This window comes from Triplophysa rosa, linkage group LG17, assembly GCF_024868665.1.
Source record: "Triplophysa rosa linkage group LG17, Trosa_1v2, whole genome shotgun sequence".
Lineage (NCBI taxonomy): Eukaryota > Metazoa > Chordata > Actinopteri > Cypriniformes > Nemacheilidae > Triplophysa > Triplophysa rosa.
The window spans coordinates 12,311,584-12,573,782 of NC_079906.1; the positions used below are offsets into that span (position 1 = coordinate 12,311,584).

At 38.5% G+C, this 262,199-nt stretch overlaps 11 protein-coding genes across 25 annotated transcripts; 8 read left to right on the forward strand and 3 right to left on the reverse strand.

Moving 5' to 3' along the window:
* Positions 1 to 8,694: 8,694 nt before the first annotated feature.
* Positions 8,695 to 19,548, reverse strand: ptpn1 (protein tyrosine phosphatase non-receptor type 1). Of its 4 annotated transcripts, none has more exons than XM_057357068.1 (10): positions 19,444 to 19,548; positions 19,269 to 19,365; positions 18,433 to 18,523; positions 17,926 to 18,026; positions 13,492 to 13,590; positions 13,237 to 13,374; positions 12,673 to 12,882; positions 11,995 to 12,156; positions 11,095 to 11,264; positions 8,695 to 11,014 (listed from the first exon to the last, which is right to left on the reverse strand). In XM_057357068.1, exons 2-10 carry the CDS (start codon positions 19,323 to 19,325, stop codon positions 10,771 to 10,773), a joined length of 1,272 nt encoding a protein of 423 aa, XP_057213051.1. In that variant the 5' UTR covers positions 19,326 to 19,365; positions 19,444 to 19,548; the 3' UTR covers positions 8,695 to 10,770. The 4 variants fall into 4 exon arrangements, with proteins under 4 accessions (XP_057213051.1, XP_057213049.1, XP_057213052.1 ...); XM_057357066.1 differs by having other exon boundaries at positions 19,479 to 19,533; XM_057357069.1 differs by having other exon boundaries at positions 19,269 to 19,362; positions 19,444 to 19,526.
* Positions 19,549 to 21,699: 2,151 nt separating this feature from the next.
* On the forward strand, positions 21,700 to 25,427 carry adipor1b (adiponectin receptor 1b). Its single transcript, XM_057356802.1, has 8 exons — positions 21,700 to 21,823; positions 22,644 to 22,851; positions 22,935 to 23,042; positions 23,187 to 23,358; positions 23,515 to 23,701; positions 23,814 to 24,001; positions 24,615 to 24,808; positions 24,931 to 25,427. Exons 2-8 carry the CDS (start codon positions 22,708 to 22,710, stop codon positions 25,057 to 25,059), a joined length of 1,122 nt encoding a protein of 373 aa, XP_057212785.1. The 5' UTR covers positions 21,700 to 21,823; positions 22,644 to 22,707; the 3' UTR covers positions 25,060 to 25,427.
* Positions 25,428 to 26,414: 987 nt separating this feature from the next.
* On the forward strand, positions 26,415 to 37,370 carry LOC130567786 (kelch-like protein 12). Of its 2 annotated transcripts, none has more exons than XM_057356173.1 (12): positions 26,415 to 26,594; positions 28,829 to 29,067; positions 31,840 to 31,993; positions 32,339 to 32,556; positions 33,118 to 33,213; positions 33,381 to 33,495; positions 33,630 to 33,736; positions 33,856 to 34,051; positions 34,367 to 34,525; positions 34,662 to 34,760; positions 34,931 to 35,117; positions 35,742 to 37,370. In XM_057356173.1, the coding sequence occupies exons 2-12, from the start codon at positions 28,885 to 28,887 to the stop codon at positions 35,866 to 35,868; spliced, it is 1,641 nt and encodes a 546-aa protein (XP_057212156.1). In that variant the 5' UTR covers positions 26,415 to 26,594; positions 28,829 to 28,884; the 3' UTR covers positions 35,869 to 37,370. The 2 variants fall into 2 exon arrangements, with proteins under 2 accessions (XP_057212156.1, XP_057212155.1); XM_057356172.1 differs by having other exon boundaries at positions 33,118 to 33,267; positions 35,742 to 37,368.
* Positions 37,371 to 37,728: 358 nt separating this feature from the next.
* tuba5 (tubulin alpha 5) lies at positions 37,729 to 42,285 on the forward strand. Its single transcript, XM_057356174.1, has 5 exons — positions 37,729 to 37,878; positions 39,101 to 39,323; positions 39,562 to 39,710; positions 40,877 to 41,557; positions 41,655 to 42,285. The coding sequence occupies exons 1-5, from the start codon at positions 37,876 to 37,878 to the stop codon at positions 41,940 to 41,942; spliced, it is 1,344 nt and encodes a 447-aa protein (XP_057212157.1). The 5' UTR covers positions 37,729 to 37,875; the 3' UTR covers positions 41,943 to 42,285.
* Positions 42,286 to 45,254: 2,969 nt separating this feature from the next.
* On the forward strand, positions 45,255 to 64,886 carry kdm5bb (lysine (K)-specific demethylase 5Bb). Of its 3 annotated transcripts, none has more exons than XM_057356257.1 (28): positions 45,255 to 45,601; positions 48,663 to 48,740; positions 48,964 to 49,086; positions 49,361 to 49,531; positions 50,503 to 50,559; positions 52,103 to 52,252; positions 52,351 to 52,444; positions 52,582 to 52,703; positions 53,156 to 53,314; positions 53,441 to 53,560; positions 53,652 to 53,810; positions 57,596 to 57,777; positions 57,919 to 58,081; positions 58,238 to 58,357; positions 58,534 to 58,728; positions 58,876 to 59,057; positions 59,185 to 59,309; positions 59,434 to 59,584; positions 59,763 to 59,877; positions 60,023 to 60,393; positions 60,679 to 60,817; positions 60,945 to 61,124; positions 61,913 to 62,071; positions 62,155 to 62,622; positions 62,789 to 62,885; positions 62,981 to 63,156; positions 63,671 to 63,907; positions 63,984 to 64,886. In XM_057356257.1, the coding sequence occupies exons 1-28, from the start codon at positions 45,449 to 45,451 to the stop codon at positions 64,116 to 64,118; spliced, it is 4,581 nt and encodes a 1,526-aa protein (XP_057212240.1). In that variant the 5' UTR covers positions 45,255 to 45,448; the 3' UTR covers positions 64,119 to 64,886. The 3 variants fall into 3 exon arrangements, with proteins under 3 accessions (XP_057212240.1, XP_057212241.1, XP_057212242.1); XM_057356258.1 differs by having other exon boundaries at positions 62,792 to 62,885; XM_057356259.1 differs by lacking the exon at positions 50,503 to 50,559.
* Positions 64,887 to 65,441: 555 nt separating this feature from the next.
* LOC130567823 (leiomodin-1) lies at positions 65,442 to 72,837 on the forward strand. 2 transcript variants are annotated; one of them, XM_057356261.1, is made up of 3 exons: positions 65,442 to 65,877; positions 69,213 to 70,946; positions 71,333 to 72,837. In XM_057356261.1, exons 1-3 carry the CDS (start codon positions 65,626 to 65,628, stop codon positions 71,357 to 71,359), a joined length of 2,013 nt encoding a protein of 670 aa, XP_057212244.1. In that variant the 5' UTR covers positions 65,442 to 65,625; the 3' UTR covers positions 71,360 to 72,837. The 2 variants fall into 2 exon arrangements, with proteins under 2 accessions (XP_057212244.1, XP_057212245.1); XM_057356262.1 differs by lacking the exon at positions 65,442 to 65,877 and adding an exon at positions 68,636 to 68,819.
* Positions 72,838 to 72,913: 76 nt separating this feature from the next.
* Positions 72,914 to 78,381, forward strand: LOC130568345 (protein CD300H-like). Of its 6 annotated transcripts, XM_057357137.1 has the most exons (8): positions 75,987 to 76,012; positions 76,124 to 76,178; positions 76,259 to 76,582; positions 76,753 to 76,842; positions 77,325 to 77,393; positions 77,707 to 77,808; positions 78,031 to 78,074; positions 78,160 to 78,381. In XM_057357137.1, exons 2-8 carry the CDS (start codon positions 76,142 to 76,144, stop codon positions 78,259 to 78,261), a joined length of 768 nt encoding a protein of 255 aa, XP_057213120.1. In that variant the 5' UTR covers positions 75,987 to 76,012; positions 76,124 to 76,141; the 3' UTR covers positions 78,262 to 78,381. The 6 variants fall into 6 exon arrangements, with proteins under 6 accessions (XP_057213118.1, XP_057213119.1, XP_057213122.1 ...); XM_057357135.1 differs by lacking the exons at positions 75,987 to 76,012; positions 76,124 to 76,178; positions 76,259 to 76,582; ... (3 more) ...; positions 78,031 to 78,074; positions 78,160 to 78,381 and adding exons at positions 72,914 to 73,012; positions 73,103 to 73,426; positions 73,595 to 73,684; ... (2 more) ...; positions 74,432 to 74,457; positions 74,621 to 75,754; XM_057357136.1 differs by lacking the exons at positions 75,987 to 76,012; positions 76,124 to 76,178; positions 76,259 to 76,582; ... (3 more) ...; positions 78,031 to 78,074; positions 78,160 to 78,381 and adding exons at positions 72,914 to 73,012; positions 73,103 to 73,426; positions 73,595 to 73,684; ... (2 more) ...; positions 74,432 to 74,457; positions 74,621 to 75,754.
* Positions 78,382 to 78,857: 476 nt separating this feature from the next.
* On the forward strand, positions 78,858 to 84,750 carry rap1aa (RAP1A, member of RAS oncogene family a). Its single transcript, XM_057357178.1, has 8 exons — positions 78,858 to 78,957; positions 81,152 to 81,229; positions 81,621 to 81,689; positions 81,819 to 81,875; positions 81,963 to 82,103; positions 82,567 to 82,710; positions 82,820 to 82,947; positions 83,804 to 84,750. Exons 2-7 carry the CDS (start codon positions 81,173 to 81,175, stop codon positions 82,907 to 82,909), a joined length of 558 nt encoding a protein of 185 aa, XP_057213161.1. The 5' UTR covers positions 78,858 to 78,957; positions 81,152 to 81,172; the 3' UTR covers positions 82,910 to 82,947; positions 83,804 to 84,750.
* Positions 84,751 to 84,875: 125 nt separating this feature from the next.
* inka2 (inka box actin regulator 2) lies at positions 84,876 to 89,719 on the reverse strand. The gene is made up of 2 exons (XM_057357177.1): positions 89,370 to 89,719; positions 84,876 to 86,930 (listed from the first exon to the last, which is right to left on the reverse strand). Exons 1-2 carry the CDS (start codon positions 89,433 to 89,435, stop codon positions 85,980 to 85,982), a joined length of 1,017 nt encoding a protein of 338 aa, XP_057213160.1. The 5' UTR covers positions 89,436 to 89,719; the 3' UTR covers positions 84,876 to 85,979.
* A 1,546-nt stretch (positions 89,720 to 91,265) lies between these two features.
* Positions 91,266 to 95,835, forward strand: ddx20 (DEAD (Asp-Glu-Ala-Asp) box polypeptide 20). The gene is made up of 11 exons (XM_057356835.1): positions 91,266 to 91,481; positions 91,662 to 91,756; positions 91,949 to 92,117; positions 92,642 to 92,765; positions 92,903 to 93,045; positions 93,137 to 93,275; positions 93,462 to 93,520; positions 93,636 to 93,718; positions 93,802 to 93,907; positions 94,368 to 94,469; positions 94,560 to 95,835. The coding sequence occupies exons 1-11, from the start codon at positions 91,289 to 91,291 to the stop codon at positions 95,687 to 95,689; spliced, it is 2,343 nt and encodes a 780-aa protein (XP_057212818.1). The 5' UTR covers positions 91,266 to 91,288; the 3' UTR covers positions 95,690 to 95,835.
* A 4,783-nt stretch (positions 95,836 to 100,618) lies between these two features.
* kcnd3 (potassium voltage-gated channel, Shal-related subfamily, member 3) lies at positions 100,619 to 183,704 on the reverse strand. Of its 3 annotated transcripts, none has more exons than XM_057356551.1 (8): positions 183,059 to 183,704; positions 180,898 to 182,074; positions 114,036 to 114,204; positions 105,457 to 105,555; positions 102,809 to 102,841; positions 102,616 to 102,708; positions 102,290 to 102,528; positions 100,619 to 102,161 (listed from the first exon to the last, which is right to left on the reverse strand). In XM_057356551.1, exons 2-8 carry the CDS (start codon positions 181,998 to 182,000, stop codon positions 101,957 to 101,959), a joined length of 1,941 nt encoding a protein of 646 aa, XP_057212534.1. In that variant the 5' UTR covers positions 182,001 to 182,074; positions 183,059 to 183,704; the 3' UTR covers positions 100,619 to 101,956. The 3 variants fall into 3 exon arrangements, with proteins under 3 accessions (XP_057212534.1, XP_057212533.1, XP_057212535.1); XM_057356550.1 differs by having other exon boundaries at positions 102,809 to 102,844; XM_057356552.1 differs by lacking the exon at positions 102,809 to 102,841.
* Positions 183,705 to 262,199: the final 78,495 nt, after the last annotated feature.

Consider the following 262,199-nt stretch of genomic DNA (forward strand, 5'->3'; position numbering starts at 1 on the left):
TTCTCTAACGCTTACGCAGTGGTTCACGGCGACCGCCACGTCGTTGGGTCGTACCGCTCGCATCATGCAGAACTTGGTTGAGTAATTGACAGCCTTCCTGTTCTTGCAACACAACAGAATGGAACAGTAGTCATAATGATCATGCCATCATTGACCCTCCATTCTGGGTCCCCCTTTAACTTCGCTGCTGTGAATCGCATCTCCATATTTTGTGATTTGTTTTTTTGCCATGAATCATTATTATTAGTCAACCTTTATGTTTCTCACTGGGTTTTGCAAATATATAACCAATAAAAAAGTATTAAAGAGTGTTTGTCAACTTTGACAACGCAGTATTTAATAATTTAAAAGTACAGTGTTTTACCATTCTCTGAAAAACAGCTAATTGGACATCCGAGGTTTCGGAATTGGACAACCACGAAATACGAGCACACTAAAGCAATAAATACATAAATCCACAGCTACAGGTCACAATGTTGTCTGCAAACACACTCAACCCCCAAAAAATGGATTAATGTAAAATATATCAATGTTTTCCTGTAATGTGTATTCTAAGGCCTACACATTTAAAAATATCTATATTTTTGTTATGTTTGTTTTGGTTATATTTGAAAAAATAGCTAAAGTGTTTCTTTTTTTTCAGATTTTAATTGATTGTTAGCGAGTTATGAATGGTCCACAAAATCCCACCCCACAATCCCCCTATCTATGTAATATATTTAATAATCTGTCCTAGCTCTATCCAATTTACCCAAGTTCAGTGCTTTTGCAAACACTACAGAAACCTTAACATGTCATAAATCTAAAACTTTTAGTTTTATTCTTTTTATACACACTTCAAATCAATTTTATTTCCCTTTTATTGCTATTTTAAATCATTCACTTAAAGATCTCTTATGCACTATACAGTATCTCACAGAAGTGAGTACACCCCTCACATCTTTGAAAATATTTTATTATATCTTTTTATGTGACAACACTGAAGAAATGACACTTTGCTACAATGTAAAGTAGTGAGTGTACAGTTTGTATAACAGTGTAAAGTTGCTGTCCCCTCAAAATAACTCAACACACAGCCATTAATGTCTAAAAGTGAGTACACCCCTAAGTGAAAATGTCCAAATTGGGCCCAAAATGTCAACATGGCACCTCATGGCAAAGAACTCTCTGAGGATCTGAAAAAAAGAATTGTTGCTCTACATAAAGATGGCCTAGGCTATAAGAAGATTGCCAAGACCCTGAAACTGAGCTGCAGCATGGTGGCCAAGACCATACAGCGGTTTAACAGGACAGGTTCCACTCAGAACAGGCCTCGCCATGGTTGACCAAAGAAGTTGAGTGCACAGAGGTTGTCTTTGGGAAATAGATGTATGAGTGCTGCCAGCATTGCTGCAGAGGTTGAGGGGGTGGGGGGTCAGCCTGTCAGGGCTCAGACCATACGCCGCACACTGCATCAAATTGGTCTGCATGGCTGTCGTCCCAGAAGGAAGCCTCAGATTAAAGACACAACTTATTTGGTTCAGATGGTGTCAAGCGTGTGTGGCGGCAACCAGGTGAGGAGTGCAAAGACAAGTGTGTCTTGCCTACAGTCAAGCATGGTGGTGTGAGTGTCATTGTCTGGGGCTGCATGAGTGCTGCCGGCACTGGGGAGCTACAGTTCATTGAGGGAACCATGAATGCCAACATGTAGACTGTAAATCGTATTATATTGTATTGTCATTGTGTTGAATGTCTGTACTAGAAGCTTCCAACACCAAAGAAAATTCCTTGTGTGTGCAAGCACACTTGGCAATAAAGCTCTTCTGATTCTGATTCTGATGTACTGTGACATACTGAAGCAGAGCATGATCCCCTCCCTTCGGAGACTAGGCCGCAGGGCAGTATTCCAACATGATAACGACCCTTAAAAGAAGCTGAGGGTAAAGGTGATGGAGTGGCCAAGCATGTCTCCAGACCTAAACCCTATTGAGCATCTGTGGGGCATCGTCAAACGGAAGGTGGAGGAGCGCAAGGTCTCTAACGTCCACCAGCTCCGTGATGTCGTCATGGAGGAGTGGAAGAGGACTTCAGTGGCAACCTATGAAGCTCTGGTGAACTCCATGCCCAAGAGGGTTAAGGCAGTGCTGGAAAATAATGGTGGCCACACAAAATACTGACCCTTTGGGCCCATTTTGGACATTTTCACTTAGGGGTGTACTCACTTTTGTTGCCAGCGGTTTAGACATTAATGGCTGTGTGTGGAGTTATTTTGAGGGGACAGCAAATTTACACTGTTATACAAGCTGTGCACTCACTACTTTACAATGTAGCAAAGTGTCATTTCTTCAGTGTTGTCACATGAAAAGATATAATAAAATATTTACTAAAATGTGAGTGGTGTACTCACTTCTGTGAGATACTGTATATTCTTTTCTTCTTTGTGAATCATTTCTATGTAAAGCACTTTGAGTTAGCGTTGTGTATGAAATGTGCTACTGTACATAAATAAACTCTTGCATATTTACTGTAAGAGTGTTTGTTGTTAAATGTGTTGTTGTAAGTGTTCTTTAACGTAAATGGGGTACTCAAAACTGGAAATGGTCACATTATTTTTTAACAAACCCCAGTAGGAAGATATATAAATATATAATAGAGGGATTGGCCAGCCACGTGTTAAAACATAAATTACTGCTGAGTTCTGTATTTGTTTTTTGCTTGTTTACTTATTTACTCATAAGTTTATTTTAATTTTGATTTGTAAAAAAAACCCTCTCCACTACAAACTAACTGTTTCTAGTCCATCAGTAGTGAAAACTTCAATAAAACCACAACTCATACACTGTTAAAAAATGGATGTGATCAATGTTATGGCAACATATTTTTACATTACTTTAAATCACCAAAATAACCAAAGTTGTTTTTAAAAGTTATTATAACATCAAAATATTGACTTATTATATTGTCTTGTTTTTGCTGAAGGCTTCACATTTTCTGTTCTCCAAGTAGCCCGAGATTACTTTCAGAGATTGATCTTCTCCTCACGCTGATGATGTCACTATTTTCTTCTCAAACGTTTATTTCCACCTGCCATCTCTCCATCAGCGAGCAGCGAGGGGCACTTAGCCACCCTATAGCGTAAAGGTTGCATCTGCAAACCTTTAACCATGAGATAGACATTCAGTGCGGGCGGCTCAATATGGGCACTGTCAGGATCAGAGGATACTGATATATTGGTTGTGTTCTTGTGTGTGTAGGCATGAAAACTCTTTCTTATACTCATGTGACGGAATCTTAACTGTCTTACAAACACACCGTGGCACTCAGCTCAGCCCACATCACTATATTGGATCTCTTCCTTCCTGGAGAGATAACATACACGAGAGAGATCATGAAAAAGCACAAGGCATAGAAAGAAAAGTACATGTATGTCACAATTTAACTGACGAGAGCTGCTGTGTGCATTTAATGACCGATGCAATTCTTTATGTTGTTTTTATGAGGTCTTTGTTTAAGAATAAAATATATTTATGGTCACATGAGAGGCCAAGTTCAGTTCAGAAAGGCTGACATGATTATGGATATCATGGACAGGAATGGGGGACTTGGATGAGCCTTGGTTAAAGACCACTAGGGACACAATGGGTGACATATTGGCTTGTTAAACTCTGAAGAGTCCTTCCTCCTTGCAATATGCGTTTGAACTTTAAAAACCCAAAGAATGATTACACACATAAAGTCAGTCCTTGACTTTGGGTTATCTCTGTTTCTGACCCTGGGTAGACTCTGAAATTCCCTCAACATGTAGGATATCATGAGTTGGCTTTTGTGCTGTGTATTGTGATGCAGTGTGTCGTGAGGCTAACAGGTAGAAATAAGTATTGTAGAAAATTTACAATTGTGAGCATGAAACACGAAACCCCTGTGATTACTCACTTTTAGTTTCCCTTTGTGTGTGATTGAAAGGAGGCAAAACTCGCACAACAAAACCCAGTCTGAGAGCTTCAATGAGGGTTAGAAGAAACACATGCTGTAGGTTTCTGTCCTACCACACACTCCTGAAACTCCAGACACTCCCATTACAGCCAGACATGAGTCAGATATTCACTGGAATAATACTTACAAAAGTTGATATTGTTTAACATACTCAGCATTATTAAATCAGTATGATATTAGAGCATTTTGGAGGTTGCCATTGATCCGAAGATGTACGTTTCTTTGACGCTGAGATAGATTCAAAAACACAATAAACATCCTGCCGTGAGTTTCATGTTAGTTTGTGCTATTTAAACCTTCTGGATCGTTGAGTTACAGAACTGCCAATACATGTTTCAACCTAATCTGCAAACTCAAACAATCACTAGTGTAAATTAAACAAATACTGTAAATTTGTCTAGCAATCAGTTAATATCCTTTTGAACTTTTAACACCACTCCCTGATGCAATCCGGGAAAAGATTCTCTGAAGAATGACATGAAAGGAGGAAACCACAGGAGACGTGTGTTTTCAGTCATGATTTGTGCAGCACCTGTAAGAATATCTGATGAGTCACGTCTACTGTAAAAACTTTAGTCATGTTAAACCGAATAGGAAATGTGACAGTTGAACCGATTAATGACTTCAAACACAAACAGAGGGTGGGGTGGCAAGAGTTCATGTTGTATAAAAATACCAAGGCTACGTGTGATTCTGAAACTCTACGAAACACCAAAACACTACAATACTAAAGACAAGTTTTGTGGAGGGGATATACTGTATCTGATGTGACAAGATTGCTTGGTATATTTTTGGAGCCCACCACCCCACACAGGGCCCTTTTGGATCAGCGTGCACTGTTTGTGTGCTATAGCTTTCTTTTGGGTATGTTTGAAGTCCCTTTGGTGGCTCATGGCAGCCTCATTCCCCAAAACACTGACCCCACTTGCCTATTTCATAATTCAGTCCTGTTTACATTTCCTGTAGCTCAGTGGTAAGAGCATGGCGTTAACAATGCCAAGTTTGTGGGTTTGATCCCAGAGGATTGCACATACTTAGAAACAAATGTATAGGATAATGCAACGTAGGTTGCTTAAAGCGTCTGCCAAATGCGTAAATGTAAATGTTTGTAAACCATTCAATTGTGTTGACTTGGATTGAGATTAGCATAGCTTGAACCAAACAGGGCAATTCATAGGTTATGGATGTGACATTCAAAACGTGAAATATAAATCCTCAGAGAATGTATTTATTACCAATATATTGAATCATTTGTTTATATTTTACTAAACCCCTGATGAGTCCAAACATCAGAAAAATCCCTTTACTTAATACACGAGTTTTCTATTTTAAAAGAGGGACAAAATACATGCGTTATGGGTGTGACAAAAAGTGATGCACTTTTTTTTTTAGAAGACAGCACTGTGTAGGATTTCTGTTGAGTTAAAATGCACAAACCAGAAGCACTAATTCCCAACAAATGGAGAAGGGATGACGTTTCATAGACCACAAAATAGTTGATTGATTTTTTATCTTAAGGTTGACTTTGCATGGAATTGCGCAACACGCAACTACACACCATAAAATACAACACAATGCGTGCACGAAGAATTCCCACCACTGCTCTTTTTCTGCATGAGAGTAAAAACAGACACATGGTAAGAGTTAGAGAAGATGTTGTTTTGCGCTTCATGTCCGCCGCGTGAAAACATCCCCTCAGAGGTTACAAGTTGCAGAGCGTTGCTATGACGACCGTGATGTAAAGGTGGTGAACGATAGGACATTTGTTGTGGAAGATCTCAAGCAGGTCATCGTACAGATTTCACATAGCAAGGCTTTAGCGCACGTCAGCGAGCGCGTGCATGTGTGTTAGCAGCAGGAGGAAGGAAGTGCACGTCGTACAGAAGGGGAAGCACCGAGCCTGGCTGTTTACGTAAACCACGCAGCGAAACAACAACTGCAAGTCGAGGTGTCATGGAGTACATGCGCATTGGACGCACACAGCAACAGGAAATGACAGCGCGCACACTTGTTGCCATGGTGATTAACCTCAAAAGAAAACAATGCGGTTGAGGGGTGCCCTCAAACAGACCAGCAGTGTCCCCAAATACGTTGGCCAGAAACAATATTTTTTTCCACTTACTTCAGCATAAACAAGCAAAACAGAGCTTTATGATCATTTTGTTTGTTGACCTCAGGGTCACAGAGGTCAAGATGGAATTCAAATCTCATTCAAACTCATTCAAAATCTCAGAAATGTCAATAAAATAAGGAAGCACCATACAACTTTCAAACAAAATCTCTGAATTGAGCTATTTTGATCATGTTTTTTTTTTTTTTGTTACTAGATACTTGAAGTTTGTTTCAACATCTGCTGTTTGACATTGATAAAGAGTGAGTCAGAACGTGAGCCTCTGTTTTTCTTTTACTCTGGAGTTTCCTAAATCTCTTGCTCCCAGGAAATATTCCTGATGAAGCAGAAATGGGAGGAGAGAGAACAAAAGGAGGGACATACAGGAAAGAGAGTTAAGTGCAGGAGCAAACCAATATCATTTCTCATTTATGGTGTATATGGGACATTAGGCTAACGGATCACTTCATCCGGATCTAATCAAAATAATACTTTCAGTTTACAACCTCTGCTTGCAGTCTCACCACGAGAAGTCACAAGGACCGATACAATGTTCCTAGACCACAAACAAGCACGAACCAAGAAGATGCTTGATACCTGAACCCAAAACTCACCTGTGGCACAAGCCGGAGTTTCAGGTTTACTGTCTTTTTAAGGACGTTTCCGGTATTCAGCCCCGCCCACCACTGTTTTTTCCCAAGAAGTTGGATCAGCCTGTTCTGTCTTGCCTGTCTTACGTCAAAGTACCACGAGTGTTAAGGAGTGCCCTGACTCACACGCGCGTGTACACATGCACAAATACGCATTCCTACATGCTGCGTGCACACAAATGCATACTTATGAACACATTCATCCTGACTGTATCTAACCCACAATACTATGTGACACACACACACACACACACACACACACTCAAATACTTCACTCTTTACCTTTTGGCTTTCCAGAACAATACCATGATGACAGTGATGCAATTTCTCATCGTACAAACCATGTACTAGTTACTGTAACCAGTTACTATTTCCTGTTGAGTTACATCCAAGTTCATAATAAAAAGACACTTCAATTAATTCTGTCCAGATGTGTTTTTTATGCACCTGTTATTATTTTGATGGAGTGTGTGTTTGCTATTGTCAGATTCTGAACTTTTACAAGGAGAAATGGAAAGATATGGAATTTTAACATTTAAATTTGTTTAAAGAAATATCCATTAACTGAAACTTTCGAAACCTGATGCAATTTTTTAACAAGAAAAGAAAAAAGAAAATGAAGTCTGATGGCATTTTTAAATAAGAGAACTTCTCAGAGCTCCAAAAGTAATGAATCACCACATCACACGGAAACTGAGTGACAACAAAATAAAATAATGATACGCCATACTGTTACATATAGGTTAGGTCACAGATAATGAGCTTGGCAACATAAATCACACTATTACCACTAGATAAATTCCAACAATTTTATTCAGGCAGATGAAGAGACAACCATAAACTGACACAACATCCTTCATCAGTAAAAAAACTAACACAAACCAGTATAGAACACTAAAAGAACACGTAAAGGAAACCACAAGCCAGGCCCCTCACACCAGTACACACAAGAACAGCCAAGAGCCAGATATTAGCTCAGACCAACTGAAACTTGTGCAAACCAACCCAGAATAAAGTCCCCTTCCCACGTATGTAAGCATAGATGACCCCAATTTTTCGAGTCCAAGCAACATGTTTGTCACAAAAACAGAGGACATAATGTTTTTTTTAGATCAATTATATTGGGGGTGTTAGATTTTGTCAGCAGAGCTAGATATTGGGACAGGAAACGCATGGGTATGATGCCCAATTGCAGTGTGCCGACACACACACTAGCACGTACACACAAGAATAGCAGATTCAGGAGGATATGAAGGTGTAAGATCTCCACATTACACTTCTACTATGTGGAGGTGCTAACTTGAGGATGATAACTTTCAAAGAGGTGTTGAAAAGTCATCAAGAATATTAAACGGTATCATATTACAATGGCACAAGTTCAGATAAGTAAAAAAATAAGTTTGTTTAGCGCTCATTTGGGAAAAACCCAATTGAATTCACAGCCAAGTAATGAAGTTTATCCTAAAGCGCCCTCCACTGGTCACACTATGTTCTAATTTGTCATCCAAAGATTGCAGTCTTTTCACCTCTTTTATATATTTTTGTGCACCTTAAAGTGATAATATGAACATTCTCATTCATTATTTACTCGCCTCTTGCCATTTCAAATCTGTATTACTTTCTATAACACAATATAAGATTTTGAAGAAAGTTGGTAACCGAAACAAAAGCGGTACCCATTCACTATTGACACAAAACCAATGCAAGTCAATGGGTACCACCATTGTTCGGTTACCAACATACTTCAAAATACATTTTGTGTTCTGCAGAAGAACGTCATACAGGTTTGAAATGACAAGAGGGTGAGTAAATGATGACAATTTTCATCGAACTATCACTTTAATATTAAAATACCCTCGATTGGTATTTATATTTAGGCTACTTGTGATTTACAGTTTTTTGACACATTCTGTGTTTAAAATAAAATCACAGAATCAAAATTAAGAACCCAAGAAAGACGAATCAGAGAAGTATGAGTTTATTACCACAGAATCTGAATTGTGTTCCGTCCAAAAATAAAATTTCAAATGTCAACTCATCAACCTGGAACATATGCTTTTCTTACAAAAACAAACAGATGATCAACATTAAGACGACAACAGGATGGTGGGAAAACAGGAATTCTCGAGCCTCGCACGACCCCAGAATTCTTTTAGCTCACAACTGAGCATGACAAACAAGGACACAGACAAATACATTTCTATGCGTATGTGTGTAAATAAAGCTGGCAAGAAGAGACTTTACATTCTGTGGTCCAGTTATGGGACCAGATTCTGTTAATCAGAAAGTCACAACAACAGTACAACGGATGGTCGAATACACCCTTCAAATCAAAGATTTGTGTAAATCACTCATCCAGTCTCTCGGTCCAGTACAAACTGAAACCCTACCTAACAACCAACATTCTTGATTGGTCAAATGGTAGTTAAAGTGTGACCACACAAATCTAAGTCAGAAAAATAGTCTGATTTGAGGACAACATAATGTAAAATAGATTTGTCTCAGGGTTACTGCATTGGACTTTCACACGTTCACTGTTCTTCAAGAAGTGTGGTTTGAATCGAAGAAAATGTTTATGCCCAGTTGATCTCTTTATAATAATTACTAGGACAAAAACAATAGTAGAATAAAAGTGTAAAACACAAAGACAGCTCACGGCCACTGGTCTTTTCTCTCTCCTCGTTCATTCTGTGCTGGTGTTTTATTTTTGGTTAATTTAATCCTCACACTATTCATCAAGGCATGTGATAAGGACCACAAGAACCTGAATGGATGTATATTGCAAAAAAAAGTGAGACGAAAATCAAAATCCCACAAGACACTTTGATTGCATCTGTGGGGGGATGTCTATGTAAAGCTCCAGTAAGTCAAATACTGCCTCCCGCTGGTCTGGCTTTGCCAAACCTTCTTTTCAGTTTGGTCTGGTTAGCGATAAATCAGCCAGCTCTAGATGCTAACACTAAAGACTTTCCTCAAGACATGAATAAATTGGAACTTCACAAAAAAGTAAACATTCTCCCAATGCTGAATATTAGAGTAGCAGACATAAGAATTTTTTATCTAACATTTTAGATGGGTATACCAGGAAGGACCTGTGAAAACAGACACCTGCGGCGAGCTCTGGTCTGGATAAACGGCTGTAGTTACTTTTATTGCATTTAAATTCTGAAGGACAAGCTGATGGGCCAGATGGGTTTGTCTGAATTGTGAAATTCTGAGCATTCTGGTAAAAAATTGAAACCGGTTTGACTAAGGAAAGAAAAAAACTCCCCAGTAACGAATGAACGTCAATCAGCTTGCTTGAGTGTTACATGACTTCTTTTTTTTCATGAAGTGCCAGTATTACCTTTGGGTTCGTATAAAAGCTAAAGAAACAAAGGATGGAAACAGAAAAGTTGGAAATGTTCAGTCAGCTAGTTTGTGACGTTTCCACTGATACGAACATCCTAGACTATTTATGAACACTTTTTCTGACACACACACACACACACACACACACACACACACACACACACACACACACACACACACACACACACACACACAAGTATATAATGTACAGCAGATTTGTGTGTTCAGCATATATAAAACCCTACCCAGCTCTGTGAAGAGCTGATCTTTTGTAGAGCTTCATTTGGAACATCTTTGTGATAGCCATCATATTAAAAATGCAAAAATTACCAAGTTACATATACAAACGAAAATTCCCTATTCACTGCAGCAATAACAGAGGTTTTTGGATCTTTACCTGTGTTGAATGTTTGGGTTATTACACCTGAATTGTGAGGCCCTGAGGTTTTAAACGGACACACGTTTATTGAAGGGTGTGTATAGACGGGGACCACAGCAGTTTGGATGAGAAAAGTCTCTTAAACTCTCCCCAGATGTTGGAGGGCGTGAAACAGGCCCAGCTGAAAGAGAGACAGGTCCAGCTGAGAAAGTGTGAGCGTCTGTGTCGGTCTCTCTCTCTCTTCCCCCAACAGCCAGCAGATGGGGGAAAAGAGAAAGAATAAGATCAACTGAGATGGAAAGAGAACATCAGTGCGCAAAGGTGCGGTAACAGATGTAAGCACCGAGAGCCAGCACTGTACACACGCACGTGTTGACCAGCAGGGGGCTCCAAACACTGTGGGGAGCATCTGCTGGTGGAGTTTCAGGTGGAGACCGTGCAGGTTTGGGAGGGGCTTCTGTTGCCACAATTGGGTTTTCGGGTTGTCCGACCTCACCAGCTGCGGCTGCCCTTCTGCGAAGGTCTTGCCCATCAGTGAATACCTGGGGTGCCCTAACAAGGAAAAAATAAACGTTTCAAATACTAGCTTTGGATGGGCATCAGCAATGCAGTCTTAATAATGAGATGTTTACCTGCTCACAAAAATCTCTGTGTTGTGCGGCACCTGTGCGAAGAAGTTTACAGGCTCACAGTTCACCAGGTCACCTGTGCCATTAGGGGGGTCTATTGGGGGTCGCGGTCTGGGAGGAGGAGTAAATTCAGGGGGGAGATCCTCCTCATTGGATAACTCTTTCCATGACATCTACACATACATAAACACGTGCGTACAAACTTTTACTTAAAGGTCTATATCATCCTCAAAGGAGTCCTGAAATTAATAATTCCACAAAAAAGAGAGACAATTACCCAAGAAATTAAAATTCTATCATCATTTACTCAACCTAATGTTGATTCAAACCTGGATGACTTTAAAATATCAAGAGAGATTTAGTATTGTCTTCAATATAATACAAAGTGGATGGGGACCAGGGGCTGCCCAACTCCAAAATGGACAAAAAAGAAGTTATGGTAACACTTTACAATATGTTTGTATTTGTTAACATTGGTAAATGCATTAAATAGTAAATATTTTGTGATTTTTAAGGTCCTACTTTGGTTTATGGAGTGTCCAACAACATACATACAAGGTGTAAAAACACTTCATTTTCTAATAATAGGCAGTTATTATTCCCTTTTTTCTTGACAGACACTCAAATGATTCGTTCGGTGATTCGTCTAATCCCCTCCTTTCTGTCAGCCTACTCTGATCTGATTGGTCAGATGGTCTAGTCTGCTGTGATTGGTCTATGGACTGTCTTCTACAGCCATTAAACAGTTTTGGCCCAAGAACAAAACTATTATTCACTTAATATTTACTTTGAAAGCCATGGTCACCATTTACTTGTATGAAATGAGCTTTGAAAATCTGCTATAAATAACTCCTGTTGTGTTTCAAGGGTCGATTGCCTTTACATATATACACATTATGTTACCTGTATAGAGGTGTCTCCCATAATGTACTTGGCTCCCTCTATGACAGCGAGGTAAGAAAAACGCAGCTGATCGGCTGTTTGTATCAAACCCATGCGGTATTTTCGCATTTCCAGCAAAACCTCTCGGATGCGCACCGATGATGGATCTTTCCTCTGAGACATCTGAGAACACATAATAGCAGCTGAACTGAAAACTTTCTGCTGAGCTTCAAATAAAAGCAAAAGCCAAATCTGGCAACAACAAACTCCTTCGCAATGAATGTCAAGTGTTATCACAGGCACAGCCATCAAATCAAAATACAGTGTAAAGGCTGTGGGTTCGACTCAAAGGAAACACACATACTGACAAAAATGTATGCATGAAATGCACTGTAAATCACTTTAGAGTCTGCCAAATGCATAAATGTACTACGTAAATGTTTACTTTAAACTGATACACCTGGTGGCACTTCTGCTTGCCTAATTTGTATCTTTGTTCTATTGTTTTCTATTTCTGTTTCCTCTTTATTCCCATTTAGTTGAATAGAAAAAAAGTTTAAAAAGATAAAGCACTGTTTCATTGAAGATATCATAAAAAAATTAACATGTTCAAACATTAACGACTACAATGTTCATTTTGAGATAACCCTACTCGGGACAATGCAAACTGATCTGTCAAGGAGCAGTCCGTCCTCTCACCAGTAAAAGGCAGGTGTCCACGAGACAGAAGGTTCCAGAACGGCCGATACCAGCGCTGCAGTGGACCACAACAGCGCCATGGTCCGGGCTCAGACAACCTGACTCCCGCACTTTAAACAGAAAGTTGAGAAAAGACGCGGGCGATTCAGGCACACCGAAATCTGGCCACGTGGTATAGTGGAACTGAAGAATCTCCCGTGTTTCCTGTGTCTTTAAACACAAAACAACATTGTTTGTTAGCAGCTTCGCAACCCTGATTGAGATAATAAAGCTGTGATGGGTCGCTCTGTTCGAAACATTACATTCCAGGACACATTTTGCACTTTTATATACATCAATTGAAGTCAAATGTCATCAAACGGATATTTCCCTGCAAAATTATATCTATCAGCTAATGTTATAAATAATTATAAGCTTACCGCTCGCTGAACATCGGGGGAAAGTAAGAAGACAGTTTCGAACAAGAATTTTTTGCTCTATTAAACGATATTTAAGTATTTTAATAACGGAAGGACACAAAGAAAAAAAATCAAAGGAGAGTTGAGAGAAGATCAAGCATCTCACCGACAGATTTTCCAGCTCCAGTTGTCGCACCGTGTAGTATGACTTCTCATCCTCTGAGATCAGAGTGAGTTTGAAGTTTGTGTCCTCAAAAAACGCCTCCCTCTCTTCTCGCTGCGGCCAGTACTGAGCACACTTTATCTGCACACACCCACCAACTCCTTCATAAGTGCACAAGCCTTACACACACTCAACAACAAGACCCAACCTATAAACACATTCCACATGCATCCATGTGGCAAATGCTGTTTTTCTCACCGAGCCTTTTTCTACAACCCTGTTCAGCATCACGACCCCTCGACAGCGCTGCTCCCACACAATCTCCCAGAAATGACCACAGGTGTTCGGTAACGGACCCTGCGCACATTAACACAATTACTCAAACAAGCAAAATTAGCTGCATTTACATGAATGAACATGTCCAAAAAGAGACTCCCGCGGTCTGTTCTATTCAGTTGTGCTATGTCTTGCTATTTTAAAAGAATATCCGCATCCTGTGAGAACGCCCTCTAATCCTCTCCAGAGCATTGAGGGCTGTCCTATACGGCAAATCAACGTGAATCACTGAGACATTGTACAGTACAGTTGGAAATAATGCTTTACCATGGTCTGTTTGAATACTCGATTCTGATGGCTGGAAGGTGTACATTAAAACCATTTCTACCATTGTATGTTTGAATACTCGATTCTGATTGGCTGGAACGCGTGCATTAAAACCGTTTAATGCACAGGTAGTTCTAGTCAATTTGATCAATGTTTGAAATTAACTGAGGAAAATAACTGTCTGATCAAAAATTACACTGTAAACATAAAGAACAGCTTTAACTTGGCAAATGACCACGGGGTAAGCGGGATAATCCACAGCTAGCCGTGCATTAAAGGATTTTAATGCACTTCGTGGAGGCAACCACGGCTTTACTGCATGGCTAGCCGTGGATAATCCCTTACATAATTAAAAAGGTGACACGTTCAGAAACATTGTACAGTTGTCTTGCTGATGTACACGCAGCGTAGCTGTGAAAGTGAGAATTTGTGTGTTTATGTCTAGCAAAGTTCTGACTGAACCAGGCTGGCAGGTTTAGACTAGTCTGCTGCCATCTCTGAGCATCGGAGATGTAATTTACCACTACAATAAAGAAACATGACTCAATGCCAGATTCCAAAACATTTCTTACTGTATTCGCCAGATACGGGAAAAATCTCTCTGGGAGATGTCAAGGCAAAATATCACAGTAGTACGCCGGTGGCATACTTCACCCAAAAAAGAAAATTCTGTCATTATTTACTCACCCTCTGGTCATTTCAAACTAGGGGTGTGCGCTACGACTAATTTGACAGTCGTTTAAATGAACGTTTTGTAACCGACTAGTCTAAAACTAAGAATGGCCCAGAAGGCGGTCCAAAAACTTTGCGTAGGACCTATGTAATACATTTAAAATACTAAATACTGTAGACTATTAATCAAACTGTTCATATTCAATATTGAATGTAGCTAAAACAGGCATATGTGTTCCAATTTCCTTACGTTATGATCATTAATATTTCTGCATTTGCTGCATTTGCATTTCTCCTTTAAGTCTGTTATTTCAGACTCTTAAAGTTCAATTAAATTTCAGTAATCAAATTCAATTAAATTTAAGTAAAAGTGTGTCTATAAGACTGAAATCATAAACCTTAAAATATTCAACAACAATTAATTAAAAGCTTAAAAACTAATGTTTCATTATTTGTTTATTTAAATGATGTTGAATGAAAAAAAAACATAACTTTTTTAATTATGTCGCAATTTAAGTAGCCTACAAGTTAAAATTAGGGTAGGCCTATAGCCTATCAACAAACAAGATAGCCTACATTTAAAAAAAAAAGAAAAAAAGATTTAAAAATGTTTTTATCGTGTCTTTATTATTATAAAGCAAAGCAATGTGTTTAAACAAAAAAGCAAATAGAAAGCAATGGACAAAAAGTACAGAACAAGCTACAGAACGCATTTGATCTCACAAAGAGACAATGAAAAAAGCTGCTAATAAAGCATACTGCCCATTTTAGCTAATTTATAGACATATAGGCTAAACACTCAAGTCCGCATGTGATTATGATGTTAATATTATTTTACATGTTCTTGTTGAGGAAATGCAAGCATTATGCTCGGATGAAAGTCGGCTCAATGTTTGTGAACAATAACTGTGGAATCTGCACAAACTCTCCAACGGCACACAGATAACAGTGCCAAGCGATCATGTTTATTCAAGTGCTTTGTTTGTGATAAACTTTATAATAAAAAATGTTCTGTAAATGTAGAAGCTGACATTCTCATCTCAGTTTTATTGAGTGTGCTCAAGATGCAATCACTGCATTTACAGCTCATTCTGCCATCAAATAACATCAATTTGTCTTTCGTGCATTTTAAATATTAAAATATTGATATTTATTATTAAGTAATTGTTAACATAACTGTATGTAGCTTTAGATCAGTATCTACTTTTTCGTTTTATGCCTGCATTGCGCGCTTCCGTCCGCGGCAATAAGAACCCAATACAGTATGGTTACGCATGGCTCCAGTGAAATTATTATTATGCCATTATGAAATGACAGTTTGCGTAAAACCTACCCGTTTTCCTCCTTCAAAACACCCCCACAACTAGGGTTGGGAATCGTTTCAATTTTATCGATTCCGATTCCAATTCTGTTTCTGCTTATCGATTTCGATTCTTATCGATTCCCAGTTTCGATTCCACAGTTGAAGTAAAACATTTAGATATCAACCTGTATGGTCATGTAGCCTGCTTATAGACTTGTTTGCAAAATATATATATATATTTATGAGCACCGTTTTGTGTATATTTACACATAGAAACACACCTTTTCTGATTTATTACAATTTGTATTATCATAGTTGAACTACATCATGGTTAAACTGCAGTTACTATAATGCAACTATGGTTAATTTGTGATTCCTGTGCTTTAATGCAAATTCTATAACTAAACTATGCTTACTATAGTAAAAAATATCGATAATTTTCATAAGGGCTTTTATTGAGATATCAGCAGATCATGCAACGCATGTACTTTTCTGAAAATATGCACACAGGAATTGATAAGAGGAATTCAAATTTTAATCTCAAGTATCCGATTCCTATTCCTTTCGATTCCGATCCGATTCCTAGCCTTTCGATTCCGATTCCAAATTGGAATTGATTTTCGATTCCCAACCCTACCCACAACTCGTCTTTCAAGTGGTCATTTCTGAGCTTGCTGCAATTGGCACAAAGGAAACGCATTCTAGATCTGATCTAAAATTAAAACATTTCGTTCCTGATACACTTTTAAAGACTATTAATAATAATTTTTTCAAACATATTGTTTTAGTATGTTATTTAAAAGTTTTTAAACTAAACATTAAAATGAAAGTCATTTAAATTATATGTGTAATTAATTTAAATTTTATGTGTAATTTTTAAGTGTAATCGACTGTTGTTTTCAATGTCGACTAGCAGGAGCTTACCGTTTAAACGACTAGTCAATTAGTATCGCACATCCTTATTTCAAACGTGTATGACTGACTTTTTTTACACAGGACACAAGAGAACATATTTTTAAGAAAGTTGGTAACCAAACAGCGCCGGCACCCATTCACTTCTATTTTATGGACACAAAACCAATGCAAGGGAATGGGTGCCAGTTAACAACATTCTTCAAAATATCTTCTTTTGTGTTCTGCAGAAGAAAGAAGGTCATAAGGTTTGAAATGACAAGAGGGTGAGTAAATGATGACAGAATTTTCATTTTTGAATGAACCATCACTTTAAGACTGGGCAGGTAACACAAATGATCACCACATATAAAAGAGTAGTTCACGTTCAAATTTGCCCCCACTCACTTGCCATAGTCATTTTTATTCCTACTATGGAATGTCAATGGGGGCATATTTTCGAAGTGAACTACTCCTTTAATTTGTACAAGATCATTATTTAACCTGTCTCACCTATGACATAGGTAATGTGTAGTATTTCACGAGCTTTGTGTCTTATATGCCCATGAGTAGGGCTCGAGTATGAAAGTCTGCCCCATCAGGCCACGACTGAGTATCCTTTCAGTGACACTAAACAAGGAATGTATTTCTCCAATGAACTTTCTACTGGATATTTTATGATTAATATTATTAAACGGGCCATTATTATTACAAAGATTGCATTTCAAACCAAAATCAATTGATACCGTAGGTAAAAACGCATGAGATTGAGAAATAAAGAACATTCTGATAGTAATGTCATGCTTTCTCATGCTTCGTCTTATTATCTAAAACCCCAAGGTCAATTGCTTTTAATTCTTTTAAAATGATGACAAAAACTATCTGTCATAAGATTAAAGTTGTGTTAGTCGGTTTAACACATCAAATTAAAAATATGACCACATACGCCCAAGTAACCTGTCCTAACTATCCTCTAGGGTTCATGTTCGCGTGTTGGGACTTATTGTACTAAACCACATAAGATGAAAAGGAACATATTTAAAAAGGATCATGACAATAAGAACCTTTTATATTTTAGGAGCATCAAAGGAAAAAACACAATGGAATCCAAAGAATCACATGGAGATCAAATGCCTGTGTGGTCTTGACAATAAATGAGAGATTTGATTGAATGAACTCACCATCACATTCCTCGGTGGATAATTAAAGAATGGTTACTTCACCTGAGTTAGTATGTAGTTTCTCTGAGCTTCCTCCACAGAGATCAGACTGGCATTGATGTAGTCATTATTACCGATGTGTAGACAAATACGACTGTGGTCGACTGTGAAAGGAAAGAGAGATCATGCAGTGAGGTACATCACTCATGGCGCTTTGAAACTTCAGCTGTGGAACAGATCTTTTTCAGGTCCTGTTCTCAGTTCCTCACAAGGGAGAACAAAATCTCCCTGTTTAAATGCTTATAACCGAAACAAATAAAACACAAGAGCTGTCATTCAAATTGTTTTGAGTAAAGGACCTCATTAGGTTGTTGAGGAATAAAAAAGACTAAGGCAGAGAGGAAACCACAACAGCGTCGCTCTTTAAAGTCTTTGTGACGGACGAGTTAAAAAAAGGAGAGAAAAAGCCATGACATATTCAGTGTGAAATTACTTTAACAGCTCGCTGATAACAGGCCCCTTCCGTTAGGTGTCACTGAATGTGCCGAACAGGGGAAGCAGCACACTTACATGGGCTGACGTCTCTGTAGCGATTACGACTTCTATTTTCTGGAAGTTTGGCAATCTTACATGGTAGGTCACTGGACTGCTGCCTAATTTCCTATAGAAAAACAAGCGCAAGAGATGAGATCACTTCATTCTATTGGTGCTAAGTGAAACAAATCTTAGGCAAATGATTTGCTTGGTTAAACTGTGTGGGTCTTAGTCACTTTATGCAAATCAAATACACACAAAGTTATGAAGGACCACCTTCATAACTTGATGCAGTTATTTGATGCCCTACTTCCACCAACTGCACTGAAGGGTGAAAGTGAGTCAAAGACAAAAGTACCAGAATAAGTGTGGACTATTACACTTACAGACTCTGGAAATATTATACCTAGTTTATATCTTTTCTCCGAGTACTAAGACGACGTTACCTTTCAAATCGTAAATAGGTGGCTTTAGAGACTAATGTACTCAAAACCCGTGACAGGTTGACACGACAGGTTAGAATGGGAGCAACTCACTGAATCTGATCTCCGGTCCATTTTACACAGTACGGTCACGCTTTCCTAACCATTTACAATACAAGGCTCACTGAATTCGTGTGATTCTGATGACAGAGTCTTAACCACATCACAGCAACAGGTCCTTGTGACCGTCTAACATTTCTCTGTGTTTTGCTAAGTTCGGCTGGTACCTGTCCTGGCCTGCGGGCTAACCTGAGGATGGCAAACAGCTTATCGCGAGTCCCGCCTTCCGTTATAACGCTTTCTGACACAATCACGTGTCAACGTAGCGATCCGATCTTCGATTAACTATCGACCGTCCGGTCGGTCCCAGACTGAAATTCATGGCTTTACCTGGTAAACGGCGTTCCAGTTCCCGAGCTCATCAATTTCCCGAAACTCGGCTTCCATTGCCGCGTGTGTTCCCCGCCGCTCGAAGGTTCGTTCCCTGCTAATATAATCAGTTTTAAAGTCGATGTCGAATCACATAAAAATAAATGACTTTTAATGTCTGCTTTAATTTTCTTACTGAAGGTTTTAAGGGTACTGTTGTGTCGCTCTTACCGGAAACACGCTGCTTGCTCCTCCCGCAGCACGGCTCTCTGGCTGCTGTCCGACATGGCCACACCCCTCTTTCCTCATATTGACCAATGAAAGGCCGCGTGTGGCCTTGAACTCCAGGGTAAAACTAATCGGGGTGAAAAGCATTGGGGGCGTGGACGACCAATGAAAGCACGGAGCGTTACCTCTCAATCCTTCTAGGTATTGTAGTTTTTACACTTCGGGGATTTTACACGTGCGTAATGAAATTTTGAGAAGTACACAACTGTCAAAAGCTCATTTTACAAAAAATATTTCTGTGCCGTATTAAAACGGATTATCTGATAAAGTTAATATGTTAACTGATATTTTATCCTTGTATCATGTTACATTTCTAAATAATATTTGGGGTTTTTGTGCATGTCAGGTTATTGTGCAGTTCTGGGAATGTGCACAGTCTCAGACTACTGTTTTCCAGTTCAGAAAATTTGGGATTGTATGGTGGTGTTTAATTTCCAGCAAACTCACAGTTTCCAAGGAACCCTTTTCCTAAAACTCCTCTTTTCCTGTATCCAAAATACAGTGGTCAGTGTTGTACATTTCCTACCCACAGAGACACACAAGTGATGCCAAAATAAAGCATCATGTGCACAATGGATATAAACAGCACTGACAAATCTTCCCAAATCCAGGCTACATTTTTTAGATAAATGTCCTAGATCTGTCTCATCATAATTGCTCAGGTCCACACTGCACAACTATACACAGATATGTCTGTTTTATTAAAACATTTGAATAGCTTCCCGTCCACATAATATTTTCAAATCACACTTTCCTCAACGCATATCTGTGCCAATGAAAGCGCATGTCCAGCATTTAGTTGTGGGTCAGTATATACATGGTTGGTTTCTTACAAATCTTAAATACAAGGTCTGTATTGGTAATGATAATCAATATTGTTGTGTACACAATACGACAAGAGAATATTAAAACTTGTAACTAGAGAAATCTGTTATCCTTCACCATCTTTCTCGGTCTTCTGGTCATGAGCACTGTTGACCGTTTTGAAGGGACATTGCTTCTGCTGAACATGACCGTCCACGACCACCCATCACAACTGTTCCGCATAAAAACCACTCTGCTTACCTGATGTAAATGCTTTCATGGGTCATACACTATGTCTCATTGTGCTATAAAACAACAAACAAAACACTGGAGCTTACTGGATTGTTATTTATTTAAAAACATCTTTATAATTGTATTTGCATACACAAACGTCTTGACTTCAGTTTGTCCAAGACTGAGGTAAATCCTTTTTGGGACATTGTCTAAGCATATCAAAAATTGTTTTTCTTCCAGCCGGGTCACCCTGAACCCCTTCAATGTGAAGTCGGCCTTCAGATCCTTGCGGTGTCTCCCTATGTCCATCTTTTTAAGATCACAAAACTTATTTGGTAAAAGGAGGCAGAGCATTTTCTCATTTGACTCTTTAATAGCCTTCCTGAGACTGTTCAGGGCTCAGATACTCTCCCAGGTTAAATAAACTGAATAGACACATCTGTTTAGTCTGGCTTTCACATAATGTGTCATCATTGTATTCCAGTTATATCAGATTAAACATGAATTATTATCTACGCTAATTATTTTCCATATGCTTTTCTGTTTTTACCTCTTTGTGCCCATCTCGAGATAACTAGAGATAACAGCAGGCAATGTTTTGGATCAAGACTTCAGATGACCCAATCTGTGCGAAATCAGATGTATCTGAACCTGTGAGGAGATGACTCCTACCCCTGTGAGAACTCTAGATAGCTCTGGATCATACACTGTCAAATTTTACATATAGTCATATGGGCACATTGATTTAAATTGCACATAAATTTTGCTAATTGTAAATGCTGTAATTATACTATATACTATAGCACCACTTAAAGAAATATTCTACAGTAGCCTACTTATTTCTCTGATGAATTGCAACAAAATGTTTACAGTAACACTAAAAATGCCTTGTGCTCTTTTTGTAATTTTCTTTTTAACATGCAAGAGTTGAAATTAGGAAATTTCACGTCATCTCACTTTGTTTTTTATATTAAATAAATATATTTGTGATTTTATGAATTGTATCCCTACACTGCCTTACTCAGTGTGTTTTATATGAATCTGACTTTAATTCTTTAAAAAAATGTCATGCATGTTTGTTAAAAGACGTCAGGCTGTTCACTAACTTGGATGACACGCTGTAATTAAGTTATAGTTTAAACTGAATCGGCTGGTTCTACAGGTTTCATAGACACATTATCGAGTCCGACTGGAGGTTGAGTAACTTAGCTGCGTTTATGTACTGACTGACCGACAGCCTGTCCAGCTAGGTAACGTATAAAAAATGATCTATGACATTATAAACCCTAAACTATAGTATTAAACTGCGAACTGTCTTGAAAGCAGGAAGGTAATTAATGTAAATAATGTAAAGTAATGATGTAAAGGAACGAGGAAGTACAGTACAGTACAGAGTATTAGCGTACCAGCTAACTTAGCCGTGTTCGGTTCGACTTTCAATGCTGCACGTTACCCAGTCATATATCAGCTAACATATCTCACACTAAAATGTAAAACAAATGGACACTTTAGGTGTTTTACATTGCCAAACGTGATAATGTGTAAGTTTTTAATGTTTGTTTGGTTAGCTTGCATGCTAAGCTATCAGAACGTAAACCCTTGACAGAAGCAGCTTGATCAGATATCCGAGTCGAAAACAACTCTTATTTTACACTAAGTTTCTGAAGACTGATCATATTAAAACATTTGAAAACCACAAACTAAAACCTAAGACTGTACAAAAAAGGATTTTATGAAATTTACACAGATGATATTAACTGACTCGTTTCCTACGGTTGGAAAATGTGTATATACTATAAAACGTGTTTTAGATTATATCTGGATATATATATATATATATATATATATATATATATAAGTACTCAAGATAAATTAATTTGATTGTCATATTTATCAGACCCTGGTGGGTGTTGAGAGTTATAGCCCCTATTATAACTTAGCTCTACAAAACAAAAGCAGTAGGTATATAAAGTACAAAAACATGCAGCATTTTCTGTCATTTATAAACCAATATTATAATAAAAATGAAAATATAGTTTTTAAATTCCTTTGTTTAATCTGTATCACCAGGCCCAGAGTGTACAGTGGGATAAGGTACAGTAGGAACTCCGGGGAGTTTTAGGTTTGTCTCCCCATGACAACGTGTCACCACGGTGACTGCGGCTCCAAGAGTGATGCAGAGTGGCCGACCTCCGATGATGAAAGAAATATGGAGGACGTGGAGGTCACTGAACTTGGGCCGCTGCTGACAACTCCCAAAGATTCAACTGAATCAAAAGTAAGTCACGGTTTGTTATTGTTCATCACATGCTATAGGAACTTCAGAGAACCGCTGACATGAAGTATGATTTGATTTCACAGGGTGCATCTGCATGTCCTGATGAGGATGAAGAAGAAGGTTTGATGTTGGTTACACTGCCCATGCAGGCGCACCATGCCATGGAGAAGATGGAGGAGTTTGTACACAAGGTGTACTTCAGCTGTCCTCAAAGTCTTTTACTAACAACTATTTACTAAGAGGGCATTAGGTCTTTCACAGTTGCTTTATGTTAAATGCTAAATATAAATAGAGTCTTTTATGAAAGAAACATTTTCTCTTTTTTTCATTACCAGGTATGGGAAGGACGCTGGAGAGTTATCCCATACCATCTCCTTCCCGATTGGCTTAAGGACAACGATTACCTGCTGCATGGACATCGCCCGCCCATGCCATCGTTTAGGGCTTGTTTTGGAAGCATCTTCAGAATTCACACAGAGACTGGAAATATCTGGACACACATGCTGGGTTTGTACTTAAGCACATATATGGAGCTCAGCACAAGAGAACAGCCTTTACACTCAGATTTTGACATGCACCACAGCATTTGTAGTTTTAATGTCAGTCGAACCCTGTTAATATATTTCAGATAAATAAAGCTGTTGCAAAATTGTTGCTTTGCAGGTCTGATATTTTTCTTGTGTTTGGGAACAATGACGATGCTTCGACCGAATGTGTCGTTCATGGCTCCCATGCAGGAGAAGGTTGTGTTTGGGGTGTACTTTCTGGGTGCAGTGCTCTGCCTGTGCTTCTCGTGGCTTTTTCACACTGTCTACTGCCATTCTGAAAAAGTCTCCAGAACATTTTCTAAGTAAGTAACAAATTTCCTAAAGCCAGAGAGTGAAGCCTGACATTTATTGTGCGTGTGCTTGTGTTCCTATGTACTTCATGACTCATTTAGGTGTCATGTTTTTCTTCTCTAGGTTGGATTACTCGGGTATTGCTTTGTTGATAATGGGCTCGTTCGTTCCGTGGTTGTACTACTCGTTTTACTGCTCTCCTCTGCCGCGGCTCATCTATCTCACTGCCGTGTGTGTCCTGGGTGTTGCTGCGATCGTTGTGGCCCAGTGGGACCGATTCGCCACCCCTCGTCACCGGTCCACACGTGCAGGTATAATACTGAATATCTGCCCTTTGAAATGAAAAGTTAATTGCAGACAAGTGATTCTATAATACCCTATATAATAATATGAATGTCAAAACGTGTCCCAGTCAACCCTAATTCACCTTGTGAAAGTCGGTCTTAAAGGGATAGTTTACCCAAAAAGGAAAAATCTTGTTATTTATTCACCCTCTTATCATTTTAAACCTGTATGACTTTCTTTCTTCTGCAGAACACAGAAGATATTTTGAAGAATGTTGGTAACTGAACAACGGCGGTATCATTGACTTGTACGTTGGTTTTGTGTCCATGCAATAGAAGTGAATGGGTTCCGCTGTTGGGTACCAACATTCTTCAAAATATCCTCTTTTGTCCTGCGGAAGAAAGCAAGCCATACAGGTTTGAAATGACAAGAGGGTGAGTAAATTATGATAGAATTTTCTATTTTGAGTGAACGATCCCTTTAACACTACAGTTTCAGAAGCCCTTCAAAAACAAATTAGGCACTAGTAAAAGTAAAATATGCAAAAAAAAATAGATAATATGGATTCTTGATAGGGCTAATCTAGGGAAACATAACCAACATAACATTAACCCTTTAATTTCACATGTCTGTGTTTAGGTGTATTCCTGGCCCTTGGACTGAGTGGACTTATCCCCACAATGCACTTTGCCATAGTGGAGGGTTTCGTGAAGGCAGCAACAGTTGGTCAGATGGGCTGGCTCTATCTGATGGCTACAATGTACATCAGTGGAGCAGCACTTTATGCAGCACGGATACCTGAACGTTATTTTCCTGGAAGATGTGACATCTGGGTAAGACTTTTTATTACATGATTTACTTATTAGGGAATTTTGTTGCCTATAAATGTGAAAAGCAGCATGACGGCATACAATTATTAATGCAACTGAAGTTAGTGTTTCTCTGTGTTTCTCAGTTTCAGTCTCATCAGATATTTCACGTGCTGGTTGTCGGTGCAGCATTTGTCCATTTCTATGGAGTCTCAAACCTGCAGGAGTTTCGTTATGGTTTGGAAGGAGGCTGCACAGATGACTCTATGCTATAAAAAATAAATCCTTACCCTGTTTATTACAAACCATTTGAACTGTGGCCAGTGTCTAGTCACATCACAACAAACCAGGATCCAACACAATAGTCATTTTTTATCCGCATTTTAACATGTATTTGAATAAGAAATGTTTATTTGTTAAAATATTTGAAATGTGTTTTGTTTAGATTTTTCTGTACTATTTTAAAATGGGACTTATTTTTTGTTTATTATTTATTGCAAATCACTGGAATAATCAAACGCCATCCAACATTGTAAGTGTTGAGAGGCATTGAATCAGGGTCTTAGCCCAGACTACTTGCATTGTTTTGAGAAGTTGCCTGACTTTTATGTACAAAGTGCAAAATAAAGATGAAAGCATCATATTTGGGTTTTATTTTAGTAAATGATTAGTATAGTTGTTTTTCCACAAGGTGGTGCTGTGGTAATGTCCTCGACATCTCATATGTGGGCCAATTCCACTGAATAGGTAACATTTGTTGGATGTAACTAGTCAAAATTAAACGTCTTTTACCTTTTTTTGGAAAACAATGAATCTAATAGCACACATTCAAAATGTGTATTGGCCAATCTCAGAAAACTATTTCTGATTTTTAAGTGAAAGATGGATGCATTTTTGTAACAGGACTGAGTTTTTAACATAAAATTAACATACAAGGAATATAGGCACATGGCGAACAATGCAAAGTTCATGGGTTCAATCCCAGGGAATTGCACATAGTCAGAAACAAATGTATAATACAATGCAATGCAAGTCATTTTGGATAAAAGTGTCTGCCAAATGCATAAATGTAAATGTTGAGATTGACCCTCTGCGGTCATAGCTAAAAAAGTCATAAAATATACAAAAAAGAAAATAGGAAAATAACTTTTTGTTATTCACATGGCCTTCAGAAGACCAAGACGATGAAACTTTCTGTTCTTAATGTCTTGTGGAACATATTGAGGTTTTCAGAGGTGAGGATGTGTTAGGGTAACAGGACTGAGTGAAAACCTGGGGACACGGCTAAATATGTAATATATCTAAAATGTTATGAAAAATATATATTTAAAAAAATTAAACATAGATGGAATGTGATATTACACAAAAATGCAAAAACATAAGTATACGTGTAAGTATAGAGTAGAACGTATGATGAGTATAACAAAGTAGTGAGGTCACAACAGATGAATTTCATTGGCAAGTAAAATATAAAGCAATATACATTTTATAAGACGTTTTATAAAATTCTCTTATTCAGGTCAACATCGAAGTAAAAAACATTTTCTGAGTCGCATTCAAAGTCGCTACACGAGCGGTCACGCTCTCTGTACAATGCGCGCGCGCATTGGTGACGTCCCTGTATTTTGCTCGGGATGCGCGCACACGTGAGTGCTCAGAGCTGTTCCTCTCACTGCTGGAGTGAAATTAAATCAGTCACACCTGCGAGGGTCTCCCTGTGATGGGGTGTCAGCAGATGGACAAATAGACCACCGTGAGCTGTCATCTATATCTGATCCGCTTCTATACTGCTGAGGATCAGCTACACGCTGTGAGTTACGATATACACGTTTGTTGGTGTGTTAGCACCATCCGATTTAGTTAGCTTTAGCATGTAAGTTAGCCGTTGAATCACACTGGTGTGGGGTCTAAACTTTCAGCTGATTTACACGATCACCTTCTGATGAAGTTATATAAATAAATATAACAACAATAAGGGTCTAGAAATGATTCATAGAAGAAGAACAGATGGTGTGAGTGACCCCCACACGTACTGAAACTCATTGGCATAATAACACTAATTTACAGAACAGTTGTACAGCATAGCGGCAACTCTTTAAACCATTTTATTTTTTACTGTTATATTATTATAAAATGACGTCAAAGAGTGGGATTGCCTTTGTATCGAGATGATGAAGAGCTTTGCATTTACATTATGCTATTTCGTAAGTGACCCTTTAAGCGTGGGTTCACTTTCACCCCTAAACCAAAGTTTTGTCATGATTTAATGTCGTTCCAAACTCATGTGATCTGATCTTATTTTTTTCCGTTGAGTACAAAAGAGACATTTTTGCTGAATGTGGAATCTTTTATCCATACAATGAAAGTGAATGGTGACTGAGACTGCCAGTCTCTATCATTCTTTCGAACTTGTTTTGTTAAAAGTTAAATCACCACCAGGGCGAGTAAATGACAGGGTTATTTTGGGGTGAACCAGTCTTATCTTTTTTATTTCTTTGGTCTTTAGTTAACGTTGGTGGTTATATTCACTTCAAAAATAAAAATTCTGTCATCATTTATTTACCCTGGTGTCGTTTAAATCCTTTATATAACTCTTTCTTCTGTGGAACACAAAAGAAGATATTTTGAGAAATGTCTCAGTGATTTTGTGTAAGTACAATGGAAGTCAAAGGGGGCCAGTGTTGTTTGGTTACCAACTTTTTCAAAATATCTATTAAAAAAAAGAAAGAAAGGCATACAGGTTTAGAATGACAAGAGGGTGAGTAAATGAGCTGGGTGAGCTGTCTCTTTAAATTATGGGACAGGCCATGGTCTACTTTCACATCTCACTGTTGTCAAGACATTCATTTTATACTTCACTGTCACTGATGCTTAAATTGTTTAGTTGTCCTCATAAAATGTAGAGTTTGGAAAGAAAGACTAGCTTAATCATGATTATGCAGGCTGACAATAATCAGGTTTTTTCCTGGCTCAAAATGAGGCTAAGGTGGTGCCATCCTGATCTTGTACACACACACACGTAGGCCTACCGTACCTTTAAGTGGCTTAACCAAAGTGACTGAGTTTGACATATTAAAATGTCAAAAAGTTCTAATAAAATTAGATAAAAATGACAATTATTAAGTTATATAAAACATTACTTTTATTCAACCAAACAGAAATGTTTTTTAATCAAATAAAGCTTTTTTTTTATTTCAACTAACTTTTCAGCCCACAATAGCTAACTGAATAAGTCTTTCTAAATGAGCAAAGCTCATTCACATCTTTCATTCTCTGTGGTTAACTTTAAATGATTCAAGGATCTCTTATATTCGCTAGTGACTGAAGTTCAATGGTTTAAATGAATCGGTTCAAATGAGTCATTCGTGTGCGAGTCGTTCTGAACACAATGTGCGTTCATACTGGCGAACTCGCTGTGTACAGTATACGCTGATTCAACGATCCAACTGCACAGCTAAAGACATTACAATGATGTACGTCATGTTAATTTAATAAATATCAAGAAATGAAATGTACTTGGATGCAAAACAAACAGCCGTGAAAACACGGCTCTCACTAAATCCTTGGTGTTTCGAGTCTGACGTCATCACGCAACAGTGCGCAACAGTGTTTTTAAAGCGATTTTAACAATCAAAGGTAGTTTAGATGGTTAGAGTAAGGTTAGGGTAAAGGTTTCTTAAGACTTGAAACACCAAGGATTTAGTCAAAATCCTTGGCCGCCTCCAATTTCTCTATGCAGGAAATATAATATGTGTGAATAATGTGTGTGTACACACAGATAAAGTTTTGCGAGCCGTCTGTTTATATCGTTACATGTTTATGGCAGTTCTTGGAAATTATTTCTATTTTGGAGTTTAACTGATACAAATGTTACATGTAAATTGTAAGAATATGGGTACACATTACAAGTTAGTAGATAGATATATGTGTGTACAAAATGTATACAACATGAGACTGCTTGGTTTTAGTTTTGAGTTTGTTGTATAGATGTTTGGGATTACCTGTGTTATCTTAGAGTGGCAACTGCTTGATTTTGTCCTATAGAAACCATCATCCTGCAGTGCCTGAGGTTTTGTTACCCTACCCCATCCCCTGTCGTCATGGCGCCCAAGGACATCATGACCAATTCGCATGCTAAATCCATCTTGAATGCCATGAATGCCCTAAGAAAGAGCAACACACTGTGTGACATCACTCTGAGGGTGGAGGGCACAGATTTTCCAGCCCACCGCATTGTGCTGGCCGCCTGCAGTGATTATTTCTGTGCCATGTTCACGAGTGAGGTAACTAACAACATTTATATGCACATTGACATGGTTTTGCTAGGCAATGTTAACACAGCAATCTGTTCATAATTCTTGCGTGTGATCATACCGCCCTCAGTCAGGGCACATGTGAGCCTATAATCTAATTAATGTCAGGGTAAACATTTTTGCATAATGGGAAAGCTACAGAGTAGCTTTGGAGCCTTGTCTTGGTGGTTTCAACACCACCATCTCTTTCCACTATCAACTTCGTAGCATTTCTGCTCCTTCGCAGTAGGAGGCTCTTTTTCTCCAATATGTTGAAGCTTAGTGAATGATGTTGAAGAACTAGTTCAGTAGGTCTGTCTCAATACCCAGGTGTGGTGTGCAGTCTTGAACGATTGCATATGCTTTACCAAATACCAGAGGTGTAAAGAGTACCTGAAAACCATACTTAAGTAAAAGTACAGATACCTTGCAGTGAAAATTACTCCATTACAAGTTACAAGTCACCAATTTCAAAACGACTTGAGTAAAAGTCTTTGAGTATCTGATTTGAACAGTACTTGAGTATTTTACTCATACTGAATGTAGGCTCAAAGCAGCACTAGTCCTCAACACTTAAGAGACATGTCAGTGAAAAACTAGAAACAGTCGATTCGTGAGGAGAGCAATCGCATTTATTTTCTTAAATCATAATAAGACTGAACACCTCAAAATTGCAACAAATCATGGCCGACATCATAACCTACTGTACGTCTATTACAAACACCCAAGTCTCATTTAAGCTCAACTGCTCATAAGTAAACCAAACTCCTTCAAAAAGGTCTCTTCAATATAACGGATAAATAAAGTAATGTTAAGTAGAATTAAAAAGTCAAAGCCTTTTTGCACTGGACATGCTGGTTTGGGCCTCATGGCCAGCTGCAGTCATGTCCTCATTTCACATACACTGTTATTAGCCCTTACCTGCCATTTCTACAGTAATATACTGTATTGGCAACACTGTTGCCTGCTAGTTACTGTAGGTGTTTTACAGTAAACTACTGCAATGGCTGTTTGAAGATACATTATAAAGAATCTATTAACGCACTTAAGTCACACAGTCTTAGATGAACACGTGTAAATAACAGATGAACACAATAAATCTGTCAAGATTTCACCAGAGGAGAATTAAACACAAACATCAATAACATCTTCACATATTACAGACACCACTTTCACTTTATTTCTGTCATCTGTGTAAGATCTTATTGAGATTGAACTCTAGTTCATAGTGGTTCAATTATGTTTTAAGTCACCATTATGGCGATCAGTGTTTGCTTTGGTTGGACTCTTTGACTTTCTTGTAGCTTTAAAATGTACACTTATACAATAACACTGAAAGGGACTTTACAGGAACCGCAACTTTATGTTTGCTTAGTAACTGAAGATACATCTGAAAGAATTCAATCATTAAATAATAATAATATAGCATTTAAGATTTATTAAGATATGTTTGGTAAAGTGATCACATGTTGTAATGGAAAGATCTCTGTCAGAAAATCTTTCTTTGCAATTGAGACACAATTAGACACTTGACATACAAACCTCATCAATGGTGACAAACAATCATGAATGAGTTTTGTACTATGTACCCAGGATGCATTGCAGCATGAAGCTGTTCAGTTGATTGTCACCATTGTTGAGATTCATACGTGGATTGTTCATTTCTCTGTGTCCGACTCATTCTATAGGTTAATATTTTGTCTATATAGTGTGAGAGCACTTTTGAAAATTGAAATACTAAACATTCTTTTTACTGGTTTACATCACTTCATGGCAATAGTCCCACCACATGGTCAAATTTTGAGCAAACATGTTTAGAGCACATTTAGGAAGATTTAGTTTTAAAAATAAGAGCTTTTGTAGATGTGTGACCTACAGTAACTAGCTGGCAACAGTGTTGCCAATATATTACTGTAGAAATAGCGGGTAAGGGCTAACCGTGTGTAAACCGCCAGCGATTGACTTCTACCTGATACTGCACTCATATTCATATAAAGAAGCCATGTTGACAAGTTTTTGTAAGTTAGAGCAAAATCCACAAGATTGTAGTGCCTTCATTGCCCTGTGAATGGCAATATTAATTATAAGATAGGTGTCATGCAAAATGTAATGTGTAACTGCATTAGTCATTACAAATGTAGTGGAGTAAAGAGTACATATACTTGTTCAAAAATGTAGTTAAGTAGAGAGTAAAAGTTGCTAATATCTTTAATACTCAGTACAACTACAAAGTAGCCAAAAAGATACTTAAGTAAAGTAACTAAGTACATTTACTCCAATACTTTACACCACTGCCAAATACCCCTTCAAGTGTACTAAGCATAAGTATTTTTTCAGACCTTTTTCATGGTCTTTGCAAGTCCAGTTGCATGCACGTACACTAAGTGTGGATTTTGGGACATGCTACTGTAAACAAACAGAGATGCTCCATGTACTTTTTTTTACAGAAAGTGTGTCAATCATTAAATGTTTCACTTTTGTGTTTTCGACAACACAGTATTTACATTTATGCATTTGGCAGACGCTTTTATCCAAATCAACTCACAGCATTATACTATACATTTGTATCTGTTTATGTGCAATCCCTGGGATCGAACCCATGACCGGAAAGCATTTAACGATTTAAAAATTACAGTATTTTTTTCCATTTCCTGAAAAACAGCAAATTTGGACATCCAAGGTTTTGGAAGGACAGCGGCGATATTAGGATAAAATTAATACATTTTATTAAACAAATAAAAAAAGCTATCTCCTTTTGTGTAGCTTGCTGAAAAAGGGAAGTCCTTTGTGGACATTCAAGGCCTGACTGCATCCACCATGGAGATCCTGCTGGATTTTGTTTACACAGAGACAGTGCTGGTTACTGTGGAAAATGTGCAGGAGCTGCTGCCCGCTGCCTGTCTGCTGCAACTAAAAGGTAGATAAACACAAAGGAAACCCAATACACCATTTATTGCATTATATGAATACAAGCAGTACAGCGTAACAGTGGTCTGCTGGTCATAATAATGTTACAGCTGTGTTAATAATCTCTGCTTGTTTGTTGCCGTTAGTGCTTTCATATTATTAAGAACAACCGCATCATGTCTAAATATAAACCACAAGTAAATGTGAAAATCTTAAATGTAAATAAGAACACAAGGACAAACCTCCATGAAATGAGGGGCAAGTGTTGTCCCAACCCACAGCCCAGTTGAAGAAGATAAAACCTAAAAATCCAACCTGATGATGCGTAATTTTTGTTGGTGTATGTTTTCCGCAGGTGTCAAGAGAGCCTGCTGTGATTTTCTTAACAGTCAGTTGGATCCATCGAATTGTCTGGGAATCAGAGACTTTGCGGAAACGCACAACTGTCTGGACCTGATGCAGGCGGCGGAGCTCTTCTCACAGAAACACTTTGCTGAGGTGGTGCAGCAGGAGGAGTTCATGCTGCTAAGTCAGAGTGAGGTGGAAAAACTTATCAAATGTGACGAGATCCAGGTGAGATCACCTGGACCGGTCCCCTAAACTTTCCCATGTACATATTACCTTATCGGCATCAAGCTGCCATGTTCTTTATCATATCTAAGTCTAAATAGAGTGAAACAAAGATTATTATAGGGCATGCATTACATATCTCCTGGATTCTCCTGGTTGGACATTATTGTGTGACCGTAACATACTGTTTTGCTTTTACTGTAGTCTGTAATAAAACGCATATATTGGAACATGCATGGCAAGTTTCATTTTTTTCTTATATTGATATTTATATAGCCACAAATTGTAATAAAGACAACTAAAAATGCAAGTGCAGCCATGTTTCCCCATCTGTGCTTTCTTTGTGCCCACACATACTCCTTCAGACTGAAACACCTGTTTTTTATGTTGTCAAATTCCTATTACTCTGCAAGGTCCACTTATTTTCAAGGTTGTAATTACAACTATTGGAACATATAGTTACATGCAGAAGTTGCAGATTTAAACATCGCATTAAACGTATGCTGCAAAGTTCTATCCACTATGCACTTTGTGTGTGAGTGAATCAGAATTTTGTGTATGTAGGTTGACTCGGAGGAGCCTGTATTTGAAGCCGTTCTGAATTGGGTGAAGCACAACAGAAAGGAGAGAGAGCCGTACCTGCCCGATCTGCTGGAGCATGTGCGCATGCCGCTCCTCACCCCCCGATACATCACAGATGTCATTGACACAGAAGTCAGATTCTGTCTAACAAATAGAACACACAAATGTTTCTATACGGGATCTGTGTGGTTTTAAATAAATGTTATCTATACGTTGTATTGAACGCATGTTTGTGTGCATTTCAGCCCCTGATACGCTGCAGTTTACCATGTCGAGATTTGGTGGATGAAGCAAAGAAGTTTCACCTTCGGCCAGAGCTGCGCAGCGAGATGCAAAGCCCTCGAACCCAAGCAAGACTCGGTCTGATGCCTCTGTGTGTTTTCAGCATTTAGACATAAAATTATTTAGGGATCCGACTCAGACTTGCTTAACTTGTTCAACTTTTGTTGTGTAACCTCACTAAACCTCTTTCTGAAATTTGGAATGGGTTTTAGGTGCTAAAGAGGTCCTTTTGGTTATCGGAGGATTTGGCAGCCAGCAGTCGCCCATTGATGTGGTTGAGAAGTACGATCCTAAAACCAGAGAGTGGAGCTTTCTGCCTGTGAGTTTTTACATGGACCATTTCCATTCACATTACCCGCATGTCAATGGCTAAATTTGGGTTTTGGGGGAAATTAGGTGTATTTTTCCTCAAATCAACAATGCACATTTGTGTTCTAGAACATTGCAAGGAAGCGACGGTATGTTGCCACTGTCGCCCTCAATGATCGTGTGTACGTTATTGGTGGGTACGATGGGCGATCGCGGCTCAGTTCAGTTGAGTGTTTGGACTACACAGCAGATGAAGATGGAGTCTGGTACTCTGTCGCTACAATGAATGTGCGACGAGGCCTCGCAGGAGCGACTACCCTTGGAGGTACAATTTTTACTATGACACTTACCTATTTTATGTGTTTTTTACAAATCAAATGGTTTTGTGTCTGTAAAGACTTGGAGAGACCTTGTACTGTAAGTGAGCATTAACACACAAAGCTGAAACTAAATCAGCCGAATAGACAGGTTCAGCGAGTCAAAAAATATGTAGGTCCGTTAAATATAAAACACAGTGATTTCCTTCAGAGAATGTTCTCTGGTTAACAAACCGCCTCTTGTGTCAATTGTCATGTTGGTATTCTGAGATCTTGGCTAGCTCTTTTTGTTTCTTTGAGTGTGATGATTTTTGTATTTACAGATATGATCTATGTTGCGGGTGGATTCGATGGCAGCAGACGTCACACCAGCATGGAGCGTTACGACCCAAATATTGACCAGTGGAGCATGCTGGGAGACATGCAGACTGCCAGGGAGGGAGCTGGGCTTGTGGTTGCCAGTGGACTTATTTACTGTTTAGGTAAAATTCGAAAGTTATATTATTTTCCATGACTCAATGACGATGGTTTCAGCCTGTTTGTGCTGAAAAACAATTTATCCATCTTATGCAGACGTGCACTTAGTTGTGCGTTAACATGTTGTTGTTGATGATGCAGGAGGTTACGATGGTCTGAACATTTTGAACTCTGTAGAACGGTATGACCCTCATACGGGGCACTGGACCAGTGTCACTCCTATGGCCAACAAACGCTCAGGTATGCTACCATGCATATTTGTTTTAACTTATCAGCACTGTTCTTGAAGATGTTACAACACATTTTACAAATTTTGTAATGAAAACATTTAAGTGAATATTTGGGGAAAATTCTGTGAACGGATATGAGTTTATAGCATAAGTCCAACTGATTTCATTTGTTGGTTGCAGGTGCTGGCGTGGCTTTGCTGAATGATCACATTTATGTTGTCGGAGGATTTGATGGAACGGCCCACTTGTCTTCAGTAGAGGTCTATAATATCCGCACAGATTATTGGGCCACTGTAGCCAATATGACCACTCCACGCTGCTACGTGGGAGCCACTGTGCTGAGGGGCCGACTTTATGCCATTGCAGGGTGAGATGTAGCATTATGAACATAATACGCCCTTTTCACATGAAGTCACGCATCTTCCGTTCTGCTGCGAAGCAGTGTATCGTTACTTCCGCTAACACTCCAGTTCATAAAGTGGCGGTAATGCACCTATAAGCTGGTTTGCCAACCGCCAGTAAAACTCAAGAAGAAGTTGCTTCCGCTAGCGCCTCAGAATGGAGTTTACCAAGTCCCTTGCACATCTGCCACAAAAACGGCTAAATGATGTACGTCTTGCAGACAAATTTTTGCTAACGGCAAGATCAAAGCTAGAGAAAGGACACAAATTCTTTGTTGAACAGGACCTGTTTGATTATGAAGGTAAGTGTTTTGTTTTCTTTTTGTGTTAGCAAAGGTGCTAGGATAAGTACTTGAATACATGTTCTGTCAGTTTTTTTCACTGTTGTAAAATTCCTGCACGATGGCAAAACGGAAGTTCTTCTTGTTTGTTGCGAGACGGATGTTATGATACACTGCTTTGCAAAAAGGCGGAAGTGACGTCATTGTGAAAAGGGCCTATTCTCCACTCTTGTGGAGAGTTGATAAGATCTTTATTAATTTCAAAAAATCAATGAATCCTCTGATTTAACCATATATTTTTCTCTAAAGATATGATGGTAACTCATTGCTCAGCAGTATTGAATGTTACGACCCTGTGATCGACAACTGGGAAGTGGTGACTTCAATGGCCACACAACGCTGTGATGCAGGCGTGTGCGTGCTTAGAGAAAAATGAGCGGTGATGGGGGGCTAAAACAGAGTTGCTTGATACCTGGATGCTGGAATCTGCACTTCACTGCTCAGCGGAGCATCAGAGCTGATTACTGGCCTTTTTATGGCTCCCTCCTCTTTTTGGACTCAAGTTCTGTTGCCAACCTGAGATGTTAGCTGATGTTTTATCTTAACAGTGAAAAGCTATGATGTGGTCAAGATGTGTGTTTTGTCACCATTTTCCCCTTCATACAGACTGGGATCTTTCTCACAGAACTGGGTCCTCTAAAGTGCAATATAATACTCGCAGAAAAGAGACAAGCGTGTATATGCCTTACTGCTCATGTGACTGAATAGTGACTGACTGACTAAAAGAGAGAATATTACCAGAATCATCGGAATGTGAAGACGCAGGTGATTTCTGTGATTTCTCTCATTATCTGTAATGTCCGTTATGACATTATTATCTCTGACAGCTCTCAGGTTGCTGGGGCTGTGCTTATTGACTCGAACCCTTTATCAATGTGCCTGACGTACCAGGGATATTTCATTATCATGTACAGAGCCATCATAAAGATGCCACAATGCCAGTGTGCTGGTGTTTTATATGTTTAACAGTGTGAATCTGAATGAATGAGTAAATCTAGCTCTCTCAGTGAAAACTGATCTTACTTTGTCTTATAAATACTGGAATATTGCAATATTGACCTATGATTATGAATGAAGGATGACTTGCATGGTGAATGATGTTCTGCAGTACATTATTGATGTGGTATGTTGTTTTAATAGTGTGATTCTATGATAAAGACAATAAAGGAAATGTCTGTTTATCATGTAAAGAAACCGAAGGGCGACAAACCAGACTTGTTTGTGCGTAGATACTAATCATACAAATCAATATTAAGTTCCATGTTTGAAATGAAGAATTGTTAGTACACATTGTGCCGTAATACTCACCTGAATTTTCTAGTAATGTAATAACTTTCTGTGGTAAAATACAGCACTTTTCTCAGTTGTTTATAATGATGGTATACTTTATGATGGATAACTCTTTAGGGATCAAGCATGAGTGGGTACTCCCGAATGCTCAAGTCACCATGAAATTAAACCGGAAAGTTCTAAGTGTTTTACATAGTGTTGCGGTGATTATTATAAATGATTTATCCGTGCACACCATTATTTTTTCAAAATTCATTTGCACTTGTAATCTTTAATCAAAAACATTAAACTCCTCTTCCCCTCTCAACAACAACTCTTCACCACATGACGTCAGAAACAAAAAAGAAGTAGGACTATAATCACTGTCCAATGGCCAGGCATTTTTAGCCCTCCCCTCCAGGCCCAACTTACAACAAACCAGTCAAAAAGGGAAGGGCAAAATAAAGGCCGCCCTACATTTTTTCAAATTTCAGAAGCAGTTGCACTCGGATATACGTCACGATACGGAAAATAAAAAACTTTATTACCATCGTATTTGTGTGTTTTTTTGTTAGTGCCAACTGTACAGCTCACCTACGTTTCACTTTATATCTTAGGAGTTTAAAAGGCTGAGGTGCGAGAAGTCGACGAACAAAAGAAATATAACGTTCTCGTTACCTGAAGCACCTCATAGGAAATTTGAACTCGTCGAGGAAACCTCCCCCTCTCGCAGAAACTAAAACGTATGAATAATTTAGTTATCCTTTAACCTGTTTTCCTTACTAGGAAAGGGAAAGGCGGTGCTGAAGTATTTCGCTTTCAGAGCGGTTGGATGTTTTGCAACACTTTTAAATCTAAGGGCGAGTGTTTGGTTACACCAATAGAAAGACGAGGAGGGTCTTAATGCTGGTGTTGGCCAATAGCGAGGCTCAACGGGTCGCGTGAGCGTGCAGGCGTGTATAAAGTGTGAAGCGCGCACCTTTGGCCCCTTAATGCTGTGTTGGCGAAGACACGTTACGCGTCTATACTCAACGGAGCTCAAACCTGCTTTTGGTGATTTTCCACCGGAAAAACTTAAGCCTTTTACAAACAACACCCCGAAGACCAAGTCAAAATGGTGAGTGAGGCTGTCGCTGGTAAATATGTAGTCGTTCAAAATGTCTACAGTCACAAAAAAGTCAAAGTGACTTTTCCCACCAATTTTAAACGTTGCGTGTTTTTAATATGCTAATGTTAACTGAAATGTTTGATAGGACTCTTGTGGCTGAATCCGATCTTAATATAAACTTTGTCACTTTACTTTAATCAGTTAAATGTATATTTCCTGCAAATGTATTTTACCCGTTTCTTCCGCATATTTATGTTAATGTGACACATTTATTGTTTTGGAGAAAGTGTGATTTGTAATGACGGCCTTCGAGAATTATTTTCATTAAAAAAATCAATCATCGGACGGTTGCTGCGCGTAAAGAAATTGGTGAAATACCACAACGCAGGCCCCCTTCACGCGCTTGGTCCGGTAGGAGCGTAAAGCTGGGGGATGGGGAGTGGGCTGATATCTTTTTACTTCAAAAGCTTTGTGAAGTTTTTTTCCTTCACGGTCGTCTCGTTTACGCTCAGTTACATATTAATACAGTTTCTTTGGTGTCGGCCGCTGAATCGTTTTTATTCTCCGGTTACTGGCTCCTTCCTGTCGCCCATTTTGCGACAAAGCATGATGTATCAGTGAGCGCGTACTCCTAATATTAATGTATTCATGTTACATAGGAAATGGATTGAGTTTAACTCAGACGCGTGACATTTAAATGTAATTTAACTGTCATTGGATGCTAGAATATATTTTGTACTTTTTTCCCTGTAAGAGGTAACGTTAGTTTTATAACTTGCGTGTTCCACGAGACGAAAATGGGCGATCATGCGAATAATTTCAAATAGATACTGAGTTTAACGTTACATTCTTTTTGATAAGTCTTTGAGGAAATAAATAATATTTGCTAAGACTGTTCTGTTTCTACTAGGTTCAGGAATCATTTACTTTATTGGTTTATTTTTGTTTTGTCATTAAACTGTAAAATGATACATACACCCACTCACTGATTGCAGGTATCCAGGGCATTTGTTTTACTGGTTTGGGTGGTTCCTAGTAGACTGTAGTCTGACCTTTTATCTTCAGTTAGTGATTGTACCATAATTATAGTTGCAAGTTCAACCTTATGAGGAAGCAGTCAAAATCCAATTTGGGCAACCACCGTCCTCATGTAATAATGTAACTTGTTGTATGTAATGTAAATAATAAATATGTATGTGATAATGTATCTGTGTTTTTTGTGTTGATGTAGCGTGAGTGCATCTCTGTCCACGTGGGCCAGGCAGGAGTACAGATTGGCAATGCATGCTGGGAGTTGTATTGCCTGGAACATGGCATCCAGCCTGATGGTAATATGCCAAGTGATAAGACCATTGGTCGTGGTGATGACTCCTTCAACACATTCTTCAGTGAGACCGGATCTGGAAAGCATGTGCCACGAGCTGTTTTTGTAGATCTGGAACCTGCTGTCATTGGTAAGTGGTTTGGGTTTTATGAGGGACTAAAATATACCTGCCGATCATTAAAACAATGCTGTGTTCTGTAGCAAGTCACTATGTTTATAGACACCTTGAAATTCATGCTTATTTGGCTACCAAATTAAGTGTTTTGCACACACAGTGTTGAATGGTACATTGCAATTTTCCTGTTTAAAAAATGCTGAATATTGTAGGCCATCAAGAGCTATAAATAAATACCTGTCTTATCTTTCAGATGAGGTGAGGTCAGGAATTTACAAACGGCTGTTTCATCCCGAACAACTAATTTCTGGGAAAGAGGATGCAGCAAATAACTATGCCCGTGGCCACTACACTGTTGGCAAGGAGATCATTGATGCAGTGCTTGAGCGTGTCCGCAAACTGGTAAGAACTTTTATTTCGGATGGCAATTATGGATTGGTTAGGTACTTTTATCCAAAGGCATGTAGGCAGGGCAGCATAGTTTTTAAGTTGTTTGCATTGGAAGCTGTGCTAACAAATGCAAACATCTGATTCTCGCATTTATACCAGACTAAGCATTTGGCTTCTATTCGGTCTCCGAGTTGGTAAATGTTCAGTTTTTAGGAGAACCATTGCACTCATCCAAGTCACTTTTTACCCAGCTAACCAATCACAATTCAAGAGGGGATAAGACAAACCAACCAGCACATCCTATCTGTAAAACTGTATGTCTATGTACAATAATTTGTGTCTCCAAGTATACATGTAATACCAGATTATATTCCCGGTCAAAAATCACATACTTTGGCTAATTTGTAAACACGACACAATTTTCAAAATCTGAGCAGATTAAAAAAAACTAGACATCACACACTACGTGATAAAATTTGCAGACTAGCGCAGACTTTCTGCAACAAGTCCAGACTGAAAATCTGAGCAAAAATCATGTAGTGTATTCCAGCCTTAATATTCAGTTGCATAGTGCCTAGGGGTATAACAATATTCAAATGGAACTGGGGAAATACCTGCAAAATGGTATTTCATGCCATACCAAACACCCATGATGCCCCGGCCCAGCCCTGCCCCATTGTTGTCACTACCTTATGTCAAACTAACTTTTCTTTCATGACATTTAATGAAATGGTAATAAGTACACATTTAATAACTAATAATGTGTATTTTTAAATTATACACCAAGATGACACAAACCATTTGAAGTGTGTATAAACTAATAACAAAAATTTAATTTAACTATCTTTATTAAGTTAAAAGTGAATCTAGGGTTCTTCAGCATTTGTGGTGCCATGCCATAAACCGTGCCCTCACAGCAAACCGGACCATGGCTCCAAACTGTGATATGAATTAAAACGTGGAATTGGTATATTTTGACACCCCTAATAGCATCTCAACCGAAAAAAACACTATCAAGAACTTGCAGCCAACATTTTTTAGCAATGTAAAACCACTTTGGTGGATATGCGGTTACAGTGCATTCAAGGTATACAATTTATCAGTATGGTTGAAGGTCAACTTATGCTTTAACACCTAATATAATGCGTTTAACTGTTATTTTTACCCTCTTGATCTAGACGGACCAGTGTACTGGTCTTCAGGGTTTCCTCATTTTCCACAGTTTCGGTGGAGGCACGGGCTCTGGTTTCACATCTCTTCTGATGGAGCGTCTCTCTGTTGACTATGGAAAGAAGTCCAAGCTTGAGTTTGCCATCTATCCAGCTCCTCAGATCTCCACTGCTGTGGTCGAGCCATACAATTCCATCCTTACCACCCACACCACCCTAGAACACTCTGACTGTGCCTTCATGGTAGATAATGAGGCCATCTACGATATCTGCCGTCGAAACCTCGACATTGAGCGACCCACCTACACCAATCTGAACCGGCTCATCGGTCAGATCGTGTCTTCCATCACCGCTTCTCTGCGATTTGATGGAGCCCTGAATGTTGACTTAACAGAGTTCCAGACCAATCTGGTGCCATATCCCAGAATTCACTTCCCACTTGTCACATACTCGCCCATCATCTCCGCTGAGAAGGCCTACCATGAGCAGCTGTCTGTGTCTGAGATAACCAGCGCCTGCTTTGAGCCATCCAATCAGATGGTGAAATGTGACCCCCGACATGGAAAGTACATGGCCTGCTGTATGCTGTATCGTGGTGATGTCGTACCCAAAGATGTGAATGCTGCCATTGCCAACATCAAGACCAAACGATCTATCCAGTTTGTGGACTGGTGCCCAACTGGATTTAAGGTAAGGCATAACAAAAGATTCATTATTTATGTTAAAAATAGTACATTTGATATTTTTTATAAACTGGGCTTCATTTAACAATGTGTCCTCTTAACAGGTTGGCATCAATTATCAGCCACCTACAGTGGTGCCTGGTGGAGACTTGGCCAAAGTACAGAGAGCTGTGTGCATGCTGAGCAACACTACAGCCATTGCTGAGGCCTGGGCCCGTCTGGACCACAAGTTTGATCTGATGTATGCCAAGCGTGCCTTCGTACACTGGTATGTCGGAGAGGGTATGGAGGAGGGTGAGTTCTCCGAGGCCAGAGAGGATCTTGCTGCCCTGGAGAAGGATTACGAGGAGGTTGGTGCAGACTCTGTGGAGGAGGAGGGGGAGGAGTATTAAACCCACCAGGGACAAATGAAATATGCTTTAGGTTGCTGATCTGAGACCAATTTGAAGCACTTTTCTTGTAAAATAGAGATTGTTTTTTAGGTTGTAGAAAACTGGTTTTAGATCCGCACTTATAAGCAGTATTTACCTCTTCATTGCCAAGCTTCCAACAGTGAACAGTGTCCTTATGTTTGTGATATTAGTGTCGTTTCATTCTTTTATTACCTTTTCTGTATTTCAAAGAAATTGCCAAAGGCTTTTCTGTCTGTGAACATCATTTGGTTTGTAAGATGTGTTTGTCCCACACAACTCCTGTAACTGACAAATGCAGTTTTGGAATAAATTATCAAATGTGCCCGTCTTTGTATGTGTATTATTTACCTGAAGAGAGCATCTCCAGAGGTAGTCATGTGCCTCCCAGCAATACCACAATTATAATAAAACAAGAATTAAATATGTAATTTACAATGCTTGGCTTGAAGTTCTAGCCCATAACAGTGGATAAGGTATTGCATTTACCAACAGGGGCTAGCTATGGAAATCCAATCCTGCGAAAATAAGTAAATACAGAAATTAATTTTCTAAAAATATAAAATTGAATGAAGAATTTTTTTTTAAACGTATATATTTTTTAATTTGGCTATTTAAATGTATTTATTTTTGTATTTCTTTCATACATTTATTTAATATATCCATTTTTAAAATTTCACATTTATTTCTACTGCGTCCATATGGTAATGAGGAGGCGTGTCTTGCGTCAGACATAGCAGTTGAGCACAGAGTGCTGCTGTAGGCCACAGGCAAACTCTAAGGCCACAGTGAGATCTTGTGCTTTGACAAAATGACATGCAAGAGATGAGTGTGACCACATTTTACAGCATTTACTATAGGAAACTGCAGCATACTGTATGTATTACAGTAATATATACTGTAGTGCACTGTAGTATTTTACTATAGTAGGATTTAAATGCCATTTATCATAATGTAAGTGTAGAAACCATGTTTTTAGCACATTTGTATGACCACAGAGATCCACTACAATACCATGGTTAACTCTGGTTATACTGTAGCAACACCTTGGTTAAGTTGTGGTTACAATGGCATAACTATAGTGGCCATTTTATTTGTTTTAATTGAAAGTTTATTTTCATAAGGGAACACTGTAGTATCTGGGAATTTTACTACACTTTACTTTAGTAAATACTATATAAGCTATAGCGGGACTAGTCAAGCGCCTGTTCATCATTTTAAATGAATCCTGAATGATTAAATAACATGGTGTTGCTTCAGTATAACCAGAGTTAACCATTGTATTTGTTGTGGAACTGTGGTCATACAAATCTGCTAAAAAAAAAAACATGGTTTCTACACTTACACTATGATAAAATTCTTAAGGGCTTTTAAATCCTACTATAGTAAATACTATAGTGCACTACAGTATGTACAGTATTACTGTAATTTATAGTATGCTGCAGTTTACTATAGTAAATGCTGTAATATACTATATTATTGTTTTATGTAGTCACACTCATCTCTTGCATGTCATTTTGTCAAAGCACAAGTTACTATGGCCTTAGAGTTTGTCTGTGGCCTACAGCAGCACTCTGTGCTTGACTGCTATGTCTGAAGCCTATGGACTTCTGTGTCTATGGACACAGAAATTTAGAAATAAATGTGAAAATAAAAAAATGTGGAAATACATATATTAACATAAATGCATAAAATAAATACAAAAATGTACAAATAAATAAATGTTTAAATAAATTAATTAATAATATGTTTAAATATCTATTTTTTCATTCATTTTTATATTTTAAAGAAAATTTATATCTGTATTCGTTTATTTATTTTCGCTTTTTTAAATATCTTCATGGATTTATTTTTGTATTTATTTGTTTTTAATTTAGGCAGGATTGGAATTCCATGCTAACTGGCCATGCTAACCTGTCAAATGTTATTTCTAAATGGGAACTAAACAACACGTAAATAGAAGTTAACCAAAATATTTTGCTATCAAACATTTAAGAGGAGGGAAATATGTAACCGTTCCAATTTTATGGAACCTATATGTAACTGAAAATAAAATAAAACGCATTAACAATGCAATAGACCTAAAAGATTATAGTGTTTCCTTGCCCCCCCCCCACAACATTTTAAATTTAACATATTAATGCAATTCAATAGTAATATTTAAAGTACTTAATTTTTTACTTATGTAAAGTTTTGTTTGTACTACTACTTCGCACAAGTCAATATTGTACATTCGCACATATAAACATAGTACATTGTCTATATTTCTTAATTTACATAATCTATATTTCTGCTTCTGTAGCATTGTGTGTGTGTATATTTTTGTATTTCACTGTTTACAGCAAAGAAAGCGTTTTTTGTTGTGTAGGGAAACTTGTTTTGCTCACACTTGCATTTTTATTCTTTACACAATTATAGACCAAGATAAAATTACAACAATTTCCCTGCTACATTTTACCCACCAATAGATTGTTGTCCCTAAAATGTTTAATTGAAAATGACAGAATTTTTATACCAATAAAAATGGTGTTGTGCACCAAAGTATTTTATTAATGTCTTATTGATTCTTTCAAAATGAGCTGTGTGTAAAATTGTATTAGTCGTGCCATTTATGACGACATGATAAAAATATTTTTTACATACAGTTTTTAAAGGGCTTTACTACAAATCCCCTCCCCGTGTAATCCGTCACGCTGGCTGTCCAATGAGCAGCCGCCATAAGTCTATTTAAAGAAGAAGTCCCGGCCACTATCAGCTGTCACCTGCACGTATTCTTACGCGGAGGTAAACACTGAACGCGTGCTGTTCATTAGAAGTGAATGTAAAGAAATACACACATAATGTTTCTGAAATAAATTGTGGGTGAGTTAAACGTTTATTCATAGTCTTGTGCCCTTTACGCATCGATAATTCACTAGTGCATTTGATTGACGTTGAATATAGACAGTTCTACGATTGACTCCATGTGAATGACTGCTTTAACTCTGACCCTTGGATATTGGCTGGTATATATAACGAACTAATTTCTTCCTTTTTTATATATAGTAGCATCATAGCAAATAGGGTGCTGTATAGAAGTTGAATAGTTGGAGCTCGTGTACAAATGTCTACGAAAAAAGAGTGGAAAGGAATAAGAGTCACTAGGAGGTGTTGTCGTTATGCAACGATTAAAAAAAAACTGTATTTACAGAGTGACACATCTGTAAACGCCGTGGTCAAATTTTCACATTAAAATGTTTACACACAGCTTGAAGTGGGTGGACATGTGTGCTTCGTGTCTAGATTTTTGAGCGGATGTGCTCTCAACCTAAGAGCAGTCACGTCACGGTGAGTGTGGATGTGCGTGTTGATTGTTCGTGTTGTTCAAGTTAGCCGGACTGGGGGAATAACAGGCGGACAGACCGTGTTGCAGATCTCAGGAAGTTTTGTCTCCGTTTCGCTGAGCGACTCGTTTCTGCTCCGCTTCGCTCCGGAACCGGACCTGTGAGATGACCCAGCGGGGCCCGGCCGAGTTTACCCCACCGCCGGAGTGCCCGGTTTTCGAGCCCACTTGGGAGGAATTTGCAGACCCTTTCGCGTTTATCAATAAAATCCGACCCATCGCCGAGAAAACCGGGATCTGCAAGGTTCGACCGCCGCCGGTGAGTGCTGTCCGCACGGTCTGATCGGACCGGCTGGACCGGGCCAGGTCTGCGGAGTGATTCTGAGTTCGGTTTAAAGGGAAATGTCCCAACATGGCGGCGCAGTGACAGCACTGCCGAACCGCTTTGTGTGCTGCTTTAGCCTTGCTATATCAGTCCAACTTTCTTACCCCTGCCGGGTCTGTGCACGACCTTTTCTGACCCATGGGAAATATAATTGTGCTCTGGATCCGCAAACGTCGTGGATGTATGAGATTAAACGGGAAAACGTCTCTGTATGGCGCTGTGTGTGTAGTATGGCCTGGTTCGGTTCGGTTCTAATATTAAAGTAAACGTCAGAGTTACAGTTTAGTTAAATGTTAAGTTTGTGTTTATTGGTTATATATTGTTCTAATCGTATAAATTCCAATAATTATATTAAATTAGTGCTCATGTCGTTTCGGCATCTTGGGTATTGACGTTTAATTGACGTACTCTAGCTGAAAACCCACTCATATCATATAATGATAATAAGGCGTTCACCTACAAGAATGGCTTAATATGTTCATATAAATAAAAAAGCATCAACGCACAAGGATATACCTGCCAATGCGGAAATAACCTTTCCTTTCATTTTCACCTCAACACAACTTTACATTTTGAAAATGGCTCTGTCTTTATTACATTTTATATATTAACATATGATGTTAATAAAACTTAAATGATGTAATGATATAAATATAATATATTGTATTCATGTCAAATGCATTCTCTTGACCAAAAGAGAGGTGCTGTGCGGTTAATGTAATTCGTAGGTTTAATGTCGTTATTGTAAAATGGCACGCGGTTCACACCAACGGGGTCAACCTGAATCGGAACAGATTAAGTTACTCCTGAACAAATCTGACCCAGTTTAATAAATTACAGTGATTCTGATTACGTCTTTACATTACAGGTTTATCAGATAATATGTTAATGTAATAGGCTGTTCTATTATTTTGTATTGTTTATGGACATTAGACGGAAAATAATTTGTAAATGTTATAACAGACGGGTTTTCTTATTTATTGAAAATTTTATCTTAAGTAGGCTATACATCTGTCAAGAACGTGACCGTTTTGGTTTCTGCCAGCGCTCTCGAGCAGAAATGAAGGGCCTTTAAACTCGTTGGTTCTGGTTTTGGTTCTGTGTTAGATGAGTGAATTAGGTTTCTTCTATGAATCTAGCTATTAAACTCGCAGCTACGTGACGCGATTCACACACGAGGTCGCAGAAGAAGGGAAACTGTAATTACATTAAACAAGCGATGATTAACGGCTACAATATCTCAAACAAGATTACAAGACGAAAATGTCGCAGTATTGACGTTGTTAGTATCCATACGGCAATATTCGTGAGTTTTTTTAAATCCCTCACAAGATCTCGAAGGCTTAAAGTGATGAAAATTATTTCATATGGGCTCTTGCTATTTACCACAAAGACTACGCAAATCTATTTGCGCCCTGGGTCCTGACGCGTTTTAAAACATTACACAATGTAAAAGTGTTCATATACGCTCGGTTCGATCCATGTTCTATGGACGAACCCAAAGGATGGATGCAATCTCCTGGCCGGGCGCGTCCTCCATGTTGCGAGCTTTGGAGTGAATGAACCATCTGGCCATTTTGTGTCTTTCTCTAACTGCTGCCTAAACAGCATTCAGAATATAAACATAATACACACAGCATGCACCTTTAGTTCATAGCTTATGTGTATTTGAAATAAAATCTAGATTGTGAACTGTCGTGTTACATTTTGACAAATAGAAATGTGTACGTACAGTATGTGCGTAAACAATTATCTCCACCATCTATGCTGCTGGATATTTGCACATACTCAAAGCCAGGGTGTGATGTCTTTGGCTTTGAATATCTCATAAAAAAATACTCTTGATTCATTTTTTTGTGCTGCCTAGTCAGGTTAAAGCTGATTAGATCAAAGAACTGTAAAGTTGTGTTAGTTTTCTCAAAAGCAGTGATGCTGATTTATTATATAATTGCGTGATTATTACACATTATGAATAAATGCAGACATGTCTGATCCAGTGGGACCACAAGAAATGGTTTTGAGAGGGTCCATTTTGTGAGGAGCTAAAATAAGTTAAGGAAAATCTTGAGGAAAATTCTGACTCATGTTTGTGGGTGTCTGATCTCTGTAATCAAAATGTTAATTTCATGTCTGAAGACACAGTTGCATTTTTTACCTCTTTAAACATGGTAGTAAACACCATGTCTTCAGTACATGGATGCACAGCTTCCCATGACCACATGCAACAAAGACAATGAGCTGAACCCAGACAAAAAAGGCTTTATTAGATAGGCCAGCTGAACTGAACAAAACCCCCAGTTCCACTGTTTAGCCATCTACACCAGGCTGACCTGAATGTGTGGGTGAAGATGTGACTTTTAACTCGCTTAAAAAAAACATTTGGTTAAGCAGACACACGTTCATGAATCTGTAAACCACACAGCACCAATAAAGTTTGCACACTTTTGTCTTCAACATTGGATTTAAATGAATGTTTTAAAGACAAGATAAATCTAAGTGAAAGTCACACTAAGATGGTTCATATAGTTCAGTAACAGTGCTTATAGACCATCTTTAACAAGGCCCAAATAGTCTCAGTATTAAAGTCTTGTCTCAAAACAAAAGAAATGGCCCCCATCTATTCAAAAGGACCATGTTTGACTGCGCCTGTAAGCTTATGAGTAAGAAAACTAAAGATAAAAATGGGCATAAACCTCTTTGGTCATAGGTTTTGGTGTTGGTGACTTCGGTGGTAATGAGCTATAGGACCGAGTCTGTTGTGTGGATTTGCTGTTGACAAAAATGAAGTTTGTTTTATGTGAAACATTTAACTGGGTGTAAGGCACAAGAATGTAGTCTGTACAACGTAATTCACACAGGCCCACAGTACTGGTTTTATTTTGCTGGACGATGTTGCATAATGAAATGAATTAAAAACTCTAAAATCAAATCATTGCTTACTAAAAATAAAAGAAATGTTCATGTTGGTTATGTAGATTTTGCTTTGTGTGTTTAGGACTGGCAACCTCCATTTGCATGCGACGTTGACAGACTTCATTTTACTCCTCGAATCCAGAGACTCAATGAACTAGAGGTAAATAAACATTGAGCTGAAAATGTGTGTGTGCGTGTGTGTGCCGTAAGGTCAATGGTCAGTGTTTTGCACTTTTGTCAGCAGAATTTGGTCTTTTGAGATGTCTAATATTAATCGGCACCACCTCTGAGATACTTAATAATTAACACCTTTATTCATAATATTGCTGATTCTTTTTTTCCATTCTGCTTTCCCCCATCTTTCTCCCTTTCCCAACCCCCAGGCTCAAACCAGAGTTAAACTCAACTTTTTGGACCAGATTGCCAAGTTTTGGGAACTGCAAGGATGCATGCTCAAAATTCCCCACGTAGAGAGGAAAATTCTCGACCTGTATCAGCTCAACAAAGTGAGTGAGTTTGTGTAATGACAGTATGTTTCACTGTATTACACTGATCCACAAAGCAATTCAACCGTATTTTATTTTGTTACGTATTGTGTAAGAACCCTGTTAATATGAAGATCTGAAACCTGTTACTCATTTCTGTGCATCTCACAGAGTAATTCATGTCACCGTTGGGTTATTTACCCATAAACCCAGAGAAATTACGATGCTGAATGTTTATTATTTGCATGGCACAGGTATCATTAATACTCTCCTGATTTCGTTTTTCTGTTTTCAGCTGGTCGCAGATGAGGGGGGATTTGATATTGTTTGTAGAGAGAGGAGGTGGACAAAGATCGCCATGACAATGGGTTTTGCACCTGGAAAAGCTGTGGGGTCACACCTGCGAGCCCATTACGAACGGGTCTTGTACCCGTACAACCTTTTCCAGTCTGGAGCAAACCTGCTGGTAAATTCTACATAAACATATCACACACTCTGCACAAAGCTTTCAGGAGCAAGGCAGGAGTTCACGGCATGTGTATGAATAAAGATGGATTGGGTTGGGGTCAGATTACATAAAGGCTGGGCCTTCAGGCTTGGCAGTAGTAGGTTGTGCATTATTAGGACTGGGCAGATGGTTTTATAACGTATGCTGGCGTTGATGAATGTAGCGGCTGTTGTTATCAAGTGTGTTTTATTACATTCTCACTGCTAATCGCTTAGCAGTATTAATGCTGTTTGTGTCACAGCAACTACTAAGGACTTTGTCTTTAGAGACAGTATATTATTATCTTCAAAGGGATACTTCACCCAAACATGAAAATTATGTCATCCTTTACTCACCTTCAGATTGCTCCAAACCTGTATGAATTTCTTTGTTTTGCTCAACACAACACACGAGAAGAAATCTGTAAGAATGTCAGAACTCATCCCCCATTTACTGCCATAGTAGGTTAAACTAATACTACGAGAGTCAATGGTGGATGAGATCTGATTCTTGATTCTTCCAAATATCTTCCTGTGTCTTCAGCAGAACAAAGAAATTTGTACAGGTTTGGAACAATCTGAAGGTGAGTAAATGATGATAGAATTGTTATTTTTGGGTGAAGTATCCCTTTAATTCATCTTGTGAGTTTAATTCATCTTGTGAGCTTAACCCTTTAATACACACTTTAGGCTGCTTCCTTCCACAGATGAAGACGTCAATAGGGTCATTTTGAAGCCTCCTCCTGTCATTTCGACATTATTTGAAATAACAATGAAAAATAAAAAGTATCATATGCAAGAAATTAAATATGAGCATAAATTTAGAGCCTAACCAATAACTTTCTTTCCAATGACTGACTGCTTGACATCTCTGTTAGAGATGTCAGTGACCTTTGACCCAAAGGTCACTGCAAATTTCTCTATAATATGTAGTGCTCTTTTCTACATCAGGCTCCTGAACTCGCAGCCAAACTGGCACGTTTTGGGGCACCTCCTGTGATGGAGGAGGTATGTTTCAACCTTCCCCATTACCTAATCAGAACTGTAATACTGGACAGGATGTGATGTCATTGTGTCATTCAAATCGTTGCTGTGGGCCTCAATACTTGCCATAGTCCTGCAGACTAAAATATAAAGATTGGGAATTGTAACATGTAAAATATGTGGTATCTGTCATACTCGTGGCGCTTTTTGTGTTTTATTTTTTCAGATTCTTTATTTCTTTATGATGTTTGTTTTTTAAACAAACATTTTTCCTTTTGCTGCTTTTGCAAATTTGTTGGTTTAACCCCACAGAGATTTGTTTTCATGCACTTTTTTATTTGCGACAAATGGAAACTCATTGGTTTCTGGTGTTTTTGTGACTGACAGCATTTAACCTTTCCTGACCCAAACAAACCCCCACAACTGTTTTGCAGAGAAACTGTTGCTTTCATTCTCCACATACTACTCTCGTCTTTGTTTCACTCTCTGTTTTCACTCTTCACTCTGTTTTTTTCTTCTTTGAGTTCTGCCACATCCTTTCTTCCTCCCTTCCCCCTCCCACTCCTCCCCTCAACCCACGGAGCTGTGACCTGCTTTCTGTTCACGCTAATCTCTTTACACCTCCAGCTGTTCTGTCTCCTCCCTCTATAGCCTCTCTCTCAGTGTCTCTGTGCTAATCTGTAATCTGGTAGTGGAGGCAGGCATCATCCAGGTTTAACTGGAGTGCTAAAGATTTTCCTGCCTGGACTCACACGCGCAGTTGCGGCGGTTTTTAATTTACCCATTAGCGCTTGTGTTTGTGGAAACCAGTAATAGTGGGGTAGATGTTAGAGGGTGTTTTTTACAATGTGAAGTTTTAGCTTTCCTGGTCAAGTGTGGAGAACCCAGAAGTGACCCTAAAGTGAGCCTTTTCAGGGGCTTGAAATCTTGAAAAAAATTAGTGTTTAAAGACCGCTCTGAATATACGAGGCTGTTTACACGACGTTTTCAATTAAAAGACTGGAAACGTTTTGTGCATTTTGGCCATTTGTTTAAATAATGGGGGACTGAAACAGAAAGCTTTGAAAACAGGTCTCAAAGATTTTTACTTATTTTTGTGAATCCAAGTAAATGTAGATCATTTTGACAACGGTGTTGTGTGTATATGAAACCTTTTAAAAACGTAACAATAAAATGTTTCAGTTTTTTACTACATTTTTATTGTGTAAACAAACACAAATTACTGTTAAATCGCACTTCTCACAAAAAAATGTAAAAGGTACGGACTAAAATATACATCATTTTAAGATGAAAATAGTCTTTTCTGCTAAATCTCATTCCCACTGTAGAAGAGAGTTCTCTTGTGTATAACAATAGAAAGTCATTCTGCTTTGATGTCATGATGCAAATGATGCTTTGATGCAAAAATTAGGCAAAATTTATGTTTCTGTGTAAACTATTTAACTAAAATGTTCAAATTAATCTGAAAAATAATTTGATAATTGATTAAACCGATTAATTAAATCAAACGCTCATTTTGCATAAAAGCAATAAAGGATAAAAAATGTTTTTGCTTGTTTCTCTTCAGTGTGTGCAGAAACCATCACTTGATGATGTCAGTGGCAGCGGAGACAAAGAGTACAAACCCCACGACCTACTGCAGAGGCAAAACATTCATATGCCACCCAGTGACACGAGCGGCGCACCTGCTAGAAGAGCCAAGAGGATGAAAACAGAGGTAAGTGTTACAAAAAACACAAACTCTATTCTCCAGTGAAAGTCAACATATAACACTTTTCTTTAGGCTCATTGACTGGTGTGTTTTTTCTGTTTTAGTCTGCTTGTGTTAAATCAGAGGAAGGTGAAGGGTGTGACAACAGGCCCAATCTCAGGAGGAGGATGGGTTCTTTCGTTGCCAAGCCTGAACCAGGTAAGCAGCTTCCTCTGTCTCTAACCTCACATGACTCACCTGCTCTGAATATCTGCAGTCAACCAAACACGCGATTCAAATAGCTTTGTTAGTCAGTGTATTTATAGTACAAAAATGTGTACAAATGTGTGTTTTAGAGAAGGAGATCCCTATACAGGTGAAGCAGGAACCTGTTGAGATAAAAGAGCCGATTCCTGAGCCAGAGAAAACCAAATCACGCTACAAGAAAATCATCCCACTTCCTCCTGTCAGAAACATAGTAAGTTTTCTCTCTCTCTCTCTCATATTCAAAAGGTGTTCTGTCACATGTAAATCAGATGCCGTCAGAACTCTGGGAACACACAGATTCTGTTGATCTTATTCAAATGTACTGTAATGACTATATATTCTTAAGTAATGATGTCTAAAGTGCTGGTTTTGGTTGTGGTGTTAATGCTAAAAATAAAATAAACACATATGGTTTTAACTTTGCTTCTGGTTGGGACCTGGTCACAGTCAAATGCGTAAAATAAATGTCCTGATGGGATATTAATGTAAAGATAGTTGGTTTACATTTAAATGAGAGTGTAAACTAGTGACTAGTGTCAAAATATTTGAAAATGCATTAGCCTAATTGTTCTGCTGCTGTCAATAATTCAGATGTCATTTTAAAAGCATGGCATACACAAATGTGGCACAATATTGCAGTACTCTTTCTCTCTCTCTTTGTAGGTGGACATGTATGTGTGTTTAGTGTGTGGAAAAGGAAACGATGAAGATAGGTTGTTGCTATGCGACGGTTGTGATGACAGTTACCACACCTTCTGCTTGATCCCGCCCCTCTGCGATGTTCCTAAAGGGGATTGGAGGTGCCCTAAATGTCTGACTCAGGTGAGTTGAACAGATGTGGAGAAAACTAACAATGCGTGTTCATCGTTTAAAGGGAAGAAAAACAGAAGCTGAACCAGTCCAGGCTTTGTTTCAGACGTTTGAATCATTATTTGTGTGTTTCTGCAGGAGTGCGGTAAACCTCAGGAGGCATTTGGCTTCGAGCAAGCGTACAGGGACTATTCTCTGAAAGCATTTGGGGAAATGGCTGACTCCTTCAAGTCAGACTATTTCAACATGCCTGTTCATGTATGTACCCCTGAGACTCATGCATAGTAGATTTACAATTACAGAATTGGCCTCAATATAAATTAAAAGCTTTAATTTTGGTGTGTTTCAGATGGTGCCCACCGAGCTTGTTGAAAAAGAGTTTTGGCGATTGGTCGGCACCATTGAAGAGGATGTGACAGTGGAATATGGCGCTGACATCGCCTCGAAAGAATTCGGAAGCGGTTTTCCAATCAACGGCGGAAAGTTTAAGGTTGCGCCGCATGATGAGGTACAAACAGAATATCAGGAATTTTAAAGGGATCATATGACACGGCTAAAAAGAAATATAATCGTTTGTTTTAGATGTAATGCAATATGTATACACGATTTAATGTTAAAAAAAGCTGTATTTTCCACATACCGTGTATGTTTGTAGTATCTCCTCTTTGCCCCGCCTCTCTGAAATGCGCAGACTTTTTACAAAGCTCATCGCTCTGAAAAGCGAGGTGTGCTATGATTGGCCAGTTAACCAGTGTGTAGTGATTGGTCGAATACTTCAAGCATGTGATGGAAATGTAACGCCTATTACCATATTTGGAACATCAGGTTCCAAATCAATTGTACTGACAGTTACGCCCACCTTACTTGCGTATACACCCCCACAAATCAACGTCAGTTCATGGTATGAGTTGACTAATACAAGGTCTTAGTCAACTCATACCACGAACTGACGTAGATTTGTGGGGATGTGGTTACACGAGACGTTTCAAACAGGTCTGGGTGAGCATTTGCTTTTAGATAGAATGCATCTTTTGTTCCGACACTATGGAGCGAAAATTGTGCCTAAACTTAACAAACAAAATCCAGCGTTTTGCAAACAAACGCAACCTTTTTTGCAAATGAAACTAAACTCTGAAACAAACAGAAAGCGTTTTACAAATACATAATGCAATTCGAGAGAAAATGCAAAGGTGTAACATATAAATGTACTGTGTTTAAGTCTCACCTTTTTATGAGATTCTCTCAGCTTGATTTTCTCACAAATGTGACCGTGCAGATTTTCTCACAAATGTGATCGTCCAGATTTTCTCACAAATGTGACCGTGCAGATTTTCTCACAAATGTGATCGTGCAGATTTTCTCACAAATGTGACCGTGCAGATTTTCTCACAAATGTGATTGTCCAGATTTTCTCACAAATGTGATCGTGCAGATTTTCTCACAAATGCATGTGCAACAGCAGGTGGTGCTATTGGGAATTAGTTTCTATAGGAAGAAGCTATGAACATTTCCTTGCGTGCCACCCTTGCCAGTGCCAGAAACTGAATTAATTTCATTCATCAAGTTTTATTCAGTTAGTCTCATGAAATTTATTGAAACTATTAATAATAATCAGTTGCTGTTCTTAATTATAAATAATGAATTATGCATTGGTTTTAATATACAAATAACATACAACAAACTGGATGCATTTGCAATGTTGTCACCCCTTCCACCCCATCTCATTCTCTCGTTCTTGTTTCCCAACTGTTTATGTTCACAAAACAAACTACTTTTTCAAGGATACTTTCTTATAAGGGAATTTTGACATAATTTTGTGTTTATATCAGGGCTTGCTCTAGGCATGGGCAGGGGTGGGCTGAATCCCCCTAAACATCTGTCTTGCCCACCCAATGAGAATCAAAAAATAACACCAAAAATTGTTGTATTTTCTATTGGTTGAAAGCAACGTCACTCTTCACTTCACTGCTCTGGCTTTAGTTTGTAACACAGAAGCATGCTACAAGCTACAGGTGGAAGCAAAATACTGTGCAAAGGAATTTTAGACGCACTGCACATATGTAAAATTAAGCATGTCAAATTAATTGTGCAGTAAAATCAGATTCATTTCTTCGTTTTTGCGGTCTTATTTTGTGCTGTTAACAAACAGCTATTATTTGCTTGCTAGATTTTAACCTATTGACTTTCAGTAATGACTGAAAGCTCCATCTTCCGAAGCTCCCGCTTCAGAAATAAATCTGTTTCTCTCCATCTCAAACACCCCAATTCACGCTGCAGGTGGTAGTGAAAAAATGTGCAAAATAGTTCAGTTTAGGAGCGATGCGCGCTCACGATACCACATAAAAAACAGCAGACACGATGTAAAGTTCATTGTGCAGTGTAATCAGATTAATTCATTCAATTCATTAAAAAAAAAAAAAACAGAAATCAGTGATCGTTCAGTGATGGGGAATGTTCTTAGCCTGCTTTATTTTGTAGGCTTCTATTTATGTCCAGTTTACATAACCGCTTTATTTAAGGTGTAAAACATCAATGACATGTTGTCTGTTTTTTATATTTATATAGAAATAAATCATTTAAATCCTGCATTTATTGCAGTCATATACTGCAGTGTTTGTTGAATTCCAACAAAAGCAAACCTCAAGAGTGACTGAGCACGATAACAAACTAATTTAAAAAAAAAAGGGTTATTTCATAAAACATTTTTTTACGTTTTCTAACGTTTTCTTAGTTTTGTGTTGCTTAAAACTAAATATGAACTTGTTTTTGCTGTGTTTCTGTTTTAAAAATGCAGATCATCTTTTCTGTTTTCACCTGCTTTCACCAGTTCATTTTCTCCAAATAAATAAAAATATATTATATGAAATTTGGGAGAAATGTTGTCAAAAGTTCAAAGAAATAAACAAAAATGATCATTTTACCAAATCACATTCTTATCAGAAAAAGAGGAAAATACTTTTTAAATGGACTCTTAATTTTGTCTGCAGCTATACTGTCTGTGTGGTTTGGGTATATCCCCACCCAGGATATCTGCTAGTCCACACTTCTGCACCTGGCAGGAACCGGGCCTGATTTATATTTATTTATATTTTTATATGTCAATTTTTTGTAAGATTTCAGTATAGTATTTTGCGCTCTTTCTGAGATGCGACTCTGTTTTTAGTGATTTTTCTGCATGAAAGTTGCACTGATGCATATGTTTGACTTTTATACATAACAACTCATAGATAAAAAGTATTTAACATTATGTCTAAACACTATGGCATTAAAGTAGAGAGCTTTCTAGGCTATAAAAGATGGAAAAGCAAATAAATCGTCGTGGCAGTTGTTTCAGTCAGTCGTCGGCTTTGTTTGGTTGCCATTAGCCTATTTAGGTTTAAAATGAATGCTGCTATTTTTTTGGCTATTTCAAGCTATTTGGGCAATTTTTGCAATAAAATAAACCAGCACAAAAAAACAGTAATATAAGTCAAACAATTGAACTATCTGCTGTTTTGGGAGAAGTTGCATAACTGAGAAAATCTGTAAGGTCACATTTGTGAGAAAATCTGGACGGTCACATTTGTGATAAAATCTGGACGATCACATTTGTGAGAAAATCTGGACGATCACATTTGTGAGAAAATCTGCATGGTCACATTTGTGAGAAAATCTGGACGTCACATTTGTGAGAAAATCTGGACGTCACATTTGTGAGAAAATCTGGACGTCACATTTGTGAGAAAATCTGCACGGTCACATTTGTGAGAAAATCTGTACGATCACATTTGTGAGAAAATCTGGACGTCACATTTGTGAGAAAATCTGGACGTCACATTTGTGAGAAAATCAAGCTGAGAGAATCTCTTAAAAAGGTGAGACTTAAAACAAAGTACATTTATATGTTACACCTTTGCATTTTCTCTCGAATTGCATTATGTATTTGTAAAACGCTTTGTGTTTGTTTCAGAGTTTAGATTCTTTTGCAAAAAAGGTTGCGTTTGTTTGCAAAACGCTGGATTTGTTTAAGTTTAGGCACAATTTTCGCTCCATACGACACTTTCATTTTTGCATTTTACGTGTCTAATACATGCATTGGCAACTTATAACACACCAAAGACACAGAAAAACACGTATTTGCGCCATATGAGCCCTTTAAGATGTTAAATCGATAAGTTGTACTTCCTGTGTCTGTACAAATACTGTTCTGTGCATCTGACAAGTTTAGAGGAAATAGATTCTATAGACTGCATTGTGGAGTTTATTGGTTCTCTCATCATTGATGATATTAATTTGTGCTGTCATTGGTTGTAGAAATACATTCACTGCGGGTGGAACCTGAATAACATGGCCATGATGACACCATCAGTGCTGACCCACGTCACCTCAGATATCTGTGGCATGACCCTGCCATGGCTCTATGTGGGCATGTGCTTCTCTTCTTTCTGCTGGCACATTGAGGACCACTGGAGCTACTCCATCAACTACCTGCATTGGTAATAAGCATTTTATGTTTGTAGTAAGGCTTGTAATACAGTTAGTATTTGTTATTTCAGTGAAGGTGAAAGGTTTGGGGGTAATATGCAATGACAGAGACCCTGATTGTGTGTTTCTGCTTGTGCTTGTGTGTGTGTTAGGGGTGAACCTAAGACCTGGTATGGTGCTCCTGGTTTTGCTGCTAACCAGCTGGAAGCAGTGATGAAGAAACTTGCTCCAGAACTCTTTGAATCTCAGCCAGACCTCCTCCACCAGCTCGTCACAATCATGAACCCTAATACTCTCATGGCCCACGGAGTACCAGTGAGTAACATTATGAGCTCACACGCGCTAAATGTTTTATTTTCCTGTTTTTTATTTCAATGTATTTATTTTACTCACATTTTATTTAACGCTTAAATGCATACATGTGGAAGAAGTTTTGTATATGTCTTCTGAAACACTTTCCTTCACGTTCAGATTTACAGAACCAATCAGTGTGCGGGAGAGTTCGTCATCACTTTCCCAAGAGCCTATCACAGCGGCTTCAATCAGGGCTTTAACTTTGCAGAAGCTGTGAACTTTTGCACAGTGGATTGGGTGAGCTGTTCCACAATTAGCCTGAATTCCTTTGTCAAACTGATTGATAATACTGTAATTTTCTTGGCTTGGTCTCTAATTAAGAGCGTTGTTCAGATGGATATTTACATGTTATCCTGTGATAGCGTTGTTCTCTAATCTGTTTCTGCTGTTTTATGTTATTCTGGTGTGATCAGATGGGACTGGGCCGTCAGTGTGTGGATCACTACCGTCTGCTGCATCGGTACTGTGTGTTCTCTCATGATGAGATGGTGTGTAATATGGCCATGAAGGCCGACAGCCTGGACGTGGTCCTGGCGTCAGCCGCACAGAAGGACATGCAGCTCATGATCAAAGAGGAGAGAGAGCAGCGTGACAAAGTCCGGAAGCTGGTGAGTGTGGAAGACACATCAGTGGCAACTTAAAAAACCTGAATCTGAAACATTTTGATAGAGATGCTGGCAATGTCTGATTCTACAGAATGAAATATATGTATGTTGTTTTCTCTACTTGATTTTTGTTAACCCATCTGTCTCCAGGGGGTGGCCAACTGTGAATTGTTCAAATATGACTTGTTGGCAGATGATGAGAGACAGTGCGTGAAGTGTCGCACCACCTGTTACCTGTCTGCTCTCACCTGTCCCTGCAGACCAGGAGTCCAGGTGTGTCTGCACCACACCCACGACCTCTGCTCCTGCCCCACCTCCAACTACACACTCAAGTGAGTCTGCACATTTGATTCCTTTCTGATCAGGGTGTTCGGGGTGGAAAGTGAAATGTAGAAAATATAGTGTTCTTAAGAGAACTTATGGTGAAAGTCTCAATCTGTGTAATATTCAACCACACAGTTACCGTTTTACACTGGACGACCTTTACCCCATGATGAACGCTGTGAGACAGAGGGCGGAGTCTTACGACGAATGGGCATTGAGAGTTACAGAAGTCATGGAAGCCAAACTAGACAAGAAACGCAGTGAGTTTCCATCTGAACATATTCAGACACATTAGCTGAGGTTTTGTTCATCTGGACTTCTTCAGTCCAGTTTAGGAATATGAGCTGTGTTTGGTCTCACTGATCCCACTCTCTTTCACTGTAGATGTCACAGTGTTTCGCACCCTTCTGGAGGAGTCAGATGAGAAATCTTTTCCAGAGAACGATCTGTTACGTCAGCTAAGACTGGTCACTCAAGATGCTGAGAAATGCTCGTCTGTTGCCCAGCAACTGCTAAACGGCAAGAGACAGACTAGGTACAGATACACTCACATACAAGGTTACAAATCGCATACAAAGCACACATAAATATTTATTTCTACTTGGTGTGCTGGGCTTCATCTTTTTGCTAACAGTGTTTTGGTTTGGTTGAGACACATGTGGATTTTACAAATTTCTATGTGTTTATGTCTGTACTTTGTCATCTGCCTGTAGGTACCGCACAGGTGGAGGAAAATCTCCTAATCAGCTCTCCGTGGAGGAAATGAGGTCATTTGTTCGCCAGCTTTATAACCTTCCCTGCAGCCTTACGCAGGCACCGCTTCTGAAGGTGACTTAAACACACGAACAAGAACATAAAAGATGAAACGCAGAACTGACACTTTGCCAGAACATTAGCCCGAGATCATTTATATACATCTTATGCAGATTTACCTCATATAATACAAGCCATTAACTATTTGTCTCTCGTTCAGGAGCTGCTGAACAACATCGAGGATTTCCAGCAGCACACTGAGAAGCTTCTGTCTGATGAAGTTAGCGCAGATGCCGTCAGCGAGATCGAGTCATTGCTGGAGGAGGGCTCTCAGTTTGATGTGGTTCTTCCGGAACTGCCGCTGTTACGGGAGCGTTTGGAGCAGACGCGCTGGGTGGCTGAGGTTCGGCAGGCAGAAGATCCGGTGACCAACCCATGTGGTCTCTCTTTGGATAACATGCGTCGGCTGATCGATCGAGGGGTCGGATTGACGCCGCACCCTTCAATCGAACGCACGATGGCTTGCCTGCAGGAACTGCTCACGATCTCGGAGGAACTGGAGGAAAAAGCGCAAGCACTGCTCAAAGCCAGGTGAGGGCAGCATTTAGAAGGCAAATACAAATCTATGCCAGTGTCACAGTCTTTTCAATTCAAACTTGAGGGGCTAATGCAAAGTATGAACGTGTTAACAATAGAGATGTTCACACGTGCATCAGCTCAGGATTTGCACCAGTTTAGCACAATATGGACATTCGGTCATTCAGTGAGTCTAGTTCACTACAGGCAGTGCATGTTGAGTACCTGCAGAGGGCAGCACAAGAATGATTCTATAATTATCCAAATTGTGTTCGTTAATATGAATGTTTTCTTTTTAAGGCCTCCAGAAAGTTTGGAAACGCTCTGTTCCCAGCTGACTGAGGTGGGTGGAGTTCCTGCATACCTGCCAAACTGCCTCCTGCTGCAGGACACAGTCAACAGGGCTAAAGAATGGCTCCAAGAAGCTGATGATTTACAGGTACACATTTACAGCTGCACTCCGCATTATAGAAAGTATGAACACTGTACACTATACTGTACACAACTGGTCAGTGATATTCCTGTCAGGTAATGTGAACGTTTATGTTTTGTGTTTGTGTTGGCAGGTGGGAGGTCAGATTCCAGTTCTCGGCTCGCTCTCTGATATGGTTCTGAGGGCTCATGCTATCCCAGTGCGACTGGAGCCTCTGGAACAACTGGAGCTTCTGGTCTCAGAGGTGCAGAGCTGGAAGGAGTCGGCGGCCAAAACCTTCCTCCTCAAAAACTCCCCCTTCACTTTATTGGAGGTAAGACTGGACAAATGATCATTTATCCAGCAATAAAGATTTGTTAAGCCTTTGTTGTTGTTTACGTCAATTCAAACCGGTATGACTTACTTTCATTCATGGAACATCAAACTGAAAGCATACTATAAAAGTGCAATGAAAAGTTTTTTACGAACATAAATCATATCTTATTCATGCTTGCATGCCAGGTTTGATATCACTTAATATTTTTGGGTGGATTGTTTTAACTGTAAGAGTTTATAAGGTCCAATGTGTAATATTTTGGAGGATATATTTACAGAAATCCAATATAATATACATAACTATGTCTTCAGAGGTGTATAAGACCTTACATAATGAAGCGTTATGTTTTTATTACCTTAGAATGAGCTATTTCTATCTACATACACTGTGGGTCCCCTTGCATGGAATTCGCCGTGTTGTTTCTACAGTTGCACTAAACAGACAAACTTCTCTACAGAGCACGTTTCGTAAATACGCCATCTACGTCATCTTAGTTCTGTGTCAGCCACCGTAGTGCTTCGAAAGGGAGGGGTGGAGTGATCCGTTGGTTGCAATTTGCAACCTCACTGCTAGATGCAGATAAATTTCATACATTGGACCTTTAATATGAGTTATTTCAGTGTTCCAGTGTTGGCTAATAGTTTTAATAGTAGTTTAGTGGTCGGCAAGCAGTATTGACTTGTTAGGTCTTTATGAGCTATATAGAGATTACGTACTGTTTTTAACTTTATTATAAATAAGTTGTTGTTTTTGAGTTAAATTAATGTTTTTTATCTCCTATGCAGGTGTTATGTCCCAGATGGGAAGCGGGCAGCTCTTTAAAAAAGAAAATGAAGAAGGCTAAAGGCGAGTGTGGATCATCAGGGAAAAAGAAGCTTGTGAAGCTAGACAGCATGAGTGATGTGGAGAGAGCACTTACAGACAGCAAAGACTCTGCTTCTGCTGTGAGTGCACTACATAGTACGCAACACAAATACTTCTGACAATGCAAAATACATCTTCTTACTCCATATTTTTCTTTTTTTAGATGTTTACTCTGGCTGAAGTGCGTTTAAAAGAATTGGAGTCGCTTTGCTCTCTTCGTGCAGCTAACGAATCGAAGCTCCTCCCTACAGCGGACTGCGTCGCTCTCAAAGTGTGCATGTGTCAGCAGCCGGCTATGGGTGCCATGTTACAGTGTGAGCTGTGTCGAGATGCTTTCCACAGCGTGTGCGTGCGCAGGCCAGCTGATCCCCGCGCCACAGAACCGTGGCTGTGTCCGTTATGCCTGCGGTCGACGAAGCCCCCCCTGGACAAGATCACGTCCCTCTTATCATCCCTACAGCGAATTCGTGTGCGGCTCCCAGAGGGTGATGCAATACGTTACATGATCGAACGTGCTGTCAGTTGGCAACGGCGAGCGCGAGGGCTCATCGAATCTCACAACGTTTCTCAGGAGTGCAGAGGAGCTTCACCTCCACACGGCGTTCATCGGACCACAGGGCACAACAGGAAGGTCAGATATTATATCACTCAAACAAAGTACTGTAAGCAGTGTAATGTCCTTTTTTTTGGAAGGGGTGAGAATCGTAAAGATTTGTTTTTGCTGTTATTTAAAATAATTTCAGATGTGTTGACTGTGTGTTCCAATCAATTAAGAGTCATTTTTGCTGTTGTTGTAGCAGTTATGTGGGTCTCCATTCCGGTGTCAGGACTGGAGCGTTTCTGGGCAGGATCAGACTGTGTTTTACACAGAGCAGCGATGTATCCCTCTCCAGGGTCTGTATTATTCTCACATAAATACACACTGTCATATTTCCAGAGATCCAGAGTTGAAGATTGTTTTTTAAGTGCTACTTCTGTGTGTGTTCCAGGTCTCAGTAAGGAGTTCGAGGAGCTTATGGTGGAGGGCTTGCTTCTGCAGGTTTCTCTACCCGAAACTCAACAGCTCTACAGACTTCTGCTGTCCGGCCCCCCGACCATAATCACTCCCCACACAGAACACACAGCCTACCTCACTCAAAAACACTCCTCCTCACCACAGACAAAGGTAACCTCCTTACTTACCTACCTTAACGGGATAGTTCACCCAAAAATAAAATTCTGTCATCATTTACTCACCCCTCAAGTTGTTCCAAATCTGTATACATTTCTTCATTCTGATGAACACAGAGAAAGATATTTGGAAGAATGCTTGTAACCAAACAGTTCTTGGTCACCATTGACTACCATAGTGGGAAAATGACAAAGGTAGTCAAAAGTGCCCCAGAACTGTTTGCTTTTCTTCAAAATATCTTCTTTTTGTTCAATAGAACAAAGAAATGTATAAAGCAATTTTTCCTACTATGGTAGTCAATGGTGACCAAAAACTGGTTACAAGCATTCTTCCAGATATTTTTCTCTCTGTTCATTAGAATAAAAACATTTATACATATTTGGAAGAACTTGATGGTGAGTAAACGAAACCAGGATTTTCCTTTTTTGGGTGAACTGTTCCTTGAAGGCTTATTGAACTGATCAAGAGCAAAATATAAATCTGTTCTTTTTCCCTCTCTCGTCTGCAGAGAGATGCAATCACCGCAGCAGAAAAGAAAGCCAAGCGACGAATGAACAGAGACGAGACCGAGATCAGGGATAGAGGGATGAAGCCTAAAAGCAAGAAGCAGCGAATAGGCACAGAGAAGAGGAGAGAGAGGAAAGCAGCGTCGCTCTCAGCGTCAGATGTTTCTCAATCAGAAGACTCGGAGGAAGATATGACTCTGTGTCCGGCCGAGAGCTGCCTCCAGCCAGAAGGAGAAGAAGTGAGTGAATGTAACAAGTACGTGTGTGTGTTTGTGTGATCAAATGGGTTTTGACTATGTTCCCTCTCTGTTGCAGGTGAACTGGGTGCAGTGCGACTGCTGTAACCAGTGGTTCCATATGATATGTGTGGGGGTGTCAGCAGAACTCGCCGCTGAGGAAGATTACATGTGTGTGACCTGCAGCACAATCAACACGGGCCGCCGGAAGTGAAACGCTCTCCTAACACCCTTCCTCCATCCCTTCTCCTTGCTGTATAACTGACCTTCCCTCGTTTCATAACCCATGACCTCTGACCTTTGTAACAACGGTGCTATTTTACTTATTTCGTTGGACTCTGTTGTCCTGAATGATACTATTTGGTCACTTTTTTTGTATTTTTACAGCTTTTTCCTTCCGTCGAACTGTTTGTGATTGTCTAAAACATGATATGCTAAATGCTGAATGAATATAGTGGTGCATGGGTTTGTGTTTGTGTCGCTTTCTGGCGTGGAGGAGAGACGCTCTGATTAAACCAAAAAGGGTAGTCTCTTCTGCATGCGCAGTCAGAAACGACACAGGGCAAACAAAGAGTTTTCACCAAATACAATAAATAAATAATAAATACAGAGAAATTATTTTTTGGAAACCTGCCGTTTCAGTACACCGGCATCTGGGAATCTCTCCGTTGTGTTGTCTTTTTTCTTTGTAGATTAGTTTTATTTATCGGAGCAATAACGTTGTTTGTAAGTAAAGGAGGTTTCGGCGGTTTCAGTTGTGTTGGTGATTTTGGAGTTGGTGGGCAAATATTCAGGATACGTGACAGACACACAAATGTCATATTTGTAGCAGAGTGATGAGTGTAATGAACTGCCACAAAACCTGCTCATGCCGTTTTAAAGGGGTGAGGGTGGGGGGCGGTTGTCAGAGTGTGGGGGTTTAACCAGCTTGTTAAAAAAATGTCCCAGTTTATAGTGTGGAATAAAACTCTTTGTTCTAATATCAAAATGAGTCTATTCTGTTTTTGTTATAGTGATCATTGGGAAAGTGGCTTGACTGTCTTCTATTGCTTCTTTACTCATCCGTTTTTGTAATCACAAATTCAATTCAATTCAATTTTATTTATATAGCGCTTTTCACAATGTGCATTGTTCCAAAGCAGCTTTACAGGAGCAAATAAGAAAAACACAGAAAGGTAAAACACAGCACAGTGCATGGTGTTTATAGACCAAGCAAGATCATTATAATAAATAATATCTAATAAATAAATGAATAAATAAATAAATGCAGTTTAGGACAAACTCTTTTAGGATTTGTCCAGCATTTTTCATCACCGTAAAATAAAACAGAAAAAACTTTGTTTAAAAAAATCCCCCAAATCTGTTCTTTTTGGTATAAAATATATGTCCTCACGTCATTATATAGAATTATTCAAGAATAGTTAACTATTCCCATAACGAAACAGTTTAAGTTCCCCTCTTTTCACTATTTTCTTTTTATGAGTGTGTACATTCGTGCACGCGCTCAGACTGTATTTAGTCATGCAAATGTTAAGAAGCGTGCGGAATGCGTCCTGGCGCACGAGCTTAAATTGAGCTCGGAGAGCGAGACCCTCTGGGCTCCGTTCTTCATGAATTTATAATCGTGAAGGAAACGGGCACTCTTCGAACTCAGTCAGCTGGATTTTTCTAAACGAAAGCAAACTACTCCAAATTACTCTACGCAGTAAATATTTCTAGTGATGTCCCTCTCAGGAGAACAGGGGAGCGATGATTCGGACACGGAGCTGCTTCTCGCGACTCTCTCTCCGGAGGAGGTAGAGGAACTAGAGCAGGAGCTCGTGTACATCGACCCGGACCCGAATGTACCGGTGGGGCTCCGTCAGCGGAACCAGACGGACAAAGTGCCGTCCAGAGGGTATGATAGAGACGCCATGCTGGACTACTGCGAGCGGCAGACCAAGAGATTGATCCGCAGAGAGCTGAGCGTAGAGGTGATATGCGCCAATTCAAAACACACTCAATCACTGATGCATTTTATTGACCTTTTAAATATTTAAGTTGAAAACTTTTAAAAGCTTTCGAACAATTGCATTTATGTATTAATGTTATATTTAATATACGTTGTATTTTATTGTTATATAACTCCAATACTGCGAGTTGATGTTTATTTAGGGTTATCATAGATGTTTCCAATTAAAGGCGTAGTTTACGCCTAAAATTATTTATGTCTTGATTCACCTTTCTGTTTTGAGAAATGAAAGTCGTTTTGTTACCAAAGTCTTTTAAACTTTGTATTCTGTAGTATTTTAAACTTTTGTATTCTGCTGAAGAAAGTCATACAGGTTTGAAATGACATGAGGATGAGTAAATGGTGACATAATTTTCTTTTTTGGGTGAACTATATAGCCCTATTCGCACGGGATTAGTATTACGTGGGGACCTCTAGTCATTTGTAATAATTGCAGAGGTTGTCTGTGATCTTAATCCCGTGCGAATCGACCCATGTCTGTAATTTGTAAAGTAAAAATTCCCCCGCAAATTACCTACCATACTTTGATGAACACAGAGGTCCTGTGATAATATTAGTCCCGTGCGAATCGGCATCTCTGTGATTTGTCGGGCTCATACATCATTTTTCAAGGTTTTATCCACCGGTTGCGAATAATGGAGGCTGTGTTGAAGTGTTTTGATATTATTTCGGGTGCTGGATCATATCCATACCTGCCAACACTGTCGTTTTGGCCAGGAGTCTCCCGTTTTTTTTATTTCTCATGGAAACTCTCGTAACATTTGAGACCCGCGATCGCGGTGATCTGTCCGGTTCGTGATCGCGGGTCTCAAATGCTGACAGGTACGGTCATATATTGTTATACACCATACAACTATTGGCTATACAAACTATACGCAAAGCCTTGCCATCATATCCGGGAAATAAGTACGTAAATTTGAGTAAAATCACAGGATTCACTTATCCCGTGCGAATGCGCCACATGAAATACAGATGTGGGGAGGTAATTTTTAAATCACACGAGGTCCCCAGATAATACTAATCCCGTGCGAATAGGCTTTATGCCTGTAATTTGTCAGATTTGCAAATAGCCTACCCTAATAGATTTTTATCCCTTATTTAGCAGTAAAGCTTCAAAAGGTTGAACATGGAGGGGAATTCATCATTGTTTGTATTTTTTGCTGTTTAGATACTGATCATATTGTGAAATGTTTATAAAGACCTATGGACTCACTGAATGGATGGTTTAACTCCATCATGCACACTGAGATTCCTGTAAATCTGTGTGGTCTGCATTACTGACATGCTGTCATGGTTCGACATATCAACACCTGGTTTGCTGCAGGCACGTGGGCCATGAGGGACCCTATAATGTCAACATCAGAACTGGTGGACCCTGTTGCTTGGAGATTTTTTCTGTGCTGGACATTACAGAGTATCTTAAGTGTGCCAAGTGTGCATGAAAGCTGCTTTATCCCTAAAATGACCATAACACCTAAAAACTTAAAAGCACAATTTGATATCTATAACTACAAGTGCTGTCCTGTGCGTAAACCCTTAATTGGGATGTTTTTTCTTGAGTAAAAAAATAAATCTGTGTTTATTATTTTCCTTATCCAAAAGCCTTAAAGGGATAGTTCACCCCTAAATGAATTTTGTCGTTGATTTACCCTCGTGTCATTCAAAACCTGTATATGACTCTTTATTCTGGGGAAAATAACAGAAGATATCTTGAGAAATGTCTCAGTGGTTTTGTGTCAACACAATGGAAGTCATTGGGGTCTCAATGTTGTTGAAATATCTACTTTTGTGTTCTGTAGGAGAAAATGTCATGCAGGTTTGCGATCACATTATGGTTAGTAATTGATGACAGAATTTTCATTTTTGGGTGAACTTTACCCTTTATTCAACTTTTAGCATCATGCTTTGTTTACTGCTTGCTGGTATAAACACAATATTATTTCCCCTTGGTGGCTGGAAGGTTATTTCTATTATTATTATTTGTTGGAGCCCAATGTAAACTTTAAAATTATAATTCAACTCTGATAATTAAAACTCCTCCTTCCTTTTGGCTACACTTTCCTAAACAAATCTAAAATGAATATAAAACAGGGCACTTTGAGAGTTTGCAGGAAAGCTGGAGTGTTCAGATAACAGAGCAGAACAGATGGTCTGTTTCTATTGCAAGTTAAAAAGTAGTAGGCCTAGTTGTGTTTAACAGGATTAAACAGGTGCTAATGAAGCACAAGTAATGTGATACTCTCAAGGGGCCTTAAACTACATTTAAACCCTACTGAGACACTAAGTGTTTGTTTGAAATATGTTCAACAGGCAACAGAACACACACCAAGTTGCCAAGTAACATTGTCGCCCTTATAAACATCGGTTCACGGTTTGTAGTTTATCTTTGATGTTTATCTGTGGTTTGTAGTACATGAGAGTATCAGTGCATCCGTACAAATGGCATTTCTGATATTCCATTGCAAAGTTTTTGCAGGTGCAACATCATGTTTGGCAGTCACATATCTGATGACTTTCTGGCAGCGTTCAAAATATTGACTGAACAGTCACGTCCACATTTATTCATTTATACGCAGCAGCCGTGAATAAAATTTATGTCCAGCGTGTTTTGCAGCAGTCAGTAAGTAACAGTAATTTATTTTAGCAATTTGTGAATCTGTTTTCTTTAAGCTGAGCCTCAGTGAATCAGAAGGAGCGAGTCAGAAGCTTTGGAACTGTTAAGGATGGCATTCCAGACCTGAATGTGTTCCTCCCTTTGCTGCCTTATAAGGGCACATCTGAGAGTTTCAAGACTTCTTCAAACAATAGCACACAAATCTACAGAGCATGCTCATTCCCTCTTAATGGACACTAAAAATAACTCACTAGATTCAGCTGGCTGCGGCGATTGCCTGTTATCATACAGTAGGTTTCCTTTCATGTCCCTATTACTTAAATGACGAAGTTGTTCTTTATTAATAATGACATCAAAATGAAAGTAAATGGAAATGTCAACATTATTATTAAAATGCCAAACATTAGATCACATCTGTAATGAAAAGAGAAATGTAATATTCAGGCACATTAATCGATCACAGACAGCAATGCGATTAAATGGAGACTTTCCAAGTTTCCTGCTTGTCTCTTTTGAAAAATACCACAGTAATCTCACACGTCTCTTCTAGAGCTTTACAAAATATCACAGAAATGTCACAAACAGTGCAGTAAGTTTCTTGAAATGATGAAACTCTAAACGGTGCAGTTTTCTTATGGACAGTTCAAACAACTTACGTGTCTCTTCTGTGTTGTATGTCAAAGGGAGACACAAGAGGGGAGGGCCGAAGGAGAGATCGACTCCATCGGATGAGGAGCAGAGAGTTTTCCAGGTCACAGAGCAGCGACCCTCCCGACTCAGAGAGCCGAAAAGCTGCAAGTGAACCACCCTCTGAAAACAACGACAATGAGAAAGCAAGAAAAAGAGATGATGTCTCCGAAGATTCTTCTGATAAAAAAGAGAAGAACACGGAAATAGAGGTGAAAGAAAAAGATGAAAAGACAGTGGGTGGATCAGAACTGAAAGAAAGGGAAGGTTCTAGAAAAGAGAGGGGAACCAGCAAGACTCTGGAGCTTATTTCCAAACTGCAAGATAAAAAAGAGGAGAAGAAAGAACAGGAGAAGAAGGAAGAAAGAAAAGGGAGCGGGAACTCAAAAATTCGAGGGTTCATCTCCAAACTGCAGGATAAAGACAATGAGAACCTTAAAGAAAAAGACAACAAGGCGGATATCAAGAAAAGAGAAGAAAGCAGAACCAAAGCACTAGAGGAACAGAAAAACAGCAGAGCAAGAGACTGGATGGACCAAAAAGAAACAGAGGAGAAGAGCAAAATAAAGGATGATGAGAAACATCTTACACAGAGAGAGTTATCCAGAGCTAAGAAAGAGAGCGAAACAAAGAAAGAAGAAATCATGTTAGACAAAACAAAACAACAATTCAAACAGTCAGATAACACAAACGAGAAGATATCTACAAATTCCAACCATAATGTCTCCAAGAGTGAAGACTGTTCACTAACAGATGATGAAGAGTCTTTAAGTGAAGATGCTGATATGGACAGTGACACTGGCTCTAGTATGTTTGATGATCTTCTGGAACAAGTTCGCAGTGACGACCCTGAACTAACCGAGGTCAACGTCAATAATTCAGATGCCATAAAGACAGACACTCTGAGACAGTTTGCAGAAGGTCTACGTAGCAACACTCACATCAAAACCTTCTCCCTCGCCAACACCAGAGCGGATGATCACGTTGCGTTCGCCATTGCTAAAACCCTACGTGATAACTCCACCCTGACCGGCATCAATCTCGACTCCAACCATTTAACAGGCAAAGGCATCTTGGCCATTATCAACTCTCTCCAGCACAACAGAACGCTCACGGAGCTGAGATTTCATAACCAGAGACACATCTGCGGAGGGAAGACGGAGATGGAGATGACCAAAGTGTTGCGTGACAACTCTTCTCTGGTGAAGCTGGGATATCACTTTGAGCTGGCCGGTCCCAGGATGACCATGACGAACATCTTGAGCCGAAACATGGACAGGAAGCGGCAACAACGGCTAGAGGCGCAGAAAGTCTCCAGACAGGACACCGACTCCTCTCACAAAGCCCCAAGTGAAGATAAGAAGAGCTCGCATGATAAGCCAAAAATGTTAACGTCAGTCTCCCACAGTGAGAAGAAAAGCTCCAAATTTGCTGAGATGTCTAAATTAACCTCTGTTCAGGAAACTACAAAAGCGCCGTCCGCGAAGTCGCCACCTAAACCGCTCTCCTCTGAAGTGATGAGGAAGAAAGAAGGGGAAACAGGAAGTAGACATGTCCCCCCTCCACCCCCTCCTGGACCAGCTTTAGATGTCCAGGCCTTGAAGAGGTCATTGAATCCTATCTCTCAGAGGAGACAGGACAGCGGTACAACTGTCAGACACACGGAGAGGAACTCTAGAGATCAGCTGCTGGACTCTATCAGAAACTGCAGCATGAACACTCTCAAAAAGGTAAAAGTGGACCACAGGTCAATATCAGATTGTTTATAAGACATTACTGTCTTAAAGGCGGGGTGTCCGATTTCTCTTTAGCCATTGTTGATGTTCAAATCACCAAAACAGACACACCCCTACCCCCATCTTTCGCTTTCGTCAGCGCTCGGCTCGACTAATGTCCGTCCTGTGCACTGTACACCTTACTGCTGATTGGCTACGAGGTTGTTTTGGTACTCTGCCCGACTTTGTCAAAACAAGCGTAATTCGGAAATTGGACACCCCGCCTTTAAACACTAACTGGAAAATTTAACAGTAAGGTTACTAATGAGGGGTCTGGAATCAGATGTAAAGTCTAATTTTAAGCAATTTTTTTTTGATACACTCTTTTTTGTCTCTCTCAGGTTGAGATCCCCAAGCGTCTGAAATAGAATATGCCGTTACATTACCCAGGAACCTTAAGAGACCCATTATCTTGAAAATCATTGTTGCTCATCTAAATATCTGAGGTGGGATACAGCAAGTTGATGTCACATCCATGACAAGCATTTGTTACATTTTTCCTATTTTCTAAAAACAAGATTAAGACGGTTTTGTTGCAATTTGACAGATTTTTGTCAATTTGAAAGTTTGTAATTTGCATCTGAGTTTTTAATTATGATAAACATTTTAATAAACAAGATGTCACTTGAAAAGTATTGTTTTGGCGTTTCTGAAATTTACAGATACTAGATGTATTCCTCCCTGGCTTTGTTATCTTCTTCGGGGAAGAAGCGAAAATGTGATGACATCTTAGTCCTGTGTCATCCACAGTAGTGCTTCGCAACCTCACTGCTAGATGCCACTAAATTTCATACACTGGACCTTTAACTGCTTTTTTTGTGATGGATAGAGACAGAGCCACACGTGTCATAATCTGAAAACCTCGCCCACCGGAGGGGAAAACAATCCAACCCTCTCCATTGACTTTGTATTGTCTTTGTATTGTAATTTCCTTGTCATTTCTGGCTTTTACGGTTCAGAAGCTTATAAAAACGTAGTTCTGTGTTTTTTAGCTTGTTTACTGTACACCTTGCCACACAGCAGCTTTTAGGCATCGTTCTGCTTTTTGTTATAAGTCAGAAATGACAACCAAGCAGCTTCCCGCAAGGGAAGTCAATAGAGAGGTTTGGATTGTTTTCCCCCGGTGTAGTCTTGGCCTAAATGCGCTCTGTCTCTATGAGGTCTCTTGATAAGATGTCTTTAACCACAAGGGGGCAGAAAAAATCAGTATGCACAACAAACAGAAAATAAAACACACGCTTTTATTTATTATCTTTATGCCATATGAACATATTGTGGACGATGTTGTAGTGCAAAGATAATAAAAGAACATGTAGCATAAACTCTCAATAAGCAATGTCAACATCAATTTTTGCTTTATTTAACAACTTGTAGAAGTCACAGTCTAGCTGAAGCATTTGTACAACAGTTCATCCACATAAATGCACTTATTGTTGTCAACTCGCTTGTGTAATCTCTTGTGTATTTAAAGTCGCCATGGCATAACTAAAGCACATGTGCACCCATTGCCAACAAAGATGACTCAGTTTCACTTTCATGTCAGGCATCTTTTAGCGCTGGGAGCGCTCCATCTATCAGCCAGCACGTTTAACATTGTAAAGAAGTCAGAATGCATGAAACACTGTGGCACCCCACCTTTAATCTTTTTGATTAAAGATTAGGAGTGCCAATGAAAAGAAATAATAATGTGCACAGATCAATCATTTATAATAAATACTGCAAGACTGTGTAAAAAATTTGACTTGTCATTTTTGATTTCATCGTGACTTTAAATATGTATTTTTATTTGTATCAGCTTCACTGCTGCAAACCAGCTTTATTTCCTTCCTGAACCAAAGTCTGCTGTCAAATCCCCTCCCCTCCTCTCTCTATCGCTCTCTCTCTCTCCAGTTGTGCTCATCTGTCAAAGTAGATTTACGTATTGTATTGTATTGTGTTGTGTTATGCTGTTGTTTGTTTTAAGAGGATGTGAAGTATTAGGAAGATGAAAACCCATCTAAGGATTTTGAGTCTTTTTATTGGTAAATATTTTTCTGTGTATGTTTTCCATTTGATTTTGAAGGTAAAATGTTTTAGTGCAAATATTGAAGATTAACTGTGTTTTGCTTTAGTTTTTAGGGATGTGTTGATGAAGTCTGGAAATGTTTATGAGGGAACAGTAGGACAAACTGTGGAAATCAGATGTCCTGTTCCAGATGAATACAAATATACACCAAAGTACTTTTGCCGTGATCCGTGTAAGCATGTTTTGATTCAAACTGAAAGGACTGATCAGGTCGTCTCAGATAGAAAATATTCTGTGATATTCAATATGAATGCTAAAACCTTCTCCGTAACCATCAAACATCTAACACTCAAAGACTCTGGTGTTTATTACTGTGGACTTGATAAATGGTTTCACGACAAACTTATTAAAGTAAAGCTGTCTGTTAAAGGTGGGTATTTATGTAAAATGGAAATAAACATATTACACATACATAATGCATATACATGTTTGTGTTCCTGTTTTGATAATTGAAATATAAATTCTGAACATTCAGTAAAGTTGAATATGCTCTTTATTAATAAATGCAGTCATGTATGTTCTGTAAATCTTTTTCCAGTCTTTATTCCAGCTCCAGTTTCTTCATTCAGCTCCACAGGCACACCTAAATACACAGATTCAACATGGACGAAAACAAACTCCTCTGCATGTAAAACCACCTCCAATTTTAATAATTTAAAAAAACAATAAAAAAAATTGTGTTTGCAATGTTCCACTTTTGCAGTTCTATGGTTTAGACTTTAGAAAATCCCACATTACTTATACAATGACATGTTGTTTAAGTAAGAACAGTCAAAATGTTTTACCTAAAAACAGTGTTTTTGTAGTCTTATATTTGGTACAGCTGCTTTCTGCCTCTCTTTACAATTGATGTACTGTATCTGTATCTCTGTCAGACAGTTCAAGCTCACCCCCAACAGTCCACTTTACAAATTCCACAGCACAGGTTAAAAATGTAGAAACAAATTCTGGTAGGATTTTTTTTGTTTATACACAGAAATGTTTTTGCTTGCTTAACAATATCATCTTCTTACCAGTTTGTCTAATAAAACAGTATCTTCTTTTTTATAATAGCAGTCGCCGTGAGTGTTGTGTGCCTAGGTGTTCTGTTACTGCTGGTATTCTGCTTTCTTGTGGCTTTGGTGTTACTCTACATGAGAAGATCACATACAAAGTCCAAACGTGAGTTTGGAAACAGAGAGACATTAACATGAACTACATCAACATGTCTGTTTTAAATAATAAATACACAAATTGCTATGACTAACAGGTATTAAACCTATTAATTCTAGTTAATAATTTAGATTTAGGTTCTTGCCTTTTATTCTTCAGATCTTTATTGCTCTTTAAGCCACTTTAAATGAGTTCTACTTATTTGTTGATTGACATTTTCCAGCTGTGAATCCTCCAGATGTCAACCAGGTATTGAAACCCAATATTTTCGAATAAACTAGAAGTTGCTTTGTTGTAATATCATTTAGACAAAAAAGATTCTAGCGGTGACCTTAATATTATGTATATAAAATTTGCTTAATTCTTTAATATGTGCATTCCATAACTTTGTCACTTTCATTGTCTCTATTAGACTGTAGGAGACCTCCATCACCTCTATGACGAATTGCTGACAGACCGTTGTGTGGTTGGTCGCCCAGTAGAATATAATGCATCTTTAATCTACTCAACAGTGCAAAACTGTGGTCCTGCACCTCATGATGATGTGAACACTTTTTATTCACTCGTCACTGCAACAAATATAAAGTGAGGACATTACAGAACAGTCTGCTGCAGAACATTCATGATGCTTGTGGTCAAAGTGTTGAAAGAAGCAAAACTGCACGCTGCATGCTCTCGACACATGGGGCTGATTGTGACTCAATTGTTCCAGATCATGTGCATTTGCTCTTTTTTCTTGCCATGCTTTGAGCTATGAATGTAGCTCTGAGACTTGTATAGTATCCCCCAGTGTCTCTTAGTAACAGTGAAGAACGATAAAGATTTTTTTTTTCTGGCTGGCATTTCAATATTTGTGGGGTAAATAGAAGCCACAGAACTTAAAATGACTAAAAATAGTTTGATGCTGAACTCATCTTTGTGAAAGACACAAAGATGAGGACGTTACAGGGTTACGTTAAAGGTTTGCAAATAATTAATACAGATGTGGCTAAACCAGGTTGTGGGCAGAAGATGTAATATAGGATTATTTGCATGGGCCAAAATAACTTTTTGTCACTCCCACCAATGATGTGGGAGTTTCAAAATCTACAGGTTAGAAATATTTTGTAACACAACCATGAAATTATATATAACATCATATTTTCATTTTAATATATCATATATATATTTATATATTCGTATAAAATTGTCTTTCTCTCAGTCAAACTGCATCATGGGTTCTTCTCCTTATTTTTGACAAGGTGACTTGTACTTGTATTTGTGGTTTTGTTTTTACTAATAAGATCACAAAGGTCAGTTAAAACTTAGAAGCAAATACTAATTTATGAAATGTACATTGCAGTTATTTGTTAGGTATCACTGTAAGTGTGATTTAAACATAAGAATTTTGCAACAAACTATGTTGACACTAGCAGATCAATGGCAGTGATGTGTTTTAGGAACAGACTGAGTTGAGAGTGTAACCGCACAAATGCTTGTGTACTTCACAGTCCCTGGTTGTGTTTTGTTTCTGATTCTTTGTTCTGCTATAAATAAAGTACATATCTGCTTGCTTTCCTTTCTCAACGCCGCTGTTTGTTTGCCATTATTAAGGCAGATTCTTTCTCTTTTAGGTTCTACTTCATCAGCATAACTGCGCATACGTTATTATTACCAAAGATGTAATACCAAAAATACTGTTATTTTGCCCAGACAGATCTGGAGTATAGTGACAGCTAATACATTTTGCTGCACGTGCACGAGTCCCCCCTTTTCTGGGTGGGGCATCCTACACTGTTCTTCTGTCAGCAGATGAAGCAGAAATGTAAGAGTGTGAGCAGATTTTGAAATGACATGTAGTTTATTATTTGTATTAAATGTGCTTAGACGTTATATTCTTTAGAAATGTTTAATATGGATTTTCTTGCTTGAGGAGGATGTTGTATAAGGAAGAATGGCAACTCTAATGAAGATTGTGTGCCTTTTTATAGGTAACATCTATCACTATTAATTTTCCTATATCATTTCTATTCCGTTTGTTATGCTTAATCTTTTTTAAAACTGTCTTTAGTTTTTAGGGATGTGTTGATGAAGTCTGGAAATGTTTATGAGGGAACAGTAGGACAAACTGTGGAAATCAGATGTCCTGTTCCAGATGAATACAAATATACACAAAAGTACTTTTGCCGTGATCCGTGTAAGCATGTTTTGATTCAAACTGAAAGGACTGATCAGGTCGTCTCAGATAGAAAATATTCTGTGATATTCAATATGAATGCTAAAACCTTCTCCGTAACCATCAAACATCTAACACTCAAAGACTCTGGTGTTTATTACTGTGGACTTGATGAATGGTTTCACGACAAACTTATTAAAGTAAAGCTGTCTGTTAAAGGTGGGTATTTATGTAAAATGGAAATAAACATATTACACGTATACATAATGCATATACATGTTTGTGTTCCTGTTTTGATAGTTGAAATATAAATTCTCAACATGCAGTAAAGTTGAATATGCTCTTTATTAATAAATGCAGTCATGTATGTTCTGTAAATCTTTTTCCAGTCTTTATTCCAGCTCCAGTTTCTTCATTCAGCTCCACAGGCACACCTAAATACACAGATTCAACATGGACGAAAACAAACTCCTCTGCAGGTGAAACCACATCCAATTTTTATAATTTAGGAAAACATTAAAAAAAATTCAGTTTGCAATGTTCCACTTTTGCAGTTCTATGGTTTAGACTTTAGAAAATCTAAATCATGTTTGAGTAAGAACAGTCAAAATGTTTTATCTAGAATAGAAAAACAGTGTTTATGGTATAGCTGCTTTCTCCCTCTCTTTACAATTGATGTACTGTAAATCTGTTTATTACTGTGGACATGACAAATGGTTTCGCTGTCTGTTCATCCAGGTAGGTATTCATGTAAACATGTATAATAACATACAGGTTTGTAATCCTGTTTAATTAATGTAATGTAGATTCAGAAAATGTAATTGAGTATGTGACAATGCATTTTGATAATAGAATAAGTAATGTCAAATTATATTTAACTGATTACAATGTAGTAGTAATTTTTTATTTTAGATGTTCGTTAATCTTAATTATTTTCTGATTCCTTCTCTAAACACACCAGCTCCAGTGTTCAGCTCACACACCCCTGAAAGCACATTCGTAACATGGACAATAACACACACCGCTGCTGGTAAATCTTCATCCGGTCAGAGTTGCATTTTCATGACATGCTTGAGGTATCATGCTTGAGATTTTGTAGAAAAAAATATGTTTACAAATATAGTCTGAATTCCCTCTCTCTCTTTTAAACACACATCGTTCTATTACATCTGACCAGTTATCAACAACAGCCCAATCGTCAAATTTTACGTCAGATTTTTTAATGTTTTTATACAGCGTTTTTTCCACTAAATCAAGTTTGTGCTAGTTTACTCATTGATAACACTCATGTATGTAGCTTGTCAGGTTAGTAACACCATGGTGATGGTCTTTTTTTACACCAGTCAACATGAGTGTGGTTTGGGGAGGTGTTTTCATGCTGCTGGTGTTCTGGGCTCTTGTGGCTTTGGTGTGCTTCAACAAGAGATCAAATTCAAAGTCTAAAGGTATGATCACAGACAAGTGTTTATTGTAAAAGTGCAACAGACTATTGTTGTAACTGAGAAAACCCTTCAAACAAAAGTAATACATTACCAGAAGGTGCATTGCTCTGTATGAGTTATTTGTAGTCGCAGGACAGTGAACACACGGTTCTTTGTCATTTTAGCTTAACAGGCAATGATTTTACATGAGATCTAACACAATTTTCTTCTCTTTTAAACCCCCAGAAGAAAATGGAAATGCAGTTCAAGATGCATCAAACCACAAACAGGTATAGAAACCTCTTGTTAACCAATAAGTACATTCATGTTCTGAATACATATGTACAATCTCTCTCTTGCTTTTTCCTCCCATAGGCTGTAGAAGATGATGAAACTATTATATTGTATAATCCACCTAAAAGAGTTTATTCTTCTTTAATTTATTCTACTGTGCAGTACTTTGATAACTCAGGGTGAACTGTAATTTAATAACATAAATATATATGTTATGTTTATTAACTTAAACTGCTATGGAGGCAATGTGACAAGGTATCTATCCATGATTCTTTTCTATATTTGGTTGTAATAAAAATACTACCTTTTCCTCTTATTTTGGAGTTGTATTTGCAAGATTTAAATAGTTGTAATTTGGTTGTCAAAGCTTTAGTCTTCTGTGAAATCCTTTAAATATCAACTCATCGTTTTTGACACCTGTTGCAGAGTTTTTGTGGGTCTGCCCTGTGGTCGGTGTGGAAAACGTTGCAAATGTTCATGCACAAATCTATTTATATTACAATCGCCTTTTGATCCTATTTTACTGATCTGCCCACTGTCTCACTGACAGTGAGTTTCCTAGACAGTTTTTCCATAGACACAACGGGCAGCCCACTTCTTGTACAATATAACGTTATGTAGGCTATATATTATAATCTTTATATTATCATGAATAAGTGCGCACATTTGTGAGTTGTTGTGCTGTATAAACGAGTAAGTGACTCGAGAATACACTTTATCTCACTTCGACGCCAATAAAGCTGTCCCTGACTGATACATACAATTCCATTTCGTTTCCATCGGCCCTTTAACGTGTTTGTAACTGCACGTGCGCCCACCAGAGTGACGTTTGCATCCGCGACACCGGAGTCGGATCGCGCGGCGGAGTGGCGGGACAAGGTGAGTAAACAGCCAGTGAACTCAAAAATAACACGATTATAATGACATTCATGTTTGATATATCAAACCCTGGATTTTCAGGAATGGGTGGTAAAGAGAAACGGGCGTATTGAACCTGCTTACATGCTAGCGCTAGCTAAAGAGCCACAGGCCGGTATGTAGCCGGTTAGTACTCACACCGTGCAGCTATGCAGAATGAAAGCGCACAGCAGCGCCGCTATCTTGCGAACTGCGCAGGAAACACCGCTGCTTTTACAGGCCTCGTGCTTGTTTACGAGGAGACGACTAAACACACTTGCCGTGCTGTTTACGGCTAAACATTTTATTTGCGTTTTTAATAAAGTTGCCTTGTGCATACGATCACGTTAACTTGTAAATGTATGTTTATAGTGCGTTTTAATGAACATATGAACTTCTAGTATACACACCTTAATATTCTCAATCGTCAAGTGACCAAAATCACGACTTTCTGTGGGTCAAGTACTGACAGCTGGTGGTGTCAGTAATGTTTCACAAAGGGTACACCGATCTTTATTTGGCCTTTTTGGCTTTCTAGATGTCCAACACTTGGTAACGTTAACTGACCTGGTATTGTGTTTATTCAACATATTTCTGGGAAAGGCTAATTCAGAAGGGGATCACTGTACAGTTTTGCTGTGTGCAATATGTAAATATATGTGTGTCTGTTTGCTATTTGTTATTAACAATGCAGCTTTCAATGTAATGCTTCGTCTTTCATATATCATTCATATGTCTTATAAGAGCTTTCATGAACCCCGTGACGAAAGCCCTGAATGTAACTGAATGTGTCCTGGCCCTAGTTACATCTATCATTTAGAAATTTGACAAGACAAGAATCTCACTTACACTAGTAATATTTTATTATTGTCTCTGGCGGCAACGTTTTATATTTGTAGTTATGCATTATGGAGGTTTTCTTCTATGGTCATGTTTAAAAATGTCTTGGTAATATTATTCTTATTCAGATAAAATATACACCTGTTGCAATTAAACTGATGTTGCTGTATTGAACCGTTTTCATTATATTTAAAGTACAGTCTTTTATTATAAATGCAGGGGGAACCCACATTCTGATAATAAAAATGTACCTTGAAGGCACTGTGCCTTTGGATAAAAGTGCCTGCCAAATGCATAACTGTAAATGTTTTCATTATATCTTTTGTGATTTGATTAATTTAACTGTAGCAATTATACTGAATGATAATTTAGGTTTAGGCCTGCATGCTGCATGTGAGTCAATATATTGAGTTTCAAGTCTATTGTGTTAAATGGATCTAATGTTTTGGTAAGTGTTATCTAGTCTATTTTGGTAGAGTGGAGTTAGACAAACAGTTTGATATTCAGACATATGGATAATATGTGTGTGTTCTGTTGCTTGTAGTCATTAGCATTTAAGGATCTGAAAGAGATATTTAATTTAAATATTTACTGTCTCTTAACACACCAAAAACATACTGTTTTGTTTAACGTGCTACCTGGCCTGCTAGTAACTGACAAGTAACAATGATGAACAAACGATGATGACAATAGTTGGTTTCAAACTATACATAAGGCATAAGGTTGCTTAACTTTGTTCAAGATTTCAGATGTCTTGCATTTGCCTCTTTTTACAGATTTCAATTGTTCCAGGCTGAATGCAATAATGCATTAGCTTAGCATCACTTTGGTCTGCATCCATTAGATAAGCTGTTTGTTTCATAGTTTGGATGCTTTCACATCTTTGATCACACTGGAATTTAAAGTGAATGATCTGAAACGGTCTCTGAAGCCCAGCAAATCTGGTTGGAGATACTCAAATACTAGATGTGGTTTCAGGGGCGGGCTGGCCATCTGGCGTACCGGGCGTTTTCCCGGTGGGCCGCTAACGTATGGGGCCGGAACAGAGGCGATGGCCGCTAACGTATGGGGCCGTAACGGAGGTGTTGGCCGCTTAGATGGACGTATTATAAATGCGAATGCACGCAACACGAATGCAAAGGACACGTATGCCACCCCCCCCACAGGTTCGGTAGAGGGCCCAGTCCAGCCCTGTGTGGTTTGTAAATGAGATCCAAGAAAAGAGTACTATTACATTTATTCTTCTGGAACATTTTGTGTGGTAGGAACCTGTTGAATGCCTCAGACTTGTTAGTGCATTGATAAATGTTGTATGTGTTATGATTTAATCACACAGGCCTCAGAAGAGAGACCCACCATGCGTGAATATAAGCTTGTGGTCCTGGGCTCTGGGGGTGTGGGGAAGTCTGCACTGGTAAGTTCAGCTGCAGGCAAAAAGATGACCTTTTCATAATACCCTTTCACACATACAGGTTGAATCTGACCCCAACCTTTTCACAAATACCTGTAAATCATTTTTCTGGTATACGGGAAGTTGTAACATTACCAGTAAATTACGGGTTAGATACTATGTGTGAACTCTAACGGAGATTAAGATTATTGGTAAGAACATTTACAAGGTCTGTTTTGGGCCAGTTATAACATTGTTACATAGATTAAACGTCTCTTGTTGTAACACTGCTGTCTAGAAATATATATCAGCCATCAAAAGTATAACTTAAAATATAACGCAAGTATTCTGTTACATTACAAATCTGTGTTTGGTTCGAGTTAGTTGTGATAATGCTTTTGGCTCTTTCTTACAGACAGTCCAGTTTGTACAGGGAATATTTGTTGAAAAATATGACCCCACAATAGAAGACTCATATAGAAAGGCAAGTAACTGTGTATTACACGTAGATCATAAACAAGTGATTAAACTGATCTTAAAGTAAAGATACAGTAATAAATTCACTATAGCGTGATTAATAATACATGATTAACCTGCTCTCTTTTACTTTTAGCAAGTCGAGGTGGATGGGCAGCAGTGTATGCTAGAAATCTTGGACACTGCAGGCACAGTGAGTTAAAAATGCTGCATGAACGTTTTCAATTAGTTGATTGAACGTTCATGTGAACTCAATAGTTTATTGATTGTTTGCCAACAGGAGCAGTTCACAGCCATGAGGGACCTGTACATGAAGAATGGTCAGGGTTTCGCTCTGGTTTACTCCATCACAGCACAGTCTACCTTCAATGATCTGCAGGATCTACGCGAGCAGATTCTCAGGGTCAAGGATACAGAGGATGTGAGTTACTTTGAATTTCAGAGGATGTTGTGCTATAAAAACATACTCGTATTACTTTCTTTTGAATGACGTTGCACATGCTAGCATACGGGAATACTAGATTTGGTTTAAAACATGCATTAAACTACACCTGTAACCCTATGTACATTAACGTCCACATTGTATACTGTATTACAAAACTGGATTCAGCCTTTCCTTGCATTCGTGGAGTTGGGTGAGAGGATTTTGAATAGCTTAAAATATAAAATTTGCAGAAGTGGATATCACACTTTAGCATTCAACACAACTTAAAAGAGCACCACATGTTATTTAAGGTACTGTTCTTCCACGTTTCTGTAAATGCTCTCAGTGTTTAAAAAAAAAGCAATGTTTGTGTTATCGCTGTTACTTTAAGCTGACAGTGTAAACCCAGTCTTTTTAACCCATTATAAAAAATAATGTCTCTCTCTCTCTCTCTCTCTAGGTGCCAATGATCCTGGTTGGAAATAAGTGTGATTTAGAGGACGAGAGAGTGGTCGGGAAAGAGCAGGGTCAGAATCTTGCCCGCCAGTGGTGTAGTTGTGCCTTTCTAGAATCTTCTGCCAAATCAAAGATCAACGTCAATGAGGTGGGTTCCACTTTACACCCACTTCTTCTAAAGCAAGTTAAGAACGTAAACACACTGAGTATATATAATGGCAGTTATCTAATAGAAGTGTTGTGTTTGTGTGTATTAGATCTTTTATGATCTGGTAAGACAGATAAACAGAAAGACACCGGTGGAAAAGAAGAGAGCGAAAAAGAAGTCAAACTGCACCCTTCTGTAACACACATGCAGAACATCACTGCAGCAGCTCTGAGCCAGGTGATCGATAAGGATTTCTTGACATGCATTTAAATGCCCATTTTTATCAATGATCATTGTGTACATTTTTGTGGTATTAAAAAAGTGTTATGCATGTAAATACTAAAGAAATTTGTGGAATAGAAAGGAAAAAATGGGATGCAGAAGTTTCAATCTGTGCAGCACTGCAGGTTGTGGTAGTGGTAATAGTTCACTGCAGAATATTATCTTTTCATCATCTCCCCTCTGCACCACCGTGGGTTTTTGGTGTGAATTAATGTTGTTAATTTGTGAAAATGTCTGGGTACACTGAAATCTTTCATGTACATCTGCTGGTATAACCGTTCGATAGCATTATCATAATCTGCTTTCAAAATGGTTTGCAAACACAAAAGTGTTTTTCACACTGTTTGTAAAAAGGTTGATGTGGTTGTAGAATTGAACATCCTGCTTCAGCATTAGTATAATAGAACCACCTGCTGGAACTGTTGCATTCCTGCACTTGAGGCAAAACTGTACGTGTTGAAATGAAGCTAGTTTTTGGTATGTCATGAGTCTTTTAAAAGCTATGACACACAACAGCCAGCCAATGTCAGGCTACTGTTGTGTGTCGGCCAACTACAGCCATCTGTTGTTATAGAAGAGTTATTTCTTCCCATTCAGATGCAAAATGTTTGTACTAGTTAGCCGTTGGCTGTGGTTTATGTTTTGATCAAGTGCAACTTTGGAGCCATTTCCCATTTTTTGACTCATGCCACAATTATCTAATTCTAGTTTTATTGGACTGGAAGCAAAAATGATGTTAAATCACAGACTTTTAATAAGCAGCTTTTATTTGGGGTGAGTTTGGCGTAAATATCTTTTCTCTCTCTTTCAGAATGCCGAAATGAAGAACTGTTACCCGGTTGGCCGACATTCCAGTTTCTCTCTACAATTATTGGCCAAGCAAACAATAAGGCAGAACACAACAGACTCCTGAACTAACTTGACAGATGAAGAGAGATGCAGCCTCTGCCTTTACTTCTTTAAAATATTTAAATGTTTCAGCCCTCCACCCTCCCTTTGAGTACTGTTGCTTTCTAAAGGAGATTCTACATTGTGGATATGTGCCTGGAAGAGGATCTGTCTATTACATGTCAAGGGGTTGTATACAGTCAGGGAGAGGGTTTAGGACTTAATTCCTATAGTGATGATGGGGACATTTCAAAACATGTTAATATTTGTAAATTGACCATGTTTTATTGTTCATCATGTTTGGACTTTTACTAATCATTTGTGCAGAGAAGTGTGTCTGTTTATCAGAAAGTTAAACCGTTCATTTTTTCCTGAGTAATTTGTTTTCTGAAGATCACAGCTTTCATGTTTTCCATAGTATGCTTAATTCTTTTGATCTAGAGAAACTGTGGCAAATAAATCAGGATGCTTGGTTTGGTGTATCTTGAAGATAAAGATATAGTACTAAAGCCAGTTCTACCTTATGTTCTTTACAATCAAAATGACATTAATTTTACAGCTTTTTCAGAAAATAAAATTTTAGTATATTTTCTTTATTATATATATTTTTCTGTATTAAGCGGTATGCTGTGGCTCAACCCGGAAAAAAATATAACAGTTTTGTGCCTGAGCAGGGGAAGAATGAAATCCAGTCTATAACGCACAGATGACTTCTCCACTGATAACCGCAAACCAATAATCAATAGGCAGTCTTGACACTTCAATTGCCAAGTTAAATCAGTCTTGATGTCTCGAGATATTTTACTTCAGTTCATCATTGTGTCTGGCTGGCTTTTGATTTCATTTGAAAGTAGTGTGTGTTTCTTTGACAGATTTAAATAAATGTTTTTCATATTGATTTGGTGTTTTGTGTGCATTTTCAGATTTTCATTTCACACAAACAAGTCATTACAGAGATATTTATGGTTGTTCAACTATGAAGACTATGGTCTTTAACTTGTCTCAATTTATATACATACAATACAGCTGTTTTATCCAGATTTATTCATTTTGCAAGCACTTTTATTCCATGTGACTTACAAATGAAGAACGGGCCAATTTATACTTATGATGCTGCATACCAGCTAACATGTTGCATTTACTGTTGAACAAAAAAAGTGTAAGAGCACAACTCATAATGTGGAGAAATGAGTCATGTACTTTTAGATTCTGTGTCTTCAGTGTTATTACTCTCTTATATATAAACCGATGTTTGAAACTAGACATAATTTATTACATCACAGGGGGACAAAGAGATATAAATGAGAACATGAACATGCTGATAAGGGTATTTGCACTTGGCCACTTTTTATAAATATTTTGCATAGTTGTCATTGCATGTTTTTTTTATGGGCAGTAGAAAAAAATTTGCCTGCAATGTTTTTTTTTGCATCAGGTTTGTGAAAAATGCACCAATCAAGACTTAGCTGAGTGATTGACAGTATGGCATACTACTAAAGCACTACCAGACTGAAAACAAACATCTGCAGAAACAGCATGTCAATGAGCCTAAGCAAATTTAAAATGCTAATACAGTCTGATTTTATTAATATTTTTCCTGTCCTCATAGCTCTGTCATGGTCAATAGTCAATGAAAGAATATAAATCCATCCCAGAAAACTTAAATCAACATATCTTTGGAGTAAATCAACACAATCTCATGGCAACTCATAAATATTTTTCTTTATTGGCTAATTCGTATGATCTTGTTACGTTTTATTTGCTTTCATGCCAGTGACGTTAGGTTTAGGGGTGGGGTTAGGGGAGGGGCTTCAGTATTCAATTTTTCTAATAATCATACGTTTTTGTACGATTCACATCATACGAATTGATACGAAGTTGCCACCTCATAAAATAGTTACGAATTCCAGTGAGATCAGGCTGAATAAGTAACTTCTAGAGTGCAACTGTAACTTAAGCCAAATGACAAAACATGTTTTGTTTTTCTTTTCCTTATTTCTTTAAACTCCTCCATGGTAGTGTAAGGACTTTGTTCGTCGTTTTACTCATAAAGCCCATCAGTTGTCTAACAATGTATTCATGTATTCTATGTCGGTATCTTAGACCCACACAGCTGAGCTGTAATCAAACACATGGTGATGTTTGTCTACAGTTTCTGGCCATATCAGACCACCTGAGCTCTGGCAGGCCACGCCCTCCTGCTGGATGGGTGTGGTTTTCTTCCTCAGTCCTCTTGTTCTCGCCCAGAATGGTTTGCTTGCATTGCCCTTTGGTTTCCTGCATGTAATCTTTGGTTGTTTAAAGACCTCCATCCCCTCACTCCCTTGGTGAAGCTGTCCAGGGCAGTCCTGCGGTTTACCTCTTCCTGGTCGAGCGCGGCGTAAAACACGTTTGAAGATGTTAGCAGTTAAAGAGAGTCGTCTGGAAAGCTCCTGAGAATGACTGGTAGGTGATGACTCAATGGATGTGTCTTTGAGGCTTGAGTCATCTACCTCCTCACCTGTTGTCTGATATCCAACATCTGGCAGGTCCAGCCAGTTCCCCACCAAATCAGCAAAAGCATTATCGCCCAACACCAATGGCTGTCTATTCCTACTGTGGTTCATCAATGAGGCAGTCCAGTCGGTGGAGTCGTCGTTGTCATATGAAGAGAAATGACTGTCGAGTGTGTCTTCATGAGAGCTGGAGAATGAAGAGGAAGTGCTTAGACTTCCTCTGTGCTTGATCCTCATGGGTGCCTGTGCCCTGGGGATATTGCGGTTCTCTAACGGAGAACTTGTGAGGAATATAGATGAGTCCATGCCAAACTCATTCTTGTAACATAGATTTTCTTGATTTTGGGTTTGGTTCAGATTGGATCCACTTGAGCTTTTGTTTTGATCAAGGATCTGTGTGTTTGGAGCACTGGTGAGTGGTGAGATCTGACTGGGTTTGCTGGAGAAAACCAGCTTTTCCAGTGCAGTCTGGACTTGTAAGAGTTTGAGTTCCTGGAGAGCACCAATCACAGAATTCAGAGTGTGAAGACCCTCATCTGACTGCCACAAAGAATCCTAACGAAGAAAAACGAGAAAAAGAGGAAGAGCAAATTAATTTATGTTGTAATTAACTAACTAATGAATATATGTTGGCTCACACTCACTTCCTAGTAATTACAAAAAAATCTATATTACCCCGAGCAGTCGGCAATTTCTGCTAAAGAGAATTAATTGCAGATCTCTGGTCTTTTTTGAATGTTTCGCAAAACGAGGAGGTAATTGAAATCTCATTATTTTTAGGATGCCATGGTTTTAAAACAAGAGTATATCAATGATTAGATAAGACATTTATTTTAAGAAAAGCTCTGACAAATGTTACTTCTAAATACATAAAATCTATAAGCCTACTTATGTTACTACATATTCTTTATTCTATATGTATTCTGAATAATAATCCATTAATTTTACAAGAGGCTAAAATATAAAAAATACTTACCCTTGACATATACTGTATATGATTCTTATGTTGGTCAGCTGATCCTAAAAATGCATACTTTTTATATTCAATTATGAATGCATGCAGTCCTTCAATATGGTTTCATTTAATTGACTACATTTAAATTCCATCTTTATAGAATGAAATACTAAACCCCCTTTTTCATCTCAGTGTCTGAAAGCCTTTAACCACAAAAGAAACCTCTAGCGTCTTACCTTCTTTCAGCCTGCAGACCCTCAGCTTTCCTTCTCTTCTCTCACTTTGTCTGTTTTCAGCTATTTCTCTCCCCACCAGTGTGTGATCGATTACCATTCAGTCTGAGCACAGCACAATACTGCTGCTTTCCCACAGTATAGTACCTTAAAGCATTATGGGAAATGTAGGACCTAAAAGGCGTGTGGGTGAAATGGCCATTGAAAATGGATCTCAGTCATGGATCAGCAGCTGATGCATGTGTTCGACCGTGTTGATCTATAACATGTGCTTGATCTATAACATGCATGTGCTTGACTGTGTTGAGGTATAAGCTATTCCTGTATCCTGGCAGATCATAGAGACCATGGAGATAATGGGTTCAGTTCCAAGGAAACACTGCGTATGTTGCTTTGGATTAAAGCGTGTGTAAAATTCATAAATGTGACCCTGGTTCACAAAACCAGTCTTAAGTAGCACGGGAACATTTTAGTAAAAGACAAAAAGCATTGTGTGGGTCAAAATTATCGATTTTTCTTTTATGCCAAAAATCATTAGGATATTAAGTAAAGATCTTGTTCCATGAAGATTTTTTTTTAATTTCCTGCCTTAAATATATAAAAACTTTATTTTTGTGAGTGGATGGTCTGCCACAGTGCCCCTGATTAACAACTTCAAATGCAATTTTCTCAATATTTAGATTTTTTTTAACTCTCAGATTCCAGAGTTTTAAATGGTTGTATCTCAGCCAGATATTGTCCTACTCTAACAACTCATATATCTATAGAAAGTTTATTTATTCAGCTTTCATATTATGTAAAAATCTCAATATCGAAAAATTGACCCATAAGACTGGTTTTGTTGTCCAGGGTCACAAATGTTTAGTGTTTCATCACATGTAGGATCCATTGCTCGCTGTGTAATGTTACTGCGTGAGGTCTCTTGTGTCTCAGTTTCCTTTGGGGAATTCCCAGCAGACAGGAATATTAATCAGACATCAGGAGGAGGCCAACAAATGATGGATGCGTCTGTGAGCAACATTCCTACGATCGCTTCCTCATCTAATCATCACCTATTTTCCCTTACTTTGTCTCACACGCACGCACGCACGCGCACACACACACACACACACACACACACACACACACACACACACACACACACACACACACACACACTAGTCATGTTTTATAATAAACATAAACAGCCCTTTAGTAATATGCCCCTTGCCCTAGGTCATAAGGTTCACATAGTGTCATAAGCATAATATTTAGAACCTCAAAACACAGCTCTATTTAGTAAAGTCCTGTTTATTTGGTCCTATTTTGCATTTGCAGTCAACTATGAATTCTGATACCGCAGTGCTAGGCATACAGAAATGCAGTTTAAATATCAGTTTTTCAGCTTTGCACTTGAATATTTTTAATCTCCAGTCTTGCACATGTTTACTGTATAGCTAATATATATATTTAAAGCAGCACGCCGGACTAAAAAACCCTAAAGCAACAACAGCAGATATCTTACATTCACCACTCAAATTTGAAAACATTACGGAAGGTTGAGAACACGCCAATCAGCGCCTTCCATTTCAAATAACCGCTGCCAATCAGATTGCACCTTTCTTACTCGCTGGCCAACAGCTGGATAAACATCAACACGAAGGTGAAGAAATGCGCTTCCAGAGAAATGCATACAAGTTTATTTCCATAGAGATTCGTAATGCGCCATTATACGTTTATGTTCAGGTCTCGGCAGTTTGATTATTTAAAAGCATATATGTATTATACAAGTGAAGAAAGAAAAAAAACAGAAAATAAAAATCTTACCAGTTCTTGTTTTAAACGCTGGAGGTTGTTGTCCATGTTCCCGGGTCCCAGATATTCTTCGTCCATTGAAACTGAATTACGCTATTAAAAAGATTAAACTAAGGCACATGAATTCGTAGTCATCGGCCCTGTTTTAATATTCCTCCTGGGACGTCAGTCGCCTCTGACAGACTTCTCATTACATATTCAGATTACATTACAGCCAAGATTCAGGCGAGGCAAGTCAAGCCACTGTGTAGTGTATGTGGTGTAAAATAGCATCGCGTTGAATAGAGGAGAGAGTTTTGAATAGGATTAACTAACGGTTGTCTGACAACAAAATGAGTCGTGCTTTAACGCCAGTGGTCAGTTCATGAAGAATGGAGCGCTTACAGGGAGTTCATGCATAAGAATAGAACTAACAAGTTACTGTGTATGGCTTTAATAGAGATCCACTGTGATTGGATAACACTGCAGAGAGAAGGAAGCGCCTAGTACAAGTAGTGCAATTTGTTAGCATTACTATGTATGATCCAATTTTATCATCCAATTGTAAACCTTATTCTTTATTAAAGAATACAAGAAAGAAAGCTTATTGTCACTCACATGTAAATACTGCAGTATAAAATGTACTATAGTAGACTGCAGTAAAATCCAACAAACTATACTGTTTTTGAGCTATACTATATAGAATACTAGTATACAGTTGATCAATTTAGCTAATATCACAGAATACAATTGTATACTAGTAATTATATTGTACTACGTCTACTATAGTAAATAGTAGATTGGTATTTTTGTTTTTTAGTATTTTACAGAGCAAATTATTGAGATTATTACCTAATAAAAATATAGCAACAATCTTCTGTGTTTTGGCGCCCTCTGCCACTGGTCTCTTTTAAGCGATGGTACTATCTCTGTGCAGTAGGGGGCGCAGTGACTCTCTACTCAATTCATATATATATAAACTTCTAGCAATTATTTTAAGATTACAATAGGTAGAAGAAATAAAACCTGAAAGAGTAGTCATTTGTTCTGACTCATTAGCAGCTATAAGTAGCATGAATTCGAATGACTCAAGTAGAGATGTCCTGCAGACTGACAGTTGAAGGGGAGGAGTTAACGGAGGCTCCGGCCAAGCCGTCTATTTTACGTCATTTGAGATGGATAGTCATTTCAGGGCGGAAGTGCATTTTCAGATTTTAACTGAAGATTATGAGGGTACATGAATTTTAAAAAGAAAATGACCCACATTGATAAGCTATTTACTATAAATGCTGCAGTATTTCATGAAAAAATAAGAAAGGTCATTTTTATTTAATTTTAAATAAGAAACGGCAGTGGGGAAAACCTGACAGAAGTGGGATACAGACAGTAAAGGGAGACATTACTACAACATTCAAAAATCATTTACAGTGAAACTGTTCAAAGGAAAATTTCGGACAAAAGAAATAATGTTCTCGGACACACTAGACTAAAATCAACCTTATATTTAATTGGAAAGTGTATGACAGATGTGTGTGATGCTTGCAACGTTACTGAGGATGTGGAACATGTTATAATGAGGTGTAGTAAATATAATTTAGAGAGGGCTGTTTTGCATGACAAATTGTGAGTTAGGGATTGAATGGAGTTTAAAGGGAGAGGGTGAAAAAATGAGGGATTGTTGGAATGCTTTGTTTGAATTCCTTAAAAATACAGGCTTATAAAAACAGATTAATTATTTTTTTATCCACCGAAGTACTTGAAACCCTGATGTTACACCCCCGGTACAGTAGGTGGCGGTATGCACCTAAACAAGTTGGTTGCGACCCGCCATTAAAAGAAAAGTAGAAGAAGATAGCAGACGGAATCATCGCCCAAGATATACAGTAGGTGGCGATAATAATCCAAAGGAGATCGGCCATAAAACTGGACGAAGAAGAAGAGCAGACGGAATCATGGCGACATCCACGAAAGCAGCGCATGAGCTGCAAGTCAGAACCCGGACTGATGATGTTCTGAATAACGACGGGGTCGAGTTCAGCTCTTTACTGCTATCAAAACCTGTGCTTGAGGGCTTATCTGCCTCCGGCTTTCAGAGACCGTCACCCATTCAGCTCAAAGCCATCCCACTGGGCAGATGTGGACTGGGTACGATACCCCTAAACGCTAAAAACATATTCCAAACTCCTAAGTCAGGCTTAACTAATTGTTTTGAAGTGCTATAACTATTTGTACTTATGAATTACAATCACGTCTATTGTTCTGATGTGCACTTTAATAATCATTCGCGGGTAATAATGTTGTTTACTGCATGTTTTGTCCGTTCAGATCTTATTGTTCAAGCCAAATCTGGCACAGGAAAGACTTGCGTGTTTACTACAATTGCTTTGGACTCCCTTATACTGGAGAACACAGTCACACAGGTATTATTTCTAGCTTTTTAAATTAATCTCTGTTATTTAGTGGAATTCAGATTATAACTTTTAAAGAAAAATATATTATTAAATACTCTTGTGAGATGTTGGCAACACCAGTCAGGGTGATTGTTTGTTTCCCTTTCACAATCATGTTCCATTTTTAGCTTTTAAGTCTCTACCCTTTACTTCTCTTAACAGGTGCTAGTTTTAGCCCCCACTAGGGAGATTGCTGTGCAGATCCATGCTGTTGTCATGGCAATAGGCAGCTCTATGGAGGGACTGGAGTGTCATGTGTTTATTGGTGGACGGCCTGTCAGTCAAGATAAGCTCCACCTGAAGAAATGCCACATTGCTATTGGCTCACCAGGTGTTACCTTATTAGTCATCATTTCAGACAGATATGTTAGTTGTAACACTTGATAGTTCACCCAAAAATGAAAACTCATCATTTACTCACCCTCTTGTCATTTCCAACCTGTATGACTTTATTCTGCAGAACACAAAAGAAGATATTTTGAAGAATGTTGATAACCGAACACTGGTGGCACACATTCACTTCTATTGTATAGACACAAAACCAATACAAGGGAATGGGTACAGCCGTTGTTCGGTTTTTGACATTTTTTAAAATATCTTCTTTTTTGTTCATACAGGTTTGCAATGACAAGAAGGTGAGTAAATGATGACAGAATTTCCAGTTTGGGTGAACTATCCCTTTAAATGTAACATTTATTAATGTCTGCAGAGTTAAGATGAAAATCATGCTAATAAAATAGGATGCAATAACCAAAAGCCTTTATCAGATAATCTTTGCCAATTTCATGAATGGAGAGCGTGTGCGATTTTAAAACGCTATAACAGTATTTCGATGAAATGGTGTTGTATTTATAGGCCGTATTAAGCAGCTCATTGAGATGGGAGCCCTGATCACATCTTCCATTCGTCTGTTTGTTTTGGATGAGGCTGATAAACTGCTTGAGGATGACAGCAGCAGCAGCTTTCAAGAGCAAATCAAGTAAGTCATTTATTTGTTGCCAAAAGGCAGGGGTTAATTTGATTTTGTGACTTCTCTGTATTCAAATTAAAAAGTTATGAGAGATCTGATATCTTTCTCTTCTTTTCTTCCCATTTCCCTCTGTCACTGTGTATTAGCTGGATCTTCTCTTCTCTACCGACAAATAAACAAATGCTGGCTCTTTCTGCCACCTACCCAGAATCCTTAGCACAGTACCTGTCAAGATACATGAGAGAGCCGACGTTTGTTAGATTGAACCCGACAGACCCTGGACTCATTGGTGAGCAATCCATTCTAAATTATTGTTGCTGATGTTTCAAACCTCAGTTTATGCATTGACCACATCAATATTTTATACTTTAATTCTCCAGGACTGAAGCAGTACTATAAGATCGTGCCCTCTCATTCATTGCCTCACAAAATCTTTGAGGAGAAGGTTCAGAGTCTTCTGGAACTCTTCAGTAAAATCCCATTTAATCAAGCGTTGGTTTTCTCGAATCTCCATAGCAGGCAAGTGGTACCCCGTACACCTTTCTCATTACATCCATTACTCTGAACACATGTTGATGCATGTGATAAATGTAGCACATATAACAGTCCTGCACTGAGGGTTGTGTTTCAATTGTTTTATTGAAAAAGAGAGCTGTGATTTTTATTAAAAGTAATGAAAGACTGACTTGAGCTGTTGTTCGGCAGAGCCCAGCACCTGGCTGACATCCTCTCATCTAAAGGCCTGCCTGCAGTCTGCATCTCAGGTGAGCTTCAAATCATGTGGTACAGTATGTGCGCATGTAAATGAACGCCCATATGTGTGAAAGCCTTTTATTATTGTTCATTATTAATTTTTAATCTCTTGGTGTGTTTATGTAGGTGGTTTAAGTCAGGATCAGAGGTTAGAAGCGATGTGGAAGCTGAAGCAATATCAATGTCGAGTTTTAATATCAACAGATCTGGTGAGACATCCGTTACAACACCCACACTGCAGACATCCAGCTTGTAATGATATTGTTTAGGTTAATCTCTGTGTCTTTTACAGACGTCCCGTGGTATTGATGCTGAGAAGGTGAATTTGGTGATTAATCTGGATGTTCCTCAGGACTGGGAGACGTACATGCATCGTATTGGTCGTGCTGGACGATTCGGTGCGTATGAGTGTAAAAGAAAAGAACGACAAAACAATTACACACCAACACTTACCAAGCCCAGTGTCTGTGGTTTTAATTAATGCATATCTTAGACATTTACATGAGGGCGCTTAATCAGAGATGTGAAGCGGATCTAGACATCTGCTCTGAGATGGTCAGACCAGGGTCAGAGTCTGAAATGTCAACCATAGCAATCAGTAACATAATGAGCTGCTAAATACAAACTCATCAAGAGTATTCTAATGACCGCAGCACTTCAAAATCTGAATTTATAATTGGAAGGTTGAGACATCTCTGTAACCAGAACATGATGTTGTTGTTGATGAACTATCATGTTCAGTGGCCACCAGAGTCTCATCAGAATTTCAGACATATGATCTGCCCACAGCTGCTCTGATGAACACGGCACTGTTTTCCTTTTATTGACCCGACATTGACCTCCTTGCTTATGTTTCAGGCACTCTGGGGGTTGCTGTGACCTACTGTTGCCATGGTGAGGAGGAGAATCGGATGATGGCCATAGCTCAGAAATGTTCCTTGAATCTAACCCATTTGCCAGGTAATTTTGTTTTAAATTCATTGCCCTGATTTTGTTTCAAATATGCTTCCTAAAGGTGATAATACGTTTTCTTGTCTCATTCCTTCCCAGATCCAATCCCTCCTGGAATTATGGAAGAGGCTTGTGACTGGGGCGTGATCATTGAACCCCCTTCAAAACCCACTCGCAAGGTTCCTGTCTCCCCCAAACAGGAGAAAAAGAAACAAGTTAAATCTGAGGCCACATCATTTAAACCTTCCAGAGTGTCTCACATCCCAAATCCCACTGAAGAGAGAAGAACATCTGATAAACCCTACAATGTTGCTGAAACCAAGGCTAAAAATCACTCCAAACCTAGGATGGAGAAACCATTACCATCTGCTACAAACCTGGAGACTCGCTCGACTCTTACTCAGACAGAGCAGAGGGATACCCTTCCCAAAATTCCTCCACTGCCATCTTTTAAATCACGGGCACGAAAGATTATGACCTTCGCAGAGGCGGAGGCAGCTTACGAGAGCTTCATAACAGAAGGTCCAGGAAGATCTGTAGAAATCATTCGCCAGTATGAAGGTTGCAACAGAAGTCAAAGTATGTTCAATGGCCTGCATAACAACCATGATGACCATAATGATGAAGATGGAGCTAATGATTCACATGTTCCAGATGCGTCACACTCCCATCAAGATCCTCCGCTACCACCAGACGTTTCAGAGTTGTCCTCTGGTTCGAAGTTTTCAGAAGATTCCCTGTCATCTGATTATGATTCTTCCTCAGAGTCCAAAATGGAGGTTGAAAGTGAATCAAACTCTTCAGTCCCTAACCGCTCTTCACAACACAGACATCACACGCATGTTCTTCCAGATAATGACGTTTCCCAAATACGTCGTTCTGTTGACTGTAACAAAAACCAGCGGGATCAATCCTCTTTACCGGCGGCTAGAATACAAACACATTCTAGCAGAAGCAAGCAGACGTATAGTAAACTTCAATCCCACAATCCTCCTCACCACAAAGGCCCTACAGCCTCCAAATCCAGAAGGAAGGCCACGACGACACAGCAGAGGTTTACAAAGGAGAAAACCGATGATGTTGAAGAGGAAGTTGCAGGGCAGGATTATTGGGATGAGTACAGGGCATGGGTCGAATATTACAACTCGTATTACCACAGATCTCCATATTACTGGATGAGAGCATTTTCCTCATATTCCATTTACATGATGGAAATGATGAAACGTTAAAAAAGGATAATAGACTTATCTATCATGTATAGCACCTATAGCATCCATTGAATCTTACTGCTGTTGCTGCCCCTGTTATTGGGACATAAATGTTAAGGTTTTAGTGATGCTCAATGTATGAAGTTCTTCAATAAAAATGAACTTTTGGGATGTAATGGAAAGTGAATTATTTACTTTGTGAACTGAAAGGGATACTCCCCCCAAAACGAAAAATCCGTCATTATTCACTCGCCATCAAGTTCTTCCAAACCTGTATAAGTTTCTTTGTTCTGTTGAACACAAAGAAATTTGGAAGAATGTTAGCAACTACAATTCTGGCGCACCATTGACTATCATAGTAGGAAACATTATTGTGTCATTTTTTTTTTTGGTTCTGTTGAACACTAAATTTGATAATTTGAAGAGTTTAGGAAAGCAAAAAGTTCTGGGGCACTTTTGACTACCATTTAAAATGTTTATACTATGGTAGTCAATGTCCCAGAACCGTCAGTTGCTAACATTCTTCCAAATATCTTACTTTGTGTTCAACAGAACAAAATAATTTATACAGGTTTGGAACAATTTTAGGGGATATGGTTAGAGAGTAATTCATGACAGAAAGTGGAGTATCCCTTTAATGCAACAGTATGAGAAATATATAAAATAATCATTATATTGCAACATTCTTCTTTCACAAATATTAAACAGGATACTTGACATATCATATCAGGCCAATAGGAAGTGCATATTATTGCAATCACAAGCCAGGACCACTAATCTGAGCATCCCATTAAAACTACAACATGATGGTACTCATTAGCAGCAATCAGTTTGTACTCTCCAAATCAGTCAAGGGCATAAAATAAACAGAAGACTGCAACAACAAATTGACCTTTCTAGACTAAGTCAAGGGTCGTTTGAGCTCTACTTACCTGTGATCTCTAAATAGGCCTGTGGAAATCATTGGTTCCCTGTATTTGCTTGTTCACTTGAAAACATGAACAACAACAGGGATAAGAATGAGTAGGGGGTAGGATGATTAGAAGGTCCTTCAACTCGGTCAACCTTTAGACTGCACATGTAACCTACATGCTAAGCGGGCAAAATACTCCGTAAGTAAGCGGACATGTTAGTTGTTGAAAGACAGGCTTTTGCAATGGGTTTAATTTGGCCGTCTAACGGGACTTTAACAAACGGAAACGAGTCAGCCAGCGCGCGCTTTCTCATATCAAATTTGTTCTTAGTTTGAATGTATTAATCGGCACGTGTGGATACGTGCTCGTTTGTTGCGCAGTCCTCAGAAACAGAAGTTTGCGCACAGCCAAAAACGCACTTCTGTTAAATCTATCTGTCGTGGCTTATCTCAAATGTTCCTCGGATTCGCCTGTATTTTTACTGTCATGAATCGTAGGGGAGAAGCGTGTTGAGATAGGACTCTCTCTGTGTTGCGTTCAGCAGTTTACTTATTATTTATTTACTTGCGTACAGTTTCTCACGCTGGTGCTCATAAGCATGGACAGATACCATGCCGTCGCATTTCCCTTCAAGAACAGGAACGAAAGGATACGAATCTGGATTTTGTTTCTCTGGGTTTGTGGCCTCCTTTTCGCCATTCTGTCTTTGACACTGTGCGACGATTCTTTCTGTTACGTGACGTGTCAGCACGGCCCTTTGGCGTGTACGTGCTGGTTCCAGTCTGTTTTTTTCTCTGATGCTGGTGATCGTTTACTATGTCCGCATATTTCTTGTTGTGAGACAGCATACCCATAAAATCACTGACATGGGTGTGCAATTTAAAACATCTCTGGGAAGACAACAAGCTAGATGGGATCGTGTGGTTCATTCAGCGCCATAGACAGCAGCCCCGCGCCCACAGACTCCGGGCAGACCGCGGGGAAGCAGCGCATCATTTTTATTTCATCATTGAGTTTAGAGGTACAGGTGATAACCACGCTGACACACGTATAGCTGGTGCAGTGTGTATTCTGACCCCGGCTGCCCGGGAGCTGGGCAAAAAGAGGCTAGAGGTCCGCGTGGCGAAGAGATTTGGCTACATCATCATCACGGTCATTCTCTTTTGGGCTCCGCTGTTTGTCATCCTCTTTGTGAACATGTCCGAGGACTTCAGTCAGAATCAGGTGATCATAAAGTGAATTATTTGGCCTATTATGGTATTTTGTCAGGTATTTCATGTTGTTTTTTCGTCGGGGTGGTAAATTATTCGGTTTATATATTTATCAGTATGTGTTCTTTTTCATTGATAATAATAATACAGTTATTGTTACTATTGTAAAATAGTACCATGCGGGATCTTCTTTTTGTTTATTTTTGGTTAAATAGTTTTGTTTTATTGAGGTAAAACGCTTTTTGAACAATCTTTGTAAATGAAGGGATTTGTTGATTGAGCATGTTGTTAATTGTGTGTTTTTGTTTTGGCTGCTGCGTGAGTTTGAGACGTGCGCACTGGTTCTGTCGTGCGGGTCCGCAACAGTGGAGCCGCTTATTTACGCGCTTCTCCACAGACAGATCCGAACCCAACTCCTCAAACTCCTTAGGAACAAGAACTGCCTGATGGATCAAAGCAATCCGATCTATATTTGAGTCCTCTGGGCCAGACATTGTTCTCTCAATGCTTCTCTTGTTATGCCGCGTTTAAAACGTGCAAACAAATTCAATCTCTAAAAAAAATAAAAATAAAAACCAATAAAAGGTTTAAAGGAACAGTTCACCCAAAAATAAAATTTCTGTCATCAATACTCACCTTCGAGTTGTTTCAAATCTGTATAAATTTATTTGTTCTGATGAACACGGAGAAATATAGGCCTATTAGGAAGAATGCTTGTAACCAAACAGTTCTTGGACCCCATTGACTAGGAAAAATTACTTTATATATAATATATATAATATATAATTTTTTGTTTCCGTTGAAAAATATATTTTGAAGAATGTAGGACATTCTGGGCACTTTTGACTACCATTGTAATTTTCCTACTATGGTAGTCAGTGGGGGCCAAGAACTGTTTGGTTACAAGCATTCATCCTCAACTCAACTTTATTTATAGCGCTTTTTACAATTTTCATTGTTACAAAGCAGCTGTACGTGAGACATATTGACTATAAGCAAAACAATTAAAGTTATACCTGTAAAAACAAGAAAAATGTTCATCAGAACAAAGAAATTTATACAGGTTTGGAACAACTAGAGAGTGAGTAATTCATGACAGAATTACAATTTTTGGGTGAACTATCCGGTCGCAGACCAGATTAAATGTTCATTACAAATGCTTGTTTTCCAGAATAGCCTACAATTAAATGGAGTACTTGGAAACAGACAAAACATATTACATAATCAGAGCTGCAAATGGCAATATTAAAATATAAAACGGAAATCCAAGTGAACATTTTACTTGGCTCTTTTCAGTTACTTTAAGCAGAACAATCCAGTGTTGTATGTCCTGCATGTGCAATTGATTAAGTTACTTTTTTATAATGATGCACCTTAGAGAATGTGTCTTCATATTCAATTGTTTTTTGAACCGATGTTCTATAAGAGGCATATTTATTAGTGTCAAATCTCTAAATACAAAGAATTTGTTCTGAATTCACTTAAATGTGCTCATATACATTTTTTAAAATCTTAGAAGCTGAAGTTTGTCCCAGATGTGTGTGACCTAATGTGAAATCTATTCTTCATTTCATATCCAAAAGTTTGTTGGGTATTTTAGAGTTGATGTGATGATGATAATGATTAATCCCAAACTGCTGTCAGATCGTGGTTTTGCATTGAATTCATTGTCCGAAGAACTGAACAAACAGCATATAGATTTGTGGCAGATACAATAAATTTATCAGGCGTTTCACAACTGTGACACGAGACAAGATCATAAATAATATTTAACATCTGACAGTGAACAGAAAAAAAACGAGAGAGTTAAAGCACAGAAACACAGAGGAAGAAAGAAAAGACAGGTGTCTAGATGTGCACATACAGAACTCCACTTTGTAGTATATTTAAAACGACCAGTTCTGTCATCCTAAGGGATTGCACAAATGAATGATTACAAAGCCTAGGAGTCTAACTTTTACTTCTATTACATGTATAGTTTTCTAGCATCCCTTGCTAGACTGGATGTACAAAGTCAAAGTAACTTGAACACATTACTGCTCTCCAATGTGAAGACCACAAGTGACCCAATACTTAACATTTATTACTGTAAAATTCAGAATCTATTGGCCACACTGTTTGTTCTGATGAATTCTAGTTTTCCATATTTCCCATCTATTAAGTACACCCATAAAAATCAATAAATCACAACAGGACCAAACATCATTTGGACCAAAATATGCTGATCATTATTTATAGTGGTGCTTATGGATTGTATGTACAACAAACAGGAAGATAATACCCATTTAAACACAGGGCCACTAAAGAACATTTTGTAAGATTTAAAGAGCTTACAAAACTGATGCGGGCCAGATACCCTGATATTACTAATGTCACAATGTGCTTTTCCCTGTAATACTGACATCCAACAGGTCATAATGATACGTTTTACATTACAGTTGATCTGTTATGTAATTATAAAATCTTACGATTTAATCTTTCTTTCAAAATACTTTATGGAAAATTTGGCTTGTATTGTTTTAAGAGGACTGATCATTTGCCAAATACAAGATTGAATGTATCAGTATGAGGTTTAATGCAAAAGTCTCATTGCACTAAACGGATAACGGATAAGCTGAGGGGTCACTTTCTATGTATGCTGGTGTTAAGAGGCACGAGTGAGTGGAGATTAGGAAGAAGGCTCGGAAGAGGTTTCGACAGCAAAGGATGGAGTTAGGGTACAGAGGTGGAAATTATGTAAGGGCTTACTGGACAACATGTAGAGATCAGGGGTATTGAGGCTGATTGCTGGCAATTATGCTTAAGTTTTATCTGTGTGTAAGAACAAAATTGTACAATTGTAAACAACACCTACTAAACAGAGACAATCCATACATCCACACATTTGAATCCTTCTTAATGGCAATGCTATTTTCCAAAACATGGGTGACAAAGAAAGACTCAGACAAAAACGGAGAAAACATAGTGGAGAATAGCTCTGACTTATTTGTACAATTGTCTCTTTTCTAACAGCAATAAATGACTGAAATTCTCGAATGAAGGAAAACATTCACTGCTGATGAAAAAACACAAACATCAAAATTTTCCTACCCATGTAGAATTTACGCAAACTAGACAAGTTTTTAATACCCATTGAGCGATAATGACAAGAACACTTAGATCAGAACAACTACAAGAAGCAGGCCAGCAGTGGACAGAGGAAAGAGGCGGGGTCAAACACAAAGGGGCAGGAGGACATAAAAGGTGCGGGGCAGGCAGTTGCTCTGGTTTTGCCAAACAGTGGCTAAATATTACAAAATATTCTATCAACAATATTCACAGTTAAACCAAGGCTTGTTACACATCGCAGTCACAAAATCTCAGCGATGCCTTGTGCTTGTAGTCACAGAGTTTTTAAAAACACTTTCATGTTTCTCTCTCGTTTTTTGGTTCTATATTACAAAGAAACGCGTGATAGCTCACAACTGACGTTACAAAGTCGGCTCAGCATTTTGGGCTCAGGGGGTGACAGTGGCTTAAAGAAGAAGGGAAGTCTCCTCCCCCTGAGAGGCACGAACTGTGTAATAAGCTGAGAGTTTGAGGGATAATTCAGTAATGCACCCAAGCACGCACATACACGGGGCATAAATATTCAAGTTATACTGTAACTAACTCTGACCCATAAATTCACACATATTCCAAAATAAAAAGTTACAATAGTCTAAGAAACACTGTCAAACCCATACAGTCTCTTTCAGACTCTAATGCTGATTTTCGCTTGTCCTTTATGATTTAGTCTAGATCAAAATAAAATATCTGGGATAAAAAAAGCCGAGGCTTTGCGAGGCTGTCTGTGATGTCAGAACAGATTAACAGACAAAAACAATCAGCTTTTACAAGACCTCTTACCTTCCTCTCTAATTAAAATATGAATCTTTCAGATAAACACAGTTGCTTAAAAAAAAACTGTGTGACACAACAAAAAGAGTAACAAGAACAAAGAAAAAGGTTTTATGCACAGTGACACCCTCATTTTTTCAGTCCTGGTTGTCCTGCTCTCTCTCCTTCACACAAACATCCTTTTTCATCTTTCCTATTCCTTGCAGGGAGTTTGAGTCAATACACTCCTTCTCCCACTAGGGGGCAGGCTGCTCATCAGTTTCTTTTCCTGAGTTCTGTCTCCTTCACAGCGCAGAGATTTTCACCACGTCAGAGCCGGGGTGCAGAAGAGGCGGGGCTTCAGGGGTTGGAGGGGGCGGGGCATCAGGGCTGGCTCTAGAGTTGTTCGAGGGAGGGGTGGGGATACTGATGATTGCCGTGGTAACCAGTCCACTGCTTTTGCAGTTCAGGCTCCCCGATTCATCTGACATCAGATTTAAACTGGAGCGACTATGACAGGGAGCAAAAGGTCTGTGTGAGAATGCTTTAAAAGGATAATTCTTGCATTTTGTTTGCCTTGCTTAAAAAAATGATTAAAACATTAAAACCTAACCCCCATACATATGTATAAGACTAACCTGGTTTTAAGCGGCTGCTGTTCCCCACACTGGATGTGTAAGGCGCTGAGCTCCTGCAGGTTGTGTGTGTGTGAGTGTGTTGCGTTGAGAGGTTGCATGTTCTTCTTGGTTCGTCGGGAGCAGCAGGTGCCCGTGATACCCTCCTCACTGGACAGAGATGGACTCTGCGATGGGAAGTTCTGTAGCGATGTCCGCAGATAGCCCTGTTCATACAGCCTATCGTCCACAAACTCATGATTCTAAATAAAAACAGATTATTTCCTTTAGTTTATTAGTCTCATATGCTTTCCTACACTGATTTAGATTTAGTGTTGTGTTTGACTGACCGTGGTCTTCTCCAGGCAGTGAAGAAGATGATGATGCTGGCTCTCCAACACGGACGTGGGTTTTTTCAGCTGTTGGTCTCCTTCCATAGAGCCCTGAGAACACACAAACAAACATTCAAATCATTTTTACGCCATTGCCACATTTTAGACATAAATGATGTAGTGGAGACAGGGACGATGTTTGGCTCAGTACCTGTGGTGAAAGTTTCATCTTGTAATAGGGGATCTGCTGTTGTGTAAGGGGGGAGGAGAGACATGGAAAGTGGTTTATTGGTTTTGGAAGGAACTTCATCCAGTACAATATATCATCCATAACTTACAATAAACAAATCCTGAGAAAGGAAGGACTTCCATGAAGGGGCCTCAGTAAATCAGAGGGGTTACCATTTATCTTCTGATGTCACTAAAACTTTGTCACTTTTTAAGCATGTTCACATGCACCTTGAAAGTTTGATTTCAGTAAGACAATATCATTTATCTTTTTTCCGAAATGCTTTAATCCGAACAAATGTATACACTTGTGATTATTGCTTGACTGTCTAATTCCATATTACTATCGTGCTTATATGCATGTTAGTTGCAGTTATGCTCTGGAAGACAGAAGTGATGGGTAACATGCTTTTCTGTCACCCTCCTTTCAAATCTTCAATATCCGATGTGTCATGTATTCATGGAAAGACAGGTGAAGACTAGCTCAAATAAACCCGCACATGTAGAGGTACCGACTGCAGATAGGGCCCTCCTGCCGAAGGCACATACAGTATACTGTTCCACATAACGCAATTTCCATGTCTTAACACGTACCAAAATAACATGAGTGAGTCAGTGACTGATGTGTGGGAGGAGAGTGAGACAGAAAGAAAAAACAAGATATTGATAGAAATGGAGAGAGGGTAAAATTAGGCATTTTACAGTGACATGTACCGAGGACTGCGATTCTGAGCAGCTGTACTGAATGTTTACATGTGTAAATGAATTAATCATACAAGAATGAATCACAAACCAGTGTATTCGAACTCAGACTGTTCCAGGGTGATTCTTTTAAAAGAACTGCATATTCAACCCATAATCAAAGAATAAATATTCTTTTAAGTAATAATTACGTGGAGGAGATTTACTTGGACAGCAATTAATTTGACAATGGTCAAATACGCAGTTTAGTGCTCATTACACAAATATATTTGACTGCGGAGTCTCCTTGACCAATCAGAATTGAGTATTCCAGAGAGAAGTGTAATAAGTACTTGTAATGTTGTTCTCTTTCACTCTTTGGATTTCTCTCAGAACGTTCTGTGAAAGTGTGATCCGTCTCTGTACTCGATCTGCATTTCACTTCATGTTCATTATTTCTCAGATACATTAACACACTCTTCTTTCAGGAAGACATTTTATAAGAGTTGGACAGCTACAAGCATCTGCAGTAATAAAGACCAGGGCCCGAATTCATCAAGCTTCTGAGAATTACTCACATGAACACTGCTAAGAATTGACTTAAGGGTAAAAAAATTCTTGCTTCAAAACTGTGCTTAAAAGTTAGTTATAAAGCAGCTCAGTCGTCATTTTAGTGAAGTGTAGGACTAAATCTCAAGTGTCAGGTTTAGAGATGATTTACAACACTTTGCTGTTCCGCAAATGGGATTTTGGATGACGACATTGCCATGAACCAATCACTGAATAGATTTCCTTATTTAAGAATATTCTCTGATACATTGTTTATATTCAACACACAAATGACAATAAAGACTTTTCAAGAGAATACATTATGATATAGACATTGAAAATGAAAGATAAACACGTTTCCACCATTTCTTAATTATCCATTTTAAACCGGTGCTGAAATTTGTTTTTATTTGCTTTAGTCGGATAGTGTCGCTATATTTTCGGTATAAATCTTTTCTTGCGTGTGAAATCACACGTACCATTGAGAACAAAATACAGCATAATGAGAAAGCGCAACATTAACTTACTGATATAGAGCATAACGAGAATGCGCGCAGCAAGTACGGACTGCGTGCCTTTTATCTTGCGCACAAAGAAGTTTGTTAAATGTATAAATTCGATCATGAAAAATTATGTGTAGATGTTGTTTCATTAATAAATGCCTTTTCGCCATACTTTAAAAAAGTGCAACCCGCAATTACGCCTATGCAGGGGAGTACCAAATTTATGCGTGTATATTATAATGTGGAATGATATGGTTCCATTGGCCAAGCCCTCTGTCCACCACGCCTCTGTCTCCTCAAGCCCCTAGTGGCGACTCCTAAGCACTTGATCCTCTCGAGCCGTCCTAAATATCTGGGAAAGTAAGAGTGATTCTTAGCTTTAAGAAATTGATTATCTTGCTTTTATACTTAAATTTAGAAGCAGGAGTAAATTTCATGAATTCTCAGCACTTAAGACTAAAATGGCACTTGAGAAGCTTGATAAATACGGGCCCTGATCTCATTGTTACACATATATTCACAGCTTACTCACTAATGAGGGTGTTTAGAAACACATTAAGATGTTTTCATAACTTCGTTTTTCCACCCTGATAAACCGGATGTTATTATATTAATTGTGCTCATGTTTATGCAAATACACAGACAGGAAAATCTCATAATTGATCCGATTATGTGCTGAAATTCACATGGATCCCTTACTTTTCAAGCAACCCGACTTGACACTTTTACCTCAGCGCTGAAATACTGCAAGAAAGACATTAGCACTTTTTAGCAAGCATCATGCATTATGTATGTCTAATGAAAAATGAGCCACAAGACGTCAAACTGAGAGCGCAATCTGGACAACAACGTGTGTTTTCAAACAAAAATGTTTGTTTGTGTATGTGCGTGTTCTCACCGTCAGCTCCAGCGATTGGTTGAGTCCATTTCGTTTGCTATGCAGGAAGGCGCTAGAACTGCCACACTTGGAAATTCTCATTCGGGCCAGTCGGGCTTTCTGTCAACACACACACACACAGAGGAAGTTACAACTCAGTCTACCAGGGTTTTTCCATCACAAAGGTCTGAGTTTCAATCTGATCTCTGTTGAAGGAGTAATTCAAAATACTTTAGGAAGCAAAATGGATTTTCACATGGATTGCTGTCCATCACGAGATGATGAAAAATGCAAGAGCCTTCAAAAAGCACTGAACCAATCCCGATCCTGCTCTAACAGCTATGCAGCCAATATGTGCACAGAAGCAGAGAGGGAAAAGTCATTGCTCACTCATCTGCTTAAAAAAACGGATTTTTTTTACAGAAACGCAGCTGTGTAATGTAAATTACAGTAAATGTCTGTGTAATACTGAATTACGGTAAGCACAGCTGTGAAATGCTAGTCAGAGCAGCAGTTAAAGTTCTTCAGACGTGACATTTTTATAGGCACAGCATGGATGATATGTGGAAACCACTAGTCAAATCCTTTGAGGAACATCAAATTTTAATATTTACAATGAATGTGGAGCATTTTAATCTTTTCAGCTCCAGAGGAGTCAAATGATCTGATTTGTGCTCTTACGCGCCCTTTTCATAATAGAGAACCCTAGCCTCTCTCAGTTTTAAGATGTGAGAAGTCTTTTCCATGATAAAAATGGATTACGCTGCCAAAGCATCATGATAAACATTTTGCACGCAATAGATTTAGTATATTCTAAAGGAAATGTAAGTGGTGTTTGCCCATCTTCTCAACACTTTTAGTGTGTTGTTAGGGTGTTCAAAACAACCCACTCTTTAGGCCACGCTCACAATGTCAGTTTTTAGGACTGACTACCATATTTATTTACAGGTGTGAATCATGAAATGTTCTGTTTACACAGCAGTTTACAGTCACAGCTCTCATGCTGTCTGTATGAATGAGCAACCAAACTCAAGGCTGTATTTTAGCTGCATGTGACGCCTGTAACCATAGTGACAGACGTACATATCAAAGATTGTGCCTTCAAAGTCAAAAGACTGCATTATTTTTGGTTACCAACATTCTTCAAAATATCTTCATTAGCTTTATGCAGAAGTAAGAAAGTCATTAAGGTTTGAAATGAGGGTGAGTAAATGATGAAAATAAAATGTTTTTGGGTGAACTACCACTTTAATACCAAATGCAACAATCCAACACAATCTCGCATCAAAAACGTAACTATTTTACGATATGGCTAATTTTGGCTAATTCGTATGAATTTGTACAATCTCAGGCATACATTGTAGATTTGCTTTCGCGCCAGTCACGTTAGGGTTAGGGGAGGGGCCCCTAAGTATTGTTTTTTTCTAGTAATTGTATGTTTTGTACGATTCACCACATACAAATTCATACGAATAAGCCAGCTCATAAAAAAGTTACGAATTCCTGTGAGATCAGGTTGAACAATCATATGCTTTCAGCCAAAGCGACTTACCGTTGAGTAACACATAACTATAACACAGTGACAGATAGTGACGGAAGAAGTGACAGACAGTTGTCCAGTACAGGTCTGTTCACAAAGCAGGGCTTCCCCGTAATGCAGTTGTGAGTCCCAAAAATTTACAGCTGTGAGTTTGCTTATAGAAAAAAAGCATACATTAAAAAATAAATTCACATCATAGCAAAACTCTCCTCAATAAGTCAGACTGATGCACAGACAAATTCACGCCAAAATGTTAAAAAATTTGAAACTGACTTTGTAGACAATTTTTTTTCCTGTAAAATTATATTAAATTGTTTTCCCCATTTTTCTTGTAAATGTGTCGTCTTGTTCTGTAATTTTATAGTTTTTGACAGTATTGCGAAAATAAACTGTTAAAAAAAGAAATCTTGTTTAAAAAATGGACATTTTCTGGAAGCTGGCTGCAGCTGGGGCGCCAGAAATAAACGGTAAAATAACGTTAATAAAATTAAATTTTCCTCCTGTTTTTCTTGTAATTTTGCGGTCTTTTTCTGTAATTTTGCGGTTTTGACCGTATTAAAAAAATATACATAAAAAATTCTATTAAATCAAATTACAGTTTTTTTTAGTGTGGACTGGACAAAAGCGTTTAAGTCAGATGTAAGTTTGCTTTTTAATTTTACACGCTGATAGAATTATGTTATGTGAAACCTTTTCTCCAATATCATAATTTGTGTGGTAATAATTTGATTATGTCTAGCTGTGTTTTCATCTTTTCTTTCATACGCGGAGACTTATGTGTGGGCCTCCTGTGGGGTGAGTAATAGGGCTGTGTAGGTGGTTTTTCCCAGAGTTTCTTGTTCACAAAACTTATCACCTTCACAGATAGGCAGGAACTGTTCAGGGTCTAAAACACTAACAGCACAGCTAAGTGCTAAAGTTCACCTACACTCAGGGGATGAGGAACACTACTTGCACTCAAATAATCACAAGACATCGAGAAAACCCCTCACCCTTCCCACTCACCCGAGAGGTCACATCACCTCCCAGAATTGATCCAGGCAAGTTGGCTTCTCTTTTTCGCAATCTGGATGTATGAGCTCGTTAATGCATGTATTTAAATTGTTGAAGAGGAACAAATTGTGTCTCAACTGCATCAGATCGCTTCCTGAGATCAAACCAGTATTTTGATGTTCGTTAATTTCTCACACACTTGGACACAGACTGAAAGAACATACACAATCATTAAAACCCTCACACACAAACACACATGAGAGTCCCTCTGGGTGAGAGGAGTGCTAACTCTGCTCTTTTCACAGGAGATTGCCATCACATAATGGAATCAGTTTGGGCCTGTGAGACCGTTTGTGTTTCCAACAAATGCTGCAACAATTTTCAGCTATCGTGGAGCATTTTTCCTGGGGATCAGCCCCGGAAGAACGCGAGATGGAGAATGGCTGTGGTAATGCTGAGGTTCTTTATCAATGTGACAGAGAATAGTGCAACTGAGAACGGTTGTTCAACGTCGAGCCAGAAGTGAAAAACTGCTTTATGTTAAGATCAGTTGCATTCGGTCTGTCATAAACCATGGCATTATACCCCGATGTACTATACTTTCAGTTAGTTGGATACAGGAGGTGGACAGCCAAGCACGTATACAACACACACATTTGTATCCCAAAAGTAGCATCCAAGTTGTCTAAAGTGCACTTACATTTTGGACAGTTTGCGTTTAAGTTTGTGTTAAATTTTACATTTACAATTACTTAATAAAATCAAATTGTACTCACCCTTCTTCTGCAGAACACAAAAGAAGAATGTGGGTAACAAAACAACATTGTCCCCGTTGACGTCCATCATATGAACACAAAACCACTGAGACATTTCTCAAAATATCTTCTTTTGTGTATCATAAAAGAAAGAGTCATACACAGGTTTTGAACAATATGAGAGTGATTTAATGGTGACGGAATTTTTGGGGTGAATTATCCCTTTACACCAAACATGCACCCTAGCGAGACAGAGAAACTACCTGGAGCTCCCGTTTGACTCCAGAACCCAAAGGACCTGAACAAATCCGTGTAAATCCATGAGTCAGTTCAATGACGTACATCCTCACAGAACTCGGAAACAAGAACATCACATCTCAAAACTGAAGCTGCTTAAGCTTAAATGGATTATTTATGTCAATTAAACACCACCACTCCTCGTCCACTGTTTGTTGAAAACAGTTCTACCTAAAGAAAAACACAGATACAAGTAGGCAGTGCTGTGAAAAGCAATTTAGATCAATATTTTTACATTTTCAGATGAAAAATTATGGTGAAATTGCCACCTTGTACTGTTCTGATAAGATAAAGCACCAAATATGGCCTCTGTCCCTCCTTCTTCTTTGTTCAGGCTTTTGTTCACCTGTTTTATAATCCGGCATAATACCACAAGTTAGTTTAGATAAGTAAAACACACTTGCCTTTTGAGTTATCGTTTTGCATCATGTCTGTAGCACAAATGGTGCCGGATGAGGCATTAGAGTTAGGATTTGTTTAAATCGTTGCCTGAACAATCACTTTTAATGATGTTAATGCTAAGTTGACTAGGCTCACATTTATGCAAACGCTAAATTAAAAATGAGTCATTGACATGCTCCTCATACACTGAAACCACTGAACTAGCACAACCGACAATTCTGTTTTCAGGAATACAGACTGGCCTGACTGCAGGGCTAATGAATAAACCCCAATTATAATAAATCCCAACTTTGATTCCTAGATCAACTGTGAACCAAACTTTAATTCCTGGACTAACTTTAAACAAAACTCAAAGCATTGGATCAACTGTGAGCGTTTGAGGATAATGAGATCATTGAGTGATCAGTCATGAAGGATTGTCTGATGTCTACTGTCTGTTCACTTTAGCATTTATTATTAACAGGCTTCCCCCGTGTATATGGTTTTCTGCAGTCACCAGGAAAACTGCAGTGTATGTGCGTGAGGTGAGACACAATCAGCCGGTGCGAGACGAAATCAGCATATAAAATCGGAAGCCTTCTTCACTTAGATCAAAGTTTCATTAAGGTGATGCTCACTTCAATAGTTCTGCATCAAACCCAAATGTCAGGTGAGAAATGATCTGAGTGCAGAGCGTTCTGGAAAGCCCTAGAGTGCTCTAGAAAAGAGGCAAAGACCCTGAAGCTGAATGAATCTCCATTTCATTGCTGGCATCAGTCGAATGCGGACACTGCCGTTTCTGCAGGTGGTTGTGCATTGCTGTAGTAGTGCAGTAATATTAACGTTGCGATGTGGTTATTTTAATGTAGTGGTTTGGTTTATTATTAAAGATCCAGAGTTTTGGTGCAGTACCAGTGCTGCAGAGTTTTAGCTCTGTGTTATTGTGGTAGGGCAGAGGTTGTCAATCTTGGAGTCGTGTGGGATCCCCTGAGATACAGATGAGTTTGAGATGTGTGTGATTTTATTTACATTATATTTTAAACAGTTATTTTAGCATCATTTTTACATTTTACACATTTTTATGATTTCATAATGGTAGATTAGACCTATATATTATATATGCAGCTTCTCTTCAGCTTAAAATATCATGTTAAATAGGCTACGGCAGATACAAAGGTGACCTGGATGCAAAAGTGAATTCAAAGAAACAAAACAGCTGTCACTATCGAACTTTAAACGCTTTTAGGATTTAGCACTCTGCACATCAACACCAAATATCAATTAGACACAGTTATAACAGCTTCCAACTATTTCGTTCTGTTAACACCAAATGCACTTGGTTCCAAAAAGTTAGACTGAAAATTTGAGAAAAAAGATCTCTTGACAGAAATGAAATATAATATACATAACTATGTCTTCAGAAGTGTATAAAGACCTTACATAATGAAGCGTTATGTTTTATTACCTTAGAATGAGCTATTTCTATCTACATACACCGCGGGTCTCCTTACGTGGAATTCACCATGTTGTTTCTACAGTAGCCCTAAACACACAAACTGCTCTACAGAGCGCATTTCGTAAATACATTATCTCGTTTGACAAAGAAGTGAAAACGTCCCGACATCTTAGTCCTGTGTCAGCCACCGTAGTGCTTCAAAAGGGAGGGATGAGCAGTGGAGTAAGCCATTGGTTGCAATTCGCATCCTAACCACTAAATTTAAAACACTGGACCTTTAAATATTAAATAATTTTAATATTATTTACAAAAGAAAATTAAGTATCAATAAAAATCAAACTGACAAAATAATAAAACAGTCATAAAAGACCTCTGTGAAATTTTGGTTGTTCTGGTGCCGACAGGTCACCTCTCCAAAACTGCCTGTTCGAACAAACAGGCTATTTGTGGAACTCTATCATTAGAATGAACATCGCTACTGGCTATCCTCTCCTCTCTCGCTCATTCTTAGTAAGCACAGCCGTTTCAGGGACAAAGGTTAACTAAGCTCTCAAAGCAAGTTCATGCACTTGTATCACTCATTTATTAGTTACAGCTTAGTGATGTTTTTAATCACCCCCCAAACACGCACACACACACTACACATTTTATAAATACATTTGACCACAGGATGGTCCAAGCAGCTTTAGTTCTGATTGAAACTGAACTGCATCTCCCTGTGGCACATGGATAAAAGACAGAAAATGTTTAGGACAGCACTGTTGTGAAAATTTACATCAAAACTCTGTTTAGGCTGATACAAACTGAGATAAAGTGCAAACTAGTCACTGCTGCAGTGGGAGCACATGGAATTCTGGGTATGAATTTGCCATACTAGATAAAGTGTAAATTAACATTACATAAAATGCTAAAGCCGTAGGAAATCTTGCCCTTGGCGACGCTGTGGCCCTGTTAATCCACCCAAACCTTGGCATGCATTAATTTCTCATCAGCATACATTAACTCCATGACTGCATGTGCAACGCATCGCTGGGTGTAGAAGTTGACATCTCTTGGACACGCAGCACGCAGGCACGCACCCACCAACCCTTCCACCCCCCCCCCCCCCCCCCCCCACACACACACACACACACATAGTTCCATAACCTTTCCAGACATCAGGACAGAAGTTAAACTGAACTATGTAGCCTCCTAAAATACATTATTTTACTTAAATTCAAAGTAGCATATATTAACAGAATGGATTGAATCATATCTGGCAACCCCAGCATGCATTTAATTGCATCTGGCAGACTCCGGCCAGAGTGAAAGTCCAATATGGTGGAAAAAACAGAAAGCTTAATCATAGCTTAAGCTTTAATAAAAAAGGTCCAGTGTATGGAATTTAGAGGCATCTAATGGTGAGGGTGCAAATTGCAACCTGCGTCTCTCGCTACCCCTCCCCGCACTGTTGAAGCAGCAGATGGTGGCTGACACAGAACCAAGATGTCGTTTTTTTTTTTTCTTCTTTCCTGAAGGAGATGGCGTATTTAAGAATACGCTCTACAGAGCAGTTTGTCTGTTTAGGGATATTGTAGAAACAACATGGTGAATTCCATGCAAGGGGACCCACGGTGTATGCAGCTAGTTCATTCTAAGGTAATAAAAACATAACGCTTCATTATGCGAGGTCTTTATACAACACTGAAGACATAGTTATGTACAGTATATTACATTGCATTTCTGTAAATAGATTAAATTATTAAATATTACACACAGCACCTTTAACTAGTTGATAATAATAGTAATAATAATACTTAATTCATTTACCTAGTATTTGTGTGCAATGTATTATTATTATTGTTCAGAGTACAGTGTCACTAAATCAACAACATGCTAACAGCGAACTCTTTTAAAATCAATAGTGAGTCAAGTCTAATACGTGAAGCTCAGATTGGGTGATGGATGTTGCTGCCTAGACTTCCTGAAAGGTTCCTTATCGGGCTGTAAGGACTTTTAGCATAAACTGAGTCTTTCTGCCTGACAAAAGGTTCTTTGTAGTGGAAAAAAGCTCTACAGGGTATGAAAATGTAATAAAGAAATGGTTCCTGACTGAAAGGTCCTTTGAGGAGCCAACATTTTTTCTTCTATTGCATTGTTTTAAAGAAACTTTTAGCACTGTAACTTTGTGTAAAAAAATCCAAATCCGTAATGTATGAGGTTTTATGATTGTAAGCATGAATACTTCACAAACAGACAACAGGCAGCGAGGCAGCTCAGTGAAATAAAGCTATAGTGTGTCACAACAGTGACCATGTTGATTTTCTCTGCAATCAAAACTAATCTCTAAAAAATCCATTCATATACTATAGCATTATAACCGAGGGGCCCATGGTGATTTAACAGATAATTACACCCAAACTAAATAACCTTCAGAGAGAGAGTGTGAGAGAGATGTCTGGAGGAGAGCAGAGAGCGATAGAGTGATAGATGGAGAGACGCAGGGCATGTTACCCTGCTGGGAACTCATTCAGAGTCTAGACTCAATCTTTTGACAGCATGCTACTATTAAACCGGTGACAGGTCATCCCTTTATTCCCCCAGGGGATGAGAAAGGCTTAATTCAACATTAAGGCTGTTTGTTTGAAGTGTTATTTTGTATGGGGACAGAAAGGGATTGTGAACGGGCACTATTATTTGTCATGCACACGGAAACAAACATGTTTAATAACCTTATTCATCAGGCAAGAAAAAGCAACATGGATATCAGCAGGAAAACATACAGACCCATAAAAAACTGGTGGCAGGACAAAAGACCAACATTTCAAAAGAAGAGCTAATGCAGATTGAAGGAGAAAAAAGCTTTAGGTTTACGATTTTCTACTTTGGATTTTGTCTTCTATTCCAAAACTGGCGCAGGAACATCAGTGCTAGTAACAATAATGTACCATGGTAGTATTCTTTGATCAAAGAGTAAATACCATGGTGCATGAATAACACAACTGATCAATTGTCATCATCTGATACTTTTGTAAGTGTATCTCCGGGCACCACTACTCATAAATCTTCTTTCATTTTCCTATTTCTGATTCGTCTCCTTCAATACTATTCTCAGGACCAATATAATTCCTCTTTGTTTAAACAGAAGATGGAACATGGTGTAATTTAACAACACAGATGAGGTTTAAAATCCACTGACCTGAACTTTCTGAGCCCGGCGTTTATCGGCTCTCTGGTTCTGATGGTAAATACGGCTGAAGTTTGAAACGATTACTGGAACAGGCAGAGCGATGACCAGCACCCCACTAAGAGAACAGATGGAGCCAAATACCTTCCCCGCTATGGTCTTAGGGACCATGTCTCCATACCTGCAGAGAAAGAGCGAGAAAAAGAGATAGATTTGTCACTGAAATATGCAGTCCTGTTTTTCATAACACTTGTTTCACAACCCAGGAGCAATAATAAAACCAGACACACACACGTGGTATCACACCTGCACAAATCTAGCGCCTCGTAACAATTACAATCCATCTGTTTTGATTATTACATTAACACTAATTCTAAATCACAACCTCTTACTAAAAATAGTCTTTTGGTTTAGTGAAAATTGGCAAGTCTACGCGGCGAATGAAACAAATAAAGGAGCGTCAGTGTGATTTTTCATTAGGGGTGCCAGACTTCAAATGCAACAAATGATAATTGAAGCAGAAGGTGAAAGAAGGTGACACATTTATTTATATATACATTTGTTTAATAAACCATTTATCTGAAATCTATCCGGGAAAAGTCTATTGTTTAGAAAGTTGTTCGTTTGGAAAGTGTTCTATTTGGAAAGCTGTTTGTGTGCAGTCATTTGATTACCAACCCATTTGTTTATAAGATTAGACCCAAACCCATTTGTTTGCGTAATAAGTCTTTGTCTAGAGAGTTGAGTACAGCCAGCTATTAGGTCTTTAAAACATTATAGAATAGGCCCAATATTATTAGCGTGCTGTGAAAAATCACCCATTAAAACACACTAAAAAACAGCAGCAAAACCCAAAAGAGAAGGACAAAGGCATTTAAGTCACATTTAAATTTATGCATTTGGCGGACGCTTTAAAAGCGATTTCCATTGCATTATACTACACATTTGTTTCTAAGTATTTGCAATCCCTGGGATCGAACCCACTCTAACCACTGAGCCAAAGGAAAGTTGCTTGAATTAGAACATGTAAAACGCTCAATCCAATGCCCTGACTATTTTATGGATGTAAAACATTATTCAATACAATTATGAAAAATGAAAATACAATTACACGCACCACAGTAGATCTTCCTTAGCCTGTGCGATGGTTTTCGTTCTGAATTCAGGCGGTGGGGGGTTAAAACGTTTTTTGAAGATAAGAAAGTAGCTGAAATGTCTTTTCAAACAAATTGGACTGTTCAAGGTAGCTTTAGGAGAAGGAAGACATTCGTTTTAAAAACGCTATAGTCTAAAGTAATTGGATGTTGATAGAATACAACCACAGAGTGAGAATCAGAGAGAAGCACCGGGAGGAGGAGAAAAAACTCAAATTTAACCACAACGGCAGATAATGTGTTTTTATGTGACATGCATACACATATACAGATGTTAAGAACTAATACAGTTTTCCTTTGTGCTAATCCAAGTCTATTTCGTGACTGCCAAAGAGGATTTAATTAACAATGGTTAATCCTGCTCCTTCATTAAATTATTTTGTGCAAGAGACGAACAATTCAATCCAACACAATCGGAAAACACAGAGCAAGCAGGGGATTTGTAAAGAGACCCTAAAGTCGGAATTTAAATGTCCCAAATCACCAAAATGACTCATTAGGAAGGAATGCTTTTGTGAGACAGGTTCGACCCTACTTTTAGTAAACCACAGTGGCATAAAACACTGCAGCGTCGCCAACATCTGAGACATGAACAAGTTAATCACTTTAAAGTGATGAAAGATTCTTCAAAGAACACTAACAGAAAGAAACGTTTTTATTATTCATCAATCTGTGTCGAAGCTATTTGTCTTATTTTTGGAGTCTCATTTAACACTTTTCGAAACTCATTTCAGGAGTTGATTAGGGTGGCGATCGAAGACGACTTTTGCATATTCCTGTGGGAACATATCAGAGAGAGAGAGATCTCGCAGTGTTTTATGTAATCTAAATTAATTTACACTTTACAACACAATATACACGTTATAGCAGTACACAATACAAGCTGGGACACAAAGCTAAGAGATGACAAACAGTCTTTTGGTACACACAAAAGACAGAACTGAATACCCTGCAGGACGCGAGGTTTAGCAGCTCTGACTGATCGAAGTACAGGCCAAACAAAAGCTCCCTCTGGACTGAGCTCAGGATTACGGCTTACTTCTGAACGGCTCTGTGTATTGGAATAAATTCTGCTTTCTCATTTTCATCTAACTGTGATTTATGAGGATCATGATGTCTGTATATATTGTTTTGTACTTTTCTAAATTATTAGGAAGTGTATTTCAGTCTGACTAATCCAAACAATCCACATCTAACCAGCTGGGCACAATAACTGTCCATAAACAGTGTGATAAGAGAACTCAATCATTGAGAGATACATTTCAAAGTAAAATGAGAAAACTGGTTATGAGTACTTTTGCAAAGCACTGTGTGTGTGTTTGACCATTCTCTTTGATATGAATCATAAAAGAATATAAGAACTACGTGTATGTTTTAACGTTTTTATTATGTTTTATTATGTGTGTTTGTCTGTCTGAGTGTGTGTGTGTGCACGCGTGCATGTGTTTGACTGTTTGTGTGGATCCCATTCAAGTTGACTATGTCTCCTGCCGTACACGCACACAGAGATTTCTATACATTAAGGGGGTCAAACTGTACATTCCATCCTTTCTATCTATTTGCATTTTTACATGTTCAATTAAGCTTCATTTAGCATGTTTAATAATCAATTTTCATTGTAGAGACCGAAATGTAGGTGGATCAGATTTCTACCATTTCCACAATAACACAAAAACCTATAGACACACACAGAGACACAAACACATTAGGCTTTTAGAGGTCCTGATTAAAGCATTATAAATGATTTAATGGTGTTTGTAATCAAGGGTTTGGTCCTTCACACAGTCCTTTGCATTTAAAATGGACAAATCAAACGATAAGATCATCTGATTAAAATTATTCATAGTATGCAGATTTTCTGCTCACACAATAAAACATAATTCACACTAAGCATACAAAACCAATAAACACAGAACATTTTTTTGTTTTGCCTTTTCATCTTTTCCAACCCTCATGTGTATCAACCTGATTCCACATCTGCATATCTGATAATGTATTCCACACCTTCATGAACATGCATCTGCTTTGAAACTGACTGAAATTAGAATATTAATGAAGGAATGAAACAAAAAAACTTTCATTTATAGAGCTGATGAGGAACTTAGCTCTTCTCAACATCAGTTGGCCTTTTTCTATTTAAATTTAGATCATAGCTCCAAGGTGTTGTTTGCATTATTTGTTTGTGTCAAAGGTCAAGATTTGGCTTGTTAGCATGGTCCATGGTGGCATCTTTTGGCCTTTCATGTCATCGGAACAGTCGCTAAGGACTTGGGGCAGGATGTCACATGACATTTAGCCAACAGCTGATTGGCTGTATCCGGAACTGAGTGCCTGTGAGCAAAGATGTCAGCATGCAGGTCACGTCCTTCCACAAGGGTCCGCACCAGTTTATCATTTAGATAAATAGCCTTCTCCAGGTATTCTAGACCTTCTTGATCTGTGCGTGTGTGTCTTTAAGTCTTTAAGATGCAAGAGTCAGCTTATGCACAATTAAACATTCGGGTGAAGGAGAGTGTACACTATCTTGATAAGGGAGCTGCGGCCACATTATGCATAGTACTGGACTGAGACCAAAGCTGATATACGACAGATTTGGAACAAACGAGAGTGATAAAAGAAAAAAGGAAGAAGGTGAAAGGAATGCAGAAATACATACAGTAGTATTGTGCATGTGGAGAACCAGTCAAAGTTTTAGTCCACAATCCAGTCAAACAATGGCATTTCTGAAGAGAACACGTCTGATACAGAACCCTCTGTTTCATAGTCTACAAAAACAAAAGCCCTTTTTCCAAGATCTGTTTCAGCTGTCAAAGGGACGTATCATTGCGTTGAGTTCTCCTTAACGCAAACAGTCACGTACAACCTCTTTCACACATGAAGACTGCTTGATTTGACTGCTTTCATCGCTCTGTGACTCTACTGCGGCAGTAATGAGGAAAGGGGTGTCGTTAGCATGGAGAGCGTGTCATTAGCCCTTTAGCGCTGCGGGCCTGCAGACTTGCAGTTAGCACTCGCTACATTACAGCCTGACTACTGTTACACAACACACGCTCTCCCAAACTCACATCCCACTCACATCTAAAGCTCTGCCTCTCTCCCATCCTCCTCATTCCTTTCTTTCCTGCTTCCCACCCCCTCGCATTTCAGATTCCCCTCCCACAGAGCTGGTGCGACCTGCTTGGAGCCATCATTCCAATATTCCGACATTCACTAGCTCGGTGTTGTCTGAAACAACAATTAAAAGAAAGATGTTCTCATTTCATTCACCAGCGAATCTGCTGTTATGAGCACAGAAGGATTGCAGTGAAATAAACATGGAATTTAAACCACCTCTGTGTGAACATTCACGATTTTTGTGAGAAAAAAAACTTTTCGTGGTTGTTTTTTCATAGCTCCGCATAAGAAAGAAAAATCACAGATAAGATTTCTTTAAAAACAAACAATTATTTCTCCTAGATGTCAATGAGATAAATGAAGAGCATGTGGAAACTTAAGTCTCAGATATTTCTCCTGAGAAAAAGAGGTCAAAATCTCACAAATGTCTCCATTAGAGTTTTAGAAGAGATCTCACAATGTCACAAACTGAGCACAGATGGAAGGTCTGCAAACAAAAGTCCATATTAATGAAGATTTTCATCAAATTTACCCAAATTAAGATTATTATTTTACAGAGTACATAACTAGGGATTTTTAAGGTCCTACTTTGGTTTATGGAGTGTCCAACAATAAGTTTATGTACATAGAAGGTGTAAAAACACTATTATTTCGTAATAATAGGCAGTTATTCTTACCTTACTTCTTGACTGACCCTCAAATGATTCAATTTGTTCCGCGATTCATCTGTCTAATCCCCTCCTTTCCGCTAGCCTAGTCTGATGTGATTGGTCAGATGGTCTAGTCTGCTGTGATTGGTCTACCGCGAATGAGCTACAGTGTTTGGGGGAGAAGAGTGAAGTTTTCGCGAGCAGTCCTAGCAAGACGTAGGCGGGGACTACATGTAGTGACATAAATCCGTGGCGGTTCACGAATCGGACGAAGGACAACTCGTTTGTTTGATTCAGAGTCGACTCCCTTTTTTCCAAGCCAATAACTATGTTATTCATTCACCTTCGGATTTACAACTTGGCAGACTGCTTACTTTCAAACACGGCAACATTACACACGGCATGAAATGTCATTTTCATGACCTCATGTTATGTACTCTTTAACAAATTTTTTCTATTGTTCTGTTTTTATTTCTCATATGCTATTTTAGGAGAAATATCTGACACTAAGTTGATATCTAACGAAACACAACTGAAGGTATAACCCAAGGTATAATGATAATTTTAACATTTTTAATAACATTTTCCTTTGGGTCAGGAGATTTGTTGTAGTTACTGTATGTTTTGTTTATGTATCAACTTTGTGCCATATGTTTCTGTAGACATTTTTTATTAACATAGATTATATAGAGTAGTTCATTTTGTTTTGGATAAATTTGATGTAAATGTTCAAAACGGTCAAATTTCTGCAATTAAGTTATAAAGAAACCTTTTGATTACAGACTTTAGTATTTTGGCCAAACTGAGCACATTTTATGACACTGTTGAGATCTCATCTGAAATTTTAATTAAGACACATATGTGAGATTTCTGGGTCTTCCTCAGGACTTTTATGCAAACATTTGCATTTAATCTCCATTTATTCCAATTAAGGTTTAGAAGACATGGTTACTTTTTCCCACAGGCATGTTTTTTTGAACATTTGCAGTTTGAGCACAGCCTTCCCAGCCTATATTTCTCAGGACCTAGAAAACATAAAATCCTAAACAAAAACTAGAAAGTGTCAGTTTCTGGGGCAATTGGCTTTATTTCAGACTTACAAGCCTCCACTCTCCAAACTCTCCAAAATGAGCTCACTCCGTTTAAAAAAAAAATCAAATATCATGTTTTATTGTGTTAGTTAGCTGTATTTTTTGAGTTATTATGGCTTAAATCAATGCAGTTTGATTGATATTAATTGGAATGCACAATGAAAAAACATGATTTTTGATTTTTTTTAAAAACGGAGTTATATCATTCTGGAACCAAACTCTTCATATACACATACTGAAACATTTGGCATAGTTTCAGCCACAAACATTCCTAAAGGATTCATCAACTCATCTGACTACCGCCTGCTTAAGTTTTGAAGTTTGTAAGTAGGTTGCTGAGGAAACTAGGCCACTCCTCCTCCAGCATCCTTCAGACGTGATATTTCTCCCTTTTAATTTCTCAGCTGACGAGACGTACCACCCCAATTCTTATTCACCCCATTACGCAAACACACACATTAACACCCTCAATCTACTCCAGATGTGATTTCGTGTGAGATGAAGAACCTTTCAGGTAAACGATGTGTCTGGCGGAACATTTTGTTTCCCTCTCAAAAAAACCCCCACCTGTACGCAGTAGGGTGGGTACAAGTACCTGACTGCTTGGAAGCAACATAAAATGATTTTGAAAACATGAATTGTGAAAGTTGACATTTTTAAAATCATACCATCCTACAAAACCTTAAACTCAGTTACAATTATAAATATAATAAATACCAAAAAAAGTGTAAAATCACATTTCTGTCTTCTCTCCTATTGCAGACCCAGACAGAGAAGTTCTTGCATAACATCAATTATCCATCTCAAATGATCAATCCAATCCAGGCTGCCACACCCGCTCCTGAAAACAGCACCTGTGTCTTATCAAATGCACTGGCGTCACAGTCCCGATCTTCAGTATCATGACTAATTTATCCGTCCTCTTTCACTCAGCTAAATAATGCTGGCCTGTGAACCCACGTCGCTTCGTTCCGACTATAGATCGGTTTCACGTGTATCTCTCCGTAAAGTGATACACCGGCCAGCTCATGCTGCAAAGCAAGCTAATATCCTGGTGCACATGCTTTCAGGCCAATCAGAACGGAGATGCGGGTTAACGCTGTAACCACCGAAGCAATGTGTAGCGCAAATTGATCTTTGACCCGGGTAGGAGCCCAGCATCGGCTGGTGATTGAATTTACTGATTGGGTTTTAATGAAACCACAGACAGTCATTGATCCTAATCAAAGCAGATTCAGTTACTGACACAGATATGCAGTTGGAGCATCCGTGCACCTGATGCTTCTCATTGTTCAACCACAGATTTCAACAGCCTTAAACTGGCACGTAATTGGTGATGATAGCCGTCCGTCATCTGCCAGCGTCTTATCAGCGGTCAGTCAGATTGCACTTATTCAGAGCTCCGTTACCCATTTAAGACATTGTGCACCTTCATGCATATTTGAAAAACTGGCAGGTTCAATGGAACCAACACAAGGTCTCAATGACATGATCCAAAATCCAATCTGGCCACTGAATCGAATGTGCCAGAGGGGTGATGATGTCACTGTGGAACATTTTACTATTGCGGTTCTCCTGAGAGATCAGAGGGGCCTTTTCAGAACAACAGCAGTCAAAGCAATGTGAGCTCAATAAACATGGATAAACCAGATTTGCATGTCCAAGACATGTTCAGAAATCTCAGGGGTGAAGTCAAAGTCAAGGCCAAGTCTATGCTGCGTTCACACTAAACACAAATTCAGCGATTTGCACGGGTAAATTACATACAAAGTCAATGCAAAGACGCGCAACCTGAATGACGCGAATCGGGCGGCACAAGTTGAAAAGTTTCAACTCGAGCGAGAACGTAACATGAAAAACATTGATACACGTCCGAACATGTGAAGACATGAAGACATGGCGCCGGCTGGAAGGCCGGCTAGACAGCACATGGCGCCGGCTGGAAGGCCGGCTGGACAGGACATGGCGCCGACTGGATGGCCGGCTGGGAGGCCGGCTATCACCGGCTGGGCAGGCCTGGATGTCGACGAGACGGGGGGGGGGGAAGTCGGTGGCTGGGCAGCGCTCTCTGGCAGCTGGGCAGCAAACAAGGACAGAAACAGACAAGACAAGCGGTAGACTTCAACAGGCCTGGGTACCAGCTGGGACGCCGGCAGGGATCCGTGGCGGGAACAGGACACCGGCGGTCTCGACCCTGGAGAGCAACCCGTCGACCTCAACCCTGGAAGGGAGCCCGACGGTCTCGATCCTGGACGGGGTTCTGGCAGTCTCGACCCCGGAAGGGAGTCCGGCAGCCTCGACCCTGGAAGGGAGTCCGGCGGCTTCGACCCTGGAAGGGAGCCCGGCAGCATCAACCCCTCCCGCCGAGATCCCTCTGTCTGCTGGGTCCGTCGTTGGCTGAATCATTCTGTCATGAACGTGGGTGGTGAGGACAAGGACAGAGGACCCAGGTGCAGACAGCGGGTAAGGGGTTAACAAGACATTTAATAAAATATAAATACAAAACAAACACCCACGGGGGGGGTAACATAACAAAACACAAGGGTTTTTTACAAAAATAACTAAACTACACTGACAAGACAGGAACTCACCACATATGACACACACACGACAGTACAATGATTCAGCACAGGACAATGAAACAAGAGGACTATATAAAGGGGACTAAATCAAGAAGGGGACAGGTGCGGGACATGAACTAATTAACAAGCAATAACGAGACGAAAGGGCGGGAACAGAGACGCCACACCGGAGAGAGGGAGTATATGGAATACCAAAACTGACTCTCTCCACATAAAACAAGAGGTTCTATCATGGTTCTGCCACTAGGTCAAGAAAAGCAAGACAAGGTGGGGCAGAACCATGACACTGTATGTATAAAACTTTGACTTAAGTGTCAAAAAATTCTTAGTTAGAAGTAGGACTTTTTTAAAGAGTAGGAGACTTTTATAAAGAAGCTAAAAGCAACTTTCAGTAAAGTTTAAGACTGATTCTTAAGTTCTGACTTAAGTTTTGTAAATTAAGGACTACAATGATTTAAACACAAAATGGCCGCCCTTGACCTCTGAATCAGCCAATAGGGAGCCTGCAAGGGTGAAGTCATAGCAGCATGGCACCATTTATTCATGACTGAATTAAGACAGTACTTAATTCAGACATTACATTAGTATTTTATTATTTATTTTGATTAATTTATGTATACAGCTGCAATCCATAACTTATTTGGGTAAATTACCTTCCGGTGATTTACAAGGCAAGCTTATAATAGTGATTGATATATATTGATCTGTATGAATTTGTGGGAAATTTAACATCGGTTGACTTCAAACCATATGAAGATAAATACATAAAGTAACCTGCAATTTCATTTTTCAAACAGAGATGGCGACAGAGATGCAAAAGTAAAAAATTGCAGTTTCAAATTTTTATTTTGCATTATGCACAAAAAATATTACAAATATGTATCCCTTTTGGCTTGGTTTCATAATTGAGTTTTAATTTAAATAATTAAAGGGGTCATATGGCGCGAATACGTGTTTTTCTGTGTCTTTGGTGTGTTATAAGTTGCCTGTGCATGTATTACACACGTAAAATTGCAAAAATTAAAGTGTCAGAACAAAAGATGCGTTCTATCTAAAAGCGAATGCTCACCCAGACCTGCCTGAAACGCCTCGTGTAACCTAGGGCTGTAGTCAAGTCCACCATTGTCGAGTCCAAGACAAGTCCAAGACCAGGACTAGTCGAGACCGAGACCGAGTCAAGTCCGAGTCCAAGTCAAGACCGAGTCCAATTGAGACAGTCAAGAGAGACAGAAAAAAATCATGACTACAAGACCACATACTTAACTATTGATAATTTATGTGATGCAAGAGACAGCATATCTTCTATTCTAAGATAATAATTTTCATTATTGTTTGTAATGATCAAAAAGCAGATAAAATAAGGTCATTTTATTTTTACTATATAGGTATAGCACTAAAGTCACAAAGCCGAAGTGTAACTGTTTATTACTTTAAGGAACTTTTTTATCAGCCCTCCTAACAGCAAGGTTGTGCAGCAATGAACACTTTTGTGCGTGTGTGTGCGTGTGCGCGCCTGCCCGTGCACGTGTGTGTTCGATAGAGGAGCCGCTAGAAAGAGCAGAGGCTCCACGGCTCGTTCATAAGCACGTCGGTGCCCATCCTTAAATAACATGTTCGTCACAATGACAATAAAAATACAATCAATCTTATCTTTAAGCCCTACTTTCCAAACTTTCTAAAATACTCAAATGCAATGCTAACTCTGAAACATGGCATTAACTTACCTGTCTTTGTGATGCCTTTGCAGGTGTCTTACGAAATTGGATGTTGTCCCACATGTTTCGAGGAAAGTTTTGTTACAAAAAGTTTCCTTTTAAGCGCACTGTCGATACATTTATTATGGTTTGTAAAACCAATCTGTATTATGCCGCTGCTCGCTGACATCGTGCCTGATGAATGATTGATGCTGGTTCGCGCCGCGGACGAATCGTTCATTCGAACCGGTTCTTTCTTTTTAGTGAACCGGTCGAACCAGTTCAGCTGAATCGTTCCCGTTTAACGTCTTCCGTAAACACTTAATATTATCCACAAATTAATTCAGTTATTCACTTTCTGGCGTGCATGACAGTCCCGCGGACTTGAACCAATATACCGGAGTTATTTAATTACAACAACAGCACACACTGAACTGCTGTGTGAAAAGAGAACTTATGAGCACGCGCAGCTCTCGTTCTAGAGTCGAGAGTCGGCAACAGTTTTCGGATCATTAGTTTTCGGATCACAAGAATATTGCTCTATCAATGTTTTGTTTTGAAGGAGAAAATAAAACATATATCGCTGGACTCGGACGAGACCGACTAGAACATTTGCGAGACCAATGACCAAGTCCAAGACAAGTCCGAGTTCAAATACCAACGAGTCCTAGACAAGTCCGAGACCATTAAAAACGTCTCGAGTCCGGACTCGAGTCCGAGACTACAGCACTACAGCACTAGTGTAACCACACCCCCATAAATCAACGTCAGTTTGTGATATGATTTGACAAAGGCCGCCCAAATGTATATGCAAGTAAGGTGGGCGTTCCAAATATGGTAACAGGCGTTACGTTTCCATCACAGCTTGCAGTATTTGGCCAATCACTACACACTGGTTAACTGGCCAATCATAGCACACCTCGCTTTTCAGAGCCATGAGCTTTGTAAAAAATCTGCGTGTTTCAGAGAGGCGGGGCAAAGAGGAGATACAAACATGCATATTAGATAAGTTGATGCATGTGATGTTTGGCATTTTGCAACTACCACCAGATTTAGCCACTGAATTATCACAGAGACAGACGTGATATACACCTTCACCTTCAGTGTTCTCTGTCAGGAAATATGGATATTTACAATAATAGCTCAGTAGTTAGAGATTCAAAAGTTACCAGGCTGAATGTTTGAGGAATATCAATAAGGAACTTCAGAAAGAAGAGGTGCCTCTTAGTGGTGTACTGCAAGATACATATCCCACTTACAGCCTCTCAATGTGACATGATCCATTTGGTGAATTTGAATATGCTAATTTTTAACAATGCAATTAGTTGCCAAGGTGACAGAACGAAACTGAAGAAAGACTGCTGTGTTATACGGCAGTATATTAGAGACATTTGTCTTTTCTGTCTGATCTTACCTCTGCTTAAGACATTAACCGTGACGGAAATGGGGGCAGAGGGCATTCTTTGTCTCCTGTTGTCCTTAAAGACAATTTCTCCTGACATGTGGAATCATGACTTCAGTATCCAGGGTCTCCAACACTGGGAACAATCAATACTTGTCTCCATGGTGATTTAAACAGCGGAGATCTCAGTTGAAACCGTTTTATTCATCTTTTTACTGCTAGTGTCATCTGTAATCAATGACGCTTCGTTTCATCCACTCATTCTTACTCTGATGTGTGGTCTGTGTCCGCAGGCGCACATCTACAAATGTCTGGGAGTGCATATATGTGTGTGGTGCGTTTAAGGTAGTGGAAAGGTACAGCAGATGTCCCTTTAATGGATTCCCATCGATCGAAACGGAAAGCGCTCAAGCTTCACCACACGCTGGCACCTTGATGTCTTTTATCTGTCTCTTGGACCTTTCTCGTTTTTATCTAAGTCTATCTTTCTCTCAGCTCACCTTCAGCCATCCATCTTTCTCTCTTCACCTACTTTTCCAGCTCTTCAACAGAGGAAGAGTGCCTGCGTGTGTCTGTCTGTTTTGTGTCTCTGATATATTCTGTATTGTCTACATCGGGTGGAAGGTGTCAAACTAGAAGAAGCTGTGGTGAGTCATGGGTCTTAACAAATGCTGGGATTTATATAAAACAAACTTGTGCATGCATTTATCAATTGATCATGTATCTGTACATGGTTATTGGTGTCAGCATTTAAGTTACTCAAACGGCAAACTCAAATAAGTACAAAATACATTTTTAACAGAATTTAACAGTCTTGATTAAAAGGCAGTTTGCAAGTTTACCTAGAGTGGCTTTGAAAAAGTATTTGGGCACTTTTGTCACATTTAAGAATAGCTAAACTTTGTTGTGTTGGTTTCAACATATCAAACCAAGTAGAATAACAAGTTACTGAGAACTGACTTTTCTTATCCATTTTTACACTTCAGTAAAAGTAAAAAATCACTTTTAACCAAATGGTCTCACTGTGATTTTTAGTGGATGTGCTAAAATCAGTTCCCTTCAGGTAGTTCCCAACTATGGCCACGTTCCATAAAGTTTGACAAGAAAAATGTCTTTATAAAATGTTTTGCCTTTATAGTGTTTGTATTACACTCTTTTTTGATAAATCCTTGTTTTGCTATTCATTTCAAAGAAATTCATACATTTTGTATTAATTTTGTGTGGCTAAGTGTCCAAATACTTTTTGAAACTGAACCGAAGTTTAAGTATATTTTTAAGTATAGTATAGTAAATCCTAGGTGAAAGAAGTACACTAAGTTTGTACTTGATATCCTAAAAATGTCTTTTTCCAGTGTCCTCAACTGTGCTAGTTTGAGACACCATGAATATGAACTAAAAAGTTCTTTAACATACTGTACTACAAGTGCCATTGTTAGCACATTTTAGTTCATATTCATTCATACTCAAAATACCACAGTTGAGTACACTTAGATGTTCTTAAGATTATCTTAAATAGTAATAAAGACGAATTTTTAGTATATTAAGTACAAACTTAGTGTGCAAAAATAGAGCACTTTAAGTACATTATGGAAGTGTACTTTTTTCACCTACTATACTTGTATGTGATTAAATTGGCTCACTTTGTAGTACACACAACTAATTTGAAAAGTACATACAGTATATTTCTGACATGTATAACATGTTGCATAAAGTATGCTTTCTTATTTTTACTTATTCACTGTTCAGCTAATCTGCAAGGCAAACACGACTCTGCCCAGTGTAGTTATATAATGGTCTGGGTCAACCCCATTTCTTCTGATCTAATAGTATAGTGTATGGAAGCAACTTTATGCTGAACTTATGGTCCATTATGGTTGACTGCTCTGTAAGAAAGCTTTCAGTAATGTGCGGTGCAATTTTACCTCTGGTTTGCTTGGGTGCCCCATGAATTATTAATTCATTCAACTCTGAAGTGACAGTGGGAACCCAATTAAAACCTGCTGCTCACGCCAATAACCAACAGCCAAACAATTTCATACACGAGACCCCTGATACACGAGTCCAAGCAGATGAAGGGAAAATCTGTATTCACCATTTAAAGACACCGATTCCTTTTCCAGGCTTGTGTGTATTTGAAAGCTAATCAATTAGAAAAGAGTCTCTGAAACACACACACACACGCACACACACGCACGCACGCACATACACATCTCTTTTTTCCCCTCTCTGACCTCTATTCATTGATGTCCTGCCTGTGATCTAGATAGGTAGAGACAGAAAGAGGGAGAGAGAGAAAGAGATGAAGACAGCAAGAAAGAGAAAGCACGAATGTGCCTTTTAATAATGCAACAAAGACAAAGCACAGCTGGGGGTATAGGGGCCATAGCAGGATCAGAGCCCCAGTGAGGAGACACTCTCTGGTTTGGAAGACCTGTGTCTGCGTCTCCTCTCCGTTGAAACTAATGTGTTGGTTCTGTGATACAAATGTATTTGTGTTGTGAGTCAAGTGCAAACTTAAATGTTTAGTGCCCCTAACGTTGTGGACACACACATTTGTTTTTTATATCATCTCATTGACTTTTTATGTCTGTTATTTCCACACCTTTAGGTCTCAAAATGCAACAAAGGCTGACTCACCCCTACACACACACACACACGCACGCACGCACGCACGCACGCACGCACGCACGCACACACGCACACACACACACACACACACACAGTAACATAGTCAATTATACATTCTAATTATTGACAAGCCAAGCCATTATGAGAGGACAAACTATATCGCTGGTAGACACACAAATAAACCCAACCTGTCTGCATAGAGAGGTGTTCAGAGGACAGGTCTGTAATTAAAGAGCTTCGGTGTGCAAGTGTGTGTGAGCAACTTCCTGTCAAAACATTTCAACATCACAGCATGAAACCTAACAGAGTGAACGTGTGAGTTTATGTACGTGCATGCGTGCACACATGTCTTTTATCTCTGTCCTGTTTGGACTGCACTGACCTGCACTCAGACAGGTGTCAGTCTCTCTCTCTCTCTCTGTCTTTATATATTGTCTGTCCATAGAAAGGGCAGTGAGCTGTTAATTATTTAGGGACGGTCTCATCTGAAAGGGAAGCAACACATATATTGCTATACATTATATAAAGTGGCAAAAAAATGCAGAGACCACTTCAAAAACTTCAATAACTTCCAAAAGAAAATATTATATTTATTTATTTTCAGAAAATTTAAACGGGACAAACTGATTAACATAACAAAAATATAATCGCTGTCCTTCCCAAAAATTTTTCTTTTGTAAACGATTAAACACTGTGTTGTTAAAGTTGACAAGCACTTTTTAATACTATTTATTGGTTAGATATTTGCAAAACCCAGTGACAAACATGAAGTGTGACTAATAATAATGTATTATGGCAAAAAATGTTTAAAAAACACAATACTAAAGTTTTATTTATATTTTAGAATGAGATCAAAAATGAAGTCATGATGGAATAAGTCTGATTTCACCCACAACTTTCATGCGTCTTTGCAATCAGTCTTTCACTTTGCTGTCGAGTGTCATTCCTGAGATTTGTTTCTGTTGAAATTCAACAAAAAATGGACTGGGATCGCCACAATGTATGCAAAAATGCCAATTTAAGGCAAAACTGGAGTGGTCTCTTCAGTTTTTTCCACGGCTATATAAACAGAGTACACACATATAAATTGTGCTTTAAACAGTCAACCCACTCAGTAGCCGTAATATAGTTTAACCAGCCCATCTGTGCTGGTAGAGCCTTACATCTTTAGTATTTAAATGAAGTCACTGTCATTTTTTTCCAGTGGTAATAAGCCTCCTTTTTATGTAAATCAGGCTTATAACAGGTTGCACCTTATTCACAAGACTCAGCACTTTTTTGAGCTATTAGCTGTAAAGCACGTGGTAAATGGTATTTTGTTATAAATGACACTTGTGTCCAGTTTCTAGTGAATATGGCTGTATAATTGATTTAATAATGATCAAATAATGGAGACAGTTATTACTTTAGCATATATCTAGACAGGAATTACACAACCAGGAGTCATGCAAACTATGTCAGACTGAGTTACTAGATCTTCTACAAGCAAACACTAAGATCAGGGCCCGTATTTATCAAGCTTCTCAAAGTGCCATTTCAGTCTTAAGTGCTGAGAATTCATGAAATTTACTCCTACTTCCAAACTTAAGTATAAAAGCAAGTTATCAAATTTCTTAAAGCTAAGAATCACTCTCCCAATTATTTAACACTAGAACTCCCGGAAATCTATCACTACGAGAATGCCCGTAGCGGTCATTTTGACCGCTCATATTAGACTGTCATTTTTGTCATGCAATATTTACATTCAAAGCTTCTATTCAGATTATAGAATGAAGCTTTGAATGTCTGTTGTCATATATTATAATGTTATCACACTAAAAAAACATAAAAATCCTCAACCACATCCCCAAGTGCCAGCGAACTCAGACGGCATACATAATACGATTGTTTATTTCATTTTTGTATATAATACCGCACCCGGAGGTGTGTGTCTCGCTTTGTGTCCGGTGTTCTGTTTTAGGAATCCGGCAAGCAGAAGAGCAAAGTTTTTCACCGCAATGAATATGTTGTTTTTGAAAGTCTAAACGGCAACAAATATGGATTGATGCAGAATATTTTGTTAGATAAAAACATGTTGTGAATTTTAGAAATTATAATATCTAACCTTTTTTTCTCTATATTTGGATCACACGAATCGCACCACAACTGAAATCAAAATGCATGAATAAATTGATGTGTTTTGTTAGGATAGGTATTAATAAACATAAGGACACGAAATAGAAATTCTTACGAATGTAAAAATATATTATTTCATCGTCAACCACAGAACTTATTGGGTAGCCTGCTAATTACAAATATTCGAAGTAGATAAAATGATGTAAAATAAAAACAAATTTTAGAATATAATAAGTAATAAAATATTACAATATGTATTTCATTGCATTGTAAATACCTTCATAGACATGTATGGACATTATGACCAAATTAGCAAGATCAAAAACAGTTATAAAGAATATTCGCTAACCTGTGGGAAAACTAACTGATTTAGAGAACTGTATTTCATTTTTGCTGACATTTTGAGGGTAAGCTATGTTTTAGCTTAATAATAACATAAAAAAGTCAGATAATAAGTTGCTAGGCAACAGTGGCGCAAATCTTCAATGGCGGGAAAGAGCGCTGAAATTATACAATGTCTGTAATGCATACGGTCAATTTGACCGCCATGGCAGTTCGAGGTAGAAATACTCAGAACTCTTTTGTGTTTAGTAATTTTAATAAAGCAACAATGTAAGAACACAATATACATATATTTAAGAAAAGTCAGGGTACTGTAGTTATATGGGTTTTATTTCAACAAAGTTGTTACATTGCAAATTTTAAAAACGGTCAAAATGACTGCCTTGGTAGTTCTAGTGTTAAGACAGCTTGAGAGGATCAAGTACTTAGGAGTCGCCACTAGGGGCTTGAGGAGACAGAGGTGTGGTGGACAGAGGGGTTGGCCAATGGAACCCTATCATTCCACATTATAATATACACGCATAAATTCGGTACTCCCCTGCATAGGCATAATTGCGGGTGGCACTTTCTTAAAGTATGGCGAAAAGGCATTTATTAATGAAACAACATCTACACATAATTTTTCATGATCGAATTTATACATTTAACAAACTCGTTATGCTCTATGGATCATCAGTACCGTTGCGCGTTCTCGTTATGCTGTATTGTTCTCAATGGTATGTGTGATTTCACACGCAAGAAAAGATTTATACCGAAAAAAACATTGTATTTAAAACAAAACTATTCGACTACAGCAAATAAAAACAAATTTCAGCACAGGTTTAAAATGGGTAATTAAGGTGTGTTGAATATAGACTCCTTTTACGAATTTCACCATTCAACGTGAATGTATAAGAGATTAAATAAGGAAATCTATTCAGTGATTGGTCCATGCCAATGTCGTCATCCAAAATCCCGTTTGCGGCACAGCAAAGTGTTGTAAATCATCTCTAAACCTGACACTTAAGATTTAGTCCTACACTTCACTTAAATTACTGTAAATTACGACTGAGCTGCTTTATAACCAGCTTTTTAGTGCAGCTTTGAGCCAAGAATTTTTTAGCCTTAAGTCAATTCTTAGCAGTGTTCATGTGAGTCATTCTCAGAAGCTTGATAAATACGGGCCCAGGTCTACAAAACACAATTTTTGGGGCCATTACTTAATTTGGTTAAATTCTTAATAGCATGTGCAAATAAACAATCTCCACTCTACTAGGTTGCAGTCATGCAAAAAATAAAAACTTGCTTTATAGTAAAGGAAGAAGAAAAGACAAGTCAAGCAACACTTCCAGCACATCGCTGTATGTCAAGAGGTTGGAAATCCAGTGACAGGGAGTCAATATCAGCAGCTGTAAATAACTTTTCCCCCGCCTGTCTGTCCGTCTCCTGCTTTCTCTCTCTTTCTACCCTTAACCCTCTTTTGAGAGCTATTAAAATGCAGAACATAGAGGAGAATGTTTCTGTGGATTGAAACTGAAGGTAAAACTAGCAGCTCTTATGGTTGATGAGACCCAGGTGAGGTCTAAAACACTATTAAAATTCTGCTCTTTTATGGAAAAATAACAGAATGTGTGTCAAAACTCCACACTTCTTTGCTATCTGACATGTTCCTTTCAGAGGATTTCAATGGTTTCAGCTTGAAAATTCAAGTCTTTAAGGAAATGATCATAAGCTGGAGATGTAAAGTGCTAACCATTTCTATTGTCTTGAAAAACAAACAGCTTTACTCTCACGCTCAGGTTTTTAATCCGTTTTAATCCTTTTTTATATTTAGTGAGCAGCTGCGTCCAGGTGATATTTCTATGAAACGATTTCAATCGGCTCAGGATAGATTAGTGCTGACATTTAACCAAAATGTGTTGGCTAATTCAGTCAAGGGCTTTTGAGAGCCCAGACTGTACTGGCGGTGGACCAGATTGGAACAGAACCGCAGTGCTGGGAACATTAAGAAAATCTGATAGAAACCGGCCCCTATTAACCTCGAGGACAGACAGACAGCAAATATGAAGGAGAGCAGTGGAATCGTATTTTCAGGATTTTCATAAACTCTTTCTGCTGACCACCAATGAATTATGGGTAAAAGCGGTTACACTGGAGATTAACAATCTTCGCTTCGCTACAGAATTCACGTCGATAAATGTGATTGCTCCTGAAGTGTTTACTTTCAGAAATCCACACAAAGTTTTTGAAAGTACATTCTTAAAAATAAAGGTGCTTCAGCCACTATGAGCGGATGGATCAATTTAATGATGTCTTTAGTACTTTTCTGGAGCTTGACAACAACTATAAACATGATGTCTATGAGGAGGCCTGGAAATCTCTCTGATGTCACCTAAAATATCTTTATTTGTGTCCTGAAGACACCGGGAGGTCTTAAAACAGCGATGCCATAGAAGAACCATTTTTGGTTCCACAAAGAACCATTCAGTCAAGACCTTACATAATGAAGCGTATGTTTTTCTTACCTTAGGATGAGCTATTTCTATCTACATACACCGCGAGTCCCCTTGCATAGAATTTGGCATGTTGTTTCTACAGTAGCCCTAAATGGACAAACTGCTCTACAGAGCATGTTTCATAAATATGTTATCTCCTCCGGCAAAGACGCGAAAAGGTGATGATACCTTAGTCTTGTGTCAGTCACCGTGCTTCGAAAGGGGAGGGAGGTCAACGCTAAATGCTGCTACATTTCACACACTGGACCTTTAAGATTACAATTTATTGTGCAAAGCCATTTTTTATGTTTAATCTTTATGTTAAACTATACAATAATACATTGATTATAGAACAATAATTAAGTAGCTACATGTTTCATTTTTAGAGCAAGACTTTATAAAATACTATTTTATAGATTAAGTAACATGATAGATCTGACGACAGAGGTTTCTTATACGACAAAACAACATTCAGAAAATAACAAAGCCAAACAAAAAATGAAAATCAATGCAATAAGGTATATTGTGCACCGAATTTGTGAGAGGGAGAGCCAGAAAGATAGAGGCTGCGGATGTGGACAACAGTCTTGACAAGAGATGACAGATCCAAAATAAACCCAGAATCCAAAAATGCAGTTGTGATTGAATTACAATGAGAATCCCTGCACCTGAACAACAAACTTTGCATGGTCTCTTTTCAAAGTGTGAGGACACACAGGACTGAGAGTGATACCAACAGGTTACTGAGTCCAGTGGCCGGTTGCACCAGCTGTGCGTAAGTTACAACTTAGCCTAGTTTTGACTTAAACGGGCACTAAGTTACAACTTACGCACTACTAAATATTTTTGAGTTGCACCATTCAACTTAGTTGAAGCGTAATGTTACGTATAAACTAAATATTTACGGAAGCCTCCCGTCAGGAGTAACTGTAGGAATAAAATAGCAGACTCACTGAACTAACTGAATAAGATCTTGATTCACTCGCCATTCTTTAATGATTTACACACATGATAATGCTGACATTTACAGTCACTTGCCTTTTAAAATAGAGAACATTACCTGATGACATTACATTATTAGCAGCTCTAACACGAACCATCATAGCGCGCCTCCATGTGTGGATATCTGCCTGTGTTGTGCACGTCAAAATAAAATCTTTTTAGTTCATTGGCGGTTGGCAGTAAAATGAAATCACCCATATTGCATGTCATTTATTATTGTGTTAATTAGGCTGTACTGTTTTTAATCAGCATTTGTTTATTAATCTAATTTGATATATGTTATTCATGATAGATATAGTTAATCATTTTTTAACGTTATTATAAAATAAGTTTAAATCAAGAATGTTTTGAAATTCACAACATTTCAACACAACTTTTTCTCACGAATTTAAAGGCTGCTATTGGACTATTAAAGGTAAACGTCATATTATGCGACTACGCATTACTTTACGGAGAGCTTACGAACTACTAGCTACGTTCTGCCTTAAGAGCAAATGGTGCAACCGAATAACATACAGATTTAGATACAAACTAGCTAGTAGTTACTAAGCCTCTAGTGTGGACTTTACGTTCACATTTTCGCCAAACTTACGAATGGCTGGTGCAACCCTACCCTGGAAACTGTCCATCTCTCTCTACAGAAAATGATGACCCTTCAGATCCTGCTGGCATTCTCTCTCTCATTCTTCTGAACTGTTCATCAATTTTGCTGTTTGTTGTTTTGCTTTCTTATTCCTCGTGATCTGCTACTGTATTTGTTGTTTTCTTTCTACTTTATAGTAAATAAAGCACTTCATGAATGTGGTTTCATTATTACTTCATAACGCTTATCAATTTCTTAGCTTCGAAACAGTTTAATGCCTTATCAGCCGTGCCTGGTGCTTACTGAAATAATACAAGCAGTATTATTGCATAAATAACATGTAATAGAAAAATGTAAAACGGCTTAGTCAGGCTGTCACAAGACAGTTTAATGCTTAACCATATTTGAGAGCACAATAAAAAATATTCCTGGCTACTATACACATACTTACGTCTAAATAGCAATATCAGTACCGTATTTAACAATGAAAAACATCAAGTTTCAGTTACTGAGTTTGAAGGTAAGAAGATATTTACAAGTTTTGGAAAATATGCTCCTTATGAACTGATAAACAGAGTACTAGAGAGCTTTGCAAAGGCTAAAGAGATGATGTACTGTGTCCAGTTTCTTTTAAATGCAACCGCCACTATTACCTGCTATTATTGCTCTCAGTATTCTAACCTATTCGTTCTCCGTTTCCTTCTTTCTGTCTGTCCCTCTCATGCATTTTACACAAAAGCAAAGTAACCGCTGTTTGAGTTTCAGCCCTTTCATCTCGGTTAGACTGGTCAGACTTTTCCTCTGTGACTATTTAATTCATCTATTTATTTTCTCAGTAATGTAGGACATGTGCTTATTTTCTACCACTTTTTTACCACTATTATATGTCTGTCTGCAATCATGTCCTCAATAAATCAACATATAATAACATATGAGCTGTCTACCCGTTTTGGAGTGTGTGTTTAGAGGGAGAGCAGACAAATAATGTGATCTGAAATAAATCCCAATCAGTTTAAAGCTGCCAAAAATTCACATATATATTCATATGCATCATGTTTACGCTTTCATCCAGATTCATTACAGTTGAACACATTTGCACAGACAGACACTATACTTTCAATGCAACAATTTTGATTCTTCTTTGCAATACTTGTGTCGCATTAATAAATTCTTGTAAATAATATGTCAGATATAATGAAAGGAAATCATATTTTCTAAATTTGGATTTATAGCCCAAGAATTTCAGTGCATTGTGTATTAAAAGTTGGCCTCACACTCTTAATGGTGAATAGATAATGACTCCTGCCTAATAATAGTAAAAAGAAAAGGTAATTTGGACTTTGTCACTATAATATCAGAGCAGCCAATAACAGTCAGAGTTACTGCCAACAGATTGCAGAATGACACACCTTCCTTCAAGACATCAGAGATTCTAATTAGATACAGTAAGTATGTGTGAGAACTGTGTAATGAAAAAATATCTTTGTTAGAGAAGTGACGCTTTTGGAGTGTAAAACAGGTGTGTGTATGTGGTTATAAACAGAAGAGGGGTGTGAGATCAGCCTGAAATAGTAACTGTAAAATAAGATTACATCATTATCCTCAGACTTGACAGAAATGAGTGTGTGTACAGTATATTCAAAGAGGAATAAGGCTTTCATAATCTATGAAATTTTACACCTACCACATGCATTATTGAAGATGTGTAGATTAATTTTTCAATCTCCACATGCTTCTTTACAACTTTTGCTGTCATTTTCCCAGCACTTGTTGAGATTTATGTGTCCTGGTTCACTCCGAGCTCCATTCTTCACTAGTGTATCATGATTCTTGTACAACGTGGGTACCATACAGACAAATGTATAACTGAAATCCACAATGTCATACACAGTAGTTTAAAAAAAATTGTATGTGTATGCCAGTATGTAAAATGTATGAATGTTTGTAAGAGCAAGATTTTTTCTATACCCCAAACTCACTTATTGAGCAAAACATTTAATAGAAAATAGTTTAAAATGATAAAGCAATATACTGTATAAAATGTTCATAATTAAGATAAAATACTTGCCTGGTATTCTGTTACATAATGCATATGAATTCATACACTTAAGTATAAATCTTGTCCAAACATCATTTGAATACACTGTAAATTACTTCATTGAGATTGTATATTCTTTTGTGGCTGAACGCTGCCTGTGTAATATCTTGAGTCAAAATCTAGTTCTAGTTATAAATTATTTAACGAAACACCACCCAAGAGAAGCTCCACTAAAATACAGAAATGAAAAAATAGTCTGGATATGATGATGGCAGGAAATGGGAGATTTGCAGCATCCATTTCAGTTCAAACATCAAATGTGACTTTCTGGTCAAGATCAGTCAGTATAGAAGATTATGTGGAAAAACCTGCTCTCTGATTCATCTCTGTAAAAGCACATAAAATAATGGGCTTGTTTAAACATTATGATCCCTAGATTTAAATGGAAGGGCCGCTTCATATCCTGAATAAAAAATACTACTGTTTGTACAATGTGAGCGTAAGACAATGTAAAACGGTACCTGGGAAGAGGTGCAGATAATACAAAATAGAAGTAAATAGGAAAAGCCTACAGAAGAACAAAGAGAAAATTGTGGTATTCTATCCAGCAAATAAAAACAAGTGGGCTGTAAAGTTAGTACTGAGAAAAGGTAAAGCACCATTTGTTTTCAGATGGTTTGAAATTATCCTTATTGTGCTAATAATACTTTTTGGCGGTAAAGTAAATAATGTCATTGCCTATGCTGTATGACTTATAAATGTTAAATATACACATATAACCACTTATAAATGTTTACATTTTAATCCATTGTCAAACCATTTTGCTTGTGAGGACTGTCAGCTTTTACTATCCTGTGGAACATTTGATCCTCCTAACACACAAGTACATGTAGGTAATATCCTCAGAAACATATGAGGGATGGAAATAAAAGACAGCGAATGAAAGAGGTTCACAGAGGTGGACACACGCTGAATTGGATGGTCTGAGTGGTTAGTGACTAAGCTTTCATCAGAACTGGGAAGCCTCTGATGGGCCAGAGTGGATTTAGAGTGAGGCTTTACCAAATTTGACCCCCTTTAAAATCTTTGTATCAAAAATCAAATAACTCCAGGTCTGCTGTATGGGATAGTTGCCAGCACTGTATTCCAAACTGCCAGATAACTCAAATCATAAGCTGTCCATTTCAGTAACAAGGTATTCAGCCACATCATGTAAAGATGTAAGACCAGTCAAAAACACATCCCGAGCACGGAAAGGCACAGGCATAGCCCTATCTTTTAAATTCATATATGTAAATGCAATGTCAACAGTACTGATAGTGTGTGTTTTTATCTGCAAGATGAAATTTGTTTTTGCTCATCTGTGCGACAAGTGTCCCTGTTGGATGTTAGAACGACACAGAGCAGATGTTTACACAACATTTATGACTTAAAATGTCTATGAAACTGCTCTCTTCAAGATGTTTATTACATACACACCAAAGTGATGTAGAAAACATAACACAAAGCTTCCCAGATGATGCGCTCTTTCACGGAAAAATCTAGGCAATGTTCTCGCACTTACTGGAAGAATAGAAAGAAATATCACATCTCACATAGCATGCACTGGCTGAACATGTCTGATCTCTGCCACGCTTGCGCTAACGCTAACATCCCTGTCTGACAGAATTACATCTCAAGAGGAAATAGGATGAGACACAGTTATCTTTGCATTCAGCACGAGGGCAATACAATTCTACAATTCATTTTCCAAACCCATCTCCCATGGGATTGCCACTGAATATGAAGCGCTGTATATACAGTATACATGCTAAGCTCTATCAGACTGTCATTGTAGTTATATTTATCAGTCTATCCGTCAAGGCGCTTTTAATTAAGAGCTTTTGTCTGCATTTCAAAGCCAAATACCTCGTAAAGATGCTAAGAGGTAAACACACAATAGGTCAGAAATATTAGCGGAACACTTATCCCTCCTTTCAGAGAGAAAAAGAGAGAGAGACAAAGGAGAAAGGGGCTAGTGTGTGCTATTTTTAGCTGCTCTTTCTCATTAGCATGTTCCTAACTCTCAAAGAGCACGAGTCTGAAATAAACATCTTCAAAATCCCACCAGCTCTCTCAGGAGATGCTTCACAGAAAAAGAGAAAAGATCTAAATTAAGAGCGCAAACGTGTTGGATGCTGAGAGACGTTAGGAGCTAACAAGTTTATATTCTGTGTGGATTAGGTTTATACATTCCAAACAAATTTCTTTAAATGCTTATCTAAGATCAGCTTCTGCACCCATAACATAATTTCAATGTGCATAATGCTTTCATCAACAGTGACCTTAGATCAGTTCTCCAGCTGTGATATAGTTGGACAGATTCTGTTTCAGATCAAGAGCTCAGTTATGGGAAAGGACTGAAGTGTGACTGGGATGTTTGAAGTCGGGAGCTTCAGAGACAGCAGTGATTACAGCAGCACAGATTTACAATATTTGCTCTGCAGATTTTTGTCGCTATTTACCAAATGTGTCCATAAACTGATGAAGGGATGTGTGACATAACTCAGCTTCCTAGGATTCTGGGTAAAGACAATCTTACACACACGGCCAAACTTTAAGAAGATGACCTACAAGCTATAATGCAATATAAAGTATGGGTTTAACAAAATATAAAAATTGTATAATGTACAGTTTCATAAATAATAAATAAAAGATTCGGTCACACTTCAGTATAGGGGGCAATTCTCGCTATTAACAAACCATTAATTTATTACTGCCGCAAACATTTTGGCAGTGTGTGTGTGTGTGTGCGTGTGTGTGGGAAGGGTAAACCATATGGTATGGGGACAAAAATTTTTTTCCCCCATAAGGAAACAAGCTTATAAATCATACAGAATTAACTTTTTTGAAAATCTAAAAGAGCAGACAGTTGTGTGTGATTGTTAGGGTTAGGGGGTGGGTTAGGGGTAGGGAATATGATATACAGTTTGTACAGTATAAAAACCATTGCGTCTATGGAATGTCCCCATAAAACATGGAAACCCAACATGCGTGTGTGTGTGCGGAGCATTTTAAAGTGTCGAGAAAGACACAGCACGGGACTTGCCGCACGGAAGTAAATTTCCGAATGAAAGCGTCTTTACCGGTCGGTAACTTTACTTCAGATGGAAGCGGGCTGTCTGACAGTAGCCCCGCTGCTCGCGACATCCTTTGACATCATACCGTGGTCGCGTGCACACAGTTCCCTGTACTAAACAACTTGTCAAAGTATGTTCGGTGCATCCACGAGTGCACCTTCTGAGAGAACAGTCAACTTTTGTGGGCGGAGTTTGGAGGAGAGACGTGAACTGAAATGGCATCAGTCAGAATTGCTTGCATTGGATGTTTTTTATTTCTCAAATCATTTTGCAATGTAGCCTATAATAATCCAACAGTTTAGTTTATTTGTATTTTTAGCTTATAGGCCTAATGTGGAATGACACTTTTTAAAGAACTGTTTTGTTGTAGGGGTACAGAGTAACTTACATTACATTCTTTTAGCAGTCAGTTATAGGCCTAATTAATATAAGCTATTCACAGGCTAAATTTTTTGTTTGAATTTACTTTGTTTTGCTCAATTTTATATTAAGTTGTATTGTATTTTATTGAAAAGCAAGACAAATTATAAAAAGCACATTTTGACTATTCAGTTTGTGCAATAGTGAAAAAAATGGCTTAATAAATAGAAGAAATGCAAAAAACCATGTTCGGTGTTCGGTATTATTCGGCCTTCGGCCAAGTGTTTCACATCATGTTCGGCTTCGGCCAAGAATTTTCGTTTCGGTGCATCCCTAATTTGTTGCTTATTAATAGTTAGTAAGGTAGTTGTTAGGTTAAGGTATTGGGTAGGATTAGTGATGTAGAGTCTGGTCATGCAGAATATGTGCTTTATAAGTACTAATAAACATCCAATATGCCAATAATAGGCATGCTAATAACAACTAGTTAATAGTGAGAATTGCCCCCTATACTGAAGTGTTACCAAAGATTCATTTTAATAAAAAAATTTACCAACACTGATGGTTCAATAGGTCAATGTAGTGATATAAAAATGACCAATAAATAATGTACATAATGATTTTGTATGATCTATTTCTTCAATATAAAGATCAACCTGTCCTATAAAAAGACATAGGATTCATTACAATCTGTCTGGTGCACAGAACAGCGTCTGACGGTGAAACAGTCAACGCCGAGCGAATGTATAATCTAATAGGAAAATGATTATATTTCCTTACAACATAAATCACTGTTAGCAACAACAGTATCAACATCCACGCAAACACACACAGGCAAAGCAAATCGTCTATGAAGAAAAACGCACACCCCTCTGTGAAAAAATGAGAAAGAAACAGCGAGATTTTACAACTCTGCAACCATGCACTGATGGAGAAACATGAACAGTGAACGAATAAATGAGATTTGATTTCTAACAACAACAGAATGAGGGAGGGAGATCTGTCTGTTTTCTTTTGACTGGTAATAAAGGGGATATGGGAGAGACTTGTCGTTGGGTGTAAACAGGGAATGCAGTACAAATACTTTTTTCCATGCAGTTAACCTCCCCTGTCTGAGGGGGGCGATGTCAAGGCCCAAGCAATCGATTTTTATTTTATCTGCACTGGACTTTGCTAAAGTATCGATCTCTTCCTTTTTTCTGCTAAAATTCCTGTGGCCAAAGTCACTAGTTTCAAAATAAGATCAGCAACATTTCAAACACATCCACTCTCAACTGTCTCTTCTGTGCCCCCATCTCATCCCACTACCACACCGGCTTGAAAATTGTTTTTTAATTGTGCACAAATGTATTTAAAAACAATACTGGATAAAAGTTACATGTTTATTGAAAGAGTAACATCTGGTTGTTAACATGTGTTGCATCATGTTCATACCAGACGTGACGTCGCAACACATTACAAAAGGTATTTTTTCCATACACTCTTAAAGGTTCTTCACAGCGATGCCATAGACGAACCTTTTTTTGTCTAAATGCTTCCATAAAGAACGAAAAAAGGTTCTTCAGATTATATAAGGTTTAAAAGAGCTGGTTCTTTAAAGAACCTTTGATTGAATGGTTGTGGAACCAAAAACGGCTTTTCTATGGCATCGCTGTGAAGAGCATTTTAAGCACCTTTATTTTTAAGAGTGTATTTAGAGTTTTTGTCCTCACAAACCGTGACAGCTATACACTTATGATGGGTTGATATAGGATAAATCTACAGCTACTTTGAATTTTAGAAAACATGCTTCTTTCTCAAAGCGAAATCACGTAACTACTTCCACTCCATTCTGCACATACTCAGGCCCGTTTCGTATCTTCACAGAATGAAACTCCCTATACCTGACACACGAGAGCAAAAGAGTGTTCCTGTGTTTCTGAGGTTTCCATGGTAACCATTTAAAAAGAGTCATCCGCTAGTCATCACGTTGTTTGGAGCATTTTGTATGCATGCCTTTGTGTCGAAAGAAGCGATGAGAAAACAGCAGGAAAGGTGAACTGAGAAAACAATAGATGGACAGATAGGGACAGCTTTACCATTCCCACATCATGGACATCGCCCTTCACAATGCTGGAGTACAGCACGGGAACATGACAGACCCTGATCAGTGCATTAGGCTGTATTCCAGCTGTACAATCTTCGCAGCTGTCTGGAAGTCAGAGTTAATGTGCGCTCTATAAATAAACAGCGTTTGGCATTTGATCAACATCTTCTCTGAGAGGTATGTGATCTCCGCAGGGCTCCAGTCATTACCAGACCACAGACAGACACGTACAAAAGCAGGTACATGCTAACACACACAATCACAAGCACACGCCCTTCTCCTCACCTCTCAGAGAGCATGACAAACGACCAAAGCTCCTCTGGGAATGCCTGTTGCTGGGACATGAGAGATTACCAAGCAATCAGATTTACAAAATGACATAATAGCTTTATGGAATAGAAAAACAGTGAAGGAGGCAGGGAGCGAGAAAGAAAAAAGACGACAATTTGCCTGTCTTGAGGGAGCCGTGCTATTATAAGACGTAATGCATGAGACGGATCTCCATCAGTTTATAAACCCACAGGATGACAAGCATGCTTCACACATCCCTTCAATACACTGAGATGCTAGGCACCTCTGCGCAACTCCAGGCCTCTACGCGATTACTAAAGGATCAGCAGAAGCCCTTAGGGAACATTCATTTTTTCTTCATTTCTTGATATAATCCCTGATGCATAAACTGTCAGACTGAACCCAGATAGCAGGACAGTAAAGCAGGAGTGTTAAAGTGATAGTTTACCCAAAAATCTAAATTCTGTCATCATTTACTCACTCTCTTCATCATTTCAAACCTGTATGACTTTCTTTCTTTTGCAGAACACAAAAGAAGATATTTTTAAGAATGTTGTTAACTGGCACCCATTCACTTGTATTGGTTTTGTGTTCATACAATAGAAGTGAATGGGTGCCGATGCTGTTCGGTTACCAACATTCTTCAAAATATCTTTTGTGTTCTGCGAAAGAATGAAAGTCCTGTATGGAGCCAGAAATATGACAAAACAATCTGAATTTGAATTTCGTAAATCTGAATTATTGACAAGTGTTTTTTAACAAAACTGAATATTATATGGGAGTTAAAATAGTTTTGAATTAGATTTTGATTTCGAATTTGAATTTTTTTTACTTGAATATTGAACATTTGAAATTTAACACAATTGCTTTTTTTTAAGGCAGAGTTTTATAGGCATGCATTTTCAAACAACATATTTTTTGCTCTGAATTCTTAGATTGCAAATATCCAGTTTTTTTAAATACAGCCTCATGTTTTCAAGATGAAGAAGAAATTCGGAACATCAAATTCAATTTTCTAAAATTCAAAACGCAGAAATTCAGATCGTACAGAAAGTAGGTCGGAGGTCGTCCACAGGGAAGAGTAGAAGATCTCGGAAAAGTCAAACGGAGCGCTTTGGCCACAATGGCCAGTTATTTGTTCTTATTATCCAATCAAACTCCAAACATGCTGTTTTGGAGAGTGGAACTTCTTACATTGCAATAAAAAGGATTTAAGTTTTTCAAATGGCGACCACGCCCACAAGACTACACGGGTTGATCGTTTGTTGTTGCTGCAGCATAGCCAAGCTCATACCGCTGCAATCTAGGCAGCTGCCCGGGATGTGTGCGCTCACTGCCTGCGTTTTTGCCGGCTATGCCTCCACCGTTTGCGCTCACTCCCAGCGTTTGCTGTTGGTGCTTTTACCCACTGTGTGCTTAGTGCACGCTCGCTGCTAGATAGTACAGATAGGAAAACGCGTCTTTCCGCAACACAATAAAAACTTTTACTGAACGAATCCCGGGTATTGAACGAATCGATTGAGTGATTCAGTAACCCATTCTTGCTTGTTCATGAATGAATCAACTGTTTTAAACGAATGAGTTAAATGAACGCTTCTGTGACTCACTCATTAAAACTGTCATGGCTCTGCTTCCTTAGTCATGTTTTTCTTGGTCCTGTAGCAGAGCCATGACAAAGTCTTTGGTTATGTGTGGAGAGAAACATATTATTGTCCGTTTGACAATAATATACGTTCTCTCCAGTGTCTTGTCATTGGCCCCATTCCTCTCGTTTCCTCGTTATCTTTCCCTGAGTGTTTAATGTCCCACACCTGCCCCATGTCGTTATCCCTCGTTTGTCTTCCCTATTTAAACCCTCATGTTTCTTTGTCCTGTGCTCGGTCATTGTGTTTGGTGCGTTGTGTACTGTGGTCTCGCGTGTTCTTGCTGGTGTTGCTACCCATGGTCCTGTTCGTTTTGTTCATTGTATTATTTAAGATGTTTGGTCGTGTCTTTTAGTTTAGTTTTACTGTTCTTGTTTTCATTTTGCCCCCTCGTGGGAAGTCTTTTGTTTTCTGTTTGTTTCTTAGTTTAGTTTCTGTTTGATACCCCCTCGTGGGTTTTTCCTTTGTTTTGTTCATTTAATAAAAGGTATCTGTTAACCCCTTCACTGCCTGCCTGCTATTGGGTTCTTTCTGCCAGTTCGTGACAGAATGACCGAGCCTATTCAGAACCCAGCGGGCAGTAAAATGGAGGCACGGCGTCGTCCTCGCGGGCCGCCCAAGCCCACTTGCTGCTGGGGTTCCGTCAGGGGATTACGGGAACCGGGAGTTCGCCGGGGCATTCTCGACGGTGGCGAGGTCGTCTGAGTTTGGCGAGGCGGAGTTGAAGGCGATCTTCAACTGCTGCCTCACTCAGCGCCTCGCCCCGTCGGAGAAGAGGCTGCTGGCTCCCCTTGGGTTCGCGGACATGGTCAGGTTCGTGGCCAACCGGGACGGTCCCGAGGGTGAGGTTCCACTCGGAGCCCTCCCCCACGGTCGACCGCTCCGGAGGGCCTCGTCCTGGCTGCCGCTGCCCGGGGGGACTCAGTACCCTTCGGCTTGAGCTCCACGTCCCCGGTTCTCCTGGCGGGCCTGTGGCGAGTGGGTGAGGTGTGACCCGGGATGACGTCTGCGGTCTCCAACGACGCAGAACTCCCTCCGGTCCCCATGGTTCCGCCTAAGTTGGCTACGGACCCAGTGGTGCGGAGAAGGAGGGAGAAGTGTCGAGAGGAGGGTCCACGCCGGTGCGCCGGCGTCCAGTCCGGTGCAGCCGGCGTCCAGTCCGGTGTCCAGCCGCGTCCAGCGTGTCAGCCGGTCCAGTCCGGTGCAGCCGGTCCAGTCGGTGCAGCCGGTCCAGTCCGGTGTCCAGCCGGCGTCCAGTCCGGTGATCCAGCCGGCGTCCAGTCCGGTGATCCAGCCGGCGTCCAGCCGGTGATCCAGCGGCGTCCAGCCGGTGATCCAGCCGGCGATCCAGCCCGGTGTCCAGCCGGCCTTCCAGCCGGCGTCACAGCCCGGTCCAGCGGCCTTCCAGCCGGCGTCAAGCCCGTCCAGCCGGCCTTCCAGCCGGCTCAAGCCCGTCCAGCCGGCCTTCCAGCCGGCGTCAAGCCCTGTCCAGCCGGCCTTCCAGCCGGCGTCAAGCCCTGTCCAGCCGGCCTTCCAGCCGGCGTCAAGCCCTGTCCAGCCGGCCTTCCAGCCGGCGTCAAGCCCTGTCCAGCCGGCCTTCCAGCCGGCGTCAAGCCCTGTCCAGCCGGTCCCTGGGAGACTCCCAGGGCCAAAGACTGTTCCCCCCGGGACTCCTCCTAAGTCCCCCAGGACTCAGCGCCCTCGAGCGCAGCCGGGGACTGGGACTGTTCCCCCCAACCCTTTTGGACTGCCCCCTATGAACTCTTGTTTTGCACCACCCCCCCTCCCATGTTTGTTATTTTTGTTATGCCACCCCAGTCCTGTAGTCTTGTTGTCCTGTCTACCCCTTGTCATGTTCACCATGTTTGTCTGGTTTTTGTCTTTGTCTCGGTCTGCCTTGTCTTGTCCGTCTACCCCAAAAACAGTCATTTGCTACAACCTGCTAGCTTCATAATTAAAATAATCATTTCATACTTTATATGCAAAGTGTTGTATTTAAAATATTATTATTTTAAATGCATAATTAAGTTAATTTCTGAGGAAAAAATAAGTTGTGGTAAATAAAATATGATTTTATTCTGTTTGGTACTGTGACTTGACTCGATTTGACTTGATCTTTAGCAGGACTCGACTTGACTTGCTTGAGGTAAGCAGCTGACTTGACTTGACTCGCTTGGTTTGTTTGCACTGTGACTTGAGACTTGCTTGAGACTTGATGGTAGTGACTTGAGACTTACTTGAGACTTGAACATGTGTGACTTGCCCCCATCTCTGGAAAAATACACAACACCTTTTCTGTTATTTTGCCCTGTTTCTCCAGTTTTTTTATGCGATTATATATATATTTAAAATATGGGACAAATATTTTTAGTAGTTTACAGACTGAAACAAAAATGACTATTTTACCTAAACACATACCTATAAATAGTAAATTCAGAAAAAACTAAAAAAATTTTTTTCCATGGCTGTGTAAATATATACAGTTTGTATGGTGAAAGCTGAAGACCCCCCCTCACACAATGTTACACCGTAACGACATTGATGTTATGAACATGTATTTTGCAATACTGCTGCACTCGTGTGTCTGTGTTAAATGGTACAATACCCTGCTTTAACACCTACTGCATCTCGTCTGATAAAACACTGAATCGGTTGCTAGGCAACCCAAAGGCAGAGCATGTGATATACAAAATGAGGGGGAGATAAATAATCTGAAAGCGGTTAAACACAAAAGCGGACACAAAGCAAATGCACACACACACACACACACACACACACACACACACACACACACACACACACACACACACACACACACACACACACACACACACACACAAATACACAGATACAGGCTTTAAAGTTCAAGTGGAGTAATCAAAGGCACAACTGTATAAAGAAAGATTGACAAAATACACAGAGAGGGGGTGTGTGTGTGTGTGAGAGAGAGAGAGAGAGAGAGAGAGAGAGAGAGAGGATGATGATGATGATGAGGGATCAAGAAATGGTACTAAGCTCGCTGTGCCCTTTAAATCTAGAGTGCACCAAAATAACTAAAACATGATGGAAAGGAGGGACAGATAAAACTGTGTGTGTGTGTGTGTGTGTGCGTGTGTGTGTAGGCATCTCTGACCCCTATAATCCACTGTGTTCTTTAAAAAATTAAATCGTAATCTTAAAAGGACATGAACCAGACCATACTGGGAATAGCTAATCACCACCTGAAATAACACTATATCTCAAATTTAAAGGTGCAGTTTATGAAGAGGCATTTAGAGGCATCTAGCGGTAAGGTTGCGAATTGCAACCTATGGATTACACACTGGACCTTTAAAGTAACTGTTGGTTTTATGCAAATATGGATTATGACAGATTGATATTGCACTATTGCTGTTGGAATGATGGCAAGAAGTAAACCACATTTTATGTGAGAGAGATGTTTGTGTTCATTTTCTATTGATCATGGGAATAGCAATTTATTAAAATGACAGATAAAAGCTTTATAACTGGGTATACATACAGACAGGCTTTATGGATAAGTGCACTTTTGGTATTTTAAAGAACCCACTCAAGTGCTTGAATCACTATGGACTGATGCTGTACAGTCCTCATAAAGTTTGCCAGATTACTGCAACCAATTTGAACTGTTAATTGAGCTGTTCGAAAAAAAATTTGTGAGTGGGTTATTTTCACCATTTACTGACTTGCATCATTTTGTCAGTGAAGGCGTGCAAATAAGTGATGTTATCAGCAGGCACAATTAATTTGAGTGAATTTCCCCTGAGCAAGTTTGTATACCGGCATTAACAATTTCTTTGAGATCAAGAGAAACTAATTATGAGCTAAATGATTCTGTACCCACTGCAGGTCAGGTTCTGTTTTCGCTGGGAAATAAAAACAAACAGAAGCAAACAAATATCTCTTCTGGTGTTGGGCATAAAGTCAGTAATGATCGCATATACCGTCGCTTCTGTTTGATCATTCACTGCGGAACAGCCATTTGAAGTTATACATAGCAAATATATGCTTATAGCATTTCAAAATGCGTGGTTGCGATGGAGCCGCATTAGTTGAGCAAAAATACTCACATATTATCCTTCAGGTAGGCGTAGGCAACGAGGAATAACGGCAGCTATTTGTTTCCAAACAAAGGATTCATTATGTGACTTTTGTAAGCGATAGCTCGACTCTGTAATCAGAGAGAAAAGCAACATGAACAACTATAACCTCTGACGTGCCATATGGTACTGTGCTTGTTGTCTGCAGGAGAGGATAAAATGCCACGTTTGTGTCTGTCAGATGAATCTTCATAAATAAAAATGAATTGCAGAGATTTGCCGCTATGGTTCATGGCATAGTCTTTAAGGGCAAGTCACTGAACCCAACGGCCATAGTGGTATCGCCCTTGTGCAATTTGTAGTGCTCATACAAAAACAGAAATCTCTGTTGGTCAAGGTGATGGGGGTTAACATATTTCAAATGAAGAAAACAAAATTGTATGTCATCTCCTCAAACTGCTCTTTTAAAGGTCCAGCTAATTTGCTTATTCAAGAGTAAACAAGCCTCTACAGCGGCTGTTTGAGTGTTGTGAAGATTCAATTAAAATGAGATTGATATCTCTCATTTATATGAGTGATCTGTCTCTTATAAGGTTCGTTAATGCTCACAGAATGAAAAAGTGGTGAAGTGCTTTGACCGAGGGCAGAAAAAGGCCGTGCCACCCTGCTGTAAGGGGTCTGAACACAAAGGTCAGCATTCGGTACTCTAACCACACAAACCGGAGGATTTGCCATTTTTGCACAAATGCTCTCCATTAAACAACATGTGATTGTGTGTTTGAGTGTGTATTTGTGTGTCTAATGTGATGGCCTGTGCTTGAGCATGTTTGTCACTGCCGTGCGGAGGCGAGATTGGAGTCAAAAGTCAGCTTTTGCTCATTAGCCTGTGTAGGGCATTGTGGGATTGGTGGTGTGGGTGTCATTTTGAACTTGTTTGTAACTTCACATCAATTCACAACTCCAACTCAAAGCAGATATAAGAAATCATCCAAACAAATGAACGCTTTATGCAAAAAGCATTGAGTCCTTCGAAGCATCAACAGCCAATAGAAGAGCTTGGTGTAGGATTGCACAGTGTACCGGTGCTACGGTAATATTGTGATGCTAAAGCTTCAAAATACCCACGATGACGCTCTATTTGTAAAACGGTACAGTAGTATCGTAAGTAATGTTGCATATGCGCACCAAAAGTTTGTTTGAATGCCTTTTTGTGGTGTTTCTTTCCTAAATAAATCAGTTTTTTGAAAAACTCGGATGAGATAATGATTCAATGAGTCATTCTTTGAGACACTTGCTTTGTTCTTGAATAAATCATTTTGAACGAATTGGTTGAATGATTCACTGACTCAGTAAAAAATGTGCGCTGCCTACTGGCCATTTTAGTTTCACGTTTAAAGTAAGCCAAACATTTTCCTTTATAAACATTGCTCTATCAATTAAATCTGTCGTACATATGAATTAGTTCCCACGTGTACTTTAGTATTTACTACAGTAAACTTTACTAAATTCCTAGACACTAGTGATTTTGAGTCTTAAGGTCTTTGCACATACAGTCCGAAATAAGTTTTTTCGTATTCGTCATCCTAAAAATTCTTCGTGCACAGAAACCATGCACACTGAGTCCGATGCGGATTAATTAATCTGTTGCGAAACAATTTGCAAAACAATACAGCCTGACCCTGCGTTAGCTCTGCCTCTCTCCTTATCTCCTTTCATCCCTTGCTTCTCTCCATTGACAGTGCTAGTTAGGCTGTCCTTACTCTCTGCCTGCATTTTCTTGCATACCTGTCAACAATCCCGTTTTGGCCGGGAGACTTCCATTTTTCACACCCATCTGCCGCCATCCATTCGTTTTGTTATTCCTCCCGTGAATCTTTCAGTTTCAATCGCATACGGACTGACAGAGGTCGCGAACAGCCCCAGGAACCTCGATACCCCGCGCGTCTCCTGGATTTTAAATCATGCGTTTGGCACCATGGCAAGAAAATCAGTAAATACTATCCTGTTATCAAGCTGTTCCGCAATCTTCTGCTCATCTACCACACTCTCTCTTTATATTCTCTACACTTTGTTTCTCATAAAGTACTTTGTGCTGCGAGATGAAGTGGATTTAGATGCACTGTGCTTGGACGCCATCCTGGATTTTGGCGCTCGCTTATACGGTGTCTCTGAATTGTCAAAACACATCTTAAAATACTTGCTACGGATGCAAAAAAACGCAAAAAAATCAAACCCGGTATGAATTTCTTTTAATGACGGACGAAAATATCGGAGGCCGTGTGTAAATGTGATTGACACAACATGAGGTCGTATTTATTTTTTAATGTGCAAAAATTTTGGACTCCATGTGCAATGACCTTTACCATAGTAAATATTAAAGTATACTATAGTATTTGCTACAATTTATCCAATTACTAAAGTTAATACTACAAAATGTTGTAGTGTGCACTATAGAATAGTTTACTATAGTACAAACAAATTGTTTCATTTAGATCTGTGTATTAAGGAAATTTGGTTTACTTTGTAGATTTCAATTATGAACATAGTACAGCATCGAGATACTACTTGGAATCGTGATACTTCAGTGGGTATAGTACCATAAGATATGTTTATGGTACCGAGACAACCCTACTGTGCTGTGTTTTGTTCACAGGTGTGTAATAGTCAACAGGGGATCATTTAAACGACTGTCACTCATGATTTTACTTGAGTATCAATGCAGAATCTCCCTGGGTGGGACAATGTTTGTTACAATGACAAATTGACAGATTTTTGCAATTGCACATTTCCTAGTAGGACCTTCGAAATTCCGACATACCGACTAATTCCACAGCATTATGAACTACACAAGCTCTTTGTTACAGTGTTAATTCATCTTCTGAAAACAGTGCTAATGAACTGATAATGAATAACTAACAGCTTCTAAAAATACCTGTACCTGCAGATAAAAAGTGAAACCAAAAAAAAAAAAAGAATAAGATAGCAGAACTAAAGACTGACGTCAGCACATTACTTCAGCTGTTAAGCACACTGAAGGCCTTGCATTTACATGTAAGTGTTGCCCCAACGGCACATTAGCTGGATCTGCTCCAGTCCACTCTTGATTTCTCATTATTCCTTAATGCAGGGGGCGGAACAGAGTGATCAGTAATAAATTAGTCGTGTCCACTCCGGGATGGCTGCCGGGTGGTCGGGCATGGCGCCAGACACTGTGGCATCAGACAGAGATGGAGGTTACAGTCACCAGCGGATGTGAGAAGATTTCTGCCCTATATGTCAGCTTGAACATAAGGGTCCAGATTGTACAAACACACGCTGCTGGGTGGCAGAGTGCTTTCCTGCTGGTCCTGTGGCGGTGACCACAAGACAATAACCAAAGATAACAACACGCAGGCAAAGATAATGCTCTTCGCTTTTGGGTCAGTAACTGACCTCATTTCTACACCTCATACAGGATGGATTTATCCAATTTTTGTGTGTGCATGTGTCTGACATGGCCATGGTATTCACTACATCCTGATGCTCTTTAGTGCTCGAGTTATGATAAGCCTGCTTATGTAAAGATATCATTTATTTTCATTTTCTGTTTCATTTCCTGGATTCTGAACTTGGCTAACATGATCAGTGTGGTTATTATAAATGGATGTCCTCTAATGGCTCATTACACTTACATAGATTAATGTAATATTTATACATACATATTTATAGTGATAGCTCGTAGGATCTGAATTTCTTAAAAGCAACCTGTTTGTGTGTGTGTATTTCCTAAAGATGATGAAATTCTGACTTGATAGTACAGACATACATTTTGTGTTGTATTTAATTTCTTATTATTCTTTACATTATTCTTCATTTTGCTATATATTTCCTTTGATAGTTAATAGCCCCTTTCACACATACAGTCTTTACTGGTAAATTGCCAGAAAATTGCAGTTAACACATTGTGTGTGAACAGAGCATTTCTGGTAAATCAGTACTCCCAATTTAGCAGAAATACATATTACTGGTATTTTGAGACAGCTGTGTGAACGCTGTCTTAGCGGCAAATTGACAGAATGTCGTTGCTAGCACAATTTTTGTGTATTTACCATAAATTTACCAGAATGACTTTACCAGTAATTTACCAGCATTGCTGTATGAAAAGGGCTATAGATTACATTCATTTCTATCTAGTTATTGTATTCTATATTACTTTTCTTAAAGCTATATTCTACATTCTGTTGAATGCTGCATTTGTATTGTCTTCATAAGTAGATTTGCGGTGGTCTCATTCTCAAGGTTCATGATAACGTCACGAGACAATGTTGTGAAGCAGTAATTTTTCACTGTCTATGTTGGTTTAATAACACCTGCTCAATGTGTTTCTAATCAGACGAAGTCGGACAAAGTTAGACAGAGATGGAGTGAACTCTAGACAGAGTTCTATGCAGAGTTAGAATGGGCATCTGAATGCAAATATGATTTTCTCTCTACAATAAACTTTGCTCATTTTATTATAACATCACTTCGTCTCCTGCCTGCTGTTCTTCCCCTCTGACATTCAAGTCTACAGGATAGTTAGATCGATCAGTTTTGGCATATGAACAAGATGGAACAAACCTACGGTATCATTTTGGATCAATAACAAGATAGTAGAATCTATCAGATCTATCAATAGCGAGCCAGAAATGTAAGCTTTGGGAAAAAGCGGCACACCTGCAGTGATCTTATGGTTTTTAAATTCTATTTAAAAACAAACCACTTGTTCTTGCGCTTTCTGTAATTTTCTGCTATTTTACCTGCGCTCTTTATTTATTTTTGAAGCTTAGCGTTATGGTACTGTGAGTAATGTTGGCTCTTGTATGATAAATTGCTTGTGATGCTCCTCATTTGTTAGCCTCTTTGTATAAAAGCGTCTGCTAAATGAAAATGTAATGTGTACATTTCTTATGTAAAGTGCTGTCAAGTGGTCAAGTGAACCCAGAAATTAGACTAATGACACAAGGTTTCCTCAAGACTGATTAGAAAATAAGCAACCAACAGACAAGTTGATTCTGAATAATATGTTGTTTTGCACAAGGAGCACATGTCGTCACATTTGATTTATTTTCAAACAAAACAATCAACAAACATTAGCTCACACGTCATAAAATCATGACTCATGTCCAACATTGTTTGATAATTTATCAAAATGTCTAATGATGTCATCTCAAGCTTCTGGAATCCTAAATTGATGGATTATTTCATAATTTTTTGTTTTTGAATCAAATTACCGAGGCTGACACAGAACTAAGATGTCATCACGTTGCCAAATAAGATAACGTATTTACGAAATGTAAATCTCTGTAGAGCAGTTTGTCAGTTTAGGGCTACTGTAGAAACAACATGGTGAATTTTATGCAAGGGGGTGTGTGTAGATACAAATAGCTCATTCTAAGGTAATAAAAACATAACACTTCATTATGTAAGGTCTTATACACTTCTGAAGACATAGTTATGTATATTATATTGCATTTCAAAAAAATACATTATAATACATTACAAAAAATTATAATACATTACAAAAAAAAAAAAAAAATCTAAAAAAATTACACACTGGACCTTTAAAGCGTAAACTCTTGTTCCATTTGCTTTCCGTTCAATTTCAAAATCATGGACAATATAAAGGAGTTGACCCTCCCTTCGTTTCTCTAACTGCTTTAGCTCATGGCTGCTTTCTTTTAGATGTTGGAACATGACTGTGGACTTTGGTTCCCCTTTGAGTCACAAAACCATCAGTGAGGTCAGATTCACTGCCAATGTTGGGTGATGGGGTCTGCCTCACAGTCATCGGTCTATTTTCTCTTGAAGACTTCTGTCAAGTTCACATCAGCTTTAACATCAGACCCAGTAAACCATTTCTTCATGCTCCGTGCTTTGTGAAAAGGGGTACTGCCATATGCTTGAACAGAAAAAAAATCATTTCTCATATTAAAATCTCATCGTAAGTCTGCTTAAATTACGTGAATAGCCAAACCAGTTAATTAGAAGGGGTACACTAACTTTTATGATTATACAATAAGACCAAAGAAAGGACCTGAAATAAGATGAAAATGAATTTGTTTTTATTCGTTTAGGGAGAAACAGAACAAACTGAAAGAGTGGAGTGGTCCTCAGTGGTGGTGGTGGTGTGAGTATGTGTGTGCAGGAGGGAAGGTGTCATTAGCCGAGTGGAGAGCTTGTCTCTATGTATTTTTAATGAAGGCTGAGGCAAGCTTGTCTCTGTTAATAGAGAATTAAAGATGATCAGTCCAAAACATGAAACACTTCTGTTCCAGCACTGCTCTAAGCCTCACCCCCTCCATATGTTTAACTGTACTGAGAGATGGTCGGGTGTGGAAGAGCTGGCCTGCACAAAAGCCAGACCTCAATTCCACGAAACCCCTTTGGGATGAATTGGAACAATGACTTGAGTCACTCATGCTCGTATCTGATTGAGAACAAATCTCCACAGCTATGTTCTAGCATCTAGTGGAAAGGCATCCCAGAGGAGTGCAAGATGATAAATAAACCTTGGCAAACGCAACTGCCTATTAGTGCTTATGGTTTTGAAATGAAATGTACAAGAAAAAATGGGTGTGGTTGTTAAATGTCCACATACTGTTGACCATACATCATATACAGTAATTGCAACTTATGCATTATAACAGACATCATGGCAGAACTTTTATGGGCACATTCTCTACAAAGCGATGCATCCTTCCAAGTCGCAATTCAAGTTTCTACATGGAAAATCTGCAGTATTCACTAGAATAAGAGATTTTGCAATGCCCTTTTGTTTACTGTGGAGACATAAAGTATATGATGTGTAATTAATTATTAGGCTGTTATTGTTTTTTATTAATACTTTTCAAAGTTATTATAGGTGTAAATATAATCTCATGTTTCACCATGCTTTGTCTCAGATATGATAAATAACTCTTCTCCTCAGATCACATAATTAAAACGATTTATAATAATGTCACAAAATAGCAGTGTTGAAGACTCAGACTCGGTCTTGAACTCGGTCTCGAGACCCTATTTTAATGGTCTTGGTCTTGTCATGGACTTGTGTGCATTTTGACTCGGTCTCGACTCGTACTCGAACATGTTCGGAATTGGACTTATGCCCGAGTCCACTCGAGTCCCAGCAAAAATATTAAATACATTGAAAAGACGTCCCTTTATGGGCCAAAATTGAAAGTTGTTTCTATAGCTTTCATGGCGTCTCCTGATTGTCTAATATTGATGTCCAGTCTGTACAAAGTAAAAACTGGTTGAAATTTTGAGTTTACACATGGAAATAAATTAAGTGAGACTCTTTAAAATAAACTGAGCTGAATGATTTGAGTGCAGTAAGATAGCAAGCAACCATTGAATCAAGGTTAAAAATTGATGATTTGTCAATGTTCATTGCATTGAATCAGTATCACTTTTGTACCTGCAAAAATCACCATTATTGTGATCTTTTTTAGCTTTAGTTGAGCTCTTGGCTCTTCTATTTTAATGTTAAATTAGGTTTCCTTCAGCCATAACTGTGTGTTAAAATAAATTAGTTGTAGCAAAGAGATGAATACTTCTGAATGGTAATGCATGCATTTTGAAATTGTTTAGATCACTGTTAATAATTGGGTTTGGTTTATTAATGTGTCAGCTCTGTGGATCTGTAGTTTGATATACTGTGATTCTTTTAGGAATTAACATATTCACAATCTGTTAAACCACTTAAACACACAACGACATCAAGAATCTGCATATGAAACTCAACAATGGTGACAATCAACAAAAGAAAGCTTCATGCTGCAATGCATGCTGGGTGATCTGTTTATCTGAATTATTTTGACGATTTTCATCATTGTTGAGGGTTGTATGATGAGGGTTGATGTCAGTGAAATATGTTTGTTTATTTTCTCTCAATACTTGTGCATTGACTAGCCAGAGCACAGACCAGTCATCAATTGATCAATAATGTTTAAAACTAATACATTTTATTACAGCCTGACAATTTCCATGAGAACAACCCCAACTTTTGTAAAAGCATGTCTGTCTTTCACAGTGCACAAGTGTTTTTATAACACTATTACATGACCTGAACGAATTAATTTAACAAAAGTCAAGGATCAAGAGCCCAACTAAAGCAAACACTGATCACAATAATGGTTATTATTGTGGGTACAAAACTCATTTCACAGAGTCTCATTTCATTTATTTCCATGTGAAAACTGAAAGTAGTCTGATAAACTCCAGATTTGAACCAGTTTTTACATTGTACCAAGGTCCCCTGTACGTCAATATCAGACGTTCAGAAAACGTAATAATGGGCCAATAAAGGGACGTCTTTTCAACATCGAAAGATGCAGAAAAGACGTCTTTTGGACATATCTTTGGTCAGGGGGAAGTCATAATTGTAATAAAATTACCTCTACAACACTTACTATGTGGCCTTTTTTACCCTGAGCTAATAATATTTTTAAACTAATATCAGTCTAAGTAAATAAAACACAGTGTACATGCCATGGTATATTTAATGCACTGAGCACTCTATGAACTCGGTGCCAGTTTTATTGTTTCCACCAAACATTTAACATATTCTTGAAGATTTCTATAGGTCTTGTCTCAGATCTCTTGTCCTAGGACTCGGACTCGACCCTCTCTGGACTTGGTCTTGACTCGAACTCAACCTACTCTGGACTCGGTATTGACTCGAACTCAACCTACTCTGGACTCGGTATTGACTCGAACTCAACCTACTCTGGACTCGGTATTGACTCGAACTCAACCTACTCTGGACTCGGACTTGACTCGGACTCGAATGAGCTGGTCTCGACTACAACACTGCAAAATAGTTTTTCCATTTCTACTCAGTAAAACAGAATGAGAAAAAAAATCTCTATTTGCCATCGTTCTGAGAGCTGAATTAACACATAACTCACTAAATGTTTGTCAGGTACTGATAAGGCAACTTATTACCACAAAATAAAAACAGTTTTGTCTGAGTGCAGCTGTCCTAAGGGAAATTTGGGCCATGTTCAGTCCCACAAAGCAAATGTGGTACAAAATGACAAAAACAGTCGCAGGAAGTAATTGCTTCCCCCAAGTTTAAATAGAATCCAGGACTCCCACTGTGGAGCCACCAAGAAACAGCTAGAGTGGTCGACTCCATTTTGAAGTATTGATATTTCTGAGCCTGTTGTGAAATATCAAAGCATTTTTTCTAGCACGTTACTGTTTATTTAGAATGAATAAATATTCTGTTTCATAAACTTCAAAGTTAAATGGAACTGATAAAACAGGCCTTTTAGCAAACAGATTCATATTTTGTTTGGAAAGGAAACTATCTCTCATTTGAACACGGGCAGAAATACTGAATGAGAGAAGCGTTCAGACACAGAATGTACTCACTCACTGTAATAATTAAAACATAAATGTGATTACCAGAAATAATGACGAAAAGACATAATCTGGAGTTATGTCACACTCAATAATAGTTTTAATGGTTTATGTTACTTGTTAAATTAAAATAAAAAAATAATGTTCTGTAATTGTTATTAAAAAACAGAAGTCTTAGAGTTTAGGCTTACTTCATTTAAAAATGATGATTTTCAAATATAATGTCAAGAAGGCTATACACAAGTAAAATCCCAACATAAATTAGGTCTCTTGTGACCCGTATGGTTTGATACAGATATCAATACAGATATTGGCCTTTATACCATGGTGTGTTTGAATACTCGATTCTGATTGGCTGGAAGGTGTGCATTAAAACCCTTTCACGAGTTCGCCTTGCAGCTAATGAACTGGGACGCATAGTATGCATGTTTGGCATGCTGTCCCGGGGCGAGGGCTCCGAGCTCGGTAATCCCCCTCGAATTCGGAGCACCTGCCCCTTGACCGGGGAGAGGGCCCCGGGCTTGGTGTGTGCCCGGACCCGGTGCTGAGGTAAAAACGGGCTAGTGGTGTGGAGTCGGGGTGGAGGAGGGATGTTGCAAAACGTCCGAGAGAATGGAGGTGAGGTGGTTTGACTACTCATAGGCTGTTAGGATGATTGCTGTGATTGTTTAGCGAAAACCAGCCGAGTTAATTATCTGCACGTGCTCCTCCAGAACCTTGTTAGTAAGACATCATTTAACGCATGGGTAGCTCCAGTCAGTTAGATTACATTTAAAACATTTAAAATGTTTACCTGTTTGAACTAAAATTACACTGTTAACATCAATAACAGCTTTAACTTGGCAAATGACCATGGTATAAATGGGATAATCCACAGCTAGCCGTGCGTTAAAGGGTTTTAATGCACTACGCTTTGCCTCGGGTGGTTCTTGGCCTCCACGTCGTGCATTAAAACACTTTAACGCACGGCTAGCTGTGGATTATCCCTTACTGAGATCAGAAAGAATTTAAGTAATATCATCCATCGCTAGACAGCATAGCAGCCATACAGACAACATATGTGACCACGTAAAAATTCCATCACAGCCGTGTTAAGATGCTGGCAAGATTCTGCTCCAAACACAGTCTCTAAACATATCAACCTCGTGACATCATACCCCGGAACCTACTATTCTTCCATCTGCTCATTTCTGACCCCCGGCTCTTCATGGTATGAATGTGTGTGACACTCTCTGATCATTCCAAGACCGTTATTACAATCAGTGGGATTCAAATCTACGCATGCTGTTTCACACAGCAGTTTCTCTCTCTCTCATATACTCCAGTCCTCTCTCTCTCTTTCTGATCAAGTCTGTTAACCATCTGTCTTAGACTTTACTGCCAAACCTTTACAATGCTGTATAAACCTGTACACGGTCATTTAGGTCAGTATTAACCTTTAGGGCCTTTGGACTCAGCCTGTGCTCAGAGCGGCCAGATTTCCATATACGGATGCTGAAATTAGTAGTCATCAGAAGTTAAGCCTTAAAGTTTAATTTTGAAGATAAGGTGCTTAGATTTGATTAGAAACAAAGCCTTACAAAGTCAAAATGAGGTGAATATCTAACCATCAGTGAAGCAGTGTTGCCTTTTACAGAGAAGCCCTGCTAAAATCGTGAATGATTGTATTTTCTGTGGAGAGATCATGCTGGAATATTGCAGATTTTCTGGAAAGGTCCTGTAGTTTTACTTTTATCCCGTATGATTCCTAAAAGTAGGTAGAAATCCTGCAGGAGTCCTGTAGAAATCCAGCAGGATTATTAAAGTCCTGCAGGAGATGCCACACAAAAAACATCGCGGAAATCCAAAGGGGATCTGCGTGTGAAGGGTCCTGCAGGACTTTCTGTCAGGATTCCTGTCGGATGTTTTTTGAGTAACCAGCTGAAGTGTTTTCTAGCATAATGACAGTCTCTAATCTTTTAAAATACTGTTTTTTATTTTAAAAACACTGTCACAATGTGCACATCCTTACAAATACAAGCTAAACTGAGAAAACAACCTCACTAAACCTCTCCAAACATATTTCCCCCTACTTGTGCACCGTTGGCGACCTAAGAAATCATTTTAAGATTAGAAATAATTAATTATTATATTTTGATAAAACATTGATATCAAACACAATAAAAAATTGAAGTAACAAAGTAGGCATATTATAATTGAATGTAATATTGCTTCAAGTGATTATAATTGATTTAGTTACGGTTTTGTCATTGTTTACGAGGTGTCTAATTCTTATGAATTGTTACTATCTTATTCGCACACACATAGTACGATTTTCTTTCACGCCAATGACGTCAGGTTAAGGGGGGGACCTTAAGTATGGCATTTTTCTAATACGCATTAGGCACACCGTAAAATAGTTATGAATTTCCATGAGATCAGGTTGAGTAAACTAATTCAGTCTCAAAAGCCCAACAAAACACAATGTTGTCTCTCTCTCTCTCTCTCTCTCTCTCTCTCTCTCTCTTTCAACCACTCCACTTCTTTGTCTCTGAGCAATTTCAGTATAAGGAGGAAGGACGGCGTCTTATTTCATAACAGCAACACTAATTTAATTCCATCAGATTCATAATGCAGCATGTGTAAGTTGGATAAATCTAATACATCTAATATAGCATCTTTATGATGCAGTTAGTTAAAATCTTCATAAGCACAGATTCCTCTTCATTTTTATAGAAGGGTAGCTGACTTCACCAGACAGAGATGCTTGTGAAGCAGGTTATACTGATTAAAAACATCTCAGTTTCTCTTTCTCCCTCTCTTTGTCAGGCTGTAGTAGACGAGAACCCATTAAAGATGCATGCTTAGGGAAATTGAAAAGTCAGACTTTAGTGCATAAAAATTAGGCTCTAGTATTTGGCTGGGAAGGAATGCAAAGGAACAAGACGACCGCAAGACAAAATGCAGCACTGTTGTATACAACCAAGATCCAATCTAAACCATTCATTTATCTTCGTAAAAATTAAAAATATATTTTTTAGGTGAATGACATTCTGCAAAAGAGACATTCTGTATGGTATCAAACATCTACAATAAGGTTACTGGACATAACAAAAACAATGACTAAAACTGGGCCAAAATACTTTTTATTTACTATAAAAATCATAATTTGCAAAATAACTTTCATATGCACTACAATGCAAATAAATACTAAATAAAACTACTAACATTTGTGCACTTGAGTCAGTGCTGGTTGATCTGTCATCTCTTTGATTTTCTCTGTGCGTGTGCATTTCGGTGTGACGGCTTGTCTTCTCTGCCGCCTGTGCTACTCCACTGACTGGAAATGATCGAGCTGATCGCACGCCTCAGTTATGGCTGAGTATTCGTACGTGCGTGTTTTGCACTTTACAAATGTTCGAGGCCCTGCATATAAAAGCAGGCGGCTGTCCAGCATGGAATCAGATCTCAAGTCCAAAAGCTTATCAACCAGTCAGAGCATGGGGAATGAAGGTCTCTGGCCAATCAGATTAAAGGAGCCTGAGGGCGATCGGCTAATTCGCTGGATTTTGATGTGAGTATTACATCACTCCTTGTGCTGTATATCAGGCACTGAATAATGCAAACCTGCCCATTCCAATGAGAAAAAACAAGGCAGAAAAACGAGTCCCTCTGCCCATTTTCTCAGCAAGAGAGAAACGAGAGGGAACGACAGAATAATCCATCATTATTATTGTGCTGGTGACAAAATGACAAAATCATAAACGTAAGGATGTTTCAAGTCTGATGAAATACGTAGTGGCATATGCAGCGATATAACGTTCAGACTGAATTTGCACGGCATTCGTATAGCTGACTTAAGTAAAAATAATGCATGCCTCAAAAAAATCATTTTAAAAATTACATCACTGACTATGACTTTCAGTATTTGTATGAGAAGTGTTTCAAATTGAATGTGAATAATAGGTCACACACACACGCACGCACACACATGTCTGGTTTACTGTCTCCGCACGCACGCACACACACACACGCACGCACGCGCGCACACACACGCACACACAGTGGCAGTACTGAACTTTATCTGCACTTCAACTGCATCCATAAAATCTTTAACTCTCATTAATTAAGAGGGAGATACTCTCAAGGTGAAACAGACAAGGAGACTGTGTGTGTGAGACAATGACCTAACAAGAAAATAAAGGTGTCTAAATGAGGAAAAGAGAAACAGGGCAAGAAAAATCAATAATGGGAAAAAGCGAGCACATTTTTTGCACGTAAGGGGACAGGGCATTACCCCTACAGATGAAATATTTTACAAAAAAATAAGTATTTGCATGTAATCCTATCTGTGCATCATGTGTGTATGTGTGGTGACTTGGTGAGAAGGTGGTGGCAGAAGGTTGTGTAGATAGAATCTTCAGAACAGATGAAAGCAGCATGCGACCTTTAACCTCCGCTGTGAGTGAAGCCTGAGGGTGCAATGCTATTTTTAGCATCTGAAGAAAAATCATTCAAAAACACACCATGTGAGTGTTTGTGTGTGGGTATGATAGATAGAGAAATGGTGAAAGAGACTATGCACATCTCATCTAAGTGTGTGCGTGTGGTGGGGGATGTTGAGAACTACAAAGAACTAGAAAGGAAAAAATCACGAATGACCTTAAATGATGCCATAGGATACTGATTCCAGTATATTAAGCTTAAATAACAAATGTTTACTTTGAATGTTCAAGCCTAATACTACGGTCATCAACCCCAAGACAGATAAAAAAATGACAAGTTTTGATGTTTATGCTGCAGGCAAACATTTAATATTCATATTTATATTGCTTTATTGCCTTTACATATTTTATTACATATTGTCAAAGCTGTTTTATCTTTCTGGAATGAAGCCACATGGTTCAATCTTTTATTCCAGCAGGCTTTTGGGGTACTCAAAACATTGTTGGTGTTTAAGTTTAGAATTGAACTTATTTATTTACCAAATTAACATAAATTTGGATTGAAAGAGTATTAACAAATGTTACAATTATTTTTTTTTTTTAATTATTGTTGACTTTGAAAGTTTTAAAGGCGGGGTTGGTATTTTTTTCAAAAACGCTTTAGAAAACTGAGTCGGGCTGAGAACCCAAACAAACGTGTAGCCAATCAGCAGTAAGGGGCATGTCTACTAATGATGGGGAGGAGAGAGCGCTCAGTGCACAGGATGGACATCAGCCGAGCCGAGCGACGACAGAAAGAGAAAGATGGCAGATAAAAAACAAAAGAGGAAAACGTCTGCGGAACAAAAGAAGGCATACGATCAGGCAAGAAGTAGGACCCGTGTAAATATCGGATCAGCTTTACAGCACTGGAGAGGACTCCGATTGGACGCCGAGGTTGCTTTGTTTCTTCTTGATAGGTGCTATCAAAATAAGGTCAAGACCCTTTTAGGGTAGGGGCATGTTTGTTTTAGTGGTTTGAAACCTGAGATTATCTGTGGCTCAGTGGTTAGAGCATGGCACTAGCTAAGCTAAGGTCATGGGTTCGATCCCAGGGGATTGCACATAGTCAGACAAAAAATGTATAATACAATGCAATGTAAGTTGCTTTGGCTAAAAGCGTCTGCCAAATTCATACAATGTAAAATATAAATGTAAATGAAACATCAACATTGGCTACCAGACATCGCTTGCCCTGCCTTAATATGAATTTTTACAAAATATTACATAAACAAGATTCATGAAGTTCATAGAACTTTCATAGTTGATGTAGAACTGAAGTTTGTGTATCTGTTTATACAAGTAGAGTGTGTGTGTGTGTGTAAGGTCCTGTCAGTGCTGCCCTCCCTTTGCCTTGTTTAATGGAGAGATGTGAGATTGTATGAAACAGCCATCCGCTTACTGAAAGTATCTGTCAACACACGCACGCACACACTCTTTGCAACATTATCACAGACCCCTTCTAATTACATACTGACAGCTGCACTTGGATTACCCACACTTTCGTTCTCTCGCTCTCTCCGATACACAAAGGCAGGAGAAGATGAAGAAAGAGAGATATAAAGGGACAGAAAAAAGAATGTGTATGAGAGGAACAGGTTCATGATTTGTTCCTGGATGTTGCAGCATTTTCAGTTTTCTCCCTCAACAGGACAAACATCTCTTTCATGGTAAATATATAAGCAGGATGCATCACTGTAAATAAAGGAGCACAAGTGTTGTAAATCTGTTAAAGCAATCTATTACTATACGTGCATGTGTAATAGCTTTATTCCCAGTTATATATAAAACAGGGAACAGTGACAGTTTGCTCCATTTCCTATATATTCATGTATGTGGTTTGGGGTTAGCCTCACATCCCCAGAGCCTAAAACAAAACCTCCCCGGCACTGAGTTCTTCTGTCTTCTAGACTGCTGTGTTATTCAAGTCCGATTCCAAATGGTCTCATCTATTACCCAGATCTCAAAGTGATCTCATTTGTTTCATCTGAGTTGTTAGCAGAACAAATAACTGAAGTTACATCAATAAATCTGGCCATGTGGCTATTGAACTATACAGCAATAGTCGAACTCAATTAGCAAGAACAATCTGGGCCCCAGCATTCAGAATCTGTGTAGATCTGAGGAAGCTTAGATGTATCCTTTACCTCACCCCGTCTGTTTGTTTGTTAATTCGTTATCAATTTGTAGCGTTTCAACACATTCACAATTAACTCAATCACAGAAAAATCGTTTAAAAAAACACTCTCAAAGTGTGGATTATATAAACACTATGAGAGTTAATTTGACCTTTTTTAACACTGCCGATTATTTTCGTATCAGCCAATCATTGCCTGTTATTTTAGAAGTAGTGATTGGTGGAAAGTTCGTCTAGGAACAAGAAAGGATGTTGATACAGGAACATTTACTTGTGTAAATCACATTAAACATTTGACCGTCATCTGCAGCCCAACATTTATATCTGGCAGTCAAATCAAATTAGTTTTAGAGTCAATGTAAAGTAATACATACTTTATAAATAAAAAAATCAGTCCAAGGTCAAAAAAGATGTCAAAGATGTTTCCTCTCATACTGTAAGTAAGCGTAATAGGTAACACTTTAGTATAGGGACCAATTCTCACTATTAACTAGTTGCTTATTAGATGCCTATTTTTAGCATATTGGCTGTTTATTAGTACTTATAAAGCACATATTCAACATGACCATATTCTACTTCCCTAATCCTACCTAATACCTAAACCTAACAACTACCTTACTAACTATTAATAAGCAACAAATTAATAGTTTACTGAGGCAAAAGTCATAGTTAATGGTTTATTAATACCGAGAATTGGACCTTAAAATAAAGTGTGACTGCTTAATAAGTGTAGTATGAATATTAACCCTTAAGGTCTTTGCACATACAGTCCGAAATTGTCGTATGCGTTTTTTCGTATTTGGCTCTCGTTTGTACGGTGTCTCTGAATGGTTAAAAAAGGCCACTCAAAATGCTTGACGGATGTGAAAAACGCAGAAAATCGAACCCGGTCTGAATTTTTTTATGACGGACGAAAATATCGGAGGCAGTGTGTAAATGTGATTGACCCAACGTGAGGTCGTATTTATTTTTTAACGTGCAGAAATTTCGGACGCAAATTTCGGACTCAATGTGCAATGGGCTTTACTCAAAGAAAATATATTTTCCTATATATCAACTGTCTAAATATTAAATCATTATGTACATATGAAAAATTATAAAATAATACATTGTTAATATATTCCAATATTCCAATATATTGAATAATACATTGAAAAATATAAGCACTTGGTTCCAATATATGGAAATGTATTACTTAGTCTATTGCATTTTATTTTCCAGTATATTCCCATATATTTTTGTTACATAAGGGAAGTTATCTAAGGCTGCACAGGAACAGATTACATAAACCAAACTGTTTTAAAATCCGACTAAACTGTTTGCATTACACCAATATAAATCCACCTTGAAAGGTGAACAAAAATGAACCTGGATGCCAATGAATCTGGTCTGGGATCAGATGTTCTGCATGTGTTCTAATAGTATTTAGCGTTAACTGTCTGACCCTGATCAGTTTTTGGCTGTGAAGACGGACAGGAGATCAAGAGCAGAAGGGGCCCATCTGCCTGTTTACAGACGCATTTGGTGCCCTGGGGTGTGTGTGTGTTTCTAAGTTTATGTAAGTGAATGCTCATGTTTGTGAAAGAGTTTGGCTGCTAAAATAGCAGCAGCTTGGCTGAGAGAGAGATATGAATATCTCAATATGCTTAACAAGTGTGTATTTATTTGTGCTTTTGATGTGCATTTTTGTATGTGCTGTTTTGCAGTGGGTTCACAGGGTTTATCATTAACCTACCGATTTACAAAAACAAATGCATCACATGATCGATGATTACACCTGATTGGCTGGAGCTCGGTGTGTGTCAGAGGTGATTCTGTCTTTCAGCAGAAGGTGTTGGTGAAATTGCCTGTGTTATTAACCAGCTGTTTGTTTGCCTCAAGCTGTTTGACCACATCTGTGTGAAGTGGGGACACCCGAGAGGACAGCGGTGTGACCGCAGCGAGATGAGCTCCACCGGGATGCTGATGTTCAGTTTGAAGTGAAGTGACCTATTAGTCAGATATGGTAACCCATACCCGAAATGTGACCTCATTTAACCCATCCAGAGAGTAGTGAACACACACACAGCAAGTCGTGAACACACGTACAGTGGGCAGCTATCACTGCAGCGCCCGGGGAGCAAGTGGGGGTAAGGTGCCTTGCTCAAAGGCACCTTAGTCGTTGCCCGCCGGCCCTGAGAATTGAACAGCAACCTTCTGGTCACGAGTGCGACTCTCTAACCATTAGGGCACAACCGCCTCACGACTGTTGTTTGACCACATTCACCTTGACTCACTCAGGCCAGCTACTGAGACTGTAGTAAGAAAGAATATGAACGGTGTAATGTAAAGGGAAGATTATCAAGGTAAAAGTGATACAAATGCATTTAAAAAGAACAGAAGGTTGTGCGCAGATGTTCTATAGTGCGATTGCGTAATCCTTAAATGAAGGTAAACGCTGTGGGAACTGCACAGGTGAGACATAGATAGATCATTACCCTAAGTAGTTGTAATTCCTTCTAAGGAACATTCAATTAATAAAGATTTGAATGCTGGTACAATATAATAAGCAACTTTTCAGAATCACACTAGCAACACAAGGGTCTGATAACAATACAGAATACTACTCAATTCGATTCAAATCGTTTAGATTCATTTAGATTAAATTATCAGGTCTCATCACAGTTTTGCATTGATACAAAGCAACTTTGCAGTGTTGAACATAGAGTAGAGCAGGGGTCACCAACTAGCGGACTCCGGTCCGAATGCGGACCCAAAGCCTTTTGACATTATTTTCTAATGCAATCAAATTTATACCAGGCACATCAAGGTCCGCTCAGTAGCAGTTTGGGTCCTATATGGCGCCACGGACAGTTAACATATGCGCACTGTTGCTACGTACAGACGTCGATGTTGATGAGTGAAGAGAGCAGAGACAGACTCGCCGCACAGCGCGCAGACAGATGTAACTGTCAGTGACTGAAAAACAATGTCCTTTTCAAAAGTTAGAAAAGTTGATGCTGAAAACCATGTTTTCCGAGATGAATGGGTCGAGAGATTTGCATTTATTCTTCCTGCATCGACCGCATGAGGCCGGTTTGATGCATGATGCATGAGGCCGGTTTGTCTCATTTGCTCGGAGTCTGTTGCGGTTGTCAAAAGTGGAAACATTAAACGGCATTATGAAACTGAAGAATGAAGAAACTTACCCGCAGCAGTCCGAGGTAAGGACACGGAAAATATAATAGCGATCTACACGGGTCCTCCCTCACTCACTTACCGCCCAACAACGAGCATCCCTAAGAATACAGTGGATCTTAGGAAAACATAACAAGCCCTTTACTGATGGGAAAATAGTAGATGAGTGCATGAAGGCTGCGTGTGAAACACGTTTAGAAGGAAAATAAAGACATGAACTAAAAGAAAATATTAAATAAACCCCCCTTTCAGCTGCAACAGCCACAAGAAGAGCTGAAATGTTATCAGAGGATGTTCAGTCACGACTTGATGCTGCTATTTGTTCATCTCAGTTCAGCAGAAAACAACACTTTAGTTTTCTTTTAAAGTTGTTCATGTTGAAATGAATGTATGTTCAGTTCAGGTTTAGAGATTAGGGCATTTTGCACATTTTCCTTCATTATATTGTTGTCAGACATTGGTATGCCATCGTATAGATATAAAAAGACATGTTTATTCTTTGGTCTGCCAAAAACCATCAATTCATGTTTTTAGGTATTTAATTGTCCGGACCTCGGCTGGTAAGGAGGGTTCGTTTACTGGACCTCAAGCGATTTTAGTTGAAGACTCCTGGAGTAGAGCCATAAATAAAAATAAAAGGAAATGTATATAGAAATAGAATGATTTAAAAAAGGAAAAAAATATGAAAATGACAAATATTATAAAATACACCCCCTGGTGAATTCCCTACTAAAGAAAACAGCTAAAACCAGCTTGACATGCCTAAAAGGGACCAAAACCCCTCAAAAACCAGCCTGCTCTACCATCTTAACCAGCTACAGCCCGGCAGGTAGACCAGGTTAACATTTACATTTATGCATTTGGCAGACGCTTTTATCCAAAGCGATTTACATTGCATTATACATTTGTTTCTGACTATATGCAATCCCCTGGGATCAAACCCATGACCTTGACGTTGCTAGCGCCATGCTCTAACCACTGAGCCACAAGAAAGCTTAATAAGCCTTTTTCACGTGAGTCGGAAACTAAGTCACTGCAGGGTAAAGCAACTTCACCTACAGATTAAATCCCATTGTAATAGAATGTGCTTGTGTCATTTAAATCTTACGTTTATCTTTTTTTGCGACTTTAATCTATATTAAACATAAACAATCTTTTAATGGGTTGCTTTCAATACTGCACATCTAATGTTCCTGAATAATCATGGTCTTCCATTTATTTTAATATACTGTATACATTATTATTATTCACTCCCCATCACAGTAACACAGAGCAGACATAATAAAACATGCATATACTGTATAATGCGTGGCAATGATCCAAAGCACCCGCGAACGTCTGATATTATATACTGTATTTTACATTATTAAAATATATTGATAATGTCAGAAGCACTAGCGAGACCATGACAACAGAAGACATTTTTTGAAATTTTCTGAAACAGAAATGCGAGTCCAACGGGAGGGATTGGGTGATGCACAACGCGCTGCCTTTACTGTAATTACTTTATAGATATAATGCAGGACCAAACCAGACAGACATAAAGAATAAAATGAGACAGAGAACATCATCACTGGATTTATTATATGCAGTTTAGTAGTTAAAATCAGCAAGTACCATCAGGTTGCTGTCTCATAAACAGTACAAACCTTATTAAGATCAAAACAGCAGTACTAGAGCCCCCTCTTAGCTGCGAGGTGTTTTTAAATTAAGATCTTAACATTAAACAGGCGGTAATAAGGTATTAAGCTCGTTTGCATTATTTATACGAAGACATTTAATCCAGACACTCTTGTTAGACTTGGATACTGCTGTAACCGGAACATCGTTTCGCATCGTTTACCCTGCGAAAAGTAAAAAACACGGAAGCGTGAAAAAGGCCTATTGGTTTTAGCTGTTTTTCTCAGTAGGGTTGACGTAACTTATAAAAAAATAAACTGGGTAACTTATTTTGATGAGTTGATGTAAAAACTACAATAATAATTTGATGTGAAATCTTAACTAATAATTTACATTTACGCAGACGCTTTTATCCAAAGCGACTTACATTGCATTATCCTATACATTTACACGTACATAGGTATGTGCAATTCCCTGGGATCGAACCCACAACCTTGCGTTGTTAACGCAATGCTCTTACTCAAAATTTAAGGTAATCATTTTTTAAAGATGTACATTAGTGATAATGTCGGTAGAATTGTATTTTTGAGATGTTTGTGTGCTTAAGCAATTACTATTTATAATATTATATATATTTATATATATTTATTGTATTTTATTGTGTTAGTTATCTGTATTTTTTAGTTATTATTACTTAATCAAAACAACCCAACTGCAGGTTTATTGATATTACTTGGAATGCACAAAAAGAAACATGATTTTTGAAAATATTTAAAAACGGAGTTATCCGTTTTTGAAAATAAACTCTTCATATCAGTTAGTATATTCAGACTTAGCAGTCACCAAGCAAGAATTGGATTCAAAACACGGTCATCCCCACACTTTCTTTCATTCGCTCTCCTTCTCTTTTCACACATTCACATAAGAGGTGATGATGGGATTGAACGTGTGCTATCGCTGAAACTCACCAAAGTCTAAATGTTCCGATGTACTTTTCAAACATTTCAAACAAACTCCCTCTGTGCGTGCCTATAGTGCTGTAATTAAAGAGCTTTAGATTGCAGGGGCCGGTGGGCACAACAAACCACACTTTCATGCCAGAGTCCATCTGTTAAAAAGCTTGATATTTGTTTTTATCAGCACTAGCTCAGAGCAGCAGGAGCTATCAGTGCAGAGTCATTAATTAATTTGTTGCCATGGGCAACTAATATCAGGGGTAACATAAACACTGCATAAGACACGATGATTGTTTAGGGACATTAGTATGAGCATCAACCAGCTGGGGCCGAAAAGATCTGCAGGAGACAGAAGGATATCTGCGGGTGCGTGCCCATATGCGTGTCTGCCTGAGCGTTCACTTATGTGTGTGTGCTAGCTTGTGCACGTGCATCAGTATGTATGGAGCGTTACGGCTGCAGTCATGTGACTGTCAAACCATCTATTTCACTCCTTTGAATGAGTCACTAATGATGATTAAATTGAAGCCTGGAGACAAAAACAACAGACATTCATACACCAGTTTATTCAATGCAGCAAGAGCTGTCACAAGTTCTGAATTCACACAAGTGAAGTTTACATCCAGTCACGCACATGCGCATGCATAACATAACACACACTTGCAGGGAAACATATGCACACCCGGGCAGCAGCTGGTGGTGCTGTGGAGTGAAATCATTATTCAGTGTGACAGTAGGAGATTCATTAGCAGCAGTTAAGATGACAGTGGTCAATGACCAAATGCATTAGAAGAGATAGAGAGAGACGTTTATTTCTGTCATTCACGCAATCTTCCACCTGCTTTATGCATTTTCTCTCTGCTTTCTCTGCCTCTCCATCTCCCACTTTCTCGTAGGATAGACCAGAATAACAATGCTGTGACAGCCAAATTGAAACTAAGTATTTAATCAGGAAACGGGTAATTTCACTTAAATGCAAAAATAGCTATATGTTGAAGTTTTTTAATGAGGCATCATCATAGTAAATATGTATCTAACACATCATGTATGGACCACTTCGGAAAGCTGGTCCAGAAGAACTTCTGTTTCAGTTCTTTAACGCCAAACAAACTTTTGAACAAAATACAACCAACTGAACATGTATAAGTAAATCAAAATGTTAAACAAATATCTTTAAGATTTAAATATATATGTAAGATTTTAAAAAGTAATAAATAAATGAAAACTGAACCCGGAAGTGCTTCTGGACCAGTGTTTGCACTAGACTCCATAGAGTTGACATTACATCACACTACAGAAAGTGATTAGTAGTTTCGTTGAGGTAAGTCATTGTGCTCACATATTTTCGATTTTCTCTTATTTTTATTATTATCTTTTGTATTGAGAGATTGATGACCTATGGTAATACATATGGTCTTTACATGTATACAGTACATGGTTCTGTTTTTCTATGTAGTGGTTATACTAATGTGCAAAACATTTACTCTTAAATGCTCCATTTGTTTGAGTGTCGAATCACCTTCCGAAACCTTCACGATTCAGTGTGTGGATCAGCTTCACTCAACAGAGACACAGAAACCTAGACGTGAAACAATTACAGCTGAAAAAAACATAGCCAACACAAATGCTTGTTTAAGCAGTTCACAGCTGTCTAAGGTGGAGTGTGTGTGGGTGTGTGTGTGTGTGTGTGTGTGTGTGTGTGTGTGAGAGAGAGAGAGACAGAGGGACAACATCACACAGCTGTGTTAACGGTCATTTGAACACAACAGCACAAAAATCATCATCATCATCATCATCATCATTCATGACAATCTATATGCAGTTTTTATGACAACATAACAAACACACAAACATTACGGGCTAATGAATTCTATCACACATGATTTTCAAGGGACTCAGTGTATCAGCTTATACATATGCAGATTTTCAGCAGGGACAATGATCCTTTTCCACATGTAGAGAAGAGAGACAGCGAGAGACAGCAGGCCTCATAACACTATGTTCATCACACATTATACAGCACCATAAAGCATCATTTAGCCCATAATCTCAGAGCTCTGAATTCTAGGGCTGTGTATTGGCAAGCGCCTCCCGATGCGATACATATCACGATAGATGGGTCACGATACAATATATTGCTATGCATTTCGATACGATACACATTTGCGATATATTGCAATACTTTAAATAGAAAATGTAAAAAGTAGAGCTAGAAATACAACATGCTGTGCACCACCGGGGGTTTTCTGTAAGGATAAGTGTAAAAACATCCCTTACCTCTGCAGAGTGGCCATGATGTGCGATGCATGGACCTTTAGATCAGAGGTTTGGGTTCTCAAACTGTGGATTGCGCCCCTCAAGTGGGTAACACAGGGGAATAAGGTGGCTCACGCATGTCACTTGGCTGTTGTGGTGCATTACAGTTAAAACACTGAACATGGGCAGTATAAAACCTCTGGTTCATCCGTGCTGTAAATGCGCTGGTGTCACATCCGTGAAAGCACAATAAATGTCATTGTTACTTTTCTTAATAAACTTTTTGTCTAATGCACTGCAGTAGCCAAGTGATTTGTGTCATGACTTGTGAAGCCTACAAACAGCATTATTTTATGTTACTCAATACTCCATTACTTATTTTGAAAACCAAAGCACACCCACACATCAGCTCTGAGAGCTCCAAGCGTTCTTATATTTTTCGCCATGCTCGCTTCCACTTACTTTTGGCCGTATGTATAGGGTGACCATATGAGCCATATAACGGCTGCCTTTATAAAATAAAACCTGAAATAATAAACCTCGATGACGTATGCGGTCGACAAATGCGACTCCCGGAAGACGCATCCGAATCCTGGCAAGGACCCGTCTTCCGGGAGTCGCATTTGTCGACTGCATACGTCATCGAGGTTTATTATTTCAGGTTTTATTTTATAAAGGCAGCCGTTATATTTCAAGGTAAGAATGACTACAATGAACAACAATGATTATACGTCTTAAGCAATGTTAAATGTTAATTTTATGATTTTTTTACTGAAATGTGAGAACCTCGATGACGTATGCGGTCGACAAATGCGACTCCCGGAAGACGCACCCAAATCCTGACAAGGACGCGTCCGGGAGAAATGGCTCATATGGTCACCCTACGTATGTATATGACATGATTTAAAAAAAAATATCGATAGTAGAGGTATCACTATCGATACACTTTCGAAAAAAATAATATTGCGATAGTTACATGTATTGATATTTTTGCACAGTCCTACTGAATTCAAAGCTGATCATTAGAGTTGACAGACATTACAGAGTTGCATTTAGATGCTTTTAAAAGGCTTTAAAGGTCAGGCGTCTTGTTTTACGGTCACCTTCCTTTCGTGACCTTTCATTAAAGTAAAGAGCTTGCCCTAACAACACTTTTAACGTTCCTCTTACCTTCTGCAAGCAACTCTAAACCAGCACAAAAACAAAAGGACAGCGAATCGGTACAGAACCCCTTAAAACCCGATCACCAGATCAACAGAAATTGTAATTGGCTCGGAAAGCACGTTGAAATGACTGTAAGGGTAATCATTTTGATGTGTTTTTGCTGGACGCAGCGTAACTATATCTTCCTTCATTGATGTGCCCATTATATGTCATCAAATGTGATCACTAATGGTGGAAGCGAGTTTTTATGGAGGCCTGATGGGATGAAACTGCAGCAATTTGGCCATCAGAGAAACTCGAAACCTCCCTGAGTACAGAACGCTTTGAATACAGCCAGGCAAAACCCAAACAAACAACTGAATATTTATCCGTGTCTGTCTACTCTTCTGAATTCTTTTTCTATTGAAAGAAGCAGTACTGTATGTCTGAGTGTGACCGATCAAGTGAGGTTGCGTGTCGGTCTACTCTTCTGAATAATTTTTCTATTGAAAGAAGCACTGCTGTATGTCTGATTGTGAACGATCAAATGAGGTTGTTATTTGTGACCCTGGACAACAAGTCTTATGGGTCAATTTTTCGAAATTGAGATTTTTACATCATCTGAAATCTGAACAATTAAGCTTTCTATTGATGTATGGGTTGTTAGGATAGGACTACATCTGGCGAAGATACAACCGTTTAAAACTCTGGAATCTGAGGGTGCAAAAAATAAAATAATTGAGAAAATTGCCTTTGAAGTTGTTAATCAGAGGCACTGTAGCAGGCCATCCATTCCCAAAAATAAAGTTTTGATATATTTACGGTTTGAAATTTACAAAATATCCTCATGCAACATTAGGATATTTAATATCCTAATAATTTTTGGCATAAAAGAAAAATCGATAATTTTGACCCACACAATGTTTTTCTGGCTTTTACTAAAAATGTTCCCGTGCTACTTAAGACTGGTTTTGTGATCCAGGGTCACATTTATTTTGTTTACTTCTGGCGAAATGGATATAGTTATAAGAATATGGATGGATAAGATAGATGTATATGGGTAGTTGACAAATATACCATACATGTGTCCTATAGTGTGACATGGCAAAAATTTGGAAAACAAACTTAAATATATATATATTTTATATTATCATAATATAGAATAGCTTTAGAGAGATTTATCTAAATTGATAGTTTTTACATTACATACAGTAACTTTTGCTATGTCATGCCATGGGACACATTTAGGCTACGTTTTTTTTGTCTTGTCAACTGCCCATATTAAGAGATGAATATGGATGAACCTAGAAAGAGCTCAAGGTCAAGATTACTATGGATGAGATACAGGTAGAGTGGTAAAGTGACAAAGAGAGAGAGAGAGAGAGAGAGAGAGAGAGAGAGAGAGAGAGAGAGAGAAACATTGTTCATAATAAAATCTCATTGGTTCAAGAGCCTTCTCATCATAACTGTACATAAAACATGAAATATGTTTTAGTTTTCTGATCAGTGCACACATACAAATTGCTTATAGTTAGAAAATTGTTGTGTCACATCTAATCAGGACACGGTGAAAGACTGTTAGTGTGTTACTAGATTGAAGAAGGACTGTCTTTCCATTTAACACACACACGCACAGATGTATTCTCAAAACAGCCATTTCCTGCACACCTGCAACAGCGGCTAGACTGCAGTAATCACGCATAGGTGCATGCGTGATACGTTTGAAAATGTAATCACACAACATACAGCACAGAACACAAGAGCAGGTGCACAACCAAATCCAGAGTCTCCTTAATGCTACTGGAAGTCCATTTTTATTGTTTTTTAAGACTACAATGTACTCTAGCCAGGAATGGTTGCTCTTACACAGCCCCTGACAGCAAACACCAAGAAAAGAACAGCTACTGTGAACTCAATGACCCCTTGACACACACACGCACGCACGCACGCACACACACACACACACACACACGCAGACACACATGTTCCCGTACCAATCCAATATTTCTTAAGTCTGCCTACAGCTCTCTGTGATTATCATCATTCAACCTGACTAATGGATTCAACCTTACTCCTCTTTCTCTTTCTTATCATCCTCTCTCTCATCCTTTGTTCCCGTGAATCAATGCTTCTGATCAGTATTGACAGAACAGGTTCACCCGCAGCAGAATAAGAGAAACCGAATCAGGAGAAAGAGAGTCAGTTGTGTCCTGGCATAATGGTGATCTATGCAGCTGTTGAAATGAGGGCGTAGATTTCGAGTGTCATGTTAATTAATGCTTGTAGTATCAACTGAAAGACCTTATTACTGGGAGGATCTTTACTGCAACATTAGAGCACACAATACATAGGTCTGTAACATAAAAACACAGAGTGCATATCTTAACCAGTACAACCATCAGTGCAGGGTTAGAGGCTAATAGGATACATCGAGATTTGTGTAGAGAGGGATAATGAAATGATACTCAGGTTTTCTCGATGTTGCTTCTCTAAGCCATATGGTCTTTTCTAAAGGTCATTTAGAACACGCTACTTCACCTAAAGGTCAAACCATCTTATTACGACAAATAAATAAATAAATTAATAAACAAACAAACAACATCTATTCTCTTCTAAATCCCAAACCCTCATGTTTTACGCAGAAACATGACTGTAAAAGCTCAAAGCGATTTCACAACAGACTCCATCATACAGTCAAAATCTCTTTTTCCTAACGGTATTAAAACGCAGATAAACCCTCCCTTGGATCTGCCGAGGTTGTTCCAGCAGTGTTCCGAGCCAGATTAACAATAGGACAAGTGAATCAGCCTTTGGACAATTTACGCAACCTAAAATCTGATGCTGGGGCATGGCTGCGGAACACACAACACAGGGTTTGCAAGCGTTTTGTCTTTGGAATGTCAGCCATAGACTCCATTGTGGCCAAAGGTTAATCTGTCTGTCTCTCTCTACTGTCTGTGTCATCCATTCTGTTCTATTTTTTGAAACCCTTAACCTGTCGTCTCGCCAAGACAAAACACAGAGCAGTGAAATTCAATGGCTTGAGCAGTAGGGATGGGCAATATTATATCGTTTGCGATATACCGTTAGAAATTCTCCCCACGATAGGAATTAGTCTTCCCGCGATATAAACGATAAATCCTAGTTGATGACGTATTTCTTTGTGAGACCCATTCACAGCTCATATGCGAAAACGGGCATAGCGGAGGGCGCACGTGAAGCTGAGTTAGAGCTCCTCTTGTAGTGCAAAAGAGGAGGTCTAACTCTCCTGAAGGATCAAGGATGGCACTGTATGCATCCGAGTTAATGTTTAGTTTCACTTTCGTTTTATTTAATTCGTTTGTTAAGTATTTGTTGATAGTCATAATGCATTAAAACACCACAACATTTACTGTGGCTAAAAGTCTTTATTTAAACATTCGTTAGATGTTTTGAGCGCATGCGCATTGTACAAATTATTTAATATGATTTCTTGCCTGTTATATACAGGATGCATGAACGGAGCGTCCCGTGCGCAGCTCGCGCTCACATGGGCTTTCATAGCGACACAGCGCACACCGCACTGCTGCCTGTTTACATCCACTACGAATGCGAGTTTGTATAACGTTGTTTAAAATACGTTTATGAGCGTATGGCAGCGTAGATTATTTAATTATTTAATTTTCTGTTCTCTTTCTGTAGCGCGAGTCGTAGACAGATACAGTATATGTTTCTGTGAGAAGAGAAGGTTCACACAGTTCACGAGCGTGATGCGATCATTTCCACCCACAGTTAGTTTAGCTACAGTTTAGGTATGACATGGCGTGACTATGGACTTTTAGTTCCATTTAATTCTTTCTTTACTACAACCCTTTGAAGTCGAATGTCACCATTATATTTTATATTTACAAAAATACTGTAGGTATATTTTAGGAGCTTGTTTGATTTGGGGTATTTCTGAGGCTCTAGACTACATGCAGCTACTATCACTTGTAGCAAATGGATGGATGGTGTTATAGTTATATCGTCATTTCACAGAAATACCAGAAAATACCGTGATAGAGTTTTAGGGCCATAACGCCCATCCCATGAGCAGCTAAATTTAAGCTTGCGCGAACGCCGCGGTCAAAGTTCAAAATAGTTCAACTTTTGTGCTGCGCTCTGTGACGATTACCCGCGCGGCCAATAGAAACGAGGCATCCAAGCGCGGAAAACAAAATGGATGTACAGCTACTGTGTGTGTCGGAATTTTCGGAACTTTACAACACAAATTTGCGCTTGAATAGGGACATCGGGAGAAAAGTTGTCATGGAGACATGTCAATTCAAGTTGGCATGTCAGGTGTGTTTTAAGTCAGGTAGCTTGTTGTAGTTGGGCAATATGCGTGTGAAATGGACACGGGCAGCGACAGCATGGCATTCCCCCCCTCCTCTAGCCTCCTCCACTACTTTGAAATAAAGCTCTTATAGAAAATGTGTAGAACTCCCGCTGTTTTGAAAACTGCATACTTTGCTCTGGCCAGTGCAGCGCAAATTGTAGGGCTACGCTGAACCCAGCGGCCAGCACAGCGCATTCCGCGTCCTATGTGAAAGCCGCATTACACATCTAATTGTGTCCCACATAAAATAAAGGGATAAGGGTTTGAAATTACCCTGTGGGTAAGTAAATGACAATATTTCATATTTGCCCTAATAAGGGCTCTTATCTTAGCAGTAGTGTGTGAAACCTGATAAGTATCATGCAAGTGTCTGCAGGGCAGTTGGTCTGCAGTTTACATGTTAACACCATGTCACACGCAGGTAAAACAGTCACCTGACACCGAAGCAGCTGAACTGCCGCGCTGCGTTTCACACCAGCCGAGTGAGATGGAGACCCCAGGTAATGTGCACTTTAGTGTCAATGAATCGGGGAAAAAGAGAAGCAGTGAGGGTGTAAAATACACCACTGCATTGGTCAAAGAAAGAGACATTCACGCAAACTCAGAATCAAAGGTACATTGTGTGACGTTATAGAAAGCTGACCCGTGAGGAAAATGTTATTGCTCAGAGATTGCTCTATTGTTGATTAGGTGATTTATTGAGTTCTTGTGTTGGACATCAACTTTCTCAGATGCTTAGAGGAAATATAAAAAGACACAAATGAGACAATTGATGAAATACCTAAAGGTATTATTTGCTGTAGATTGTATAGCTTTCAGATAAATTGCATGTAACATGTTTGAGTTTATATTGAAATCTTTACTAATATTAACCTTATATGGAAAAACTGGCATATATTAACTTTTTAATGAAAATATAATAAAAACGAAAAAAGTTTTTTTTCTCAGGTAAACTTGTGCAAAAGTTTCCATTGCTTCCCGTTTAATCTTACTGCCATCTAGGAGAAACAATAGAGCTATTAAAGAGATCTCATCTGTTATTTTTCTTTCTTAGGGTCTGGCACAAACAACCATGCGATAAACTGCTAAACAAACGCACACGATCCTTCACACAAGCAATGAGAACGTGACATCAGCGGGGTTGGAAATGTCATGGTGGTTTACATTGTTCAGCATATGTACCTGAGAACATTAGTCACAGTGACACACACTTCAACAGCTTGTTTTATTGATGAGAAGAGTCTCTCTCTTTCATTGTGGGTCAAGTCTCAGATGCGGGTGGAGACTGGATCTCTGCTGAGAATGTAGTAATGAGTAATGAGATCCGCTCTACCCCAAACTACATGTAAAACTAGCCAACAACAAGACTGATATATACGATTATAATTCAAGGATTGCTCATTCACAACCTATTTACAAGTTTTGGGCATGAGTCATGACACATATGTATAACAGATAAATAAATAGGTATTCGACTGTTTGTAACTGAACCTCAGAAAAGACAATAATCTGATCCCGTGCAATGCTTTCTATGTGTGCAAGCAGACACAGCTGTATTCATCAAGGACTGAATCATTTGGTAATGTAGCATTCATGATGTTCTTCTCAACCATGAAGGAAATTATTTATCTTGTTGTTTTGGGGTCACAGAGCTCGCTGGCAGGTGTATCAGCCAATCGACAGAGTCGTGTAGCCTACTAAACAGGAAATCAAAGGCTGTTTTGACTGTGTAGCTCCAATTTCAAAGACACCGTGACATAGCAGCCACAGCGTTTGTCGCTTCACAAGTCTGACACACTTGCTGTAGCATTCACACACAGCCAATGACTTAAACCATAAACCACATAACAAAATTAAAACTCATACAGTAATCTCATAAAATTACACTTTTTGATAAAACTGATCGCGTCAAGCGTCTGCTAGCACGTGTATAAACAGCCTGTGATTTGTGAGAGTAGAAATGAATGGCACTAAACAACTCTGCAGCTGCTGTCCTGTTGTTACTGTGTGGGAGGGAAACGCTGAAGGATGTTCCATCGCCTGCTTCACAAGCTCTTAAATATTAATTGGTGTATAATAGGGATGAATAAAGTCTAGCCTGGGGCGGTGAGTTAAATCCAAACCTACCACTGTTTTGAGTAGGGATGACTGCAGTCAGCAACTATGGTCATTAGGTGTTTTTTAAATGCAGATGATACTAGCGAGTAACTTTAAAAAGAAGGAAAATCCACAGGCTGGAGAGACACTGCTTTTCCTGGTGATGTATAAGGTTAAACAGCTGTTGCTGCATAAATTACTTCACTTTGGATGTTGGATTGGTTTATAAGACCCTGTTAAAAAGACAGTGTACACAGTAGGACTTTGTGATATACTGTAGCTGTTCAGTGTTTACTCACTCTCATAACTCACAGGACTTTTTTCAGATGTTAAAGTGATAGTTCACCCAAAAATGAAAATTCTGTCATCATTTACTGACCCTCTTTTCATTTCAAACCAGTATGACTTTTTTATTCTGCAGAGCACGAAAGAAGATATTTAGAAGAATATTGGTAACTGAACGACAGTGGTACCCAATGACTTGCAGTGGTTTTGTATCTATACAATAGAAGTGAATGGGTACCACCATTGCTCGGCAAACCAATATTTTTCAAATGATCTTTTTTTTGCATTCTGCAGAAGAAATAAAGTCATACAGGTTTGAAATGACAAGAGTGTGAGAAAATGATGACAGAATTTTTGGGTGAACTATCACTCCTTTGTGTGACAAAGAAGTCACACCTGTTTGCGATGACTTGAGGGTGAGTAAATATTTACTTATCAAGCTATTTTCGTTTCTGATCAATTTCAGTTTTTGGTTAAATAACTCTAAAATGTACAAGGGTGTGGCATGATATGAGGCTTTTTAGGGCTAATATTTAGCAAAGAAAGTCAATCTGAGAGCAAATGACTCACCCCAGCGTCGTCATGGTTACAATGGTGTACCAGAAGGAGGCTGGAATGCTGGTAAACTTGCTGGACGAGGAGCCTTTCTCCGCGTAGAACATCACGGTGGCAAAGATGATGATGGCCATGGTGAGGGAGAACAGGAGGAAGCCGAGCTCGGACGCGCAGCTCTTCAGCGTGTAGCCAAGGATCCGTAGACCCTGGGAGTGCCGGGAGAATTTAAAGATCCTAAAGACGCGGAAAACCCGAAGCGTGACAAAGGCCCCACTCACGTCCTCGTTGTTGGTCATGACGAGCCCGATGTAATATGGCAGGATGGCCACCACATCTATAATGCTCATTACGCTTCTCATGAACCGGTACCTGCTGGGCGCTGCGAACAGTCGCATCAGATACTCCACAGTAAAGATCATTACGCACGCTGTGTCCATGCAGAAGAACGCCTCTGTGTAGCGTTCCCCGCAGGGTATGTCTCTCTGGTTCGGCAGAGAACCACACGGAACCGTTTCCACCACGTTGGTGATGACGGATATGGCAATGAAGAACCCGGTCACGTAGTAGAAAACCAGGGCCATTGTGCTAGTGTGTGGGTTCTCGAAGGCTCTCCACATGGTCTCACGGAACGTCATGTTAGGTAGTTTGCTGTCTTTGTTGTCCTCAAGGTCGTCCATAAGGCGCTCCATGTTCTCCCTCTTGCGGTCCTTGTATTCTTCGTAACAGCAGTCGCTGATGATCTCAGGAATGATTCCAAAGAACGCCATCTCCTCATCATAGGCAGAGATGCACTCATAGCGGGGGTAGTGCAGCTTCCCTGTACGGTAGAAGTTGAGAATACTTCTGAACAAATCTGGATCTCGGTCAAAGAAATACTCCCTAGTCTCCTCGTTGAAGAAGAACTCTTTTTCAGAGCTCCCTAAGAGCGTATCAGGGTAGCGGTCTAGAGTGTTTCGCCAGGTCTGGAAGCGCCGGCCGCTGACGTTGAGGATAATAAGCTCGTCCTGTCGCTTGTTCTTTGTGGTTGGTGCAACAGGCATGGGCAGGTTGGCCACGGGCATCCATCCTATGGCCGCCGCCCGAGCGAAAGGGAGCCAGGCTGCCACTCCTGCAGCCATGGAGACTCCGTCTGGGGTCGAGGAGACCAGATCAAACACCTTCACAACCAGCTTGACATTAGGTTAGACCCCATCTACACAGAGAGACAAAGAGAAAAGGAGATATAGTGAGAGATTTTAAGATGGAAGAGCAAGTAGGAGAGAAATCCAATGGGAGAAAGAGAGGGTGTGAGACAGATGTGAAATGGGAGTGAAAAGATGATGAGAATGAACGGGATGACATTAAAATAGAAGTGCAGAGGAAAAAAGAAGCAATCGCACAGAGTAAAGTAATAAGAAGCATTGGAAAATAGGAAGATAACAAAAATGGCAAAATAGGGAGGCCAAAAGCAACACAATAGAAAAATTGCAGGGAAAGAAAACAAATGTGAGAGGAATGATGCAGAGATTAAAAACAAATTATAAACAGAGGATGGTAAGCTGTTTGAGCCAAGGTGAATAATATCATTTAACCTCTATGATGTTAGTTCCAATAATTTTTCTTCACCAAAGCAAACACAAAACATGACAATAAAAATAAAACAGCTGTTATTCATACATTTTCTAAATCATCACCAGACAAATAAAACAATATTTTGATTTATTTTACTTTTATATATGGCTACTAATAAGATCTGTTTTGACTGATTATTTTCCAAAGGCAGCAAATATCCTCCAGGCATCAGCACAAACTCGTTAAGGAAAGCAGATGACATTGCGAATGCGATCTCTAAACTATATTTATTCTCAGTTCATTTAAGAGCGACCCTCAACTAAAGCACGATTTCTGCTCGAGCTCTTCTGCATCTGCATTCAAACAGCATTGCGAACCTGTTGATCTCAATGCAAAACAATAACGCTAATACCATCTACCCATAGCTAAACAATGATGGTGCTAAGAGTTTATATTTTCTCGATTTATTGGAAATAACATTACTCTTCAGCTGCTACTGTCCACAGAAGCGCAAGTAAATACGGGATAATATGAAAAGGTATATAAATATTCAACATGAATAATACCAACATTAATGATAAATAAATGACTCGCAACTTCAACAGTTAAATTAATTTTTACTTACCCATGAAAAATCTTTTAACTTTTCCTTTAATAGCTACATTTATGACATTGTCTGATATCACTTCAAAAGTGTTGTGCCGAAATTCGCACATTAATGCGCAATACAGGAACACAAGTAAAAAATGAAACTTACAAATAAAATAACCAGCGTAACTAGTGCAAGCTGAAACAAATAATAGTTTACAGTTTCATTTGTAGCCCTCTGTCACATCCTTCCCTGTTTAATGATCCATTCGCTCGGACGGACAGAAATGCCGCACCGTACGCTCGTGCGCTGGAAGTGACTTCCCGCAGGATGCTCGGCTGATGGATAGAGGTGCTAGTCTTTTCCCAACCTCTCTCTCTCCGTCTCTCTTGCTCGCTCTCTGCTCTCATCTACATACACCAGCACACTCCCTTCCTCCCTCCCCGAGGTTTCTCCGCTGCCAGGTCTCGCGCTCTCGAGTTTGGCGCTACGCGCGCGATGTTCGTGGAGCGGAGAGAGCGCGAGACGCACTGAGGCAGTTTCGGCTCGCTATCGCACCAGTGGAAACGTGTCCAGCAGTTTCATATCGCTCTGATTTCACCTGTAATGCATTATGATCGCATGCTGCTGCTTTGTTACCTGAACCGATTTAGAAATGGGGACGAGGTAATTGATTCAAGTCAAGCGAGAGCGCGGGTTTGTCGTCATGCAGCCCTCACACATGACATTCAAAAAGTCTCCTTTATGACGTCAAAGTCTCATATTGATTGTTATTGCTAAATATAAAAACAGCCTAACTAAAAAATGCTGTTTTTACGCAAATAAATCCAAAGTAGGCTAGCCTATTTTTTGGATTACATTTTTGTGTTTATTTGTTTAAATCGGTCATGAAAAAATATCTATGGTTTTAGTAACGTTACAGTAAAAGTGTAGTAACAATGGATTTTTGGCAGAGTAATAGCTACAACAAATACCATGGTTAAACTAGTTATTGTGGTAAGACCATAGTAAAAAAGTAAAGTAAAAAAAGCTTGTTGTGGTAAAATCATAGTTCATTTTCATAAGACAAGTTTTTCAGCTCTTGCACGATTCAATATAATTTTTTAGAACCTGACAAAAATCTTAACCAACAAATTAATGATCAAACACAAGGCTGTACTGTATTGCTGCTCTCCCGGCTAAAAATCTGACAATTGGATTTCATTTCCAGTGTTCCGTTGTGTATGTGTGAATTATTTATATCCCTCTCTTTTCTTGCTGTAATGTCCTTCAAAAGTTGCACAGTGAATGAATCCGCAGCAGTTATCGGGTTTGGAAATTCTTGATGAATTAAGTGCGCTGAAGTGCCTTGTGATGAAAGTGTGTTGTTGAGTGTGGAGCGGGTTCTGATATGTGTAACCACACATTCGCTGCTTCAGTAAGCAATGTAAAGCCTAATTAACTCTGCTGGGACTCCTGGATCTCAAAGTGGGCCCAAAAGTTCTGAAAAATACCAATAAACTGAGACCGGTGGCGAAAAACTAACCCATGCTGCGTACCTTTACAGCTGAGCACGTTCTCTAATTTCTCTGTTCGGTTCTAAGCTTCATGTTGTTTTGTGTACAACGTTTACTTGGTGAAAGCAGAACACAAGCACAGAAAAATCAAGCACAGACAAGCACAGGCTTCAATAAATTCCTTAGTATTACATTTATTCTTTACTATTGAAGAAATCAAACTCAATCCTGAATGGGGTCAAGAGGTGAGCAGAGAAGGTAAGAGGCCCAGTCATGTTAATAAAGCAAGTGAGAGGATTTACAGAGCTGAATCCCGTGGTGCTTCTATAGTTCTAGAGTAACTTTTTCTGATGTAAGTGTAATTTTACTGTTTACAAACAGACACAGATCAACAATCAGAGTCAGGAAAAAGTTTAGCAAGAAATGCCCTGTCGAACACAACAGGTTGATCAATGGGGTCCAACGCCACATTGAATTTACAAGCACAGGCACAGAAACACGTCTACTATGGTTGGGAGGAAACCATTAATCACTTTAACTAGAGCCATTTCAGCGCCGTGGCGAAGAGCGAAACCAGACTGCAATAATTCACATAATTACCGCCTGTGTAAATGGCTGCAGTAATTGAATTGAATTGAATTGAATTTAACGTAAACAGTAAATGCAAGGTTAGGTGATGGGTGCCCCTATGTAACTGAGGTTTTAGCTTCGTCTGAATGGTCAGCCTCTGTGACACCAATTTCCCCTTCACGGGAGTTAAGAAGTAAGGTGAGCAAACATCTCAGGTGTCTCCTCTACAGAGCTTTTAAAGCGTACAGGATTAAGCTCGCTGTGAACACACCAGGGGTCCATTTCGGGTCACCTTTCAGAGCTCTACTGAGAGTGACTGATCAGAGTAATGAAGAGCAGGTCATGCTGATGTGCATTTTGCTGTGACACATCATAAATTCTGAATTTACACCGCAGTGGCAAGAGAGACACAAATAGTATCCGCTGCCCTGGAAAACAGAGAACTTGCTGATTGACTGGTGAATAAGAGAATGTGTGTGGGTAGGGTTTTGCATGCATTGTGGTCATCAGATGTACCCACAAGAATAATAAAATCTGAAATCACTGACATTGGAGGCATTAAGCAACGGTTCCCATGAGGGGAAATGGCTTAATAAGCATATTAAATAATGTTTTAATAAAAATCTACGAACGTAAGAACATTCAAGTGTAACGTTAGGGAATAAATAATAAATACCCACCTTGATAGAAAAACAACAAACCGTATGTGTCACTGTACGTGGATGTGTTCTCTAATGAGGAATGGGGTGTAAATTCATCAAACGGTAAATCTGTTCTAAAATGCCATTTCTTTGAATATATTACTGGAGGTGTTTTAATGCCAACTTTAAAGCAAAACTCTCTAAATTTAATTGGAAATACCGGATTGAATAAAAACTTTTAGCAGCATCATAACTTCTTGTTTTCTCCTCACAGCTGAATTGCAGGACTAATATATCACGGAATGAAATTTTCTGCTTGTGCATTCCACATATGGCACAGCTTGGTACACAGCACCAGCGGTGATGGTATAGCATATAACTTGTTTCAAAGGACTTCATTACTTCACCCAAGGCAAAAAATGAGAAAGTATTAGTTCATTTAAAATTAAAATTCTGTCATGATTTACTCACCCAACCTGTGTGACTTTCTTCTGAAGAGCACAAAAGAAGATATTTTGAAGAATACTGGTAACCGAACAATGGTGGTACCCAATTACTTTAAACCAATGCATGTCAATGGGTACCGCCGTCGTTTGGTTAACAACATTCTTCAAAAAATTCTTCTTTTGTGTTCTGCAGAAGAAAGAAGGTCATTCAAGTTTGAAATGACAAGAGGGTAAGTAAATGAGAGAATTTACTATCCCATTAAAGTTGAAAATAAGTAAAAATCTTTCATCGTTCACTTACTTATACAATGTATATACCGTATATATATTTGTCTTTCGTGGGACACAAAGAAGTTCTTTTAGGGTTTTCATTTCAAAGCTGCTTGTTTGCAGTAAAAAAGCAGTCTATTCTAATCATAGTACTTTTCTCCTTAACATCAGTGATGTCAAATGGTTTTTATGTGTCTTGTGCCGACTGCAGCATGCCAAGTTTTAATGCATCTCTTTGATTGATGCTCGAGAGCTCCAAGGTGGAAGATTTTTTTTGTATATTGTATATACTTTTTGCAACTAAAATGTAAAATATGTTCTCAGTCCTCCACCTGATTTGCTGAGACTATCATAACCTCCAGGAAACAAATGTTAATGATAACATGTTTGCAGAACTGCAAAATGAAGTGAGAAAGTCATAAAATCTTTTGATGGTTCAGAAATATTTCTCTTACGAGACTAACCAGGATAAAAGATACCATCTTGAAATTAACTGGCATATTAGCCTTGACAAATTTGTGTAGACCACTTCGTAAAATGTAAACCACGTTGGTCTAATGTTGGTCCAGAGGAACTTCCCGTTTCATTTTTTAACACTGCACAAACGTTTGAACAGAACACAACCAACAGAACATTTAAAACCAAATTATATTCATTAAACAATCTAATTATATATCGTAAGAAAAAATGAAATAGAAATGAAACCAGAAGTACTGCTGGACCAGTGTTTACATCTTCCTAAGTCTATAATGCTGCGCTTTTAAAATAGCTTGTTTCCACAATGCATAGGTCAGAAATAACCTCTGTGTGACCTCCATGCAATAATTCTTGTTTCTCATCCTCTGATGATGTTATTATTAGGCGTGTGTGTTTGTGTGTGTATAATGCATCTCTCTGAGTGAGATACAGTGATGTTTCCAGCCGCGAGGCTGGATAAACAAGCTGCAGGATGACTTCGAGCCACAGCTGTGTTGAGTCTATTAAAAGGTTACTGTATTCGAGGCCCAAAGAGAGTATGTACGAGTGTGTATATCAGTGTGTGATTAAACGAGTATGTTTCTATGCTTCACGTATTCAGTTACACACACACATGGACATACGTCAGCGAAAAGAAGCCGCTGTGGCACCCAGGTGCATGTCGTACCCTGCCCCCTCTTTCCAGACCACGTGCGCTCGCACATACACACATATACGGCATGTTAACCTCTTCAAGAGTTTAACAGTATACCGGGGACACTTTCCTGTCTGTCTTACTCTATAAGGGGACAGAGCAGAGGCAGAACTGCCCTTCTGTAAACACACATCTCACTCTGTCATGCGAAATGGAAAATTTTGTACACACTGGCAATGACTTGACCTAATGTTACCTCCACTTCATCCATAAACGGCACGGCACCACCAGCACCCCTGCAGACTTACTGCGGAACCAATGCACAGTGTTTAAATTGAACCGCCGGTCATCACCAAAGATGCTATTAGTATGGGTCTAGAAACATTTTTTTTAGAGATCACGCGATCACCTGATAAAGTAAATGCTGCACTAAAACATCCTTCAAAGTCCCACAAAATCTTGATGCTGCCTGGTGAAAGCGTTTTTTTAGTTACACGTGCTGTCTGCATCATTTTAGCGCCAGATAAGTGCAACAACTTGTGAATAAGAAAATAATAGTTTAGCCTTCTGTTTCTAGCCTATTCTATATATCAAAACTTTTAAAGGTCCAGTGTGTAAATTTAGTGGCATCTAGCGGTGAGGTTGTGAATTGCAACCAACGGCTCACTCCATCCCACCCTTTGAAGCACTATGGTGGCTGACACAGGACTAAGATGATGTCATGTTTGTGCTTCTTTGCCGAAGGAGATCATGTATTTGCAAAACGCGCTCTGTAAAGCAGTTTGTCCATTTAGGGCAGAAACAACATCGTGAACGTCATGTAAGGGGACCCGAGGTGTACTGTATAACTATTATTTTATATTATAATTTATATAATACTGTATAATTATAATTTCCTCTTTCCTGCTGATTTTTTCTTGTTAAATTTTGTTGTCATATTTATGAGTTACAGTTATTACTTCAGCCCCCCACAAAGCCAACTTTACAAGGTAGTTGGTCAAAGTGGATGAGTTGTGGTATATCAGTACAGTACCGCACTGATCAGCCCCTGAGTGTCACTGCTTGCTGGGTAAAGATAGGTCGCATGCTGCGTCATTATGATGTAGCATCACCCGCTCTAAATTAGCTTTCCAGGAAATATTTAAAAGCCCAGATCTTTGTCGTAGATCAAAAATCAACCTCCAATGGCAAAGCCAGAGACCGTAATTGAGTATTAAACATTTACAGACACAACTAGTAGAGTGTTAAACATGTTTGAGAGAGCAGGCGCTGCTATTAACCCTGGAGAACACTTAAAGGCATGTTTAAATGCCCATTAATTAATATGTCTTCACTGACCTGACGCTTTTAATGATCATGAGTCACCGTGGTGGTTTGTTTATGGCATGGAAATAAAACAAACAGAACTTGCTCATCACGTCTCTTTAGCCCGCTGTAGTCTACTAATACACACCCTGTATTAGCAACAGCAGGCGGAAGGGAAAATGTTACATAAGTTAGACTGCTGTTATTTTTTGCACTTTTAATGAAGTGTTTCTGTTTTGGGCTGAAATGAACATCATTACATGTGACATGTTCTCTGCACTCACTTCTGAAATATGCAGAATATTCACATTAAGAGAGAGATGTTCCCATTTTATGTAACTATTTTGCATGTTTCATACATATTTATGTACTTACATACTATAAATATACATACACAAACACACACACACACACACGCACGCACGCACGCACACACACACACACACAGACACACGCGCACAAAACTGGAAATGTTCAGCAGCATGTGCAACATATGCTACCATCTGGAGGGCAGATTTTTTAAATCTCACATAGTTGGATACAGTAGTTGAGTAGGAACGCCAACTATCAACCGACGACACAGAAGCTCAACAACCTCCACCGATTTTGCTGTCGCTGTGAACGCCCCTTAAATTATCAAGTAACAACCTGCAGTAATGAGAAAATCACACATCTGTTTACTGTTTCACCCGAAGTACTTGCTTCAGCTTGAAGGGATAGTTCATCCAAAAATGACAAAAATTTTGTCATGATTTACTAACCCTCAAGTTGTTCCCAAACTGAATACATTTATTTGTTTGGTTGAACACAAAGAAAGATATTTGGAAATATGTTAGCAACTGGGATTTCTAGGGCATCATTGACTACCATAGTTGAAAAAATGATTGTATCATTTTTTCTTTCTGTTGAACACACAAAGTATTTAGAAGAATTTGGGAAAACAAACAGTTCTGGGGGCCTTTGACCTCCATTTTAAATGTTAGTTTATGGCGCCTCAGAAATCTCAGTTGCTAACATTTTATTTTAAATATCTTTTTGTATAACAGAACAAAGAAATGAAGTTTGGAACAACTTGAGGTCGAGTCTTTTACTCTCCCTTTAAGGGCAGATTTTACAAACCTACTTAGCAGAATAAAGTCAGATAATGACACCCTGATCTTCTTTAGTTTTGTCCACCCAGAATTAACTTCCCAGAATGACTGATAGACCACTGATAGACACATTATGGTTGTGTGGTGAGTTTGTTTTGTTTCATTATTCTTCTAATAGCTGTCTGAACGATCCAGGTGGTATTTGACAGACGATAGACGTGCAGAAATGCTTCAAGAAGCCATAATTTTCTCCTTCATATTTTCTAAAGTATTCCTCTTGTTCAATGCGTCAGTGACCACAAACATCAATTAATGAATGATAGATTTTTAGACATCTCTCTGGGGTTCTATGTGACCATCGGAAATATTGAAAGAATAACAGAGGTGTTGAATTACTCAGTTTATGCAGTAGTGGTCTATATGATCAAAAGTAAAAAAATCTGAGTGTTCAAAATAAATTAATAAACATTATTCAGTACAGCAGAACAGTCTATTAGTCATGCATTGGAATGTCTAAGGTACCTATCCCAAGGTGCACACAATTTTCAACAAAACAGTGGGTGTTAAATGAATATGTACTATATGCTAGACATGAAAAAAGATTGTTGTCAAATAATAGTTGAGAAATTATGTTTTTCCCCTTTTTAGTAATGTATTATATGATTTAATGTTTAACTTATATTTTCACCAAAATTAATGCTTATTTGTGATAAAGGGTCATTATAATGCAGAGTCTGAAAAAAATTGTCATAAAACATTTTGACAAACATAACATTAGATTTACATTACATTATTTAGCAATTTACAACGATTTTTCAGCATTTATTAAATTAGGTTGATAGTAATTTATAAATATACAGTTGTTGTTGTTTATTTGTGTCCCTTTAAAACACATTAAAGCATTCATTTATACAACTTGTGAAAATGTATTATTATTTCGCTGCTGTCCTTCTGAAACCTTGTATCTCCATATTTCATGATTCTTATTTTTTGCTGTGAATCATTATTATTAGTCACCCGTTATGTTTATCAACGGGTTTTGCAAATATTTAACCAATGAAAAGTATTACAAGGTGCTTTTCAACTGTGTACTTTTTAAATGATTAAATACTGTGTTGTCAGTGTTTTTTCCATTTCCTGAAAAATGGCGAATTTGAACATACGATGTTTCAGAAGGTAAGCGACGATATTTGAAAATCAACATTAAAAATATGAATTCTGTTAAAGCATAATTTAGTGATTTCATTACATTAACTAATAAATGTTACTATGTTCTATGCAACTAATACCAAATGTAAGTGTGTTGATTTGCTTGTATCTTCGTCTTTTTTCTTTAGAAAAATCTGCAGTAAGTACATTGAAAAATTGTATTAGAGGCAACTCAATCATACTTGGACTGTTTAAGTTTGACTTTCTTTTAGCTTTTATTGGGAGACTTCTGCTACCTGACAGCAGTGGCGTCAATTCACCTAAAGCCAAGGTATGGCAGACTCTCGTGAGGTCATCCAATCTTACTACTGTACCTCGACATGACGGTCTCACATATATTTATTCATTCCTGACCCTATCATACGAGCTGATACTGCAGCAGCCAACCTCACACAACACGCTTTAAATAATCTATTGATGAAAACATCATATAGTTAAAAAACAAATGGAAGCAGATCTGATATGTGATGTAAAAATTAAGAGAAGTGAGTTCGGCGGATTCGAACCTGCATCGTGGCAGAGTCAATCATTTGTCACGCGTCTTTCGCACTACGACACTGAAGCTGCTGATAAAGCAGCACTGTTTTTACACTCTTTCCTGGGGGGGAGCCACCCACATTTTTCGTGCTTCCGAAGCCCATTTTCCTGAAATAAAATATTACTTTGAATTGACCTGATCAGACAGCCAAGGTATGGCAGCCACCAGCCCCTGCCATACCCAAATGATGCCTCTGCCAGACAGAGTTCACAATGTGTTCGCATATGGGATGGAATGACCTAGTTACCTTCTCTCTAGAGGAGAGAAAGTTTGTACAGTATGTCTGTTTGCATCTTTCTTTCCAAGACATGAGGTGTGAGAGTATGTGGAAATTATATGGACCATTAGGAGTATGTAAGGGCAAAGGGAGGTAAGGTCTGGTCTGGCTCAGCTGGTGTGGGGGCTCATTTGTTGCATTTCAAAAAAGTGAAGGGTTACATGAAACGGTCCATGATATTATATAAGAAATTCTTTGACATAAACAAAACCCAGTAAAGGCATGAAATCCCTTGGCATGAAACCAGGCCATGTCCGAATGATGTTGCTGGTGTTTCTGAGTGGAAGTGAAGAGTAAAAAGATGTTTGTCGTGCTCATGCTCGCCTCATTATTTTTATGTCAGACAATTCCGCCGCATTTCACTGATGGTGTCATAATGGGACTTGAGGGAACAGCTGCCTTCTATCAGTGAGAGTTGTACAACACTGACTGCAGGACCAATGGAAGGCCGTTCGGACTGTTGATTGATGGATCCATGGGACAGTTCTCTTAGCAGCCAAGAGGAAAATCTCACCATGGCAACCTGACAAAGGAAGTAGTCCTGTCAGGAATATTGTTATGACTTCATCTTTGTCTGGACTATTTGTCTGTCTGTGTGTATAATATTTCAATGTAAACATCAACAAAACCAGAAGAGAAAAATTAAGTCTATTTTTTCGAACACAGATTTTCTGTCTTTGAATGTATTCATTATAGGCCATAGGACTGTATCTCTAGAGGACAGAGTTGGGAAAGTTGAAGGAGAAAAAGGAAGAATGGCATCAGCACATGACCACAGGCTGGACTTGAACTTGAGAACATGAGCTAACAGCTCTCATATATCATAAGCACTACTCACAGCAGGTTCTAATGAACCTAGCATCCTATTTCTTTCTTTCTTTCCTTTTTCTTTCTTTCTTTCTTTCTTGTAACGATCTCCCTCTTGGCACAAGATCAGCGGATTCTGTAGCGGTCTTTAAGAATCTGCTAAAAACACATCTCTTCCGTCAACATCTGATCCAGTAGCACATTCTTCTACTTCTTTTCTACTTTCCTATCCCCCCCAAAAAATATATTCTTAGCTTCGTATACTGTGATAGGCTGACTGAGACCAGTTGTACTGCACCTATGCATTGTTGTTATTTTGTTGCACAAATTGCTTCGACTTCTTCCCCTATTTTGTACGTCGCTTTGGATAAAAGCTTTGGCCAGTGCTGTATCGTAACGAAAAATTATAATTTGCACGTTTTTAAGCATTGCCTATTTAAATATTCTTAAAATGTGAAAGATAACTCGATTCAGTTCTTACACGCTGTGAGATATACGCGGCCAGAAAGCTGCATCTCAGAAAACACGCAAAATACTGAGTTGGATACAGATGTGTCCACACAAAATAATGCCCAAATGTCCATATCAGCAAGTAATGTTGTAAAAGGAATCCATTATGTGTTAACGAGGGATTCACCTCATGTGTCCTCCAAATTCTCGTGAAAGTAGGTCGCATTAGAAGGGTGCATACGGAGTGTCCTACCTGCTTTTATGAAATGAGATGACGTAACAGGCTTCAAATGAGACCGCCGGAGGACGCAGCCTTCCGAAACGTGACACAGCTTATATCTAGTGACGTAAATGTGCGGTGGTTTGCGAATATGACTAGGGCACGACTCGTTTGCGTGATTCAGAGTCGACTCCCTTTTTTCCAAGCCAATAACTATGTTATTCATTCACCTTCGGATTTACAACTTGGTAGACTGCTTACTTTCACACATGGCAACATTACACACTGAATGAAATGTAATTTACATGATCTCGTAATATGTACTCTTTAAATAACATCAGTAGTGATTCAGATGCGGTTTAAATATGTAATCTGCCTGTTTTGCGTGTCTCTGAATGAATGATTCGAGCTATAGTATATTATATTATTTATTAAAAATAAATTTAAGTAAATTAAAGTTTATTAAAGTAAATGTACTAGTAAAATAAAAAAAATCTTAATTTAAGTAGGTGTAAAAAAATAAAATAAAAAACAGAAAATGCACTGGAGAGATGCTGATTTATATTAACATAGTTGTGCATTAAGCCATATTTTTTATGGATTTTGTCTGTAAGGTTAAAAAACACTGTAGTATCTAGGTGTCTTACTATAGTTAATGAGTAAATGCTATAGCATACTAAAGTATTTTCATGTGGGCAAATATATTACTATTGTATCGTAAAAAAAAAACATATATAAAAAACAGAATCCTGAAAATTTTAAATGGAAAAAACAGAATTTGGGAAAAAATCTAAAGGATTTCAGGGCCTCGATCACATCATCACTCCTGAAGTGACGACTACACACTCTGGTATCCGGGGTAATGTTAAAATCCTTTCGTCGAATACTCTGAATCCACTTATTGCAAGTTTCCATGTCCTTGGGAAAAGAGTGAAAACTCACAACGGAGTTAAACCTTTGCGAAGCTTCACAAAACGGGACACAACAAAACCGGGATGACTCACCCTCGCGTCGGAGGTATTTAAACTGTCTGAAACTCATCACTTGATTTTATATAAAAAATGTATAATATATTTAATATAACTAAGAAATATATGAATACTAATCTTTATCGATCGGTAACTCACAAATGAACTGACCAGTGATAGAATGCATCTGCTATGGCTGAATACCACCCGGAAGCTTTTCCGCCCCCTGAGATTTTACCGGAAATACGTAGGCAGCACTCCATGCATCGAGTCTATTAAATTATATTAGATCCGTGCATCTCTTAAAGGGTTTTTAATGTTCATCAAACAATAAAGAACGAAAACAAAAAACTCTGACTGACTCCTCAATAATGAACTTTACTGTAAAAATTTAATATAGATTAAACCTTACTAAAGACTATGAAGTATTTACATTATTTAATTTCTGTACCTGATAACCTTATTTATTAAAACAAACAAACAACTAGACATTTTGCCAGGGCCAGTAAAAATTTTAATCACTTGACCAACCGGGCCAATAGAAAAAAATCCTTACACTGTGTCTACACCAGACGGGGGGGGCGGCACGATGCGACAATAGAATGCATTAGAACCCATTATTATTTAAAATTTTGTCCATACTGGATGCGACAGTCCCATTAGAACAAGCCGTGTGTCGCATCGCGCCGCGTCCGGTGTAGATACGGTGTTAGTGTTGAGCCCTGCATCTGGAATGATTCTTTCTCCTAAATGGAACTTTTGACGATTCTATCATCAGATACAACCTAAATTCAGAGAATGTGACTGTCGATGATGAACTATGAGCCAACAGGGTCTCAGACTACCAGAGCCCTCGAAAGGCTCTCTATGCACACACAATGGAGGCTAGGGTCTCATCAATACAGTAGTATCACCAAGTGCTTAACTGCATGATACTGAGATATCGATTAGAGGTGTCTAACTCAAGATTCATATTACCCTATTTGCATTCATCACCCTACAAAGATGTTACAACATCTTCCTAAGTAACAAAAATCAATACTTACAGTTCCTCCCCATCACAATCTATTAACGTTGTGATTAAGTCTGAGGACGGTACGCTTTACCCCGACAACTGTTGCTAGGCTTAGACTCATAGTCAGGTCGGCTCTGATATCAGCCCACATCTGTCATACAGAGAATGTTAATAAATAAGTCATACAGAGAATGTTAACAGGCCGCCAGCCCCTTCTGCCACCCATGAGACAATCTCACAATGCCCAGAGAGAGGATTGATTGGGTTCCCGTATTTCAACCATTTCTTTAACCTAGCGAGGATCAATGAGAGTTTCTCGACTGGGCTTTGGCTCCTGTCTGCTCTGGGACTGATTTCTCCACAGCTGTCATAGCATCTTGCAGATTGTGCCAAACAGATCTCATTAGCACAGAGATAGTCAATGTGCACCAGCTTCACCAACTATCGTTTGCTGTTTCACAATGGAAGATGTCAGGGAAGCTGAAACCAGTGAAGAACAGGGACGATGAAAAGCTGATACAGTGTTAAACACACAATCCAAAAGCCTATAGGACGGCATTGAAATTCTGGCATTGAAAATCTAAATATAAAATTGTACTGTCGTATTTAGAGAATTCTTTACAAGCTAAGATCATACTGTTCCTGGATTGTATATTCCCCACTGTATACTCAGAGAAAACTAAATATTCTGTCATCCAATAATGCTAATATTATTTAGACACAGCACACGCACACAAGCCAACAAGCCCAGACACTGCACATCCTCTCCCTCTCTTTTCTCTCATGTGATCTCCTTTGGCTTTGGCAGAGGGCCTGAGCGTGTTGGCTGTGTGTGGTTAAAGCAGGAAGAGTCAGGGTCTGTGAGCACTTCGGCAGGATGCTGTTGTTCTCCGGCAGGGCTGCGAGCTCAGGGTATAGAATCAGTGCACTCAACTGTAACCAAGCAACCAATCATTAATGCGGCCGACCCTGCATGAGGCTTTGTGAGTCTCAGTTCAGAGATGTGTGCTAGCCGTCTTACAGAGTAGTTAAGATCCAGTGATTACCGAAAACATGTCCCCACAGGAGTGGCGAAAAAAAACTGGCACAGAGACATTGAGCTGAAACCTTCAAATAAAGACCATTTAAAGTACCTGTTTCAATTATCCCAAATTGCATTTTTTTAAATTAGAGTACAAAGATGGTGTTTTTTTTTGTTCAGTATATAACATTCTTTCATATTTGAATAGCTGTAAGGGTTTGATTTTAATGGTTCAACGGTTTAATGGTTTGGTCTTATTGAGATATAGGACTGGTTGTAACTGCATCAGAAAATTGCTGGTGGCTGTTAGGTGTTTCTGTGAACAACTCTGTATAGCAGTGGTTCTCAAAGTTTTTCATTGTAAGGTCTCCCTTGTGTGGGTCGCATTGCTTTGGGGCCCCCCAAATAAAGACTTATGATCTTAGAATTTTAATTAAACCAAAGACATATTCAATTATATAATGCTGGAACATCAATTATTTGGGTTGACGGTATTATTTTTCTGATGTTTGATTGCACCAAATTTACGATAAATTTCTATATTTCATAAAATGCCACAAAAACTGTGGTCCCCCTGGACCCATCTTGGGGCCCCCAGTTCGAGATCCACTGCTGTGTAGTATTATGGGAAGACATCCATTAATCCATCTCTCTACTGCTACTGTACTATGTGCTGGAGTCTATCCCTATGTTTGTGAGGTGTTAGTGAGACAAGCAGGGGGTGCTCACCCTGTGGTCTGTATGGGTGCTGATGCCCCGATGGGGACAATATACCGTAAAAAAGCACCGTCCTTCGGATGAGACGATAAACTGAGGTCTTGACTCCCTGTGGTCTTTAAATATCCCAAGGCACTTCTCATAAAGAGTAGGGGTGTAACCCCAGTGTCCTGGCCAGATTCCCCCCACTACAGAAAAATTGTCTTGGTTCCAACATTCAACCTTTACACTGAATCAAAAACATTTGAAGTCCACTTTAATTATTAATGGCCGCCCTTGGGCATATTCCCAAGACAGAGCGGACAAAAGAAACTGCATTATAAAGAATTGAAAACTCAGAACATACTCAGGCAAAACATACTTTACATAAAGGAGGATACTGTAGGATAGCATACTTGATGATATTGAAAATAAAAAGACATGGGTGGAAAGAGTGGAGTAAAGGTAGAGGTGAAGAATATTAAATGAATCTTGCAGTATATCAAAATGCAGGACTAATAAAGTACAGATGGGCTGAATTTGATACAGTACACAAAGTTTACTAAATATTTGAATGTATGTACAATTCAAATGAGCTAGAAAGCCTCAAAACAAAAAAAGATTCATAGGCAAAGGCATGTAGCAAGTGTGTCTGTGCCTTACCATGTACCATGTAGGCCTACTACCATGGTTTTGCAACAGTCAGCATAGTTTAACTACAGTATTTCTAGTAAAACTAAACCAAACAACCACAAAAAACATTATTTTTACCATAATAAAACCATAACCATTTTTTTATCTTTCTATCCTGTATTTTAATATCTTCAACAGGTTAAAAAACTTATCAAATCACCCAAAATGATTAGATTTTTTTTATGACTTTTTAGCTCGCGCGCGGTGCCGTTGAATGCGAGTCTTGCTTTATGCTAACGCTGGCTTTAGCGCCATTAAGGGAAATGCGAAATTCATCGCGCACTGGCGTTTAAAAAAAAGACGCATCAAATTAAAGTTGTATCGCCAGAAACGTCTGCGTTCGCATGCATACCTGGGTCGTTTGCTCGGTTTTCCGGTCCCGTTTGCAGTTGCTAAGCCCATGGACGAGTGCTTTGGAGAAAAACCAGCCAGTATCTCCGCGGCCATTGAGGTAAGCAAGTCCACTGAAACACGTTCACAACAGGTGACAAGGCACACACATCACAGGTGCAAGAATAGCTACGTTAATTCAGGGAGTCGGGCCTTAATTCTCAAGTTGTTTATAAGATCTGCATGTTAACACGTAGACTGAACAATAGCAAGTTAGGTCGTAATGTGGGTTAAAACAATTGTTTTGGATAATTGGAACAATGAGCAATTGCATATTTATTTTTCTATTATTCATAAATTGAGAAAGATTTTAAGCGCTTCTAAAACAAAGCTAAAAGCAAAGACGTTTCGCATTAGGTGTGAAATTGATTATTTATGTGTTCACTTTGAATGATGGGAAATGTAGTTTCCTACTGTAAATACCACTTTGTGGTGGCATACATGTGCATTCATCTCGTTAATACCACATAGAATGTTTTAGACTGTAAATCGTATTATATTGTATTGTCATTGTGTTGAATGTCTGTACTAGAAGCTTCCAACACCAAAGAAAATTCCTTGTGTGTGCAAGCACACTTGGCAATAAAGCTCTTCTGATTCTGATTCTGATTCTGATTCTATATTTAACAAGACTTGAGCGCACCATCTGTGCATGACCTTAATTTACATTACTTGATGTAAATGACATGCATTGATTATTCAATATCCATTCAATACTATATGAACATATAATTGGAAAACAGGTTTAATTCCTGAGACGTAAAATGACCTCCGATTTTATTTTATTAACATTTATATTGCTTAAAACTTTTGGACTGTCTTGGGGACATGCATTTAATATTTTAATTAGATGTATGTTACCAGCTAAAATTACACATTAATTATTCATATAGATTTCCTTGAAAATGTCTAATAGACATTTACATGATGATGTAAATGCATGTATTATTACCACAAAAAAGTCAATGTAGTAATACATGAAAGGCTTAATTTAGTGCATCATGCTTTAATTATTGCTTGATTGATGGCATTGGTATGTGCTTCTGTAGTCAGTTGTGCTGATGGATGCCCTTTTGTTCCCTCATACCGACAGCTTGTACTTTGTTTATTGCAATGTGAATAAGCAGATTTCTGTGTCAAGCAATTAGTCAGATTACTTGTCATTTTGAGATGAGGTTGCTTTAGAATCCCATCCCAGTGCACTAAAGCAACCTAGTAGTCTTGGTCAGGGTTGATAGGGTTCGAGTAAATATTTAGAAATTGATTTTTTTTATGCTACCAATGCCCATAAGTTTACTGATGCATTATTGTATTAATATATAGAGTATCATCAGTTTCAAAGGTCATTGGCAGCACAGGTAAATCATCTCTGCGATTGAGGAGTCTTCTGAAAGGTGCTATAAAACAAATCACAGTAGTTATAGATTACTGTCAGATTTAACACTGCCCCACTTAAGTGTGATGTATGGAATGTATCGCAGCTTATATTACATTTTAAAGGGGGTTGGGGAGTGTTGTAGCATGGGTCATAATGTCATTAGTTTAACCAATTAGAAAATGTGTACTGTTTGATCAATATCATTCATAGTCACTCCCCTCCTTAGGTGACACGCTACAAGACAGTGCAAAAAAACATAAAAATGTAAATGTTTCTTCTTTGCCTGTAATTGTCAATGAAAATGCATGAATTTGTATGAAAAACAAACTCGACAAAATCGTCTTTAAATCAGAAATTAGTATTTGAGGATTAAAAATGCTCACAAAGGTTAACCTTGTCATGTTTTCAACTGCTAGAAGCATTTGTCTTCAAACGCTGTGTCAAAGCGGTATTCAGAGTGGGCTATTCTGTCAAGAAGAACATGAGAGCTGTACCACAGAGACCTGCTGGCCGGGTGGCATTTTCTGCAGATTTAATGAGGTTTAATCATTCCCAATGTAGAGACTTGGCATAGGCCAAATGGTCGGAATCATTAAAAGAAGAGCCATAAACCCCCTCCACTCTCTTTTGGTCTTTTGATGTTGATATCAAGAAACCAGGACGGAGTCAGACTTGGCTCCAGGTGGGCCTGGATTTAGGTTGGTTCTTCTCCTGAAAGTGTTGATACCCTTTTGTTTCTCCGTGGGATATTTACGACTCCTAAGGTTCAAAGCAGAGGTGAGAAGTCTCTCTGTTTTGTCTCACCTGGAACTTAACATCTGAGGCTATCCAGAGAAACTTCTCTGACAAATAGGAACTTGTGTGATTAAACTGTCCTTTTCTATAAATATATCTACTTATCTAGGTTATATGTTGTCGCTCTTGCCATTTTAAATAATCTGTAACTGTTAAATTGGCAAGTTTAATTCAGGCTTTGTTTGTATTCGTACATCCGAATGAATCATGACTTGATGCAATTCAAACCTGGCATATTTGATATCTAAATGTTTGTCTTTACAATTCCTCCTTGTTTATATTGTGTGAGCATAGAACACTTTATATTCATTATGTTATAATTTGGAATGGTATTTTGTAAAGTTGCTAGGAGGTCATAAAGATGCAAATTAGCTGTAGAGTGGACAAAGAACCTCTTCCCTGCTCAACTCAGATTGGTCGATTCAAACTCAGGTGGGCATGCCCTCTCATGAAGTTAAATATCGAGCCTGCTCTGAAAACGGAAGCTTTCCTTTTTTTATATACCTGCCCTCATCAGAAACTGGTTCGTGGCGTCTCTTCGGAGACTGCCCTTTTCCCCCACTGGCGGGAAAGAAGGAACAATGGACTTCTGCTGCCTCGCACACCTGGCTGAGCCATGCGGCTGGTCACGAGGCCCGGAACTTTTCAGCTGGACCGCATTCTGAAACCTTTTGAACAATTCCATCTCTACACGCGCATATGGATATTGGTCCAGCACAGAGCTTGCAAGTATCCGATTCTATATATAGAATAGCTGCGTTAAGTCTTGTACCTCTTTGTTAAAGATGATTTTTATTGGTCGCTGCCATGCTCACTCTCTCTCTCTCTCTCTCTCTCTCTCTCTCTCTCTCTCTCTCTCTCTCACTCTCTCTCTCTCGCATTTGTGTTTCACGTTTCATTGTTTTGTTTGTGTTTATGCGATCGTCGTTATGTTTAAAATGTAGAGTAGAATTTAATAAACAACCATATATATTCACCTGTGAGGGGTTTTCTGTGTTCAGCTCATATACTTGGTCACTTAAACTGTGTTTGATTTACGCTACCTTTGCTCTAAATCCTGTTTGGTAAAGTCACGTTACTTATGGCCATGAGATAATGTAAAGTATATAATATCATTGATGCATTCGCTGGACGAATGCATACAAGTATTGTTATGCTTTATATTACTAATCAGAGACTGTACAATATGTACTGTATATTTAATAATGATTATTATACGTATTTTCCTTTGAGCTAAACTAATTCCTTAACTGAAATTGATGTTTTAAATAACTCATTTCATGGACGTGATCTTGATAGATTTGGTGGAGAACCATATTTGGTGAGCTTAGCTCATCATTATTTTAACATGCAGCTAAAACCGCTATACCAAATTACCTGCCCATTTACACCAACTGACCATATATCAAATATATCATCCATCACTAATTCACAGCAGTGAAAATGCTAACAGGGCAGAAAAGTGTACATCTACAAAGAACTACTGATGTAGGGCAGAAGTGACTAATGAATTTTTTTTATCACACTGTAAAAAGCTTTTTGCTGCTGTAATTTTTAAAGCACAATCAGATTAAAGGCTTAAATGCTTTTCAAGTCATTTCTATTTACTATTTTAAATGTCTTAACATTATTTTTTAACTAAATAAAACATTTTCAACCTGCAACTCAGCAACTCACCTCTTCTACAGCAACTCACCACTTGCCAACATTTAAAATAGTAAGTTGTATAGACTTGTAAAGCATTTGAATGCATTTTAAAATTCTTTGGCACAATATCTGTGCACTATATGGTTGATCCATTATACATACACGTTCATGTGTACACCTGCATATTTACTGTGTATGTTCAACATCAAATGTGTGTATCTTGTGTATATACTGTCCATATGTGTATAATGTATATTGTCTTTTTTTGTACAGTCTGTCTATTTATACTTTGCACTGCTCATCTGCACTACATACTGTCACTTAAGTCTGTAAAGTCATGCAGTTGTTTGTCATACAGTTGTCTGTTTAACTGCATTCTACTTTGTAGTACGCACCCAAGACTTTCACTCACCACACGTGGTGATGTGACAATAAAAGAGAGTTGAGTAATTTTAAGGATTGTGTTGGGTAGAACATTTATATTTTAAATATAATCAAATCTTTATCTTGGTTAGCAATAAGATTAATGTCTTCTGCTTCTTAGTTATTTCTTTTGTGCAAAATAGCCTAATAATTCCATGTTGTTGTTGTTGTTTTTTTTCTTCAAATTTGAGAAGAAATCCCAATGATCAACTCTGCCAAGATACCAAAACTGCAGTCAAAAGACAAAATTTTTAATATGAACTCTAATTATTCTCCTAGTACAAATCCAAACCAAGTAGGACACATTTTTTTATCTACACGTCTCATATCTGTCTTGATTTATGTCCCCTAATGAATTTTAGGAGGGAAAAACATGAGAAAAACATGTTTTCCTTAGAACATCGCTGGCATAATTCCAGTGATCGAATCCCTAATCTGCAACTCAGGACCAAAACAGGTATAAAGCTAAATAAATAACACAAATGTTGGAGAGCATTGCTGGAACGCAAACATATTGTTGATACGTAAGGGTCTAATTATCCAATTTTACAATAATCCTAATTAAATCCTGTTTTAAATCGAGCCAAATCAAGTTTATCGTTACATTTGCGATCAAAAGCCCAGTGAGAGATAAAGAATGAAACACAGCTCTCCTCTTTAACCAAGGCGTGAGATATAATAAGAGAATGACAATGGCAGCTGATACCAGTGGCAGCTGGGCCCTAGATGCCAGAGTAAATGATAAACAGCAGAAAAGGAAGATTCGGTGAGAGAGAGAAGCTGAATAGATTTAGTGTTGTTATTGCAGTTTGGTAAGGGGCAGAGCGCCCATGGTCCATAAAATTAGTTGAGGACTTAGTGAGGTTATGGGCGGTATGATGTTCACACGACAATTACGTGAATACAAGCACACGTACACACATGTTGGGGTTCCATGTTTTATGGGGACATTCCATAGACGCAATGGTTTTTATACTGTACAAACTGTATATCATATTCCCTACCCCTAACCCACCCCCTAACCCTAAAAGTCACACACAACTGTCTGCTCTTTTAGATTTTCAAAAAAGTTAATTCTGTATGATTTATAAACTTGTTTCCTCATGGGGACAAAAAAATGTCCCCACAAGGACAAGGATTTGGGATATTGCCATCTTTGTGGGGACATTTTGTCCCCATACCGTAGGGTTTACCCTTCCCACACGCACACACACACACACACACACACGCACACACACACACACACACACACACAAACCCCTTTGATACCTCTACACCTGTCTAATCAAGTTCTGCCTGCACCAGAACAGTGAAGCTCGGATCTCTAATTAAAGTCACCTATTCAATATTAATACACTTAAGCATTCTTGAAGTCAGCCCTGTGTGTGTGTCGGTGTGTCTGGGGTGTGTTGTTATCTCTGATTAGGGAAAAGAAATGCAGAGCTAAGTCATTAAATAGATGTGACCTTGAGAACTTTGTCATAGGTACAGTATTCAGTCTTCACTTAATCGCTTACACATGCTCAGACATGCACACTTGTGTTAAATCATTCGCATTCTAAAATTTTTTGCTTTTTGAGGTTAAACGTGTTATACATAAATTCTGTGAAAGGATATCAGGCTCATAAATTAGTAAGAATTTCTTTTGTTAAGGTTCCTCTTTTGTGTGGTGACATGAAGGCTGGTGACGGCTGCGTTTATATTAAAACCATGACCAATTTAAGCACCACTGATTTAAAACCAATTGCTTTATTTCTCGCTTTAGATCAGTCATAATCTGTCACTCTAATAACATTTCGATTCAAGAGTGAAAGACAAAGGATTTTCTTGTGGTTTAATCCTCATCAGCTACTTTAAAAGTGTAACTTCCCGAGTTACAAGCCACTTATTGTTTAAAATATTTCAAAGCTACTCTTTGAAAAACTCCTTTGCTAAAATACTGAAAAATGCATTTGGTTAATAGTGTATGTACGTTAGTTATTCCACAAAAGTGATTCATATGGGCTTTTGCACAGGACAGAATCGAGTGACAAGAAGGAATTGGAAGAAATAGAGAGAAATGTGTTCAGAAAATCTCACAAAGCAGATTCAAACCTGCATACTCATGCTCAACTCAACTTTATTTATATTATACAATTTTCATTGTTACAAAGCAGCTGTACATGAGATATATTGACTATAAGTAAAACAATTAAAGTTACACCTGTAAAAACAAGAAAAAGGTGAAAACACATAAGACAGACATACCCACATACAAAACACTCCACATGCACACGTACTAACACACATAGACATAGACACATGCACGGGTGCGCAGACACACGGACGCGCAGACACACGGACGCGCACGCACGCACACACACACACACACACACACACACACACACACACACACGCACGCACGCACGCACACGCACACACAGTCAAGCATGAAAACTTCATGCAAGCACCACGTGTCATGGCTCTGCTTCATTTAGTCATGTTTTTCTTGGTCCTGTAGCAGAGTCATGACAAAGCCTTTGGTTATGTGTGGAGAGAAACATATTATTGTCCTTTTGACAATAATACGTTCTCTCCAGTGTCTCGTCTCTGTTCCCGCCATCTCGTTTCCTCGTTATCTTTCCCTGAGTGTTTTATTACCCACACCTGCCCCGTGTCGTTATCCCTCGTTTGTCTTCCCTATATATACCCTCTTGTTTCTTTGTCCTGTGCTCGTGTATTACGTTTTGTCTGCGTTGTGTTTGTGCTCATGTTCCTGTGTTACCCTGGTTCCTGTTCTGTGCCTTGTCCTTTATTCGTGAGTTGTGTTTTTAGTCTTAGTCACCCTGTGTTGTTTTTTTGTAAGACGTTGTGTCGTGCCTTGTTTTGTTAGTTTGTTTTTGCCCCACCTGGGAAGTGTTTTGTTTCAGTTTTTTATCTCAGTTTCGTTTTCCCCATTGTGGGTGTTTTTGTTTTGTGTTTTGTGTAAAAATAAATATTATCTGTTAACCCCTTCACTGCTGCCTGCGCTTGGGTTCTTCTTCTGCCAATCCGTGACACCACGTCCCAATTAAGTGTGGTAACTGCAACACCATGGCCCCGGCTTATAACATGGTAGATGAAATGGGTGTGTGATGTATCTTTTTGACTTTGAGAGGTAGAGGAACGAGATTGATGGGTGAGAAAATGAGATCAGCAGGGCTAATGAAAACTTCAGTGCAGCACTGGTGACACGCTTATTGGGATATGTACAGATGCTGTTGGTAATTTATTCAAAGTGAATAATATCACAAATAATGAGATCGGCCCTCAAGAACCAATCAGAAAAGAGAAAGATTTGAAATTGGACGTTAAAATATGGACACCTTGCCATGAAATTATGTTTGTGCTGCAAACAAGGTTCCGAACTTTTCTCACAGCTGTCATGTTTGAAAATATGATTCTAGCTTAAGTATTGCATTATTCATGGTGTTTCCTTTCTCTTACTTTTCTCCTAGTTTCTTTTTTGTATCTGTTGTTATTTTATGGGGAAAACAGAATGATCACATCATTTTTTGGTTCCACTTTCTATATTGTGGTGTTCAATAAAGACAAATATATAATGTGAATTAGGAAGGTGTCACAGATCTGCTGTGCTCTGCAGTAATACAGCCATTGTCCCATGAGTGTGAATAATCAGTATGGCTATAAACCTTATAAAATGAAATGCTAGAGCTGAAAGAGGAAAAAGGAGAGATAGAGGCAGTGGAAGAACAGCGGAGAGGTGAATGAATAAAGAAGGCAGAGAAAGCGAGAGGAGGAAAATGTGTCGGGTTTTATTAGTGAGGTCATATAACAGCTCTTGATTTCAGCACTCAGCCAGCATACGTTGGGCTCTGTTGGAACCTGTTCTGCTGTTGTATCATGGGATGCCTGGGATAAAAAACAAAGTTTTAAGCCATTCAGCTGATACACTGTTCTAGGCAAAATGCTTTTTTTCTCATATTTTCATTATTAATCAGTAGGTATAGTGTTCATGTACTGTCTTATTCCTGCATTTAAATTGGGGGTATCACAATGTACCGGGATTGACAATTACTGTGATATTACAAATCATGATTATCGGTTGCACTTTATTTTACAGTAGTATTGTGTACCTATAGTGTCCTTACAGTGTTCATACCTAAGAAAGTACTGGGTAATTTTAAGTAACTATATGGGATAAGGTTAGGTTTAGTTTTTTCAGTTTTTATTTTTATGTATTCCGTGTTTTCATTTTTTACTCTACAATAGTATGTAATATATTTGCCCACATGAAAAAATACTTAAGTAAACTATTCACTTATAAACTATATAAAAAAGCCTACAGTGGATACTTTGAACCTACATGGAAAAAAATCTGTAAAAATAGGGTGCACTGTACTTAACTACATTAATAAACCAGTATATATATTTTTTCTTTTGTTTTCAAGTCTACTTAAATTTAAGTACTATTTTCAATAAATTAATATAAAAAATGACTATTTTTATAATTTTACTAGCCAATTAACTTCTATTTACTAAAGTAAATAATCTACTAAATGGTCGAATTATAAAAAATTTAAGGGGGGTGGTGTGGTAACTTGTTAACAACTTGTTATAACAAGTTAACTAGACTTTTATTTTGACAGGTCACAGCAATTCAAGTTAACCGGACTTATATTTTGACAGGTCACCGCAAAGGTTGTTTGACAGTAGCTTCAATGCAGTAGAAAGTGCCACATGATCATAACGCATGCAGTACAATCTAACCACTTTTAATACAGACATGCAAAACAAGCAGATTATTTAAACCGCATCTGAATAACGTTATTCATAGGACAGTTTGCATATGGTAGTCAATGTGTTTGGTTACAAGCATTCATCCAAATGTCTTTCTGTGTTCGACCAAACAAATAGATTTATACAGATTTGGAACTACTAGAGAATTACTTATGACTGAATTGTCTTTTTTTGTTTGAACTATCCCTTTAATTCTCCACATAATATCGTAAATAGTTCAGAACCCGTTTAAAGGTTTGTGTTAAGCCACAATGGTTACAAACTCTTGGACAAAAAAATGGACAAAACACAAAATAAAATAAACTAAAGATGAATTTGACTGATAGCATTATTTGTTCGTTTTCTTAGTAAACTTCCAATTAGATACCGCGATAATACCGTCACCGGCGTTGGCCATGATAACCGTGAAGTGAAAAGCTGATATCATGATAGCCCATTTTAATAAAAGATTTTAAATGTTAAGGTCAAATTAAAAAGAAAAGTCCTTGTTAATGTATCATATAAGTCTATTTTTTGTGGTCGAGTATACATTTTTTTAGAAAAATATTCCATCATTTACTAAAAATCTCATTACGCTGTTATGAATGTGTTTACTTCCCCACAGAGAAGTAAAAAAGCCTAGCATTTCTTATTTCTTCAATATTGTGGTTTCTCCTCACTGAGGGCTACATTAAATTTAAAATAATCATTGATTTAGTTGTCACTGTGTGAGTGTTTTTAAGGCTGGTAATTCCAATAGTCCTTTTCAACTTCTCTATGGAAATTTTTAGGAATGTAACAATATTATCAATATTATCAAATCGCAATAGCAAAACTGCCTCAGTATTATCGTAGTCACATGATTGTATGAAATGATAGGTCTTCCTGGCCTAACATAGAGAATGTAAAACAATATATTAGATTTTACCTCTGTCAAGGTCCAGCTGGTGCAGTTTTTTTATTTTATAAGATACCTTTTATTCTATACCTCATACCTGAAAGCAACAGTTACAGTTACAGAAAAGAGGACAGGATATGACATGGTTAATTTGTATGGTTAATTATTGCAATGTTCAATAATGGTTTATTAAACACTTATGGCACTTTTTTCCAAGTCTTCATTTGTCTTTTTAAATCCAGCAATAAATATCGTACCGCAGGCATTATGCCGAGGTAGTATATACACCATACCGTGAGATTGTGACATCGTTACATCCCTAGAAATTTTGTTTATTTTTTGATGACAGTGACAGTAAAACTGAGTGACTACAGTCTACGCTCTAAACGGGCGTTCACATTATAACAATATAACGCTAACTAATACTATATTTGTGTTAACACCAGCGGATGACAACGATAACTTTGTTTAGTCTCCAAAATCCGGCTGCAATAGCTGGATGCTCTCTCTGAAAGCTGAATGTGTGCTAGTGTCTGGGATGTAAAGCACGTATTTTGTCAGCTTGCTCAGATTTATATAAGCGTTACTTTTATAATATTTGCTGTAGGGCTGGGCGATATTGACCAAAATTCATATCTCTGTATTTTTTTGATGAAAGGCGATATCCGATATGTATATCAATATTTTCTACAAAGTGGAATAAATGTTTACTAGCAAGTCAAAGCCTCATGTGAGATGTCACAATCACCTTTATTAAAATGGCTTGTGAAAAGAAATTCAATGACAGGGTTTTTTCCCTATTTGCAAACATACACAGGGTTTTTCCTGGCTCAAAATGAGGCGGAGGTGGTGCCAACCTGATCTTGTACACACACACACATAGGCCTATCGTACCTTTAAGTGGCTTAACCAAAGTGACTTTGAGTTTGACATATTAAAAGTTCTAACAAAATTAGATAAAAATGACAATTATTAAGTTATATAAAACATTACTTTTATTCAACCAAACAGAAATGTTTTTTTTTTAAATCGAATTTGTAAAATTAAATTTAAACTTGTACTTGGATGCAAAACAAACAGCCGTGAAACACAGGCTGGCAAACAGCGCCTCCACTGTGGCGTAATGTCGCAACTGCAGTTACAAATGACAGTCTGTTAAATGCACGCAGAATTTCTTGTGAAGACTCACAACATAATTTTGGCGAGGGCCTGAGGCGGCACGACATTTGACACGACAATTTCTCTATGCAGGAAAAACCCTGCATACAGCTGCACACCACTTGTTTAAAACATGTAAATTGAGGGGGCCGTCCAGTTCGCGCGCAGAACGAGAGCAGTGTTGCCAACTCTTTTTAATGAAAAGTAGCTAAAGCCTGCCCGAAAAGTAGCTAAATGTCGCCAGATGACGTCACGCGCTAATTTGCATACCCGCGACGTCAGCACATAGTATCTTACAAGCTAAGCTAAGCGCTTCAGGTCTGCTTCATATCTCTACTCTCTGAGCTGTCGTATATAGTATTATATTAAAACAATTCACCCAAATGCACAATAAATAGGTTCTTAAATCTATAATTTTTAATACTAAATTATTTTTGTGTTTCTGTTGGCAGACAACAAAAACTCTGTAAAAAAACTGTGTAATAGTGAGTGAACTCGACCCCTTAAAACTACACAGAAGCAATCATTTTAATTGAACAGCTAAAATCCGTCTGTGTTCATGTTTACACGTACATAGTCGTGGCGTTTCATCACGTTTTGTAATCATAAATGCTCAAACAAGGTCAATAAGTGATTAGTTCTTGGAAACACTGTTTGTACATGCAAATTGCAAATCTCATTCACGCGTCAGTGCGGTCTTCAGCTGCTTCTCTCTGGTGGGCGCTCAAACTGTACAGAGTAGACGGAGAGACGGTGCTGCGCGGGGAAGGCAAAAACTCGCTCTGGCAGGAAAGTTGAGGTGAAGCAGAATGTTTCGCTTAGTCGCCAAGGCTTATTCAGAAAGTAGCTAGATTTGTCGCTAGTCGCTTTTTGAAAAACAAGTCGCTAAAGGGGTCTGAAAAGTCGCTAAATATAGCGACAAAGTCGCCAAGTTGGCAACAATGAGCGAGAGTGCTCTGCTCACTCTGCGCATGGGTACTGCGCATGTCAGACACCACAGAGCCGCTTCAAGTTGAACACACCCCATATCGATATTAACGATATTGTCTAATCCCGCATCGCGTTGAAAAAATATATCGATATATCTTAAAAATCCATATATCGCCCAGCCAATTTGCTGTAAACATACCTTTCTGATATCTACAGTCTTTAATTTGGACATAAAAGCATGTCGCCATCCTTAATAGCCATAAAACATTCAGAGATCTAACAGAGACTGTTTAACAGTTTAATCGTTCATTAGCTGGAAAAAATAGTTCTGAAAGTGATCCCAACCATATCGTTCTCTATCTTTATCGTTATAGTTGTGATGTGAACTCTGCTATTCGTCTAAATTAAGAACAATTTTTAAAACTTTATTTTATATAGTAATAGTTATCGTTCATTGTGTGAACAGCCCTTAATATGATAACTATTATTGTAACTGGAATTATATAATACATTTTACAGGTTTGGTTCAAAGGGTTGATGCAGTCACGCGCATGTTTAAAACATTTACTGTTTAAAAACGGAGATTAAGCACAGTGGACTGGAACAGAATTCAGTTTCTGAGATCAGTTTTTTAAAGGCTAAACTTAATTTAACTTGACATATAGTATTGGAAAGATGTAGACTGAAATGCTTCACAAAAACACTAACGCTTACCAAACAGACCAGTGGAATGCAGGAACATGCCCCGTGTGAACGACCCCATTCTTCATCCATGGGTTTGTATCTCATGGATGAGGCATGTAAATACATCTGATGGTGTTGGGATCTGACAGAGAACGCTCAGAGGAGTTTGCGATGCTTCTCGGTGGACTTTCTCAGTGAGAGAAGGGAGAGTTGGACAGCAGAGCTCTGAGGGGTCCGGCAGTCTTTGCCTTGACTTTGAGAAATCAATTATGACAATTTGTCGCTCTGTGAAAAGACCATTAAGTTAACGAGCGGTGGGAAATTGGTGGGAAAATGTCTGATTAGGAGGACATCTCACTGCGTGATTGTCCTGCTCTCTGATTAGATTACTGCACTAATAGGCTAACAAGAGCATTAACTGCAGTTGACATGATGAATTTGATCGACTGGTTGGTGTAATTGCAGTAGGCAATAGGAAACATGTGGGGTAAATTACAGTAACTAAACTACATCTGATATGTTCTTTAGTTTTCATTCGGTAACTACACACAACATATTGTAACTATTTGTCTGTTAAATCTCTCGTCCATGTGTCCTGTCCACGTCTATGTCTATATGAGTAAAATGTACGTGTTGGAGTCTAAGGGTATGTGTGTGTGTGGTGTGTGTATTAAGTTGATGCTTATTGGCCGATGCAGGGTTCAGCAGTAAAACATGGCAGAGGCAGCGGACTGGACAGACAGAGACAGATCACAGTCTACACCCTCTCCATTATTCAGGCTCTTCTGACACCTCCCTCTCTTGTGCTCTCGTCCTCTCTCTCCTCAACGAGACCATGTTGACTGGCAGTGCAAGGGTGTCAGACCATTTATTAATACAGGTGACCAGTGAAGAGAGAGAGAGATGGAGAGATAGAGAAAGAAGGATGAAGAGGATGACAGAAAGAGAATAGGAGACAGAGAGAGCAGGCATTGGAGCAGTATGAATAATGGAGTGGTTGTTGTTTTCATACATTCCCTCAAAAGCCGTCCAAACCCAGGTCACAGATCTCATATTCGATTCGATGTGCACTTGGCTTTAAGATTTCAAGCTCTGACAGCATTTTCCAGAGTTCACCATAAATTGATTTTTTTCTACTACAAGAACTCATGTTCAAGTGAGTTTTATTTAAACTATCTGCAACAAGTTTTGTCTTTTCTTTTTTTTTCAAACTCTTCCTGAAAACTTTATAACATGCCTTTATCGTTTATTTCAACACAACCTCATTGTAAAAATGGTAAAACTATTTTATGATGTGGCATATTTTGGCTAATTAGTATGAATTCGTACAATCTCATTCAGATGGAGTCGTATTTTAGTACGATTCGCTTTCACGCCAGTTTTTGGGGCTTCAGTATTAGCCACCTCATAAAACAGTTACGAATTCCCATAAGATCAGGTTGTTTCTTTTTTTCTACTTTCAAAAGCATATAATGTAGGGATGTTATTGTTTTCATCTTAAAATGTGAAGTACATCATAAAATGCTCCACTTTTTACATTTTAGAATCTAAATAAACAAAATCATTTGACTTTTTTTTTTAATTCATTTTTTAAAGTTTCTGTACAGCAGATTCACTGAAAATCATAAGACATGTAACTAAAAAAGCCAAATATCACCTGTGAACCAAATATTTTTATAATGCATTGTGTCAAAAGCTATGAAAAAGTTTGATCATTTTATTTATTCATGCATTTACCTTATGTAATGCTTGGTATTAAAGTATCTTAAGCAAGACTCGACCACCTTCATTTACTCAACAAAATATGTTTTAAATTATTTGAGATTTGATGGAAAAAGTTTACGATATTTTTTTTTCTACAAAAAAAATCACTATATTGGTCAGCTCATTTGAACAGCTCTCTCCAAAGCCGTGAACAAAGTTACTGTACCAAATTACGTTTTGATTTACTTGATGTCTGTGAGGCTATAACGTTAGGAGCATATCAAAGTTCTACAATATCTTAAATCACAGCTAACTGTGTTTCACAGTGAAGGCGTCATTACATTCAGCTAGTGTCCAGGGAGTCGGCCTGTGTGACTGGTCAGTCCAGTGTAGACGCTGAGCCTTTGTTGCTCTCTCAAAGCTTTATTTTATATTAATGTGGCAGGCACTGTGACGGACAACAGCCCAGGTGAAATATGGGAGATTGGGTAATGGATATGTGAGGTGTTGAACTGCATAAACACCCACATTCACAAGCATTACCTGCTGAGTGCATCTCAATCTCAACAGTCTGTCACAATCTGATGACTAATGCCCATATGCAGCTGTTAAGCATCTCATGTGACATGAGACTTTTACCAAAAGTGAGTTTAAAAAGTTTATTCAAGTGTCCTATTGTAGTACTTTTTTTAAAACTACTAAATGCTTTTAGTCTACTTCTCAAAAATACTTTCTATACTTAAAAGTACTTCACTGATAAATCGCAGACAACCGCCAAATGGTGTGCACTTTATTTTTTATTTATCGTGCAGCCCTAATCGAGATATACTTCAAATCTACATAAAGTACAGTTAAACGTATAAAAATCAATACCTAGTGGTATACTTAGTGCTAAAAGAACTAGTAAACTAGTTTACTAAAAGAAAACGTACATGTATATTTGGAGTATAAAATAAACTAGTACTTCAAATGGAGTATACTTCAAAGTGTACTTTCATAGAAAGTAAACTATCAATATACCTACGGTATACGTTAACTTGTATAGTTGCAGTACAAACAAAAAAATGCATTTGTATACTCAAGTTTTCTACATTCACACTTAAGTGTACTTTATTATAGTAAAAGTATAGTAAAACTAGTAAAAAGTGCACTTGAAATAGTGCACTTATTAGTATACTACTACTAGTACAATACTACAAAACTACTTAAAAATATACTTTATTTCAGTGTACTTAATAAAATGTACTTGAAGTATACTCAGGAGTGTACTGGTGCCTGGAGAAGTGGTTATACTGTTAATTTATTCCCCCATTTTTAAAGCGGCCTAGCAAAGGATTAACGCCTCTGTGTTATAATGTAGCCAGGTTTCCACCCTGGTTTTATGCACATTTTGAAGTTTCGTGTCAGAAATGAGTGATGGCCACAGAAGAGGTGCAGATTCTAAAATCAATCCTGGCCTAAAGGCTATATGAAGAGACAACCAGGGCACTACACAGGATTTTAGAAATACCAATGTCCAAGAAAATATTGACTTCCTGCATTTTAAGACCTTTAGAGGGCAAATTAGATAACAATACCTAACGTACAACCATGTCTGTCTTTTCATGATTATCAGCATCAGTAAAAGAGTAAACTCATGGTCAATATTTTTACACAAATATTATACAATCTATATTTCAGTAAAGAGCATTTGGGTTTGAAATGACATTAAGGTAAACGAGTGATAACAGAATGTCCAGTTTTGAGTGAACTATCCCTTTAACTTTTTGAGTAATAACATAGACATCAAATTACAAAAGTTGCAGATACTTGGTGCTTTTTATTTAAAACCGGTAACATTTAAAGAATTTAGAAACAGAATTAAAGAACGAGAATTCATTTAGAAGTTATGCATTTGAAATATTTGCAAACATTATAGCTGTTTTAACCACAACCTAAACACACCTGAGTAAGCCATGCGCTTTAGCATGAACTAGTGAAGGTCTGGTCATGTTTTTGTCTAGTCACACTGACATTACCTGAAATGTGTAAATGCCTTCGGCCTTTTGTAGTTTACATGACTGGATTTTACATTCGGTCGTTTACCATGTTGACGCGGGTCAAGCGCGTCCACAGTAAACAATACCACTGGCGCGCAAACTCCAGAGAGCTGTGGAAAGAAGAATAAAGCGACGCAGCCAGCGTTTTTAGACGCGACATGTGAACTACCCCTGACATTTCTATAAATATATATTTATATTGCATTGCGCTCTTTCTCAGTTAAACTGACCCCGAGCTGGGCTTCTGGCAAAAGCAACTCCCACCTTCTTTCGTTTGATTGGACAGTAATGCTCGGCTTCATTCATTTGATTGTCCATCTCCGTTATTGATGAGCGCTTGTACACTGAGGTAGATCAGATCTGAGATCAGTCATAGGCGCTTTCTACATATTGGCAGCAGTTCATTCAGTTTGTCCTGTTATTCACGACTTTTATGACACACCATGGAAATATTACGCCACATACCTGCGTATACCCTCGACTACACCACTGAATATACTTATTTATTGTAAGGTGAGACTTTGGAACAGGAAGAGGGCTTTTGTTTTTGCTGTGGAAATGGATTTTCTCAAGTGTTATTCAGATGCAGTTGAGCTCATTTTAAGGAAATGAGCTCAGTTTGTAACTTCAACAGCTGTTTACTGTCATGCCAAGACTCAAATTTGCCTTTCATTAGGTATTGCCTGGTAAGTTGCTTTATTATGTAAAATAAACTTTCTATTTTCTCAAAATCTGCCACGTTTGTTTGAATAGTCTGACATACAGTAGCAGTATTTGAGCCAACCAATGGAGTGAGCTGGATCCGTTTATCTGACCAATGACAGATGAGGAGAGTGTTTAAAAAACCTCCTTCACAAATCCCTAGCGGCACAGAAATAATTACACAATGCACCTTTAACTACTTGTTGTAAATGGCAAATGTGGCAGCATTGTTCAAAAATATTTCACTTTGAGGGTTCAGCAGAGATTTTCAAGTCAGCCTGAGGTTGTGACCATGGCAATTTATGAATGATTGTTCCTCATTACGTTATACATCTTTTATGAATCTGGCATGTTCAGCAAATGTGTGTCTAGAGAGAAACAAACCAGAAACATTTTCTATAAACCGATATTAACTTGCCTCACTATTCCCCCTAAATGTATGTTTTTTCTCAGTTTGAACTTCAGACTACCAACTGTTTCTGTGTGTTTAAATGAGCAAATATCCCCCCATAGCTTTTAGTAATGATTATGTTTCAAATCGTAGCTTGGGGTTGCATCATCCACACTGTTGCGAGAAGATAATTCTGGGGTTTTAATTAATCTACTGTTAGACTGTGGTCCTTCAGGCGAGAACTTCCGTTGTTGACCGCTTGTCGAAATGGAAATCTATCCTCTTTTTCTCTGTGGGTCTTTCTCATGCTTTGAATCCTCTGGCTATAAACAAGACTTTTTAGTTTTTGTTTGGATGCCAGTAAAAAGATCAAAGGCTGCTGTTGATTTTTATGGCTGTTAATGTGTTTGCCCTGTTTGCTCTGTGCTGTTCTGTTCTGCCACTGTTGACTGGAGGGAATGTGATAGAAATTACTGGCCAAAAATAATTCTAATAATTTTTACTTATTGAAGATCGCGCATCACAGTCAGTTTCTGCCAATCTCATAATAATTTGGAGTGCCTATACAGTAGTATTGCATACGTCATACCTTCGAAGAGTATTTAGTTTGAACAAATGTATAAAAGAGAGATACAGCTATAATTATTTTCGGAAAAACACGAGCTGCTAGAGGTGGGACTAGTGGGGTGAGTGGGATGGAACACATCATCACATTAATCCCTTCGTGTTTTACACTATGCACGTACACGCCGACTGGCAACAAACACAGACGTGTGACTTAGTTTGACTTAGCGTGCAGTTCATGTCCGGCATCTTTTAGCACTGGGACCGCGCCATCTATCAGTTTCGAATGATATCCAAATCCAGCATTATATCCACCGTTTAAATAACATCCATCACTGAAATGCAGTGAACAAACAGACACATCTAAACTTCACTATCGCAAGAGTAACGATCTTGACGCAGCACATATAATCTTGATGGTAAGCGGGTCTCGCTCGTCGGTTGGCTCGCTTAGGGGGGCTCTTTCTTTCGCCTTGCCGTGCTTTTCCGGGAGAATGACCAATAAAAGGAATAGGATCCATTTGACGACGCAGGGATCCAGAATTATAAAAAAACTTTACGAAACAAGTTGGAGTGCATTAAGTGAAGTGAAAGTGACCTATTAGTCAGATATGGTGACCCATACCCGAAATGTGACCTCTGCATTTAACCCATCCAGAGAGTAGTGAACACACGCACAGCAAGTGGTGAACACACGTACCCCCGGAGCAGTGGGCAACTCGTTTTTTAACAAGCTGACCATGTTAAGCATGAGAAGCCAGCACGTTTAACAGTGTAAAGAATTCAGAATGCATGACATAGCATGATACCCGATCTTTAATGTCAGGCCTGCGGCAGACTTGAACACAAGTGCTGATCTGAAATCTGGACTGCGGAAGTCAGGATTTAAACATTTTACATTTAGATTGATACCTCGATGTCAGATTAGTGGTAGATTTGCCGTCTGTGGTGTGTAAATGTGTGTGTGAATGGTGCCCACCCAATGGAAAATAGCTTGAGAGGGTACTCTTTCATGGAATAGAGATCTGATGTATGTTTAATGTATTAACATTGTTTCAGAAGTTTCTCTTAAAATTCTTGAATATGGACACAAACAAAAAATTAGTGGTTCAGGTTTTTAATGAAATCTCTGGCATTTGAGTGCATGACTTTTTTATTACTGTATAAACTACTTTCTACTTTTATTCTGCATTGAATTTGAGACACTGTGGACGAATCTCTTGATAAAACAAAGTGTTTAATTTAAAAAAAGTTAATTTCATTTAAAAACATTTGATCTTATTAATGTCTGAGAAAGACAATTTTTTAGAGAAATTTTTTTTAGAGAAAGTGTGCGGCGCACGAATGTGTGTGTGTATGTGTGTGTGCGTGTGTGAGATCTCAAAGTAGCCCTGAGTTCAGTTCTGTTTTAGATCTCTGTTTACACTCACCCTAGACTGCCTGATGCTGTCTCTGTGTTCTGCCTCTGTTTATCTAACTTACTTACAAAAAGACAGAAACTCACTAAATCATAACAGTTCTGAAAACAAACATCACTTTTTGCTCTGTAGATCAACTAGGTCTTTGAAACACTAAATATAATCAGACCTCTATCAGAACCATCTCCTTCAAATGACTGCCGATGTTATCCCTGGGTATAGATAGTTCAGAGAAGAGTTATAAATTAGATTTATAGGATCATCAGAAGGTTGTGCAAAGGAAAACGTTCATCAGTTTTCTAAATTTAATCATCACGTGTTCTGGCCCAAAATGAAACTGATGGATGGAATCTAAGTGCATCTTCTAGCGGATCATTTCCCCATAGGAATCACTTCAGCTGAGCGCTCTAAATATGTATGTCAGGAGAAATTAATGGTGGATATACATTCTTGCCCAGCAATGAAGAACAAATTTGTATTTCTGGTGTTCACCATTTTAGAGAAGTGTGTGTGTCAAAATGCAATCAGTAAATATGCTTTCGGGCTTCAAGGGCTTATTAACATCAACTAGTATTAGCATTCCCCATACGTAAGATGTAAATCCTATGAAAGACTGAATCATTGGAGAAAATTAAGGGGCCTCGCGTGATGTTTGTGCCCCAGGGCCCTGTGGTTCTTTGATCCGGCCCTGGTGCTTCTTTACTGTAAAACATGTTTCTAACTGCTTGTTCAAGAGCCACGTACCTCAGGCTTGTTCAGGTGCATTGACAACCTCAAACAGTGGAGACCGAAAATCCAATAGACAATATTAATATACACCATACAAAAATATTAGATTGCCTTATTTCCCTCTGAATGCGAACGTTTTATGTAATAAGGCTGAGTCAGTGCTGAACACAAACACACACTGACAGAGTTTCCATTATCTATCCTATTATTGAGAGTCGGAGCCCTTTGTAATTTCAGTAATGTAGATTAGAAAAGACACCAGCAATTTCTCTCATTCTCTTTTTCCTCTTTCAGGCGGCGCTTTTACAGAATGTATTTTCCTTTGTATTATTGAGAATGTCTCTGAGCTCGCTGCTTTTATTTGAAACAGACCAAGTTTGCCTCAGCCAAGAATATGGAATCCAAAAAACGAAAGCTATTTCAAAATACACGTCCTTACAATGCCCATCGTGTTTTGTTTCCTACAGACAAAGGTGATGAAGGCTTTCAGTCTATCACTTTTGTCTACACAACAGGCCTTTAAAACAGAGACAAAAACATCCTGGCATGTACGCTTGGTTGTCATTCCCCTCCAAAAGAAACCCACCCTGGCAGCCTCCAATCTGTTTCCTCCTACAAATGTTCACTTTTTCAACAACCTGACATTTACAATTAAGAACTTTAATTGCTGTTGTCTTGTTATTGAGGGCTTCGCACAGATTGGAGAGCTAATACAATTCTCGTTAACTTGAAGGTTGCGTCTGCCTCAATTAATTTCACATTTTCATACAATTTTCAGGCTAAAACTTGTGGCATTTCTTTACTGAACCTGTTATTAAGAGTGTCACTGCTGTTAATAGTAAAAGTAAGAACAGAGCTGCTCAGAGTTCATAACAAATCTCAATGTTTTCAGGACTGCTTTTCAGTATATGTTGTGTTTTAGATGGTGCTGTGCCTTTTAAAGATGTATGTCATGTAGTAACCTGAAGAAACCAATAGATTCTTTGAGACTAAATCAATCTTTATTGAAATAAATTGAAATCTTTTACTGTAGATGGGTCAGTTCAGGTTAAATGTAGTTCACCCCAAAATGAAAATCATTCACTCACCATCTTGTCATTTCAAACCTGTATGACTTTCTTTCTTCTGCAGAACACAAGAGAACATCATTTTCGAAGAATGTTGGTAACGGAACAATGGTGGTGCACATTAACTTCAATTGTGCGGACACAAAACCAATGCAAGTCAATGGGTACCGCCATTGTTGGGTTACCAACATTCTTCGAAAATGATGTTCTGTTGTGTTCTGCAGAAGAAAGAAAGTCATACAGGTTTGAAATGACATGAGGGTGAGTAGATGATGACAGAATTTCCATTTTTGGGTGAATTATCCCTTTAAAATCTGCACTTTTCTTGGTCAGCTAGCATCATGATACATCAGCTTGGACCAGCAAACAAGCTTATTTTATTTTTCAGCAGTGGATCTTTGCAGGTTAAGACCTATTTTCTTCTCTTGTAAAAAGACCATCATATTCTCCCTCATTAATTACATGAAATAGCATCTCAGCAGAATGACCATTATGTAGAGCATCTTTTATTGGGCTCCAGTGTTTTTGCGCCTGTGTATGATTTTGTTGTTGCTGCTGCTTGTAAAGGCAGGAGATTCTTTGACGGTCTCACCGAGCTGGTGAAGGAAAATCAATGAGATTCGGGATAATCACTGCCGTCTGTTATCCTGCCAGGCGCTTTCTACAAACACAGTTTAAGAGCACCGCAATCCATACAATTACTTGCAAGACACCCCAGAGATATGCTGCTTTTAGCATACACTTACAAATCCATAAAGCAGCAAAGCGTCACGCAGACAGCTGCGGATGGATGCTGCCAGTGCTATCTGATCACTATACTAAATAGCATTTGTGTTTACCTATGGACGTTAACCTTTACCCTTTAAAGAGGGATTATCTTTCAGGAGCAATAACTGCTTATACTGGAGATCAGGATCATTTATCTTTAAGAGGGCTGAGATCCGCCCTTCTTGTGCCCCGCATTAGCGCTGAGAACTAACTCTAAAGTGTGTGCATGAAGATGGAGCTGTTCATCTTCTGGAGAGCAATATATGTTTGAGCTCTCCTGGTCGTCTCACAAAAGCCTGCTGATTTTACTGGTTTAATATTAGATATGAATCTAACACTCATCGTTTACCCTTCAACCTATAATTACTCTCTCACCTCGGGTCTTAAAATGACTCAAACGTCGCATGGCGGGTCGCTATGGCTGGTCGCCATGGCAGATCTTGATGGGAGGTTGTGTGGGGTGTCTGGCAGGTGATCAAAATCTGTTATCAAAAGAGAAAAACCAAGTTGGTAACACTTTACAATAAGGTTGTATTTGTTAACATTGGTTTTGCATTAACTAACACAACTAATAATGATAATACAGCATTTATGAATCTTAATTCATGTTAATTTTAGCATTTTGTAATACATTTTTAAAATCAAGCATCGTAACTGAACATTAGTTAATGCACCATGAACTAACATGAATAACTGTATTGACATTAAAGCAACACTTTGTAGTTTTTCGACCTAATAATGTCTTTAAAATTATTTCAGTGTTAGAACAACTCTTAAATGGACAAATTCTACTGCCACTGCTACCTGAGCTGCCTCAGAGCGCCTACAACCACACTCTGTAAGTTCTATGTTCGGGTCGGTACACACAGCCCTGCCCATCCCCTGTCTGCGGAAGAGTGCGACATGGTTTCCAAACCACGTTTCTGCATTCGACGGTTCCATCAGCTTAGTAAACAAATTCACGTGTATTGCGCTGCCCGCGGGGAAGCTTATACAGCGACATTTATTTACAACACTGGTAACAGACAATTGCGCTTATCAATCACATGGGGGAACTCGTGAGCAAAGGTTCTATAGTGTCGCTTTAACTAACATTATTACACGGCTCGTTGGAATGCTTGATTCTGATTAGCCAGTCGCGACATTTGCAGGTTCGTTATTCTCAGGTAACAACCTCTCAAAACTACTAACACACCGTAACCCGGATGCAGCAAATCATTTTGACAGTTTTTTTTGACAAATTAAATATAAATATGTCTTTTGATAACATATATGACATTATATTTATAAATAATTAAAACAAATTGCCTGCTCATGACATTTGAACGTCATTTCTTACCATAAAACCGAAAGTAAACTGCTTTTCCTCGCGGAAGGTCTGCATTCGGTAAAAATGAACTAATGAAATATTTAAAATTCACATTTCATGTCCAGTTTTTTCTCATGTGGCAAGTAGCGTGTAATAAGCAGGACAAGCAGCTGGCTGTTAACGTGAAATAAGCCCCTTCAGTGTGATACAAGATTCAAACTGTCAGGGCTTATATTTGTGCGATAACAACTGGCTGCCTGTACATTATCCCTTGCTTAACAAAGATCCATAAATGCTGAAAAATTAAATTGCCTATTGTTATTTCATGTTAGTTAATGCATTTACTAATATTAACACATACAATCTTATTGTAAATTGTTACCACAAAGTTTGATTTTTACAAATGAATGCTTACAAATGAATATGTGTGGACATGTGCTAGCTTTTTGCCTGCATGTTTACCATGTCAAATTTAGTAGAACATCGGTCTCCTGATTCGATATTTATTTTTCACTTGAGGGTTGGTTAAATTAGTCACTTTGATTGAAAAGCGCAGACACAATGACTGGCCCAGGGGGGTGGAAAATTGAGGAAAAGCTGTGAAACAAATTGGCAGCACCTTTCTTGGCTATTGTCCTGTTAGCATATGTCCGCATACACAAGGGTTCACGGCTTAAATGTTCATTGATTGAGGAATGCATATTGATCGCCTACAGTTCACTCCTTTCCTGCTGGTTTTGTTTGGTGTCTCGCCAGGTTCATCTGTGATGTGGGTGTGGTTACGGTCACTATTGACAGTTCAGGGTGCTGATCTTGAATAGATTCTCATTTGCAGGATGAGAGGATACTGACAGGCTCAGAAATGTAAAGTTGTGAACACAAAGAATTGATTTTTTTCGTTGGATCCAGTAAGATGGAGAAATTACACTAACAGATTGTCTAGACATACATGATTAGTCACAATAACAAATCCTAAAAGCAGCAGCATGCGTGTTTGAGAAATAATTGAACCCAAAGTCATGAAATGGTTGTTTGTTATTTAAAGAAAAAGACCTGCATGCTATTCTGAGCCAGGCAGAAAAGGCACTACAATGACACTAGTAAATCAGAACGCTTTCTATATTTAGAAACTAACATTTGCTCCACTGCCTGTAAAGGAACATCAGGCTTTAGTGGTAACTTAGCAACTGGTGCTAGGCAACCTTGTTGGTAAGCATGGATCTGGTGCAGAGGGGGTGTGGCCGAGGATGTCTTTGAGTTTTAATTTAAACGGATAGGAAGCATACTAGCCATTATCAGTAGCACACAAGCATTTCAATACTAGCTTCCTATCTGAAGTCTTTGAGGATGGTTCATTTGCATATTCTAAGAGAGAACTTCAGAGCCATTTGATTGTCTTAGCAACGATAGCTAACCAAACATCCATCACCGCCTCAACGTCTGACAACGCTACTAATTAACAATTCATTACATTAGCCTGCACGCTAATTACTTTCTAAAAAATTCAATATGAGAAACAGAATAATTTAGCCACTGTGCTAACACTTGTCATGTGTTCATTACTCTGTAGGCATAGCTGTGCGAGCGCTAGCGCCGTTAAGCCTGAAGGTATTGATGTATGGCTCATGCTGGATGCATGAGAATACAAAAAAACTGGCAAATAGAAAGATTCCACAGTTCACCTTTAAGTTCTAAAAGATTTTGACTTTGAGAGCTTCAAGAGAACATTAGCGAGTCTAAAGGGTGGTATATTTGACATACGGTATGATATTACTTTATTAATCCTCAATAGGCAATTGACAGCGATAGTATTATCATGTGTAACTCTTAACTCATCTACTATAGACAGGCTGTGGATAGGGCTCACAGGCAGCCAATGAGATACAAGGGCAAGAATAACTATTATTGCTGTATTAATTATGTATATGTAGTAATGAAATTTTCCACACAGCAGTGGTGAAAGATTCCAGCCGTAATGGCACGGACAGTTCTTTCTGGAGCACATGCTATGCCATAACTCATGATAGTGCACGGTGAGCCTATGAATCTGCTGGCCGGCTAGTCTCACACTGTCAGACTTTAAATTTTGATCATGTCTGCTCTACATTGCAACTTAGTTTGGCTAATATGAAACTGTGAATCAACCTTTGAAATTGTTGGTATGTTGTAGGGAACAAATGGTCTGATGGAGTTGGGGTTGATGGAATATATTGGTATTGATGATAACCGTGGTATTAAAAACCAAGATTATCGATTTTGAGTTAATTACATGTGATAGTATAGTAAATAATTCAGCGCCTGTTAAAAGTTTTGCCTTAAGAGCCAAAATTGTTACAAACTCTCTGTCTTCCCATGAGGTGCCGTATAGGGTTTAAATCAAACTGCGCTTATGAATACATATATATATAAGCGTGCATACACACATATATATATATACATGCATGCATTACTAACATAATGAATTTCGGCTTGTACGGCCCCTCATAGTATTGGATTTCATATTAGTGCGCACATGTTTTTCATATGTGTTTGCTTGAACATCCAATAGTATACATGTATATGTGGGCAATGTATATGTGTGTATGCACGCTTTTATATATTTTTTGTATTCATAAGTGCAGTTTGATTTAAACCCTATACGGCGCCTCATATCTTCCCATTTTAACGACTGCAATAATAATATTGCTATCATGAATTCTTTTTGCCACGATAATCATAATCATAATTATTTTTAAAATTGTTTTCCACCCAGCGTTCAAAGGTCAAATAGTAAGGACCCAACTGTTGGGTTATAAAGTTAAACAATGCTGGGTTGTTTTAACCTGGTTGGGTCAAATGTAAGCATTTTCTGGGTTAATTTAACCCAACAGTTGGATTTGTACCTTTTGACTGGATTGATAATAACTCAGTCCATGAAGTATTAGTCCATGTACAGTAAATGCTAAGATGAAAAAATACCTGTAACATCTACATTTGATAGACTATATCATTTAAGATCACTGTTATATTCTCTTGATTTTGAGAGACCTTCAAATACATATTACTTTGCAAAAACTGACCGTATCCACACGGCCGCATGATAAAAATGATTGCAGACACGACATTACAGAACTTTTCTCCAAACCATGCCTGAGAACATCAAAGAGAAACTGAGCCACTTTCAGCCCAGCTTGACCCAAATGAGCACTGCCCAGCCCACCCCAGCAGACACTCCACAGAGGTTTCATTTAATGTATGAAATCTCAGCCAAAAGCAGTCAAATCCACTCCACCCTGCCATATCTTCCTTTGCTTTTCATCTTTTTTTGATGAATAAAGGATGACCTTTGTTGTGCAGGTGAGCAGTGGGCCTATCTGAAGAACAGACTAATTCACACGCGCACACTCCAAGATCCAGCAGAGAAAACAGCCGCAAGCCAAGAGGAGATCAGCGTGTCAGCTGTTTGAGTGACGGATATAACGAGAGACAGTTGTGCAGGTGTGAACAGTGGCCGCTGCAGTATGTTGAGGTGATGAGCATGGTAATGAGGGCACTGGAAGTGATGTTTGTAAGAAACATGTCTACATATTTGAAAGTATTCACACTGGCGTTATTGAAGCACAGTCTTGTTGAACATGTTCGACGGGCCACAGAGATTTAAGAATAGATGGAATAAATGTCGGAGTTTAAAAGTCTGCGACTGTTTCACGAACATTAAAAGCTGAGGTGGCGTTGTAAATTAGTGTACATCAGCAAAGACATTAACTCAACTCAACTCTCAACTCAACTTTATTTATATAGCGCTTTTACAATTTTCATTGTTACAAAGCAGCTGTACAGGAGACACATTGACTACAAGCAAAACAATCAAAGTTGTACCTGCAAAAACAAGAAAAGGTTGAAAACACAGAAGACAGACACACCCACACACAAAACACTCCACACACACAACACGCACCAACACACACAGACACAGAGACACGCACACACACACACACACACACACACACAACACACACACACACGTACGTACACGGACAAGTAGCACACACGCTCAGTGAGAGCACACATTTAGGATAAAGGAGAGAGAAGCACAGGTCAAATATAACAGACTATAAATTCCTATATGCAATATTAATTAAGTAAAACTTTAAGATTCTAAAGCAGCCCCCCCGGTCAGGCAGATAGTGCAAAAACAGTATGCAAACGGTGGCGAGGAACCCAAAACTCTAATCGAGAAAAAAAACCTCAGGAGAACCCAGGCCCAACCAGGGGATTCCAGTTCCCCTCTGGCAAAAGCTGCTGCCTCTGCACAAGCTCCAGAGAACTTGCACAACAAGGCTAAATAAAATAAATAAACTTAATAATAAAATAAATTATAGTTTAAGATTATCATTAATAATCTAATAGCATTTGAATTTTGTGGTGAAGACATGTCAAGAGACCGCGTCCTTCTTTATCCAGCTCTATCATCTCAGCTCTTGTCAGGTCCCCACTTCCCATTCTCCGCTCTACCATCAGGTCAGGCCATGAACTGCATCCTGCTCGCTGTGGTAACCTTGGAACAATGAGACAAGACTGGCTGAGAGTAGAGTACTGTTCTGTACTCTTTGATGCAACAAGTACATCAGTTGTGTTTTTGGTTCCGGTTGATCTAACTAATGCAGCCTAAACCCTCTAAAGATTTATATTATGGAAGAGTAGTGTATGCAAGATTAAAAAGATGCGTCTTTAGTCTAGATTTAAACTGACAGAGTGTGTCTGCCTCCCGGACAGTGCAGGGAAGACTATTCCAAAGTTTAGGCGCTAGATAGGAAAAGGATCTACCACCTGCACTTGATTTTGAAATTCTAGGTATTACCAACTGACAGGACGCCTGAGAGCGTAATGCACGTGAAGGACTGTAATACAAAAGGAGTTCATTCAAGTACTGAGGAGCTAAACCATGTAAGGCTTTATAGGTAATAAGCAAGATTTTAAAGTTAACGCGATGCTTTATAGGTAACCAGTGCAAGGTTGACAGAACCGGGCTAATATGTTCATACTTTTTTGTACGTGTAAGAACTCGAGCTGCCGCGTTTTGGACCAATTGGAGTTTTTGTAATAAGCCTGCAGGGCAACCACCTAACAGTGCATTACAGTAATCTAGTCTTGATGTCATGAATGCATGAATTAACTTCTCTGCATCTGAGATTGACAGCATATGACGTAGTTTAGATATATTCTTAAAATGGAAAAACGCAATTTTACAGGTGTTGGCGACGTGGCTCTCAAATGACAGATTACTATCGAATAGAACGCCAAGATTCTTTGCTGACGACGAGGGTTTTATGGAACATCCGTCAATAGTTAAACAGTATTCTTGGTTGTTACTTATAGCAGTTTTCGGTCCAATAAGTAACACTTCCGTTTTGTCCGAGTTCAGTAATAAAAAGTTGTTACTCATCCAGTTTTTTATATCGACTATGCATTCCATTATTCGATGGAACTGCTGTGTTTCATGAGGCTTCGAGGAAATATAAAGTTGAGTATCATCAGCATAACAGTGAAAGCTAACTCCGTGTCGCTTTATTATATCTCCTAGAGGTAGCATGTATAATGCGAAGAGCAGAGGCCCTAAGACTGAGCCCTGTGGTACACCGTACTGGACTTGCGATTTGCGTGACACCTCATTGTTTATTGCTACAAATTGAAAACGGTCGGATAAATAAGATTTAAACCATTTCAAAGCTATTCCCTTAATGCCGACATAATTTTCGAGTCTATGTAGGAGTGTGCTGTGGTCAATGGTATCGAATGCAGCACTAAGGTCTAGCAGCACCAATAACGAGATACAACCTCGGTCAGACGCCAATAGCAGATCATTTGTAACTCTGATCAAAGCAGTCTCTGTACTGTGACATGCTCTAAATCCAGACTGGAATTCTTCATTGATGTCATTCCTTTGGAGGAAGGAGCATAATTGAGTTGAAACTACTTTTTCCAGAACTTTATATATGAAAGGTAGATTCGATATAGGCCTGTAGTTCCTTAGTTCTCTAGGGTCGAGTTGGGGTTTTTTGACAAGGGGCCTTATAACAGCCACCTTATATGCTTTAGGCACATGTCCTAATGTCAGAGATGAGTTAATAATACCAAGAAGAGGATCTATAATTTCTGGGAGCATCTCTTTCAGTAGATTTGTAGGTATAGGGTCTAGTATGCATGTTGTTGATTTAGATGATCTAATAATTTTAGACAGCTCATCTTGATCTACGGTATAAAATAATTGCATTTTCTCCTTAAGGGCGCTGTAGTTAGTTTGTTCAGCGGGTTTCACTTCTGATTGCATTGTTATAATTTTTTCTCTAATATCTTGGATTTTATATGTGAAGTAGTTCATAAATTCATCACTGCTATGCTGATATACAGGATCAGAAGTCACTGACGATTTATTTTTTGTTAATTTAGCCACCGTGTTAAATAAAAACCTAGGGTTGTGCTGGTTTTCTTCTATTAGTGATGAAAAGTAGGCGGATCTAGAAGTTTTTAGGGCTTTCCTGTATTTTCGAATACATCCTTCCATGCTTACGAAATACCTCTAATTTAGTTTTCTTAAAGTTGCGCTCCATTTTTCGGGCCGCTTTCTTTAGAGCCTGAGTGTGTTCATTATACCACGGTGTGGGGCTGCCATTTTTAATCTTCTTTAAACGTAGTGGAGCAACTTTGTCTAGCGTTACCGAGAAGGTGGAATTAAAATTTTCAGTGGTAATGTCAAGATCTTCAACGTTATTTCTCATGATTTGAGACAATTCGGGCAGATTATCGAGAAACGCATCTTTGGTAGTTGAAGTTATTGTTCTACCATATTTGTAACAATGAGTTTTATTTGCAGCCGTAGGCCAGTGAAGCAAACATAATACCAGATAATGATCCGAAATGTCTTCACTCTGCTGAAGGATTTTAACGTCGTCCACATTTATACCGTAAGACAGTATTAAATCTAAAGTATGATTACGAAGGTGAGTGGGTCCTGACACATGTTGACTAATGCCCATGGAGTTAAGAGTGTCTTTGAAAGCCATTCCTAAGGCATCTGTAACGTTATCTACGTGGATGTTAAAGTCACCAACGACAAGGAGTCTATCTGCGGCCAGTACTAGTTCTGATAAGAACCCACCAAATTCTTTAATAAAATCTGTGTGGTGCCCTGGAGGCCTATATACAATAGCTAGAATCAATTTAAAAAGTGTTTTATCTTTAGTATTAGGTGTTGAAACATGAAGAACCATGACTTCAAAAGAATTATATTTAGAGTTCGACTTCTGGGAAATGCTAAGAGAGTTATTGTAAAGTGCTGCGACACCTCCCCCTCTGCCTTTTAGACGAGGCTCGTGTTTATAATAATAATCTTGGGGGACAGATTCATTTAAAGCAATATAATCATCTGGTTTTAGCCATGTTTCTGTCAAACAGAGCATGTCTATTTTATGATCTGTTATCATATCGTTAACAAAAAGTGCTTTATTAGAGAGAGATCTAATATTTAGCAATCCGAGTCGTACAGTTGATTATCTGTATTTTGTTCATGTTTAGTTTGTTTAACGTTTATTAAATTACTTTCAAGAGGTTTACGCATTATTTTATGTTTGCTAATCCGGGGGACAGACACAGTCTCTATTTTGTGATGTTTGGAGAACGGATTACTCATGTTGTACATTTTGTGTATTCTGCGAGTGAGACGGCAAGCAGACAGTTGGTTAAGCCATACTGTCTGCTCCCTGACCTGGGCCCCAGCGAGTCAAGTTTTAGCATTAGCATTAAGACTTTTTGCCATATTTCTAGACAGGATGGAAGTCCCAGCCCAGGAGGGATGGAGACCATCTCGTTTCAACAGGTCAGGTCTGCCCTCAAAACTCTTCCAGTTATTTATAAAAATTATATCATTCTGCAGGCACCACTCAGACAACCAGCCATTTAGTGATGATAATCTGCTATAAATCTCATCACCACAATAAGCAGTGAGGGGGCCAGAGAATATTACAGTGTCTGACATCATGCTTGCGAGCTCACACACCTCTTTAATGTTATCTTTTGTGATCTCCGATTGACGGAGTCGAACATCATTTGTGCCGACGTGAATGACAATCTTACTGAATTTACGATTAGCCTTAGCCAGCACATTTAAATTTGACTTGATGTCAGGCGCTCTGGCTCCCGGTAAACATTGACTATGGTGGCTGGTGCCTCTATGTTAACGTTCCGAACAATAGAATCACCGATAACTAGGGCACTTTCAGCAGGTTTCTCAGTCGGTGCGTCACTGAGCGGGGCAAACCTGTTCGAGACTGTAATCGGAACGGTCGAGTGATGTTTTGTCCTGCGACTACGCCGTCTCACAGTCACGAAGTTTCCCAGCTGCGGAGGATTTTCAACCGGAACCGAGCTGTGTGCGCTAATGTTGCTCGCATCCAAAGTGTTTTCTATCGTCGTTAAACTCTTACTATCCTCAGATAAAGATTGGATGCGAGACTCTAATTCTAAGATCTTCTCTGTCAGCCTAACTATTTCCCTGCATTTATCGCATATAAAGCCCTCGCAGCTGACAGAGAAGGCTAAGCTAAACATATGACATGAGGTGCAAGTAACAATAATAGGAATAGAAGCCATAACTCACCGGATTTGAAGTGCAATTCCAACTTACCAAGGTTGCTCGATGGATCGTAGTATACTCGCTTAAAAAGAGAAACAGTTAGCACACAAGACAAACCAGAGGCAAGATGATATTCCACAGTGTAAACAGAAAGCAAGCTAACACGCTATTGCTATGCTAACGGCGTTAAGTTAACTATCACTTTTGGTTTAGAATCTTCAAGTAGATAACAAGAACAGGGTTATTGAGATATCAGGATAAGTTAGCAACGACAATAAAATACACTAATATTAGAGCGAAGTGGTAAGAGCACTGATACAAACGAGCCGCTGGCAGCGATGCAGGAAACAGGAAGCCTGATTATTAAGCATAATCTAATGTGTTTGTGGCGAAATGAAAGCTGGTTTGAATATGCAAGTGACTAATTCCTGAAGCCTTGAAGGAAAAGTGACAAGAAAAGTAATTGGATGATAAAATAGAGAGAGAGAAATTTAAAATGTTTTTGTGAGGAAATTAAAGGAACAGTTCACCCCAAAATTAAAATGTTCTTGGCCACCATTACCATAGGTAAAATTACAATGGTAGTCAAAAGTGCTTTCCTATTTGCTTTCCGACATTTTTCAACATATCTTCTTTTGTGTTCAACAGAACAAAGAAATTTATAAAGCAATTTTTCCTATTATGGTAGTGGCCAAGAACTGTTTGGTTATAATCATTCTTCCAAATATCTTTCTCTGTGTTCAAAATTTATACAGATTTGGAACAACCTGAGGATGAGTAAATGATGACAGAAATTTCATTTTTGGGTGAACTGTACTCTACAAGTAACGTTTATGTTCTGCTTGGTCATCTGAAGAATCCAAACAATCCCAAGACAGGCTACAACAATTTTGTAAATATTCAATAATCTTTACTTATAGTAGTTCACCCTTTTATCATTATTTAATCACTTAAATGTTTAAAATTTACTGTATATGCTTTTATTTTTTTCTGTGTAAATTGCATTTTTCTACTCTTTAGTGAAGCACTTTGTGTGAAGCTCGGTAATGACGGCTCTTTGTGACTGTGTTTTTACAACACATATCAGCTTAACATAAGACAAACTGAACTGAACCAAAATTATGTTGTGACCACTCCTTTCAATTTATAGAATTCAGTTGTCACTCCTTTTCATGACGGAACTGTGCAAGCATGTATTTAGCACTCCATACAAGACTAATGACAATGTCTGCTATTGTTTGTACTGTTTGTATTTTAGGCAAACCAAATTAGAGGCTAAATAAATACCAATTGTTGTGAAGGGTTTAAAGTGATTTATCAGGTCATTCTTTAATCACTGTGGACACCGGATATGTTTGACTGAAGAGAAACACTACAACATCACAGAATATGATGCAAGAGACTGAAACAGACAAAAACACAGACCACTGTTTTACTGAACGTGGTCGTCTATGTTTGTTGCGTGTGTGCTTTGAATAGACCTATGTTTAATAAAATAAATCTGTGTAATATTCAAGAGTCACGTGAAGCCCGTGAGGATCAATCTTAATAAGAAAAATGGTACCATTTTTAGAACATTTTAGGAAGCTTTGGCGCAATTAATGGTACAGGTTTTTTTATGGAGGTTCTTTATTTTAAGAGTGTATTTTTTGGGGGGGTGGCACTAGTAGTAGGACTTGACTTGCTGTACGAATTGGTGACACATAGCCAAAAGAAAATTGAAAAGTTTTCACATTTGTATGTTTTACATCCACATGAGAGGTAAATATAATGTTGTTCTTTAATCCAAAATGACCAAAATGATCCAAAGAGATCACCATGCAATTTTGTCCGAGCATCTTATTTATTTTCTTCAGTTAAAAAAGACAGCATGTGCCTCTTCAATTTATATGGGCATGATGCTTTTGATAGTATCAGGCAGATCACATTCAGGACGTTTGACGTGATGCTTCGGTCCAGACATCACAAAAAATGTTCAATATCACTCGGAGAAGTTCAATACCGAGTTAGAAATAGAAAGAAAGTTAGAGTTAGAAAATCTGGTACATTAGGGCTAAAGAACAATGTGTGTGTGCTTCTATTTTAAGGTGACTGCATTGATCTTGTGAATAGACAGAGCATTTCTCTACAGACTGGCCCGTGTCCCTCAAACTGCTGTCAGGCAGGACAGACTTTATTACTCCAATGACCTTGTTAAGGCAGGTCCAAGTCAATTTTATGAAAAATTCAGAGAGAACAGACACAGACGTGCAGTATGGCATGTGGCAATGGAGAGACAAGCTCATTAGTAAAGACTTGAAATGAATGTATAGAGATTAGTAATAAATAATAGAATAAATTAAATGTCATTTTATAATGACAATTAACCCTAAAATTAATAGATATCATATAAAGTAAAAGCTGAAAGATAAAAACTTCATCTGACCTTGAGCATGTGTTATGAGTATGGTTGTCACCTGGAAGTTGAAATCCGTGAGAAACGAAGTTTAGCAAGCTGACCTTCAGATTCAGAAACTTTAAAAACAAGCAGCTGAAATGAATGATAGTTTTCTGTAACCTCCATAATTTCAGCGGAAAGCAAAATAAGGAACAAAACAATTCCAACCTCTGGAGACAAACAGAGTGAGACTATCCATAATAACCAGATGTTTGATATCAGATATGATGAAGTAGTATTTGAGAGTCTCCGGGGGTGTCATGTGACATGTATAGTAATATGTGTGTTATGTCCTGTAGGTCAAGTGTTTTCCCTGGTGGTTTTACAGGATGTGCCTGTCAGGAACGTTCTCATCACATCATCTGTGACCTTGAGATCATTTATGTATCTTTCAATAGGTATCCGAGCTTCTGTAGTCATTCTAAGCATATAAAACAGTTCAGTTCTGTGAATAAATGTGCTTTTTCAGGCTGAAATTTGCTTTTGCAATATTCACTGAACAGGCAGTGCTAAGACAGTGTGAATCTAGACTGGACTTTTGTTTACATTATGCTTAGGTCAAAGTATCCCAGTTAAGTAAAAAAAATATTTTGTTATTTTGATTAAAGTTGGTAACCAAACAGCGCTGGCACCCATTCACTTCTATTGTATGTACACATAACAATGCACGTGAATGGGTGCCGGTTACTAACATTCCTCTAAATATCTTCTTCTGTGTTCTTCAGAAGAAAGAAAGTCGTACAGGTTTGAAATGACAAGAGGGTAAATGACGACAGAATTTTCATTTCTGGGAGAACTCTCACTTTAAATGTGTGACTGCTGACCATTTCTCAAAACACTGACATATTTATTGAACATGAGATTATCTTCATTGAGGAAGATATTCTGTACTTCATGAATGAGAACATGAAAAGACATTTCGTTGAACTCGCCCGCAGTGCGTGTGGGTATCCATTAGTCTGTAAATCATTGAGTTTACCTAACATACATTCAGACACACCTGCGAGAGTCCCGCCTGCACAAACAAGCAAACCACAAAGAAGAATCTAATAAGGAATGCAAACATGTGTGCTACTAACCTAGATTTATTGTTTTTCCGTGCTATATTTCTTATTCACTATTTCTCTCTCTCTCTCTCTCTCTCTCTCTGTTTCTTGCCTGTCTCTCTATCTCTCTCTCTCTCTCTCTGAGGATCTTGTTTCCGACTGCAGCCATGCTCTTTGATGTGCTTGGCTGGGGACAGACTTTGTGTGTTATGTATGTGTGTGTGTGTAGTAGAGAGAGATAATTATGGCGGTCATGTTAAGTAGGTCTGGAGCACCGTACAGCTGAAGTAGGTCACAGTTAAAGTATGACAGCTTGCGAGACTCGTCATGCTCATCCATCGAGGAGAGGAGATGAGACATGAGGAGACAAGACAAAATGAGACATGAGGTGAGAAAAGATTCAAGGAAAAATATTAAAAAGGTTATAATTAACTACAGAAAGGATTTGTACAAATGCTTGTTGCGGAACTTGTGGCTGTGTGGACAGTGCTTCGGACGTGTGGCGCGGCTGTGGCCCTGCGGCTCGCCGTCCTTTCCCCATCCTACTACCATCTCTCCTCCCAATCACTTCCTGTCTCTCTCCACAATCCTCTAATTAATAAAGACAAAAGGCCTCAAAAATATAACAAAAAAAAAGGATTTGTACAAATGCAATAAACAAACATTTAGAGAGAGGTTGGTTGTGACATTCTCCCGTCAATGTTTACACACTTGCATGTGAATGAGGTTAGGTATCAGTATCAACAATATGCCAGAATCTGTTTACCACTATGTAAAACTAAACACTGGGTAAATTGCTTCTATTGAAAGATATTTACATGATTCTCAAAAACGATATTAAGGGAGACAGAAAACACTAGTTCCCCCATAGTGTTATTTTCATTATACTGTAAGCTGCAATAGATGACATGACAAACATAAAAGAGATATCCATTAAAACTCTGCTGTCATCATCTTAATATACTTTTTCGCTGAACATTTAATGCTGCGGAAAGAAACAATTAAGAACCCAGAAAAGATATGAGATTTTTTACAGAATCGTTTTCATCTTAATGGATTTAGTACATTCACCAAATAATTAGACCGTTTTACTGCTTCCCTGAAAAATGAACTTCCCATTTCAAAATAACAACTGAGGACCTTCTGACCCCTGTACGAAATTACACATTCGAGGACGAGAGAGATGGGAGTTTATTCTAAACTACTATGTTTAGTTGATGTTTGAAAAATCCTTATGTTTTAAACACTGTTTGGATAACTTCATCAAAAGCAGGGTCAGGAGCGAGTGGGGTGGGGTCAGGGGTAGGAGAGCGTGGCTTGGTCAAAACGCAAAAGAAAATTGAATGGATTATAATGGGAATTGTGTTGCCTTTAAAGGAAACTATAATGGTGTCTACTGGTATGTGATGGATTCTATTGGTATGCTTAATCCTGTTGGAATAATGCCCAAAACACACTAGAACTACATCAGAACAAAGACATGCAGAATTGGAACAACTTCAAGGTGAGTGAATAATGACAGAATTTTTATTTTTGGGTGAACTATCCCTTTCATGGAAACCATTAGAATTTCTGAGATGATTTTTATTGCAGGGTTTCTTTCTTCTTTTTTTTTCAGCAGGGATGTCTGGTTTTGTACTTGATATCAACTCATATGACTTACCGTCTGACTCTGAAGAGACACATTAAAGTGTGTGCGTGTGTGTGACCTAATGAAATAAGATGTGCTACAATAATATGAAATATTTCTCAGTGAGCAATTTCGGAGATTAACTTGTAAAACCTGAGGTTAATATACCTGTAACTCAAATGACACCATGAAAAGTCACACATCTCATGTGAACAGTTCATATTTTTTCTGCTAGAGTTTTGAAATCCTTGAGTCAAAGGCTGCTAAAATCTCACAGCGTTGATTTGCTCATTTTGCTCAATCCTAGGTAAAGGCATTTAAACTAACTGCTCTAAAAGGAGACCAGACACATAATGTAGTCCACCTCCAGTCTTACTGACCCGAGACCAGACGCCTCACTCGCCCATACTTTTATGCTAATTCGCGTTGTTAAAGGTCGCAGCCTCCTGCAGCACGCAACTTAGAAATTACGCCTAAAATTACCATCCCTCTGAATTCACAAATGCTCAGATTCATGAAGAGTCGCAGGCGGCCTGAACTGAAGGGGTTGTGTGACATTAAACTGGACTCATAAGGGTTTACTGCCACTGATAGCATTTGAGCTCACAGCTGGTGTGCATGTTTATGTACACAAGAAATCTATTCCACTCCAAATCTATTCACTGCTGTGTTACTGAGGTTTGTAGCGCTATAACAGAATTCTTATTAGATGAATGTGCGACCCTTCATTTCCCATTTCGGTGTTTCTGTATTTCTTACTGCACTAGACGTTGGATTCTATTGACATCTGCTCACACAATCAGTGTCAGACTAGAAATATCAAGTATGAATTATACAGTAGTGTTGTAATAGTTATAAAGATGGTGGTATGAATAATATAGCACCCTAGTACACTTATCCAAAGATATGGCTACACCCTGATGAAAAAACTGAAACAAGGTGGTTTAGATGGACTCTCGGTTGGGCCAAGCTGGTGTTCACCTGGTTCAGCTGGTTGGCCAACTGGTCTCTCAGCCTGACCAATATGTAAAGCTAATACGCCTAAAAATACATTTTTGGTGGAAAACTTTGATTCTGAAGCTCATATTCGGCACATTGGTGTGGTGCTGATTTCGGCTGGTTTCTCTTGTGTAATTTGTTCGGGCCAATTCAACCATTACAGGAAAACAGATTCAGTGATGCCAGTTTCCATCAACAATTATTAAATAATTAAAAGCTACCCAATCAGAGACTGTGTGTGTGCGTGTGTGCGTGCGTGCGTGCGCGCGCGCGTGCGTGTGTGTGTGTGTGTGCGTGCGTGCGTGCGTGCGTGCGTGCGTGCGTGTGTGTGTGTGTGTGGAGTGAGAGAGAGAGAGAATAGATGGACCATTGAGAGGAACAGTTTAAATGAATAAGAAAATACATAAAAGATAAAAGAGTAATAACTCACATCTATGAAATAAGACTAAGCACAACATTGTGACCTGAAACACAAAAACGGTAATGTAATGCTGTGGTTGGAATTCTGTTCTCATGAGCAGTCAGGCTTTCTTTTAGCCCCCCGCGGGGTAATGGAGACGTCAATTGAGCAAGACCATCAGGTTATTGTCTATCAAGAGAGAGAAAGAGAGGGAAAAAGAGCTATATAAAGACAGGATGAAACTATATCTGTCAAAACACAGTACCTGGCAGTGTCCACTCTGTTAGCTGTGCAATAACTAATGTGAGCAGAGCTAGGCCAAAGACAGTTAGAGCTCAGGATGGGGTGGCAAATTAAGTGTTATTGGAATAGAAGTCTTGTTTGGAACCACAGCATGCCATGTTTCAGCCATATCGAGCTAGATTGCTCATGTAGTGAATATGAGCAGAACTGTAAATTGGTGATGGGCGGAGCTAATGTTCATTACAACAGCATCATTACAAGTGTGATATTGCTTTTATCAGTTCGCAAGATAAGAAGTTAAAATGAAAATTCCCATTTACTTTCTATGGAGTTCTTTCTGCTGCAAAACACAAAAGATATTTTGAAGAACGTTGTTAAGCAAACAACATTGAATGCATTGTCTTCATTTGTTTCGACAAAACCCACTTTCTCAAAATATCTTATTTTGTGTTCTACGGAAGAAAGAGTCTGTAGCAAAGCTCAATAAAACGGGAAGGAAGGAGGCGGGAACCGGCGAACATTTAAACATTTTAATCCAAAATAAATAAACAATAAATAGCAGTAAAAACAGGCCGGCAGCCCCTCACGGACGACTGCCGGCCACACGAACATAAACAAAACTTAACACTTCCGGGCCCGGTCCTCTCTCGTCGGCAGTCCCGTCGCTCGTCCTCTTATGCTCCCAAGCTCCCCCGTGAGGCATGCGAGACCGGTGCGTGTACAGCTGATACTCATTATCACTCACGCCACCGGCCCCGCCTCCCTGCCAGTCATTTACAGGTTTTCAATATTCAACACACGGGTGAATAAATGATGACAGCATTTTTATTTTGGTGTGAACTCTACCTTTACTGTTCTCAAACATAAGGTGCTGTCATCATTTATTTGCCCTCGAGTCATTCAAAACCTGTATATGACTCTTTTTTTATTAAGTCAATATTTAGTAACCTAGACACCTAAGTGAAAATCCCAGACTGGTAAGTGCTAACTTAAATGTAGACAGATAACAGTTTGAATTTAAAAAATGTCAAGGTTGTGCTGCTTGTCCAATCAGATTAAAGGAACTAATGTGGTGGTTATAAGACCTGTTGAATACCAGTTGGAGATCTTCCTGCTGTCGTGATGTCAGCTTGCTCTTCTCAGAAGTTGTTCATTTAAAAGAAATATTGGTTTAATGCAATGACTGAGAGGAATGAGATGAGAGCGATTAGACCAGATGACTGCTGTGACTCTCAGCGGCTGCACGATTATTTGATGGAACGAGACACCCAGGCATCAGTGTCAGAATGGAAAGACATAATCTGTCATGGTTAATCACATAAATTATTTATCATTCGGGTGAGAACACTGAGTGAGCTGAGGCCCTTCTGTACAAGAGTTAGAATCTGATCTTTTGAAGTGGACAGTTTTACAGAAGAAAATTACATTTAAAGTGTCACAAGCTCCTCCTAATCATTGACCTTTTTACATGCACTAGAATATTTTAATGTTAACTTAAATTTAGTCCGTTTTGTATGTTATTGATAAAGGCATGAATGAGAATTAACAAGTGTTTTTGAATTTTACTATTCAAAAATGGCTAAAATGCATTGTAATATTTGTGAGCGTCTCCTGAAGAAAATAGCAGAAAGATTTTTTCTTCATTTCTCATATTTTGCTGATTACATGTGTACAGGGACATTGCAATAACTGGAGAATGTAATCGTCTTATTCAGAACATGGACAGTAATTGAAAAACCTGGTCACCGCTGACTCACGTCTTTGGTTTCTACTGATGGAGCCCTGCTGGCTGTGGGGCTGCAGCACACCTGGTGCCAATTGAACTTCATCGATGCTGCCATAAATACCTGTCACATGCACCTGGAAATATGAACCCAATTTTGAAGCCAGAGGTAGCAGCTAAATCATATTGTCACAACTAAATTGATGATCAGAGCCGGATCTCATGCCTGGAATAAATGGACTTTACCTTCCATTCTCTTTCCCCCACAATGCGATCTATTCTTATGGCACGGCTCTCCTTTTCACTGTCTGTTGGCAAAATTTTAAATGACAGTTTTGGGCCCTTGAAGAGCCCTGTGGGAAGGAGACACCACCCATTAAGTCATTCCAACTGAAAATGAGGCGGCTTGATTTGTTCACAAAATGTCCTTCCACGTGGTCATTAGTGTTGTATATAAATGATCATCATTAAGGAAGTCATTTGGCAGTTTGTGATTGTGTTCCTGAGTGGTTCACGTCAAAACCTGGGATCATTTACTAAAGATCTAAACTGGGATTTGAAACAGTCAGACGTCATGTTTGATTGTGGAGAGAGTTCATTTAAAGGGGTTGTGCAACGGTGTTTCATACATTCTGACTTCTTTACAATGTTAAACGTGCTGGCTTCTCATGCTTGACATGGTCAACTTGTAGAAAAAATGAGTTGGACGTATGACGTAGTATTTCTGTGCTCGACACACTCGCCCAAGGTTCGTATAGGTTTCTGAAAGTTTTTTCCAACATGAAATTCCCTTACGTAACAACTTTTCTTAGTCCCTTATTGGACAATTCTCCCACCCACGCGTGTCAACCATCGAGAGAGGGAGAAAGAGCATGCCCACGCGTTAACCAGGGAGAGTGGGAGAAAGAGCACGTCCATCAAAGTGCTCCTTTGTTCCCGAAGTTCAGCTGTGTTTGTTTGTTCACAGCATTTCGGTGAGGAATGTTATATAGATGATGGATATAACGCTGGATTTGGAGATTGTTTGAAATTGATAGATGGAGCCGTCCCAGTTCAAAAAGATGCCGGTCATGACCCGCACGCGGTAAGTGAAACTGAGTCATATGTCTGTGTTTTGTTGGCAATCGGTGCGTACGTGCATAGGGTACACCACACAAACTTATAGTGAATCAACAGTTATGCAGGGATAATGCGATGATGTATTTTGTTTTCGTGCTTTTGTTCCGCCCCCCTGCACACCTTCAGGAGCCGTCTGTTTTCGGAAATAATCGTACAGCTGTATCTGTCTTTTATAAATGTGATCAAACTAAATATTCTTCGAAGATACAAAGTATGCAATACTACTCTATAGGTACTCAAGATTGGCAGAAACTGCGTGTTACATCCGCTTTAAAGACAACATGGTGATGTTACCAATGTTGAATTTGTCACAACAACTATAAACATGAAATTTGCTTCTTCGATACCAAGGTAACAATTTAATTGAAATGAAAACTTGTGCATGCCCTAATGGGCATTTATAAGGCAGTATACTTCAAAGAACCCATTTCTAGTTCTCTGCCCCTCATATTATAGTAAGGCTTAATTTTATGGATTTTTTCCAATTTCAAGACTTAATTTAATTTAATTAAGTTCACTTTTTTGGTAGTTTACCCACAAAAAAGAATTTACAGTATCAAACATGATTTGAGTTTAATGATCAGGTATTCAGTACAATTTTCTAAAAATTCTTAAATCAAGATACATTTACTTGAGAAGTGAAATGGGGTAGGAAAAATCTTAAATTAAGTACTTTTTTATCCCATTGGCAGATATTTTTCTTGCTTTAATCATAAATTCACAATTTGGGATTTTTTTTCATAAAACAAGACTAAAAGTCTTGTGTCATTTGTACATCTCAAATCAAAATCTAATTTATGATTCAAGAATTTTTAAGAATTTAAGATTTTTAGATATGTGTATTGCAAAAAAATACCAAGAAAGATATTTACTTTCTGCAGTATAGTGAAAGGAGAAGAGAGGAGTTTTGATAATTGATTTCTAATTTGAATAAATTCACAGCGATGGCTTTTGAATTTCATCCCCTCTTGGCATAAACAGCGTCTAAAGATTTATCTCTGTCACATTGAGTCTTGTGACAAAGCAATCAGTAATGAGAACTTGATAAAGCTGAATTCCCAGCAGTATGAGAGGTGAGATGAAGAGAGAAGAGAACAGGGAAGGAGAAGTGAAGATGAGATGGAGAAGAGGAGGTGAGAATGGAGTGCTCTCTTGAGCAGGTCCTTCAGAGTGACACAATTATGTGAGATTATTTACAAGAGATTTGATTATTCATAAATGATTCTGAAATTAGAAAGCGGGGCTTAAAGAGATAGTTTACCTGAAAATGAAATTCTGTCAATATTCGTTGACTCTTGTGTCATTCCTAACCTCTTTAACCTCTTCTTTTTCTAACTTCTGCAGAACAAAAATGACCACCTTTAAAAAACAAAACATCAGTCAAATACAGCAGTAGTTTTAAAATATATCCTCCATTCACCCATAATCAGTTTAAGTAATTTTGTTTTGCCAGATGTGTGTTCTGTGTTGTTTATGTGGCCTCATTTCCACTGGCCTGAGGTCAGTTATTGCATTCACACAGACAGATCTTTGGTAATATTGAGGCCAGAACAAGAGGTAGCCGATTAAAATGATATGCTTTATTTATTTTAAAAACCTCAAATTACATGTTTGCTATTGGAATTGTACATTATGAGATAAGAGGACTGAATTGGCCCTGTGTGGACAGTAAACTGTTAGTGTGATTGCTTTATGCATTAAGTTAATGTTATAGTGATTTTACAATTATTCACATAAAATTTGTACATGTACAGTACGTATTTCCCCAATCGGGGAATAAAACCTATGGCCAGTGAGAAAAGAATGTAATGGAGGAAAGTGAACTGTTTAATAGGCTTTTCAAATGGCTTTTTGGAGCCCAGTGCAGTTGTTCGTTTTTCTTGGACAGACTCTTTCAGAACGCATTTCTACTGAATAACAACATTCATAATTATGAAGTAGAACATTCTGTTGTCATTACGAGAAAGTAAAGTGTGTTTTTCCCAGTTTATTTCAAACTTGATTTCTCTATTAGCCTCACCGGTCTCAGAGATGCTAATGCTGAATGACGATGATCATCTTTATGCTGCTGGACATTTGAGATTTGAGTCTTATTCCAAGCTTATCCCACATCTCGTAATATAACTTATTTACAAAACAAATATTTTTGAGATGTGAAATGTCTAATATGGTTGCACATTTAAAACAGAATAGACTATGATTTTCAGAGTTTTGTGGTGAGAGAGAATAGCCAAAACATTTGAGAATATTGGTTATTGTACAAAAATAATAACAGTAAAATATCCTCTCTTTTAAAGGTCCAGTGTATGAAATTTAGCAGCATCTAGCAGTGAAGTTGCGAATTGCAACCAACAGCTCACTCCACCTCCCCTTCAAAGCACTGCGGTGGCTAACACAGGACTAAGATGTTGTCACGTTTTCACTTCTTTGCAGAATTAATGTATTTACGAAACCCGCTCAGTAGAGCAGTTGGTATGTTTAGGGCTACACAACATGATGAATTCAAGGGGCCCACAGTGTATATAGATAGAAATAGTTCATTCTAAGTTAATAAAAACATAAAAAAATATTATGTAAGGTCTTTATACACTTCTGAAGACATAGTTATGTATATTATATTGTATTTATCTGCATCCTCCAAAATAAATTACATGCTGGACCTTAAATGGAAAAAAATTGAATGAATTTTAGTCCTGCTGGTTTGCAAAACCATCAAAGCAAGTCATTATTTTCTTAATTAAAATGAAGAAATCCATTCTTTTCTTAATTAACATTTCCCTTGAGCAGAATTAAATCAAAAGGAATCGAAAAGAAATTAGAAGATCAGAAATGTAATTGAAACCATGTCAGGTTCTTCTTTTCCATCGTTCTTTTAATGTTATATCTCAATTCAGTTGTACATACACAAAGCAAACCACTGCTGACAGAACAGTAACTATGTTTACTGGACTCCTGAAGCACACCACTAAAATGACAGCATTTAAAGGGATAGTTCGCCCAAAAAGGAAAATTCTGTCATCATTTATTCACCCTCTTCGTCCAACATTCTTTAAAATATCTTCCTTTTTGTTCTGCAGAAGAATGAAAGCCATACAGGTTTGAAACGACAAGAGGGTGAGTAAATGATGACAGAATTTCCATTTTTGAGAGAACTATCCCTTTAAGTATCGATTCATAAAGGTGAGTATTACAAACTCATCTTTCAAGGCCCCTCTGCAGCAACCCTGCGAATCATTCTGATTGCAGCCTCTGTCACTCTTCAGCACACTATAATTAAAATACAAAAAACAGTAGATATGAGTTATGGAATATTAATAACCCTCATTTCCAACACTCTGCTCTTTCAGATGCTAATTACAGATTAGCAAGTGAACACAGGGCTCAAATGAGTCTGTGTAATATCACCCTGCCTGGCAGACGAAAATAAACTCACCTCTGCTGGATCTATTCTTATTAGTTACTCAATGTTTTAATCTATATTAGTATTATGATCTTGATCCTTTAGTCTCGCTCATATAAACTATTAATTCCTGGTGGATTAGCATAGATTAAAAATCAATGCCCCCATGGGTTTTAACGAAGAACATTTAAATCTTTGATAATTGGTGTGTAAACATAGAAACACATTGCAGACGATGAAAACATCTCTCTTTTTATTGTTTTCCAAAGGAGGAAAATAATATTGGGTGGCGAGATATAGCATTGATTATTCAGTATTGGATTTTTACAGGGTTGGGAGTTGATCAGATAACCCATTTGATTTATAGAATAAATGAATTTGTTTCATATAAGTCAAAATATTATAACTACATGCTAGGTTACGGAAATGCAAATTAATTCAAGATGTAGAAATAGTGCCTCGGGGTAAAAACTGTGCAGTTTCACTTTGTTTCATATTTTTAACCTGCCACATGCATTTTGGCTTCTGCATTTTGCAGATTCAGCATTCCTGACGTAGGCTTAGACGCAAAAGCTTCTATTCTGCATGCAATTATAGGGCAGTTTTACATTATAGTTTGTTTCGGTGAGCGAACAGTGCGCATCACCTCCTGTTAATAAAAAACGGTAAGTGTATGCGTAATGGTAAATGAACAAACCTGACACATACTTCTCTCTTCTTTGTTGCGTTCCAAAGACATTTTTCCACTTTATTTATTTCTCCCTTTCTCTGTTGTCAGTCTCTTTACGCATGATGTGCTGGAATTGAGAGTTACTGGGGTGAATATTTAATGCAGGTTAGGAGGAGAGAGAGGCCCATAAAGATAGGAATGCAGGATCTGCTCGGGTTGTAACTCTTCTAGCTCTTGCTGTAACCTCTCTCTCTAAACACCTTCATTCATTTTAAATTACAGTACACCTCATTCAGTTCACCAACTGCCCACGATGTTAGAATACGGCAGTTCTTTATGATCTTCGGGCTTCAGAAACAGAATCTGTGGATCACCGTGACGGCCCTCATGCGGTGCGTATTTCCTTTTATATCGGTGAAACTGACGTTTACCGTTTTTGCAATTTCAAGGAGCTATTCACACTGCCGAATAATCAATAGTTGTTATTTTGAAACGCCACTCGTGTGATAAACGGTTAGTGATGCCTCGATAGGTTGCTGCGCAAGTTTACTCACCCACTGTTTTAAAATTCATCAAGTGGAAGTTTGGCGATAATACAGCAAATTAGAGTTAAACACATACAAACCTGCAATGATCTCTATGAATCCACACCATGTCTTTCTTCTCGTTCTTTAAGAGACGGATGAAGTGTATTTACAGTCCTACATAAATGACCTCTATCATACTGAACACTCTGGATGAATATTTCTACTGGACATCACTCTCATCATCAATAATAAATCCAGATCAAATCATAACGCACGTATCAGGACTGAATAAAACATGAGCCTTAATCCTGAAAGGAAATGGAGCCGGTTTCCAAAGGTATATTGTGACATGAAAATGTATTAGTGAAATGAGCTAGTAAATCAGGTTGGAGAAATCTCTGAGTGTAACATAAAATATGCAAACGCAGGAGTATATTATTAGATCTACGCTAATACATTCATTTAGATTGCTGCTTAGTGTGTGATGGAATATTGCGATCGGAATCACTTCAACGCTACGGAGATATCTTTACACGAGCGCTGACGTCACACCTCCGTACATAATCCATCTACATTCTGTCAATCATGAATCGCCCGAATTAGGTCTTTTCTCTGAAGGAGGCGCAAAATGTGTTTAGAAGTCAATCATTGAATAGCTCTTTAGTTTCTTTGCAATATATTGAGATCCTAGCTAAAAAAATCACACACCATGTATAATGGATGTGTGTGTTTTGTGCTTAATCTAGGTCACCTTTGCCGAAAGTATTGTAGCAGTCTGGTGTGTTTTTAGCATCTCCCTTGTGTGTCAATGTAAATGACAGGGCTGTTGTTTATGTGTTGGTGCATTATGGGAAATCACTTGTGTCACGTGTTACTTATTCTTATAGTGAAGTGCTAGATAGCTGCTTGAGGTTGTCATGAAAAAAATAATTCCCATGCTTATTGTAAATGGACATACCTATAAATAGATAATTCTGCTTGCTTTCATAGTTAAGGGGATAGTTCACCCAAAAATAAAAATTCTGTCATCATGTACACACACTCAAGTTTTTCCAAACCTGTATAAATTTCTTTGTTCTATTAAAAACAAAGGAATATATTTGGAAGAATGTCATTAACCAATCAGATCTCATCCCTCATTTACTGCCATAGTAGGGAAAATAAATATTATGGGAGTTAATGGGGGATGAGATCTGTTCGGTTATTGACATTCTTCCAAATATCTTCCTTTGTGTTTAGCGGAACAAAAAAAAATACAGGTTTAGAACAATCTGAGTATGAGTAAATGATGACAATTTTTTTTAGGTGAAATATCCAAACTATTTACTGTAATGCAAATCCTGGTTTGAGAAGCAGATGGTCATCCGGAAACTCCGTCTCTTTTTCTTTCTGTCAAAAGATTTACATGTGTATAATTCATTATGACAGTCTCAATGATAATGTAATGAATAATCTTAACTCAGGCATACAGATGTCACTGATGCATGTACATTAAGTAAAATAAACCCATGGTTCTTTGTTTGGATATTAAGTTGATAGAACGGATTGATGATTTATACATCTTGTTTATGTATTTTAATGGTGTGTTTGGTTTATGCATGTTTAGACATACATTGGTTAAGATTTATGTGTGTTTTAGCCGTGATGTTGAATTGTAACATAATGACGTCACGGCAGAATTGTTATTCTGTACTTTGGCAGCAGAACCTTTGACAGAGTCCAGAAACTCAAAGAACACAGGTCACACCTTACTAAATAATATATGTTTAAGATGTTGCGGCTGCATACCAATGGGATCTGCCTTTTGTCAGATATGTTGTAGAAAGGTGTAGAATCTATAGGCTGGGTTTGTTGAAGCAAGAACCATAGGAGCTGAACTGAAATAAGAACATTCTTTATCAACAAGGTCTGTTGGTACCTACAGTATTTAGCTCTGATGTCATTTAAAGTAGCCTATACACAAAACCAATTATATGAATGCTTATATATCACTAATATACATGTTTTATGGGCTTATCAATAGATTAATGCATACAAACTAATGCACAAGTTCACTTCAATGAAAGTATACTTTGCACATTCCCACAACACCTGATTTATTGTGTGATTTGTCTTTTTATGTTTTTGGCCTCATTTTGCAGCTTACAGTACTAACAAACAAATGTTAAACTAAATGGAGGCTTTAAAATATTGTTTATTAGTATCTATATAGACTAATAAAATATGGTTTTGTGGGTTTGGAGGTGGATAACTCTCCACCATGCACTCTGAAAAATAAAGGTGCTTAAAAGATTCTTCACAGCGATGCCATATAAGAACCATTTTTGGTTCCACAAAGAACCATTCAGTCAAAGGTTCTTTAAAGAACCATCTCTTTATACTTATTATAATCTGTAGAACCATTTTTCGCCACAAAGAACCCTTTTTTGAAATAGAAAAGTTCTTCAGATGTTAAAGGTTCTTTATGGAACCAAAAGGTTCTTCTATGGCATCGAAGAACCTTTTGAAGCACCTTTTTTTAAGAGTCTGCTGTGATATTTGCATTGTGCATATTTGTATTCAAGCCAGTTGTAGATCATCTCTCCCACATACCACAGTAAACTTTCGGTGACCCAGATATTGTATACCCGGCCTTCAATCTTCACAAACCAGTCACAACAAACATGTTAAAAAAGCAGCAGAATATAATCTGTCAGGAACACAGGTATAACTGATCTCTCCAAAATGTCTTTTATTTATCAGTTCATAAGCAGGGCTTTGTTTGTTTATATATTTTGTAGGGGAATATCACATACTGTACTGTATGCACATGTTTGTGCTTCACATCTACAGTATATGTATATGGATGTTTTCTTTTTAAAAGTGCTTTTTCTACATAAGAACATTAGGCAGTCATTAGTAAGATGTAATAGAGAACGTGAATAAGATGCATCAAAGTAAAGTTTTAGATTTTCATGAACACCAGAGATGAGTCAATAACAGTTTTCGCTCTTATTGTCTTTGTCTCTGCCTCATACCAGAAGCGTCTCTTTGGTGCTTTAAAGCTGTAAGGAGGATTATGACAATCAAGGAAAGCTTTTGAAAGTAATTATATTTTCTCTGTATTTCTGTATTTCTCTGTATTGATTGATTAGTGGTGCTTTCAAACAAAGGAAAAAAACATGAGTTCCGGAACACATTTAAACATTTGAAAACTTTTATTTAATTGGCCTGTAAGTGCCTCTTAATGGCCATTGAAAACCTCATGTCCATTACAAAGGCATTACAGTCACACCCACATACCGCTCAAAAAGTATAAACATAAATATCTGTATTACATAATAAAATAGTAAAACCATGTGTTTTCAATATATAAAAAGTAGCACTTTCAATGTCCTTAATAGAATAATTCACCCAAAATTGTACGCTCTTCCATGTTATTGCAACCCCTATTATTTTTCTAAGTAAAACAAAAAACAAATAAATCCATTTAATGAAAGTGGATAGTGAAGTATTTTTGAATGGACTATTCCAAAGAAATTACTGTGAGTTCATAAATTGAAAAATTAATAATTTTATAATTGAGAATATAATAACACAAACATTAATGCAAACTCTAAAACATTTTTCCATTAATAAATGAACTGCGCACTAATGTAATCTTGGCTGTGATGTCATCACACTTACATTAATAGACTCTAGCAACACCCCTGACATCTGCCAAGAAATAGTACTGAGATCATCCTCTTATGAGAGAAAATAATGTATGTCACCACCCACACATACCATTAGACATTAGAGAATCTATCATTCAGCACAAAGTATACTAACTCACCTGAGATGTTTGCGTCTCATGTCAATTATGTCTATAGGCCATAACACCATATAACATCAAACTAAGAAATCTACAGATCCTGATAGTTTCACACATTCCCGAAGCCACATGCTGTTTAGTGAGAATATCAGCCTACTTCTTCATTTGTAAATTTGTGTGTGCGCGCGTGTGTGTAGTGTGTGTATTATGTCTTTGAGAACAGACGGATATCGAGTGGCTTTAAAACAGCACCAATAAACAACACTCATTAAACTTATGCTTTTAGTCAGGGCCAAGTACAGTCAATTCCTGGTAGCCACCCTGACAAACAGAAAAATTGAGAAAGACATACATAGATCGATGGACAAGGAAGAAAATGTGACCTTTGTGCAAAGAGATTAACAACAATCGTCTCAAATTTTCTACACTTTCTGTTAACATTTTTGTGAATTTTACGTTGAAATGTTTCTTTGTTTGAATTTTTTAAAATCTAAAACTTCAAATTAGACTTTGAATCTCCGATTATCAATATGTTAAAAGAGAGAGAGTGATTTCTAAAAATAGAACTCTGATAGGACCATTGGGACCAACACATGTTCATGAATATTAATGAACCCACAACACACCTTCCAGCATTATAAACAGATCTCTCTCTCTCTCTCTCTCTTTCATCTCTCTCTGTCATTTTCCCTTTATCTGTCTCTCTCTTCATCTCTCTCTCACGTTTTATTGTTTCTTTTCCTTACATTGATGAATAAATTACTGACCAAATTATTGGATGTACAGCATTGGAGTTTGTGCTAAATAACCTTTACTTTTTACTCTCTTTTTTTACTCTTTTTTTCCTGCGTATGTAAATTTGCGTGTACTGTATTTTGGAAAATATATTACATTTGCCGAGCATACTCAACCCTATTTGCATATTTCAGTTTGACATACACATGCTGAGTCTGTTTGAGGTGAGAATTAGAGGTTACAGCGTAATGAATTAATAATCAGTTACCCCTCCCCTTTCCCCTCCCAACCTCTTACATTCCTCTGGGATTCCTCCCCTATTAATATTCATCCTCTGTCAACTCCAATTTTCCTGTCCTCAAAGTTGCAGTGTTCACACCGGGATAACACACATGGGCCTTTGTGTCTAACATGTTACCGACTAAAAAGTTCCATAACTGTCGGATTACATACACTGGTGTACTGTGATGCGTTTGTGCGTGTTCAGGTTCGACTGTACATGTGAGAGCCACATGTTTTTAAATGATACTGATAAATATAGTAAATATGTAAAAGAAGCTTGTGGGATAGTTTGAAAGACTTTTAAATCAGCGAAATGTTTTGCTAATGTTATGTGTATACTGTTCCTATAGTCCAAATGGATATTCAAAAGGTAATGATGTCATCATTTACATGTAGTGGACTCCATTTTTACTTCCCGTGTGTTAGACAAACACCTACTGTGTTGCACACTTTTGCAGTCGAGATCAAGTGCCACACTAGGGGGTAAAAAGCTGAAGAGCCCTATTTTCCTCTGTGATTGAAATGCACATTTAGCCAAACCGCGCAGACCGTAAGGATGTCGCTTAAGTGGCTTTGTGTGTATCCGTGCACACATCGAGGGAGCAAAAAATTACTAATTTAAATGTGCGAGCGCAAACCGTGTTAGAAGTCAAATGAGGGCCGGTTTCCCCTGGCTGCGGTGAAACAAACAATCTCGCAGTCTGTGTGTATCTGCAGCTGCTATGGCTGAATGTGGCATTTAGTACATGCTCAATCCGTTCTGTTTACCTAACAGCACAGCAGACAAATGTCATTAAACTCTCATTCTCCCTGCATATAATTGACCCACGCTTCCTCTCTGAAAGGACAGGCTGTGTGCCTGAACGGCTGAGCTAATAGATTCGGGGCTGCTGGATCTGATTATCAGGCAACATGCATTCCTCCCCCAGAGTTCTCGCAGAGAGCCTTGGAGATTCAGGGTGGCATCATTAAAGCCATACAGAGACCAACAGAAAACTCAACCTTGTGTGAAGCTCACACATTATGGCCTTCCTCAAGGCTTCCTGTTGCTTCAGATCTTATTTGCCTCAAGCAAGGCTCTCTCACAGGCCTTGAGTGCAGTCAGGCAGCTGCAGGTATCTGTCTATTTCCACACTCTTGCCACACAAAGCGTGTTCACCTCTGGGTTTAAAAATTTCACATTCTACGTTCGTCAGAACAGATGAAATACTATTGATGCACCTCTTTCAAATGCACATTAATTAAAATTCAGCATCTCTGGTTTCTACCCCTCAAGCCATCTGAAACAACAGCGCAAATCCCTACATACAAAGACACAAACTTTTTTTACATCTACCATACTGTAATATATGAACTAGGACATCCATCCATTTTACAGCAGTACTTAATGCAATAAATACGAGGACCAGCACAAATAAAGATATTTTTAATCCAGCAACTTTTCCTAAATTATTACAAATACATTATAATATTACATACTACTGCTGTATTGCTTAAAAGTGAATATGAACTTGTTTTCTTTGCTGATTTGAGGTCTGCAAAAAATTGTGTTCCCCTAGGATTTTGGATGATGTCACACGCTAATTAACATATTTGTGATGTCACCACATAGTACTGAGTAGCAGACCCATCTCGATTGTACTCTTAACATTCTGTAAGCCTATTTTAATACAGCTTATTGACCAATAAAGCAGAATCCTGTTATATGTCATCTGGCTGGTCTGAGTGAATGAGGTGCACAGATTAACATACTACACGAGTGATGGTCGAGGATTTGTCTGCGTCTGCACTGTGTGAGGATAAACACATAAACTTCATGTCGAGAGTTGCTCTGAGAGTTTATTTTATGAACATTTTACGGTTTGACTGAAGCTATCGTCAAACACACAAAAACTCCAGCGTCTTCCCGACGACCCGTCAAAATAAAAGTCCCGTTAACTAAACTTGAACATTCAAAGGAAAAATTACTGTAGTATTTGCTAAAGAAAATTGTAGTACCCTTGTAATAAATTGATAAACTGGAGTAAACACTGTAGTATACTATAGCAAGGTTCAAAAACACTATAGTATCTAGGAATTTTACTGCAGTTTACTATAGTAAATAACACTATAGTAACCTACAGTGATTTATGTGGACAAATATACCTCTATTGTATAGTAAAACAATTAAATACACAGAACTTAGAAAAAATAAAAGTAATTTGGGTAAACAAAAAATTACTGTATATGGCCCTAATTTATCCATCTATGTAACATTAATGTCATTTGTCAGTTACCTGTATAGTATGTCATGTGATGAACTGCATTTGCATATCTTTTTTAATGACGATAACAGACATTTTATACTTGTGCTACAACTGTTTGGCCTGTGCTACAAAACTTTTAACCTTTGTAGCACCAGTGCTATGTGCAAAAAAGTTTAACGTAAAGCCCTTACACTAATAATAATTACTGCTTGCCCTTGGCCTATAGCAATCATGGAGAGTATTAACAAATTTAGGTGGTCGCAGCTGACACTAGGTAAAACGCTTATAAGCAAACTTGATCAATCAGGATGCGAAACAATTACATTGACACTTCAAATGAAATATAATTTTTTATCTTCGGTCAAGTAATATCTTAAAGGTGCCATGAAGTAAAATCACAATTTTAACCCGAGCTTTTGTTATATAAGAGGGAATAGTATTCACGCGAACATCATGTAAGTGTCAGAACTGAAAACGCCCTTGTTACTGAGATTACATCTGTTATTGACACCAGGCCCAGCGAACGCCAGGTTCTGGAATGCACCTATCTATGACGACATTGATAGGTTGACCACCGCCTCCAAAGAAAAATATCAACCACTACGTCTATAGCCCTGCCCACTGGTTCGCGCATGACAGAACTGAAGTACCACAAGTGGTGTGGAACCAGATAGCTAGCAAGCAATAAAAAAACATGCCGTTAAAGATAGCTAAATATTGTGCCATCCCTGGTTGTGGAAGAACACAGTCGCTGCGCTAACCTTCCTTCGGATTCCGATATTAGGAATGCGTGGTTAAAGTTTATTTTTAAAGACGTTCCAGCTCACGTGGGAAAACATGGAGCGTTTGTTCGTTTAATTTCTCTGAGGATTCCTTCGTGAACAAGGCAGATTGAATTAAAAAGCAGTGCTGTCTGTGCCGTCAATATTGGATCCGATAGGAATGGCGCAGCAATGTTATGTGAGTAAAACATATTTGTCACTATTGCTTTGTTAGAGATCGCTTGATATGCCCTGATAGTATTACCTGGGGAGCACTAGTCATTTGTAATAATTGTAATCGGCATCTCTGTGATTTGGCGGGCTCATACATCATTTTACAAGGTTCTATCCACCGTTTCCGAATAATGGAGGTTGTTTTGAAGTGTTTTGGTATTATTTCGGGTGCTGGGTCATATCCATAAGTTACCGGGAGTCTCACATTTGTTTATTTATCATGGAAACTCACGTAACATTTGAGACCCGCGATCGCGGTGATCTTTTGTCCGGTTCGGGATCACTGGTCTCAAATGCTGACAGGTACGGTCATATATCATTAAACGCAATACATAGGATATACAAACTATACGCAAAGCCTTGCCATCACATCCGGGAAATAAGTCAGTAAATTTCAAAAATCATCCTGTGCGAATGCATCACATGAAATACTGATGTGGGGAGGTAATTTATAAATCACAGGAGGTCTCCAGATAATACTAATGCCCTGCGAAAACTGTGAATGGTGCTAATGTGTAACCTAATGTTACGTCTCGAACCAAATTCACAGAAGGTTCCAACTACGCAAACTGCTATCCAATCAAAGCGGTGGGCGTTTACTTATAAGGTCTTCAATGCGGCACGCCCATTAAAACCGAGTGTTTGCAGAGCTGGCTTCAAAATCTGGGTAGAAAATAGCCTATTACTTATTGATTTTGATGATTTTGAATGTAAAAACCACGCGAACATCATAAGTAGACCTCGTACAACAGTATAAAACAATAAACAAAACCACGTCACTGCACCTTTAACTCAGAAAAGTGAATGACAAATTTACTTGTCCGAAGGACAACCGCATGTCAATGCTTAATGTCAAGCCCTACACACACACACACACCTTAAAGAGCAGCGATTTTGGCTCTATTCTTTCACACAGCACAGCCTCTTTCTGTGTAACCATGTGCTTATTTACAGATAAACGGTGTTCATGCTTATATGTCCAAACATTCGATAACAGTGAATAAGGAAACACTGTTTTGTACTCTTTCATTCACGAGTTGGAATCCGTACAGTGAACTGAATGTGCTTCTTCTCCCTGCCGCTCACTGCACACAGTAGATGCCGAGAGAGACGATCGCTGCACCGGAAAAGCAAGACCCCGCACTCGCAGGGCAGTAGTATAGTACTGCCGACACTTTCATATTGAATGAAAAGTAAGGTTTATCCAAAAAGTTGTTAAATCTAGTGAAAGAGTTGCTAATTTAGCAACAATGGCCGGACAAATGAGAAATTAATGAAAAACACTGCATCTCTGTAGTCACGCCACAGGAAAATGATACTATATGAATACTATAGACGGTTTCAAAGCAACAACATAGACAAACGTTACTGCGCATGCATGCTTTTGTGGCCTGAATGTAACTTCTGCTACACATCCGCAAAGAATAGAGTTCCTGCAGATTATTTCTGATAACAAGCAAAAGACACAGAGAAGAACCATTACTTAGCTAAACTTGCCTCTCCAATATTTTGAATTTAGACTGCTGTAACCAAGTTCCCACAGTGTTCTGAAAATCACACTGAAAATTCTTATGTAGCAGCCACTGTAATTGCCCAACATATGCACTTCCTTATAATTATTCTTCCTGCAAGTGTCCATGAATGAAATGTAAATGTAAAAGTCATTAGCCAAAAGCGCCTGTTTGCTGACACGAACCACTATCACAGATGTTGTTTTGACACTGTGCTGGCATGATCATTTAGTTGACAAAATGTTTGAAGCACACAGGTTTTTTCATGTCATTTTATCACTTACCGGTCTTACTGAGCTCACACTGTTTTAATCTGAACTAATATTTAATGTCAGGTTTCAGAGGGTTTATGAGTTATCATGTTTCCTTGAGGGCCTGACTCTAATTTTCCACCTTTCTGCTCTATTGATTCCTAATTAAAAAAAAAACAAGTTTTGCCTGAAAACAAGATCATGTCAGAACGTTTCAGCGCTCTCATAGATCACTTCTGAACATGTAAAGCCCAAGGAGCAATGGTTAGATTGTCTTAAGTTGAACTCTGATTTATTTTATGAAATCAACGGTGAGGAGGAACACTTGTTTTATTGGAGCTGTTCTTTTGAACTCAATTGGGTGGATGAAAGCATTACACAGGTTTTCTTCGTCTACCATAAACTTCAGACTCTAAATCATATTTTAAAAAGAGGCCAGAGGGAAAGAAATTGGTGGTGGTAAATTCACTACACCAAAATCTAATTTTCCCACAAAACTGAGATGTGAGCAGAGCCGTCCATTAGTTTCTCAACCCCAATCGTATTACTAGTCCATCTGTTATATTAGTGTATTAAAATCTAAGCAAAAGAAAAGTGTGTATTAATAAAGTTAATCCTACAATTTTAAAAGAAGGGATCTTTGTTTTTACTGGTCAGAAAGACCAAACCTACACAAAAACATCTTTCTCTAATAAAAAATAAGGTAACCTGAATTCTTACAGAATGCAAGGTATCTGCTATTAAGAGCACTAAAAAAGATTTTTCCTGGGATTCCAGACGTCCTTAACTTCCACTTATCAGGTTTAACCTTGACCAATGAGATGTCCATTTTCACTTCTTTCTCTGTGAACCTCAGCAATCATTATGTCTTGAACTCACAACTCCTCCTGACCCAAAACCAAAGCTTTTTACAGATCTAGCAGGTTTGATCCAAGACCCCTCGTGAAGATCTGCCCTTTCATTCACAGCTGACAGATTGGACTGTCACATTCTACCTCTCGCTATCGGATGAATGAATGGAAGGGTCGTCCCTAATGGAGAAACCATGTTCTCTCATTCTCGTGTGAGCTTTCTCCACCTTTCACCATAGTCCACAGAGAACATCTTCTCAAAATGGAGAGAGACTTCCACCCAAACGTAAGCATCTACTCAAAAGGAAGAAGAGAAGAAGAAGAAGGCAGGGAATATGTGTACCTCCTCTTCCTCTTTTGCTTATTCTGCCTTTATGCTATGAATGTGGCACTTGACATATTGTGCACTATAATTGCTCAAAAATCTTTTTGGTCTCTCTATCCATGAAATGTGGCGGAGATGAGCACAATGATTCTGTAAGTGCTTGGACAGATTAATATTTAATAGGTTTTTTTTCTCTTGGTTTGTGAATAAGTGAACAGAAGAACTGATGGATGAGGAGGGACCTATAGACCAGGCGAAACAAGCTGTCATCTAACATATAGAAAGTCATCATTTAGATATCTGCATAAACTTTAAACATGTGCATGTTTAACTGGTAATTCAGATCTGAATATTGTGACATTGGTGACTCTTGTGTTTCATGATGAAATCATGTGCATTTTTGCTCATTTTCTTAATGTCAACATACTGTAAAAGCCATTCGAAAATCATTTTACGTCAGTAATTTCTGTATTTGGATAAAATATTAAACAAGATGTTAGATAGAATAAAGTGAGTATGACTGAGTGTGAGAATTTACACTGAGAGTAAGGTTTATAATATTCTTGGCCCAAGAGATGTACTGCAGTAATACATCTGCATTACTCTAAAATCTCATAGTACTGAAATTAGAATTTTAATCACAAAGCACACTTTGTTGAGAGGTAAAATATTTGATAATGCCCTGAAGACATTTTCAGGCAGTGGACTTTGATGCAGTTTACTATATTATGAGAATTATGAATATTTCAGATGTTTTTTATTTTGCAGACACTAAAGTAGGTGCCCAAATTCTAAATACATACTTTGTTTGGACAAAATCTGTCTATTAGTTTATTAAGAGAAGCCTGTAGAATAACAAAGCCACTTGTATAATAATAAATCAATCAAGATGTTTTCACAGCTAAATACATCATGGTGTGTGTGTTCATTTTTAAAGCAAGCCTTAAAGAGAAATTTAGTTTCTGTAGGTTAGGAAAAAATATCTCTGATCCGATGGCCCTGCTCAACACATTAGACATGGTGTAAATTCTCCCCTGGCTCTCAGTAAATGAATGAATGTAATACAACTCAAGAACACAACAGGAAATGAGATTGTGTCCTTTTTCACAGTGTATTTTTCACAGTTTATGCATTAACTGAAAAGATAAATCTACTCTTAACATTGTTACAGAAGCATTCATAGTAAAAATGCATCACTAATGCATTAAAAATAAATTAACAGGAGACCATTCGCAAACCTTGACAGATTGTCATCCAGATGTTGTGACAATTAAATCACCGTGGACCATTTTCATATTGTTTTTGGTAGGTTAATAGTCTCTCTCTCTCTCTCTCTCTCTCTCTCTCTCTCTCTCTCTCTCTCTCTCTCTCCTCACAAACACACTATGCCTTATTTGAGGGTGGAAATGGTCTTCCTGGGCCACTGTTCTAATTTGGCCATGACATTATAAGATTTTAATATATACAGAGAAGTAATATACACATAATGTGGTACATTTAAATTACTGTTACATTTTAAATAGAATCTCACCTCTAAATACTGTCATTTTCTCCCAGACTGTATTCCTCCACCTACTAATGATGATGCCAGGGCCCCGCCCACTCTGAATTCATCTGCTGACTTTGTGTTTTGAACTCTCAACCTGACAGTCTGGCAGAAACTCCATCAAGAACATTGAAAGACTATCCTTTGGTGGGTTTCTATGTTTGTATGTATTTCAGGATTTTAAAGAAGGTTTAACTCTGACCCACATTACTGCACTGATCTCTACGCCAAGACACAAGGGATTAAATTAAACACGACTAAACCGCACACAGGCACACGCTGCGTGAGAACAGGGAATACAGCCAGAACTGAGCAAGAGATGCTGCCTGCGTTCTTCGACGCTGCCCTGTGCCCAATATAAGACGTTTATTGCCTCAATGAGCAAGTAGAGCACCTTGTCCAATTTAAAGGACATATGAATTACATATCACAGCACACACACAATACTCTCTCTTTCTCATGGCTATGCCCCCAGTGCTATTAGTCTGGTGCATTTATGATGGTATGAGGTTGAAAAGGAGGACAGAACTGAGACAGAATGAGCACCACTGTATGAGTTACATCGCATTGTATTATTTTACTTCTCTCTGAAGTACTGGGCTCTGATTGGTCAATTCAGCATTAAATTGGTCCAATCTGTAAAAAAAGACACTTTCTGTGAGCTATATAAACAGAAATAAACTGTAAAAAAACAATATTGTAAAATTACAGGATATAAGGATATATATTAAATCATTTTCCACATTTTTTTGTACATTTGTCTTTTTCTGTAATTTTACAGTTTTTGGCGGTATTTCAAAAATAAACTGTAAAGAAAGAAATCTTTAAAAAAAACAGAAATTTTCTGGCAGCTGGGTGCTATTTTCCCGGTTTTTCTTGTAAATTTATTTTTCTGTAATTTTACTCTTTTTGGACCATACTTAAAAAATACATAAAAAGAAAACAATTTCGGGTTTTTTTGCATTTTGCTTGAAAGATCTGTAGAAAATAACAGAAACTGGGTTTTTTACAGTGATATATTTAATGTACTTTAAGTATGTGTATTTTTACAACTGTGTGTTTTTGTAATTTTGAGAAAGCTTTAAACAAAACTACAAGACAATATAAAGAACTAAATACAGTAGCTAATCTGCCCGGCTTGATCGGCTGCCTGTACATTACAATGTTTTCATTTTAGTGGCTGGAGACCACAAACACTTGTGCTCAAGGTTCCTAAAGGACTGAAATATGCATAACATGGTATTTGTCTTGGCATGGCTGATCATGTAAATTTGCAGAGGTGCAGAACAGATTTATACTGCCACCTGCTGGCTATCATCTCCATAGAGAAAGGACAAGATTCAACAAAAGGACAAGATTTCATACTGTGAGAAAACTCAATAAGCTCAAACCTAGCTGCAAGATATGTCAAGTCCTGCCACAACAAAAGAACAACCAGCACAACATAACAAAACACTGACACAACACAGACAAACTGACACTATGACAGGGTCACCCTAACTGAGAACTTTGATCATTACTTTTCTCTTTAGATTAATATGTATATATAGATACTTATATACTTTTATTTTATCTTAATCGGTATTTGTGCAGAATGTTTATATTTAATTTTCCTGTGCTTTGGCAATGTAAAATTTGTTTTATCATGCCAATAAAGCTTCTTTGAATCTTGAGATGTCATTAAAGTAGTTCACCTTCAAAATAAAAATTATGTCATCATTCACTCACCCTGTTGTCATTTTAAACCTGTGTGATTTTTTCCTCTGCAAAACACAAAAGAATATATTTTGAAAAATGTTGGTTGCCAAAAACCATTGGTCCCCACTGACTTCTATTGTATGGACACAAAGCCAATGGGGACCAACGGTTTTCTATTACCAACATTTTTCAAATTATTTGTGTTCTGCAGAAAAAAATGAAGTCAGATTTGAAATGACAAGAGGGCGTGTAAATAATGATCGATTTTTCATTTTGAAGGTGAACTAACCCTTTAAGTAGGGATGTAACGATTCACTCAGCTCACGATGCGATGCGATTCACGATTCTGATCTCACGATGCGATTTATTCACGATTTACTCACGATTTATTTTGAAAAAATTAGTTGAAACAAATTAGAAATGAACAACGTCCCTTGCATTATTTCTTAAATGCTTCACGTTTCTTTGTATGATAAAATAATGTTTTATTTCAAATAACAAAACTAAACTGCAATTTTATAACAAATTAATAATAGAAAAAGTCTCTTTAATATAAACAAACTAATACTGTATGTGCTTTTCTTGGATTTTTTTGCATTTAAGAAATATCAGCATCCACGTTTAGGTTTGCAGTGAAAATAGCGGCCCCTGCTGTCCAAAAAATGTATTGCGATTCAGTTCAAGCCTCAACCGATTTGAATCGTCGCTCATTATAACCGATTTTCAACCGGCTCACGGTGAATCGTTACATCCCTACCTTTAAGTATAGTCAACTGGTAACAACATACTATAACTAAAATTATAGTAATTGTAATCTCACATTCTTTTTAGGAGGAATAAGGTTGCAGTGAAGAGTGTCTGTTTATATGGTGATACTTGTTAGTTTGCTACTATTGTCACGTCATGGAACAATTAAAGGGAACTCAAACACAGAAGCAAAACATCTCATATCCTGAAGTGCTTTCTCTCTAACACCAAGACTCTACCATTGAGAGTGAGAAACTGGAAAATGCTTGTCCCTTCATCTGTGTGGTCTAATTGTCATGAACGTGGGTGGTGAGGACAAGGACAGAGGACCCAGGTGCAGACAGCGGGTAAGGGGTTAACAAGACATTTAATAAAATATAAGTATAAAACAAACACCCACGGGGGGGTAACATAACAAAACACAAGTGTATAAAACATGACACCAAGGACAAGGACTAACTACACCTAACCAGACTAAGACAACGCTCGAATTAAATACAACATAACTAAACTACACTGACAAGACAGGAACTCACCACATATGACACACACACGCACGCACGCACGCACGCACGCGCGCGCGCGCGCACACACACACACACACGCACGCGCGCACGCGCACGCACGCACGCACACACACGACACTACAATGATTCAGCACAGGACAATGAAACAAGAGGACTATATAAAGGGGACTAAATCAAGAAGGGGACAGGTGCCGGACATGAACTAATTAACAAGCAATAAGGAGACGAAAGGGCGGGAACAGAGACGCCACACCGGAGAGAGGGAGTATATGGAATACCAAAACTGACTCTCTCCACATAAAACAAGAGGTTCTATCATGGTTCTGCCACTAGGTCAAGAAAAGCAAGACAAGGTGGGGCAGAACCATGACACTAATGGTGCTGAAGTGCCTACTGAGAACAAGAGACAGTAATGATATTTATAATGATATTTAGATTATTTTATGTCTGTACACACTCTCTCAACACACAAACAATATAATTGGTGTAATAATATCTGAAAATCAATAACCGAGTTATACAAAGTTGCAAGCTTTACAATAAAGAGGCAGTTCACACAATGACAAGGCCTTTTCTAATAAAAGTAATTTCTAATGACAGCTGTATGGAGATTTCTGGCTTAAAAGAGAATTTAAGTATTATGGCTTTGTACACATGGAAGTACACATGGCTTTGGAAAACTCTGAATATATCAAACACACAGATGACTTTTATAGTGCTTTTTGTCCATGAGCTTGTCACATGCTGATCCTTTTGGAAGAAAGCAGCTTCTGCTAAACTCCTTTATATTCCACAAAAGAAATGAAGGGGAAGTCATATGGGTTGGTACAGTAGCATCATGATGGCATGTAAATGTTTACATCATTTCCTGTATCATGCTTATTGCATGTTGAAGCAGGGCCAACCCACACGATACTGTACACAGAGCACCACATGACGATTCTAAGATTGTGAAGTGCACATGCAGAACCCAAACTTAGAATATTCAGTCTGTAATTTCAACAGGTTCCTATGGTGAGGGTGTGTTTCAGTTTGAGGTTTGGTGTTTGTCGCTCATATAGTGCAGCACAGTGAAGTTGCTTTTCTTATTTGTGACTGTAGAGAATCCCTGTTGTAATATGTCAAGTTACGGAATGGCTTGTGTCAGAATTATTCATAAAATATTCGTGTAGCCTCAGATGGTGTGGAGGAGTGATCTCATGACAGCTAAAAAAATATGCGGCAAAGCGAAAAAACAGCTTTGAGACCGAGAGAGGGATGGAAAGAGATAGATATGAACAGAATATGAATATGAAAACAGGGTTAAGGTCTTGAGTGGAATCTATTAGCGTAAAAGCTCTGAAGATGACAGACAAATGGTTTGGTTAGTCGATACTGGCAGCAACATTGTCTCCTGTCTGTTTTTATTTCTTTTCAAACAGAGATCACGACCAGAGGGACAACTTATTTGTTTTATTGAATCTCTCTCTCTCTCTCTCTCTCCCTCTCACTATCACATTATCCTCATCTCAGACAGAAATGAAAGAAAACAGTACAGGGCCTTATCTTGTTGTGGCTTCCACCTATGGGGCACTAGGAGACAATACTGTTATTCAAACACACATAAACTCCGAGAATCGTGCTTTGTGCAAATGTTGTCATTACAGAAGGGCTAAACAACTGTTACACTCCACAACAGTACCCAAATAAATGAAAGAAAAGCAATGAACAGTGATTACAGGCGAGATTTCAAATCTCTTTCTGCATTACACATCGAGAGTGCTGAGGGGAATTACACAGACGAACACATTACATTTGCATACATAAACGCATCTTTTTATCCATTTAAGCGCGTCCCAACTGAACCTCAATTCAATACAATTTCATGCATGAGAGAAACAGTATGGTGAGCCAGAGAAACTCTGCTCCACTCTCTGTGGTCTGGCTTTGCAATCTCTGCGGTCTGGCTACCCCTTATAGACATCAAAACCATCCCTAGGCTACACTCCCATACAAGCACAAGCGCTCTCTCAGCCTTTCTGAAGAACATATAAAACTTTTCCAACCATTCTCCACACTATAATCATTTTTTCCATTACCTTAATAGTGTTCAATACTAATCTTTTCATATTAACCAAGAGCAATATTTTAGTTTTAAAGTTATGATTTTTACCTGTTCAGCCTAAATTATCTGTTTTGTTTACTGTTTCAGTCACATCGATCTGTGTTTCGGCCACTAGGAGGCGCCGGAGACGAGGTTTGGGGCGCTTATTAATGCGTACTGCAGATCTAGAAAAGGTTTATTTATCG

Excerpts from the sequence above, each read along its gene's own strand:
- ptpn1 (XM_057357068.1), bottom strand. The coding sequence starts at position 19,325 with ATGGAAGCCGAGTTTCGGGAAATTGATGAGCTCGGGAACTGGAACGCC. Across the intron at positions 12,157-12,672 it reads TGGACACCTGCCTTTTACTG|ATGTCTCAGAGGAAAGATCC; the intron begins GTGAGAGGACGG and ends ATGTGTTCTCAG. Across the intron at positions 11,265-11,994 it reads TGGGAGACACCTCTATACAG|ATGTCATGGAAAGAGTTATC; the intron begins GTAACATAATGT and ends ATGTATGTGTAG.
- LOC130567823 (XM_057356261.1), top strand. The coding sequence starts at position 65,626 with ATGTCCCTCTCAGGAGAACAGGGGAGCGATGATTCGGACACGGAGCTG. Across the intron at positions 65,878-69,212 it reads GCAGAGAGCTGAGCGTAGAG|GGAGACACAAGAGGGGAGGG; the intron begins GTGATATGCGCC and ends TGTATGTCAAAG. Across the intron at positions 70,947-71,332 it reads GCATGAACACTCTCAAAAAG|GTTGAGATCCCCAAGCGTCT; the intron begins GTAAAAGTGGAC and ends TGTCTCTCTCAG.
- kdm5bb (XM_057356257.1), top strand. The coding sequence starts at position 45,449 with ATGACCCAGCGGGGCCCGGCCGAGTTTACCCCACCGCCGGAGTGCCCG. Across the intron at positions 48,741-48,963 it reads AGAGACTCAATGAACTAGAG|GCTCAAACCAGAGTTAAACT; the intron begins GTAAATAAACAT and ends CCCAACCCCCAG. Across the intron at positions 59,585-59,762 it reads AACGGCAAGAGACAGACTAG|GTACCGCACAGGTGGAGGAA; the intron begins GTACAGATACAC and ends ATCTGCCTGTAG.
- kcnd3 (XM_057356550.1), bottom strand. The coding sequence starts at position 182,000 with ATGGCTGCAGGAGTGGCAGCCTGGCTCCCTTTCGCTCGGGCGGCGGCC. Across the intron at positions 102,845-105,456 it reads ACCAATCGCTGGAGCTGACG|CAGATCCCCTATTACAAGAT; the intron begins GTGAGAACACGC and ends CTTACACAACAG. Across the intron at positions 102,529-102,615 it reads ACTGCCTGGAGAAGACCACG|AATCATGAGTTTGTGGACGA; the intron begins GTCAGTCAAACA and ends GTTTTTATTTAG.
- inka2 (XM_057357177.1), bottom strand. The coding sequence starts at position 89,435 with ATGGACGAAGAATATCTGGGACCCGGGAACATGGACAACAACCTCCAG. Across the intron at positions 86,931-89,369 it reads AGCGTTTAAAACAAGAACTG|GATTCTTTGTGGCAGTCAGA; the intron begins GTAAGATTTTTA and ends TTTCTTCGTTAG.
- ddx20 (XM_057356835.1), top strand. The coding sequence starts at position 91,289 with ATGGCGACATCCACGAAAGCAGCGCATGAGCTGCAAGTCAGAACCCGG. Across the intron at positions 91,757-91,948 it reads TGGAGAACACAGTCACACAG|GTGCTAGTTTTAGCCCCCAC; the intron begins GTATTATTTCTA and ends TTCTCTTAACAG. Across the intron at positions 93,719-93,801 it reads TTTTAATATCAACAGATCTG|ACGTCCCGTGGTATTGATGC; the intron begins GTGAGACATCCG and ends TGTCTTTTACAG.
- adipor1b (XM_057356802.1), top strand. The coding sequence starts at position 22,708 with ATGACAACGTGTCACCACGGTGACTGCGGCTCCAAGAGTGATGCAGAG. Across the intron at positions 22,852-22,934 it reads AAGATTCAACTGAATCAAAA|GGTGCATCTGCATGTCCTGA; the intron begins GTAAGTCACGGT and ends TTGATTTCACAG. Across the intron at positions 23,359-23,514 it reads TATCTGGACACACATGCTGG|GTCTGATATTTTTCTTGTGT; the intron begins GTTTGTACTTAA and ends GTTGCTTTGCAG.
- LOC130567786 (XM_057356172.1), top strand. The coding sequence starts at position 28,885 with ATGGCGCCCAAGGACATCATGACCAATTCGCATGCTAAATCCATCTTG. Across the intron at positions 31,994-32,338 it reads CTGTCTGCTGCAACTAAAAG|GTGTCAAGAGAGCCTGCTGT; the intron begins GTAGATAAACAC and ends TGTTTTCCGCAG. Across the intron at positions 33,496-33,629 it reads TCGAACCCAAGCAAGACTCG|GTGCTAAAGAGGTCCTTTTG; the intron begins GTCTGATGCCTC and ends AATGGGTTTTAG.
- tuba5 (XM_057356174.1), top strand. Across the intron at positions 39,324-39,561 it reads TCTGGAACCTGCTGTCATTG|ATGAGGTGAGGTCAGGAATT; the intron begins GTAAGTGGTTTG and ends CTTATCTTTCAG. Across the intron at positions 41,558-41,654 it reads GGTGCCCAACTGGATTTAAG|GTTGGCATCAATTATCAGCC; the intron begins GTAAGGCATAAC and ends TCCTCTTAACAG.
- rap1aa (XM_057357178.1), top strand. The coding sequence starts at position 81,173 with ATGCGTGAATATAAGCTTGTGGTCCTGGGCTCTGGGGGTGTGGGGAAG. Across the intron at positions 82,104-82,566 it reads GGGTCAAGGATACAGAGGAT|GTGCCAATGATCCTGGTTGG; the intron begins GTGAGTTACTTT and ends CTCTCTCTCTAG. Across the intron at positions 82,711-82,819 it reads CAAAGATCAACGTCAATGAG|ATCTTTTATGATCTGGTAAG; the intron begins GTGGGTTCCACT and ends TGTGTGTATTAG.
- LOC130568345 (XM_057357135.1), top strand. The coding sequence starts at position 72,976 with ATGAAAACCCATCTAAGGATTTTGAGTCTTTTTATTG. Across the intron at positions 74,218-74,431 it reads ATCACATACAAAGTCCAAAC|CTGTGAATCCTCCAGATGTC; the intron begins GTGAGTTTGGAA and ends GACATTTTCCAG. Across the intron at positions 74,458-74,620 it reads ATCCTCCAGATGTCAACCAG|ACTGTAGGAGACCTCCATCA; the intron begins GTATTGAAACCC and ends TGTCTCTATTAG.